Raw genomic sequence first — 288,358 nt, forward strand, 5'->3', positions numbered from 1 at the left:
AAACTCTCTCCAGAAGTTCAGTGAGGATCTCTGAATGATCCAATGTTGACCTAAATGACTAATGATGATAAATACAATCCACCTGTGTGTAATCAAGTCTCCGTATAAATGCACCTGCACTGTGATAGTCTCAGAGGTCCGTTAAAAGCGCAGAGAGCATCATGAAGAACAAGGAACACACCAGGCAGGTCCGAGATACTGTTGTGAAGAAGTTTAAAGCCGGATTTGGATACAAAAAGATTTCCCAAGCTTTAAACATCCCAAGGAGCACTGTGCAAGCGATAATATTGAAATGGAAGCAGTATCACACCACTGCAAATCTACCAAGACCTGGCCGTCCCTCTAAACTTTCAGCTCATACAAGGAGAATACTGATCAGAGATGCAGCCAAGAGGCCCATGATCACTCTGGATGAACTGCAGAGATCTACAGCTGAGGTGGGAGACTCTGTCCATAGGACAACAATTAGTCGTATATTGCACAAATCTGGCCTTTATGGAAGAGTGGCAAGAAGAAAACCATTTCTTAAAGATATCCATAAAAAGTGTTGTTTAAAGTTTGCCACAAGCCACCTGGGAGACACACCAAACATGTGGAAGAAGGTGCTCTGGTCAGATGAAACCAAAATTTAACTTTTTGGCAACATTGCAAAACGTTATGTTTGGCGTAAAAGCAACACAGCTCATCACCCTGAACACACCATACCCACTGTCAAACATGGTGGTGGCAGCATCATGGTTTGGGCCTGCTTTTCTTCAGCAGGGACAGGGAAGATGGTTAAAATTGATGGGAAGATGGATGGAGCCAAATACAGGACCATTCTGGAAGAAAACCTGATGGAGTCTGCAAAAGACCTGAGACTGGGACGGAGATTTGTCTTCCAACAAGACAATGATCCAAAACATAAAGCAAAATCTACAATGGAATGGTTCAAAAATAAACATATCCAGGTGTTAGAATGGCCAAGTCAAAGTCCAGACCTGAATCCAATCGAGAATCTGTGGAAAGAACTGAAAACTGCTGTTCACAAATGCTCTCCATCCAACCTCACTGAGCTCGAGCTGTTTTGCAAGGAGGAATGGGAAAAAATGTCAGTCTCTCGATGTGCAAAACTGATAGAGACATACCCCAAGCGACTTACAGCTGTAATCGCTGCAAAAGGTGGCGCTACAAAGTATTAACTTAAGGGGGCTGAATAATTTTGCACGCCCAATTTTTCAGTTTTTGATTTGTTAAAAAAGTTTGAAATATCCAATAAATGTCGTTCCACTTCATGATTGTGTCCCACTTGTTGTTGATTCTTCACAAAAAAATACAGTTTTATATCTTTGTTTGAAGCCTGAAATGTGGCAAAAGGTCGCAAAGTTCAAGGGGGCTGAATACTTTCGCAAGGCACTGTGTATATATATATATATATATATCTTTCATTGTGATACTTTGGTGGGTTGATATTTATTGTTGTAAAAAGACATTGATCCCAAACAAACAAGGAGTGAAATATGAGGTAGAAGTGGGACCCTTACGTCATCAGTTACAGCATTGAACAACATCATCCTATTGCATCCATTTGTGTAATGGAGGCAACTGACCTTGGTTTGACAAATGGGCTCTCACATGATCACTACATTATCCTTTACGTTGTCACCCGATAATTAGCTAACCAACAATCCAACAATCAACTTTAGTCAATCAGGTTACCATATTTCAATCTCGAATGACAGAAATTACAGTTAACAGAGAATGACAAACTTGTCCACTAGCTAGCAACTATTACTTACATCTCAAGACTGTGCGTTACCGGCCGCCTGGTGTATCGCGAAATCATCCTTTTCTCCGTTTTTATCGCCTCATGCCCCCCCGAGTGTCCTCTCTCACCGTGCTTCCCTCTGATTCATGGCCCCACTTGCTCTTTTGGCAGAGGTTTGTCATTTTCAGCCGCCCGCGGTTCAATAACACCTGTACACCCTAGCAAGATACCTAGCTAGCTAGCTTCGTTGTCTTTGATGTGGAACTTAATTGCAGCGAACTTGCTAACGTTAACAAACATTAGCTAGCAATCTAGCTACTAGATTCGCTAACGTTAGCTAACTGAGAGGGAGAACCAAACCGCGCAGTTGTGCACGAAGTGGCCTATTAATATACAATGCAGTGGAATACTTCTAATAAAACGCGGCCTAAAAGTATTATGGGTTATATTATAGGTTATGTTTCAGGAGCGCCAGTAAAATAATCAATATAGCCATTAACTACAGCATCCCTCACGACAACAATAACAAGGCTGTCATGGATACCTAACTTTCTTATCCCTATACCTCACGGGAAATGTATTTTGATCTCCTCTAAAATGACCTTTTGCAAAAATATAAAAGACTACAACTCCCTGTTCTGTGCGATATTCCTATTGCGCTACAAAATTATGTCCGTCTCTCACCTGGGAACGTTGTCTACGTATAGAATTCAAAACAATTGTAATTCCACATTTTATGTAAATTGTACAACTTTTCTATTGATTCATTATATTTTTTGTGTATCGTAATTTTGAAGCAAAATTTCATCGAAGTATATTATTATTTCTGGGATAAATGCGTGTCGTATTTAATTACAAAAACTGTAGTATTATAACCGAGATCTATTAATGGTAGGAGAAAAAACAGTTCCTCTAACGGCATGAGAATGACAGAACTTGACAACTAATTTTATTTTTATGGGATTCCTTCTTGAAGATTAACGTTAAAACATATACATAATAAACAAGGCAAGGTAAGACCTCTCTCAGAACTGTGACCTAAGTTAACGTTAATTGATCATGCGATTAGCTAATGAAGACACTGACTAGTTAGGATGCTAGCTTCAGTTTATTTACATGACTTCGTTTGCAAATGTCATGTAATGTTCAGTGTAAAAGAGTAGGCCTATCACTGAAGACTTATAGATCAAGATATCATGTGATCAATGGCAGTTACATATAGTTACACAATACGTTTATCGATAAAAGACAAGCTGCCTGTCTGAACAGTTTGGAAGCTGATCTTGTACCCTATAATTCAGTTATGATTCAAATGTCATTATAGAGATGTCGTATGATCTGACCTTCAACAGTATCTGCTGATAACAAAGCAAAGGAACATAAGTTATCTTGTTATTGCTCATATCATAGGTTCATCAAGCCACCCCCACTATGGACCCACTTAGGAGAACAGCCTTGCTAGATGACATGGTCCAGTACTATCTCTTCTTGGTTCAGCCTAACCTCTTAGACACACAGTCTGATGATCTACGTCTGAGACTTTGGCCAAGGTTGCCCCTTGTGCAGTATATCTGGCAACAGTAGCCATTCAACCTCAAGTACCACACTGAGAAAGGCACAGTACTGGTTCTGGCCTGGATACAAATGTTTTTTGAGGATTGAAGGATTTGTTATACAAATCATTTTGATGCTTTGACTGAATGAATGGTGATCATGTCTTGATTGTACCTGCAAGGGGAGTTCCTGCACACACTGGAGGCAGTGCTGTGTTTGGGGACAGTGTGGAGGATGAGTGGTTCATCTTATACCTCCTGCTTCAGATCACACAAGCCTTCCCAGAACAGAGCAAAGCTCTGTATTACTTCCAGTTAGTTTCAACTTCCCAGTGATATTTACTTTAACTTGCAGGTTAGAGTACAATGATGGGGAGGTCCTTCTGATTGAAGCAGCAGACTATCTTCCCAAGTGGTTGAACCCAGAGAGCAGTGGAAACCGAGCAAGTTGTCTACGTGTGATGTAGCCCATTTAGCCCCTATTTACGATAGTATTTTCTGTCCAGGGAGTTGTGTTAAGAGCCCTGACACTTGCACTTAAAGTTAACACACATGCGGTACTATTTTCACATCAAATTTTATTTTATTTGTCACATGTGCCAAATACAACAGATGTAGTCCTTACAGTGAAATGCTTACTTACAAGCCCTTAACCAACGATGCAGTTTTAAGAAAATACCTTTAAAAAAAGTAAGAGATAAGAAAAAACAAATAATTAAAGAGCAGCAGTAAATAACAATAGCTGGGCTATATACAGGCGGCACCGGTACAGAGTCAATGTGCGGGGGCACCAGTGTTGAGGTAATTGAGATATTTATGTACATGCAGGTAGGTTGGCTATGCATAGATGATAACAGAGAGTACTAGCAGGAGTCTTATGGCTTGGGGGTAGAAGCTGTTTAGAAGCCTCTTGGACCTAGACTTGGCTCTCCAGTACTGCTTACCGTGCAGTAGCAGAGAGAACAGTCTATGACTAGGGTGGCTGGAGTCTTTGATTTTTAGGGCCTTCCTCTGACACCGCCTGGTATAGAGGTCCTGGATGGCAGGAGGCTTGGCCCCAGTGATGTACTGGGCCGTACGCACTACCCTCTGTAGTGCCTTGCGTTCGGAGGCCAAACAGTTGCCATATCAGGCAGTGATGCAACCCATCAGGATGCTCTTGATGGTACAGCTGTAAATTATTTTGAAGATCTGAGCCATGCCAAATCTCCTGAGGGGGAATAGGTTTTGTCGTGCCCTCTTCACGACTGTCTTGGTGTGCTTGGACCATGTTAGTTTGTTGTTAATATTTTGGAAACAAAATTAAAATGTGTACACCTTTTATAGGGTTAGTGTTCCCACATGGCCATATTTCCATGTTACAGCAGTTGTTTACGTAAAACAGATGGAAGACAGTCGACTACCTGTGCTAATTAGCTATCTGCGTCTCTGAACACCTGTGCGTAAATGGAAGACGGACGCCATAAACATGTTTTCACTGAAAAATACTGTCGGTTGCAACTGTGTTTAAAACAGTGTACGACAGTGTATATTTTACATTTGTGAATACATTTTTATGTGATGTGATAGATGGCTTTATGTTTCTAGAACCGTACTGCAATTGACAATCGATTCACATTTACATGGAATGTTTGGGCTGCCAGAGCCAATTCTCCTCTAAACAGAACATGTAAGGTCCTTGAACTGTAAGGAGTAACATCAGGCTCCATTATTAGGCTATGTGTGATAACTACAAATTGTTTATCACTGTCTGTACATCTCTTCACATAGCTGACTATCCCTTTGTTTGTTGTCTCTGTAGGCCTATATCAGTCTGTCCATCTGTGTCTCTCCCCCTGGTTCTGGTCTGCTAGGTGTTCCTCCACAGGGGTGAGCTGTACATCCTGCCCTGACCTCCCGCTCTAGTGGAGTTGGCCTGCCAATGAACGCAGTGCCCAGCGTGAACCAGGCTCTGGTCTTGCTCTCGTCCCACACACAGGCGTGTCTGGCCAGCCCCAAGATCCGCACTGCTCTGGGGAAAAGACTGGAGGAGTGAGTGACGCAGCAGAAACAACACTATGAAGTGTTGAAGTGATTGTAAGGTTTCTGTTTGAGGGTAGATTTGAGTCTTATGATTAGGGCCAGGCCTTTGGCTGTTTTCTTTCTAGCCCGCATTTCGATCATCTGACCTCAAGAGGCCGATATAGCGCCTTCTCACACCACATGTGAATTAATTGTCACGTGTGCATACCGTGACAATCTAATGTAATTATCCAATTAGTCCAAAATAAATTCCCAACCATGTGGATTGACTTCAAGTCAATTGTTTGCTGAAAATGGTCATCAGCAGCCTACACTTTAGACTAATGCATCAAATTATTACACTATCAACATAAATATTTAACTTATTGTTTGTTATCGACATTATATAGGAATAATCCGCATTTTATCTATGAAAATGGAGCCTATTGCCGAACAAAGTAGCCATTTTCATTCGCTATAGAAATACATGTAAATGTTGAGGATATGCAAGCGCCAATATCCCAAAATGTGCGATTTCATTAACACAAGTAAAGAACGGAGTTGCAGTCTGGTCAACAAAAATAGAAAGCCTCTCTATAATAATGGACGAATCCACTGACTCCATAAGACCAATATTTTTCATGTAGGAGAGCTGGGTGAAGATGTTTAAAGTTGTTCTGACTGCGACAGTGTATTTACAGGAAGTGAACTATTCAAGTGTTGGCATATCATTCCAAGTAGGCTACCTGCGCTTTTACGTGCGCTTTGTGGAGGCGGGGAAGCGTATCTCTCCAAATACTGCGGTCTTAATTAACAGAGTTGGAGAAGTTGTTGGGTTGTTATTTTTATAGTGAATGAAAATAGGCTAGCCATTTTTATGTTTTGAAAATAATTTCCCCCTCTAAAATTTCGGATATAAAAAAGTCCTTGCTATCCTGAATTCTTGGGATGTCCCAACTCAGACGTTACAATGTAAAAATATTAAGGGTAGGGGTTAAGTTTAGGGTAGAGACATCTTAAGGACCCAGATAGCCATTTTTACATCTGTTACTGCTATCGTTCCCATATGTTAATGGCCCAATGCAGCCTTCAAATCATTTGCTGGTAATAATTAAGTACCTTACTGTTTCAATCAAAATGGTAAAAAAGAAACAGGTAACTTCTTAGCAAGAGCAGTTTCTCCTGCAAAAAATAATTGAGTGGGGAGGGGAAAACTGAAAATGTGCTGTTATTGGCAGAGAGGTTTGGAACTCTTTCTTATTGGTCTATTAACTAATTAACTGCCAAAACTCCATCCCACCAAAACATGCTGAAATGTAAGGCTGTCTGTTCAAGCAGCTTTTACACTAAAAGGTCATTATCATAATTGTCATGGTATTGTTCCAATCTCATAGTGTGAAAAAAATAAAATAATATGATGTATGTACACACATACACACACAGTTGTGTACATATATATTATATATATACACACACACATGGTTGAAGTTGGAAGTTTACATACACCTTAGACAAAAACATTTAAACTCAGTTTTTCACAATTCCTGACATTTAATCCTAGTAAAAATTCCCTGTCTTAGGTCAGTTAGGATCACCACTTTATTTTAAGAATGTGAAATGTCAGAAAAATAGTAGAGAATGGTTTATTTATTTCAGCTTTTATTTCTTTCATCACATTCCCAGTGGGTCAGAAGTTTACATACACTCAATTAGTATCTGGTAGCATTGCCTTTAAATTGTTTAACTTGAATCAAACGTTTCGGGTAGCCTTCACAAGCTTCCTACAAGAAGTTGGGTGAATGTTGGTCCATTCCTCCTGACAGAGCTCGTGTAACTGAGTCAGGTTTGTACATTTTCTATAAGATTGAGGTCGGGGCTTTGATTTTGCAGGAACAGCTCAAATAAGCAAAGAGAAACAACAGTCCATCATTACTTTAAGACATGAAGGTCAGTCAATCTGGAAAATGTCAAGAACTTTGAAAGTATCTTCAAGTGCTGTTGCAAAAACCATCAAGCGCTTTGATGAAACTGGCTCTCATGAGGACCGCCACAGGAAATAAATACCCAGAGTTACCTCTGCTGCAGAGGATAAATTCATTAGAGTTAACTGCACCTCAGATTGCAGCCCAAATAAATGCTTTACAGAGTTCAAGTAACAGACGCATTTCAACATCAACTGTTCAGAGGAGAGTGCATGAATCAGGCCTTCATGGTCGAATTGCTGCAAAGAAACCACTACTAAATGACACCAATAAGAAGAAGAGACTTGCTTGGTCCAAGAAACATGAGCAATGGACATTAGACCAGTGGAAATCTGTCCTTTGGTCTCGAGTCCAAATTGGAGATTTTTGGTTCCAGCCGCTATGACACGGTGTGGGTGAACTGATGATTTCCGCATGTATGGTTCCCACGGTGTGGGTGAACTGATGATCTCCGCATGTATGGTTCAAACCGTGAAGCATGGAGGAGGTGTGATGGTGTGGGGGTGCTTTGCTGGTGACACTGTCTGTGATTTGTTTTGAATTCAAGGCACCCTTAACCAGCTTGACTACCACAGCGTTCTGCACTGACATGCCATCCCATCTGGTTTGCACTTAGTGCTTATCATTTGTTTTCAACAGCTCTATGAACCAACACACCTCCAGGCTGTGTAAGGGCTATTTGACCAAGAAGGAGAGTGAGGGAGTGCTGCAGCAGATGACCTGGCCTCCACAATCACCCGACCCCAATCCAATTGAGATGATTTGGGAGGAGTTGGACCGCAGAGTGAAGGAAAAGCAGCCAACAAGTGCTCAGTATTTTTTTTCTCCATTTAACTAGGCAAGTCAGTTAAGATCAAATTCTTATTCACAGTGACGGCCTAAACCTGGCCTAACCCGTAGGCTGCTGGGCCAATTGTGCGCTGCCCTATGGGACTACTAATCGCGGCCGGATGTGATGCGGCCTGGATTCCAACCAGGTACTGCAGTGACGCCTCTTGCACTGCGGCGCAGTGTCTTAGACCACTGCGCCACTCGGGAGCCCTATGTGGGAACTCCTTCAAGACTGTTGGAAAAGCATTCCTCATGAAGCTTTTTGAGAGAATGCCAAGAGTGTGCAAAGCTGTCAAGGTAAAGGGTGGCTACTTTGAAGAATATAAATATATATTTGATTTGTTTAACATTTTTTTTGGTTAATACGTGATTCCATATTTGTTATTTCATAGTTTTTAATGTCTTCACTATTATTCCACAATGTAGAAAATTGTAAAAAAATAAAGAACTCTTGAATGAGTAGGTCGGAAGGTCTTAGGAAGTACATGGATGAGATGGACCATGAGCTTATGGGCACCAGCATGGGACAGAGCTTCAACCAGCAGGTAAGATATGTGATCGATATTTACCACTTCTTGTTGCAGTGTGCAAATTCTGTAAAGAGTTCTTTGGAAAGAGGAAGGATTAGGGATACCTAAGTTGCATTAATTGCATATACATATGTCAAATAACGATTGTATTCTATGATTCCAGCAGGGCACCAATAAAGCAGGCCCAGCAGGCAATGGCTGCCCTCGTTCCCCCAGCGGGGAGGGTCTGCTGGGTGAGGATGAGGAGATCCAGCCCCTGGACATAGACCTTAACATGGTCACTAACCTCCTGGAGCCTCTGAGCTCCCGGGCTGGCCGGGCCGGCCTCTAACCTGCTACAGAGTCTGGGCATCCACCTGCCACCCAATACTTGACCGTTCATGCTGAACACCTGCCCCTCAACTCTGACCATTCATTGAGAACTCTGACCGCTCATTATGCCCTAGCAAAGAAAATCACCCAACACCTAGTTCTTACTGTCTGCGCAGCCTAGATACACTGCCCTTTAAACATTTTGCTCACAGAGTACACCATGGACCACACCAGAATCAATAATGTACATCAGGACAGTGGTTTGACAACTGGATCATGTTTGCCATTCTGAATGCAGGATCTAAAAGGTAACTGTAACCCTACAATGTTGTGATCCTAACGTAGAGGCACTTTCACCCCTTTTGGATGTTTGGATCTGATTGTCCTAAATATAACATGTAGTTTAAAATGTTTTTTTTGTTTTACAGCACTTAAATCATTACTTAGTCAAATAATAATGTCGTACAGCACATTGATATATCAGCTGACGTAAGAAGGGCTATATAAATCAATTTGATTTGATAATTTTTTGGGGACAAAATGTGCAGTCATTTTCTAAATATATGATGTTAAATGAGGTTTCAAGGCAGTGAAAATATTATTTTCTTCGCTTACCCTGTGCCGTATTATTACATCTCATTGTGATTCAATATTAACCAAAGCCCAGCCAATTTTAGTAATACATTTGAGATAAACATGTGGACTTGCTTTCTGTTAACTTTTTATTGTTTCATGTGGGGATTTGAGAAACCTTGAGGAAGACATAGTGTCTCTATGCAGAGTTTCCCAAACCTTATCTTCGGGACCCCAAGGGGTGCACATTTTGGTGTAGGCCCTATTTTGGTTCAGCTTTGTAGTTTCTAGGGCAAAAACCAAAACGTGGACCAAGTTTGGGAAACACTGCTGTGTTGTTTTCTAGCACTTGGAGTAGAGATCACTTTCTGAGTCTAAATGCAAGCTGAGATCTACTGCTCAGATTTTAACTATGCAATTGAAAACAGTTCTGTATCAATGAGGTTTGTGCAATAGGCTATAGGCCCAGTACATTATCACTGCCAATTGACTATGCTTGAATTGCCCTGTCAGTGTTGTTCTACTCAAACTATTTTAAAATTATATTAAAAAAAAATATATAGGAATATGATCACACTGGTAGTATATAATTTGTTGTATTACTTGTGAGGCTGACAAGCATAATATACAGTGCATTCGGGAAAGTATTCAGACCCCTTCACTTTTTCCACATTTTGTTACGTCACAGCCTTATTCTAAAATTGATTAAATTACAATTGTTTCCTCGTCAATCTACTCACAATACCCTGCAATGACAAATCAAAAACAGGCTTTCAGACATGTTTGCAAATTTATAAAAAACAGAAATATCTTATTTACATAAGTATTCAGACCCTTCCAGAAGGACAACCATCTCTGCAGCACTCCACCAATCAGACCTTTATGGTAGAGTGGCCAGATGGAAGCCACTCCTCAGTAAAAGGCATGTGATAGCCAGCTTGGAGTTTGCAAAAAGGCACCTGAAGGACTCTCGGATAATGAGAAACAAGGTTCTTTGGTCTGATGAAACCAAGATTGAACTCTTTGGCCTGAATACCAAGTGTCATGTCGGGAGGAAATGTGGCACCATCCCTACGGTGAAGTATGGTGGTGGCAGCATCATGCTGTGACAATTTTTTTCAGCGGGTGGGACTGGGAGACTAATTAGGATCTAAAAAAAAAGATGAATGGAGAAAAGTACAGAGATCCTGCTCCAATCAAAATATATTTGAGACTTTAGATTTTTCAAAGTAGCCACCCTTTTCCTTGATGACAGCTTTGCACACACTTGGCATTCTCTCAACCAGCTTCTCTCACCAGCTTCAGACCTGCGATGCATTTCAATTAACAGTGCCATGTTAATTTGTGGAATTTCTTTCATTTTTAATGAGGTTTGAGCCAATCAGTTGTGTTGTGTCAAGGTATGGGTGGTATACAGAAGACAGCCCTATTTGGTAAAAGACTAAGTCCATATAATAGCAAGAACAGCTCAAATAAGCAAAGAGAAACAACAGTCCATCATTAAGACATGAAGGTCAGTCAATGCGGAAAATTTCAAAAACTTTGAACGTTTGTTCAAGTGCAGTCGCAAAAAACATCAAGCGCTATGATGAAACTGGCTCTCATGAGGACCGCCACAGAAAAGGAAGACCCAGTTACCTCTGATGCAGAGGATAAGTTCATTAGAGTTAACTGCAACTTAGATTGCAGCTCAAATAAATGCTTCACAGAATTCAAGCAACAGACACATCTCAACATCAACTGTTCAGAGGGGACTGCGTGAATCAGACCTTCATGGTCTGTACCACTACTAAAGGACAGCAATAAGAACAAGAGACTTGCTTGGGCCAAGAAACATGAGCAATGGACATTAGACCGGTGGAAGTCTGTCCTTTGGTCTGATGAGTCCAAATTTGAGATTTTTGGTTCCAACTGCCTTGTCTTTGTGAGATGCAAAGTAGGTGAACGGATGATCTCTGCATGTCTGGTTCCCACCGTGAAGCATGGAGGAGGTGTGAAGGTGTGGGGGTGCTTTGCTGGTCACACTGTGATTTATTTAGAATTCAAGGCTCACTTAACCAGCATGGCTACCACAGCATTCTGTAGCGATACGCCATCCCATCTAGTTTGCACTTAGTGGGACTATCATTTGCTTTTCAACAGGACAATGACCCCAAAACACACCTCCAGGCTGTGTAAGCACTGTTTGACCAAGGAGATTGATGGAGTGCTGCTTCAGATGACCTGGCCTCCACAATCACCCAACATCAACCCAATTGAGATGGTTTGGGATGAGTTGGACCGCAGACTGAAGAAAAAACAGCCAACAAGTGCTCAGCATATGTGGGAACTCCTTCAAGACTGTTGGAAAAGCATTCCTCATGAAGCTGGTTGAGAGAATGCCAAGAGTGTGCAAAGCTGTCATCATGGCAAACGGTGGCTACTTTGAAGAATATAAAATATAACATATATTTTGATTTGTTTAACACCTTTTTGGTTAATACCTAATTCCATATGTGTTATTTCATAGTTCATTGTTCAAACTTTTGACTGGTATTTTATATATTTTTTTACTGGACTGATGGTCTGCATCTGATGTTCAGTCTGAGGGGAGCTAAGGAGCAGCAGTGAGGCTGCCTCTCACTGTCCCTCCTCTCTCCCTCTCAACTGAGAAAGGGGACACAGTCTTCCAGCTGATGGCCAAACTCAAGTCGCACTGCATTATTTCTGCCTCATACACACATTCATGTTGTTACTCTTATGATCAGGGAAAGTGAAATATTCCTAGATTTAAAGAAAGACAAGCTGCTAATAATAACAACGCAAGCTTATCGGAACACTTTGCTATACTCATTCATTGCTGCTGCAGTGCTGGTTGTAGTGTGAGTGGAAGTAAGGAAAACACGCATTTCATTAAAACAGCAGCTCTTTGTGCAGACATGTGCAGACATGGTGATCTGACCAGTTGGTGACCACCGACATGGAGTGTATTGCTTATTTCCATTAATCTTCTCACTGACCATGTTTCCATCCACAGTTTTTATGAGAGTAAAGTCATACCAAATGGAAAAAAAATCATGACAGTTGTGACAGAAACAGGAAGCCGACAGATCATTTGTTCGTTTGATATGTTGGGATCTTTTTGTGTCTGTAAAATGTATAATGTGAGAAATTACATCCTCACCGAGCGAAAGGATGGAGCTGGCGCTTTCCAGGAGCGGGACACTAATCCCAACGCGTATAAGAAATCCCGCTAAGCCCTCAGACGAACCATCACACTTTAAACAGATCAACATTTACAAAGCCGCGGGACCAGATGGATTACCAGGAAAAAGCATGCGTGGACCAACTGGCAAGTGTCTTCACTGACATTTTCAACCTCTGAGTCTGTAATACCTACATGTTTCAAACACACCACCATAGTCCCTATGCCCAAGAAAGTGAAGGTAACCTGCCTAAATGATTACCGCCCCGTAGCACTCACGTCGGTAGCCATGAACTGCTTTGAAAGGCTGGTCATGGCTCACATCAACACCATCCTGCCGGAAACACGAAACCCACTCCAATTTGCATTCAACAGATCCACAGCTGACACGATCTTAATCGCACTCCACACTGCCCTTTCCCACCTGGACAAAAGGAACACCTTTGTAAGAATGCTGTTCATTGACTACAGCTCAGTATTCAACACCATCGTACCCTCAAAGCTCATCACTGAGTTAAGGACCATGGGACTAAACACCTCCCTCTGCAACTGGATCCTGGACTTCCTAACTGGCCACCCCCAGGTGGTAAGGGTAAGCAACAACACATTGTCCACGCTGATCCTCAACACTGGGGCCCTTCAGGGGTGCATGCTTAGTCCCCTCCTGTACTCCCTGTTCACCCACGATTACAACACCATCATTAAGTTTTCTGACGACACAACCGTGGTAGGCCTGATCACCGACAATGATGAGACCGCTTATAGGGAGGAGGTCAGAGACCTGGCAGTGTGGTACCAGGACAACAACCTCGCCCTCAATGTGAGCAAGACTAAGGAGCTGATCGTGGACTATAGGTAAAAGGAGGGCCGAACAGGCCCCCATTAACATTGAAGGGGCTGAAGTGGAGCGGGTCAAGAGTTTCAAGTTCCTTGGTGTCCACATCACCAACAAACTATCATGGTTCAAACACACCAAGACAGTTGTGAAGAGGACACAAAAACATATTTCCCTCCTCAGGAGAGTGAAAGATTTGTCATGGGTTCCCAGATCCTTAAAGTTATACATCTGCACCATTGAGAGCATCCTGCTGACCAATTAATCAAATGGCCACCTGTCTATTTACACTGCTGCTACTCGCTGTTCATTATGTATGCATAGTAGAGGTCGACCGATTAATCGGAATGGCTGATTAACCAGGGCCGATTTCAAGTTTTCATAACAATCGGTAATCAGCATTTTTGGACACCAATTATGGCCGATTACATTGCACTCCATGAGGGGACTGCGTTGTTGGCTGACTACCTGTTATGCGAGTGCAGCAAGGAGCCAAGGTAAGGTGCTAGCTGGCATTAAACCTATCTTATAAAAACAATCAATATTAACATAATAACTAGTTAACTACACGTTTTTTTTTTTTTTTTACCTTTATTTAACTAGGCAAGTCAGTTAAGAACAAATTCTTATTTTATGGTTGATGATATTACTAGTTTATCTAGTTTGTCCTGCGTTGCATATAATCGATGCGGTGCCATTTAATTTATCATTGAATCACAGCCTACTTCGCCAAGGGGGTGATTTAACAAGCGCATTCGCTAAAAAATTACAGTCATTGCACGAATGTATACCTAACCATAAACATCAATGTATTTCTTAAAATTAATACACAAGTATATATTTAGTTAATATTTTGTATATTTAGTTAATATTGCCTGCTAACATGAACTTCTTTTAACTAGGGAAATTGTGTCACTTCTCTTGCGTTCTGTGCAAGCAGAGTCAGGGTATATGCAGCAGTTTGGGCCGCCTGGCTCGTTGCAAACTGTGTGAAGACCATTTCTTCCTAACAAAGACCGTAATTAATGTGCCAGAATTGTACATAATTATCACATTGAAGGTTGTCTAATGTAACAGCAATATTTAGACTTAGGGATGCCACCCGTTAGATAAAATACCGAACAGTTCCGTATTTCACTGAAAGAATAAACGTTTTGTTTTCGAAATGATAGTTTCCGGATTTGACCATATTAATGACCTAAGGCTCGTATTTCTGTGTGTTATTATGTTATAATTAAGTCTACGATTTGATAGAGCAGTCTGACTGAGCGGTGGTAGGCAGCAGCAGGTGTGTAAGCATTCATTCAAACAGCACTTTCCTGCGTTTGCCAGCAGCTCTTCGCTGTGCTTCAAGCATTGTGCTGTTTATGACTTCAAGCCTATCAACTCCCGAGATTAGGCTGGCAATACTAAAGTACCTATTAGAACCTCGAATAGTCAAAGGTATATGAAATACAAATGGTATAGAGAGAAATAGTCCTATAATAACTACAACCTAAAACTTCTTACCTGGGAATATTGAAGACTCATGTTAAAAGGAACCACCAGCTTTCATATGTTCTGAGCAAGGAACTTAAAACGTTAGCTTTTTTACATGTTACAAATTGCACTTTTACTGTCTTCTCCAACACTTTGTTTTTGCATTATTTAAACCAAATTGAACATGATCGGTCGACCTCTAATGCATAGTCACTTTACAAATTACCTCGACTAACCTGTACTCTTTCACATACAGTATCCCCTGTATGTAGCCTTGTTATTGTTATGTAATTTTCTTGAGTTACTTTTTGATTTGTAAGATTGTTTTAACTTTAGTTTATTTAGTCAATATTTTCTTAACTCTCTCTTGAACTGCATTGTTGGTTAAGGGCTTGTAAGCATTTCTTGGTAAAGTATACACCTGTTGTATTCGGCGCATGTGACAAATACAATTTTATTTTATTTGAAATGGCAGGGGAAAGACCAAATATTGATATAAAAACCATCAGGTCAAAATAAACTTGGAGCCACACTTTGAAATGGCATGTGGTCCTTTCACTAAGACTCCACAGTAGGAAACAGATTAAATAACTTTAATGAACATCACAAGGAGGTGAAAGTGCATGCTGATCTTGATGCGCCTTTCCAATAAATATCAAGGATCTGATTCTAGTAACAACATGATGATCGATGTTTGACTGCCGTTTGACAAATACAAATAAAATAATTACATTATGTCGAGCCTACCCGAACAGCATTCCTGCACAATCTGTGAGCTGTACACGCACCAAGACCAGAGTAGGCACATTTGCTATTTAACACAACAGTTTTTGTGACAAAACTATAGTTCAAAATGCGATGGAAAGACATATAACTTAAACAAAAGTCAGTTTGAAATAAAAATATAACTGTTTGGCCATAATGACCATCGTTATGTTTGGAGGAAAAAGGGGGTCAAAGAATACCATCCCAACCGTGAAGCACGGAGGTGGCAGCATCATGTTGTGGCAGTGCTTTGCTGAAGGAGGGACTGGTGCACTTCACAAAATAGATGGCATCATGAGGCAGGAAAATTATGTGGATATATTGAAGCAACATCTCAAGACATCAGTCAGGAAGTTAAAGCTTGGTCACAAATGGGTCTTCCAAATGGACAATGACCCCAAGCATACTTCCAAAGTTGTGGCAAAATGGCCTAAGGACAACAAAGTCAAGGTATTGAAGTGGCCATCACAAAGCCCTGACCTCAATCCTATAGAAAAATTTGTGGGCAGAACTGAAAAAGCATGTACGATCAAGGAGGCCTACAAATCTGACTCAGCTACACCAGCTCTGTCAGGAGGAATGGGCCAAAATTCACCCAACTTATTGTGGGAAACTTGTGTAAGGCTTCCTGAAAGGTAAAGCTATGTATCTTGCTCATGGCACAGATCTAGGATCAGATTATCCTTGACAAATCCTCCCTTTTATCATTAGGAGGAATGCAAAACTGACTTCAGACTGACTAGTCTCTACGATCAACTTCATCCTCTATGTTGGATCTCTACAACAGGCTGTACAAAGGTCTTGTTAATCCACGTGCCGTGTGAAGTAGTGCTGCAGCCAGCGGTGAGAAGGCCAGAGCGGCCATGTCGACCAAGAGATTCTGTAGCGCTCCCAGCAGCAGTATGGCCAGCAGGTACCCCATGAATAGCAGACTATGCCAGCTACCCTCGCTCAGTGCCCGGGGGCCCTCTGGGTGCAGCAGGCACAGGAACCCCAGCACCAGGCTCTGGTTCACCATCAGGGTGAAGTACAGGTCAAAGGGTGAGATGTGGGAGCTGATGTGGCGCCGGTGCTCGTTCTCAGCCACCTTGGCCAGCCAGGTCAGAGAGAGGCTGTGGAGAAGGAGGGCCAGTGGGGCGTAGAGCCACTCCAGAACCTCCACTGACGGGACACCCTGAAACACTGCAAGGAGAAGGGGTGAGTTAGTGTACTGACACAACAGATGATTGACACACCATCACATTTGAGGCTATGAGTCTGTTATCAACTGGTAAATGCTGGTTAGAGAGCCGACTTTCCCCTCAAGCTAAACACTGTAAACGCATTTACCTGTGATAGTGACAGAGGTGAAAGTGATGACTGTGATAAGGCCCATTAGGTGGACTGACGGGAGTAGTGCCAGTCGCAGGCCGTGGCTCCAGCCCACACAGAGCAGAGGCAGCAGGCCCATGGTGAGTGGGTACATGCCAGAGTGGGCACTGGCCTCTGCCCACACACCCAGCACAGCCTGGGCACTCCCACAGATAGAGGGCACCAGCAGGCGCTCTCCCAGAGACAGAGAGTAGGGCTTCAGTGGTGCCAGGCCCACGGCATGGAGGACCAGCAAGTATAGCAGAGTCACCAGCACCTGGGAGAGACATGCCATAAACACAGGTAAACATTAGCCATTTTAAACATTAGCCATCAATAGCCATTTTAAACATGAACCATCGTGGAGATTGCAAGAGTTAGCCGATTATGTCCTGCAGTATCAAGAAAAAAACAAACTCAGGTGATTTAGGGTATTTCATGCCTTGGGCCTGGGTCTTCCAATCATGCATGTGCAAAACATGTACTGTATCAATTCACCCAGGATCCCACTCACAGATATACTGTAGTTCAACTTCACATGCTCAAGTACAGTGAAATGCTTCACTTGCAAGCTCAACCCAACAGTGCAGTAATCAATATCAAAATAGTATAACTAATAAAAAAATGAAATGTATATATACTTTTTTTAAAACACAATAAATAAGATAAGAAGTTATATACAGGGTCAGTGCCAGTACCGCATTTACAATGTGCAGGGATACTGAAGTATTTGAGGTAGATATGGACATGTAGGCGGGGATTAGGAGAAAGTGACTGGTAGCAGGATAAATAATAAATATGATAATAATAACTAGATTGCAACTAAAGTTGTGAGGCTTGCTAAAGTTCTTTTAAAAGTAGTTTTGTGATAGTGAAAGAAGTTTAAAAAGTTGTACTTTGATTATATAACTTGAATAGTGAAATCATAGTCAGTAGTGATCAGTAGATTTGGTCAGTAGTTGTGTGGTTCAGTAGTTATGTGGTTATGCTCAAAAGTTGTGTGGATATAGTAGTTAGATGTGTTCTCAGCAGTTGTGTGGTTGTGGTCAGTTGTTGTGGTCAGTAGATAAGTGGTCAGTAGTTGTGTGGTCAGAAATTTTACAGTTGTGGTCAGTATTTGTGTGGTTGTGGTCAGAAGTTGTGTGGTTGTGGTCAGTAGTTGTGGTAAGCAGTTGTGTGGTTGTGGTCAGAAGTTGAGTCGTTGTTGTCCGTAGTTGTGTGGTTGTGGTCATTAGATGTGGTAAGAAACTTTTTTTGTGGTCAGAAGTTGGGTGGTTGTGGTCAGAAGATGTGTGGTTGTGGTCAGTAGTTGTGGTCAGTAGATGAGTGATCAGTATTTGTGTTATCAGAAGTTGCGTGGTTGTGGTCAGTAGTCATGTGGTTACTAGATGTGGAAAGCAGTTGTGTGGTTGTGGTCAGTTGTAGTGGTCCGTAGTTGTGTGGTCAGAAGTTGTGTTTGTGGTCAGTACCTGTGTGGTTGTGGTCAGAAATTGTGCAGTTGTGGTCAGTAGTTATGTTTTAATGGTCACTAGATGTGGTCAGCAGTGGTGTGGTTGTGGTCAGAAGTTATGTGGTTGTGGTCAGTAGCTGTGGTCAGCAGTCAAATGGTCAGTATGTCAGTAGGTGTGTTATCATAAGTTGTGTGGTTGTGGTCAGTAGTTGTGTGGTTGTGGTCAGTAGTTGTGTGGTTTTGGTCAGTAGTTGTGGTAGGTAGTTGTGTGGTTGTAGTCAGAAGTTGTGTGGTTGTGGTCACAAGTTGTGTGGTTGTGGTCAGTAGTTGTGTGGTTGTGGCCAGGAGTTGTGTGGTTGTGGTCAGACGTTGGGTGGTTGTGGTCAGTAGTTGTGGTCAGTAGAAGAGAGGTCAGTAGTTGTGTGGTCAGTGTTGTGTGGTTGTGGTAAGTAGTTGTGTGGTTGTGGTCAGTTGTTGTGATCAGTGGTTGTGGTCAGTGGTTGTGTGGTTCTGGTCAGAAGTTGTGTGGTTGTTGTCAGTATGTCTGTAGTTGTGGTCACTAGATGCGGTCACACATTGTGTGGTTGTGGTCAGTAGGTGTGTGGTTGTGGTCAGAAGTTGTGTGATTTTATCAGTAGTTGTGGTCAAAAGTTGAGTGGTAGGATGTTGTGTGGTTGTGGTCAGACATTGGGTGGTTGTGGTCAGTAGTTGTGGTCAGTAGAAGAGAGGTCGGTAGTTGTGTGGCCAGAGTTGTGTGGTTGTGGTAAGTAGTTGTGTGGTTGTGGTCACTAGATGTGGTAAGAAGTTGTGTGGTTGTGGTCAGCAGTTGAGTGGACAGTAGATGAGTGGTCAGTGGTTGTGTGGTTATGGTCACTAGAGGTGTTCAGCAGTTGTGTGATTGTGGTCAGAAGTCGTGTGTTTGTGGTCAGTTGTTGTGTGGTTGTGGTCAGTAGTTGTGTGGTTGTGGTAAGTCATTGTGTGGTTGTGGTCACTAGATATGGTAAGCAATTGTCTTGTTGCGGTCAGAAGTTGTGTCGTTGTGGTTAGTAGTGGTGTGGTTGTGGTAAGTCATTGTGTGGTTGTGGTCACTAGATACGGTAAGCAATTGTGTTATTGTGGTCAGAAATTGTGTGGTTTTGGTCAGTATTGTGTTTTTATGGTCACTAGATGTGGTCAACAGTTGTGTGGTAGTGGTCAGAAGTTGTGGTCAGTAGTGATCAGTAGTTGTGTGGTTGTGGTCAGAAGTTGTGTTGTTGTCGTCAATAGATGTTGTCAATAGTTGTGTGGTTGTGGTCTGTAGTTGTGTGGTCAATATTTGTGTAGTTGTGATCAGTAATTGTGGTCACTCTCTTCACTCTCGTCATCATTTTTGCACTCTGTGTCTGTGAGTATCAATCACAACGGCTCCATTTAGGCTGCTCAATGAGGACACAGAGACCTGTTAGTAGACGTGAGCTGGAAGCTTTTTGTCGTTCTAAACTCTGTCAAACATCTAACTTTTTATTGGTATAAACTATTCCTAATCCGCTCTATCCAAACAGAGGGGTACATCCCACCCTTCTCTTTAGAGACAGGCAAACTAGCCAGTTAAGTTATTTAGAGCACTTAGCATGATCCTGCAAAGGAGGACAAAGCTAGTAAGCATTATAAATCTTCTCTTTATCATTCCAGATCGTCCAGACCGGGAAAGTATTCTTAATCTTAACGCTAGCTGTTTGGTCTGAAACAGATTGACAAATCATGGCAATTTGAAGAGCTGTGGAGACATTCGTTGAAGCGAGTCAAGCATTGCTAGGCAACAGTAGCATTGGCAACACTGCTGCTATTTGGCTAAAGCAAATGTGAGAAACATGCTAACATACAGTACAGTGCATGAAGATGAACGGAGCAAAGTATATAGAGATCCTTGATGAAAACCTGCTCCAGAGCGCTCAGGCATAGAGATGGAGATGGAGGAGACTGAAATGAAAACATATTCTTAAAGTACTTCACTTCCTCTTTCAAAATATTGTTCGATGAATCATGCATGACTCCATCATTTGTAACAAGTTTCAATAAAAAAATTGGTAGCATTTCTATGTTGAAGACTGAAATTATTTTCCCCATATTCCATCCAGTCCATTTATTTTTTATAATATGTTACACTGGATCTTTCTTGAATAAGTTCCTCCATTTCTAATTGTTTTTCCTCTATCTTAACATGTGCCTCTATGGTACAGTTTTTATTGCTATCAAACTGTACTATTAGTTCTTCAATTTCCTTTGTTGATATGTACTCTTTTGACCTAAATTGCTTTTGTTTTATTGATGAGTACTGAATTGCATGGCCTCTAAAGGCACATTTAAAAGTGTCCCATACAATAAGGGGAAGATGTACATTCTCCCTACTTCCACTCACACTACAACCAGCACTGCAGCTGCAATGAATGAGTGTAGCAAAGTGTTCCGATTGAGCTTGCGTTGTTATTATTAGCGGCTTCTGTCTTCTTTATTATCAAGGAATATTTCACTTTCTCTGGTTATAGGAGTAATGCAGGAATAATGCAGTGTGACTTGAGTTTTGCCATCAACTGGAAGACTGTGTCCCCTTTTCTCAGTGGAGGGAGAGAATGTGGAGGGAAGGTGAGTCGGGTGAGAGGCAGCCGCTGCTCTTTGCCTCCCCTCAGACTGACCATCAGATGCAGGGCATCAGCCGAGTAAAAAAAAAAAGCTAATGATTATGCTCACTCAGCTGTGCCTCACAAATTATACAACAAATGACCTATTACCAGTGTGATCATATATTGTACACATTTTTTTTATATGTGTATATATAGATGATTTCAAAATGGTCAGAGAAGAACAACATTGGCAGGGCAATTCAAGCATAGCCAATATGCAGTAATAATGTTTTGGCCCTATAGCTTTCTACACAAACATCATTGCAACAGAACTGTTTTTCATTGGTTAATGTTGCATAGGCTTACGCTGTTGAAGTCATGTTTAAAAATAATTTGAGTGGTAGATCTAGGCTTGACTCACAAATTGATCTCAACTCAGAAAAGGTTGGTGACCACTGCTGTAAGTGTACACATACATGGAGACTCCCTAATATACAAGCACACATGTTCACTCATAACCACATTATATAAACACATAAATCAAATCAAATTGTATTGGTCACATACACATATTTAGCAGATGTTACCCATACTAATATGTGAATGGAAGCACATTTCAGGAATTAGCAATATTATTATTTGTAAAAGTTACCACATTAGCAAAGGCCTAATGATGATAAGAAACATTATGTTCGCTCATGAAAAATCCCAACACCACAACTCAAAACCCGACACAGAATATTCCTATAATAACCCTGAACAAATGGTGGCCTACCTGTACAAAGGTGATTGGTACAGCAAACGGGTAGTGGTACTGGGGAATGAAGATGTCCGCTACAAAGCTGCGGAGCCGATCTGCCAGGGCATATAACACCACGACCACAAGGGTGGCGCTAAAGCAGAGTAATGGCACAAGAGGCTTCCATACATCAGATGAAAGCCTCCTCAGTGTACAAGCACTCCCCCTCCATCTCATCCACCAGGGACTGCTCAGGGAACACAATGGTACAGAGTGTTATGGAGTGTAGTTCATGAGATTATTGATTAACACATACACTAATTGGAATGCACTGCATTTAACTGCCTATCAAACAAGTGTCTACATTTAAGTACTATTTAACTATTGTCTACTATTATACAAAACAGGTGAATACCATTCTGTGAGGAGACAGCCCACGGTAGTGGGATGGGTACCCCTGTGGTTCATTGTCATAGTCCAACTGCCTCTCAGCGAGGGGAAGAGGGGCTGGAGTCAAACTATCAGCCCTTCTACTGCAGCAGGTAATGGAGGTAGAGTCATCGTTCCTCCACTCCCTAAATATTGGGCGATCACCGATCACTTTCATGGCATAAATCACATTGATATCTTTATTTCTTTATTATTTTAACTTACCATTGCGGTTAGGTACTGTAGTTGTAATTGCCAAAACACTTTGACAGAACAATAAATGGAATACACCCTATATATACTCAGACACTAATCTATAAGCCCTGAACTTTAGACTCTGTCACTAACCGGCTACCACCTGGTACTCTACCCTGCACCTTAGAGAATGCTGCCCTACACTCTTAGAAAAAAGGTGCTATCTAGAACCAAAAAGGGTTCTTTGGCTGTCCTCATTGAAGATCCCTTTGAATAACCCCTTTTGGTTCCAGGTAGAACCCTTTAGAACCCGTTCTATCTGGAATCAAAAAGGGATCTCCTATGGGGACAGAACCTTTTTTTTTTAGAGTGTATGTGCTGTACATAGTCATTGAACAGTGGTCACTTTAATAATGTTTACATACTGTTTTACCCACTTCATAAGTATATACTTTATTCTAGTCAAGGCTTGTCCTATTTAAATACTGCTGTACACAGCTTTTCTATTCACATACTGTCTATACTGTCTATACACATAGCTAATTTCCTGCAATGCTATTCATTTTGCATGGGGTTTTGTACTGTGTATTTATATACTGGATTCTTGACATAGCTCACTCTAATATATCTACACTACATATCATTCTTAGTTTATCTTGTGTAAATGCATCCGGTGTATACTGTATATGTATAGATTGCATTTGGATTACTGTTACAGTGCTATTTCCTTCTACATTTCTTAATTTCTTGTTATTTTAATAATTTTCTATTTGTGTGCTTGTTTGACATTTTACTGCATTGTTAGGAGCTAGTAAAATAATAATGTCGCTGCAACCGCTATAACATAGGCTAAACTGTCTACGCAACCAATAAACTTTGATTTGATTTATAAGAAAATGTTCTGCTGTTTCCTAGACATTTCATATCCACCTTTCTATCTGTAATCTGTAATACAGGGTGGGAAGATTGGTTTGATTTTACAAAAGGGCATGCTATTAGTAACATTATCAGATTGGAAATGTCATTATGTAAATAAACCATGCATACATACTTATTTTACATCTTGGTAAACGGAACTTACTGAAGGGACGATGATACTGTACAATGGTAGTGTACATAGCTAGTCTGTTATGTAACCTCACACACGAGAATCATAAACATGTGACATAGGCACCATATAAAACTCAAATAGACCCAAGCATAAGAACAGCAAATCTAACATTGTTACACTTAATATGTGCATGATGAAAACGGTCAAACTGATGGACTTACCATTGAGTCTCTATTCCATCATGGTGTTTTTACAGTAGGTGTTTATTCCACTTATTCAACATTCCACAATCTCCTCCAGCGTCCCTCTTCTTCCTCTCCTCTCCAAGCAATATCCACATATGAAACAGGTTGGTGGGGTATATTAACCACAGAAGCGTGTTCCATATCAACCAAGTGCCCTTCCTCTGTTCTGTGGGGTAGCGGTGGAGTGTGTGATGGCCAATGGCCCGAGCGGAATGCATTTTCCATGAGAACCTACATGAACACTAAGCACTCATTTAGGTATTGACATCTAGATGGACTTTAACCTCACAAAGTGTCTCTGTTGGTGGGCAAAACCCACTAACAAATAAAGTATGTGTCTATATGTTCTTGAATGGGGAAATATTGTTACATTTGCATTGCATCAAACCCCATCTCTATTTTGTTTTCCGAAAAGGATTAAGCAACAGTAGCCCTCTAAAATGAGTGATGAACAGTTGTTCTACACACCATATGTAAATAGATCGCCCAACGGTGGCTGATATAATCCCTAAAAGGAGAGGTGTTTTCAGATAGAACAATCTGACAGATTTTACCCCATGCATGCCAGCTGGTTATATACCCAGGATGCAATTGTAGGTATTGTATACCCTGAAGCTATTTGGAAAATAACTGTGAGCCACATTGTAGATGGTTGTAAACTTTGACACATTGTACAAATAGCATGGCTTGGTCCTGGTTTTATGCTATATGCTTGTAGAGCTTATACTATATGTAGCCTATTGTTAAAAGCACATATACAGTGCCTTGCGAAAGTATTCGGCCCCCTTGAACTTTGCGACCTTTTGCCACATTTCAGGCTTCAAACATAAAGATATAAAACTGTATTTTTTGTGAAGAATCAACAACAAGTGGGACACAATCATGAAGTGGAACGACATTTATTGGATATTTCAAACTTTTTTAACAAATCAAAAACTGAAAAATTGGGCGTGCAAAATTATTCAGCCCCTTTACTTTCAGTGCAGCAAACTCTCTCCAGAAGTTCAGTGAGGATCTCTGAATGATCCAATGTTGACCTAAATGACTAATGATGATAAATACAATCCACCTGTGTGTAATCAAGTCTCTGTATAAATGCACCTGCACTGTGATAGTCTCAGAGGTCCGTTAAAAGCGCAGAGAGCATCATGAAGAACAAGGAACACACCAGGCAGGTCCGAGATACTGTTGTGAAGAAGTTTAAAGCCGGATTTGGATACAAAAAGATTTCCCAAGCTTTAAACATCCCAAGGAGCACTGTGCAAGCGATAATATTGAAATGGAAGCAGTATCACACCACTGCAAATCTACCAAGACCTGGCCGTCCCTCTAAACTTTCAGCTCATACAAGGAGAATACTGATCAGAGATGCAGCCAAGAGGCCCATGATCACTCTGGATGAACTGCAGAGATCTACAGCTGAGGTGGGAGACTCTGTCCATAGGACAACAATCAGTCGTATATTGCACAAATCTGGCCTTTATGGAAGAGTGGCAAGAAGAAAGCCATTTCTTAAAGATATCCATAAAAAGTGTCGTTTAAAGTTTGCCACAAGCCACCTGGGAGACACACCAAACATGTGGAAGAAGGTGCTCTGGTCAGATGAAACCAAATTTGAACATTTTGGCAACAATGCAAAACATTATGTTTGGCGTAAAAGCAACACAGCTCATCACCCTGAACACACCATCCCCACTGTCAAACATGGTGGTGGCAGCATCATGGTTTGGGCCTGCTTTTCTTCAGCAGGGACAGGGAAGATGGTTAAAATTGATGGGAAGATGGATGGAGCCAAATACAGGACCATTCTGGAAGAAAACCTGATGGAGTCTGCAAAAGACCTGAGACTGGGATGGAGATTTGTCTTCCAACAAGACAATGATCCAAAACATAAAGCAAAATCTACAATGGAATGGTTCAAAAATAAACATATCCAGATGTTAGAATGGCCAAGTCAAAGTCCAGACCTGAATCCAATTGAGAATCTGTGGAAAGAACTGAAAACTGCTGTTCACAAATGCTCTCCATCCAACCTCACTGAGCTCGAGCTGTTTTGCAAGGAGGAATGGGAAAAAATGTCAGTCTCTCGATGTGCAAAACTGATAGAGACATACCCCAAGAGACTTACAGCTGTAATCGCAGCAAAAGGTGGCGCTACAAAGTATTAACTTAAGGGGGCTGAATAATTTTGCACACCCAATTTTTCAGTTTTTGATTTGTTAAAAAAGTTTGAAATATCCAATAAATGTCGTTCCACTTCATGATTGTGTCCCACTTGTTGTTGATTCTTCACAAAAAATACAGTTTTATATCTTTATGTTTGAAGCCTGAAATGTGGCAAAAGGTCGCAAAGTTCAAGGGGGCCGAATACTTTCGCAAGGCACTGTACAGTACCTGTGTGTGTCATGACTGCTTTATATACTGTATGGAAGTTCTGTTAGATCTATGTCTGATCTTTGACTTTCCTTTCTTAAATTCCTAAATAAACAATGTATTTGTCTGATCTATGCTCAGCATTTGTAGCCATACATATTTACCTTATCATTCAACTAGGATACTAGAACACAAATGTGACATGCCATACTGCTTAGTATGACTTCATGGAGGTGTGTCTAATCCTACAGTAACCCTGGTGGGAATCTCATCACTGATCATTCACAGCGTGGTACAGACATCTGCTTGTGACATTGTTGACCCCCCCCCTCTCAATTCAAAGGGCCTTATTGGCATGGGAAACATACGTTTACATTGCCAAAGCAAGTGAAATAGATAATAAACAATAGTGAAATAAACAATACAAAATGTAGAGTGAACATTACACTCACAAAAGTTTAAAAGGAATAGCGACATTTTAAATGTCATATCTCTCTCTCCTCTCGCTCTCTCTGTCCTAACTCTCCACAGCACTGACACTCCTGTGCTATTCCAGCAGAGGAGAACAGCAATTATCAAGTATTTCTGAATTATTATTTGTTATTTTTTTTTGCCTGAACAAATTACTGAAAATACATGTGAACACAGAATATGCATGTGAGTGTGTATACTAGCTGGCCTCTGTATCTCCCTACCAAACTTCACAACACCTCAGAAATGTCTAGTAACCTGAGCCATGCAGCCATCTGGGCAAAGCGCTCAAAGTAAACAGACTCACGTGACTTGAGAAGAGAAGGAGGTTCTCTGGTCTCTGTATTCAAACAGCAGAGAGGGCCTAATGCATAGCCAGGGTACTATAGCAACATGCCTGATCAAACTAGCACACAACACAGTGTGGAACCTGGAGAGACGGATTCATCAAGATTGGTTGATACTTTATCAGTAACATCAACAGTTCTACTTATTAAAATAATTAATCAAGCTGAAGTCCTCACCATTGTGTGGTTGTGTTGTATTGTATAATAATATAAGCTTATACCCCTAATATATTTCAGTGTCTATGACTGCCATAGGTATTCATAAAAAAGATCAACAATTGAAATATCTGTTGAACATGTTGGAGGTGTTTAATGGATCTGTCGATTGTAGAATAATATAGAATAATTATTGACTGAATCATTTGATTTGGGAGGGATGGAGTCATACAACAGGGGTCCATGAGGAAAACCTGATTTGGGGTGGTGTTCATGGTCTGACTATATGTTAGACTGAGACCGAAGGCCATTCTCTTCTTTCTATCACTCTCCTCCCTCACCTGTCACAGCCAGCACCCATGTGGCATTCTAGAGCACTTATCACTGCTAAGTCGTCAAGGCAACCCGCTAAAATAAGGCCCTGACAAGGAGGTGTGAGAGTGACTGAGAAAAAAGGCAAGGAAAACAACTATTTTACACCGGAGCCAAGCAAACCAGTTTTGTGGCAATTTGACAGACATTTAACTGTATATATATTTGGTTGGCTGGTCAAGAATTTGCCAGAAATTTAGACTATTCTCACTATGGAAGGATATCTCCCTGATAAGGGAACATAGGGGGCAGCAGCTGCGCCTCCCAAATGTCTGGCACTGGGAAACAACATGGGCATAGTGGTGTCCAGGTGAGTGTAAGGTCTAACTGCTAGCTATAGGCATCTCAGCTTGTGTCAGTAGTCTAATATGGGTTACCGTGCATGCATCCCTGAAGAATATAATTATGTTGGTCAAATATATTGCTGAATAAATAATACATCTAATGTCCTTTGTTAACGCTGGGTAATGCAGCTCTGTCTTTGTGTATTTGTCTCAGAGTGACTAACTGTCGTGTAGAACCATCCAGAAAACGCAGAAGCGCCTTGCAACCAAAAAACAACACCCCCTACAGGAAGGTCAATGGTACTATCAAATCATCCCAATGTCACACACTGACTCCAGTGCAGAGACAGACCCAAGGTAGGTTATCAGCCCATATTAGATCAAGTGGATATAAGATTACGTATAAATGTGGATTTAAAGTTGTGACTGGAGTTATCATGAGGGGATTTATGATCAAAGGACCACAATCTGGGCCTCCCAAGTGGTGCATCGGTCTAGAGCACTGCATTGCAATGCTAGATGCGTTACTACAGACCTGGGTTCATTCCAAAAATGTGCCACGACCGGCCGTGGACGGGAGTCCCATAGGACAGCACACAATTGTCCGGGCGAGGGGAGGGTTTGGCCGATGGGGCTTTACTTGGCTCATCATCATCACGCTCTAGCGACTCCTTGTGGCGGGCCGGGTACCTGCAAGCTGAACCCAGTCGCCAGTTGAACATTGTTTCCAATATGCATTTCGGCTCTGTGTGTATGATTTTCTCTGATGTGTGTGTGTGCGAGCGCAGGTACATGTGTGTGTGCATACTGTTGTCCAGTAGTGTGTGAGCCTGAGGTGCAGGAGGTGTTAATTCCTACCTTCCCAGAGAGGGTAAGTGTGCAGAGAGGCTACATCACCCCCCAGCAGGTATATAACCTGTTGAACGCAGAGGCTGGACATCCCGCTCTACATGATCCGAATTACATCCTCATCCTGGACTGTCGCAGTGCAGAGAGGTGGGAGCACTCACACAACACAACTTCAGAACACAAACATGCACACCCAATGTAGCCACTTGATCACTACACCTCACAGACTTGTTGTAGATACGTGGAAGTAGTGTAGGGGCCTGAGGGCACAGACTTAATGTGTTATCAAATCTGTTAAAATTGTATAACTGCCTTTATTTTGCTGGACCCCAGGAAGAGTCGCTGCTGCCTTGGCAGGAACTAATGGGGATTCATAATACATATAAATACTTACTGTAAAAGCATTGCGTTGATATGTGTGTGTTCATTGGTTGTCAGGTACAAGCAGAGTCATCTGGTTACAGCCAGGGCTAGTGTGACAGTGATCCACCCAGATCTGGGCTGTCTGATCAGCTGTGTGCAGCTCCAGGAGTTCTCTATCATATTGTTGTACGCTGAGGAGGGCCACAGCCCAGGTAATACACTGCACATTCCTTTGCTAAAACATAGGGAGCATCCGACACAATCAACACAGACACTGTACAACCTCAGCAACACAAAAGCACCCTTCTAACCTTCACTGTGTGGTTGTTTTATGTCTGTCTGTGTGTGTATCAGTGGGCAGTTTGGAGGCCAGGGCAGCCTCCCCGTTCCTCCAGCGCTGCTTCTTCCAGCTCAGTGACCTGGGCATGGACCCTGTCATCCTCCTAGGGGGCTTCACCGCCTTCCACACCCTCTACCCCTTCCTCTGCAACTCCCGCATGGCTCTTCTAGAGCCCGACAGGTACGCCCTCACCATCTACCCCTCTGAGATCCTGGAGGGGGAGCTCTACCAGGGCTCAGCTGCTCAGGCCTCTGACTACCACATCCTTGAGAACCTTAACATCACCCATGTGGTCAACGCTACGGCTGAATGCCCTGATGCATTTCCCAGCACCCTCAGCTACCTGAGGCTGCGGCTGAGCGATGACGCCCAGCAGGACTTAGTGGACGCGCTGCCCCAGGCTGCGAGGTTCATCGCTGGAGCCCTGAGCAGCGAGGTTGGGGGTAGGGTGCTGGTGCACTGCAGCATGGGGCGGAGCCGTAGCTCAGCGCTAACGCTAGCCTTCCTAATGCAGCACCAGCGCTGGACACTGCTGCATGCCATCCGCTGGCTGAAGGAGAGGAGAGCATGCACGGCGCCCAACGTGAACTTCCTGCGGCAGCTGTTGACCTACGAGGAGCAGCTGTTCGGACGAAGGCTTACCTCGCTGGACGATATCCGCCTGTGAATTATGTGGTTTGGGCAGTGCAGTTTCTGTGCATAATTCATGGAGAGGGAGGTGGACTGTGGACAGAGCCCACTGTGATTCAAATAATGGCGTTTTTAAAGACTCATTGGGAGAGTTGTATGACCTTGATGGTCTTAATAACTTTAAGCAGTTTGGTTTTCTTTGTCATTGTTGCCCTAGGTCTAGGACTGTGTTTTATTAAGGGTTATTTGAGGGAGGATGTTTTTTCAGAACACTAGGACGCTGATGTTGCAGCATTAGAGTGAATAAGGGGAGAGGAAGTGAATATATTTGCATCAGTGCTGATACCAGCTTATACAGAGGCCATCTGTGTATTCAATGCTTGGTTAGAAACTTGTTCAGCTCTAATATTTTGTCTGGGACCTGGAAGAGCTACAAATAATATAAACATATGTCCCTGTTCTCCTATCACTGAACATAAAACTACTGAACAGTTATGCTTAGAAGAAAGCAGAGTCATTTGGTGGTTACTAGACATTTTGCATTCAACGTGAGGATGCTCTGTGTATGAAACACGCGGACATAAATTCCAGTTGAAAGGGCCTCAAGAGGTCAAAGTTGGGTTGTTATTGCCATATAATTTACACCTGTGTCCAGGTCTTTGAATGGAGTAATGAAAGGCAGAGGAAATGGAGGAAGTAACCTGCATAAATTAGTACAATAGTGTGTTTTAAAAACTGTGAACAGGTCACTGCAAGGATAAAGGAGAATGGGCATTGAGTTGTTTTTTCCCCCAATACAAAAGTGGACACACATACAAGAGTTTGTTCACACTGACTGTACCATGCAGAAAGGTACTTTCTTCCAAAGTAATAGATGGTAGTTTCTGTACACAGTGCTAACAGTGGATTATCCCATTTGATTCATAAGACTGAATGTGACTGAATGTGGCTGTATATCTCCCCCCCACCCTGCACACACATACACACATACACCAAGCTCCTCCCCTGCAGCTCTCTCCAGCCAGCTTCCTTCTAGAAAAACTGGGAAGCAGATCGAGACTCTTCTGGAATGTGGAAGGACCACATGATAAATGACCCCGCCTCCTACTACTGGGGTGAAATTGGGGTCTATAAAGTTCTTAATACCTGTGCCTGTTAAAGAAATAACCATGAAACTTACAGTTAACAAATCCAAATAGAAAAATTCAGTTTGGTGTGACTATTGCAGCCTGACCTTTAGGCTAAGGGCCTATAATGGCTTACATTGCTTAAATTAGTTACATACACATATTACATTTTTAGGGGCAAACTGTCAAAGTAAGAATCAACCAACATAAAAGGACAAAAACAATTTAGTAGGGCTTGGGTCTAGGCTAATTAAATGTAAAAGTGTTCAGATGTGGACATAAACCAAACACCAGTGGTCCTCCACAATACACACTGTAAACAGTAGTGCATTCTGGAATGCCTAATAGACTAATTATTCATCATATTTAGGAGTAACATCATTTTATCACGTGTCTGGAGCAAAACGTCCATGCTAATGGTTATATCCCAATAATGACAGGGAAGTAAGGGAACACTTCAGAATTGGTGTGGAGGCATGCTCAAAAATTCTCCCCTGAAATTCCCCAGTACCAAACTAGGGTTGAGTGCGTGTGTGCGACTCTGCACGTAGCAGTTTCCGTGGATAGAACCTACCACCAGATGGCGAGCCGAGGACCGATGACACGCGGAGGCGAGGATAAGAGCGACTGAAGGTTGGGGCTGTCATAAACGGTACCAAAGCAACGAGCAGGGACACCTTTGGAGAGCTTGCGAGCGGCTGCCGGGAATATATTTTGGCCACCGGAGTGTTTTTGTGCCACCGTTCCAAGACAAGTCTCTCTTATCATTTCGGTAATAATTCATGTTTGTTTGCATGTTGACAATTATCTGTTTGTCTAAACCTAGCCTAGTGTTAAATTTGATTATCATATCGGATGAGACCTGTATTATTAATATATCAATAACTTTCTCTACAAACACGTTGCATGTCCAATATGTGATATCAATTGCTTTTAGTCAGCCTATTGTCTCTATTCTATCAATCACTCGTCTTGTCATTTATTTATTTGTAGCCTACTTTACGCACAAAACCTAGCGCCAGGCATCCTATTCCAAACCCATCCACTGCGTAAAATTCCGATGCAACGTGGGTATGAGTTTATTTACACATGACTGTGCCTGCGAAATCTCTCCGTCTCAATAGACTAGAATGCTTTGAAAACGTTACAGATATTGCTATATTAGGCTATATTTTAAAATGGACATAGTTATGAATATGCCATGGCATTAGCAGGCTATCAAAAGGAAATGTTATACAAACCTTCCTTGGCTAAAATTAATAAACCTGACACTAAACGAAATCGACAACCGTGGCTGTTACATCGTTGTTAGTGATTGTTACATAGCGGCAAGTCATTTATGCACACGCTGTTACATAATTAACGTGTATTTACTGACCTACAAAGGCAAATTGTGTTTATTGACTGGCTAACTGAGTTACTTACTGAATTAACAAGTTGTCTCAATATTCAGTTTCTTGCCGATTGCACGTAGTAGAGCAATCACATCATTCACAAACTCACATCCCGAGAAACGTCCTTGTGGGGGAGGGGCGAAGACGTGGCATTGCTCTCCACCTTCTCTCTGACTGATTCTGGAACTTTCACTCATAACTACAATACCGGTCAAAAGTTTTGGAACACCTACTCATTCAAGTTTTTTAAACCTTTTTTTAAAAACTATTTTCTACATTGTAGAATAATAGTGAAGACATCAAAACTATGAAATAACACGTGGTAACCAAAAAAGTGTATAAACAGATCAAAATACATTTTATATTTGAGATTCTTCAAATAGCCACCCTTTGCCTTGATGACAGCTGTGCACACTCTTTCCATTCTCTCAACCAGCTTCATGAGATAATCACATGGACCTTCTTAAAAGTTAATTTGTGGAATTTCTTTCCTTCTTAATGCGTTTGAGCCAATCAGTTGTGTTGTGACAAGGTAGGGGTGGTATACAGAAGATAGTCCTATTTGGTAAAAGACAAAGTCCATATTATGGCAGGAACAGCTCAAATAAACAAAGAGAAACAACAGTTCATCATTACATTAAGACATGAAGGTCAATCAATACAGAACATTTCAAGAACTTTTCTTCAAGTGCAGTTGCAAAAACCATCAAGCGCTATGATGAAACTGGCTCTCATGAGGACCGCCACAGGAAAGGAAGACCCAGAGTTACCTCTGCTGCAGAGGATAAGTTCATTAGAGTGACCAGCCTCAGAAATTGTAGCCCAAATAAATGCTTCACAGAGTTCAGGGAACAGACACATCTCAACATAAACTGTTCAGAGGAGACTGTGTGAATCAGGCCTTCATGGTCGAATTGCTGCAAAGAAACCACTACTAAAGGACACCAATAAGAAGAAACACGGGCCAAGAAACACGAGCAATGGACATTAGACCGGTGGAAATTTGTCCTCTGGTCTGGAGTCCAAATGGGAAACTTTTGGTTTCAGCCACCATGTCTTTGTGAGATGCGGTGTGGGTGAACGGATGAACTCCGCATGTCTATTTCCCACCGTAAAGCATGGAAGAGGAGGTGTTGTGGTGTGGGGGTACTTTGCTGATGACACTGTCTGTGATTTGTTTAGAATTCAAAGCACACTTAACCAGCATGGCTACCACAGCATTCTGCAGCGATATGCCATCCCATCTGGTTTGGGCTTAGTGGGACTATCATTTGTTTTTCAACAGGACAATGACCCAACACACCTCTAGGCTGTGTAAGTGCTATTTTACCAAGAAGGAGAGTGATGGAGTGCTGCATCAGATGACCTGGCCTCCACAAACCCCCGACCTCAACCCAATTGAGATGGTTTGGGATCAGTCGGACCGCAGAGTGAAGGAATAGCAGCCATCAAGGCAAAGGGTGGCTATTTCAAATATAAAATATTTTTTGATTTGTTTAACACTTTGTTGGCTACTACATAATTCAATATGTGTTATTTCATAGTGTTGATGTCTTCACTATTGTTCTACAATGTAGAAAATTGTAAAAAATAAAGAAAAGCCCTTGAATGAGTAGGTGTTCTAAAACTTTTGACTGGCAGTGTAAGTCTTTATTCTTCTTAGCCTGGTGTCATAGACTAGATTTAACATATTCAACTTAAATCCAGATCACTAAATTGAGTATGTTAAGCTTGGCATGGTTACATAAGACAGAAGGTTACTTAACACAAATACGAAAGTAGGGTGGCTGGTTAGGCATATAATGAGAATGTCATGCAACATGTTCGAATCTCATCACAGACAAGTTTCAAATTTGTGCTAATTAACAACTTTGCAACTACTTAGCATGTTAGCTAAACCTAACCTAACCGTTTAACAGAACTCCTAACCATATCCCCTTAGCCACCTAGATAATGTTAGCATTAGCCACCTTGGTAACGTTAGTCACAACAAATTGGAATTTGTAACATATCTTGTGTTTTTCAAATTCGTAACATATTGTACGAATTGCAATTAGTAACATATTGTACAAATTACAATTAGTAACATATCATGCTAAATGGATGATGGACATCCACAAATTAACACATACAGTACCATACGAAACATAACATATACTAATGTGAGTATCCTGGATTTACATTTACTATGTCACGTCTACCCCTGCATCCAGGTCGTTATTCTCCCAAAAATGACTGTAGTACAGTTTGGGGCGTTTTTTACCTTTCAGGTTTATGTAAGTATTTGGGCTTCAGCAGCCCTCAAATATATGGACTATAGTAATAGAATGAATTGATGTCACACTTCAAGTTTGTTTTTGGTGTCAGGTTGTGTGACCTTTGAGCCTCCCCTTTCACTGACATTTCTCACTCGACCAGGATAATACTAAACTGGGCCAATGATGTCCTGTCAAATGGTGCATTTTGAGCTCTTGTGTGTTGGTGCCCTTGTATGGCACACTTAATCTAGTGGGGTGTTTTTGTGAAAACCATGGCCACTGGTTGAGAGTTACGACTGAGGATAACGATATTACTTTGAAGGTTGTAGCTATCAATTGTCCTATTAACAATCACCCTTATTAGCAAACGTATTTAATTTCAAACTTCACATTTCTCTAGTAGCGCCCGGATTATCTTTCCACCTATAGTGTGGGGTCATTGTATCAGGGGCGCAACTTTGGCTTTAGAAGTGGGGGGGAAATAATAATAATAATTCTTATAAAAAAATATTTTGATCCAGTCGGCGACGTCCGCATGGTCCCACCGTTGCCTCGTTTTGTATCACATCCCCAGTGAAAGTTGCGCCCCTGCATTGTATGGTTTATGTTGTATAAAATTGTAAAGATAAGACCTTTATTAAATGACTTGCAAGGTTAATACTTCTCTTCTATAATATCAGTGCTTTTGTATGTCTAGGATATTGCAGGTTTTACAGAGTATCTGTACAGACGGGTGCTCCACGACTCTCCCTGAAAACCACAGGAATGGAGCCTTCATATCTACATTTCAAGTGTCAAGTCATGCAGTCTGAAATTTCTCCATGGCCTACACTCTTAGCAAAATAGGTGATATCTAGAACCTAAATGGGTTCTTCAGCTGTCCCCATAGAAGAACCCTTTGAAGAACCCTTTTTGGTTCTAGATATCACCTATTTTGTGTGTGTAGGCCATGGAGAAATTTCAGACTGCATGACTTGACACTTGAAATGTAGATATGAAGGCTCCATTCCTGTGCTTTTCAGGGAGAGTCGTGGAGCAGAGAGGGTTCTACATGGAACCCAAAAGAGTTCTACCTGGAACCCTTTTTTGTCTTTGTGGTCATAACGGATCAGTTAGCATCTATCATATCAGGTGATTTTTATTTAACTAGGCAAGTCACTTAAAAACAAATTCTTATTTACAATGATGGCCTACCGGGGAACAGTGGGTTTACTGCCTTGTTCAGGGGCAGAATGACAGATTTTTACCTTGTCAGCTCTGGGATTCAACCCAGCAACCTTTCAGTTACTGGCCCAACACACTAACCACTAGGCTACCAGCCACCCCCTGTGCTTATAAGATATTCCAGTTGAAGGGGAAACAAAGCTCAAACAGTAGTCTGAATTCAACATCATACAATAAGGATGTGTGTGTGTGTGTGTGTGTGTGTGTGTGTGTGTGTGTGCGTGCGTGCGTGCGTGCGTGTGGGTGTTTGAAGTGCCAGAATGGTCACTTTGGTCAGACACAGGAAGGTTTAATTCTAATAGTGTAGGATGTTGACACTTAGTCTGGTCATCCAAAGGTTAGTCATGACTGTGTGTGTTTCATCCAGCCTTTGAAATAACTCCCTTTTAAAGACAATTTAATACAGTCATTAGTTATATTACAACTTTACTTCACAAATGACGAAACTGTAACAATGTGAGGCTAATGATCTAAAACTTTTTAAAAAATGGGATTGACAGACCGGGAAGGTTTTTTCACTCACAAGTGATATTCTGTCTGTGGCACTGGCACAATACCTCTGTCACCTAATACAACCACCAGCTGCTTTGCCAATCCCTTGTCCATCCCTTGTCAATATTGCATTTTCCCACTGACTTGCTCTCTATTTGACATGACTTAGTAACTGGAGGGTAATGACTGACTTCTGTAAGTGTAGCTTGGACATAAGCCTCAAACTGTGAATGAGTGATTGAACCTCATTGAGGTGTGTGTGTTTCCCAGGTAACACATAGTAATGAGAGAGTTGACGTAAAAGGACTTAACTCTACAGTAGCACTGGATAACACTAACCTCAGGCTTGTTTGAAACAAGTAGGCCCTACAGGCATATGACAAGTACTAACAGATTATTGGTCCAAGGAGGTTAAACCTCAGGGAAAGAACGCAGACTCATTTTGTAAAGTGGTTAATCTGTTTTATATACAGGCATACTGATTTCTCCTGGGACTGGTTACTGCTAGTTGAAACCCAGTTACGTATGGGCGTCTGTAGAGCAGCCATTTGAGGTTAGTGGCTCTCTTAGAGGCTTGGTAACAGTAACACTTTACATGCTCTGACATAACACTTTGAGGCCATTATCATAACAGTGACACTGTCACTACTGTCTCTCTGCAATAAGGTTGATATTCTTATGAGTTTTATAGCAGATTGGCAGCATAAGTGAAGTGTTACTGTCATTTGAGCACCAGTGAGAAACATTACTGTAAGTGGTGTAGTACTGTGTAAGACAACTCTGTGTCTCTCTGTGATAAATAGAATTTAACACGTGAACGCGTAAAGCATTTAACGTGTACATACCGTTTTGCTCTTACAGTTCTTGGCTTCTGGCTCTTTCCACTCCCTGTTGACCTTCATATAAATATCACCTGTATGTTTCCTTTGTTTTCAATCAAATCCTCACTCTGTTTAAGAAAATGAGGACTTGCCTAAGCCTGTCCATTGCCTAAACCCTCAGTAGATAGTCTCTGTTGGCTGAGTTGGTGCCAGAGGGGGGAAGGTACGTGCAGTGACCTTTACATTGGCAGCGGGTTAGTATTTTTTATACATACTTCATACTTGGCGCTGCTTTCAATCCTGTCTCTCTTTGACCTCCTTATTCATATCATGGTGAGTTATGCGTAAAGGTAATCCTATATGCCATAATTATAGATATCCAAATAATAGAAATTGTACTTGTGACCTTATTTTTTTAGGTCCTTCCTAGTTCCTCAGCCTTCTTCTTTTTTTCCTTCTTTTTTTCCCCACCTTTATTTAACCAGGTAATCTAGTTGAGAACACCTTTATTTAACCAGGTAATCTAGTTGAGAACACCTTTATTTAACCAGGTAATCTAGTTGAGAACACCTTTATTTAACCAGGTAATCTAGTTGAGAACAAGTTCTCATTTGCAACTGCGACCTGGCCAATATAAAACATAGCAATTCGACACATACAACAACACAGAGTTACACATGGAATAAACAAAACATACAGTCAATAATACAGTAGAACAAAAGAAAACAAAAGGTCTATATACAGTGAGTGCAAATGAGGTAAGATAAAGGAAATAAATAGGCCATGGTGGCGAAGTAATTACAATATAGCAATTAAACACTGGAATGGTAGATCGGCAGAAGATGAATGTGCGGATAGAGATACTGGGGTGCAAAGGAGCAAAATAAATAAATACCAGTATGGGGATGAGGTAGGTAGATAGATGGGCTGTTTACAGATAGGCTAAGTACAGGTGCAGTGATCTGTAAAATGCTCTGACAGCTGGTGCTTAAAGTTAGTGAGGGAGATGTGAGTCTCCAGCTTCAGAGATTTTTGCAGTTCGTTCCAGTCATGCAATTCGTTCCAGTCATGGGCAGCAGAGAACTGGAAGGAAAGACGACCAAAGGAGGAATTGGCTTTGGGGATGAGCAGTGAGATATACCTGCTGGAACGCGTGCTACGAGTGGGTGCTGCTATGGTGACCAGTGAGCTGAGATAAGGTGGGGCTTTACCTAGCAGAGACTTGTAGATACCTCATCAATAGAGTACCACTGTAGCCTGTGGGTTTGGCGACGAGTATGAATCGCGGGCCAACCAACGAGGGCGTACAAGTCGCAATGGTGGGTAGTGTATGGGGCTTTGGTGACAAAACGGATGGCACTGTGATAGACTGTTGAGTATGCACAGTAGATAACACGTGCACAGTAGAATGCAGATGTGTGTCACCAGCTTGTATGTTTTAGATGTCAGTGATCGTCAGTCTTGTGTCAAGTGTCTTCCAAACTATCTTTGAGTTTGCCAGATTGGTATTTCCGCATCAGTACAGCTAGGATTTAGATGTATGCACCTGTTTTGAGTTATGTTTTGACTGCAGGATTTAAACAATATAAGCTCTTACACTAGGATGAATTGGGTGTGTGTCAGCTACAGGACAAAGAGTGCTACTGCTTTCAGCCAGACCAGCTACTGTTAACACAGGGAGGTTATACTGCAGTCTTTGTCCAATGTTGCCATTAGTTCTTACATGCTTAATGAGTAGTAGGTATGCTAGATAAGCTAATGTGTAGAGGGGTGATAAAGTTTCCCGCAATGTGGACTTGTCTCTATTGATGAGGTATTGTCTGTGTGTTTTAAAGACCCCAGGCTATTAGGGATGTGTGTTTGTGGAATAGATGTAATATCTATGTGCGAAGTCCCCTCCTCCCCTTTCTGGCCCATCCGTCCCCCTCCATGTCCATCCCTGAGGGCAATATAGACAGGCATGTTTGTTCAAACAAGGCCCATGCTACTTCCCTGACACACACACACTGGACGACTAGTGGAGGCTCGCTATGGGGGTAGGAAGAGCACAGTACCACTCCCGCAGGGCTAAGTCATGTCTAGATAGGGGCAGCCAGGCAAAAGCCATGACAGTGCCAACTCCAGAGCTCATGTGCCAAACTAGTCACTCTATGGCCACATCCAAGGGGTTATATTCATCTCAGTGTGGTGGGTGAGGCAGAGAGGAAGTCATTCAATGTAATACTGTTTTAGAGGACTACTCTCTTTGAAACACACGCGCATGCATGCACCCACACACCCACCCACACACTCACTCGCTAACACTCCCTTTCTATTTTCTGTTTGCTATTTCCCCATGGCTTATCCTTCCACTCCCTCACACTGACAAAACCACTCTTTGGGGGTTGAGGATTGAGGCCTTGCTGTGTCAGCCTGCAGACAGCCAGGGTTAGGGTTTGTCCTGCCTTCAAGGAACGTCCATTCCCACTTCTATTTTAAGTACAGTGCCTTGCGAAAGTATTCGGCCCCCTTGAACTTTGCGACCTTTTGCCACATTTCAGGCTTCAAACATAAAGATATAAAACTGTATTTTTTTGTGAAGAATCAACAACAAGTGGGACACAATCATGAAGTGGAACGACATTTATTGGATATTTCAAACTTTTTTAACAAATCAAAAACTGAAAAATTGGGCGTGCAAAATTATTCAGCCCCCTTCAGTTAATACTTTGTAGCGTCACCTTTTGCTGCGATTACAGCTGTAAGTCGCTTGGGGTATGTCTCTATCAGTTTTGCACATCGAGAGACTGACATTTTTTCCCAATCCTCCTTGCAAAACAGCTCGAGCTCAGTGAGGTTGGATGGAGAGCATTTGTGAACAGCAGTTTTCAGTTCTTTCCACAGATTCTCGATTGGATTCAGGTCTGGACTTGGCCATTCTAACACCTGGATATGTTTATTTTTGAACCATTCCATTGTAGATTTTGCTTTATGTTTTGGATTATTGTCTTGTTGGAAGACAAATCTCCGTCCCAGTCTCAGGTCTTTTGCAGACTCCATCAGGTTTTCTTCCAGAATGGTCCTGTATTTGGCTCCATCCATCTTCCCATCAATTTTAACCATCTTCCCTGTCCCTGCTGAAGAAAAGCAGGCCCAAACCATGATGCTGCCACCACCATGTTTGACAGTGGGGATGGTGTGTTCAGCTGTGTTGCTTTTACGCCAAACATAACGTTTTGCATTGTTGCCAAAAAGTTCAATTTTGGTTTCATCTGACCAGAGCACCTTCTTCCACATGTTTGGTGTGTCTCCCAGGTGGCTTGTGGCAAACTTTAAACAACACTTTTTATGGATATCTTTAAGAAATGGCTTTCTTCTTGCCACTCTTCCATAAAGGCCAGATTTGTGCAATATACGACTGATTGTTGTCCTATGGACAGAGTCTCCCACCTCAGCTGTAGATCTCTGCAGTTCATCCAGAGTGATCATGGATCTCTTGGCTGCATCTCTGATCAGTCTTCTCCTTGTATGAGCTGAAAGTTTAGAGGGACGGCCAGGTCTTGGTAGATTTGCAGTGGTCTGATACTCCTTCCATTTCAATATTATCGCTTGCACAGTGCTCCTTGGGATGTTTAAAGCTTGGGAAATCTTTTTGTATCCAAATCCGGCTTTAAACTTCTTCACAACAGTATCTCGGACCTGCCTGGTGTGTTCCTTGTTCTTCATGATGCTCTCTGCGCTTTTAACGGACCTCTGAGACTATCACAGTGCAGGTGCATTTATACGGAGACTTGATTACACACAGGTGGATTGTATTTATCATCATTAGTCATTTAGGTCAACATTGGATCATTCAGAGATCCTCACTGAACTTCTGGAGAGAGTTTGCTGCACTGAAAGTAAAGGGGCTGAATAATTTTGCACGCCCAATTTTTCAGTTTTTGATTTGTTAAAAAAGTTTGAAATATCCAATAAATGTCGTTCCACTTCATGATTGTGTCCCACTTGTTGTTGATTCTTCACAAAAAAACAGTTTTATATCTTTATGTTTGAAGCCTGAAATGTGGCAAAAGGTCGCAAAGTTCAAGGGGGCCGAATACTTTCGCAAGGCACTGTATTTGAGAGGCAGCACAGGTATAGCTAATTGTTTGTGTTTTCTGACCTGTGTGTCAGGATAGTCTAAACTGTGGGGGAAAAAGATCAGTGGACTATGATGCTATAAGTTTCAGATGTATCGGAGAAATTCTGTGAAATATAATTCGCAATTATATTCTTCATCAGGAAATTCTCTCCTGTAGATCATTGGACCATTCTGTCAAAAGGGAACGGCGCTGTTGATTATGACTATTTCTAGTACACTAGATGACAGAGTGTTCGAGTGAGCAAACAATATACGTTCATTGTCCTTCTTTCACTCCTCCTCATTCTGGCCTCCTCTCTTTTCCTCTCTCTGCCACCTCATCTTTCTCTCTCCCAGTATGTCCAGGATGGAGCGACAGTGTTGGTGGTATTTACTGGTGTTGAGCTGCCTGTTCCAGACTCTTTCAGCCCACAGTGACTTTTACACATCCATCGGTGAGACTCCTCCCTTCCTTATGAGATACATAGTCATATGGTTGTGAGACAGGTGTTGGGTCTGCCCATACTGGGCATTTTATTTACCCGGAAGTACGGGTTTCTACTAATATCTCATCTACACAGAAGTTGAAAGATATAGTACACAGTGTATTCCTTATCATCATGTGTATGATTGGTTTAACTAAACTTAAAATAAAGTTTGATAATGTGTGTATTTTCCTCCCTTAGGTCACATGACAGATCTGTTGTACACAGAGAAAGACTTAGTCACTTCACTGAAGAATTATATCACGGCAGAGGAGAACAAGCTGAAGCAGGTTAAACAGTGAGTGTCCACACGCACACGAGCAACAGCACACACACACACAGAGTAGCTGAATTGTGTCTCTTCTCCCATCCCTCTCTTAGGTGGGCAGAGAAGCTGGATGTGTTATCAGCCATAGCCATGCAGGACCCCGAGGGCTTCCTGGGAAACCCAGTCAACGCCTTCAAACTGATGAAGAGGCTGAACACAGAATGGGGAGACCTGGAGAGCCTGGTGCTGAAGGACACCAAGGAAGGTTAGATATGATGACACTATGAAGTTCACATTAGAAGAGATGAAAAGGAAGTTGAAAGGTAGCCCCAAAGCAGCAACGACAGATACTAGTTTTTTAACAGAAAATATTTGCTGCAATGTTTGTTTGTCTTTTAGATGCTCACAGTGAGCATCCTCACAAATGAGGATCTCTGTCCTTCTCTCAGGATTCATCTCTAACCTGACCCTCCAGAGGCAACACTTCCCTACCGACGAGGACCAGACAGGTGCAGCCAAGGCACTGCTCAGACTGCAGGACACCTACAGACTGGACACCAACACCATCTCTACAGGAGACCTGCCAGGTAATGTGTTAGGGAGCGCTAGAGAGAGAACCTCAGGCCTTTTATAATTTGTAAGTTTGTAACCACTGACTCATCCACAGGAGTGACGCACAAGAGCCCTATGACGGTGGAGGACTGCTTTGAGCTGGGGAAGATTGCCTACAGCGAGGTGGACTACTACCACACAGAGCTGTGGATGGAGCAGGCCCTGAAGCAGCTGGACGAAGGAGAGGAGTCCACCGTGGACAAGGTCACCGTGCTGGACTACCTCAGCTATGCTATTTACCAGCAGGGGGATCTAGGCAGGGCCCTGGAGCTCACCAAGAGGCTACTCATGCTGGGTGAGTTACCCTAATGCGGCTCAGAATGAATGAGTTAAACTAGTCACACCGGGACTGATTTGAAGGACACACTGACAGAGTTAAAGGAGAGCACACTAAAGGAGCTAAGTTATGGGATGGGTATACTTGGAGGTTAACTGGTAGTGTAACACTGTGAATGTTAATGAGTGCTGAGGGAATATGATGCCCTCCAGGTGAATCATTGAACAACAGCTGCTGACCTGTATGCCCAGCATAAACTGGTATAGAGGATTACTCATGAAATGTCCCAGGTGGCAGTAGGGTCTGAAGTTAGTGATTCAGATAGATCCAGATGAAAATTCTAAATGACTCTTCCTTGTCTGTTTACTGTATGAGCATCAGTATTCCATCTCACTGTCCCCTCTCTCTCCTCACTCCAGACCCGGAACACCAGCGTGCCAACGGCAACCTGAAGTACTTTGAGTTTCAACTGATAAATCAGAGGAAAGCCCAGGCCCAGGAGGCCCAGAAGGCCCGGGAGGAGGGCAAGGAGCGAAGGAAGAGACTGACGAGTGATGCCTCCAAGAAGAAGAAGCGCTTCAGGGAGCCTGTCCCAGAGAGGAAGATGTATGAGATGCTGTGTCGAGGGGAGGGCATCAAGCTGGTGAGGAGGAATTACTCACTCACACACACACACACACACACACACACACACACACACACACACACACACACACACAAAAAATGTATCAACCCCTACAAAAATGTCCATTCATTATAATCAACATAATAATGAATATTTCCTGTTACTGCAGGATTATTTTCCTGCTATAAAAACTGGCTCAAATGAAGATCCTACATCTGTACGTGTCAATCTGTCTGTCTTCTTACCTCCCTCCGCCCGCCCCGTCTCTGCCTTGTAGACCCCCCGCAGACAGAGACGGCTTTTCTGCCGTTACTTTGACAACCACGGTCACCCCAAGTACCTCCTGAGCCCGGTGAAGCAGGAGGATGAGTGGGACCGGCCCTACATAGTCCGCTACCATGACATCATCTCTCACGGCGAGATCGAGAAGGTCAAAGAGCTGGCCAAGCCCAGAGTGAGTTCCACTCTCTGTCAGTGTGTGTGTGTGCTATATTGAGATAATAAGGGTTCAGAAGGGTGTCATGGCCACACAGATGTGTCTGACGGGAGGGTTTCATGGTCCTACAGAAGTGGATTTGCTGTGGATATGCTCTGAGGCTCGTACTAGTAACTGTCTGACCAGCTGCAGCTGTGTCTGCAGAGTCAAGGCCACTAGTAGACAGAATGAATAGGAAATGTTCATGCTAAACATAAACACTCTTCCCACTGGGCACAGACATTTAGTTTTGATTTACATTTGGTTGAGTTGTCAACTAACATGAATTCAAGAAAACATGCCACCATGTCATTAGATTTAGGTTCAAAGACAGCATTTCCTTACATTGATGACTTTTTCAAATCCAATCAGTCAGACACAGGACTTTTGCTATAAATGGTTAGACAGGACATATTCCTAGAGGGAACAGCAAGCTTTTAGTGTGTGTGGTGAGGGGTGTATACCAAAGAGCCATGGAAGTGGAGGTAGGTTGAGCCCTGTTAGCCCACCCAAAGCAGGGTCTGTGGGGTGGAGGTGGTGTCAGGGTACCCTCTAAACCCCCTCTCCCTGCCTTATAGCTCCGCCGGGCCACCATCTCCAACCCCATCACTGGTGTGCTCGAGACTGCCCCCTACAGGATCAGCAAGAGGTAAGGTGTAGCCAGGTGCAGGCAGGGGGGAGGAGGGTGTCGAGGGGAGGGGTGGAGCAGGAGGGAGAGCACCCATAACCCCTCTCCTCATTCACACCCCAGCTCAAAGCCCTCCTCTTACACCTGCCACTGGCCTATGCCTCTGAGTCCAGACCATATTTCTCCCTCCAATGCTGGAAGACTCCTCTGCAGAAGCACAGAATCATACTTTTACTGAACCCTCCTTCACTCTCTCTGAATCATTTTCTTAGTCTAACCATAAATCAGATTCTAGAATAGTCCAGGGGTGTTCTAGAAGTTCAGAGTATAAGCTAATGAATAAGGAGATATGATTGTATGGTCCTGTCTGTGGTGAAAATGTGTTTCTGCTCAGGAGTTCTCTAGGATGTGAACCCAGTGGAGTGGGAGGAGAAAAGGTGTAGGTGCTTTTGGCCAACTAAGGGTGTGTCGGGAGCAGTACTTTTCACAAATCCTCTGTTCCTGTCATCACAAATGTAATCACTAGTTTAGCATTCTCCTAAACTAGAGAATAAACCATTAAGTTATACTACCCTTGGTTAAAGGACTGGCCCTGAAACAACCCCTGGCATACTGCTGGAATAACATTAACCGCTTGTGACCGAATCTGCTTTTCTCTCTCCTCTCTCTGTTTCTTTCACTTCCCGTTTCCCTCTACTTCATCTATCGTTTTGGTGTGTTATCTCTCTCTCTCTCTCTCTCTCTCTCTCTCTCTCTCTCTCGTGTGCCCGGGCAACTAGCCATGGCAGCCACAGTACATGACCCCCCTAACTGGGAAACTCACCACGGCCATGTACAGAGTCTCCAAGAGGTAAGGGGTCAAAGGTCATAATACCCATCCCCTCTGGTCTCCCATCCCATACCGCCCTACATCCCCAGGATGTGCTATCCAGGTTTTGGCAGGTCTTTGGGTCAGTAGGGCCACCTCTTTCTGCAATGAATCTATGCTGCTCTCTTACAATCAGATGAATGAGGTCATACTGGCTTCTCTCCTCCTCTGTGCTACTGTGCAGACAGGGCCAATTACACCTCAAGTTTGTGCACACGAACGAACGCACATCCACACACATTCTCTCTTTCAGTTCATGATTTTGATGAGTAGTGAGTGCCCACTTGTGTAGATCTAATATACCAGACAACCCCAATCTATGGTCAGACTGCTGATTGTAGGGGAACATGCCAATCTTTAGTCATAGTTACTTTAATAACTTTCATCTTCTTAAAAATAGAAATACTCATGCCACACCCATACCACACCCATACCATCCCACATCACTTTGGTTTTTACTGCCCCTGCTTATTACTGTGTATATTGGAGTGTATATTTGTGTGTGTGTTTGCTAGGGTGTGCACGTGTGTCTGCATGCAAGTGTAGATGTGTGTGTGTCTGTCTGCCTGTGTGTCTGGGTCTGTGTCTTCGTGTTGAAGTATGTGCAACTGTGTGTGTGGTGAAGGGTTAACTGAACTGAGCGTGAACCTCATTTAAACTGACAACGAGGTCAAAGTGGGAGAGTAATCACAGCAGGGGAGAGAATTTGAAGGAAGAGAGACTTTTTGACCTAACCACCACTCTATCATGTCCAATTTATATTTTACTGTCTTCACTTCCCTAACAGCAACTTCTAATAAATCACTTTACTCACACACACATAGACTAACACACATCTTAGTTTTCAATTTGGCTAACTTTACAAGGAATTTCAGTATTAAGTAATACACACAGTATATTGCACTGGGAAAGAGGAGTCATCTTATTGGCTGAGAGATTCAACAATGTATCCAATAAAAAGGGATGGTGTGTGTAGAGCAGATGGCTGAACTTGAATGGACCTCAAACGTTAGCCCTCTCGCCGTGAAATCATTACGTCCACAACTGCTACAACTCTCACTTTATGCAGTGTATGGCAAATCTACTAAGCAGAGAATCTACCATTTTATTAATGCTATTTTCTGTGGTTTGACACTTTTTTATTTTCACACTGTGCCTTGTGGTGCATGACCCAGAAAAACGAAATAATCTTGAGGTCCATGAAATGACAGATAGGTTATTGTGACGTCTTTATATGATATGTGAAAGAAGCCATGACTCCCAGTGAGAATGGAATGCTCCCTGTTGGTGGGGGTGGTTTAGACCACTGGGCCAGGGTGGATGGTGAAAGGCTGGTAGTGTTCACTAAAAGCATTCAAAAAATTCTCCCCTCTGGGCCCCTAAAGTAAACTCATCAACCTCCAAAGCCCTTGTGACCTCCAGAACTCTCCCAAGTCACGCGATGACTGCAAACTCAGAGCTTCAACCTATAGAAGGCTTACATTATTGAAAAGTACATAAAAAATTTGCACAACTGTATTTAGTTACTCCTAAACTTCACTCTGGCCAATGTACGCTGAGCTGATTGGAGACTCTGTCGGGACGCTTTCTAAAGTCCTTCCTCTTCCTGTCTTTACGCTCCTCCCACTTCTCATGTATCATCTGCACGTAACACATGAACCTATTGTAGTTTATATATTTCATCTTCAGCAGTAGCTTGCAGCATGCTTTGTCTGTTCTCTCTCCCTCTCCTAGACTGTTCATCTGTAATAACTACTGTACTATAGTGACTCTACCACCCCCCTGTATTTGACCTGTTATCCCTGCACCCCTGTGCCCTTCCCCTGTCCCAGTGCATGGCTGACAGCATATGAACACCCAATGATTGACCAGATAAACCAGCGGATTGAGGACCTCACAGGTCTGGAGATGGACACTGCGGAAGAGTTGCAGGTAAAGTGTGTGTGTTTGTGTGTGTGTTGTTGTTTGAGATGGTTGACAGTTACATTTCCAATATTAATGATCTCACTGTTGCTTTGCAGGTTGCAAACTATGGTGTGGGTGGGCAGTATGAGCCCCACTTTGACTTTGGACGGGTTAGTATTGCCCTGCAGCCTTGATTTAATGACCGCACACATTACTGCTGTATGACGTTTTTGGATTGCATATAGCAGGGATCATCAACTAGATTAAGCAGCCAGACGATTCTTTTCTTGAGCAGATGGACAGGGGGCCGGACCATAATTACTAATCATTTGTGGACTGCAAATTGACCGCAAGAAGCCCAAACAGATATACTGTATGTGATTGTACACAAATGTTAGCAAGGTTTGAAATGATTATGTTTTAGTCAAATGACATATCTCTCTATTATTTATGGGACTACTTTGGAACAGAATTCCAAAATTAAAATAACTTGGAGCTGTTTTGATGGTGTTGTTAGTCTTTTATGTAAACAAGAAAATCGAATGGGCAACCGTGACATTTAGGATGTGGCATTTCTGCTCATAATGATCACGTGATGTCATTATCATTTGTTTTTCTCGCTCTACAGAAAGATGAGCCTGATGCCTTCAAAGAGCTGGGCACTGGAAACCGCATAGCCACCTGGCTTTTCTATGTGAGTGCTCTGTATTCATGGGACTGCTTCCTTCTTTGCCCCCTACCCTAAAATAAATACTATTTTTTTGGTCTCTTGAAGAGTCCAAGGTGATAATAGTTTCTTTTTTTTCTCGATTCTAGATGAGTGACGTGGCAGCAGGAGGTGCTACAGTATTCCCGGATGTGGGTGCTGCAGTATGGCCCAAAAAGGTGACTAAAAGCTTGTGAGCAATGAGCATGTGTATTTGCAGCCTAGAGTGTGTGTATGACTGTAGGTACATAGTTCCCTGTAACCTGTCTCTACTGTGTGTGATGTATTACAGGGGACTGCAGTGTTCTGGTACAACCTGTTTCCCAGTGGGGAGGGAGACTACAGTACAAGGCACGCAGCCTGCCCAGTATTGGTGGGCAACAAGTGGGGTGAGTTTGTGTGTTGAACCTACCTACATTTAGCTCTGTAAATGTCTATGACACTGTTATAACCATAGACATCCTATTAAATTACCAATAATACTAGTTACTAGTTAATTCCTAAATCTGTAGTTATAACTCCCGCTACTGTCATTCCTTTACTTTTCTCAAGTGATCATTGTTGTGGTCTTCACCAAGTTATCTCTGATTTAAACTGAGTGTAGAAAACATTAAGAACACCTTCCTAATATTGAGTTGCCCTCGGAACAGCCTCAAATCGTTGGGGCATGGACTCTACAAGGTGTCGAAAGCGTTCCACTGGGATGCTGACCCATGTTGACCCCAATGTTTCCCACAGTTGTGTCAAGTTGGCTGGATGTACTTTGGATGGTGGACCATTCTTAATACACACTGGAAGCTGTTGAGCGTGAAAAACTCAACAATGTTGCAGTTCTTGGCACCTACTACCATGCCCAGTTCAAAGGCACTTAAATATTTTGTCTTGCCCAGTCACCCTCTGAATGGGACACATACATAATCCATGTCTCAATTGTCTAAAGGCTTCTTGAACCTGTCTCCTCCCCTTCTTCTACACTGATTGAAGTGGATTTAACAAGTGACATCAATAAGGGATCATAGCTTTCACCTAGATTCACCTGTCTATGTCATGGAAAGAGCAGATTTTCCTAATGTTTTGTACACAGTATTCCAGACTAGAGTACTGTAGATTTTTTACCAGACTAGGCTATGGTACAGTAGCTAACTTCTTTCTCTGTCCTCCTTGTCACCCTCAGTATCTAACAAATGGATCCATGAAAGAGGGCAGGAGTTCCGGCGACCCTGTGGCCTGAATGAGACTGCATGATGGGGGAAGGCTTTCCCTTCCACGCCCCTCTTCCTCTACCCCGCTCCTCCTCTATCCCTCTCCTCCTCTACCCCTTGCTTTCTCTTCAACCCCAGGGCCTGAGAGCACTGCTGTGGATGACAGGCCGTGAAAAGGGGGCCATTGGCATCCCTCCTTCTCCTCCTCTTCCTCCCTCCTTCACGTCATCCATTCCTTACCCCAGCTCTGTACCTCTCTGAGCCCAGGATGTTTTGGGGCTTTCAACTCGGACAGTATTAGTGGTGTTCTGACTGACATGGTGCTCTCATGGCTCTTTGATATGTCTCAAGTGAACACGTTGTGTGTTCACCCTTATGTCTTTGTTTGCACTCTTTACGGGCTCTGTACACAGCAAAAATTGTCATTTCAGAGCACAGGTTCTGCGTCTTGCTCTGTTCTAATGTAAATAATATGTCCTCTCTAAGTGCATGTCCATAGTATGCCATGGACTGTTTTCTCAATTCAGGTCAAGTGTTCACTCCATCTCTTACTTCAATACTAATGTCGCTCCAGTTTATACTAACATCTCTCTCTCAAAAACACACACCACACACACTCCAACACTCCCACATACAGCACAGACAATCTTAGGTGACGTTTAACTGTTTATAGCTGAGGTATCATTTGTTTATTGTTTTTTAAGATCTGGTTTGGTATTTAACTGACTTTGGATTTGAATACTCACTCACATTTTTAACAGAACATTTGATTCTTTGGCCATACAGATGAGTTGCACTTCCCCATTTGTGTGATGGAAAAGAGGGAGGGAGAAACATTGGACATGCTGTCTTTAAAATCTTGGAAAATTCAATAAGATTCATGCAACCTTAAAGTGTATCAATGTGGGCCCATCCAAAAAAAGTGGTGGTATTTTTTAGAAGGCAAGACAAATAATTTCTGGTGTTTTCCCCAGTGAAAAGTATTGTGAGGCCTGTTTCTTTATGTAATACTATCTGGGGGCCTCAAGGAGAAACATGATATTTATATCTGACAAGATTCACCCATTGTGTGGTTTGTACGTCCTTTCAAATATGCAGGAATATTTTTGGAAGTGTGAAATTAATGTTTTCTATAGAAATAAAGTCTAAATGTCATTGCTACCCACCTGAGTGATGTTGTTTTTTCCCCCTCTCACCAACTACATTTTTAAAGCCCTCAGCTATGACCCCTACATTTTCAGGTGGGTGTTTTGTAGGCCATCTTCACTAAAATATCCAATAGGAAGTAGTGTAGTCTATGATGGTTTATAAAAGCTACAATGGATGTGAGAGATGCTATGTACTGTTTATGTGTGAGGAAGGAAGAGAAAGTGTGTGTGTGGTCAGCTGTAGATACACGGGCCATATCAGAACACTGGCCTGGCTCCAGATTGATTGGAAGGGAGGAGGCCTCTGTCTGTGTTGGTGAATGAAAGAGTGTGTTTGGTATCATCAGAAATACAATATTGTGTGCATGTGTGCATGGATGGGTGGGTGAGGATGCACCTGTTAAATCACTGCTAGGACCTGATTGCTCACACACCCTTGCCTTATTAGAGTCCAGAATAACATTCCTAAGATCTGCACTATTGGAGGGGACAGTGTCCAGACCTGGGTATTAAATTCCAAGAGCTAACTGCGGCTTCTCTCCCTAATCACTTCAATTATCCCATGGTGTCCTACAGTGCCTCTGTGTGTACACAGATGGGAAAGCACTTTTTATCTCCAAAGTTATTATCACTAGGGCCATTCTCTTTTATTTTTTTACCTGGTATTTCCAGCATTATCCACTAGGTTTGCTGCCTGTAGAAAATACTAAGAAAAGTTATATAATTGACACAAGCTGTCTCCAATCAATGAATCCGACCGGGACTCAAACCCGGGTCTAGCACCCGTCAAGCCAACAAAATGAACTATAGAGTACCACAGTATGAGTCATAAGTACTACTACTGCAACCAGATCAGTTGAAATTATATTGTCAATGCTTTGGATGCTAAGATGAATTGGGCTGCCTTATTCCTAGATTTGTCAAATGCTTTTGATGCAGTTGATCATTCAATCTTGTTGAGTAAGCTGTCTGTGTTAAGCCTTGGCACTGATGCCTGTATGGTTTCAGAATTATCTTAGCGACAGAACCCAGGCTTTTATGATAGACGGCGTTAACCTCTTAAATATTATGTTTAATATGCTGTATTATGTGTTTTATTATAGTGTGTTTTATTTGTAATGTATACAGTGCATTCGGAAAGTATTCAGACCCCTTGACTTAGAGCCTTATTCTAAAATGGGTTTAATTGTTTTTTTCCCCCTCATCAATCTACATACTATACCGCATAATGACAAAGCATGAAAAAGGATTTTAGAAGATTTTTTTATTTTTTTATTTTTTTGAATTTTCCAAAATAAAAAACTGAACAATCTCATTTACAGAAGTATTCAGACCCTTTACTCAGTACTTTGTTGAAGCACCTTTGGCAGCGATTACAGCCTCAAGTCTTCTTGGGTATGACGCTACAAGTGTGGCACACCTGTATTTGGGGAGTTTCTTCCATTATCTGCAGATCTTCTCAAGCTCTGCCAGGTTGGATGGGGAGTGTCGCTGCACAGCTATTTTCACGTCTGTCCAGAGATGCTCAATCAGGTTCAAGTCCGGGGTCTGGCTGGGCCCTCAAGGACATTCAGAGACTTGTCCTGAAGCCACTCCTGCGTTGTCTTGGCTGTGTGCTTAGGGTTGTTGTCCTTTTGGAAGGGGAACCTTCACCCCCAGTCTGAGGCCATGAGCAGAGATGGAAAAAGTACCCAACTGTCATACTTTATTAAAAGTAAAGATACTGTAATAGAAAGTGACTAAAGTTAAAAGGAAAGTCACCCAGTAAAATAATACTTTAGTCAAAGTCTAAAAGTATTTGGTTTTAAATATACTTTAAGTATCAAAAGTAAATGTAATTGTTATATACTTAAGGATCAAAACTAAAAGTATATATTACATTTCACATTGCTTATGTTAAAACCTCTACGGGATCGGTGTCCCCCCTGTTGGACGGTTGAGCTAACGTAGGTTAATGTGATTAGCATGAGGTTATAAGTAACAAACAAAATTCCCAGGACATAGACATATCTGATATGGGCAGAAAGCTTAAATTCTTGTTAAATCTAACTGCACTGTCCAATTTACAGTAGCTATTACAGTGAAAGAATACCATGCTATTGTTTGAGGAGAGTGCACAATTATGAACTTGAAAATAGATAAATAAACCAATAAGGCATATTTGGGCAGTCTTGATGCAACATTTTGAACAGATATGCAATGGTTCATTGGATCAGTCTAATACTTTGCACATACACAAAATTCAAATTGCACCTGGACTGGAAAATTATGGCCTTTCTCTTGCATTTCAAAGATGATGGTACAAAAATGTTTTTTTAAATAAACGTTTTTTCTTTGTATTATCTTTTACCAGATCTAATGTGTTATATTCTCCTACATTAATTTCCCATTTCCACAAACTTCAAAGTGTTTTCTTTCAAATGGAATCAAGAATATGCATATCCTTGCTTCAGGTCCTGAGCTACAGGCAGTTCAATTTGGGTGCGAAATAACAACACAATGTCAAATACAGGTAGCCTGGTCAAATAATTAACATCCAATCACATTAACTGTTACTCTCTCGCGGGAATTCCACTAACGGTCCTTATGTAGCCAAACGTAGCTGCTGCTCATTCCATTTGCTCGAAAATTGATCAATGGTTAAAAAAAGTAAGGCCCGCGTCCATGGAGACATACCAGCTCTACTGGTAGTACTGCTACTACCAGCAGTACTACACCTGCACCTGTCGACGACACAAGTTGTTCTTCCACGAGCACATCCAACGCTAATTCTACATTTGTTGTAAACCCAGCTAGCATGGACTCTGACAGTGTGAATCTGATGCAGCCGAAGAACTACTGCCCCCTTACCCGGGAAAGCACCAAGCTACTGCCCCCTTACCCGGGAAAGCACTGAACAACAGACAGGGAGGTTGGACAATCGTAGAGGCGCAAATATAATGAGAAATACATTGATTTGGGGTTCACTTATATTGGGAGTAGTGCCTTTCCTCAGCCACAGTGTGTTATATGTGCAAAGGGACTATCTAACAACTAGATGAAACCTTCACTCTTCAGCAGGCATTTAGATACAAAACATGCCAATTTGAAAAAGCCACGGGAGGTTTTATTGCGAGAATTAAGATGACTTTCAAGTGGTAAGACATGTAAAAGCAACAGATACCATAAATAAGAAGGGGCTAGAAGCATCTTATATGGTGAGCTACCGAGTGGCTAGGACAGGCAAGCCCAATACTATTGCGGAGGACATAATTCTTCCTGCTGCCGTGGTTATGGCTGGGGCATTGCTGGGGGAAAAGGACAAAAAACTACACAGACAATGCCTTCATCAAACAACACTGTTTCACGACGCATCAGTGACATGGCAGGAGATGTTTTGAAACACTTACTGCTTCGCATACAAGCCAGTGAATTCTATGCGTTACAGCTGGATGAGTCAACAGACGTGGCGAGCCTGGCACAGCTTCTGGTATATATGTCTGTTACGTTTATGGGGGTCAATTAAGGAAGACATCCTCTTCTGCAAACCACTGGAAACCAGGACAACAGGAGAGGATATTTTTTAATTATTGGACAGCTTTGTGACATCAAATGGACTTTGGTGTTCAAGATGTGTTGGTATCTGTATTGAATCGTGCAAAAGCCATGACAGGGAAACATAGTGAAGCGGTAACACGCGTGCAAGCAGTTGCTCCTGATGCCATGTGGGTACATTGCAGCATCCACCGAGAGGCTCTTGCTGCCAAAGGAATGCCTGACATTTTGAAAGACGTTTTGGACACTACAGTGAAAATGGTTAATGGCTTTGTTATAGCAAAGCCCTTGAACTCTTGTGTATTTTCAACACTATGCAATGATATGGGCAGCGACCATGTAACGTTTTACAACATACAGAAGTGTGCTGGTTATCAAGGGTAAAGTATTGACATGTTTTGAGAGACGAGCTTAAAGTTTTATTTACTGACCACAATTTTCACTTGTCTGAACGCTTGCATAATGACGAGCTTCTCACACGACTGGCCTATCTGGGTGATGTTTTTTCTCGCCTGAATGATCTGAATCTAGGATTACAGCGCAGGTAGTTTCCCGAAACGGATGACACAAACAACTGGATTCGTTATCCCTTTCATGCCCTGCCTCCAGTCCACTTACCGATATCTGAACAAGAGAGCCTCATCGAAATTGCAACAAGCGGTTCTGTGAAAATTTTATTTAATCAGAAGGCACTGACAGATTTCTGGATTGGGCCGCGCTCAGAGTATCCTGCCTTGGCAGATCAAGCTGTTAAGACACTGATGCCCTTTGCAAGCACGTACCTATGTGAGAGTGGATTCTCTGCCCTCACTAGCATGAAGACTAAATACAGGCACAGACTGTGTGGAAAATGATTTAAGACTGGGACTCTCTCCAATACAACCCAACATTGCAGAGTTACGTGCATCCTTTCAAGCACACCCTTCTCAATAACCTGCGGTGAGTTACAATTTTCGATGAACAAATAAGGTTTTATATGTAAGATGGCTAAGTAAAGAGCAAAATTATTGATTATTATTATATTATTATTTGTGCCCTGGTCCTATAAGAACTATTTGTCACTTCCCATGAGCCGGGTTGTGACAAAAACTCACACTCATTCTTATGTTTAATAAATGCATCGTATAGTGTGTGGCAGGCTTACAATGATGGCAAAAAACAAAATTTGAGAGTGCGCTGACCCTGGTGCTAGAGGGGGTACACAGCTGGAGGTTGAATGTTTGAAGGGATACGGAACTATAAAAGGTTTGGGAACCACTGCTTTAAGCAAACCAGACCACACAATTACATTTTTTATTTATGGGTATCCAGGGGCACAATCCAACACTTAAACATAATTTACAAACAAAGCATCTGTGTTTAGTGAGTCCGCCAGATCAGAGTCAGTAGGGATGACCAGGGATGTTCTCTTGATAAGTGTGTGAATTTGACCATTTTCCTGTCCTGCTAAGCTTTTGAAATGTTAGTAGTACTTTTGGATGCCAGGGGAAATGTATGTAGTTAAAAGTAAATTATTTTCTTTAGAAAAGTGGGGGAGTAAAAGTAAAAGTAGTAAAAAATATAAATAGTAAAGTAGAATACAGACACCCCAAAAAACTACTTTAGTAATACTTTAAAGTATTTTTACTTAATTACATTACACCACTGGTCCTGAGCGCTGTGGAGCAGGTTTTCATCAAGGATCTCTCTGTACTTTGCTCTGTTAATCTTTCCCTTGATCCTGACTAATCTCCCTGTCCTTGTCATTGAAAAGCATCTTATTAGCATGATGCTGCAACCATCATGCTTCACCGTAGGGGTGGTGCTATATTTCCTCCAGACGTAACACTTGTCAATTAGGCCAAAGAGTTCAATCTTGGTTTCATCAGAACAGAGAGTCTTGGTTCTCATGGTCTGAGAGTCCTTTAGGTGCCATTTGGCAAATTCTATCTGGGCTGTTATGTACCTTTTACTGAGGAGGGGCTTCCGTCTGGACACTCTACCATAAAGGCCTGATTGGTGGAGTGTTGCAGAGATGGTTGTCCTTCTGGAAGGTTCTCCCCTCTCCACAGAGGAACTCTGGAGCTCTGTCAGAGTGACCATTGGGTTCTTGGTCACCTCCCTGACCATGGCCCTTCTCCCCCGATTGCTCAGTTTGGCTGTACGGCCAGCTGCCAGGTGTGTGCCTTTCCAAATCATGTCCAATCAATTGAATTTACCACAGCTGGACTCCAATCAAGTTCTAGAAACATCTCAAGGAGGATCAATGGAAACAGGATGCACCTGACCTCAATTTCGAGTCTCATAGCAAAGGGTCTGAATACTTATGTAAATAAGGTATTTCTGTTTTAGTTTTTTTTATACATTTTCAAACATTTCTAACAACCTGTTTTCGCTTTTCATTATGGGGTATTGTGTGTAGATTGATGAGGACATTTTTTCATTTTTTTAGAATAAGGCTGTAATGTAAGAAAATGTGGAAAAAGGGAAGGGGTCTGAATACTTTCTGAATGCACTATTGTTTTTTATTTATGTATTGGGTTTTATTTGTAAACATATACAGGGCTCTCTTGTAAAAATAGTTTTTATCTCAATCCCTGTTTAAATAAATGTTTATACCAATCCCTGTTTAAATAAAGGTTTATACAGAATAAATAATATCCATTAAACCTAGTGTTCAAACAGGGAAATGGTTCCAATCGTTTTTCCACGATTCATTTTTCCGGTAGGGGATTTTAGAAAAGCTTAAAATAAGGGCTGTGTTTTGTGTAAGTTTATCCAGGCATGATGTTTTGGTAACCATGTAAATCTCTATAGGACAAGGTGACCCAAAAATGAAACACTAATTAGCTGCTAATTTGCCTATCATAAAGAACTACAAATGCCATGATGATATGGACGAAGCTGCCAAATCAAGGCAAAGGTAAGAATCTCTGGATTAACTATCTAATGTTAGATAAATGTAGTAATGAATAAATGGGAAATATGTATTTAAAAGGACAATTTTGTGAACTGTCTTGTGCAAGTTTTAAATTAACACAACACCTTTTAGCAAAGGTCTCAGCTAGAGATGACACGCAGGAGCTTGCAGGGATTTGTAGTTTTGCTTGATGTCTACTTTGATGCTGATTAGCATTCTCGAATCTGAGAGTAAATAGAGCTGAATATATTGATAAAAGTCACCTTGTCCTAGAGAGATTTACATGGTTATCAAAACGTCATGCCTGGGTATGCCTACACGAAACAGCCCTTATTTTAGTCTTTCTAAAATCCCCCCTGGGAAAAATGAATGGTGGAAAAACGATTGGCCACTAGGTTTTATGGGTATTATGACACCTCCACTGTGTGACTCTATGCCAAGAGCCCTGAACCTCTTGAGGAGCCTGAGGTCATTACATTAGCAATTTCCTAAAGCATATCTTATGCTTCCCAGCTGAAACATTTGACGCATATATTTTGATAACATTTAATGATGTTTTTGTTTTTGGTCTTAGTCAAAAAATAATGTGGCAGACAGTTTGTGCACACATTTTTTCTTGAGGCAAGTCCAGTAGTCAAAGTCTAGGCCCCTTCGTTGGTGATTGATCAACAGTATTACTCCTAGTAGTCATTAAGTGTTTGTTGTCATCCAACAATATTTTTTCACTCTTCGAAATACTGCACCAAACATCTTAGCTATATGTAAAATTGCAAGATTAACCTCTGCCAAAACTTTAACATTAATGACAGATTTCTTTAGTCATCTTAAATTAATTCAGACTATTTAGAGAATGTGTTTCTGACTATGTTGTTGCTATGGTGGCTCACGAGGGACAAACAACAGTAATATTGCAGCTTTTTTCTTGTTTTTCAAGCGAAGGTCTTTTGGGAGTATGCATTGCCTAGCCAAGTTCTGCCAGGAGCAAACCAAACCTATCTATGCGGACACTATAAGGGGATAGCGTTTCTTCATTTTTCTATTTTCCAAGCCTCTCACTTGTACACGCCTCTCCGATGACCTCACAGGCCCCATACCACTTCTGACAAGACAGTCAAGCCAACACATGAACCATTACGCCAATAGGTCGGACATTTTGGCATAACGGTTAAGGTGTTGGCTGGACAGTCACAGGGTTCGAGTCCAGGTCCTGCCAACTCCCCGAGTTCGCCACAACATGGTTTCATTGTCTCAACTGCCCCTAATTTACTACAACTTCCGAGTGCTTTGGAGAAGGTCAGCTTGAGCAAAGTGAGGTGTAGAATCACTGATCTACAAATAGGATTCCTTGACAAATTATAGGCTTTGTTCAATTAAGATTCGTAGAGTAACGCCTCCCCTGGCTTATTAGCCGATCCGCCTACCGATCCCCCACAATCATGATGGGGCACACTCTTTTCACGCCACTTCGATACAAAGTGATATTCGTAGCAGGTTAGGGAAGCATTTTCCCTAACCCTTTCCCTAACTTTAACCTCAGTCTCCTAACCTGCTTTATACGTTTCCCTAACCTGCTACATCGAAGTGGCGTGATAAGAGTGTTTCCTCTAAGTGTATAGCGCCCTGCGCGCCTGTCATGTGACCTGTCAGTACTAATTGCTATCAGCATTTGTTCCACTGTGGCAACTGCGGCCAGACCGAACACCGGCAAGCGTGTGAGAGAGGGAGTTAAATAGAAAGATAGGGAGACAGAGGAAGTTACCCAGCCCAGAAAAAATATTAAATTATCAGTCTAAATACATAAGGATATTGGAAGACAAAAACTAATTGAATTTGGGAGAATACAAAGACTCGCAATGATGACCCAAATAGAGACGACAGTGCATTATAATAACGGATTCGGGGATGAGGAGGACTACATGATACAGGAGGATGAGTGGGACAGGGACATGTTGCTGGACCCTGCCTGGGAAAAACAGCAAAGAAAGGTAGGTCAAGAGAAGATAACCTGCAGATAACCAATTTAACAAATTAACTTTACGCAATTCAGTATGACTACTTTACGCACGTGATTGGGAGTTCATATGAGAGCAAATTAACATTTGTTTGCATTTCCATTGTTTTATTAATTTAATATTACGTTGAGCGCAGAGCGCAGGCTCAAAACTCTGTCTCTAGTTCCTGGTATTTGGTTCAGCCGGAGCCGAGGGTCTGTCTTGGCTCCAGTTGACGGGAATATTGACGGACGGATGCGGTGGGTACCAGCTAACAATAGCTCAATGAGCGGCTCTTAACTTGCCATTCCACTGATACGCGAGGAATGAGAACTGTCAACAGATGCTTCTAACACATGATGACGTCCTTGGGATTAGAATGGATGCTATATCTAATTTTAGTGTCGAGACCAAAAGGCATTATAGTAGGTTAATCCAGTGTCCTTAGTGTGGAATTATTTTGTTTATAGAAACCACAGAATACTGTTCCAAGCATCTGAATATTAGGCCCCCAAATCAGTATCCGTCATGAGGGTGCTGCAGCACCCCTGATAAATCATAAAGAAAAACCCTTGAATGAGTAGGTGTGTAGGTGTGTGTATATATATATATATATATATATGGGCTCCCGAGTGGTGCAGTGCACCCCTTCTTCCCGCTGCGATGAACATTTCGAAAGGAAGACATAATAACCTTTTGTTTTACTATTTTCTACATTGTAGAATAATAGTGAAGACATCAAAACTATGAAATAACACGTAGTAACCAAAAAAAAGTGTTAAACAAATCAAAATATATTTGCCACCCTTTGCCTTGATGACAGCTTTGCACACTCTTGGCATTCTCTCAACCAGCTTCACCTGGAATGCTTTTCCAACAGTCTTGAAGGCGTTCCCACATATACTGAGCACTTGTTGGCTGCTTTTCCTTCACTCTGCGGTCCAACTCATCCCAAAACATCTCAATTGGGTTGAGGTCGGGTGACTGTGGAGGCCAGGTCATCTGATGCAGCACTCCACCACTCTCCTTGCTCAAATAGCCCTTACACAGCCTGTGTGTTTTGGGGTCATTATCCTGTTGAAAAACAAATGATAGTCCACTAAGCGGACACCAGATGGGATGGTGTATCGCTGCAGAATGCTGTGGTAGCCATAATGGTTAAGTGTGCTTTGAATTCTAAATAAATGACCGACAGTGTCACCAGCAAACTCCCCGCACACTATCACACCTCCTCCTCCATGCTTCACGATGGGAACCATACATGCAGAGATCATCCGTTCACCTACTCTGCGTCTCACAAAGATAGGGCAGTTGGAACCAAAAATCTCAAATTTGGACTCATCAGACCAAAGAACAGATTTCCACCGGTCGAATGTCCATTGCTCATGTTTCTTGGCCCAAGCAAGTCCATTCTTATTGTTGGTGGCCTTTAGTAGTGGTTTCTTTGCAGCATTTTCGACCATGAAGGCCTGATTCACGCAGTCTCCTCTGAACAGTTGCTGTTGAGACATGTCTTTTACTTTACCTCTGGAAAGCATTTGTTTGGCTGCAATTTCTGAGGCTGGTAACTCTAATGAACTTTTCCTCTGCAGCAGAGGTAACTCTGGGTCTTCTTTTCCTGTGGCGATCCTCATGAGAGCCATTTTCATCATAGTGATGGTTAAGTTTTCTTGAAATTTTCCATATTGACTGACATTCATGTCTTAAATTAATGATGGACTGTAATTTTTCTTTGCGAATTTGAGCTGTTCTTGCAATAATATGGACTTGGTCTTTTACCAATTAGGGCTATCTTCTGTGAACCACCCCTACCTTGTCACCTCACAACTTATTGGCTCAAACTCATTAAGAAGGAAAGACATTCCACAAATGAACTTTTGACAAGACGGATCCCAGGTGACTACCTCATGAAGCTGGTTGAGAGAATTCCAAGAGTGTGCAAAGCTGTCATCAAGGCAAAGGGTGGCTACTTTGAAGAATCTCAAATATACTTTTTTGGTTACTACATGATTCCATATGTGTTATTTCATAGTTTTGATGTAGTCACTATTAACCTAAAATGCAAAAAATAGTAAAAATAATGAAAAACCCTGGATAGAGTTGGTGTGTCCAAACTTTTGACTTGTAACGTATATACATACAAAAATTATAATATTTGTGCACTTGGTCTTTATTACTACTGTATGAGCGGGTTGAAAAATACTTGTCAGCAGAGCATTTCACCATTTCCCCAAACTTTATTGCTATGGAAGAGGTTGAACTGTACCTCAAATATCTTGGTTTAACAAGGCAAAACAAATATTTATTTTTAGGGGCATGCTAAAGAAGACCTACAGTTGAAGTCAGAAGTTTACATAGAGGTTGGAGTCATTTAAAACTCGTTTTTCAACCACTCAACAAATGTCTTGGCAACAAACTGTAGTTTTGGCAAGTCAGTTAGGACATCTACTTTGTGCATGACACAAGTAATTTTTCCAACAATTGTTTACAGACAGATTATTTCACTTATAACTCACTGTATCACAATTCCAGTGGGTCAAACGTTTAAACAGCTAGGGAAATTCAAGAAAATTATGTCATAGCTTTAGAAGCTTCTGATAGGCTAATTGACATAATTTGAGTCAATTGGAGGTGTACCTGTGGATGTATTTCAAGGCCAACCTTAACTCAGTGCCTCAGTGCTTGACATCATGGGAAAATTTTAAAAAATCAGCCAAGACCTCAGAAAAAACATTCTAGACCTCCACAAGTCTGGTTCATCCTTGGGAGCAATTTCCAAATGCCTGAAGGTACCACGTTCATCTGTACAAACAATAGTACGCAAGTATAAACACCATGGGACCATGCAGCCGTCATACCGCTCAGGAAGGAGTCTCCTAGAGATGAACGTACTTTGGTGCGAAAAGTGCAAATAAATCCCAGAACAACAGCAAAGGACCTTGTGAAGATGCTGGAGGAAACAGGTACAAAAGTATCTATATCCACAGTTAAACGAGAGCTATATCGACATAAACTGAAAGGCCGCTCAGCAAGGAAGAAGCCACTGCTCAAAAACCGCCATAAAAAAGCCAGACTACGGTTTGCAACTGCACATGGGGGCAAATATGGAACTTTTTGGCGAAATGTCCTCTGGTCTGATGAAACAAAAATAGAACTGTTTGGCCATAATGACCATCATTATGTTTGGAGGAGAAAGGGGGAGACTTGCAAGCCGAAGAACACCATCCCAACCTTGAAGCACGGGGGTGGCAGCATCATGTTGTGGGGGTGCTTTGTTGCAGGGGGGACTGGTGCACTTCACAAAACAGATGGCATCATGAGGCAGGAAAATTATGTGGATATATTGAAGCAACATCTCAAGAAATCAGTTAAAGCTTGGTCACAAATGGGTCTTCCAAATGGACAATGACCCCAAGCATACTTCCAAAATTGTGGCAAAATGGCTTAAGGACAACAAAGTTAAGGTTGGAGTAGCCATCACAAAGCCCTGACCTCATACCTATAGAGAATTTGTGGGCAGAACTGAAAATCTGTGTGCGAGCAAGGAGGCCTACAAACCTGACTCATTTACATCAGCTCTGTCAGGAGGAATGGGCCAAAATTCCTATTGTGGGAAGGCTGCCCAAAACGTTTCACCCAACTTAAACAATTTAAAGGCAATGCCAAATACTAATTGAGTGTATGTAAAGTTCTGACCCACTGGGAATGTGATGAAAGAATTAAAAGCTTAAATAAATTATTTCAGATTCTTAAAATAAAGTGGTGATCCTAACTGACCTAAGACAGGGAGTTTTTACTCTGATTAAATGTCAGAAATTGTGAAAAACAGAGTTTAAATGTTTTTGGCTAAGGTGTATGTAAACTCCCGACTTCAACTGCATGTGCCTACTGAGGGCCTTCTGCCTGATATAGTTGGATAGCAATTTTGACCACGTGGGATTTGTTTCAGTTCTCAGTATCTTCTCTGGTGTCTTAAGTAGGACTCTATATTAGCTTTTCTAATAATTTCCCTTAACTTTAATCCTATTACCCAGTAAGAGCCACAGGGGAAGACAGGGCTGCCCTTGAATAAGACCTGCTGACACTCTGAACTGTCCTTACCTTTATACAGTATCCTAACATGCCCATTAGGCTACAATGTTGTAGCACATGCTAGGTGTTCCACCTGACACAACCAGGTATGCCACCCACTGATTTGGCCTGGTGTCGTGAAAATAACCTTGCCACATAAGACATTCTTGGAATCAAGAAGAACAATGAAGAAACAGCCTCAGGTGTTTGAACAAGTTTGACATGATCTAGTAAAATCACCTATTTGTCTTTTATATACAAATAAATGTAGGATTCTTTGACACCTTACAAAACATTATTGAACTTAGATTCTTTACCTCCGGAACACACCCCATAAAGCCACAAAGGCTCAGCTACTTCAATGACGGGTGGTCCTCATTGGACATGATTCATAAATATATTTAGCTCTGATCGTCAGGGCTGATGGAGGGGGGAAAAGGGGTGGGGGGGTCAGCAACTCTGGCGGGGTCGGGTCTGGGGGGCCAGCCATGTTCTAACGAGGAGGCAGCCGTTCAATGTCACATACACTTTGGTCTCTTTTGTCATGTGGAATGCGGCCTTTGTTTCAAAGCCTCTAATATTCCTAATTTGGACAGGCATTCCACCGGGCAGCCTCTCCAGATGGGTGACATTAACCCACAGCCTCTGGGGGACCAGGCTATGTGCTATAAGAACTTAAGGGCCAGAGGATCACTCTCCCAGTCATGCTGCGTGAACTGGAATGGCTTGAAAACACAGCATGTCAATAAAGCCTACAAACATTCCCTGTGTTTACACACAGTACCGTCAACACTGTAGATGGAAGCTGGAGGCAGATTTAGAAATCACATTCCTGGTTGCTGTAAGGAGTCTAATTGAGGCTGATCCACTGAGGCCTTTTGAGAAGAGATGTTCAAAGTTTGTGACACATCCAAGAAATGACATATTTGGGTGTTTCAAATTAGTCCCATAGCCCTCCACCCGTTTTAGCCTCTGCTCTTTCGGTATTCACATACCTGGAAGGGCTGGAAAGATTGGGAAAGCAATATGGCAACAGCTCCACTTAGCATTTTTTATTTACCCGACAGTAGTTAACATTTTTGTAAAAGTGTGTCTCTTTTCTTTGCAAAGAGAAACACGTGAGAGAAGAGTGCACTGTTTGCATGTGGCATTTTCATCTCATCTTGATATTCAGTGAAAATGATTTCTCCCATTTTCTTATCACTAGGACCACCAGAGCATGCTAAATTGAACACCTTATATCCTCTGGAAAGTGAGTTGGGGTCTGCTCAGGGCTTTCAACTGTACTGTGTTGATTGCCTTTGCATTCTGTTTGCTGTTGTGAGATAACTTAATATAAACATAGCAGGAGAGAGTGCTCATGTTGAAGTCTTGCATAATGATACAGTACAAAGCATGAACACATAATTAAAATCAAATTCCTGTGTATGTGGGAGCACAAATTATTTTATCCTTTACAATAGGCGCTAGGTGGGTTGGAGGGAAAGTGTTATTTTAAACCAAGGGGTTTGCTGACCCTCAACAAATAGGTTCATCTCAATATGTGGCACTTGCCACAGGGACCAGAGTCATCACAATTTATGACCTCCGGCTAAGTCCTGCTAAGCTGTTCTCTTGTATGTGTACAACCAGGCTATATACCAGAGCTGGGCGATACGGACAAAAATCCATATTGTGATGAAAGAAATTGGGGAGGTAGCTACATTCATAACGTTGGTTGGCAAACACTTTCAAATGGGAAGTGTATATGATCCTTCCAATTGGAAAAGTTAATGTCAAATTCACCGTTCAAGTTTTAAAACGTGGAACATTCTACTTTAGATGAATAAGACCATTGATGGAAAACTCACTCAAGGTTCTCTGATGAGCTCACAGGAAGTCTCTATCATCAATGCTCAACCCCATCCTAATTTGAATTCACTGCGTCAAAGTTATGTGAAAATTAAATTGTCCTATTTGTATTCTACTCACCAAAATATAATTTCCTTTGTAGACCTTCACAGCCTGGTGTAACTCCCACCTGAGGAAAGCAGGAACACAGATTGAGAACATTGAGGACGACTTTAGGAATGGCCTCAAACTCATGCTTCTCTTGGAAGTTATTTCAGGTAATGTTTGTTGAATATATAGATGAATACATAGTTGAATACATTGATTGGTAGTCATTCCACTTAGAGTTAAATGCTGTTTGTTTCTCCCAGGTGAGAGGTTACCCAAGCCTGACAGAGGGAAGATGCGTTTTCACAAGATTGCCAACGTCAACAAAGCCTTAGATTTCATCACCAGCAAAGGAGTGAAACTTGTCTCTATTGGAGCTGAAGGTGAGTTTTATTCAGGCAGTACTTCATGTTCAGGCAGCTCAGTATCTTTTGATTTGATTAATCCACATTCATTATTTTAGTCATTTAGCAGACACTTTTATCCAGAGTAATTTACAGGAGTAATTAGGGTTGAGTGCCTTGCTCAAGGAGACAACGACAGATTTTTCACCTAGTTGGCACATGGATTCGAACCAGCGACCTTTCAGTCACTGGCCCATCACTTTTGATCGCTAGCCTACCTGCCACCCCATTATCTTTTTGCAGTTCCCACTCTAATTATGTGATAAATCTGATGGTAATTGGATGTTTTCCCCTCAGAAATTGTGGATGGCAACATTAAGATGACACTTGGAATGATATGGACCATCATCCTCCGCTTTGCCATCCAGGACATCTCTGTAGAAGGTAAGATACAACAATTCAAACAAAATAGGATACTTAAAAATATGCCTTTATTACCATTGTATAATAGATGATGTCCTACATATGGATACACAGTGTTTTTATACTGCAGCTACCTTCTTAGCCAGGTCTCCCTTGAAAAGAGATGATCTGTATTGACTTCCTGGTTTAATGAAATAGAGATCTCACTGGGGAATAGCGCTGTTGAATAACTACTACTACTATTCTCTCCTCTCAGAAACCTCTGCAAAGGAAGGCCTTCTCTTGTGGTGCCAGAGAAAGACTGCCCCCTACAGGAACGTCAATGTCCAGAACTTCCATGTTAGGTGAGAACACTTTTTAGGCTTTGACTTATATGTATTTTTTCTATTTTATTATATTCTGTACTAATGTGTTAGTACTAAGTGATAAGACAGGCAAAGCTTGCAAACACTGTAGCTCTCTAGGACCAGCACTGGTAAACTTTACTCAGTTATCATACAACTCTGACTTCTGACCTCTGACCTGGTTATCTCTGCTGCCTGCTGGTGAAGCTGGAAGGACGGACTGGCCTTCTGTGCCCTGATTCACAGACACAGGCCTGACCTCATCGACTACGCTAAGCTCAACAAGGTCTCTTGTGTGTCCCAAACACTAACCATGATGGTGTCAAGTGCCTCCCACATACTAACAGAGAAGGGTTCCATATGTCCAGAGTAATAACTCCACAGTCTTTTCCCACAGCGTGGATTAACAGAAAGTTATTGCCTTTTGAGAAGCAGATATTAGAGTGCTTTGTTATGTTTAACTCTCCCAATTTCTCCTTACTGATGTCTGCATTCACTGTCTTAATGACATTCTCACCTGGCCCACCATTGTATAAAGCTGGAAGGACGGTTTAGCCTTCTGTGCCCTGATACACAAACACAGGCCAGATCTAATCAACTATCACAATCTGAAGGTATCGTATGTGTAAATAATAAGTAGACTATGTTGTGTGTAGAATTGCGTGTGCACTGCGTAGTTGTATGCTGTTCTAGGCGTATCCTTTGGTAGACTGGGTCACTGTAGTGCGTTCATTAGAGTTCAAGAGTATATTGGTGTATCAGTGTTCAGGTGTTGTGTATAGACACATTTTGTCAAATAAAATGTGTACGTGTCAAGAGTAGGCCACAGTGTGGAATATACATGTTTCTCCTTACACCTTGTAAGCTGTGGTCTTTTTAATAGTGACTGACATTTACATCTCCATCCTGAACTGACTTAGTCCTGACTGGGAATAGACAGAAATGTGAGTCACATCCCAGGAGAGCCCAGGGTTTACCTCAGCTGTGGCTGGCAGATACCTGTGCCTGGTACTGCTCTTTATAGGGCAATCAATCTATTCACGGTTGTTTGGAAATAGACAGGAAAATGGATAGATCAGTGGAACCCAAATCTTTTGGAAAGCCAGAGGCTTTGGGTTTCAGTAGAGGAGTCCCCCCTCTCTCGTTCATACACACACACACACACCTATATCAGAATCACCTTTATATGCCCCTCTGCCCCAAACCCCCCCCCCCAACACTCTCACGAGTGCATTGAGCCTAGACAGACCCTGTCAGCTGTCATGTCTGGCTCCAGGTGAGCGGGCTCAGTAAGCCCTCAGTATTAGCTTGCTGAAATGTCTCCGTGTGGGGAACAGGCTCATGGGTATCTTGCCCGCCCTGGATCTCTGCAGCTGCCACTGTCCTGTAACAGGCCTTTTCCCCTCGGCCGGCATCAGTGGAACAGACTTAGGACAATAGCAGCAGCATGAGCCCTCTCCTCCCACTAAACACACTGACTCACTCTACCCCATTAGTGAGGAGGCACTTACTGACTGACTGTCTGTCACCTGATGGTTAATTCCATCACTGGATACACAACAGTTTGTAAACTGGTTTCAAATACTGTACACATGCACATGTGTTCTCATATAAAAAGTAAATGAGAAGATGACTTTGTTTATTCGTTTAATTGGAAAGTATGTTTCTATAATATTTATAATTTTCTAGGATGATCCTATGGGGAACCTGAACCTGGCGTTTGAAATAGCAGAGAAGCACCTGGATATTCCCAAGATGCTGGACGCAGAAGGTAATGTCTTCTAAGGAAACAAAGTTTTGAAAATCGGTATTAGCTATAGGCATATCATTCTGCTCATTATGAAAACATAAACCATCTTATCTGGTACTGTAATGGTGGGAGTCAGACTGTGGGTTTTGTTACAGGATTCCCTGGAAGAGATTGCCAGGAAGATTGTCTGTACTTGTATGCACATTGTAATGATGAAGTCCTATGTGCCTGGTCTCCCCACACAGATTTTATAAGCGCAGCCAGGCCAGACGACAGGACTGTTATGACTTATATGTCCAGTTTGTATCACACATTTGCAGTGGTACAGAAGGTGAGGGGACATTGATGCTGTGTAGTCCTAGATACAACGTGACCTGGTCCTTGTTTAGATCTCTTTGCCATAGACCACCCCACCTTCCCTCCAGGATAGCCCTGCGCTAAGATGTTCAGGTTTGGAGTCGATCTGTGGTCCTTTTCCTCTCAGTGCTCTTGTGTTTCCTGTCTCCACTCTCCCTATCTTCCTCCTTTTGTACTTGTTGTCTGTCACCCTCTTCTGTCCCTCCCTCCCTCTGTAGACATCATCAACACCCCCAAGCCTGATGAGAGAGCTATCATGACCTATGTGTCCTGCTTCTATCATGCATTTGCTGGAGCCGAGCAGGTATACAGCTTGCACCATGAACAGTTTGAATTAAGTTTGTGAATGCAATGTGTTGTGGGTACAATACTTCCTAAACCAATTGATGATGATTGCCATATGTCAATCACTCCTCTCTAGCCTACGAGTTGTTTGAGGTCATAATTCTATTAAGTTGGCAAACTGTGAGTTTCACTTTGAAATTAATGTTTTTGAAACGATGCACACAGATTGCGTTAAAAGTATGAATTAAATGGTGTGCGTGTTGTGGGGGGGGGGGGGGGGGGGGGTGTACTGTATGAGGTATGGCATGAGGAATTGCATTAGATATGAGACAAGAACCACCTCACCTCTCTTTCCCACCTCATCTCACCTTAGCTCTCTTTCCCCCCTCCCCTCACTTCTCCTTTCCCCCTGCCCTCACGTGTCTTTCCCCCCTCCCCTCACTTCTCCTACCCCCCTTCCCTCACCTCACCACTCTTTCCCCACCCCTCACTTCTCCTTCCCCACCCCTCACTTCTCCTTCCCCCTCCCCTCACTTCTCCTTCCCCCTCCCCTCACATCACCACTCTTTCCCCCCTCCCCTCACCACTCTTTCCCCCCTCCCCTCACCACTCTTTCCCCCCTCCCCTCACCACTCTTTCCCCCTTCCCTCACCACTCTTTCCCCCTTCCCTCACTTCTCCTTACCCCTCCCCTCACTACTCCTTCCACCCTCCCCTCAATACTCATTCCCCTCTCCCCTCATCACTCTTTCCCCCCTCCCCTTACCTCTCTTTCCCCCCTCCCCTTAAATCTCTTTCCCACCTTCCCTCACTTTTCCTTCCTCCCTCTCCTCACCACTCTTTCCCCCCTCCCCTCACCTCACCTCTCTTTCTCCTCTCCCTTCACGTATCTTTGACCCCTCACCTCTCTTTCCTCCCTCACCTGGGTAGGCTGAAACGGCGGCCAACAGGATCTGTAAAGTGCTGGGTGTGAACCAGGAGAATGAGAAACTGATGGAGGAATACGAGAGGTTGGCCAGCGAGGTAAAGCAACACAGAAGCATACATTTGGACGTATGCTTTCATATAGGTCAACTTTCTTAGGAGAGCTACTTCTACCCCAATCTGAATACTCAAAAAGTCAATTGTCTTACACAAACTTGTAGGAATGGAATTTCCCAGTATTTAAATCAAATTCAATGTCGAATTCCTACTTAACTAAATTGAGAGGAATGACAACAAATGAACCGCAAATGAAGCTCCACCCCATCACCACTCACTGTGTCCCGTAGCTTCTGGAGTGGATCCGCCGGACCACGCCATGGTTGGAGAACAGGACTGCAGAGAAGACCATGGTTGAGATGCAGAGAAAGCTGGAAGATTTCAGAGACTACCGCTGCATGCACAAGCCCCCCAAGGTGCAGGAGAAGTGCCAGCTGGAGATCAGCTTCAACACCCTGCAGACCAAGCTGCGCATCAGCAACCGTCCCGCTTTCATGCCCTCGGAGGGAAAGATGGTGTCTGTAAGTGTAAACACCCAGCATTCAATGAAACATCATATCAAACTGATGAAACAGTCATCAGTCAAATTATAGTAGTTGTAGATAGCTATGGATATAGATCATCCAAAATACCTAGGTAAACACCAAGGCACTTTTGCCAAAACGCTGATAGACTTAAAAGCCTTTTTAATAGCATATCTACTGAGCGTGGTGCTTTGCTGGTTTTGACCTGTGTCTTTGTGTCTCGTGTGGCTGTAGGACATAGCCAGTGCATGGCAGGGGCTGGAGGGGGCAGAGAAAGGCTACGAGGAGTGGCTTCTGACAGAGATCCGAAGACTCGAGAGACTGGACCACCTGGCTGAAAAGTTCCGCCAGAAAGCCAGCACCCATGAGACCTGGGCTAATGGTCTGTCTGGGATATGATTGTCTGTCTGTCTGTGGAGGGTTTACTTATGTTTCTGGTTTGTCTAGAGTTTGAAGTTTGAATGTAATTGATTAGCTCCAAATCCTTAGAGATTTGTCTATGGGAAAATGTCAGTAAATCTTCAGCATTTGTTTTGGCTAATGTCTCAGTCTCTCTCGCTGTCTGTGTGTATGACCCAGGTAAAGAGCTGATTCTATCTCAGAAGGACTATGAGACGGCCACCCTGACGGAGGTGCGGGCGTTGCTACGGAAACACGAGTCGTTTGAGAGTGATCTGGCTGCTCATCAGGACAGGGTGGAGCAGATCGCTGCCATCGCACAGGAGCTCAAGTACGGATCCTTCCTCTGATCTTCAGGCTAGGCATCCCGCTAGCGGGACAACTTCCAGTGAAACTAGAGGGGAATTCACGCAATTCAAATAATTGGAATTCACGCAATTCAAATAAATAATCATAAAAATGTTGGATATTAATCGTTTAGGTACATACAAGTGTCTTATATCGGTTGAAAGCTTAAATTCTTGTTAATCTAACTGCACTGTCTGATTTACAGTAGGATTTACAGCGGAAGCATGCCATGCGATTGTTTGAGGACGGCGCCCCACATCAAAATATTTTTCCACCGGCACAGGTTTCATAAATTCACAAATAGCGATTAAATATTCACTTACTTTTTGAAAATCATCCTCTGATTTGTCATCCAAAGGGTCCCAGGTATAACATGTAGTCATTTTGTTAGATAAAACCCTTCTTTATATCCCAAAAAGTCAGTTTAGTTGGCGCCATCGATTTGAGTAATCCACTCGTTCAACATGCCAAGATAGGAATCCGAAAATCTACCCCTAACCTTTGTTTCAACAAGTATGTATGTATGTTCAATAGGAAACCAATATTAGCATGAGCGTGTTCTCTTCATTGCGCGCTCACACACGAATTTCCAAGACTGTGTTCCTGTAGTTAAACTCATTATTCTTACTCGTTTTGGAAGAAACAAGCCTGAAGCCTTGAACATTGAGTGCTGACACCTAGTGGAAGTCATAGGATTGAATCATTTCCCTATACGTTCCATTGTAAGAGCATGGGCTCTCAAAAAAAAAGAATTCCAGTTGGTTTTTCTTTGGATTTTCTCGTACCATATCTATTGTGTTTTACTCACCTACATTTCTACAAACTTCAAAGTGTCTTCTTTCCAATGGTACCAATTATATGCATATCCTGATTTCAGGGCCTGAGCAACAGGCAGTTTACTGTGGGCACGTCAGTCAGGCGGAAATTGAGAAAAAAGGAACCTCTAACCCTCCTAACCATCATCCCAACCAAGTCCTATTCCTAAAATCATGGCTTTGACAAGGACTGCGACTGGAATTCTTCTTAAATAATACCAATGTCACAATCGTCGTATTGAGGAGACCAAAGCGCAGCGTGGTGTGAATGCATACTTTAATGAATGGACGAAAAAACAAGAAGTACACTGAAAAAAACAAAACAAACTAACCAGACAAACGTGACCGCTATAGAAACTGAGTGCTAACATGCAACATGACATAGACAATAACCCACGAACCACAATACAAAACAGGCTACCTAAATATGGTTCCCAATCAGAGACAACGACAAACACCTGCCACTGATTGAGAACCATATCAGGCCAAAACACATAGAAACAGACTAACTAGACATGCAACATAGAATGCCCACTCATATCACACCCTGACCAAACAAAACATAGAAACAAACAACGCAAATAATGGTCAGAGTGTGACAACCAAACCGTCTGAAGTTGCTCTTCATTGACCTATATGCTGCCTGTGGTGTTGTGCAGTGAGCTGGACTATTATGATGTTGCTGCTGTCAACCAGAGGTGCCAGAGAATCTGTGACCTGTGGGATCAACTTGGTACACTGACCCAGAAGAGGAGAGAGGCTCTGGAGGTGAGTGCAGGGGGTTGAGGTTTGGGACATGACATGTTATATTCCCAGCTAAGGTAAACTGGCTAAGCTGTTGTGCCAAGTGAAAAGTAAGCCAGCACAGTACAGCTTGGTAGTGTGGGAATGAGAACCAGTTCCATGAATCCAGAAGAGAGCTGAATAGGTAAGGCAGTGAATGACGTTACCTTGGGGTGGGGCGGATTGTTCACAGGACAACTTAACCCATAGTAATGCTAAATCTCATGTATATTATATTGAGATAGCTAGGGGTGAGATATGAATACACAGCTGATTGAGGAGGGTGGAGTAATTGGTCCACTTAGTCTACTGATGGCACATATACAGTGCCTTCAGAAAGTATTCACACCCCTTGACTTTTTCCACATGAAGTTGTGTTACAGCCTGAATTTCAATTATATTATATTGAGATTTATGGTCACTGGCCTAAACACGCAATAACCCATAATGTCAAAGTGGAATTGTGTTTTTAGAACTGCTTACAAATAAATAAAACATGACAAGCTGCAATGTCGTCAGTCAATAAGTATTAAACCACTTTGTTGTGGCAATCCTAAATAAGTTCAGGAGTAAATCATTTTCTCATCAAGTCACATAATAAGTTGCATGAACTCACTTTGTGTGCAATAAGTGTTTAACATGATTTTTGAATAACTACCTCATCTCTGTACCCCACACATTCAGTTATCTGTAAGGTCCCTCAGTTGAGCAGTGAATTTCAAACACAGATTCAACCACAAAGACCAGGGAGGTTTTCCAATGCCTCGCAAAGAAGGGAACCTATTGGTAGATGGTTAAAAATGTAAATAGCAGATATTGAAAACCCTTTGAGCATGGTGAAGTTATTAATTACACTTGGGATGGTGTATCAATACTCCCAGTCATTGCAAAGATACAGCCTTCCTTCCTAACTCAGTTGCCATAAGGCCAATGATGACTATAAAACAGTTACAGAGTTTAATGGCTGAGGATGGATCAACAATATTGTCGTTGTCACGATCGTTGAAATGAGCGGACCAAGGCGCAGCGTTCGTAGAGTTCCACATACGATAAACAGCTGTCTCTGATTGGGAACCATACCAGGCCAACATAAACCATTAATCACCTAGATGACCCACCCAAGTCACTATCACGCCCTAACACAATATTAAACTAATTGACAGAGGGAAAAAAAGGAAACCAGTACAGAATAAAAACATTCCAAAACATGCATCCTGTTTACAACAAGGCGCTAAAGTAGTACTGCAAAAATTGTGTTAAAGCAAATTAACTTTTTTTTCTGAATACAAAGTGTTATATGTTTGGGGCAAATCCAGTACAATACATTACTAAGTATCACTCTCCATATTTTCAAGAATAGTGGTGGCAGCATCATGTTATGGGTATGCTTATAATCGTTAAGGACTGGGTAGTATTTCAGGATAAAAAATAAATGGAATAGAGATAAGCACAGGCAAAATCCTAGAGGAAAACCTGGTTCAGTCTGCTTTCCACCAGACACTGTGAGATGAATTCACCTTTCAGCAGGACAATAACCTAAAACGCAAGACCGAATCTACACTGGAGTTGCTTACTAAGAAGTGAATATTCCTGAGTGACCGAGGTACAGTTTTGACTTAAATCTACTTGAAAATATATGGCTAGATGTGAAAATGGTTGACAGAGCTTGAACATTTTTTACAAAATAATGGACAAATTGCAAAAGCCAGGTGTGGAAAGTTCTTAGAGACTTATGTAAATTAGGTATTTCTGTATTGCATTTTCAATAAAACATGTTTTCACTTTGTCATTATGGGGTATTGTGTGTAGATGGGTGAATTAAGGCTGTAACACAACAAAACGTGGAATAAGTCAAGGGGTATGAATCATTTCTGAAGGCACTGTATATAGATAGATATGGTTACCTGTCCAGTATCTGGCTGGCAGGATGCCCACAGTCCCTTTCCTCTGATCCATATTGGGCACTCATGACCTACAAATTTGTCAAGACAAACAGCCAGGCCTGGGATTAGGGTGACTCAAATGGGCTGCTGTCTGCCCCCTCTCCCTGCCCAAAGGAAGGGGTCTAATCCATGCAGACCACCTTGCCAACTCAGCAGTCAATTGGGTCATGTCAATGTGATGCATCCTGGGATTAGCAGTCCAAACAGGCAATGTTGATGAATTGTCAATGAGATTAATGACAAGTGTTTTTTTCTCTCCTGTTTTCCAGAGGACAGAGAAGTTGCTGGAAACCATTGATCAGTTGTTCCTGGAGTTTGCCAAGAGATCAGCACCCTTCAACAACTGGATGGAAGGGGCCATGGAGGATCTGCAGGACATGTTTATTGTACACACTATCGATGAGGTCCAGGTACATCATTTGTATTTATTTAACCAGGCAAGTCAGTTAAGAACAAATTCTTATTTTCAATGATGGCCTAGGAACAGTGGGTTAACAGGCTTGTTCTGTGGCAGAACAACATATTTTGACCTTGTCAGCTCGGGGATTTGATCTTGCAACCTTTCGGTTACTAGTCCAATGATCTAACCACTAGGCTACCTGCCGCCCCATAATGCTTGTATTTTAATCATTCTATGGTTATTACAACTGTTACGTCATTTTGACACAGTGCCCATTACTTGCCATGTTCTTGTAAGTACAAACCAACACGGCAACTTCTCCTCTCCTCCTTCCCTGCAGAGCCTGATCTCTTCCCATGAACAGTTCAAGGCCACCCTCCCAGAGGCAGACGGAGAGAGACAGGCCATCCTGGGGATCCACATGGAGGTGCAGAAGATCTCCCAGAGCTACGGCATCAAGGCCAACCTCATCAACCCCTACAGCACCATCACCACCGAGGAACTCCTCGCCAAGTGGGACAGGGTAGGACCTCGAAATTCACATACATACACTTGAGACACGCATGCATATACAGTCACTTTCTATGTCAGATTGATGTATGTGTTGTCATCATGTTGCTGACCAGGTGAAGAAGCTGGTTCCCCAGAGAGAAGGCTCCCTCCAGGAAGAGCTAGCCCGGCAGCATGCTAGCGAGAGGCTGAGACGGCAGTTTGCTGTCCAGGCTAACCTCATCGGACCATGGATACAGACAAGGATGGAGGTCAGAGAGTCAGCCATCTGTTTAGTGTCTAGGGCAGGGGTCTCTTAACACTGTTCCTGGAGAGCTACTCTCTGGTTGTAACCTACAGGATGGTAGCTCTTCAGGAACAGGGTTGGAGAGCCCTGGTCTAGGGGTATCTGGAACAAAAACCTGAATTGCTCATGTGTGTGGTTCTGACAGGAGATTGGCCACTGCTCCCTGGAGGTGGGTGGTACCCTGGAGGACCAGATGACCCAGCTGAAGCAGTTTGAGCACGTCATCGTCACCTACAAGCCCAACATCGACAAGCTGGAGGGAGACCACCAGCTCATCCAGGAGTCTCTGGTGTTTGACAACAAGCACACCAACTACACTATGGAGGTACTGCAGAGCACCACAGAGAGACGGTCTCTGCATGCAGTCTATTAAGATTAGATGTGGTCATGGGGATAATGATGATGGATGTCTTTGAGATTTCATTGGCAGCTGGTTAATCTGCCTGTCTGTGTCTATACCTGTCTTGGCATCATGGTAACAGCACATCCGTGTGGGCTGGGAGCTCCTCCTCACCACCATCGCCCGCACCATCAACGAGATCGAGACCCAGATCCTGACCCGTGATGCCAAGGGCATCAGCCAGGAACAGATGCACGAGTTCCGCTCTTCCTTCAACCACTTTGATCGGGTACAGTGCTCATTCCGCTTCCTGTACTCCCGGTTCTCTGATTCATATATTAACATTTAACCTGAATGGCATGTTAAGTAGCATAATACCACTGACAAAATAAATCATTCTCACCTGTCTTGCCTTTCTTATTCAGAAGCTGCGTAAGGAAACTGGGATAACTGTATATTGTTGTTGATACTGTACTACGGTCACTGCTCTCTGGGCTTGGTTGTTTAGACAGTTAAAAAATATAATACAACAACTATTGTATGATAGTGTAATGTACAGGTCTATAAAAAAACTAAGTATTTGATATTGGTTCCACATTGTTGTAATGCTATATGTTATAAACACTTGCATGTGTGTGAGAGAGAGACACTTCTGAGTGTGACTAACACCCCCTCTAACACCTGGCCCCAGGAGAACACAGGCAAACTGCGTTGTGAGGAGTTCAAGGCCTGTCTGATCAGCCTGGGTCATGTGGGCAATGACCATCAGGTACTCAACCCTACTGACCTCTAAACTTTCATGATCCCTGACTGACCTCTCGCTGATGACTTGGCCTTCTTCCATCCCTTCTAGAGTAGACCACACCTGCTGCTACCTCTCATATGTTTTTAGTTGTATCGATATTTTGACAGTTGGGCTCTACAGCATGACAATGTTGGTGGCAGCAGCTTTGGCCTGTTATGACAGTTAATTTAGAATTGACTCCTAAAGTATTTATTGTCTCTCACTCCATGTCTTCTAATGTTACTGTCACTGTGTCCATCTGTCTGGTTGTGTCTGTGTCCATTTCTCTGTGTTAGCTTTGGCCTTCTCCCCTTCCCGATCTCCACTGCTCTGCCATCCACCTTCTCTTGGTCTCCCTTCTCCTCCCTGTCCCATCCCTTCTCCTCCCTGTGCGGTGACCCACTCCCAACCTCCACCCTACGACCCTTGACCTCTGACTACAGAAGAAACACGGGGCGATGGACACTGATGACTTTAGGGCCTGTCTGATCTCCATGGGTTATGATTTGGTAGGAGTCTCAATATGCTAATGCAGAATTACAGTATGCAAACAATGCATAACAATACCAAAAGGTATTGATAATATACTGTATGTGTAATGACGCAATGACGAATAAAGATATGTGTTCCTTTCTCTGATCTCTCTCTCCCTGATCTATGTCTCTCTTTGACTGTCAGGGTGAAGTGGAATTTGCCCGCATCATGATGCTGGTAGATCCCAGTGCCACTGGCATGGTGTCTTTCCAATCCTTTATCGATTTTATGACCAGAGAAACCACTGACACAGACACCGCCGACCAGGTCGTGGCATCCTTCAGAATCCTGGCAGCCAATAAGGTGTGTGTGTGAGAGAATATGAATGGGAGTGTGGCAATTGAGTGTACCATGTCAATCACACAGAAGGGGTGAATTCAGTATAACAGTAAACAGCCATATTATTCTGTCAGATTAGGAAAATTTGGTAGAGCGGACTTCTCTAAATGAGCCCGTTTTCTCCCCCCTACCCCTTCTCCTCCCCCCTCCACAGCCCTACATCCTGGTTGAGGAGCTGAGGAGGGAGCTCCCCCCAGACCAGGCAGAGTACTGCATCTTGAGGATGGCCCCCTACAGTGGTCCAGGGGGACCCGCGGGGGCTCTAGACTACACCGCCTTCTCCACTGCCCTCTACGGAGAGAGTGACCTCTAACCCTGCAAGATGACCCCCAAGATTGACCTTTTGATGCCAGCCAACACTTCTGGATGAAATCCCCTTTAACCAAACACACTGTAAAAGCAAGGCAAAGTTAGCTATGTTAGATTCACATTAGGTAGATATTGTACATTTGCCTACTATTGTGTGGCACAGTAGTTTCCCTCATATGAGTTCTGCAGTGAAGTGAAGATAGCAGATAACAAAAACTGTTCTAAGAAAAATGATATGATTGTATAAGCTACAATAGTTTGATATAATAGAACAGTTGACTACAGTAATAGCAGCAGTTGGATATGTAGCTAGAACAGAAAAATACCAGCCTAATAGTAAACATTGTGTCCTCATCTCCTGTTAGTGCCTCAACAGGAACTAACATACAGTATGAGTTCTGATTGGGAATAAGACAGAGTGGTATGTGATGATCCAAACATCAGGATTATGATTATTTAAATGTTGGGATATCCGTTTGCTGATTTGAGAGATTAGATCTGGACTATTTTAGCAAAAGCTTGATTGAAATGACAGTAAAGTATGCCATTTAAGTATCATAATAGGTTCTATGATAGCACACTGATAACTGTGTAAGGTTATCAAGTGTGCCTCTCATACTCCATTCTAAAAAAAGTAATGACCAACATGTTGTTTATGTCAACAAAATGTACTTGTGATATAATCATAGCACATGGTGCCTGCTCTATGCTAACTTTTCTCGCAAGTTACCCAATATAAATGAAGAACAGTTTGGCTAAAGGCTATGAGTGATTAATTGAACAATACATTCCACAGTTCATACACAATATATACATCTCAAACCCAAAGCTAAGAGCCTCTTCACACACTTACTAGACATTTTTCGTAAACATGTTGGCTACACGTTACTCAAATGTAAACCTCTGGAGGTAGTGCACAACACTCTCTCAACAGCTGCCCCCCTTGAAGCAGTGTAAACAGAATTGTCTTGTTAATTGGGCCAACACTCCTACAGTATAAATGGTAATAGTTGAGCAATGTTTTTCAAACAGTTGAAATGTATAGACATTTTCCTAATATTTGAGACTAAATATTGCAGTAACAGTCTGTTACATTCTGAAATTGTTGCAGTAGCTGCCGGCTGCACTGAGCCAGGTAAAACTATGGAAGCCCATCCTCACCACCAAAAACATGTCAAATGATGGCTATGTTTTTTAAATTTAATTTGTAACATTGTGTGGCGATTTCAGAGGTGGCACCACAGGTCCCAGAGTGGTGGGAGAAATTGTTTTCCTAGGGCCCAATGTTTTTCATGATCTGGCAGTAGGCTAACCTAACCAACTCTGTACTATAGTTGTAGCATTTGACGTAGTAATAAATCAGCTGTACAAAAAAAAAGGGTTTTATATGGGCTATGATGGCACCAGATAATGTTTCTGATCAAGTCATGTGTGTTTTTTAAAAGCCCCTGGAAAACTCTTGGCCCTAGGGAGGATGGAAACATTAAAACCCTGTACACAGACAAAGAGAGAACAACTGCGATTGGAGAAAAAAAGACAAATGAACAGATCTGAGCTCGCTGTATGCAGGATTGCATCATTTAGGCCTTTGTATCTGTAATTAAAAAGATACTCATACTGAATGTCATCACTATTGTGTTGATTCATTAATTCCAGTCAATACTTGTTTTATTAAAAAGGCATATAAAATAGGCATCTCAAGACAACTCCAATATAAAGTGTTTTTTCTCAAAGTTGCCATCACGTGTCCTACTTATCAATAGAGTAGTAACAGCCTAAGCATGGCGTAACTTCAATTTGATCAAATAAACCTCACTTAGCAAATAAGCCATACATTTTTTTCGACACTCATTGACATCCATACAAAAACGAATTGGTTGGTGACAAAAACGCCACCTGCTGGAGGGAGACAGATTTTCAGCCGAGTTGGGCCTCTTTGCCTGCTCTCTGAGGTAAAGCAAGGATTTAATGTTCATTGAAAATTAGAATTATCTTTGCCACACGCCATTTTCTTATTTGCGGACAAAAGGAGTTTGGTCACACCAAAATGAATAGCTTTGCCTGTTTGATGATGTTGCTTATTGTCTTAAATAAATCCTATCAAATTCCTACATACTTTGTATCAAACTTCAGTGGGTTTAGCTTGACTCTCATAGCCTGCTGCCTGTGGAGCAGTTGGGATTTCCCAGTTGAAGATGGGGAGGGAGGAGATAATCACTGTACCAAATGTGTGACTGTTTGAGACACTGTAATGTTGACAAGAGTAGTATACTTTGCGCTTTGAAGTGAATCGATTATTCAATAAACCCTTATCACTTATGTTTATTTTACTTTACATATTAAGAGAGTGCAGTTAAATACAACATTGTGTTTCTCTCTTTGGGGGTAGAAATGTGGAAACTATACTTTTTGTAGGCCTAGACTGTAAAAGCAATATTTCCGTTTTTTACAGCCAGTAGGCTACTGGTTTAAGACACTGAAAATTAAATTCACAATTCAAACATATGGATACAGATGTGGGATCTTAATTTGATCACTCAGTTGCAGGATAACTTTCATGTGATGCAGGAAATGTCCAAAATGTAAAAGTTTAAAAAAGCTTCCACTTTGACATTTCAGACTTGATTTCTACCTACAAAAGATGTATCAAGCCCTACAAAAATGTAAATTCATTGTAATCCACACAATAAATCACATTTCCTTTTGCTGCAGGATTGTTTTCCTGCTGTAGCAGACTGGCTCAAATTAAGATCTGTATAATCAAATAAAAATAGTCTGTAAAATCCGATGTGAATATGTCCTACATTTGCTAAGATTGGCAGGTCAAAAGCTGTCAATGGTAGCATTCCTGTAGGTAGGAGCTACTGTATGCTATGCAAATCAATTTAGGCCTAGATTTATGTGGTAGTGGAGTATGGGCCTGAGTGCACACACTTAGTGTGTTGTGAATTCTGTAATGAATGTATTGTAATGTTTTTAAAATAGTTTAACTGCCTTAATTTTTTACAGACCCCAGGAAGAGGAGCTAATGGGGATCCATAATAAATACAAAATACTGTATGAGTGTGATTATGAGCCCAAAGAGGGCCATCATCATGTGTGTAGTGATGCACTATTTCCGCTACATACAAACTATTTAATGTTGCTAAATACAGTTAGACATTAACTCTAAAAATGTCTGACCCACACTGAAAAACATTTTCTTCAGCGTTAATTGATGCTAATGTCGCATACAGCGACAGTTGTTAACATATATCTCAGACATATTCCCTGTAGCTCATTAAAATTGTTGTCAATATCTTCCTGCCTTGGAGAAATTTTTGTTATCAATCCAGTATTCAAGAAAAACCTTTCTTACCTGTATCTTGTCTATGTTTCCCAGGAGAGGGGTATGTTGCTTTTGTGTGCATGCGGCCAGTGGAGTGCAGGTAGTAGTTTATGAATAAGCGTATACATTGTCGTGTCGCGATGGGGTGTTTACTTTGTGAGACACATATTCATTTTTTGAGTACTTTTGTGCCAACATGGCAATGTCCCACTATGTACTTCAGATGAGAAGGCCGGGAACAGACAGATATCTTATGTTGAATCCACTAATGTAAGCTCTGCTAAGTGACTAAAATGTACAAATGTAACCTTATTATTTTTGGAGTGTTGGACAGTTAGATCACATATTTCATCACAAACAACTACACTCAGACTTCTACACATTTAATCAAAAGGAATTAGAAAAGGGGCACTTGGCCATGGCCATTCATACTGTACTTAATACTGAATATCCACTGTTAATATGGATATATTTAATAACAACCCATTTGTACTCTTTCTCTGCTGTTGATTAATTTCCTAGTATTTTTCTCACTTCCCCAATGTCAGATTGTTACAGTACTACTGCTGCTCAACTTACTGTATGGTTTGAAACTTAACGTAATATATTCTAATTATAATACACAAATTATTCTGTGATAATAACCAGCAACATACACAGTTAAAAACATGTTATTTTTTTTGAAAAGGTCAAACTGACACAATTATCCAAAATAAAATATCATCATGGCTGCCTCTGCATGCATGCAATACACCCTCCAGATTTATGCTGCAATCATTTCATCAGAGATTATATATCAGTCCCTCCAGGATTTTGCAGGGATTTTTGTTATATTTGTGGGCAAAAATGCTTGATTCTGCTGCTGCAATTCTGAAATTTTGCATGGCAATATGCAATGATTTTATCCAATTGTCACGAAAATGTGCCGATGAGGGGGATATAGTTTGTTGACGTGTGGCTTGATTGAACCATATATTGCGAGCTTTGTTTTTGTACTGCTGTGATGGGTCAGTTTTGTGCAATAACATTGAGATGATTTGACTGTTTTATGCAAAAATAGTGTGAGTTTGGTAAAATTTGCAAGCCCTCGCATTGAGATCGCAGAATTGCAGAATCCTGGAGGCACTGATATATGATAATTCCGATTGATTCATACTATGACAGATCATCAGTTTATGAACTCTACAGGTTTGGAGAGGCACTTCTCACTATCATGCCTGTTGGTTTGTGGCCTCTCTAGCACTCCCTCTCTGCCTGTTTGTCTGTTCATGATAACAACAAACAAAGTCTTAACACATGGAACACACCTTCATGACCCATAATTACTGTGATGAAGTTCAAGACCTTAAAGCACTCAAATTGTCCAGATAGTTTGCCAGGAGTGATGTGCAGGCAGTGTCCAAGAACCTTACTTACAGTCATTTGAACTTCTTTGAATAAAACTCTTGTGCCCTCTTTCTTTCTGTTCTTGACTGGTGGCACATTAATTAGACAGTGATTGTGCAATTAATTATGTAGCTAGCAAGTATTCTTGGCCTCAAAACATTCACTATCAGTTTTTCACACAGTCAGAACTACCCAGCGTTAGCGTGGGTAATGTGCAATCACTGGAGAACAAACTGGATGAGCTCCTGTTTGAGGCTATCCTATCAATGGGACCTGAAACACTGTAATATCTTATGTTTCTTGTGGCTGAAGGAGGACATGAATATACCAGTCAAAAGTTTGGACACACCTACTAATTCAAGGGTTTTTCTTTGTTTTTACTATTTTCTACATTGTAGAATAATAGTGAATACATCAAAACTATGAAATAACATATATGGAATTATGTAGTAACCAAAAAAGTGTTAAACAAATCTAAATATATTTTATGTTTGAGATTCTTCAAAGTAGCCACCCTTTGCCTTTATGACAGCTTTGCAAACTCTTGGCATTCTCTCAACCAGCTCCATGATGTAGTTACCTGGAATGCATTTCAATTAACAGGTGTGCCTTGTTAAAAGATTTTCTTTCCTTCTTAATGCATTTGAGCCAATCAGTTGTGACGATGTCTCGCTGGTTTTGCTATGCATTGTCAAGACCGAATGGTAAGATGAAGGGAGGAGGGGTGTGTCTCTTTGTTAACAAAAGCTGGTGTGTGATCTCTAATGTTAATAAGGAAGTTTTAAGTTTTTGCTTACCTGATTTAGAATACCTCATAATAAGCTGCAGACTATACTATTTACCATGAGAATGTTCATCTATATTTTTCATAGCTGTCTGTTTAACACTACAAACGGATGCTGGCACTAAGACCACACTCAAAGAGCTGTATAGGACCATAAGCAAACAAGAAAATGCACATTCAGAGGTGGCATTTTTCATGGCCGGTGATTTTAATGCAGGGAAACTGAAGTCCATTTTACTACATTTTACTACATTTTTACAAGCATGTCACCTGGTGAACTAGACAAAACCTCCAGGGGACAATGACACAACATCCCCAAAATGTTCCAGGGGAACATGACACAATGTCTTTAGGCAACCATTTTGTGATGTGCCAGGGACGTCGTAACGACTCATTATTGCTTGCAGGGTAATACCCGTAGCACATGTTCATAGCTATGAAATTATTTGAAAGGCTGGTCATGGTTCACATCAACACCATCATCCCAGACACCCTGGACCCCCTCCAATCCGCCCCAACAGATCCACAGATGATGCAATCGCTATTGCACTCCACATTGCCATCGACCCACCTGGACAAAAGGAATACCTATGTAAGAATGCTGTTGAGCTCTCCCCGTAGATTTTGCGGTGACATAGTGTCCCCATGAGTGACAGAACACTGAGCCAATCACTGAGCAACTAGACAACATTACCAACCCCTACACTCTGTTTTTTCTGCTGGCTGCCCCACCACTACAGAAAGCACTGAGCTAGGCTGAAACACCTGTATGTTGAAGCGGCTTAATAACTCAAGAAAGCAAAATAGAGAACATATTTGTATGCGGCTTTATTAACTCAAACGTTTTTTTGCAACTTAATTATTATTATTTTTTTTTACATAGTTTGCAAACTGATATGTGACATGTATTAATTCCAAAATAAAATGCAAAACAGGCACACGCAAAAAACGGTGGGGCTCAAAACAGGTGAGGTCACCCTGAATGAAGAGCTGCCAATTATAACACTAAATCATTTTTCAAATATTTAAAGTGGGAACTTTTGCTGTGGCAAGTCTTATTCATTAGGCCTACTCTGCGCTATTCAATAAATCGTCTTGCCTCATGTGTTATAGGGCTACCTGTCCTATCACCTCCCTTGGCTGCCTGTGAGATATTGCGCCTTGACAATGAGAGACGTGGGTGGCCAAGCTATTGAGCAACAATACATTTAGCATACTGCGCTTTTAATGCACGGACTTGCGCAGGTTGGTTGATGCATGTGCGTGGTCGTGGACAGTGGTAGACTGTAGCCTATTTTTACCTGCCAAGCGCGCGCTGTGTCAAAACTGATAAGGCGCCACCCAATGAGCGTTGGTCAATCTCACTGATTATTTTTCAACTAGGCCTTCTACAGACAGTGAACTGCTTTACATATTCGGACATGGCTGAATCAGGAGAAAGCGAAGATGAAATCCAATTTCTACGTACGGTAAGTAGGCTAATGCTACGGAGTATTTAACTCTGGTGGTGGCATTTGCGGCAAAGTTGGAAGAAGGTTGGGTTTTACAGGGCATCGATACGGTAGCCAGAAAAAGAAACATTTACAGGTGTATTATAATAATCACTGGGACGTTTGGCCACAATTGTCAGTTACATGCTTTTTTAGTTGTTAACTTTTTCCCACGGCCACTCACGTGTTTGAAAGTTACTTAAACAAATAAGAAAAGCCAAATCTTTGTTTTCATGATAGAGTTTAGAGTAGAAACTGTTACTTTTTTGTCTATTTGAAAGTTACTAGGATGTATTGAATGGCTATTACTTGTCTTTAAAACGAACTGTGTGTTGGCTACCATGACATGTTTCGTTTGCTAAGGAAACGAGTTACAGAATTGTAACTCTCTCTATTGCTCTCCTCTCATTTGAGCGAATAACAACAACCATTTGTCTCTTTTTCTGTCACTCTGACAAATTAATTGTTAACCTTTACTCCAAATTCAAACTCATTAACCTATTTTTGTAGAAATGTATTTGTTTATTTCTTTTTTTCTGTGCAACTACATGGGCTACAGTAAATTGAGCTTAAGCGTTTGTTCTATTTTTAACTGTATTTTCAACCACAGAGAATGATGGAGGCCTATCATTCTGTGTGGCTGTGAGTCCTCTCAGGGCTTGGTATCTCAGCTCTCTGATAAAGACATGTCACTAGTGGAGTGCTGGTTGATGCTGTGTGGGACAGTCACATGCTTCGGTTGACTGGTGAGGGCTATGGTGACAGGTACTGGTGAGGGCATTTTGGTCTCTCAGCCCATACTAAAAGTTTCAGAAACGAAGTATGCAGTTCATTTTCAGTGTTTCCCCTATGATTGTTTTTAGCAGTGGTGGCAAAGTTGAGAGAACATTTTCCAAGAGGCAGAAAGAACATGTGTAGTTTAAAGCTAATTTCCTGCAATTCTACACATTTTGTCATGGCTTACGCTGTGTTCTTTCAGTGCCTTCATAAAATATTCCAACAGAGAATGCCTGAATTTAAAATATATTGAGATTTTTTGTCTCTGGTGTACACAATACCCTATAATGTCAAAGTTGAATTAGTCAACAAGTATTCAACCCCTTTGTTATGGCAAGCCTAAATAAGTTCATCAGTAAAAATGTGCTTAACAAGTCACATAATAAGTTGCATGGATTTACTCCCTGTGCAGTAATAGTGTTTAACATGATTTTTTAATTACTCCCTCATCTCTGTACCCCACATATACAATTATCTGTAACGTCTCCCAGTCGAGGAGTGAACTTCAAACAAAGATTCAACCACAAAGAACCAGGTTTTCCAATGCCTCGCAAAGAAGGGCACCTATTGGTAGATGGGTACATTTTTTTTTTTTAAAAAGCAGACATTGAATATCCCTTTGAGCAGGGTGAAGTTATTAATTACAATTTGGATGGACTATCAATACACACAGTCACCACAAAGAGACAGGCGTCCTTCCTAACATAGTGGCCGGAGAGGAAGGAAACTGCTCAGGGATTTCACCATGAGGCCAATGGTAACTTTAAAATGACTGTGATAGAAGAAAACTGAGGATGGATCAACAACATTGTAGTTACACCACAATATTAACCTAATTGACAGAGTGAAGAGAAGGAAGCCTGTACAGAATAAAAATATTCCAAAATATGCATCCTGTTTGCAACAAGCCACTAAAGCTCTAATGCAAAAAATGTGGGAATGCATGTTTGGGGAAAATCCAATACAATAGATTACTGAGTACCACTCTCCATATTTTCAAGCATAGTGGTATCTGCGTATGCTTGTAATTGTTGGGGAGTTTTTCAGGAGAAAAAATAAATGGAATGGAGCTAAGCAACAGCAAAATCCTAGAGGAAAACCTGGTTCAGTCTGCTTTCCACCAGACACTGGGAAATGAATTCACCTTTCAGCAGGACAGTAACCTGAGTTGCTTACCAAGAAGACAGTGAATGTTCCTGAGTGTCCGAGTTACAGTTTTGACTTAAATCGACTTGAAAATCTGTGGCAAGACAGGAAAATGGTTGTCTAGCAATGATCAACAACCAATTTGACAGAGCTTGAAGAATTTTGAAAATAATAATGGGCAAATGTTGCACAGTCCAGCTCTAAGAGACTTACCCAGAAAAACTCACAGATGTAATCCCTGCCAAAGGTGCTTCAACAAATTATTGACTCAGGGGTGTGAATACTGTATTTCTGGTTTTAGTCATTTAAGTTTACACTGAACACATTTGACCAACAACTATTATATTTTTTTACCATGTTTTTTGGAGAGGGTGGCAATAATTTAGAAGTGGCGGCCCGCTGCTGTTAAATTAATATGGGGGAAAACTGATTTGGCTGTGGCCCTTATCTCTGCTCGTAAATAACTTGTGATGGGCCATGTTAGCCTCTCTGCCCTGACCTGACTGACTCTGCAATGCATGATTGAGGTTAGGATCCAATTCAGACCCTTTGAAAGCTTATGGGATATTGACCATTTTTTATTTATGGCCTGAGTGGAAAGGGCATTCTTGACCCCAGCCAGCTCTGAGCCCTATTCCTTATTCAGTTAGGTCCCTAAGTGGTTCTACTGTGCAGCGGGACTGATAAAGTCCAGAGGTTGTTGATAGTAGAGTGGAATGGAGTGTGAGGCAGGGGTCAGACAACACAGTGACACCTTAATGGTGGCATCATGCCCTGGGAACTGAGAGGTGTTCCAGTCTGGCTGCTAGTCCCTCCTCTCCAGTCTTTCAGCTCTCCTTATATGGCTGTGACCTGATTTAGGGTTAATCACTCACTGTTATACAATGTTGAAGTACTGTCTAAGTTCCTTTTACAGCATGAAATTATTTCTGTCAGTTTCATTGGATGTTTTTCAGGTGAAAACAACTAGCTCACAATATTTATTAACAGCGATGTGGTCTACTATGTGCCCCTGCCTCTGACAGAATGATGAGGTGGTGCTGCAGTGCATCTTCACATCCCAACAGGAGCATATGAAACTGTGTCTGGCTGCAGAGGGCTTTGGTTGCAGACTCTGCTGTCTGGAGTCCACCTCCAACTGCAAGGTAAAGCTTCATCCCACAGCATGGTCTTTGGAATCAGAGAATGCCAGATCAGAGGATTGATAAGAGTCTGATTAATCAGGAGTATGTGCACTGTGTTCCCCAGAATGTTCCTCCAGACCTGTCGGTGTGTTCCTTTGTGCTGGCCCAGTGCCTGTCTGTCAGAGCTCTGCAGGAGATGCTGGCTAACAGGGAGGACCAAGCAGCAGGGGTGAGCTAACAGATTGGGTCTCATTCTAGCCTAACTATAATGGATTTCTGTGAAGTCATGGTTCATGATTGTGTTCTAATAAGAGCTGTAGTTATGTTGTGTTGTGCAGGCTGGTCAGGGAGGTGGTCATCGCACCCTCCTCTACGGTCATGCTGTACTGCTCATACACTCCTACAGCAGGATGGTGAGCTTTCTCAACCAATCACAGTATCTCTCTGGAGAACTAAGACTTTTAATTTTGGTTGTGTAAATCCCACGAGGAAACCTGTGTTTGATTATGCCGTTTATTCCAGTCATAAGGGGTTGTTCAAGGTTTAAATGGACCTTTCTACATTTTCTTCTTCTTCAGTATCTTTGCTGTTTGTCCACATCCCAGTCTTCGACAGATAAGCTAGCGTTTGATGTTGGTCTGCAGGATGATAAAACAGGTATTTCACATCATTTTAAAGATGTGTTCCAGTGCTTGGTGGAACATCAGAAAGTGCTTGTTTTTGATGATGTTTAGATATCAATTCAGTAGGCCTATGAGTAGTATGCCCTTTGTTCTGGCAATCAACCACATTCCTTACAAATTACCTGTGTGTCCAGGTGAGGCATGCTGGTGGACCATTCACCCTGCATCCAAGCAGAGGTCAGAGGGGGAGAAGGTCCGTGTCGGGGACGACCTCATCCTGGTCAGTGTGTCATCTGAGAGATACCTGGTGAGTTACCAGAGAAGTGCATGAAGAGATATAATGAGATGGCAGACAAGGCAGGTACCCTTCAAAGAGGAGAGAAATAGCTAACGTGCTAATGTTTGAATAAACTTCAATAGTGTCTGAAATAGACCCCAGAATAATAGCAGCCACTTTATGGATGGTTTATTTAGAAACGGTTTCCATTATGTGAAATCCTTGTTAATCCTGATCTCTCTTGATTCTCCATAACTGTCATGATCTTGTTAAGGCTCTTGTCTTGGTTGTTTCCCTGCAGCATTTGTCCTATGGGAGTGTGATAGACAATACGAGTGAGAGTGGCAGCCTTATTGTGGACGCAGCCTTCCAGCAGACCCTCTGGAGGGTCGCCCCCATCTGTTCTGGGAGTGGAGTTGCTCAAGGCAGGTTACCTCTTTCTGTCATTACAAAGAACACAACCTAAATGCACATTACAACCCCTGCCATTTTGGGAGTGTACTGTATATGGGATATTATTACGTGTTATTTCTTGATTGTAATCCTTGACTTTCCTTTGTGTGCTAATCGTAGGGTATCTGAAGGGCGGGGACACATTGAGGCTGCTGCATGGACACACAGACGAATGTCTGACTGTCCCGTCTACAGATCAGGGGGAGGAGCTACGCAAGTAAGTCCCAGAATCACACCCATACACACGACCAAGCATTTTGATTATTTAAATGCTCCCAATCATTCACTCAGGCAAGCCTGTGCTCTTTCATCGCTCATTCTCTTGCGCTCTCTCATTTCCTTAGGGTGGTGCACTACGAGGGTGGAGCAGTGTCCAGTCATGCCCGCTCTCTCTGGAGGCTGGAGATCCTTCGTGTTGCGTAAGTCTCTCACATCTTTTTCCCATACCTTTCATAGAGATTTTCCAAATCCACCCCATAAAATGCAGGCATGTGTATCTGTGGTCGTTAAAGATACGCTCACTTGTATTTGGTCAGGTAGAGTGGTAACGGTAAGATGAGGCAAAAATAATCAGAAGATTTGAGTGTGGACAGCATTCTTCCCTCTCCTTACCGCTGCTGCCATAACTCCATGCACTTACTGCATACTGACTGAGCTCTAGCTGACTGAGCATATCAACTATTTCCAACAGCTGGAGTAGTAGCCACACACGCTGGGGTCAGCCATTCAGGCTCCGCCATGTCACCACAGGGAGGTACTTGAGTCTGACCGAGGAGAGAGGCCTTCACCTGGTGGACAGGGAGAGGGCCGACGTGAAGTCCACATCCTTCTGCTTCCGACCCTCCAAGGTCTGAGGTCAAATGCCAAATTCATAGTTTTTTGCCTACCCCAAATACATAGGCCAAATCGGATAACCAGTGGTGTCAATTGTTGATGTTGATCATAATTACAATTCCATATCACTCTTTAGGAGAAGCTAGAATGTGGCCCAAAGAAGGACACTGATGGTATGGGTGCCTCAGAGATCAAGTATGGAGACTCCTTGTGCTACGTCCAGCATGTGGACTCTGGTCTGTGGCTCACCTACCAAGCCATTGATGCCAAGTGTGCCCGCTTGGGAACGGTGCAGCGCAAGGTAATATAATGTATTTTTCCAGTACTCATTTCTGCTGAACTTCATCCCACTGTAGGCTTACTCAGTATTTGAGTCATTGCTTGGACATATGTGTAGCTTTTAGTTGTTGACTTTTTTTTCTGGTTAAATGTGTACTGTATTGTGTTTTATTGTCACATTGTCCTATGACCTTTTCTCCAGGCCATTATGCACAGTGAGGGTCACATGGATGATGGTCTGAGCCTGTCCCGTTCTCAGTGGGAGGAGTCCCATACGGCCAGACTCATCCGCAGCACCGTCGTCCTCTTCACAGGCTTCATCAGGTAGGCCATCATACAGCCCTCTGAAACCTGGCTAACTGGGTTCCCCCGGTGAGGGATTTAGTTGAGGTAACAGTGTGATTGGTTGAGCGTGCAGAGTGTAAATGATGGAGCCATTGTGTAGTTTGTGGCCATTTGGGCTCGTATTAGCAAGGCCTGGACAAAAAAATCTATACATTTGGAAATGTAAAATGTTCTAATTTAATATTTTCCATCTTCTCTCAATCTCCTCTCTTGTTTTTAGGACACTTGATGGTCTCAGTCAGCGAGCGAACATCCCCTCCTTCAACCTGCCACTGGGAACAGTGGCCCTAAGTTTGCAGGATCTGATTGGCTACTTCCAGCCACCTGGGGAGGGGCTAGGACATGAGGCTAGGCAGAACAGTGTGCGAGCTCTGAAGAACAGACAGAATCTATTTCAAGAGGAGGTAATAGTGGATTTCTTTAGCCTTGGGGCCCTTGAATCTATTGCCTCTAGAAGTGCCATGACAAAATATGTTTTCTGCATTTGTATGGTTCAAGGATGTTTTTGTTCGGAAATGTGCTATTTTATCTCTTTATCTCTTTCTCTTTCAGGGGGTCATCGGTTTAGTTCTTGACTGCATTGACCGTTTACACCTATACAGCAGTGCCTCTCATTTTGCTGCAGCTGCTGGGAAGGAGGCAGGAGATGACTGGGAGAACATCCTCAACTCCTTCTATGAACTACTGGGTGAGAATGACCCACTCAGCATCAAATACTCTGTATAAGAACTTCATGCACCCCACATTCGAGTGACTTTAAAAAGTATGCTTGGGAAATCTGTACAGATCTACAAGTAATCCTACAATCACATCCTTTGTTTTCTATTCCCCAGCTGCTCTTATCAGGGGAAATCGCAGGAACTGTGCCCAGTTCTCAGGCTCCCTGGACTGGCTGGTGAGCAGGCTGGAGAGACTGGAGGCCTCCACTGGTCAGTGCATAATTTTGGGGTTCTACTTTTACCCATGACTTCTTAGGACAAGAATGGTCCCTTTCAGAAAAACCACATGATTTCACGTGAAAAGATGTGTTTTTGGAACACTTCACATGTGATCCACGTGAAATACATGTGTTTTTTCCATAAAGGGGTGACACACATTAGATTTTACATGTAGATGCTGCCACTAAGTTGTGTCTGTTGTGTAGGTGTCTTGGAGGTTTTACACTGTGTCCTTGTGGAGAGTCCTGAGACTCTCAACTTTATAAGGGAAGGACACATTAAATCCATCATCTCTCTACTCGATAAGCATGGGCGGAACCATAAGGTACATACACTACAGTACCATTTCTCTGTTAAATAAATGTTTTATTGACATATTAACCTGTGTATGGTTTTATCCCAGGTCCTGGATGTGCTGTGTTCTCTTTGTGTGTGTCATGGTATGGCAGTGCGTTCCAACCAGCATCTGATCTGTGATAATCTGCTACCAGAGCGAGACCTGCTTCTCCAGACTCGCCTCGTCAACCAGGTCACAAGGTACACAACCATTATTCACCCTCTGACTCACACTGACATTTCCATTCGTTAATACATACAGTTGAAGTCAGAAGTTTACATACACCTTAGCCAAATACATTTAAACTCAGTTTTTCACAATTCCTGACATTTAATCCTTGTAAAAATTCCCTGTCATTTAGGATAACCACTTTATTTTAAGAATGTGAAATTATTTATCTCAGCTTTTCATTCTTTCATCACATTCCCAGTGGGTTAGAAGTTTACATACACTCAATTAGTATTTGGTAGCATTGCCTTTAAATTGTTTAACTTGAGTCAAACGTTTTGGGTAGCCTTCCCACAATAAGAATTTTGGCCCATTCCTCCTGACAGAGCTGCTGTAAATGAGTCAGGTTTGTAGGCCTCTTTTCTTGCACACGCTTTTTCAGTTCTGCCCACACATTTTCTATAGGGTTGAGGTCAGGGCTTTGTGATGGCCACTCCAATACCTTGACTTTGTTGTCTTGAAGATATTTTTCCACAACTTTGGAAGTATGCTTCGGGTCATTGTCCATTTGGAAGACCCATTTGTGACTAAGCTTTAACTGATGTCTTGGGATGTTGCTTCAATATATCCACATAATTTTCCTGCCTCATGATGCTGTCTATTTTGTGAAGTGCACCAGCCCCACCTGCAACAAAGCACCCCCACAACATGATGCTGCCACTTCCGTGCTTCACGGTTGGGATGGTGTTCTTCGGCTTGCAAGCATCCCCCTTTTTCCTGCAAACATAACGCTGGTCATTATGGCTAAACAGTTCTATTTTTGTTTCATTAGACCAGGGGACATTTCTCCAAAAATAATGATCTTTGTCCTCCCATGTGCAGTTGCAAACCGTAGTCTGGCTTTTTTATGGTGGTTTTGGAGCAGTGGCTTCTTCCTTGCTGAGCAGACTTTCAGGATATGTCGATATAGGACTCGTTTTACTGTGGATATAGATACTTTTGTACCTGTTTAATCCAGCATCTTCACAAGGTCCTTTGCTGTTGTTCTGGGAATGATTTGCACTTTTCGCACCAAAGTACGTTCATCTCTAGGAGACAGAACGATTCTCCTTCATGAGCGGTATGACGGCTGCGTGGTCCCATGGTGTTTATACTTGCTCACTATTGTTTGTACAGATGAACGTGGTACCTTCAGTTGTTTGGAAATTGTTCCCAAGGATCAACCAGACTTGTGGAGGTCTAAAAAAAAAAAATTGATGTCTTGGCGGTTTCTTTTGATTTTCCCATGATGTCAAGCAATGAGGCACTGAGTTTGAAGGTAAGCCTTGAAATACATCCACAGGTACACCTCCAATTGAATTAAATGATGTCAATTAGCCTATCAGAAGCTTCTAAAGCCATGACATCATTTTTCAATTTTTCAAGCTGTTTAAAGGCACAGTCAACTTAGTGCATGTAAACTTCTGACCCACTGGAATTGTGAGACAGTGAATTATAAGTGAAATAATCTGTAAACAATTGATGAAAAAATTACTTGTGTCATGCACAAAGTAGATGTCCTAACCGACTTGCCAAAAACTATAGTTTCTTAACAAGACATTTGTGGAGTGGTTGCGAAACGAGTTTTAATGACTCCAACCTAAGTGTATGTAAACTTCTGACTTCAACATTATATTCCCAAGTATTGCCATGGTTATTTAAAGAAAAACAGCTTTTATGAAAGTGTCACCTTAACACCTTATTTCGTTACATGTAAATTGTGACTAGTAATTTGACAGGATCTCAGCTGTCAATGATTTATGGAGTTAGTGAAACCAAATCATGACATTCTGTTGATTAACCATTTATAATTCAGAATTGACAAGGGATGTTTTTGTGGTAGTAAACTACCTTATATTTTAAAATATATATTTTTTATTCCTTCTCACCACCCCTCTCTGTTTCTGTCAATTCGCCATTACTTAGGAAACCACCCGGTTAAGATTTTCCCTTTCTTACCCTTGATATTCTCGTTTTCCATTTCAACACTTGACTGCTCTTCATCTTCTGAGCTTTCAAAGGCAGATTCACAAGCAACGTCTCTGTCACTCCCACAGCTCTTCATTTTTTCACCGCTCACCTGCTCCTTCTCTCTGCTCTTAATGCTCCCACAGCACTTGTCAATCTTCCTCTTCTTAAATGTTGTCCTGCTTTGCTTGGTCCCCCTATCTCCTCTCCTTCATTTTCATTACTTTTTCTCCATCCCTGCAAGGCTTAGATGCTCCCTCCATCTCTCTCACCATCACTTATTTCTCTAGAGGTCCCAGCCTCCTCTTCTCTCATCTCCTCCGCCATTTTCTCCATCTCCAACCTCCTCTTTTCTTCTTGTTCCCTTTGATCGAGGGAACTCTACATATCTTTCTGGAGACCATCCCTCTTCCTGCCCAACTCCCTCTTTATCTTCTTCTCCCTTTTTCAGTTTCTCTCTCCATTTCTGCCCCCTGTCTCCCTGATCTCGGCAATAGTCTCAATTTCACTCATTCTCCTGTCTTCTGTCTCCTTTCCTCTACCTTCCTCTCTCGTTCTGTCACACTTTCCTCCCGTCCCACCAACTCCTTTTTCAGCTCGTCCACCATCTACAACCGACAGAGTGCACTCACTCTCGTAGTGCTATTGCTTTAATGTTTTCTAGTCTCTATAAAATTAGAATTACATTGTGATATTGCACTGGGTCATGTTGCCATAGACACTTTTTTTTCTACAGTTACTTTGTCAACAATCTCGTGACAACATTCTGACATAATGTTTGATAACCATGACTATAGTTCTGTGCAGCGTTGTACACGTCATAAAAATATTTAAGGGATAATCAATGATGGTCTATGCGTTCTCTGGAACATGATGAATGACGTGGAGCCGAACCAACCTTCCACGGAGTTGTATTATTTTCCAGAGAACGCATAGAGCCCTGAGTTGATTATCCCTTTTATACCATGGCTATAATTTAACACATTTGCCACTAGAAATGTGTTCATTTGCAGGTAGAAATGTGTAACACGTTTCTAGATAGTGACAGTTGTTGCCTTGGTTACCAAACAAACATACCTGCTAGTTTAGCTAACCATCAATCAAACGGCAATAATGTTTTCAGTTTTACTTTTGCTTTCAAAAGCAGCTTAAACATAGAACATGTATGAGCTATAGCCATTGAATTGTGCCGTACAATATACCGTGCGTTATAGGGAGATAATGCATGCTCCAAAATGCCCTTCAATCCAATCAGAAATTAGTATTCAACAATGCCATGTTATAAAATTATGATATGATATGGTACACATTTTAGAGATGTCGTGAAAGTAATGATGACCATACCAATACCAGTGACCACACTTACATCCTTCACCATCAAATATACAAAGATGAGAATTTGATTGAAATTAGTTATCACATGAAACCATGTGGCTAAGGAAATAGAAAATGCCATCAGGAAGAGAGCAGAACTGCTGTTTTCCCGCGATTAGAAGTATTGTTGTACATTGAGTGCTTGTCAGAATGCATATGTCCCTCCCTATGGCACTTGTAACATGAATGCGCCTCGAGAGGAATATTTCTCTCATAGAACACACAACAAGCTGACTAGGTAAATAGATAAACTATTCTACAATGGGGTTGTCAGATTTGTTTTATTCATTACTCATTTTGTTTGCAGAGGAAAAGTAAATGTGGACTGTTGTAGCTACTTCAAAGCGCCTCGGCAGAAATATAAGTTAATGTTCTATATTTTTTTGCCATGGTGTCAATGATTTTGCAATGGTGCAGCGCCACAGCTAAATGACTGCAGCGGAAACATTGATTTTAGTATTATTTCATACCAGTGTTTGATAGTTAAATACTTTTTCAGTACCAACATGGAGCGTCTCGCTAAATATTTATGAATGAGTACTCTTTGTTGCTCTGTACTGGATATTGCCAGGCTATGGTAATCAGGATACATCTTTATGGTTTCTATCTTTTTTTCTATCTTCATGGTTTCTATCTTTTTCTGTCTTTATGGTTTCTGTTCTCTGTTGAAAGAACTGACGGAATGCCGTTTCAACTGATGTTCTCCTGAATTAGAATTTTCATTCTCTTGTGATGTCATGGTTCTTTCTAACATCATCAACTGTAATGTCATAATCAGTTGATGTTGAGGTAGTGAATAAAACAGCTTTATGGCCAACAGTATCACATTTAAAATGTAAGAAATAACTATTTGTATTTCATCATCAATAAGACCTGGCTCTGTGGTATACTGGAATAAGAAGTACTAGCCTATCACATTTCACTACACATCAACATTAAACCATTCTGTTCAAAAAATCTATCTAGTTTCATCTTGACATTTCTTTTATTTAAGCCCTCCACATCTGATAACTTTTCTTCTTTAAAGTTGATTTTTTATGTTTATTGAATAGGGCGCTAACAGTATCCCCATTACCCCTTTATTCATCCCTCCTGAACAAAAACAAAACAATTCCCTCTAGCAAAACAAACAAACAAAATAAGAAAGAAACAAACCAATTAAATTAATATCTGTTAAACCAGTCACTATAAGACAAACAAGTGCTCCAGTGTCATAAGTCTTTTGTCCAGTTGCTGAAATTAATGATGAACTGTATTCATCACACATCTCCTCTTTACTAAAGCATGAGGCCCAACATCTTCCTGGCCCTGGGTGATGACTCGGCCCAATACAGGAGGTGGTACTATGAGATGACTGTAGACCAGGTGGAGCACTTCCTCACGGCTGAGCCCACTCACCTGCGTGTGGGCTGGGCCAACACTGAGGGTTACAACCCCTATCTCACGGGTGGAGAGGCCTGGGGGGGCAACGGGGTAGGAGATGACCTCAGCTCCTATGGCTTTGACGGGCTGTACCTCTGGTCAGGTGAGGGAACACTACAAGAAGGGAAGATCAGTGAATGTTCGCTGGTGTTATTATGTGCTGGATAGGAGCAGTTTCATTGCGAAAGTCTTCACAATCATGAAGCAAATGCATCTGTCATTTCTGCCATTAACTTTTTGTGATTAGTTTATTTAGTTTTATTACATACTCAGGTTACAGGGGAAAGTATTTCATACAGAATCTACGTCTGCCAACTATGAATGTAAAGTCTGGCACTATATCTGTCCTGTACATCAGGCTGTGTTGGTCGGAGAGTGAGCTCTCCCTATCACCACCTTCTGAGGGAGGACGATGTGGTCAGCTGCTGCATTGACCTCGTTGCCCCCTGCATCTCCTTCCGGGTCAACGGGCAGCCGGTCCAGGGCATGCTGGAGAACTTCAACACTGACGGACTGCTCTTCCCAGTGGTCAGCTTCTCTGCTGGTGTCAAGTGAGAGTATTACCTATATGTGTTGTTGGCATACTTTCCGTTCTTTCACTGCATCTACTTATATTTCTGGAGTGCTTTTCTGAAAACACAATTTCCCATTTCTATATGAATGTCTATATGAATGTGATCTGATTCTGTTTCAATGTCCAGGTAATAAATGGATGGCTCTGTCTGATCAAATCTATCTGTCTGTCTGGACTGTGACCACAGGGTGCGTTTTCTGCTGGGTGGGAGACATGGAGAGTTCCGTTTCCTGCCCCCTCCAGGCTTCGCCCCGTGTTCCGAGGCTCTGCTCCCCAGGGTGAAGCTGAGGTTGGAGCCTTGTCAGGACTTCACCCAGGAGCAATACCTTCTGGGACCCACTGTACTCCTCACCCCAGCAACCTTTACCCCTAGTCCAGTAGACATCAGCCAGGTACCAAATCCAGTAGTACTTTGCACATTTGTCCATGGCCTTTAAAGCATGTCGGTGTATACAGCCTACTTTAGCTAAGTGAAAACAGAGTAGGACCTATCTTCCCTCTTTTATCATATACCCCAACCCCATGTTGTTCCTTAGGTGGTGTTTCCCGTTCAACTGGAGCATATTCGTGAGAGACTAGCAGAGAACACCCATGAGCTTTGGGTCATGGACAAGATTGACCTTGGATGGACCCATGGAGCTGTGAGTGATGCAGCTACTGAATGGGTTATGGCCTTGTATCCAAATCCCTTACATACATTCCTGTTTCTTGGTCTACTGATTGTATGGTTTCCATAGCAAGCTGCTCACAGCTGTTCATGTCAACAGTGTATATGTATTTTGACCGATGTGTATTGTGATGTAGGTGAGAGATGACAGTAAGAAGCAGGACCCCTGTCTGGTGGAGTTCTCCAGGCTCCCAGAACAGGAGCGAAACCACAGCCTTCAGATGTCCCAGGACACACTCCTGTAAGCCTCCTCTGCCATTCACACATTCACATCAAAAGGACCTGTCAAGACACTTATTTTGTCTTTATTCTACTTCTTTGTGAAGGACTCTCGTTGCCCTTGGTTTGCATATTGGTCTGCCAGATGGCCGTGCTGATGAGGGAGTGAGATACCTTAGGCTCTCCAACAAGTATGTAGCTCTACTCTTGAGACTCTTTATGAGTGAGTGTTCCTCCTGTCTTTTGTACTAAATGAATTTTTCCTCTCCTGTCTAGGTATGAGATGCCTAGTGGGTACAGACCAGCCCCGGTAGACCTGAGCCACATCATCCTGAGTCCTGCCCAGGAGGCGGTGGTGGAGCTGCTGGCTGAGAACGATCACAACGTGTGGGCCAGGGACCGGATCAGGCAGGGCTGGACCTACAGCTCACACCAGGTAGGCTTTGATACAAGGGTAGACCTAGCCAAACTACAATAGCGGAATTAATGAAATATCTGCTTTACCAAGAGCCTTGAAATAGAAATCCATAAAAATGTTAGCTGGTCTTTTGATAGTGGTTAACCTGGTTTGTTATTTTGGATGAGAAGACCTTCCTGATATGTCTTGATGAAGGATTTGAAGGAGCAGACTAGTTTGGTCTGTACAGTGAGTGTACAAAACATTAAGAACACCTTCCAAATATTGAGTTGCACCACCTTTTGCCCTTAGTACAGCCTCAATTTGTCTGGGCATGGATTCTACAAGGTGTCGAAAGCATTCCACGGGGATGCTGGCCCATGTTGACTCCAATTCTTCCCACAGTTGTGTCAAGTTGGTTGGATGTCCTTTGGGTGGTGGACCGTTGTTGATACACACAAGAAACTGTTATGTAAAAAACCCAGTAGCGTTGCAGTTCTTGACACACTCAAACCAGTGCGCCTGGCACCTACTACCATACTCCATTCAAAGGCACTTAAATATTTTGTCCTGCCCATTCACCCTCAGAATGGCACACATACACAATCCATGTCTCAATTGTCTCAAGGTTTGAAAATCATTCTTTAACCTGTCTTCTCCCCTTCTTCTACACTGATTGAAGTCAATAAGGGATCATAGCTTTCCTGGATTCACCTGGTCAGTCTAATGTTTTGTACACTCAGTGTATGTGATAGTAATATAGCAGTAATGAGTGCTAATTCTTTCTCTCTGTTTTGTCTAGGATGTGAAGGCCAAGCGGAGCCCCCACCTGGTGCCCTACAGCCTGCTGGATGAGAGGAGCAGACAATCTGGCAGAGACGGTGTGAGGGAGGCTGTGTGCACCCTGCTGGGCTACGGCTACAGTCTGGAGCCCCTGGACCAGGACAGAGGTACGGATGATTTCACGTTCCACTTTAGCAATGATTTTAATCATTATTTTAATCGTATATACCTCTAATAATTATTCAAAGGTTATTTTAATGTGCTGTGTGGTGGAAAATTTGTCATGCTATCCCGTGTTTTACTGCTTAAAGAATTGTCTCGTTATATGCTAGTATTTCTGCGCTGTTACTCCTTTGGATTTCAGCTGTGATGCCAGACCCATGTCACACAGTGGCTGAGAAGTTCAGGGTCTTCAGGGCAGACAAGTTGTATGCTGTGACCAGGGGGAAGTGGTACTTTGAGTTTGAGGCGGTGACGGCAGGAGACATGAGGGTAGGCTGGGCTCGTCCCCACTGCCCACCGAATGGGGAACTCGGATCAGACATGCAGGCTTTTGTGTTTGACGGCTCCAAGGTGAGAAGACTGAAATGACTACTGGTGACATGCTGTAATCAATAATATTGTTTAGGATACATAGATAAGCTCCCACCGTTAGAAGCGAGTCATGGATTGGACATTACACACAGCTAGGCGTGTAGCCATTGGTAAGTTCTCTTGCAATTGCTCACTTCTGTCTCTCACACACAGGCCCAGTGGTGTCACCGGGGAGATGAGCCCCTGGGTCGGCCCTGGCAGAGTGGTGATGTGGTGGGCTGTATGGTTGACATGGGTGAATGCACCATGATGGTCACTCTCAATGGAGAGGTGCTTTTGAACGACCGCGGATCAGAGCTGGCTGCCAAGGACTTTGACATCAACCAGGGTTTGTTAATTTGGTCAATCTCTTCAACCTCATAAACACCAACTTAATGTGTTGACCTGTTGGTTTTCCCTCCTTCCCCTGTTCCTGTCGTTGCTAGGCTTCCTCCCTGTGTGTAGTCTCGGGGTGAACCAGAAGGCCAGGCTGAATCTGGGTCGTGACGTGGCCTCATTGTGTTACTTCACAGAGTGTGGCCTACAGGAAGGCTATAAGCCATTTGCTGTAAACATGGCCAGAGACCCAGCCCTGTGGATGAGCTGGAGACAACCACAGTTCATCCCTGTACAGACAGACCATGATAGCATACAGGTTAGTCACCACACATCCACAAGCCAACCTGACCTGAACCAGGGGGTATACTACAAAGCAGGATCAATGAGTTAGCCGGCTAACTTTGGTAAACAACCAGAAATAACTATTGATTTGATTAGGGCTGACCCCATTTAGTCGACTGGACGATTGTTTGATCGATAGGCTGTTGGTCGACCCAGGTTTTTTTTTTGTTGAGCAGTCTAAAATATATATATTTTTTTATGGCACATGAGACACCTGTCTTATTCACACCTGTCTCAGTGGACTTTAAAACCTCTTATGGATCAGGTCAGCGGGATCGATTTGACAACATCCGGTGAAATGGCAGAGCGCAAAATTAAAAAAAAAACTATTAGAAATATTTAACTTTCATACATTCACAAGTGCAATACATCAAATTAAAGCTTAACTTCTTGTTAATCTAGCCACCGTATCAGATTTCAAAAAGGCCAAACGGCGAAAGCAAACCATGCGATTATCTGAGGACAGCACCGCATCAAACAAATACATGACAATCATATTTCAACACGCCAGGCGCGACACAAAACTCAGAAATAACATATAATTCATGCCTTACCTTTGAAGATCTTCTTCTGTTGGCACTCCAATATGTCCCATAAACATCACAAATGGTCCTTTTGTTCGATTAATTCCTTCGTTATATCCCCAAAATGTCAATTTATTTGGCGCGTTTGATTCAGAAAAACACCGGTTCCAACTCGCCCAGCATGACTACAAAATATCGAATAAGTTACCTGTAAACTTTGTCCAAACATTTCAAACAACTTTCCTAATCCAATTTTAAGTATTTTAAAACGTAAATAATCAATCAAATTTAAGACGGGATAAACTGTGTTCAATAGAGGATAAAAATGAATGTGGAGCGAGCTTCAGGTCACTCGCCCCAAACAAAAGAGTACACTTGGTTGTACACCCAGAAAGGAAAGGGCTACTTCTTCACTACTCAAAGGAAAAACATCAACCAATTTCTAAAAACTCTTGACATCTGTGGGAAGCCATAGGAACTGCAAGCATATTTCTATTAAAATAGGCTTGCCATAGGAAACCAATGGAAAACAGATTGACCTCAGAAAATGTTTTTCCCTGGATGGATTGTGCTCGGGGTTTCGCCTGCCAAATCAGTTCTGTTATACTCACAGACATTATTCAAACAGTTTTAGAAACTTCAGAGTGTTTACTATCCATGCATATCCTCCTGAGTAGCAGGCAGTTTACTCTGGGCACACCTTTCATCCGGATGTGAAAATACCACCCCCTATCCCAGAGAGGTTTTAAACCTTGCGCAAATGGCCTACAGCTGTGTCTGTCTGGAGCTCACTGGAAGAGAAACTCTGAGGGCACAGAATATTTTATGCAATGTTGCAAGTTTGCTAGCAGGAGCTTCAGGCCTGACCAAAGTTAATAGTTGATACAATGTTTCAAGTTCCGTGCAGACAGTCCATGCGTAGCCAATGTGATTCATAGCATAGTTTATTTTTATCAGGTTATTTTCAACCTGCAGGCTGCAATGTTTTTATTTGTTGGCTTTATGTAGGCTATTTTTACATAGATGGGAATAGAAGTTACTTTTAGAATTGTGATTAACCACATGATAATGATGTTGAAATACGAAGACTATTATAAATTAAATGAAACTGTTCCATAAAAATGTTCATATAAAAGTTATAACTGGTACGCAGATCAGTAGAAATGGTAAGATAAATTGGCACTCCAAATGGAAAAGGTTGCCGTCCCCTGGTGTTGCTTATTAGGAGCGTAACAGCAGGAGCGTAACAGCAGATCTGCAAAAGCCAGCAGCAGTGGGAGGAACAGTTTTTTTCCCTTCTGGTTAGGCTATCTTGATCTCTGGCTCCCTCGAGTCATTTGTGTGTCTTAATTATTTAATCACAGTGTGCTTAAAGCATCAGACTTTCTCAGTAGCCTACATATAGTTGATTTTATTAAAACACATAGGGTGTGTCTATATAGGGAAAAATACACGTTTTAAACTATTTGACCAATCGATTGGTCGAAAGAACAGATGATTCTAGGTCAACCAAGATTTTTTGGGGTTGGGGACAGCCCTAGATTTGATACCTACTGACTAAAGTTAAACTTAAATACTGTATGTGTTTGGTTTTTCAGTCAATTAGACCATGTCCATTTCAAGCTTATCTTTCTAAAAATGTTTAAGTTATTTCAGAATATTTATTAGTCATTGATATTGCTTTGTAGTATACCCCTCAGTACTGTATGGGTCAATCGCTCGACTACAAGCATGTACAAGGGAGTTTAATCTTACCATTATATTTAGTAGCATAGGTCTTATTGTAGAAATGTGAGTATAATTCTATAAGTTGTCTTGTTTAACAAGGTGACAAGAATCACTGGGTCCACTGAGAGCCCACCGTGCCTAAAGGTAACACAGAGGTCATTGGGGCCCCAGAGTTGTGGCAGTGACATGGGGTTCTACAGACTCAGTATGCCTATAGAGTGTGCTGAGGCCTTCTCCAGACCAGTAGGGGCTACTCTACCTATCAGCAGCAGTGTCTCCACAGCCAGGAAAGACCTGCAGGAGTTTGAGGTGGACTCTGACTTTGAGATGCTGCTGAAATCAGCTCATGTTTACACTGGCTCCAGGGATGAGCTTAACCACAAGGACTACAGCCATGATAAAACATCCAAACTCAAACAACGGTAGGGAGAAGAGACCAGGCTATGACAAACAATACATATACTGTATAATGGTTTGGGAACAATTTCAGGGGGAATAATGCTCGCATTTCATGGTGTTGATATGCATTTTTAAGTAAAAGTGAATCTGTGTATGTGTGCTCCTAGGTTCATGTTGAAGAAACCCAAACCAGAGTTGAACAAAAGCCACTCATCTGCCCGTCTACTGCAGGAGGTCCATGCTGACAAAGATGACTATGACCATCTGGCCCAGTCCACTACGGTAATACTCTTCAACTATTTTTACCCATTTCAGACAGAATATGTGGTATACTACCTGTACAAAAATATAATGGCGATGTTTATATGATTCCCTTTCAAACAGCCCCTTATGAACCACTTTCTTGCAGGTATACCTCTTTAATAATAATAACTTTATTTGTGTAGCGCTTTTCAATACAGGTAACAAAGTGATTCACATTATAAAACAATACAATAAAATAAAAAATATTAACAAAGAAACAAAAGGAGAAAAAAAAATATGTAATTAAAATCATACATTGAAATCAAGCATCTTCATAAAAGTGTCTTCAGCAGAGAGATAAAAAGAGGCACTGAATCTGCAAGCCTGATCTCCTCTGGCAGACCATTTCAAAGTCTAGGGGCCCTAATGGAAAATGACAGGTCTCCTTTAGTTTTCACACAGGCCTAGAGGTGTCACCAGGTTGGTGAGCCCCTGGGTTGGCCCTGGCATAGTGGTGAAGTGGTGGGCTGTATGGTTGACATTAGGGAATGCATCATGTCATGGTTAACAGTGCCCTGCCAGAGGATCTCAGGCAGTGTCCTGGCTCGTAGGGAGATAACATCTGAGATATAGGATGGAGCTAAACCAAGCCTAGCCTTAAACGTGTTTAATAACATTTTAAAATATATTCTAAAAGTGACTGGTAGTATAGAGCAGCTAAAATAAGTGTGATATGGTTAAATTACCTGGTGCCTGTTAAAAGCCGAGCAGCAGCGTTTTGAACTAATTGTAGACGTTACAGTAATCCTGGCATGAGGAAATCAGTGACTGAGTGACTTTTATACATATCAGTGGGTAACTGGCAAATTGGGAGGGGTGGGGGGTTGTTGTTAAACCATGGAGTCTGTTTGCATTTGAAATTAGGGAGGTGTTAAACAATGAAAGTGTTAATGAATTTACCTGCAGAAAGCAGAGAACCATTCACACAGCCCCGATAGCTGTATTTTGGTAACCGGGTCTGTCAAAATTCAGGAATCATGACTATGTCTTTAGGTGGGTATTATTTTTCCATGTTTTTTCCCCCTACCGCTTTCAGATGTACAAATGGTAAAAAGAAGCAGGCATGGTAAAATAGTTAGATTTTTGTCTGTGTATGAAAAGGGTAAAGATAGCAAAGTCAATTGAGGGCATTTGATAAGGAAAATCAGTAACTCCCTGTAATCTTCCACAGTACTATTACTCAGTGAGGGTGTTACCTGGTCAGGACCCCTCCACTGTCTGGGTGGGCTGGGTCACCTCTGACTTCCACCAGCACCAGCTGATCTTTGACCTGGAAAAGATCCGCACAGTGACCGTCACCCTCGGAAATGACATGGGCAAGGTCCATGAGAGGTCGGTTCAATAAGGGACAAAAGCAACATCATTTTGTGTCTACATTTTCTCTAGACATGTTTTGATCATAATGTTTAAAAAATGTTTAACAGTCACTGTATTATTATTACAATAATGCTTTCAGGCGAAAGTTAGATTTTGACATTCCCACCTAATTTCTGTATGTCAGTGTGAAACGTAGTAACTGCTACATGGTGTGCGCCGGAGAGAGCACAGGCCTGGGGCAGAGCAGGAGGAGTGCAGGCCTGGCCATAGGCTGTCTGATAGACACCACCACTGGTCTGCTAACATTCAGCTCCAACGGCATGGAGCTGGGGACCTTTTTTCAGGTAAAGTCAACTGTTAAAGGCAACTAACAATGTTGCAAAGACAATGTTGCTGTGACAAAGAAAAGAAGGCTCCCAAGCAAATACATATTAGTCATTAGTATTTAATGTGAATTTGTGTTTTTATCAATAGGTTGATTTGTAAAGAGAAGTTCCTACCAGTTGGGATATGATAGAATGTGTCTCTGAGCTATTCTTATTAACTGACCAAACTGCTATCAACCAGGTGGAGCCCAGCACTAGGCTGTTTCCTGCAGTCTTTGCCAAGGCCAACAGCTCCAATGTGTTCCAGTTTGAGCTAGGGCGTGTAAAGGTAACCTAAATGCTTTATTCATTGGTCACACTGATGACTCTCTCAGTTTGTCCAATTTCAAATGTGTTGTTTACAATCCCCAATGCATGTCCATACTGTAAAAAAAAAATCTATATACAGTGCCTTGCGAAAGTATTCGGCCCCCTTGAACTTTGCGACCTTTTGCCACATTTCAGGCTTCAAACATAAAGATATAAAACTGTATTTTTTGTGAAGAATCAACAACAAGTGGGACACAATCATGAAGTGGAAGGACATTTATTGGATATTTCAAACTTTTTTAACAAATCAAAAACTGAAAAATTGGGCGTGCAAAATTATTCAGCCCCCTTAAGTTAATACTTTGTAGCGCCACCTTTTGCTGCGATTACAGCTGTAAGTCGCTTGGGGTATGTCTCTATCAGTTTTGCACATCGAGAGACTGACATTTTTTCCCATTCCTCCTTGCAAAACAGCTCGAGCTCAGTGAGGTTGGATGGAGAGCATTTGTGAACAGCAGTTTTCAGTTCTTTCCACAGATTCTCGATTGGATTCAGGTCTGGACTTTGACTTGGCCATTCTAACACCTGGATATGTTTATTTTTGAACCATTCCATTGTAGATTTTGCTTTATGTTTTGGATCATTGTCTTGTTGGAAGACAAATCTCCGTCCCAGTCTCAGGTCTTTTGCAGACTCCATCAGGTTTTCTTCCAGAATGGTCCTGTATTTGGCTCCATCCATCTTCCCATCGATTTTAACCATCTTCCCTGTCCCTGCTGAAGAAAAGCAGGCCCAAACCATGATGCTGCCACCACCATGTTTGACAGTGGGGATGGTGTGTGTTCAGCTGTGTTGCTTTTACGCCAAACATAACGTTTTGCAATGTTGCCAAAAAGTTCAATTTTGGTTTCATCTGACCAGAGCACCTTCTTCCACATGTTTGGTGTGTCTCCCAGGTGGCTTGTGGCAAACTTTAAACAACACTTTTTATGGATATCTTTAAGAAATGGCTTTCTTCTTGCCACTCTTCCATAAAGGCCAGATTTGTGCAATATACGACTGATTGTTGTCCTATGGACAGAGTCTCCCACCTCAGCTGTAGATCTCTGCAGTTCATCCAGAGTGATCATGGGCCTCTTGGCTGCATCTCTGATCAGTCTTCTCCTTGTATGAGCTGAAAGTTTAGAGGGACGGCCAGGTCTTGGTAGATTTGCAGTGGTCTGATACTCATTTCAATATTATCGCTTGCACAGTGCTCCTTGGGATGTTTAAAGCTTGGGAAATCTTTTTGTATCCAAATCCGGCTTTAAACTTCTTCACAACAGTATCTCGGACCTGCCTGGTGTGTTCCTTGTTCTTCATGATGCTCTCTGCGCTTTTAACGGACCTCTGAGACTATCACAGTGCAGGTGCATTTATACGGAGACTTGATTACACACAGGTGGATTGTATTTATCATCATTAGTCATTTAGGTCAACATTGGATCATTCAGAGATCCTCACTGACCTTCTGGAGAGAGTTTGCTGCACTGAAAGTAAAGGGGCTGAATAATTTTGCACGCCCAATTTTTCAGTTTTTGATTTGTTAAAAAAGTTTGAAATATCCAATAAATGTCGTTCCACTTCATGATTGTGTCCACTTGTTGTTGATTCTTCACAAAAAAATACAGTTTTATATCTTTATGTTTGAAGCCTGAAATGTGGCAAAAGGTCGCAAAGTTCAAGGGGGCCGAATACTTTCGCAAGGCACTGTATATATTACCATAATGGCCCTGCTACCGCATCCACAGGGCTACTTAACATTGTCATGAATGAAAAACCCTGTGTTATTCTCTGTTCAGAACATGCTGCCCCTGTCAGCGGGTCTGTTCAGGAGCCAGAGGAGGAATGCTATGCCCCAGTGTCCCCCCAGGCTGCAGGTGCAGGTGCTGTCGCCCATCCTTTGGACCCGTGTACCAGACCACACCCTGAGGGTGCAGGCTGCCCACCCTGAAGACCGCCTCGGCTGGAGGGTCCAGTGCTTAGAGCCCCTGCAGGTCATGACCCTGCTCATCCCAGAGGAGAACAGGTGAGGTCAAAGGTCATATTTACTAATGCCTCAAAGCTTTCCAGGAGGAACGTATTGAGTCAGGAATGAATTTACTGTCAAAGCAAAGGCACATTGTAACATTGCACTTAAAAAGAAATAAAGTTGCACACTCTACATATGCTCCCAACAATTTAATGGGTAAACCTAAGCTTTTTTTTACATTGCATTTAGGTCATACTATCTATCTCTCCCCTGTAGGTGTGTGGACATCCTGGAACTCTCTGAGTTAGGTGACCTTCTGTCTTTCCATCACCACACCCTGCTCCTCTACTCTGCCCTCTGTGCTCTGGGCAATACTCGTGTGGGCCACGCTCTCTGCAGCCACCTGGACCAATCACAGCTCCTCTATGCCATCCAGAGCCCCCGCCTCCCCGGGCCGCTCCGCTCCGCCTTCTACCACCTCCTGGGCCAGGTGCACCTCAACACCCACGCCACGGCCCGCCTCGCTATGAACCACGAGTACATCATCCCCATGACGGAGCAGACCAGGGCCATCACCCTCTACCCCAGCCCCAGGGCTAGTCGAAGCCCCCAGTGGGTTCCCAGAATGGGCCTCAGCACCTCCCTCAGACCCCGGATGCACTTCACCTCCCCCTGCTTCATCAGAGGAGATGGCATGGGAGTCAATGGTGATACCTGTGGTGATGGCGTGGTTGCGACTGGGGAAGGCATCCATATAGACAGCCCAGAGATCCCACTGGAACTTCTGAAGGACCTGACAGGGAAGATGCTGACTGAGGCTGTGTGGGCTGTGGGGCAGGGTGTGAGGGATCCTGAAGGGGGCAGCATTGAGCTGCTGCTGGTGCCCCTAATTCGACTGTTCCACACCCTGCTGGTGATGGGGTTGTTTGGGGACGAGGACCTAGGGAAAGTGCTGACACTGATCGAGCCTGGAGTCTTCTCCCGACCTGCAGATTGTTCCCAAGAAGAGGAGGAGGAGGAGGAAGAGGAAGAGCAGGAGGATGAAAATGTGCCAGATAGTGATAGGGAAAGTGTGGAGAGTGAGGGGGATAAAATGAGGAAAATTCCAAAGCTTCCAACAAAAGGACTGCTACAGATGAAGCTACCAGAAGCTGTCAAACTTGAGGTACAATTTAGGAAGAAATACCTTGATTTTGGATCTGATGTTTTCCTTTGTGGTACATGATCTGTCTTCTTTGTCAATGGAAAAATTGAATGACTTGACATGAGCTCACACCCCTGACCTGGATGTTCCTGTCCCTCTCTGTTCAGATCTGCCACCTGTTCCAATACCTGTGTGACTGTCAGGTGCGTCACAGGGTGGAGGCGGTGGTGGCCTTCTCAGACACTTTCGTGGGGTACCTGCAGGAGAACCAGCGCTTCCGCTACAATGAGGTGATGCAGGCTCTCCACATGTCTGCTGCCCTCACCGCCCGCAAGACCAAGGAGTTCCGCTCCCCACCACAAGAACAGGTCAGGGGTCAGAGAGGAGACTGCTGAGGGAAATGTACACATCTGGTCTAAGTGGCTAAGATTATTGGAGGAATTAAATAACTTGAATACAAAATAGACACAGAGAGAGACTTTTTGTTCAAATCAAATCACATTTTTTGTCACATGCGCTGAATAACGTTGTCACGATCGTCGTATGGAGTAGACCAAAGCGCAGCGTGGTTAGAATACATTCTTCTTTATTAATGAAGAACGCGAAGAACACTTAGACAAAAACAACAAAACAAATAAGACGACCGTGACCACTATATAAACAATGTGCTAACGTGCAACATAACATAGACAATAACCCACGAAATACCCAAAGAAGATGGCTGCCTAAATATGGTTCCCAATCAGAGACAACGATAAACACCTGCTTCTAATTGAGAACCAATCTAGGCAACCATAGACCAACATAAACACCTAGATGATAACAATACCATAAATCTACAAAAAACCCTAGACAGTACAAACCCTAGAATAAGACAAAAACACATATCACCCATGTCACATCCTGACCTAACCAAAATAATAAAGAAAACAAAGAATTCTAAGGTCAGGGCGTAACAAATGTGAAATGCTTACTTACAAGCCATTAACCAACAATGCAGTTCAAGAAATAGAGTTAAGAAAATATTTACTAAATAAAATAAAAAGTAACACAATAAAATGACATAAGAATAACGAGGCTATATAGAGGGGGTACCGGAACCGAGTCAATGTGTGGAGGTACAGGTTAGTTGAGATAATTTGTACATGTAGGTAGCGGTAAAGTGACTATGCAAAGATAATAAACAGTGAGTAGCAGCAGTGTAAAAACAAGGGTGGGGGGGGCTAATGTAAATAGTTGGGGTGGCCATTTTATTAATTGTTCAGCAGTCTTATAGCTTGGGGGTAGAAGCTGTTAAGGAGCCTTTTGGACAATAGACTTGGCGCTCCTGTACCACTTGCCGTGGAATAGCAGAGAGAACTGTCTGACTTGGGTGACTAGAGTCTTTGACAATTTTTTGGGGCCTTCCTCTCACACGGCTAGTATATAGGTCATGGATGGCAGGAAGCTTGGCCCCTGTGATGTACTGGGCCATACGCACTACCCTCTGTAGTGCGTTACGGTCGGATGCCGAGCAGTTGCCATACCAGGCAGTGATGCAACCGGTCAGGATGCTCTTGATGGTGCAGCTGTAGAACTTTTTGAGGATCTGAGGACCCATGACAAATCTTTTCAGTCATTTGAGAGGGAAAGGGTGTTGTTGTGCCCTCTTCACAACTGTCTTGGTGTGTTTGGACCATGATAGTTTGTTGATGTGGACACCAAGCAACTTGAAACTCTCGACCCCCTCCACTACAGGCCCCTCGATGTTAATGGGGGCCTGTTCGACCCTCCTTTTCCTATAGTCCACGATCAGCTCCTTTGTCTTGCTCACATTGAGGGAGAGGTTGTTTACCTGGCACCAAACTGGCAGGTCTCTGACCTCCTCCCTATAGGCTGTCTTATCGTTGTTGGTGATCAGGCCTACCACTGTTGTGTCGTCAGCCAACTTAATAATGGTTTTGGAGTCGTGCTTGGCCACGCAGTCGTGGGTGAACAGGAGCACGCACCCCTGAGTAGCTCCAGTGTTGAGGATCAGCATGGCAGGTATGTTGGGCCGCCACCAGGTGGTAAGGGTAGGCAACGTCTGGAAGTCCAGGATCCATTTGCAGAGGGAGGTGTTTAGTCCCAGGGTCCTTAGCTTAGTGATAAACTTTGTGGGCACCATGGTGTTGAACACTAAGCTGTAGTCAATGAAGAGCATTCTCACATACAGAAGGTGTTCCTTTTGTCCAGGTGAGAATGGGCAGTGTGGAGTGCAATTAAGATTGCGTTATCTGTTTGATCTGTTTGAGAGGTATGCGAATTGGAGTGGGTCTATGGTTTCTGGCATGATGGTGTTGATGTGAACCATGGCCAACCTTTTCAAAGCACTTCATGGCTACTGACGTAAATGCTATGGGGTGGTAGTCATTTAGGCAGAGGGACTATGGTTGTCTGCTTGAAACATGTAGATATTACAGGTACATGTAGGTATTACAGACTCGGTCAGGGAGAGGTTGAAAATGTCAGTGAAGACACTTGCCAGTCCTGGTAATCCGTCTGGCCCTGCGGCCTTGTTGACCTGTTTAAAGGTCTTGCTCACGCCGGCTATGGAGAGCTTGATCACACAGTCGTCCAGAAGAGCTGGTGCTCTCATGCAGGGGGGCAGTTGTAGTTCATAGTTGTGTCTATGTCCATAAAGTGTAAAATGATATAATAAGATCTTTATCTACTGGAACATTACTGTATCTCCTCTACTCCCATCCACTCAGATCAACATGTTACTGGGCTTCAGAGAGGAGCAGGGGGACTGTCCGTGTCCAGAGGACATCAGAGAGCAGCTGGTGGACTTCCACCAGGACCTCATGACTCACTGTGGTAGGTACCAGATCAATCTAGACTACTGTACTCCTGTCCTCATGACTCACTGTGGTAGGTACCAGATCAGTCTAGACTACTGTACTCCTGTCCTCATGACTCACTGTGGTAGGTACCAGATCAGTCTAGACTACTGTACTCCTGTCCTCATGACTCACTGTGGTAGGTACCCGATCAGTCTAGACTACTGTACTCCTGTCCTCATGACTCACTGTGGTAGGTACCCGATCAGTCTAGACTACTGTACTCCTGTCCTCATGACTCACTGTGGTAGGTACCAGATCAGTCTTGTCTACTGTACTCCTGTCCTCATGACTCACTGTGGTAGGTACCAGATCAGTCTAGACTACTGTACTCCTGTCCTCATGACTCACTGTGGTAGGTCATAGAGAATAACCTGAACAGGTGGGGTGTCATACAACAGTGTAAGCTTGTGTAAGAGAGCATACAGTTCCTAACTTGTCCTACTATGCTTTCTAGAGACAGGGCATGGTATGGTACCTCCTGTTTTTTTTGTTTTTTTATATGTATTTCTCCAAAGCTATATACAATGTTCTGTTGGTTGGCTTACTACAGTGGCAAGAAAAAGCATGTGAACCCTTTTGAATTACCTGGATTTCTGCATAAATTGGTCATACAATTTAATCTGATCTTCATCTAAGTCACAACAATAGACAAATGCAGTGTGAATAAATTATTAACACACACATTCTTGTATTTTTCTTGTCTATATTGAATACATCATTTAAACTTTCACAGTGTAGGTTGGAAAAAGTATGTGAACCCCTAGGCTAATGACTTCTCCAAAAGCTAATTAGAGTCAGGAGTCAGCTAACCTGGAGTCCAATCAATGAGAAAAGATTGGAGATGTTGGTTAGAGCTGCCCTGCCCTATAAAAAACACTCACCATTTTTGTTTGTTATTCACAAGAAGCATTGCCTGTTGTGAACCATGCCTTGAAGAAAAGAGATATCAAAAGACCTAAGATTAAGAATTGTTGACTTGCATAATGATGGAAATGGTTACAAAAGTATCTCTAAAAGCTTGATGTTCATCAGTCCACGGGAAGACAAATTGTCTACAAATGGAGAAAGTTCAGCACTGTTGCTACTTTCCCTAGGAGTGGCCATCCTGCAAAGACGACTGCAAGAGCACAGTGCAGAATGCTAAATGAAGTTAAGAAGAATCCTAGAATGTCAGCTAAAGACTTACAGAAATCTCTGGGACATGCTAACACTTCTGTTGACGAGTATACGATACATAAAGCACTAAACAAGAATGATGATCATGGGAGGACACCACGGAAGAAGCCACTGCTGTCCAAAAAACCCCATTGCTGTACATTTGAAGTTCGCAAAAGAGCACCTGGATGTTCCACAGCGCTACTGGCAAAATATTCTGTGGACAGATGAAACTGCAGTTGAGTTGTTTGGAAGGAACACACAACACTATGTGAGTAGAAAAAAGGCACAGCACACCAACATCAAAACCTCCTCCCCACTGTAAAGTATAGTGGCGGGAGCATCATGGTTTGGGGCTGCTTTGCTGCCTCAGGGCCTGGACAGCTTGCTATCGTTGATGGAGAAATGTATTCCCAAGTTTATCAAGACATTTTGCAGGATAATGTAAGGCTATCTGTCCAGCAATTGAAGCTCAACAGAAGTTGGGTGATGCAACATGACAATGACATTTAAAACACAGAAGTAAATCAACAGTAGGCTTCAACAGAAGAAAATACGCCTTCTGGAGTGGCCCAGTCAGAGTCCTGATCTCAACCTGATTGAGATGCTATGGCATATGACCTCAAAAGAGCGGTTAAAGAATTTTGCTTAACTAATACAGAGGAATGGCCCAAAATTCCTCCTGACCGTTGTGCAGGTTTGAGCCACAACTACAAAAAATGTTTGGTTCTGTCACGATTGTCGTAATGAATGGACCAAGGCGCAGTGTGCGTAGAGTTCCACATCTTTTAATAAATCAAACAAACCGTGACGCTACTGGTGTGCACACAGGCAACTAACTGTAGACAAGATCCCACAAACAATGGGGAAACTGGCTACCTAAATATGATCCCCAATCAGAGACAACAATAAACAATTGTCTCTGATTGGAACGCATACCAGGCCAACATAAACCATTAATCACCTAGATGACCCACCCTAGTCACTATCATGCCCCAACCAACATAGAGAATAAACAGCTCTCTATGGTCAGGGCGTGACAGGTTCACGTTATTGCTGCAAAAAGGAGGGTGAACCAGTTATTAAATCCAAAGGGTCACATACTTTTCCCACCCTGCACTGTGAATGTTTACACAGTGTGTTCAATAAAGACATGAAAATGTATAATTGTTATTTTTATTTTTTTTATTATAATTTTTCTTATGGGTGGATCAGATTAATATTGCGGAAAGATTGTTGCTTCCGTCAATGTAATTATCTGCATAATTTCAATCCCCCATATATATTATTTTGTAAATATATATATGCATATATATATAACACATATGCATACATATATACATACCTATATAGACATATATTTTTTTTAAATATACCTTTATTATTCCCAGCAAACACTACCACCCTTCCCCCAATTGGAGTAAACTAATAAACAATAACACTTCGGCTTCTATCTTCAGTATATACATCTTATACACATTTTACAGACACAATGTGTTTTAAAATAGTTATATTTAGTTTGTTTTTAGTCCTTCCTCTATTTCTGATATCCATCTAGTTGATTTCTATTTGTAACTGTGCTATATCACAGAATTTCTGAACCTATATACATTTTACAGACCCCATATGTTTTACATTGGTTATCTTGTTATTAGTCCCACCCTTCAGCTCCATTCAACCCCTCACATCTATCTCAACACCATCCATTTTGGGATTTTTATTTGCCTGTGCTGTGATGCTTGATAAAAGTACTGAACCTTACTATTCTCACAGCTTCTACAGATTGTAAATGAAAAATAAACATTTTTGCTAAAATAATTATTATATTATTGATTGATTGACTATGACTTTTCAAATCACCCAGTATTGCTATCTGCAGCGTTAGTTCTAGGCAAATGTTGCAATTCTTCAGCCATTCCTGGACCTGTGACCAAAAACGAGCTACATATGGACAATACCAAAATAAATGATCTAATGACTATGCCTCACAGCAAAATCTGCAGAGCTGGGAAGATTTTATCCCCCACATATACACTGCTCAAAAAATAAAGGGAACACTAAAATAACACATCCTAGATCTGAATGAATGAAATATTCTTATTAAATACTTTTTTCTTTACATAGTTGAATGTGCTGACAACAAAATCACACACAAATTATGAATGGAAATCAAATTTATCAACCCATGGAGGTCTGGATTTGGAGTCACACTCAAAATTAAAGTGGAAAACCACACTACAGGCTGATCCAACTTTGATGTAATGTCCTTAAAACAAGTCAAAATGAGGCTCAGTAGTAGTAGTGTGTGTGGCCTCCATGTGCCTGTATGACCTCCCTACAACGCCTGGGCATGCTCCTGATGAGGTTGCGGATGGTCTCCTGAGGGATCTCCTCCCAGACCTGGACTAAAGCATCTGCCAACTCCTGGACAGTCTGTGGTATAACGTGGGGTTGGTGGATGGAGCGTGACATGATGTCCCAGATGTGCTCAATTGGATTCAGGTCTGGGGAACGGGCGGGCCAGTCCATATTATCAATGCCTTCCTCTTGCAGGAACTGCTGACACACTCCAGCCACATGAGGTCTAGCATTGTCTTGCATTAGGAGGAACCCAGGGCCAACCGCACCAGCATATGGTCTCACAAGGGGTCTGAGGATCTCATCTCGGTACCTAATGGCAGTCAGGCTACCTCTGGCGAGCACATGGAGGGCTGTGCGGCCCCCCCAAAGAAATGCCACCCCACACCATGACTAACCCACCGCCAAACCGGTCATGCTGGAGGATGTTGCAGGCAGCAGAACGTTCTCCACGGCGTCTCCAGACTCTGTCACGTCTGTCACATGTGCTCAGTGTGAACCTGCTTTCATCTGTGAAGAGCACAGGGCGCCAGTGGCGAATTTGCCAATCTTGGTGTTCTCTGGCAAATGCCAAACGTCCTGCACGGTGTTGGGCTGTAAGCACAACCCCCACCTGTGGACGTCGGGCCCTCATACCACCCTCATAGAGTCTGTTTCTGACCGTTTGAGCAGACACATGCACATTTGTGGCCTGCTGGAGGTAATTTTGCAGGGCTCTGGCAGTGCTCCTCCTGCTCCTCCTTGCACAAAGGCGGAGGTAGCGGTCCTGCTGCTGGGTTGTTGCCCTCCTACGGCCTCCTCCACGTCTCCTGATGTACTGTCCTGTCTCTTGGTAGCGCCTCCATGCTCTGGACACTACGCTGACAGACACAGCAAACCTTCTTGCCTCAGCTCGCATTGATGTGCCATCCTGGATGAGCTGCACTACCTGAGCCACTTGTGTGGGTTGTAGACTCCGTCTCATGCTACCATTAGAGTGAAAGCACCGCCAGCATTCAAAAGTGACCAAAACATCAGCCAGGAAGCATAGGAACTGAGAAGTGGTCTGTGGTCACCACCTGCAGAACCACTCCTTTATTGGGGGTGTCTTGCTAATTGCCTATAATTTCCACCTGTTGTCTATTCCATTTGCACAACAGCATGTGAAATTTATTGTCAATCAGTGTTGCTTCCTAAGTGGACAGTTTGATTTCACAGAAGTGTGATTGACTTGGAGTTACATTGTGTTGTTTAAGTGTTCCCTTTATTTTTTTGAGCAGTGTATAACATTCTATTGGTTGCAATAATTTAGTAATAGTAATTTAAATGGAAAAATTTGAAGTTTTGAATCCGGCGTTGTTTTGCGTAAGTGGAATAGGTACATTGAAAATCTCTAACCAACTATTTTGCAATTTATATGGCACAGCTGTCAGTTTTTTGGTCCTTAAATTAAATTGGTATATGTTTTTATTTATCACACTTTTTATCACAACGTGTAATTCTTTGTGTGTTATTAGTTTAAGCAGAGTGTGTTTGTCTATTGTTGTGACTTAGATGAAGATCAGATCAAATTTGATGACAAATCTATGCAGAAATCCAGGTAATTCCAAAGGGTTCGCATATTGTTTCTTGTCACTCGATGTGCAGGAATTGAAGTTGACCATGATACAGAGGTTGTGGAGGATTCCAAACGCTCCATCAAAGATCGTCTCTTCAGCTTGGTTGGGAGAGTAATCAGCTTGAAGATGAGATCTGCCGATCCTGAAGAGGAAGACAGAGCACAGAATACCAGTGAGCCAAGCTCCACAACGGGGGTGGATCTTACGACACAACATTAAGGATGATTTTTTATATGGTCAAGCTAGAAGTAGGCTACTAACATTGGTCATTGTCTCTCCCCCATAGTGACTCTTCAGCAGCTCATCTCTGACACGGTGGTGCGCTGGGCCCAGGAGTGTGTGATAGAGAACCCAGCTCTGGTCAGGGCCATGTTCTCTCTGTTGCACCGGCAGTATGAGAGCTTGAGGGGCCAGATGGGCACTCCCCTCCACAAGGCCTACACCATCAGCCAGGTGTCAGTGGAGGACACCATGGCCTTGCTGGCCTCTCTGGTGCAGATTCGCTCTCTGCTCAGCGTTCGCATGGGCAAGGAGGAGGAGAGACTCATGATCCGGGGACTGGGGTACGAATGGAGAACAACTGCTAGTTCTCTGCTAGCTCTACTCTTGCCTCTACATAAATGCCAAGCTAACCCATGTCTTGATTCATAACACAAGCTCTGTTCTGTGGAAATGTTCAAATGTAATTCAATTTACTTCGAAAAATGTGATCGCAACATTGAGCCCAAAAACACATTCATAATATCTGTTCACCAATCTTCAGCCCTGGCGCTGAACCCCTCCATTGTTTATTTCCTGTGCAGAGACATAATGAACAATAAGGTGTTCTACCAGCACCCCAACCTGATGAGGGCTTTGGGGATGCACGAGACAGTCATGGAGGTGATGGTGAACGTCCTGGGGGAGGGAGAGTCCAAGGTGAGACTGATGTGATATGTATCGAAAAATAAGGAACGTGTCCATTGTAAGAAAATGGAATTAGGTGTGAATTGTTCTCTCTGCTTCTTTAGGAGATCACCTTTCCTAAGATGGTGGCCCATTGCTGTCGCTTCCTTTGTTACTTCTGTCGCATCAGTAGGCACAATCAGGGATCCATGTTCGAGCACCTCAGCTACCTGTTGGATAATAGCAGTGTTGGCCTAGGTGAGCTGTGGAAGACTATATGATTACTATCAACAGTAACTTGAAATGTCATTCTCTCTGCATGTTTCCCAGTATCAGCAGCAGCAAATCAGCAACACTGTAAGCCTTATACTTATTATTATTTTTTTTTTAAATTATCCCAGTGAGGATTTAAATATGTTTAGTACTCTCCTTAGCATCTCCGTCCATGCGGGGAGCCACCCCTCTGGACGTGGCAGCTGCCTCTGTCATGGACAACAATGAGCTGGCCCTGGCCCTGAGGGAACCAGACCTGGAAAAAGTGAGAAAGATCTGTCCCTCCTTCTTTATCTCCCTCAATCTTTTTTCTGTCCTTGACTGCATACAGTATGTTATCCTCTTAAGTCTGTTCAGCTCTCTTCTTTATTCTCTCTCTCTCTCTCTCTCTCTCTCTCTCTCTCTCTCTCTCTCTCTCTCTCTCGTCTCCCTCCCTCTCTCTCTCTCTCGTCTCCTGTCTCCTGTCTCCTGTCTCCTGTCTCTGTCCTCTGTGTCTCTCTGCAGGTGGTGCAGTACTTGGCAGGCTGTGGTCTACAGAGTTGTCCCATGCTGGTGTCTAAAGGCTACCCTGACATTGGTTGGAACCCTGTGGAGGGGGAACGCTACCTGGACTTCCTACGCTTTGCTGTCTTCTGCAACGGTAACCTGTTACAACTGACTATACAGATACTCTAACTGTAGATGTAGTTCATGACTGATAACAGCTAGACTACAGAGTAAAATTAGGCTAATAATCAGTTGATTCCTGACAGGGGAGAGTGTGGAGGAGAATGCTTACTCGGTGGTGAGGCTGCTGATTCGCCATCCGGAGTGTTTTGGCCCCGCCCTGCGAGGTGAGGGTGGCGAGGGTCTCCTGGCAGCCATGGAGGAAGCCATCAGGATCTCAGAGGACCTGACTATGGACGGACCCTCCACAACCTACGAGTCCAACAGAACACTGTGAGTTAGAAAGGGAACACTAGAAGAACAAGTCTTTGCCCTAGTAAACCAGTGACTTTTGGTTTTTCCTACTGGTCAGCCAGAAGATAGGCTTCCCCACACACAATTAGAAGACAAATACTATATATGTGTATATATATATACTATATTGTATGTACTGTAATTCTATGACCATCCCCTCTTCAGCTTGATTCAATAAGGCATCCCGTTATGTCAACTGACCTTTAAACATGAGTAAAATCATTATGTTGCACAGCACCTGAGTCATGTAAACGCTTCTCTCTCCCCGCCCACACAGGAACGTGCTGCAGGATGAGGAGGATGACATAATCCACATGGGCCACTCCATCATGACCTTCTACTCCGCCCTCATCGACCTGCTGGGCCGCTGTGCCCCGGAGATGCACGTTAGTCTGTTTCACCTCCTGATGGGACCCTGTCAATAGTCCGATAGACTAGTGCTCTAATGTAGGACTAGAAAAATCTCCCCTGGGGCTACATTGATTGGCCATGCAGTGATTGACACTGCAGAATAATCCAAACCTTATGGGTTAAGAAGCTTTATTTGTGTCTGTCATATGCGTACCTCTGGCAACTGTGTCATTTGTGTCATGTGTCTGTCATATGCTGCACATTACCTGACAGCTAGATCATTTGACGTTGGCTGTTTCTCTAAAGTCTTTGAAGACTGGAAGATTGGAATGAATGGTTTAAGAATTAAAGACCAATAAAGCTGATCACTTTGACTTGATTATGTTTGTCCAGCTGATCCATGCTGGGAAGGGCGAGGCCATCCGTATCCGGGCCATCCTGAGGTCCCTCATCCCCATCCAGGACCTGGAGGGAGTCATCGGCATCCCCTTCCAAATCCCCTCTCTAGCAAAAGGTCAGTCCTCTGTGAGAAGTCACTATAGTCTTATGTGGTTGTAAACCCAATCTTTGCAGCTTGTACAGTACTGTTTACATTTTTTTTTACAGATAAGTTTGTTCTAGTCTCATTCTCACGCTGGTGCTTTGCTGGTGCTCTGTTATATGGTAGCAATTAGCCTGGGGTTAAGTTGGCTCAAGTTTTGAGACGGCTCGCCAAGCATGTATTACAGAACCACCATCATTTAAAATTAGCCAAAATATAATGTGGTGAAATGATTGTCCAAATCTCCTTCTGTGCTTGTCATTTATCCAGATGGCACAGTAGTCGAACCAGACCCATCCACTGTGTTCTGCCCGGACCACAAGGCAGCCATGGTGCTGTTCCTGGACCGTGTGTACGGCATTGAGGACCAGAACTTCCTGCTCCACCTGCTGGAAGTGGGCTTCCTGCCAGACCTGCAGGCTGTGGCCTCCCTGGACACAGTGAGGGAGACATTGACCATACTGACACAGCACCACTGGAATGATCCACTGTTATGGACCTGAGGGACCTACAGGAATGCCCACTGGAGTGATTCACTATAACCCCCATTCGAGTGTTCAGCCACTGCACATTGTGGGACACAGAGTGTGACTATCACATCACAAGGATTATCCTGTAACTCAAATGACGTGCAACATTAATACATTCATGAGATTTGAGTTAGGGTTAGTGTTGGAGATCTAGGCTTTGTAGTGTCTACTAACAAACACGTGGGGCAGTGTTACTTTACCCACTGCATATTTCCTCACTCATTCACTCCCCCTTCCACTCATTCTTACTAGTCTTCAATGTCCTATCCCTCTCCATTTCTGACTCTGTCAGACTTTTATGGATCAAACCCTTTTTTCTCTCTCTGTCTCTTTTGCCTCCCCTAGGCTAAAACTTCCCCTCTCTTTTTGGTCCTGACACTTCTGTAAACAAAATGTCACCTGGCTGCTCCTCTCCCTGCAGACTGATCTGAGTGCCACAGACATGGCCCTGGCACTGAACAGGTACCTGTGTACAGCAGTGCTGCCCCTGCTCACTAAGTGCTCCAGCCTGTTCTCTGGGACAGAGGGCCAGGGGCCGCTGGTGGATGCTCTCCTCCAGGCCGTCTACCGCCTGTCCAGGGCCCTCAGCCTCACCAAGGCCCAGAGAGACGCCATCGAGGACTGCATGCTGGCCATATGCGGGTGGGGACATGGAAGAACTAATGTTATTATAGTCACTCCACACAGCTTACTTCTCTCCTCTATCACTTGCACACCTTCTCTACCATAGAGGCAGAACGGGAGCAGTTATTTAGAATCAGATATAATTCAAAAGGAATTGTCGGTGCATACTCTATCTCTGTGTATGTGTTTCTGCTTGTGTCCTTAGTAAGCTCAGGCCGTCCATGATGCAACCTCTACTCCGACGGCTTGTTTTTGATGTGCCCCTTCTGACAATCCACACTAAAATACCACTCAAGGTTAGTTATATAATAGTAGCCACACACCTACACGGGCCATGTAATGTATGTGTGTGTTTGGACATGTACGACATTTCTGAAGAAATTTACTTTCGCCACTCCCTCCTTCCAGCTGTTGACCAATCACTATGAGCAGAGCTGGAAGTACTACTGTCTGATTGGAGGTTTGGGGCACCTGGGCTCCGCCTCAGAGGAGGAGCTTCACCTCTCCAGGAAGCTGTTCTGGGGAGTGTTCAATGCTCTGTCCAGGAAGGTACAGTTGGACCAACTCTTCAGCATGTCTCAAAACAACCATTTGATATTAACAAAGCTAATGGAATGAGTGTAAGCAATAGCCTGCAATGGGAGCTCCCAAAAGCCTATTTGAAGGATAAGTCATATTGTAATTGGATCACTTCACATCTATAAACATCTATTGGATATGGGAGGGGGCATGGGGTTTGTTTTCAGACCAAGCTTTAATGCTACTGCCCACACTAACCCACCCAGTCTATGATTTATATTACGTATGTCTTTTCCCGTGTAGCCCCAAGGCATGTGTTTGTTCATCTCCCTGTCTCCTCTCCTAAACAGCACTATGACGCTGAGCTCTCCAAGCTGGCTCTGCAGTGTCTGGCAGCTACAGCTGGAGCCCTCCCTCCTGACCACACGGACCCTGGCTGTGTAGCCTGGATTGAGAGACACCCCTCCATGGACGCACAGGGACACTTTGACCCCCAGCCTGTAGACACCTCCAAGTGAGCCTGTGGCTAGAACCTTAGTGATACCATTATTCATCTCCTCTCTTGTGGAAATGCTCTTTAAATATATATATAAAATAATTAAGTGGGTGCTTACATTTGTCCTATTTCACACGTGAATTGGACATTTGCATATATTACTTCCCCTGAGAGTGGGGTCAGAGCCAGGGATCAGCCATTATTGATGGCGACCCTGGCACAATTAGGGTTAAGTGCCTTGCTCAAGAGCACATCGACAGATTTTTCACCTAGTCGGCTCGGGGATTCGAACCAACGACCCTTCGGTTACTGGCCCAATGCTCCTAACTGCTAGGCTACCTGTCGCGCTCCTAACTGCTAGGCTACCTGTCGCCCTCTATATATATTATAAAATATATATGTCCATTTAAAGAGCATTTTATATATTATATTGTTCTGATATGTGTTATAAAGTTATTATTTTTTCCCGTTATTAGTGTGTCAGTACCAGAGAAACTGGAATTTGTGGTGAATAAATATGCAGAACACACCCATGAGAAGTGGTCAATGGACAAGGTAACTGAGCTTTGAGTTTACTATGAGTATATTAGTTTTGAGTTTAAAATATGTACTGTACAAGAACTCTGTGGACACTGTCATTCTATGTAATGTGTGAACTGCTGTGTATGAAGAAGATTATGCTGTGTGTGTATAGGAATATCATACTGTATATGATTAATTATGTATGTTTATCTTTCCTATGTCTCAGTTTGCAAATGGCTGGGTCCATGGGGAGCTCTGTGAAAAGAGCAAAGTACACCCTCTCCTGAAGCCTTACAGAGCTCTGGCTGAGAGGGTAGGTCTAAGCTACAACATACAGAGTACTGTTTGTTTTAGGATTTGATTGATATTTTAAATAAAATATTGATTTGTCTAATATTTTTCTGTCGTGAACATATTGCAGTTCCAAAGTTTTATCATCCTGCTCTGTCACATTGGTTTTCCTCAGGACAAAGAGGTGTATCGCTGGTCTGTAAAGGAGACCGTGCGAAGTATGTTGGCCTTTGGCTGGACCATAGAGAGAACTAAAGAGGGAGATGGCCTTGGCCTACTCACCTGCTCACACCGCATCTCCCAGGCTGGACAGGTAAAGTAATACATTATTATAGGACCTGAATCCATAAGACCTCACACAGTGCTGTTGGCATGATTTTGTTTAAGTCCTGCTCTGATATGAACCTGACTTTTTCCCATCTGTTGCATTTCTTCCTTTCTTGCTTTCTTCTTTGAAACTGAGCAGCTGTACTGTCCATATTGTTGTTGTAGATGTTGTTCCCATGTGTTGTTGCTGTTGCTTTCATTCACACTGAATTTACTGAACTATTGCAATGGATGCATAAAAAGATGTAAATGAATGCATGTCTCTGTCTCTGCGGTATAGCTGTCGTTTGAAGGAGCATCAACCTTCACCCCCAAGCCAATGGACATGAGCAGTGTGACACTCTCATGGGACCAGTGTGTAAGTCAGGACATAGACATACTGTATTCATATACAATTAGGATTATTGTTATTGACTGATTGTTTTATACTTTCCTTCAGTCTGTGACTGAATTGCTGGCTGAGAACTACCATAACACCTGGTCCAGGAAGAAGAAGCAGGAAGTGGATGCTAAAGGTAGCATTTCATCACAAACCATGATGAATTAAGCTCTAACAGGGTTTTTGCCTCTACTGTAGGTGATTTCGTGTACCTCTGGCAACTTGAAACCAGGCCAAAAAGTTACTCAGTGGTTCTGAAGCAAAGTGCTATGCAGAATGATTAATCTACATAATGACATTTCATCTCAAATAAACGCTTATGTGAAAAATATTGGTAAATTCTCTCAAATGCGCTGGCTATCCTTTCTGAATTTCAAATACGTTAATCTATTATACTTTGATCTAATTTGTTACTCCAGGGGGAGGGGGTCATTCTACGCTGGTGCCCTATGATGCCCTCCCTACCAAGGAGAAAGCCAAACTGAGAGAGAAAGCCCAGGATGTCCTGAAGTTCTTCCAGCTGAACGGCTACACAGTGTGGAGGTGAGGAACTGTCTGTCAATGACTATGACAACTGATGCTAATGGCCAGTGGTCATTGTTCTGTAGCCCTTTACACTTGTACCTGTATACAGGTTGCAAATGGCAGATTTGGACACTGTTGGAGCTAGCAAGCATTTCGTTATACCTGCAATAACATCTGCTAAACATGTGTATGTGACCAATAAAATGTGATTTGATTTGATAAGCGCCTAAATTGGAATGCAGTGGTTGTACAGTAAGATGCTATACATGACGTCAAAACTCTGGGTCTGCACTTCACAGTGCTGTATGGGTTTTGACTGACAGCTGTTCTGAACTTGAGCACCGCAAGCATCAAGAAGTTGCCCCTATCCTTCCTGCTAATTGTGCAACTTTTGCAAAAATAATTGCTGTCATTTATTTTCAAAGATGAGAAATTCAGGATTATAATGGATTCCGCTTTGATGTCAAACAAGCAAGCCAAACACCCGTGAAGATGAATGTGCACTTCACATTTCCATATCATAAACCTCATAATGTTTATTGTACAGTTTCAAGATGACATGACTTTATACCCTGGGTTGTTCTGAATATGAATGAGCCTATGCTTGTTGTTTTGTGAAGAAAATCTCCTGCGGACCGCGCATCTGAATGCACCCATGACTCCGTTCTATGCATATGATTTGCTTAGTGAAAGGCTAACACTACAAGGTCGTATTTTATAATTTAGCTATTCACGTTGGCAATAGAAGAAGCTTTCAAATTAGGCCCACCTGACCCAGATTGCAATTTATAATGGACCGTTTTTGGATTGCGTAAACAACAACACTAATTGTGTGAAGGTGGGGATGCAGAGTTGTGTTCCAAAGAAAATAACTACAAGTGTTTTTGCTCTAGTTCCTCAATGGCACAGCTAGGAGTGCCAAGAAAAGCACCATATAGTTGAAGACTCTTCTGAGTCATGAAAGTGCATCGAAATTACGTAGGAACTGTTTACACTTTGGAGAGGTGTGTGGCCACTAGGAAATAACAGTTAGACCTCGCACTCAAACCCTTGTCATTTTTTGGTCTTATGTTGCGCCTACTCCAAAGAATATTCTTATGTTACTGAATGTATCCAGAGTATTTTCAGATTTTGTTGTCAACAAATGCGGCGAAAAGAACAATAATGCACATGAAATCAACAGTGTAACGTTTGGATTCAGTCCTCACCTTTTAGTCTAATAATTTTCCCATAATCTCCAAACTTTTACTTTTTAATTGCTACAATGTTTATGCATATGCTATCCATATTTATTAAATGTAGCCATATCCATATAGTCTAATTCCCACCAGTGTAAGGGGTTAATTACATTGTTGTGCATCCTTAACCTAAAACTTTCATTAAATATCGAACTGTTATGTGCCTTACTCAAATGTATACAGTAAACCTCTATTAGCCTCAGTGTCCAGACAATATGTCTTCCTGACCTCTTGACGACATCACTGTGCTGCATCTCTGCACAGGGACAGAAAGGCAGCAGAGATGGACTCACCAGCCATAGCAAACCGTTTTGCCTACACTTTCCTTCAGCAGCTCCTCTCATACACAGAGGAGGCCCAAGAATACATGCAGGAGCTGGGTAAGGATGGGAGCCATACATCACCAGACATCTTTCCTTTTATAAGTGACGTCAGAAGTTTCACTCATCTCTTACAACACATAGCATGTAATTGGATATGTTGTGTTTTTCCTCAGAGCTTATGCAGGCAAGAGGTCAGATGCCAATAGTAGAGGCTCCCCACCGACAGCAGATTGACTTTTTCAGCAAGGTTTGTAAATGTAAAACCACTTTTATTTTCCAGTCCAACAACTGAGATGGGCATGTACTGTAGGTGGATGTGAAAGAACAGTTTCCACTCTGTTGTCCTGCTTGATTTGTCCCTGGCTATTATTCATTTCTTTACAACCACACACTGATATAGGCTAATTCATTTTGTTGGGAGGTTGCCATGGGCAACTCAGTAAGTTAAAGCTATTGTGGCTCCAGGAATTGATACAGACATTTTCGAAACCCATGTGGGCGTGTCGATTGCCATCAGACCGTTGATTAAGCCTCCCACGCTCCCTGTAAAGAGACAGAAAATAAAAGGGTCTAATTCCCACTGATGGGACCGCTGATTCATGCTGCAGCCAGCCATGTATCTCTGCAGTCTCCACACAGAGATCAATGCTAAGACATAGCAACAAATACAGCACAACAACTGACTTTTCCATAGGAAATAACTCAAAACAGATGCAATGGGTAAAAACAGGGTCAATTTACCAAACTACATTGATAAAGTGATATGAATAGTCCATATTGGTGTGCTGACACAAATAAATAGTGTGCTAGGTCTATTGGGTTAGATTTGCCTAAAAACACATCTCCCACAGGTGGCGTTACCCCTTCTGGAGCAGTACCTGAAGAACCATCACCTCTACTTCCTTTCCACCGCAGCCAGATCACGAGGCAACGGAGGTCATGCCTCCAATAAGGAGAAGGAGATGGTCACCAGGTATCAGTTATTCACATATTACAATAATAAAATGTTAGCAGTATTTAGCTTTTAAGTGTTTTTGTCATAACTGTCTAAGCACTTTAAAAGGGCCATTTAAACCAACTTGGCTTTAAATGTGCCCAGGATCATAGGTGTCCTCTGTCTTCTCTACCTTTTACATTCTCATCATATTTCTATTCCTCTTCTCCATCCCTCTCTCTTGTCCTCCCATCTTCAGCCTGTTCTGCAAATTGGGAGCTCTTGTCAGACAAAGGATCTCTCTGTTTGGTAAGGATGGTGTAAAGTTAACATGAAGCTTATTTACTCAAGATCTGATTACATCTCATGTCCCTGTTCATGTTTTCATATTGCTACTGTTTGCGTTCATCTGCATATACAATAGAAAATGATTTGGGAAGGGTGTAACATGACTCAGGAGATGGGCGACACCTGGAGGGGGTAGAGACTAGCACAAAGCAGGTGAAACAGATCAGGGTGTGACAGAGTGATGGTTTTATGTGGAATCATACTGCCCCACAGAACCCTTCCAGCCCTTCAGTGGTTCTTTGCTGTTCAAAAAATGTTTCTTTCCTCATTTAGTAATAATTATAACGTAGGGCCGGTGGCTTATTCAGATATTTTGGGGCATGTCTTTTTGTGCAACAATGAATGAGTGTCATTTCAGTTTATCTAATTTATTGAGTTATGCTATTGCATGTTATACTGTATATAACTATGGCCAGTGATGGTGTCTTGTGAAAGACTCACGTATGGCCTTGTGTAATTTGAGAACTGTTGACTAAGTCAGTAGTTCTCAATTCTCTCCTCAGGGACTCCCAACTGTTCCAGAGCTAGCACACCTAATTCAACTTGTTAATACACACACCTATAAACACAACCTGTAACTATTTAATATGACTATTACAAAATAATAAAAAACCTTGGATTGTTCAACAAAGAACCTTTGAGATTAAGCAAGGTTCTTTATAGAACCATTCTCCATAAAGGTTATATAAAGAGCCATAAAAATGGGTTCTATATAGCCCTAAAAAGGATTGTAACTAGTGGAATCCTTTTTGGTGCAATTTAGAACCTTTTTAATGGTTCTTTATAGAACCTTATGAAAAGGTTCTTTGTAGCACCATACATGTTTCATTTAGAACCGTGAGTATGGTTCTTTATAGAACCTTCAAAAAAAGGTTCCATATAGCACCAAAAAGGGTTCCGCTATGGTTACAAGACAAATAAGCCTTATTTGGCACTATATAGAACCATTTGTTCTTAGTATGTACAAAGACACATAACCTATCCGTCTCCATACACCTAAGCCCCAGATCCTATTAGCAGTTTATGAGATTGTGATCCCTATGATTTTGATTTCCCCTGTGTGTGTTTCCTCAGGGAGCGAGGCACCTTCCATCGTCAGCTGTCTTCTCATACTGGCCCAGTCTCTGGATGTCAGGTAGATAACACCGTCTCACTGTTACCCAGGTCGGCTAAGCTGTTGTCACTCAGGCACTTGATGTTATCTGATCCTCTTGCTTCCCCATGTCTAACCAGTCACCACCAGTCTTCTAGTTAGCTACCTTTTGCCTGGTTAAGAAAGAAGCTTCTTTACTAAATGAAAATCTACAAAATCTTGTTTAAACCAAGATGGCATTGCAGTCAGACGTCCTTTGTTCTCGTCGTGTCCCGTGTGTGTGTATATATATATATATATATATATATATATATATACATATTTCTTTGCATATCTTTTATATATTTTATTTTCTAAAAACGCAACTTCAAAACACAATCCTGCAACCTGCCTCACCAATATATATACAGTGCCTTGCGAAAGTATTCGGCCCCCTTGAACTTTGTGACCTTTTGCCACATTTCAGGCTTAAAACATAAAGATATAAAACTGTATTTTTTTTGAAGAATCAACAACAAGTGGGACACAATCATGAAGTGGAACGACATTATTGGATATTTCAAACTTTTTTAACAAATCAAAAACTGAAAAATTGGGCGTGCAAAATTATTCAGCCCCTTTACTTTCAGTGCAGCAAACTCTCTCCAGAAGTTCAGTGAGGATCTCTGAATGATCCAATGTTGACCTAAATGACTAATGATGATAAATACAATCCACCTGTGTGTAATCAAGTCTCCGTATAAATGCACCTGCACTGTGATAGTCTCAGAGGTCCGTTAAAAGCGCAGAGAGCATCATGAAGAACAAGGAACACACCAGGCAGGTCCGAGATACTGTTGTGAAGAAGTTTAAAGCCGGATTTGGATACAAAAAAATTTCCCAAGCTTTAAACATCCCAAGGAGCACTGTGCAAGCGATAATATTGAAATGGAAGGAGTATCAGACCACTGCAAATCTACCAAGACCTGGCCGTCCCTCTAAACCTTCAGCTCATACAAGGAGAAGACTGATCAGAGATGCAGCCAAAAGGCCCATGATCACTCTGGATGAACTGCAGATATCTACAGCTGAGGTGGGAGACTCTGTCCATAGGACAACAATCAGTCGTATATTGCACAAATCTGGCCTTTATGGAAGAGTGGCAAGAAGAAAGCCATTTCTTAAAGATATCCATAAAAAGTGTTGTTTAAAGTTTGCCACAAGCCACCTGGGAGACACACCAAACATGTGGAAGAAGGTGCTCTGGTCAGATGAAACCAAAATTGAACTTTTTGGCAACAATGCAAAACGTTATGTTTGGCGTAAAAGCAACACAGCTGAACACACCATCCCCACTGTCAAACATGGTGGTGGCAGCATCATGGTTTGGGCCTGCTTTTCTTCAGCAGGGACAGGGAAGATGGTTAAAATTGATGGGAAGATGGATGGAGCCAAATACAGGACCATTCTGGAAGAAAACCTGATGGAGTCTGCAAAAGACCTGAGACTGGGACGGAGATTTGTCTTCCAACAAGACAATGATCCAAAACATAAAGCAAAATCTACAATGGAATGGTTCAAAAATAAACATATCCAGGTGTTAGAATGGCCAAGTCAAAGTCCAGACCTGAATCCAATCGAGAATCTGTGGAAAGAACTGAAAACTGCTGTTCACAAATGCTCTCCATCCAACCTCACTGAGCTCGAGCTGTTTTGCAAGGAGGAATGGGAAAAAAGTCAGTCTCTCAATGTGCAAAACTGATAGAGACATATCCCAAGCGACTTACAGCTGTAATCGCAGCAAAAGGTGGCGCTACAAAGTATTAACTTAAGGGGACTGAATAATTTTGCACGCCCAATTTTTCCGTTTTTGATTTGTTAAAAAGGTTTGAAATATCCAATAAATGTCGTTCCACTTCATGATTGTGTCCCACTTGTTGTTGATTCTTCACAAAAAAATACAGTTTTATATCTTTATGTTTGAAGCCTGAAATGTGGCAAAAGGTCGCAAAGTTCAATGGGGCCGAATACTTTCGCAAGGCACTGTATATACATTTTTAAATGTATTATTTACCTCAAATCTAAAATCCACAAATAGAAGCTAGCCAGAAGCTAGCCAGTTTACTGGCTAACGTTAGTATTCAGCTAACCACGGTTGGTGGTCATCAGCTATCCTTTAGCTCGAAAAGCTATCGTCAGTTTTGTACAACGCGACTCAGACCAGAACATACCGGACCTATTTTTCTCTCCATATCCCTGGATTTCTACCGCAAGCTCTGGACATTTACACCTGGATCTCGCAGCTAGCTAGCTGCTATCCGAGTGACTATTGGCTTACTTCGATCCCGGAGCAAACATCAATTATTTCGGAGCTAACCAGCTAAAGAGTTCCATCAGCCACTCCTGGGCTACAATCACCTATCCGGACCCGTTTTACTGCCGATGCGGAACTCTACAGGGCCTACACGACAAGACTACCGACGTTATCTGCCCGAGGGAGTTATCCAACTGGCCCCTCCGTCGCGACATTACCTGAACGCCTGCTAATCGTTAGCTGTCTTATCGGCTGCTATCTGAATAGGTCTATCGGACAATTTTCTTGGGTCACTATAACTATATCTATTTTGCCAATTGGATTGATCCCCTCTACCACACGGAACCCCACTAATCTACCGACGGAAACGCACGAGGTGGCTAAAAACAGACCTCCATCTTATGCCAGCTTGCTACCGATGGCCCGGCTAGCTGTCTGAATCGCCGATACCCCAACCAACCTCACTACTCAGTGGACCCTTATGATCAATCGGCTAAGCATGCCTCTCCTTAATGTCAAAACGCCTTGTCCATTGCTGTTCTGGTTAGTGTTTATTGGCTTATTTCACTGCAGAGCCTCTAGCCCTGCTCATTATACCAACCTTTCAGTTCCACCACCCACACATGCGATGACATCACCTGGTTTCAATGATGTTTCTAGAGACAATATCTCTCTCATCATCACTCAATGCTTAGGTTTACCTTCACTGTATTCACATCCTACCATACGTTTGTCTGTACATTATACCTTGAAGCTATTTTATCGCCCCCAGAAACCTCATTTTACTCTATGTTCCGGGTGTTCTAGACGACCAATTCTCATAGCTTTTAGCCATACCCTTATCCTACCCCTCCTCTGTTCCTCTGGTGATGTAGAGGTGAATCCAGGCCCTGCAGTGCCTAGCTCCACTTCTATTCCCCAGGCGCTCTCTTTTGATGACTTTTGTAACCGTAATAGCTTTGGTTTCATGCATGTTAACATTACAATCCTCTCTAAGTTTGTTTTATTCACTGCTTTAGCACACTCTGCCAACCCGGATGTTCTAGCCATGTCTGAATCCTGGCTTAGGAAGACCACCAAAAATTCTGAAATCTCCATCCCTAACTAAAACATTTTCAGACAAGAAAGAACGGCCAAAGGGGGCGGTGTTGCAATCTACTGCAGAGATAGCCTGCAGAGTTCTGTCCTACTATCCAGGTCTGTACCCAAACAATTTAAACTTCTACTTTTAAAAATCCACCTCTCTAAAAACAAGTCTCACCGTTGCCGCCTGCTATAGACCACCCTCTGCCCCCAGCTGTGCTCTGGACACCATATGTGAACTGATTGCCCCCCATCTATATTCAGAGCTCGTGCTGCTAGGCGACCTAAACTGGAACATGCTTAACACCCCAGCCACCCAGCTTGATGCCCTCAATCTCACACAAATTATCAATGAACCTACCAGGTACCACCCCAAAGCCGTAAACACGGGCACCCTCATAGATATCATCCTAACCAACTTGCCCTCTAAATACACCTCTGCTGTTTTCAACCAAGATCTCAGCGATCACTGCCTCATTGCCTGCATCCATAATGGGTCAGCGGTCAAATGACCTCCACTCATCACTGTCAAACGCTCCCTGAAACACTTCAGCGACCAGGCCTTTCTAATCGACCTGGCCGGGGTATCCTGGAAGGATATTGACCTCATCCCGTCAGTAGAGGATGCCTGGTTATTTTAAAAAAAATGCCTTCCTCACCATCTTAAATAAGCATGCCCCATTCAAGAAATGTAGAACCAGGAACAGATATAGCCCTTTTTCAAGCAGAAATTTGCTTCCTGCAACACAAACTCAAAAAAGTTCTGGGACACTGTAAAGTCCATGGAGAATAAGAACATCTCCTCCCAGCTACACACTGCACTGAGGATAGGAAACAATGTCACCACCGATAAATCCACTATAATTGAGAATTTCAATAAGCATTCTCTACGGCTGGCCATGCTTTCCACCTGGCTACCCCTATCCCGGTCAACAGCACTGCACCCCCCCCCACAGCAACTCGCCCAAGCCTTCCCCATTTCTCCTTCTCCCAAATCCAGTCAGTTGATGTTCTGAAAGAGCTGCAAAATCTGGACCCCTACAAATCAGCCGGGCTAGACAATCTGGACCCTCTCTTTCTCAAATTATCTGCCGAAATTGTTGCAACCCCTATTACTAGCCTGTTCAACCTCTCTTTCGTGTCGTCTGAGATTCCCAAAGATTAGAAAGCAGCTGCGGTCATCCCCTTCTTCAAAGGGGGACACTCTTGACCCAAACTGCTACAGACCTATATCTACCCTGCCTTTCTAAGGTCTTCAAAAGCCAAGTCAACAATCCCACCTGCCATTTCGAATCCCACCGCACCTTCTCCGCTATGCAATCTGGTTTCAGAGCTGGTCATGGGTGCACCTCAGCCACACTCAAGGTCCTAAACAATATCTTAACCGCCATCGACAAGAAACAATACTGTGCAGCCGTATTCATTGACCTGGCCAAGGCTTTCGACTCTGTCAATCACCACATCCTCATCGGCAGCCTCGATAGCCTTGGTTTCTCAATGGATTGCCTCGCCTGGTTCACCAAGTACTTCTCTGATAGAGTTCAGTGTGTCAAATTGTAGGGCCTGTTGTCCGGGCCTCTGGCAGTCTCTATGGTGGGTTCAATTCTTGGACCGACTCTCTTCTCTTTGTACATCAATGATGTCGCTCTTGCTGCTGGTGAGTCTCTGATCCACCTCTACGCAGACGAAACCATTCTGTATACTTCTGGCCCTTCTTTGGACACTGTGTTAAATAACCTCCAGACGAGCTTCAATGCCATACAACTCTCCTTCCGTGGCCTCCAATTGCTCTTAAATACAAGTAAAACTAAATGCATGCTCTTCAACCGATCGCTGCCTGAACCTGCCCGCCTGTCCAACATCACTACTCTGGACGGTTCTGACTTGGAATATGTGGACAACTACAAATACCTAGGTGTCTGGTTAGACTGTAAACTCTCCTTCCAGACTCACATCAAACATCTCCAATCCAAAGTTAAATCTAGAATTGGCTTCCTATTTCGCAACAAAGCATCCTTCACTCATGCTGCCAAACATACCCTTGTAAAACTGACCATCCTACCAATCCTGGACTTCGGCGCTGTCATTTACAAAATAGCCTCCAATACCCTACTCAATAAATTGGATGCAGTCTATCACAGTGCTATCCATTTTGTCACCAAAGCCCCATAATACTACCCACCACTGCGACCTGTACACTCTCGTTGGCTGGCCCTCGCTTTATACACGTCGCCAAACCCACTGGCTCCAGATCATCTACAAGACCCTGCTAGGTAAAGTCCCCCATTATCTCAGCTCGCTGGTCACCGTAGCAGCACCCACCTGTAGCACGCACTCCAGCAGGAATATCTCTCTGGTCATCCCCAAAACCAATTATTTCTTTGACCGCCTCTCCTTCCAGTTCTCTGCTGCCAATGACTGGAACGAAACTACAAAAATCTCTGAAACTGGAAACACTTATCTCCCTCACTAGCTTTAAGCACCAGCTGTCAGAGCAGCTCACAGATTACTGTACCTGTACATAGCCCATCTATAATTTATCCCAAACAGCTACCTCTTCCCCTACTGTATTTATTTTGCTCCTTTGCACCCCATTATTTCTATCTCTACTTTGCACATTCTTCCACTGCAAATCTACCATTCCAGTGTTTTACTTGCTACATTGTATTTACTTTGCCACCATGGCCTTTTTTTTTTGCCTTTACCTCCCTTATCTCACCTCATTTGCTCACATTGTATATAGACTTATTGTCACGGGTGTCGTCGGATGAAGGATGAGACCAAGGCGCAGCGTACTTTGAGTTCCACTTAATTTATTAACGAAGTGAAACTTTAGAAAAGACAAAACAATAAAGAATAAATAATAAATAAATAATCACCAAACTACCTGCACACAAATAAATAAATGAACAAATAGTGTTGCCAATAGCTAGAGGACTCTGTAGAGGATATCTCTAACTATTTCTTTATTGAGCAGATATATTTGATGAAGAAAAAGACTATATAAAAATGCTCTTCATTCATGTTTGCAAGTTATACATTTATTTTAATTTTAATTTTACCCCTTTTTCTCCCCAATTTCGTGGTATCCAATTGTTGTAGTAGCTACTATCTTGTCTCATTGCTACAACTCCCGTACGGGCTCGGGAGAGACAAAGGCTGAATGTCATGCGTCCTCCGATACACAACCCAACCAGCCGTACTGCTTCTTAACACAGCGCACCAATGTGTCGGAGGCTACACTGTGCACCTGGCAACCTTGGCTAGCGCACACTGCGCCTGGCCCGCCACAGGAGTCGCTGGTGCGCGATGAGACAAGGAGATCCCTACCGACCAATCCCTCCCTAACCCGGACGACGCTAGGCCAATTGTGCGTCGCCCCACGGACCTCCCGGTCGCGGCCGGTTACGACAGAGCCCAGGGACTCTGATGGCACAGCTGGCGCTGCAGTACAGCGCCCTTAACCACTGCGCCACCCGGGAGGCCCGCAAATTATACTCTTTGACATTATAAACAATATATTGCTAATTTAGACCAGATGTTATATATGAGCCAATAATGGCATTCAATTCATTCAATATTATGGGTAACCTCCTTCAGGACTTTGATGAAGACTGCTCCAGAATCAGCAAGGGTCTCGCTACGGTCCTTCTTCGAGGCTGCAGCGGTGGACCTGGAGATGACCGTGGAGAACCTCTCTATGACCCAGAACTGGACCCAGTCCAGAGGGGTGGCCCAGATCCTGGACTACACCAATACCACCCTGCTGCCGACTCTCACCTCCATTTTTGAACACCTCAGCCACAATCAGTATGGAGAGGACCTCTTGGGTACGTGTGGCTCTGTATCCTGGGAGGTAGAATAATATGTGTGGTGTTATTATGAGAGTTTGTCAGTTTGGGGAGGCCATACATCAGAATAATCATTCATCCTCTCAAAGTTGAGTAAGGTATTTATGGTTACTTGTGGGATAAATGGATTTCTTGTGTATTTTCCAGGTTGACGTTTATTGGAATGAGTCTTGTGCTGGAGGCAGAACTGAGTGATTTCTACTACATAGGCCAGCTGGAAAGTCAAAATTGGCATTATTGTAAAAATGAATGAAAACTAAAATGAGCTTTTTGGTCTTAATTTAAGGTTAGGGTTAGCAGTGTGGTTAGGGTAAGGTTTAAAATCAGACTTTGTGGCTGTGCCAGCTAGTGACCACTCTGCAGAGCTGACTCCAGAACAAGATTCATGACGAAAAATGCTAATCTGCTGGCTGTATGAGTCACTCTCAAAACCCACAGTATCAATAGTGTAAATACAATCATCCAAATCAATCTGTAATCACAACCGCTTGTCTTCCAACTACGTTGTCCACAAGAGCCCATCTTCCATCATACCGTACATTGTCAATGCCCTCCATATGTCTGGTAGTGGGTGAGACGCCAGTGAGCAGCTGGATTTAAGACCTCTTAAATCATTCAGAAATGCCCTCCCCTCTCAGCCAGCTTCCATGCCTCATCTCATTAAATCTGTCATTTACATGGCGAGGTGGCACATTCTCTCTGCCAGGGATCACGACGGCAATTCACTAATTATTTATTACATTAATCAAATCTCACCCGCTGTGAGCCCTCTCTGTCTCTACATATCAACTTCCCTCTAGCATTCACACTGTAGCCACTAGCCAACACTCAGGAAGTTGTCTGGAAATCTTAAGCTTCAGAGGGCGAGTCTCAGCGAGTCTCACCTTCTCCTTTACAGTGGACAGTGTCCAGGTGTCCTGTTATAAGATCCTCAACAGCCTCCACTCACTTGGCATCAGCAAAAGTTTCTACGTGGAGGGGTACTTTTTGTCATTTAGCTTTGTGTGATGTAGCATTCCAGTATTTGACATTTTAATGTATATGTTTGTAAATGCTCCAGATTAATACAGTCGTAAAGTATGCACGACTTTGTACACATCAATATTCCTCTCTCTCAGTGGCTTAATATGGCTGTGTTGTCATGCACATGGTGTATTGTGTGGGAGACAGAGCTGTCAGCAATCTGTGCGTGTGTTTGTAGGCAGAGGCCGTCAGCAGGAGCGTGTCTGGCAGCGCTGTCAGGGGCTTTCCCTGTATGTTTCCTGGAGCCAGCTCTGAATGAGGACAACCCGTACTCCATCTACAACACCATGAGCCCCAGAGAGCGAGAGGGTAACCGTACACACACCTACTACTCTGTTTAGTTACACTCTTAGAGAAAAAGTTGCTATCTAGAACCTAAAAGGGTTATTTGGCTGTCCCCATAGGGGAACCCTTTGAAGAAACCGTTTTGGTTCCAGGTAGAAAAACTCTTTTGGGTTTCTTGTAGAGCCCTTTCCACAAATAACCCTTTTTTTCCTGGAGTGTAGCTGAGGTGTTTGAATCTGTCCCTTCTCATTTGTTTCAGATGTGGGAGTTCCGGACGAGGTGGAGGAGGTGTGTCCTCTCTTGCCATCTCTGCAGCAGCTCCTGGGGGAGGTGGAGGAGCTGGCAGGGGCAGGCTCAGGGGCACTCCAAGCCCAGTACAGCCATGTTACCGAGATCACCCTACCCTTGCTCTGCAGCTATGTGTCCCGTTGGTGGCAGCACGGTCCCGAGGGCCAGCTGGAGAGCCCGGTCTGCACCTCACTCACCTCTCAGCATGCAAGCACACTGATGGGCAACATCCTCCGCATCATCCACAACCACCTGGGAACAGGCCAGGGAGACTGGATGAAGCGCCTGGCAGGTAGCCCTATACTGCTCTCTTTTCCATCTGCATCTTCTGTCCACCCTAAGGATGATATAGTAGTTGTCATCACAGCCCTGCACAGGATCCAGTTGTCTTCAGTCCATATGTTTGCCTCATAGCCTCATTCACTCACTATTACTCATTGTTTATGGCACCATGAAACAGTGTCGTGTCTTTGGCTATGCCGGATTAAGTGATATGACATGCTATTCTATAAAATAATTTCTCCGTAATTAAAATCGACTGATTGAGCTAATCATGTAAATGTAATTAACTAGAGAGTCGGGCACCACAAAATAATATTTATAGAGATGTTATCTTCCGAATAAACTCTTAAAGACCTAGTAATATTTTACATCAATAGCAGTCAATATCAATCGTCATCTTAATTCAGTCTCATCTGAAAGTTGTAAATTCTTGGTAATCTGCACGAACCCTGGCTAACAATTTGAATCAACAATACAAAATTGGGTTTAATTATTTATTAACTAAATACCTAACTAATCACACAGAATTACACATACACATAATTAAATCATAACTTGATTACAAGTTACGTCATAAAAGAAAACGTCCCTAGCGGGCGAAACAGATATGACAGCTTGTTACACAAAAGAAAAGGGCTGAGTTTGAGTGAAAGAGTGGGAAGACTGAGGAACAAAGGGAAGAAGCTGTGCTATCGTAAATATAGTATCTTATGCATTCTAAATTACCGCCCATTTGGAAAAGGAAAATGCAATAAATATTTACTCTGAGCTGCGCTTCGTGGTAGATGGAAGGCCGTGTTGCCCAACCAAGTCTTTTGAATAATGTCTCTGGTTGTCAATTGGATACGTTGTAGTAATGTCGTTGTGTGGTAGACGGGATACTCTGTCTGTTCCTTCCTAACCTGCTGGGAACATCAGAACCTGCGTTTGCAGCTGCTGTTGCTAACTCAACGGCTAGGAGGTATCACTTCTGTAGTGAATAAGAGTTCAAAGTTCATACCATTCGCAACCAAAGCTCACGCTGATGTTGACTTCATTCTGTAGTTATTATCTGAACCATTCTGACATCGGACCGTCGTCCTCACGTCCTCGGAACAGGAGGTTATATTGTTGTCAAGTGCTTATATAGGAAGGGAGAGGAGGGCGTGTTTGAAAAGTTGTATAGCCCATGTCCCTTCACAGGGGCTGGCCACTGATTGAGCAGAGCCCTATCTTATGAAAACCCAAATCTCACATTTTAGAAGCTAAAATCACATTTCATCCCATCACAAATAATTTCATATTCAAACATTTATATTGAACAACAATTCCATGTGAATCCGATAACTCTGATGTGTATACTTTCCACTGTAGAGTTTGTCATCTTATCATTGATGAGAATGTCTCAGATGACAACCGAACTGACATCATATTCATTAAGTACCACTGCATATGTTCCATTAGTCGGATTACCAGAACATAGTTCATTTCCCCCCCACCTTCTGATGTTCCCAGAATCTCTATGTTAACCAAGGGTTTTGCAAATGTAACCTCAGTAGGGTAGAGAGAGGAAAAAGGGGGGGAAGAGGTATTTATGACTCTCATAAACCTTCCCCCTAGGCCAACGTCATGATAAGTGTTAATTTAGACACTTTCAGGCCTAATTTCCCAGTTGTTTCATCTAGACATTCCTTCCACTCATGTCATGATTGTATCAATCAGTTCTCTCATTCTAAAGCACTAATTGTCAGTCTCTCTGAATACAAGCGTCTGCTGAATGACTAAATTAATTAGACTAAATTAATCATCCCTTTCAGTTTTCTCTCAGCCAATCATCTGCCAGGCCCACCCCCAGTTGCTGAGGAGCCACTTCCTGCCTCTGATGGAGAAACTGAAGAAGAGGGCAGAATCGGTGCTTCAGGAGGGGGAGCAGATAAAGGCTGAGGGGAGGGCCGATGCGTCTGAGGCGGAGCTACAGATTCAGGAGAAATTTATTGTGCTGGTGCGAGACCTCTACGCCTTTTACCCTGTCCTCATCCCATTTGTGGACTACAATAGGTAAGGCATCCTGCCCAGGGGATGGGGATATGGGAGGTAAAATGATAATGTTCACGGATCATTATTTAATACATAACAAACCAGTAATATATCAACAGTCAATGTTATATTTTGACAACATGGAAAGTGGTGTTTTCTTATAAAAATGTTTATCTGAGATTCTGACAATATTATACTGAACAAAAATATAAACACAACATGCAACAATTTCAAAGATTTGACTGAGTTACAGTTCATGTAAGGAAATCAGTCAGTTAAAATAAATGAATTATGCCCTAATATATGGATTTCACATGACTGGAATACAGATATGCATCTACTGGTCACAGATACCTTAAAAAACAGGTAGGGGTATAGATCAGAAAACCAGTCAGTGTGTGGTGTGACCACCATTTGCCACATCCTCTTCAATGGCTGTGCAAAGTTACGAGAACTCGAACACGCCATCGTACACTTTGATCCAGAGCATCCCAAACATGCTCAATGGGTGACATGTCTGATGAGTATGTAGGCCATGGAAGAACTTGGATATTTTCAGATTCCAGTAATTGTGTATAGAAATTAACGTTAGATTTTCCGGCAACAGCTCTGGTGGACATTCCTGCATTCAGCATGCCAGTTGCACGCTCCCTCAAAACTTGAGACATATGTGGCATTATGCTGTGTGACAAAGCTTCACATTTTAGAGTGTCATTTTATTGTCCCCGGCACAAGTTGCACTTGTGTAATGATTTATGCTGTTTAATCAGCTTCTTGATATGCTACACTTGTCAGGTGGATGGATTACCTTGGCAAATGAGAAATACTCACTAACAGGGATGTAAACAAATTTGTTTACAAAACTTGAGAGAAATAAGCTTTTTGTGCATACGGAAAATGTCTGGGATCTTTTATTTCAGCTCATGAAACATGGGACCAACACTTTACATGTTGTGTTTTTTATTCAGTGTAGAATGTGTTAATGCATTTTGTTTACAGCTCTCACATATTGTTGTTTCAGAGCAAGTTGGCTACGGGAACCGAACCATGAGGCTGAGAAGATGTTCGGCATGGTGGCAGAGATCTTCATATTCTGGGCCAAGTCTCACGTGTGTGAAATAACAAAGATTTGGATGTTGCCTCGCATCTTAATGATGTTCTCACTTGTAACCCGTCTGATTTGCTATTGCAGAACTTCAAATGGGAGGAACAGAACTATGTGGTCCAGAATGAGATCAACAACATGGCTTTCTTGGTCAATAATAACAATCACAAAATGTCCAAGGTGAGAACCTTACAGATTTGTTTCTTAACTACCACAAACAGCACTGGGTGTCCATTATGTGTGCTTTGTGGTTGCGTAAAACATATGAATAAATAATTTACATTCTAACCATGCAAAGTGAATGATTAAGTCAATTATGTATTTCTATTCATGGTTTTTAATGAGCAGGTGTCAGACCAGGAGAGGAGGAAGATGAAGCGGAAAGGGGATCGCTACTCCACACAGACCTCTCTCATCGTAGCCTCCCTGAAGAGATTGCTTCCTGTGGGACTGAGTGTGTGTTCCCCAGCAGAACGCAGCCTTATCACACTGGCCAAGAGCCGCTTCACTCAGGTATGGAATTTGGTATTTTATTAGGATCCCCAATAGCTGTTGCAAAAGCAGCAGCTACTCTTCCTGGGGTCCACACAAAACATAATACAGAATGACATAATACAGAACATCAATAGACAAGAACAAATCAAAGACAGAACTACATTAAAAAAAATGTAAAAGGCACATGTAGCCTACATATCAATCCTTTGTTTAATGCCAGTGGCAGGTCATTGGTAAAAATAGAAAAGAGAGCTGCCCTGTGCTACACCACACTTTATATGTTTGACATTAGAGAAGCTTCTATTAAAGAAAACCCTTTGTTCTATTAGATAGATAGCACTGAATCCACGATATGGCAGAGGTTGAAAAGCCATAACACATGTGTTTTTTTTTCAAAAACGTATGTGTTATGGCTTTTCAACCTCTGCCCTATTGTGGATTCAGAGATATGTGGAGTACTAAACACACACCTTAATCTTTCACTGTACAGTGAACTACAATTATTTTTTTGTTTCACCTTTATTTATACAGGTAAGTCAGTTAACCTCTAGCGTCGAGCAATCCCGTATCCGGGAGCGTAATCATAGCCTCAAGCTCATTACCATAACGCAACGTTTCCTATTCATGAAAATCGCAAATGAAATGAAATAAATATATTGAAACACAAGCTTAGCCTTTTGTTAACAACACTGTCATCTCAGATTTTCAAAATATGCTTTAATCAAAGCTACACAAGCATTTGTGTAAGAGTATTGATAGCCTAGCATAGCATTAAGCCTAGCATTCAGCAGGAAACATTTTCACAAAAACAAGAAAAGCATTCAAATAAAATCATTTACCTTTGAAGAACTTCGGATGTTTTCAATGACGAGACTCTCAGTTAGATAGCAAATGTTCATTTTTTCCAAAAATATTATTTGTGTAGACGAAATAGCTCCGTTTTGTTCATCACGTTTGACTAAGAAAAAAACAAAAATGCAGTCACTTACAACGCCAAATTTTTTTCCAAATTAGCTCCATAATATCGACAGAAACATGGCAAACGTTGTTTAGAATCAAACCTCAAGGTGTTTTTCACATATCTATTCGATAATCTATCAGTGGTGGCAGCTGGCTTCTCATCAGAAGAAAACGGAAAAATACTGCAGCTGGAGATTACGCAATAATTGCGACGGAGGACACCAAGCGACCACCTGGTAAATGTAGTCTCTTATGGTCAATCTTCCAATGATATGCCTACAAATACGTCACAATGCTGCAGACACCTTGGGGAAAACGTGGAAAATGTAAGCTGACTCCTAGCTCCTCCACAGCCATATAAGGAGTCATTGCCATGAGGCGGTTTCAAAAAATGCGGCACTTCCTGATTGTATTTTTATCTGGGTTTTTTCTGTAACATCAGTTCTGTGGCACTCACAGACAATATCTTTGCAGTTTTGGAAACGTCAGAGTGTTTTTCTTTCCAAAGCTGTCAATTATATGCATAGTCGAGCATCTTTTCGTGACAAAATATCTTGTTTAAAACGGGAACGTTTTTCATCCAAAAATTAAAAGAGCGCCCCCTATATCGAAGAAGTTAAGAACAAATTCCTATTTACAATGATGACCGGTCAGGGACCGAGTGCAGCACGTAAATGACATGTCTATACCTGGTACTGCTCAAAGATGTTTTGTCACTGTATGTCATGTAACTGCAATGTGCAAACCCCATGTTTTGTGTCTCCAATCTGCTATCGTTAATAATGACAGCTCACTGCTTTTCACAGAAGGACACAGAGGACGAGATTCGAGAGAGCATTCATAATGGCCTGCTACGTCTTCAGAGCAAAGTAATTGCAGTCATAGTACATATGATTTAAACCCCATGGTTTTCCTTGTCGTACTCATAGCACACAGAATACACAGGAACCATAGGTCCAAACTATCTATTAACTTGCCCACATCTTATGTAGCTATTACAACAATGCTTATTTTGCCACTTCAATTATCATATCACATAAATTAACTGAATACATCCATGTATAAAACACACATGATCAGCTTCAGTAATCTAACTCCACTAACTAGAACTGCCAATGATGTCTTTTGAGCATCATGTGAATTGACAATTGTAATATCTCTGCCATTTTTCAAGTCATGCCCCCCCTGTCCTTGACTTTTCCTAAATAGTCTATTTAACACACTGATGTTGTCCTGCGGGGGGCAGCGGATGGGGCCTTCCTGGGGCATACATTAACACTTCATTATAATAACATTTATAAAACATTTTTGCAGTGGAGCTGTTAAATGCATATATGGGAAACACTGAATGTGTATGTGCCAAGTCCCAGCGACGCTTGTGCTAACAGTCTGCTCTCTGTGTTGTACCAGCGGGAGGCCCCAGGGGCTCGGTGGCAGGACTTCCCAGGCCCCAGACGGGACACCTCGGACCCTCTGAGGACAGTAGAAAGGGTCCTGGACATTGCTTGCGTGCTTTACCACCTGGACCAGGTGGGCTTAGCGAATGCTGCTCTCTTACCCTATGATATGCTATTAGTAGAGCTTTTAGTAAAGCCTTGAATCACAGAAGTTAGCTACTCTCTGGCTCCCAAAGCTATTTAGACATGGCTATGGTTGTGTAACAAAATACCTTTTGAAAAGTAGCTAAAAACGCAATTTGATTGTTATCTGAATCTGAACATTTGCCTTTGTCTATAGGTAGAACATCCCCAGAGGAAGAAGGCAGTGTGGCACAAGCTGTTATCCAAACAGAGGAAGAGAGCTGTGGTGGCCTGCCTTAGAATGGCTCCTCTCTACAACCTACCCAGGTATCGCAGAAACCTCAGCTAGTGGATGAGTGGTGTCAGGTTTAATAGAAAAGACATGGGCACAGTTTAATTTACCAATAGACCACAGTAAACAGTGGTTCATTTGGTAAGTACAGTGAGAATATGAAATGGCAGAGCAGGATATTGAAGTGTGTTGGTGATTGGGATGCACTGTAAAACCCAGAGATGACCCACTGTGCACAAACTGTTGGAATCAGCATTGTTTCAGCGTAATTTGTCAATGTATTGTGATGTGGAAACTGTGTAAAATGCATTTGATTTGAAAAAAGTAATCAACCCTCAACTGTTGTTTTGATGATGAAATTTCAACCACAAGATTGTCATCCTGGTAACCAAATTTCAATATAGACAAACCCTTTAGAAAATATGTCAGATCTTCAATGTTATATCCACTATCAGAATTTTTTGGGGGGGCTGGACAGTACAACTACTGGATAATTGATTTACAGCTACCTTTTGGTCCCCCGTCCAGGGTTTTAACCAAGCCCAGTTTAGCTATGATGTTTGTCACTGGCTATTACCAATGTGCTATCGCGAGAATGATTGTAAAGAGATCTCCACTTAAGAACTAAATAGATTCATTGTTATCAAAGTCATTCCAAAGAGTAGATTTTGCAGAGACAATCAAATGTGACCAGACTTTATCACTCAAATATCATCAATGATGCTATTTATGCCTACAGTATATATCATCTGCAAAGTAATCAACAGCTATTGTTTCAATTCAACCCATAATTAAACTAAAAATAGACAATATAATAGGCCTAGTGTTTCAAGCTCTGGTTGATTTCAAATGGAATGATATTTTGTGATATTGAATTGTGTTTGGTTGTCAACGCAACCAAATATCAACATTTGAAGAAGATGTACAGTATATTCTGCTTGGATAGTTCCATCTGTGCCACTGACTTAGTCTGGCTTTAAATTCAGTTTGTCTGCAAATTAATAATTGATATGTTGGATTCACATCTCCATCTCAACCAGAAATCTAAGCTAAACAATAGGACTAAATCAAATCAAACATTATTTAAAGTATGTTTAAGGTTTGATTTGATTTAGTCCTATTCTTGATGTGATTCCAGCATATCAATTATTACAAGTAATATTAAATTGTAATAATGAAAAGTGATATTGAATTGTGTTTGGTTGACAATGCAACCAAATATCAACATTAAAAGAGATGTACAGTGGGGAGAACAAGTATTTGATACACTGCCGATTTTGCAGGTTTTCCTACTTACAAAGCATGTAGAGGTCTGTCATTTTTCACATTGGTACACTTCAACTGTGAGAGACGGGATCTAAAACAAAAATCCAGAAAATCACATTGTATGATTTTTAAGTAATTAATTAGCATTTTATTGCATGTTTATTGCAAGTATTTGATCACCTACCAACCAGTAAGAATTCCATCTAGGGAAAGACTTTTGGGTGACAACTAAACCAAAAATCTGACATTGTTTTCCATTGGAATTTTGTTGTGCTTTAAGATGGTTGAAAGCATAGTGATAACACATTATAAATTCAACAACATTTTGTCTGTCTTATTGAGTGGGTGAATATAGGTTGTAATCTCATTGATCAACCAAATATTACCCAATTATCCATGTTGAAATGGCGTGGTGTTCTCAGTGGGAAGTCCATATAATCATACCCCTGTCAGGCAGGTTATATGAACACAGCAATGTTAGCATAGTAAAAGGCTTGTGGGTTTGTACAGTGATATAACTTCTAGATTTACATACAAGATTAGCATATAAGCTAGCAGCCCCAAGACAATTCTCCACCATCTGTCCAATGTAAAAGGAGCCTGAGTTAGATTAAATAAGAAGCCTTGAACTCATGAGTCTAATCACAACTCATTCCTATACGCTATTCCTTCCTGTGTCTCGATTCTCCCTCTCTCCCCTGCTTCACTTACCTCCTCTATAGGCACCGGGCTGTCAACCTCTTTCTACAGGGCTATGACAAGTCCTGGATATATGCTGAGGATCACTCCTTTGAAGAAAAGTTGGTTGACGATTTGGCTGTAAGTGTCAGTGTGAGCATTCTCAACCGGCAACAGTGTGAAAGTTTAATTCAACTCATTACTTCATCTTTGTACGACTCTTTCACACTGTCTTATTATAGCTATCCATTCATTCATGTTATCAGTTTTCTGGTGTTTCATTACTACTTCATTCATTGTTTGATTGGACACATTTGCCATTGAGTTTTACCTAGTGATTATTTGTGAGGGCTCTATTATTTGGGTTGTCACCCTTACGTAAAAAACACGCGATTTTCAACATCTGAAATCATATAGTTTTTCTGTGAGGGCATTGTTACTCTGGGTTCAATTAGAACTTTGTTTCTCTCCATGGAAGTATGATTGGGGGAAATAACATGGCAAAGCTCAATTCCCAGGCACTTCCGGCACTCAGTGGGCTTAACAACTAAATAGAGTGCTAAAAAGGGTGTTAACCCTATCAGTCCCAAGACCGCAGCAAAAATCTGCTATTCATTTATCTGACTTTCATTTATCTGCATGTCCAGCCCTTATATTTAGCCTCACAATAAAGTGTTTTACCATTTTATTTTCAGGACAACCAGAGCACAAAACAATTTGACATTAACAGTTGCATTCATACGTTTAAAGGTCCACCAAAGCAAAAACCTAATAAAAAATGAATTTATATTAATGCTGTAAGTACAGACATGGTTTACTCAGTGGGAAATTAATATCCAACTAGTCAGGGATAACTGTTTGGGGTTTGTGACAGCAACTACAGTGCCTTCAGAAAGTATTCATACCTCTTGACTTATTCCACATTTTGATGTGTTACAGCCGGAATTCAAATTGGATTAAATATAACATTCTCACACACAATACCCCATATTGACAAAATTGTTATTGTCCTGCTGAAAGGTGAATTTGTATCCCAGTGTCTGTTGGAAAGCAGACTGAACCAGGTAGTCTAGGATTTATTCCATTTATTTTTATCCATATAAACTCCCTAGGCCTTACCGATGACAAGCATACCCATAACATGATTCACCATGCTAGAAAACATGAAGAGTGGTACTGTACTCAGTGAGGTGTTGTGTTGGATTTGCCCCAAACACAATGCTTTGTATTCAGGATATAAAGTTAATTTCTTTCCCACAATTCTGTAACCATTTAAAGTCATTGGCCTCATGGTGAAATCCCTAAGTTTCCTTCCTCTCTGGTAACTTAGGAAGTTAGGAAGGACGCCTCTATCTTTGTAGTGACTGGGTGTATTGACACACCATCCAAAGTGTAATTAATAACTTCATGCTCAAAGAGATATTCAATGTCAGTTTTTTTTACCCATCTACCAATAGATTCCCTTCTTTGCAAGGCATTGGAAGAACTCCCTGGTCTTTGTGGTTGAATCTGTGTTTGAAATTCACTGCTCAACTGAGGGGCCTTACAGATAATTGTATGTGTGCCGTACAGAAATGAGGTAGTCATTCAAAAATCATGTTATACACTATTGCTCAGAGTGAGTCCATGCAACTTATTATATGACTTGTTAAGCTCATTTTACTCCTTCACTTATTTAGGCTTGCCATAACAAAGGGGATGAATACTTATTGACTCAAGACATTTCAGCTATTCATTCTTTTATTAATTTATAAACATTTCTAAAAACATAATTTCACTTTGACATTATGGGGTATTGTGTGTAGTCGTCCAAAATCACAATTTAATTCATTTTAAATTCAGGCTGTAATACAATAAAATGTGCAATTAGTCAAGTGGTCTGAATAGTTTCTGAAGGCACTGTATGTGAGCTTATTATAGACACAATGTCCTGGGATTTCCTTTTATCTTCTATGCAGAGGAACCCCTTACCTTCTAACTCTTGTGTAGCTTGTGTCATAGAGCAAAACATGTGCATTTTTTTGAGAGTCTCAGCTTTTCATAGGAAAAGTAGATTTTAATAGTTTGTAGCTCAAACCATTTGGACTCTACAGACGTTTTTGTCAAGGGATCATCCCTTGTCTCACGAACACCGCTCTAGGTTCCCGTCAATCACACACACTAATGATTGTTACCATTGTATACAGAATATGGTACAACCAAGAAGTCTGTATCTCAAGCACACTGTGTACAAAAGAGGATAGAAGTCCTAAATCAAGCCAGCGTTACGGTGGAACTCATTGGCTTAAGGGATGGGTGACTGAATTGATGTATATGACATTGGGTCTGAGGGGGGGTCAGGCATGGGCTGTAGATAGACGGTCAGTGTGACGCACATGTACAGAGTGGGTGTTGAGCCAAAAGGCTCCTTAACAGCTTCTACCTCAAAGCCATGAGACTGCTGAACAATTAATCAAATGGCCACCCGGACTATTTGCATTGACACCCTCCCCTTTGTTTTTACACTGCTGTTTATTATCTACGCATAGCCACTTTACTGCTACCTACATGTACAAATTACCTCGACAAACCTGTACCCCCGCACATTGACTCGGTACCCCCTGAATATAGCCTCATTATTGATATTTTAGTGTTACTTTTTTATTTTATTATTTTTTACTTTAGTTTATTTAGTCAATATTTTCTTAACTCTATTTTCTTAAAAATGCATTGTTGGTTAAGGGCTTGTAAGTAAGCATTTCACAGTAAGGTGATTCGGCGCATGTGACAAATAACATTTTATTTGATTAGTGGTGTGTTTACGTTGCAGAGAGCTGGAAAGCAGGAGCGTTCTGAGAGAGAGGAGGAAGGGGATGGAGAGGACGATGACAAACAGATTGATCCGCTCCTGCAGCTCATCACACTGTTCAGTCGGAGTGCTCTTACCGAGAGGAGGTGTGTGTGTGTGTGTGTGTGTGCACTCCAGTGTTATTCCTGTATTAAGGACAATCAGAGGTAAAACATCAGAATATTGGGCCTCCCAAGTGGGGCAGCAGTCTAAGACACTGCATCGCAGTGAATGAAACATCACTACAGACACAGGTTCAATCCCAGGCTGTGTCACAACTGGCCGTGACTGGGAGTCCCATAGGGCGGCGCACAATTGGCCCAGTGTCGTCCGTGTTAGGGGAGGTTTTTGCTGGGGGGGGCTTTACTTGGCTCATCAAGCTCTAGCGACTCCTTGTTGCGGGCCAGGCACCTGAGGGTGTGTTTCCTCCGACACATTGGTGCGGCTGGCTTCTGGGTTAAGCGAGCGGGTGTTAAGAAGCGCGGTTTTGCGTGTCATGTTTCGGAGGACGCATGACTTGACCTTCGCCTCCCCTGAGCCCGTTGGGGTGTTGCAGCGATGATGAAAGATCTTAATTGGATCGCAATTGGATATCACAAAATTGGGGAGAAAAGGGGAGAAAATAAAAAATAAACATCAGATTATTAAACTTCCTAGTTTTATTGAATTAGAAACATTTGCCTTATCCATTTTTTTATTCGGAGCACTATAGTTTAGTTTTATCGGCTGTGCAATGAGTCATTATCTTTTCCTATCCGCAGTTGCAAAGGAAAGTTAATTGAAATGTTTATTCAAATTCTAAAGCAATTAGCCTTGCCTGCGCTGACATTTCTCTGCCACTTCCCATGTCCACAGTAAGCTTGGCGATGACAGTCTTTACATGTCCTATGCTGCCATAATGGCAAAGGTAAGACAGAGGATACAGTAGCAGTGTGTATTTCTATACTTGGGAATGTTCTTATTCATCACTGTTCATCTGAGATTCTCAACTTCTGCTCAATCCATCTTTCTGGCCAATCAAATCTCTCCAGAGTTGCTGTGGTGAAGAGGATGAGGAGGTGAAAAGCTTTGAAGTAAGTGACTCAATTCCGCCTTTCAATACAATCTCATGATGGAAATACAATCTCATTATGGAAAGATAGACACTTTTAAAAAAAACACTACAGAGGAAGAGAAGGTGAAAAGCTTTGAAGTAAGTGACTCATTTCTCTCCTATGTAGTATGTTTTTCTATATTTCATTAATTTTTATCATTTTAATCATGAGATTGTATTGGTTTATTAATGAGTTGATAATTAGTTAATTGAGTGGTCTGTTGCTTTGTTTGCAAATGGATTATTCAGTCCAATATTGATTGACTGACTGACATCAGATTGATTTGATTATTTTGTTGGATGGATCTATGGATTATCAGGAGAAGGAGATAGAGAAACAGAAGCTGTTGTATCAGCAGGCCAGGCTGCATGACCGTGGAGCTGCTCAGATGGTCCTCCAGACTATCAGTGCTAGTAAAGGTAACCAGAGTACCAACTGTTTTTGAATGTGGCATTTTAGATATCACTAAAGTATTCAAAGTTACCTACAATCCAAAATACAGTAATGTTTAAAGATTGAAAGTCAATTGAAAAATGGCTTGTGATTGTTGCAATTTGTGGCATTGAGTTGATGTAATTATTTATTTCACAAAGGTGACATGGGGTCCATGGTGGCCTCCACTCTGAAGCTTGGTATTTCTATTTTGAATGGAGGAAATACCACTGTTCAGCAGGTACGGTTAGTCTTTGATACCAATTTTAGCTACAGGTGAGGACACTTTGTTCTGAATGCTGGTTCAGGTAAACACCGTTCAGGCTAAGAATGAACTATATTTGTTACTTTTCCACACTTTCTCCAAGCATTTTTTTCACTCTATATAAATGTAGGATCTTAATTTGAGCCAGTTTGCAACAGCAGGAAAATAATCCTGCAGCAATAAGAAATGTGAATTATTATGTGGATTATAATTAATGGCCATTTTTGTAGGGGTTGATACATTTTTCGTAAGGGAAAATCTAGTCTGAAATTTCTAAATGGAAATTACAAACTTCAGAAACCCAAATACACTACAAATTTTACATTTCCACCATTGCAGGACAGTTATCCTGCAACAGGGTGATCAAATTAAGATCCTGCATCTGTACCGCAAGTTACATGGCTGTTACATACAACATCATGATGATATTCTCAACAAGAGGAATATCCTTTTCTCTTTGTCATGCAATATTGTCTCATTCTATATTCAGCTAATTGTTTGATGTTTTGTTTCACAGAAAATGTTGGATTACCTGAAAGAGAAGAGGGATGTGGGTTTCTTCCAGAGTGTGGCAGGACTCATGCAGTCTTGTAGGTGGGTACATATGGGGCCGGCTCCAGGCATAAGTGACCTAAACTGTTGAAGTCGTAAGTTTACACACACTTAGGTTGGAGTCATTAAAACTAGTTTTTCAACCACTCCACAAATTTCTTGTCAACAAACTATAGTTTTGGCAAGTCGGTTAGGACATCTACTTTGTGCATGACACAAATCATTTTTCCAACAATTGTTTACAGACAGATTATTTCACTTATAATTCACTGTATCACAGTTCCAGTGGGTCAGAAGTTTACATGCACTAAGTTGACTGTGCCTTTAAACAGCTTGGAAAATTCCAGAAAATGATGTCATGGCTTTAGAAGCTTCTGATAGGCTAATTGACATCATTTGAGGTGTACCTGTGGATGTATTTCAAGGCCTACCTTCAAACTCAGTGCCTCTTTGCTTGACATAATGGGAAAATCAAAAGAAATCAGCCAAGACCTCAGAAAAAAATGGTTCATGGTTCATCCTTGGGAGCAATTTCCAAACTCCTGAAGGTACCACGTTCATCTGTACAAACAAGAGTACGCAAGTATAAACACCATGGGACCACAAAGCCGTCATACTGTTCAGGAAGGAAACGTGTTCTGTCTCCTAGAGATGAACGTACTTTGGTGCGAAAAGTACAAATCACTCCCAGAACAACAGCAAAGGACCTTGTAAGATGCTGGAGGAAACGGGTACAAAAGTATCTGTATCCACAGTAAAATGAGTCCTATATCGACATAACCTGAAAGGCCGCTCAGCAAGGAAGAAGCCACTGCTCCAAAACGACCATAAAAAAGCCACGCTACGGTTTGCAACTGCACATGGGGACAAAGATCGTACTTTTTGGAGAAATTTCCCCTGGTCTGATGAAACAAAAATAGAACTGTTTGGCCATAATGACCATTGTTATGTTAGAAGGAAAAAGGGGGAGGATTGAAAGCCAAAGAACACCATTCCAACCGGGAAGCACGGGGGTGGCAGCATCATGTTGTGGGGGTGCTTTGCTGCAGGAGGGACTGGTGCACTTCACAATACAGATGGCATCATGATTGGAAAAGGATGTGGATATATTGAAGCAACATCTCAAGACATCAGTCAGGAAGCTTGATCGCAAATGGGTCTTCCAAATGGACAATGACCCCAAGCATACTTCCAAAGTTGTGGCAAAATGGCTTAAGGACAACAAAGTCAAGGTATTGGAGTGGCCATCACAAAGCCCTGACCTCAATCCTATAGAAAATTTGTGTGCAGAACTGAAAAAGTGTGTGCGAGCAAGGAGGCCTATAAACCTGACTCAGTTACACCAGCTCTGTCAGGAGGAATGAGTCAGAATTCACCCAACTTATTGTGGGAAGCTTGTGGAAGGCTACCTGAAACATTTGACCCAAGTTAAACAATTTAAATGCAATGCTACCAAATACTAATTGAGTGTATGTAAACTTCTGACCAACTGGGAATGTGGTGAATGACATAAAAGCTGAAATAAATTATTCTCTCTACTATTATTCTGACATTTCACGTTCTTAAAATCAAGTGGTGATCCTAACTGACCTAAGACAAGGACTTTTTACTAGGATTAAATGTCAGGAATTGTGAAAACCTGAGTTTAAATGTATTTGGCTAAGGTGTATGTAAACTTCCGACTTCAACTGTATATTAAACTACTGGTCAAAAGTTTTAGAACGCCTACTCATTCAAGAGTTTTTGTTGTTTTTACTATTTTCTATATTGTAGAATAATAGTGAAGACATCAAAACTATGAAATAACACATATGGAATCATGTAGTAACCAAAAAAGTGTTTAACAAATAAAAAATATATTGGATATTTTTCAAATAGCCACCCTTTGCCTTGATGAAAGCTTTGCACACTCTTGGCATTCTCTCATCCAGCTTCATGAGGTAGGCACCTGGAATGCATTTCAATTAACAGGCTTGCTTTCTTAAAAGTTCACTTGTGGAATTTCTTTACTTCTTGATGCGTTTGAGCCAATCAGTTGTATTGTGACAAGTCTATATTATGGCAAGAACAGCTCAAATATGCAAAGAGAAACGACAGTCCATCATTACTTTAAGACATGAAGGTCAGTCAATACGGAACATTTCAAGAACTTTGAACGTTTCTTCAAGTTCAGTCACAAAAACCATCAAGCACTATAATGATTTTGGCTCTCATGAGGACCGCCACAGGAATGGAAGACCCAGAGTTACCTCTGCTGCAGAGTATAAGTTCATTAGAGTTACCAGCCTCAGAAATTGCAGCCCAAAGAAATGCTTCACAGAGTTCAAGTAACAGACACATCTCAACATCCTCTGTTGAGAGGAGAGCCTTCATGACGGAATTGCTGCAAAGAAACCACTACTAAAGGACACCAATAAGAGGAAGAGACTTGCTTGGGCCAAGAAACACGAGCAATGCACATTAATCAAATTAAATTTAATTTGTCACATTGATTTGATTAATGTGCAGTGAAATTCTTACTTACAAGCCCTTAACCAACAATGCAGTTTTAAGAAAATACAAAACAAATTGTGAGATAAGAATAACAAATAATTAAAGAGCAGCAGTAAATAACAATAGCGGGGCTATGTACAGGGGGTACCGGTACAGAGTCAATGTCAATGTGCGCTGGCACTGGTGTCGAGGTAATTGAGGTAATATGTACATGTAGGTAGAGTTATTAAAGTGACTGTGCACGGAGGGGGGGGGGGGGGGGGGGCAGGCAATGCAAAAAGTCTGGGTAGCCATTTGATTAGATGTTCAGGAGTCTTATGGCTTGAGGGTAGAAGTTGTTTAGAAGCTTTTTGGACCTAGACTTGGCACGCCGGTACCGCTTGCCGTGCGATAGCAGAGAGAACAGTCTATGACTAGGGTGGCTGGAGTCTTATACAATTTTTAGGGCCTTCCTCTGACACAGCCTGGTATAGAGGTCCTGGATGGCAGGAAGCTTGGCCCAGGTGATGTAGTGGGCGGTACGCACTACCCTCTGTAGTGCCTTGCGGTCGGAGGCTGACATTTGCCATACCAGTTTTCAGTCTCCTGAGGGGGAATAGGTTTTGTCGTGCCCTCTTCATTACTGTCATGGTGCGCTTGGACCATGTTAGTTTGTTGGTGATGTGGACGCCAAGGAACTTGAAGCTCTCAACCTGCTCCACTACAGCCCCATCGTTGAGAATGTTGTCGGTGATCAGGCCTACCGCTGTCATCGGCAAACTTAATGTTGGTGTTGGAGTCGTGCCTGGACATGCAGTCATGAGTGAACAGGGAGTACAGGAGGGGACTGAGCACGCACCCCTGAGGGGCTCCCGTGTTGAGGATCAGCGTGGAGGATGTGTTGTCACCTACCCTTACCACCTGGGGGTGGCCCGTCAGGAAGTCCAGGATCCGGTGGAAATTTGTCCTGTGGTCTGTCGTCCAAATTGGAGATTTTTGGTTCCAACCGCCGTGTCTTTGTGAGACGCGGTGTGGGTGAATGGATGTAAAAAAATAAATAAAGACAAATCCTTAAATGTTCTAAAATTTTTAACCGGTATATATATACTATATATATACTACCAGTCAAAAGTTTTAGAACATTCAAAGTTTTTTCTTTATTTTGTTGCATTACAACGTGTAATTTAAATTTATTTTTATTTGGATTTCATGTAATGTACATACACAAAATAGTCCAAATTGGTGAAGTGAAGTAAAAAAACAACATCTTGTTTCAAAAAATTCAAAAACAAATAAAAAAACGGAAAAGTGATGCTTGCATATCTATTCACCCCCTTTGCTATGAAGCCCCTAAATAAGATCTGGTGCAACCAATTACCTTCGGAAGTCACATAATTAGTTAGATTGCACACAGGTGAACTTTATTTAAGTGTCACATGATCTCAGTATATGTACACCTGTTCTGAAAGGCCCCAGAGTCTGCAACACCACCAAGCAAGGGGCACTATGAAGACCAAGGAGCTCTTCAAACAGTTCAGGGATAAAGTTGTGGAGAAGTACAGATCATGGTTGGGTTATAAAAAATATCTGAAACTTTGAACATCCCACAGGCACCATTAAATCCACTATTAAAACATGGGAAGAATATGGCACCACAACAAACCTGCCAAGAGAGGGCCGCCCACCAAAACTCACAGACTAGGCAAGGAGGGCATTAATCAGAGGGGCAACAAAGAGACCAAAGATAACCCTGAAGGAGTTGCAATGCTCCACAGCGGAGATTGGAGTGTCTGCCCATAGGACCACTTTTAGCCATATACTCCACAGAGCTGGGCTTTACGGAAGAGTGGCCAGAAAAAAGCCATTGCTTAAAGAAAAAAATAAGCAAGCACGTTTGGTGTTCACCAAAAGGCATATGGGAGACTCCCCAAACATATAGAAGAAGGTACTCTGGTCAGATGAGACTAAAATTGAGCTTTTTGGCCATCAAGGAAAGCGCTGTCTGGTTCAAACCCAACACCTCTCATCACACCGAGAATACCATCCCCACAGTGAAGCAGGGTGGTGGCAGCATCTTGCTGTGGGGATGTTTTTCATCGGCAGGGACTGGGAAACTGGTCAGAATTGAAGGAATGATGGATGTCGCTAAATACATGGAAAATCTTGAGGGAAACCTGTTTGTCTTCCAGAGATTTGAGACTGGGACGGAGGTTCACCTTCCAGCAGGACAATGACCATAAGTATACTGCTAATGCAACACTCAAGTGGTTTAAGGGGAAACATTTAAATGTCTTGGAATGGCCTAGTCAATGCCCAGACCTCAATCCAATTGAGAATCTGTGGTATGACTTTTAGATTGCTGTACACCAGCAGAACCCATCCATCTTGAAGGAGCTGGAGCAGTTTTGCCATGAGGAATGGGCAAACGTCCCAGTGGCTAGATGTGCCAAGTTTATAGAGACATACCCCATGAGACTTTCAGCTGTAATTGCTGCAAAAGGTGGCTCTACAAAGTATTTGACTTTGGGGGTGAATAGTTATGCACGCTCAAGTCTTCTGTTTTTTTGTCTTATTTCTTATTTGTTTCACAATAAAAAATATTTTGCATCTTCAAAGTGGTAGGCAGGCATGTTGTGTAAATCAAATGATACAAAAATCCATTTTAATTCCAGGTTGTAAGGCAACAAAATAGGAAGTATTCCAAGGTGGGTGAATACTTTCGCAAGCCACTGGAAATATACAGTACCAGTCAAGTGTTCTACATTGTAGAATAATAGTGAAGATATCAAAACTATGAAATAACACATATGGAATCATGTAGTAACCATAAAATGTGTTAAACACATCAACATATATTTTATAATTGAGTCTTCAAATAGCCACCCTCTGCCTTGATGACAGCTTTGCACACTCTTGGTATTCTCTCATCCAGCTTTACCTGGAATGCATTTCCAACAGTCTTGAAGGAGTTCCCACATATGTTGAGCATTTGTTGGATGCTTTTCCTTCACTCTGCTGTCCAACTCATCCCAAACCATCTCAATTGGATTGAGGTTGGGTGATTGTGGAGGCCAGGTCATCTGATTCAGCTCTCCATCACTCTCCTTCTTGGTCAAATAGCCCTTACACAGCCTGGAGGTGAGTTGGGTCATTGTCCTGTTGAAATACAATTGATAGTCCCACTAAGCGCAAACCAGATGGGATGGTGTATCGCTGCAGAATGCTGTGGTTGCCATGATGGTTGAGTATGCCTTGAATTCTGAATAAATCGCTGACAGTGTCACCAGCAAAGCATCCCTACGCCATCACATCTCCTACACCATGCTTCACGGTGGGAACCACACAGAGGTTTAAACCAAAAATCAAACATTTGGACTCCAGACCAAATGAAAGATTTCCACTGGTCCAATGTCCATTGCTCGTGTTTCTTGGCCCAAGCAAGTCTCTTCTTATTATTGGTGTCCTTTAGTAGTAGTTTCTTTGCAGGTATTCGACCATGAAGTTCTGATTTCACGCAGTCTCCTCTGAACAGTTAATGTTGAGATGGGTCTGTTACTTGAACTCTAAAGCATTTATTTGGGCTGAAATTTCCAAGGCTGGTAACTCTAATGAACTTATCCTCTGCTGATTGGCTCAAACAACTGATTTGCTCAAACGCATTAAGGAAAGAAATTCCACAAATTAGCTTTTAAGAAGCCACACTTGTTACTTGAAATGCATTCCAGGTGACTACCTCATGAAGCTGGTTGAGAGAATGCCAAGAGTGTGCAAAGCTGTCATCAAGGCAAAGGGTGGCTACTTTGAAGAACCTCAAACATAAAATATATTTAGATTCGTTTAACACTTTTTTTGGTTACTACATTATTCCATGTGTTATTTCATAGTTTTGATGTCTTCACTATTATTCTACAATATAGAAAATAGTAAAAATAAAGATTAACCCTTGAATGAGTAGGTGTGTCCAAACATTTGACTGATACTGTATAAATATCGTACGTTTTTCTCTTATGTCAGCCAATGACAGTCACTCAATTAGCCATGTCAGCTAACAATTCTTTTGTTTGATTGGTTGTTAGTCTTGTCAGTTATCTAAATTTGTAGTAATCAAGGACGAAAACTGACCGGGCACACAGTGCACATGCCCAGGGGCCCTGACCTCCAGGTGGCCCCCATTGATTTGGTTAGTCATTCTCATTGAGATATCATATTAACATGGCATAAGTCATAGCGAAATGTGTAGAATTGCAACAAAAAATCCTCTTCCCCTGTGGATTGTTTTTTTAAAATTGCATGAAATGTGTTGTAAAATTGCAAAATGTTCTCTCCGCCCCATGGCAAAATGTGTAGAACTGAAGCAAATGAGCATAAAATGTTGGTTGGCCACTAAAATGTTTTGCCGCAAGGTGTGGGACCCACAAAAGGCTAGGGCTGGCCCTGTGTACATGGTAACATAATCCTCAATATCATCTGTCACAGAGGCTATACTTGGTGAACATGACAGGACTCACATGCAGGGACTGCTCTCATCCTCTTTACGTCTTTTGTTGTCTTTTCTGACTCAGTGTGCTGGATTTGAATGCGTTTGAGAGGCAGAACAAAGCCGAAGGATTAGGGATGGTCATCGAGGAGAGCTCAGGTACATTATGGAAATGAAAAATCCACTGACCGCTAAGATCTGACTGCTGAAGTGAGTTAAGATTGAATGTAAAGAACCTTGGCTCTGATACGTACTCATGACCTGTCATTCTGTACATATCTATTTTCTTTCTCTCTCTCTCGCTCCCTCGCTCTCTCGCTCTCTCTCTCTCAGGGGAGAAGGTTATGCCTGACGAGAAGTTGACCTGTGATCTTTTTCGCTTCCTACAGCTCCTCTGTGAAGGACACAACTCAGGTCCTCACCCTTAACCGTTTTAACCACAGTGCACTTCTCTCTGTGTGTTATGGCAGAGTTGTGTTATTGGGCTGTTAAAAACTGATTACGATTGCAAATTGTCCCATAGATTTTCAGAATTATTTGAGAACACAAACAGGAAACAACACGACTGTGAACATCATTATATCCACTGTGGACTACCTTCTCAGATTGCAGGTTAACAATTTGATCTACGAGACATTATCTGTATGATACATTTTGATTGATTTGGCCTGTAACCTGATTCAATATAATTTACAAGCCTTTTAAATATTTTGGTACTATCATGATTTGAATCTCCTTCCTACTAATATGTCTCCAGGAGTCGATAAGTGATTTCTACTGGTATTACTCTGGGAAGGATGTGATTGACGAACATGGCCAACGTAACTTCTCCAAGGCCATCAATGTGGCCAAACAGGTCTTCAACTCTCTCACAGAGTACATCCAGGTTGGTTGAGCCCAAGGTGCTGATTCATCCCACTGGGCACACACTGTTGAATCAACATTGTTTTCAACGTCATTTCAAGGAAATTACGTTGAACCAATGTGGAATAGACGTTGAATTGACATCTCTGCCCAGTGGGATGGGTGTAATTTTCTCCACTGAGAGGGTGACCCATTTCAAATGGTATTTCATGTATTTAAAGGTTGTGAATGTTGTTATTTGTGTTCTTACAGTATGTGTGTTTGTCTCAGTTCTGGCTATTGACAGTTTACCCAGCTGGGAAGCTAACTGGCTCATTGTATTACTATCCTCTCCAGGGGCCGTGTACTGGTAACCAGCAGAGTCTGGCCCACAGTCGCCTATGGGATGCAGTGGTGGGCTTTCTCCATGTCTTTGCTCACATGCAGATGAAGCTGTCTCAGGTCAGTGTAGTGTAGAACTCAAGAGGTGGAGGACCAGGGTCAAGTAAAGAATGCGTGTAGAGCTTAACAAGCTTTCCCTTTTTCCCAATGGGCCGTTTCTTTGTTTAGGTTTTACACTTAATCAAACTAGTTGTTACATGGTTTGTTTTGTTGTTTTGTCATTTATAGGATTCCAGCCAAATTGAACTTCTGAAAGAATTGATGGATTTGCAAAAGGACATGGTTGTTATGTTGTTGTCCATGTTAGAAGGTAAGATTCAAACTAGTTGAGTTGTTTACATGGTGAATATATTTGTGAATTGCAATAGACAAAGCTAAACTTGTGAACTCATCTCACTTTCTTCTCTAGGTAATGTGGTAAATGGAACAATTGGCAAGCAGATGGTGGACATGTTGGTGGAATCATCTAGCAATGTTGAGATGATCCTAAAGTTTTTCGACATGTTCCTCAAACTCAAAGACCTGACATCCTCTGACGCATTCAAAGAGTATGATCACGACGGCGAAGGTCGCATCTCCAAAAAGGACTTCCAGAAGGCCATGGAGGCCTACAAGCGCTACTCTCAATCCGAGACCCAGTTCCTCCTCTCCTGCACGGAGACGGATGAAAACGAGCTCCTGGATTATGAGGCCTTCGTGGATCGCTTCCACGAGCCAGCCAAAGACATTGGCTTCAACATTGCTGTTCTCCTAACCAACCTGTCTGAGCACATGCCTCACGATTCACGTCTTGGTACCTTTCTGCAGCTTGCAGAGTGTGTTCTGAGCTACTTCCAGCCCTACCTGGGCCGTATTGAGATCCTTGGCAGTGGCAAGCGCATCGAGAGGGTCTACTTTGAGATCAGCGAGTCCAGCCGCACGCAGTGGGAGAAGCCTCAGGTCAAAGAGTCCAAGAGACAATTCATATTTGACGTGGTCAATCAGGGCGACGGGAAAGAGAAGATGGAGATGTTTGTCAACTTCTGCGAAGACACCATCTTTGAGATGCAGCTGGCTGCCCAGATATCAGGGACAGACACTGGGGAGAGGGCCGCAGGCAAAGAGGCTGAAGAAGAGGAAGAAAAAGACAGGGGGAAGAATGACGAGGAGGAGTTGGAAAGATCCAAAATGGGATTTTTCTCCATGTCTACAATTTGGCTCATCGTCTTCGCTCTACCCTATGGCTTGATGATGCTGATGTCTATGCTCTCTGTGAAAGACCTGAAGAAGCATATTAAGAAGACAACTCTGAGAGATTTAGTCATGGTATTTGCTTCTTTCTTCCAGGCCATGATCATGGGTCTGGTCCACTTTGTCTGTTCTGTGGTTCGCTTCTTCTTATATGTACTGTATATTGTTTTTGTAAGTGGAGGACTCATAGAGGGGGCCAAGAAGATAAGGGTGTTCGACCTTTTTGGAGGCATCCTTGACCCCACACTCGATGAGGTTACAGGGGGGTCAGGGGGTTACAGGGAGAGGAGATACAGCACAAGGTCCTCCCGGGACGAGCTGAGGGGGATAGGCCAGTCAACAGTTTCCTCCAGTGACACCAATGTCCTGTCAGACATTTTCGGTCTGCGAGTGAGGAGAGAAGGAGGTCAATACAGACTAATGACTCATGACTTAACAGCCAGTCTGACTGACCTGTTCAACACAGCCACTGGCCAACAATCCCCTGCTGAGCCCAATGGGAAACAACAGGTATTATTGCAGATTTTTGTGACTTGTCCTTCGTGAGCTAGATATGGCATGCTTGGTTTGTTGGTGCCGGAGAACCATGCTGTATTTATTCCATAAAATCTTTCCCTTCAACATTTTGCTCAGTTTAGGTCGAAACCTGTTGACAGTTTGTCCAAACACTATTGTGTGATCGAGGTTAGTAATGTACTCTTGGGTCATGTTTAATGCATATCCTATTAATGGCTTCAGGTTGAAGGTGGCAGAGAAGGAGATAGTAAAGAAGGAGAAGACAAAGAGTCTGAGTTGGAGAAAGCAGAGTGAGTATTTTTCAAATTCACCTTTAAAGACCGGATTACATTCTGACTGTAATCCAGCCTCAGAATAACTTCAGGCAAATTAAAACTAAGAAAATGATTGAATATTTTGTTGTGTTAGCATCATTTGTTTCCATCACAGGATGGAAACAAATAAATATAAAACAGTTTAGGTTTGAGCTGAAGTTTAAAACTGACTTTGCAGAAGGGAAGATTCTGAGAAGAAGGAGGCGAAGGCTAAACGGAGAGTTAGGATATGCTCCAGCAAACCTGAGGAGACAGAGCCTAAGGAATCAGCCTTCTGGGAAATGATAACCACTCACCAGAAGAGACTGTTGGTTAGAAACTCTCTATCACACATATATACACACACACACATACACAGACACAGATACACACACAAACAGACACACACAAGTATTTTCTCCCTCCTCTGAATTTGACCATATCTCATTTCTCAGAATTACTTTGCGAGGAATTTCTACAACATGCGGATGCTGGCTTTGTTTGTTGCTTTCTCTATCAACTTCATTCTCCTTTTCTACAAGGTGAGTTACTGTGTGACTGCCAGTGTAAATATTTAAATTGACATTTTCGGGCTGGTCTGTGAAATTGAATGACAGTCTCACTGTCCTTAACTTTCTCATTGCTACTGTGTCCCAGGTGTCATCATCTTCTGTAAGTGAGGAAGAGGAGAAGGTGGCAGTGCTATACGACAGCTCAGGGGACCTGGATGAAGAAGGCCCCTTGGTCAATGACAACACCTCAGGCAGTATGCAGTTTGTCCTGGAGGAGAGCACTGGTTACATGGAGCCCTCTCTCCGCTTCCTGTCCATCGCTCACACCCTCATCTCTTTCTGCTGTATCATTGGCTACTACTGCTTGAAGGTACAACAGCTCACAGGGAACAGACAGCCAATCAGTCCTCTGTGACAGTGCACACCAATGAGTGTTGCGTCAATCTACATTACATCATATTCTGTCTTTAGTTTATAGTAGCTAGTAATTAGATGAGGACTACACATCTTTGGTTTTCCAGCACCAACTACACTCTTAGAAAAAAAGTTTTCCAAAGGTTTTTTTTGGCTGTCCCCATAAGAGAACACTTTTTGGTTGCAGGTAGACCCCTTTTGGGTTCCGTGTAGAACCTTTTCTACAGAGGATTCGACCTGGAATCCAAAAGGGTTTTCCTATGGGGAACGTTTTGGTTCCAGGTAGAAAAAAAGGGTTCTCCTGTGGGGTCAGCCGAGGTACCCTTTAAGGTTCTAGATAGCATATATTTTCTAAGAGTGTAAGGAGAAAATGTAGTGCATTTTAAATGTGAGCTTTAAAGTAATAGTGTTTTTTCTACTTACTGTATCACTTTGTTGTTTGTGATTGGCTGCTACTGTAGGTCCCGCTGGTTATTTTTAAGCGGGAGAAAGACGTGTCGAGGAAGATGGAGTTTGACGGCCTCTATGTCACTGAGCAGCCACCTGATGAGGACATCAAAGGCCAATGGGACAGGCTTGTCATCACCACACAGTCAGTCCTCTCATAGGGCCTTTATAGCTGCTTAATAAACCCTGTCTATCGGCTAACAAGACATGGTTTAACTACAACACTCTAAAGTCCTACATTCATCTGATCTACAGTTCCGTGTAGTTCAGTGAGGGGCAGGCTGAATTCTGGAATGACATACAGAACCAGTTTGTCAGTGCATCACTGTGCATGCGCAGATCTCTCTCATAGACACTCATAGACCATTACAACTTTTACTGTAGAACTCTTTGATTTATTCTACAAAACAATAAGTTGTGTTTTATGATTCTCGATTATGTTTTTTGTTTCAGATCATTTCCCAGTAATTACTGGGATAAATTTGTGAAAAGGAAGGTAGGTACTGTAGCCCTATTCACCTCACATGATTCTCTGTGTATAGTTGCGTCAGCGTCTACACATATATCACAGCACAGTCTAGTGTAATAAAAAGAGACTGGAGATCTATGAACCATGTAATGGCTTAAGCAATTATGCTCTCTCCATAGCATTGTCGTTAAAGTCAATCACCCTCAACCTTTCTCTTCAGGTGATGGACAAGTATGGGAAGTTTTATGGTTGTGACCGCATCAGTGAGCTGCTGGGGCTGGATAAGGCTGCTCTCGACTTCAGCTCCGAGGGACAAGAGAGGAGAAGGCCCAGGAGAGAGGGAGCCTGGACTGCTCTGTGAGTGGATATGTGTGATCCCTTAAATCCATGTACTGTTTACTGTACTATACTGTTCTGTACTGTACATACCTTCTGTGTGAGGCTAGAGTCTAGGTCTATCAGTCACTAACTTACATCGCTGAACTAAGTCGGCTGTAGCCACACCCTTCACTAGCCAGGAATAGATAGACGTGTTGGTTGTTTAGCATCAAAACCGACGCGTGCATAATTGTGGGGCAATTATGGCTTAGATAGTTGACAACATGTAAACTATATTTCGTCTCCAATGTTTATTGAAAACATACATTTGCACAATGAGCACTTGTCTCTCAGATACATTGTTTCAGTTGTTGGTTAGCTAGCTAGCAAATTTTTTGCCATATTAGCATAGATGTGATATGAGTCAAAATGTCTCCAAACAAGACATGGTATCAATAAGAACATAAAACTATCTGAAACGAGCCACCTATGATTCCCCACATGGCAGCTTCTTGTCGTTGTTGCTAGCTATCTGACCGTTCAGAATCATAACACTACACGGACTTCTGCCTCAACAATGCGCACCCATCATTTTCGTGACATTGCCAGCCAACCCATCTATAGAATCCCCACAAATGTTTGTCTCTAAACTAAATAGAATATGTAATTGTTATTCTAGATACGCTTTAAGGATATTTGGCTATTGTTATCCACCTCATGACTTAAACGACGGACACTTTACAAAGAAAACATGACCTTGTATTCAGCAGCACTTTGAGCATTATCGGCTAAAGCGACAGCACTGATGTCAGGCGTGGGTGTGTCTGTGTGTTATCACTTACTTGAAGAAATGAGAATAAAACAGAATATGTAGTACTTTACATTCTGAAGTGTCTTGACAGAAGGTGGCAGTAATGTGCAGTTTGAATATGGTTGTATTGCAATAATCCAATGTGTTTTGTAAATGGTAATGACAAATTATAAAACAGGACGTGTGAGTCCTTTTGGTTACATATCTGAGTAATATGTGATTATTCAAACTCAAGGAGTTCTATGTAAGGAGTTAAGTACAATATACAGGTAACTGCCTAAATAAAAGAAACACCAACATAAACGAGCCGCCAGAACAGCTTCAATGCACCTTGGCATAGATTCTACAAGTGTCTGGAACTCTATTGGAGGCATGCGACACCATTATTTCACGAGAAATTCCATAATTTGGTGTTTTGTTGATGGTGATGAAGAACACCGTCTCACGCGACACTCCAGAATCTCCCAAAAGTATTAAATTGGGTTGCGATCTGGTGACTGAGACATACATACACACACCCTTTAAACCCCCTATGCTCCTTTGAGACCCCTCAGATCTCTTCTAGCCATGGTAGCCAAAATAATGGGCAACTGGGTATTTTTATACATGGCCCTAAGCATGATGGGATGTTAATTGCTTCCTAGGTTCTGGCCTTTCTAGGTAGTTTTTCCTAGCCACCGTGCTTCTACACCTGCATTGCTTGCTGTTTGGGGTTTTAGGCTGGGTTTCTGTACAGCACTTTGATATATCAGCTGATGTAAGAAGGGCTATATAAATATTTGAATTGCTTAATTAACTCAGGAACAACACGTGTGGAAGCACCTGCTTTTAATATACTTTGTATCCCTCATTTACTCAAGTGTTCCTTTTATTATGGCAGTTACCCGCATGAAGAAAGCTAGTATGAGGGTTTGTGCTCAGGCTGGAATGAAAGGCGGCCGGTGCGTGGGAGAGAAAATATGTGTAGATATAATAAAGTACTCACTCTCAAAACCATGAAAAGGAATAAGGAGGCCGATATGCTTCGTTCCTTTTGAATTTTATATAGCACCTTGCACTCTCACTTTTTGTAGTATTTTGAGCATGAATTAAATCAGTGATATTATTTTTGCATTTCGGCCTCCTTGGGTTATTCCTTTTCATGGTTTTGAGAGTAAGTACTTTTTGAACTCTACAGTTACCTGTATGACTCTCTTATTTGTATTGAGGGTGTCCCCTTAAATTAAGAGACCAGACAGGGATGTATCCATGCCTAAGAAGACTGACTAGATATGTCTGTTTCAGATTAAACTCCATTGATGTCAAGTATCAGGTGTGGAAACTAGGAGTAGTGTTCACTGACAACGTAAGTAAAGCAGACGTTTACTTTATCGTCCTACTGTGTTGTATATATGATGATGACTCATCCTTACATATGTGTTTTAGTCATTGTTTTCCATAGATAATAATGTAGACCATATGATGATAGCTGCTATAGTGTCTGTGATGTACCCAAGCTGTCTTCCTGTCTTATCTCGTGTGTGTACACAGTCCTTCCTGTACCTGGCATGGTATATGACCATGTCTGTCCTGGGCCACTATAATAACTTCTTCTTCGCTGCTCACCTGTTGGATATTGCCATGGGCTTTAAGACCCTTAGAACCATCCTGACCTCTGTTACCCACAATGGCAAACAGGTACAGTATAGGCAACTATAAAACCCTGTTGCCGTGTGGGGTGGGGGGGGGGTTAGAGAATATTACATTTTCATAATACTGTATATGTTTGTCAGTTGGTCCTGACTTTGGGGCTGCTGGCAGTGGTGGTGTATCTCTACACCGTGGTGGCCTTCAACTTCTTCCGCAAGTTCTACAACAAGAGTGAAGATGGAGTAGCTCTGGACATGAAATGTGACGACATGCTCACTGTGAGTTCAGCACATGTAGTAGCACATGCATGCAGACACTGACACATAGTCTAAACTAGCCACGGAGTCTGAGAAGCCAAAGAGAAGGATTTCTGACAGTGATGCCCATAGTTGAGGTGAACATAGCCTTTGCCTTAATGCCCCTCTATATCCACCCTAGATTGATGGACACTTGGATTAAGATAACCCTCTCCAGCCTGAGCTGGGCTCTTTGTCTCACTGGGAATGAATTCTCCACTTTAATATGGTCTTGTCTGTTTTATTCCAATATGGATTTCACTGTCACTCACTCAGGACAGACAGACTTGTTATGCTTTAGAAATGCATTGCATTACAGTACAATACACCAGACTTGAAGGTTCACCAGTAATGTAAGTATGGCACGTATAAACACTGCTCAAAAAAATAAAGGGAACACTAAAATAACACTTCCTAGATCTGAATGAATGAAATATTCTTATTAAATACTTTTTTCTTTACATAGTTGAATGTGCTGACAACAAAATCACACAAAAATGATCAATGGAAATCAAATTTATCAACCCATGGAGGTCTGGATTTGGAGTCACAAAAAATTAAAGTGGAAAACCACACTACAGGCTGATCCAACTTTGATGTAATGTCCTTAAAACAAGTCAAAATGAGGCTCAGTAGTGTGTGTGGCCTCCACGTGCCTGTATGACCTCCCTACAACGCCTGGGCATGCTCCTGATGAGGTGGCGGATGGTCTCCCGAGGGATCTCCCAGACCTGGACTAAAGCATCCGCCAACTCCTGGACAGTCTGTGGTGCAACGTGGCGTTGGTGGATGGAGCAAGACATGATGTCCCAGATGTGCTCAATTGGATTCAGGTCTGGGGAACGGGCGGGCCAGTCCATATTATCAATGCCTTCCTCTTGCAGGAACTGCTGACACACTCCAGCCACATGAGGTCTTGCATTGTCTTGCATTATGAGGAACCCAGGGCCAACCGCACCAGCATATGGTCTCACAAGGAGTCTGAGGATCTCATCTCGGTACCTAATGGCAGTCAGGCTACCTCTGGTGAGCACATGGAGGGCTTTGCGGCCCCCCAAAGAAATGCCACCCTACACCATGACGGACCCACCGCCAAACCGGTCATGCTGGAGGATGTTGCAGGCAGCAGAACGTTCTCCACGGCGTCTCCAGACTCAGTCACGTCTGTCACGTGCTCAGTGTGAACCTGCTTTCATCTGTGAAGAGCACAGGGCGCCAGTGGCGAATTTGCCAATCTTGGTGTTCTCTGGCAAATGCCAAACGTCCTGCACGGTGTTGGGCTGTAAGCACAACCCCCACCTGTGGACGTCGGGCCCTCATACCACCCTCATGGAGTCTGTTTCTGACCGTTTGAGCAGACACATGCACATTTGTGGCTTACTGGAGGTCATTTTGCAGGGCTCTGGCAGTGCTCCTCCTGCTCCTCCTTGCACAAAGGCGGAGGTAGCAGTCCTGCTGCTGGGTTGTTGCCCTCCTAACCTACGGCCTCCTCCACGTCTCCTGATGTACTGGCCTGTCTCCTGGTAGCGCCTCCATGCTCTGGACACTACACTGACAGACACAGCAAACCTTCTTGCCACAGCTCGCATTGATGTGTCATCCTGGATGAGCTGCACTACCTGAGCCACTTGTGTGGGTTGTAGACTCCATCTCATGCTACCACTAGAGTGAAAGCACCGCCAGCATTCAAAAGTGACCAAAACATCAGCCAGGAAGCATAGGAACTGAGAAGTGGCCTGGTCACCACCTGCAGAACCGTTCCTTTATTGGGGGTGTCTTGCTAAATGCCTATAATTTCCACCTGTTGTCTATTCCATTCCAGTGTTGCTTCCTAAGTGGACAGTTTGATTTCACAGAAGTGTGATTGACTTGGAGTTACATTGTGTTGTTTAAGTGTTCCCTTTATTTTTTGGAGCAGTGTATGTACATGCATGCAATATCTCATCAACGACATGTTTAGTTAAAGAATTAGACTGCTCAACTCGTTCACAATAAGAGCTGTGAATGCCCCATGGACTACCCCAGCAATGTTATGTAGCAAAGTCAATTGGCTACTCCTCCTTGTTCTCCAGTGCTATATGTTCCACATGTATGTGGGTGTGAGAGCGGGGGGTGGCATCGGTGATGAGATTGAGGACCCGGCCGGGGACGAGTTTGAGGTGGTCAGGATCATCTTTGATATCACCTTCTTCTTCTTCGTCATCGTCATCCTCCTGGCCATCATTCAGGGTGAGAAAGAATGTAGACGCTACACACACACACATTCTTCTCTGTTATTCACCAGTGGGTCAGATAGATTTGTCAGTCTTTAAGAATAGAGCAATGCTAATGTATCTGTTTATCCCTCCAGTGTCTTAAAGTTCTCCTGTAACCTGTCAGTTAATCATGCACAAATACTTGTGACACCAACACTCAAGTCTGTGTTTCCTGTAGGTTTGATAATTGATGCCTTTGGGGAGCTCCGTGACCAGCAGGAGCAGGTGAAAGAGGACATGGAGGTGAGATAAGTTACGTGCTTTCTTTAAAACATTCACACACACCTATGTAATTATTTGAAGAACCTACCGCACCTGTAATTCTCTCTTTCAAACATTTCCTAAAACATTATCTGTAAAAGTGACTTATCAAAGGAAGTTAACCTTACCCTACCCTACCCTAGTGCACTTTTGGGTGCGGTAACAATATTGGTTTTGCCATATGTTATCTTGAGGTCAACTCTAATCAGTGTGTAAATTGATGAGACTGTGGCTCATGTTTTAAGCGGATTCAGAGAGTGTGGTCAGAGCATGTTATTCAATCAGTAGTCTTAATGAGGATACACTTATCTCTAATGAGATGGAGATAATTAGACCATGTTTTGAAAAAAAGTTGTAAATTGCATATGCAGATAACCTGGGCTGTGGTTTATCAGAAAATACATATTTGCACCCCTATACATCTTGAAATTGAAGGAGATGGGAACCTTTTAGAGACAACACTCAGATGCATGGGCACACACCACTTTAAGGAATAATGTGTTCTGAAAGTCGGAGAGTGTATTTGCTGCATAATAACTTGATCTTGTGAAATGCAAATGTGTTAATTTCATAATTTGATTACTAGGACTGTCAAATGAAGAAAATAAATGTAGTCAAGTCCCGTGTGGCTCAGACGGTACAGCATGGCACTTGCAACACCGGAGTTGTGGGTTCGATTCCCATGGGGGACCAGTACAAACCCAAAAAATATGAAACTGTATCCACTCACTACTACGTTGCTCTGGATAAGTGTGTCTCGTAAAATGTTAATTGTCAGATGTGCTGTGATTAATCGCGTTGTTGAGAAGCACACTTTAACCTCAATGTCAATTTGTTTTTACAATCGCATTGTAGATTTTAGGTAGAAACAGTGCCTTCAGAAAGTATTCAGACCCCTTGACTTTTTCCACATTTTGGTACGTTAGAGCCTTGTACTAAAATTGATTAAATCATTTTTTCCCCTCATCAATCTACAAACAATACCCCATAATGATAAAGCAAAAACAGTTTTTTATACATTTTTGTATTCAGACCCTTTACTCAGTATTTTATTGAAGCACCTTTGGCAGCAATTACAGCATCGAGTCTTCTTGGGTATGATGCTACAAGCTTGGCACATCTATATTTGGGGAGTATCTCCGATTCTTCTCTGCAGATCCTCTAAAGCTTTGTCAAGTTGGATGTACAGTGTCGCTGCACAGCTATTTTCAGATCTCTCCAGAGATGTTTGAACGGGTTCAAGTCCGGGCTGTGGCTGGGCCACTCAAGGACATTGAGACTTGTTCTGAAGCCACTCTTGCGTTGTCTTGGCTGTGTGCTTAGGGTTGTTGTCCTGTTGGAAGGTGAACCTTACCCCCCAGTCTGAGGTCCTGAACACTCTGGAGCAGGTTTTCATCAAGGATCTCTCTATACTTTGCTCCTTTCATCTCCCTCGATCCTGACTAGTCTCCCAGTCCTTGCCGCTGAAAAACATCCCCACAGCATGATGGTGCCACCACCATGCTTCATTGTAGGGATGGTGCCAGTTTTCCTCCAGACACAACTCATGGCATTCAGGCCAAAGAGTTCAATCTTGGTTTCATTAGAACAGAGAGTCTTTAGGTGACTTTTGGCAAACTTAAAACAGGCTGTCATGTGCCTTTTACTGAGGAGTGGCTTCCGTCTGGCCACTCTACCATAAAGGCCTGATTGGTGGAGTGCTGCAGTGATGGTTGTTCTTCTCGAGGGTTCTCCCATCTCCACAGAGGATTTCTAGAGCTCTGTCAGAGTGATACCTCCCTGACCAAGGCCCTTCTCACACGATTGCTCAGTTTGGCCGGTAGTTTACAGTCTAGCCAGACACCTAGGTACTTATAGATGTCCACATATTCTAGGTCGGAACCATCCAGGGTGGTGATGCTAGTCGGGCGTGCGGGTGCAGGCAGCGAACGGTTGAAAAGCATGCATTTGGTTTTACTAGCGTTTAAGAGCAGTTGGAGGCCACGGAAGGAGTGTTGTATGGCATTGAAGCTCGTTTGGAGGTTAGATAGCACAGTGTCCAAGGACGGGCCGGATGTATACAGAATGCTGTCGTCTGCAGCAAGAATTGCCCACAGCAAGAGCAACATCATTGATATATACAGAGAAAAGAGTCAGCCCGAGAATTGAACTCTGTGGCACCCCCATAGAGACTGCCAGAGGACCGGACAGCATGCTCGGTAAACCATCCATCTACAAGTCCATGCTAGGTAAAGCTCCGCCTTATCTCAGTTCACTGGTCACGATGGCAACACCCACCCGTAGCACGCGCTCCAGCAGGTGTATCTCACTGATCATCCCTAAAGCCAACACCTAATTTGGCCGCCTTTCGTTCCAGTTCTCTGCTGCCTGTGACTGGAACGAATTGCAAAAATTGCTGAAGTTGGAGACTTTTATCTCCCTCACCAACTTCAAACATCTGCTATCTGAGCAGCTAACTGATCGCTGCAGCTGTACATAGTCTATCGGTAAATAGCCCACCCAATTTACCTACCTCATCCCCATACTGTTTATATTTATTTACTTTTCTGCTCTTTTGCACACCAATATCTCTACCTGTACATGACCATCTGATCATTTATCACTCCAGTGTTAATCTGCAAAATTGTAATTATTCGCCTACCTCCTCATGCCTTTTGCACACAATGTATATAGACTCTCTTTTTTTCTACTGTGTTATTGACTTGTTAATTGTTTACTCCATGTGTAACTCTGTGTTGTCTGTTCACACTGCTATGCTTTATCTTGGCCAGGTCGCAGTTGCAAATGAGAACTTGTTCTCAACTAGCCTACCTGGTTAAATAAAGGTGGGAAAAAAATATATATATATATTTTCATACATTCTTTTCACATTTCCACAAATTTCAAAGTGTTTCCTTTGAAATGGTACCAAGAAAATGCATATCCTTGCTTCAGGGCCTGAGCTACAGGCAGTTAGATTTGGGTATGTCATTTTAGACAACATTTTAAAAATGGGGCGGATTCTTCTGGAAGGTTCTCCCGTCTCCACAGTGGAACTCGGCGGGCCAACGCCCTTCTCCCCTGATTGCTCAGTTTGGCCGGGTGGCCAGCTCTAGGAAGAGTCTTGGTGGTTCTAAACTTCTTCAACTTAAGAATGATGGAGGCCACTCTGTTCTTGGGGACCTTCAATGCTGCAGACATTTTTTGTACCCATCCCCAGATTGGTGCATCGACACAATCCTGTCTCGGAGCTCTACGGACAATTCCTTTGACTTCATGGCTTGGTTTTTGCTCTGACATGCACTTTCAACTGTGGAACCTTATATAGACAGGGGTGTGCCTTTCCAAATCATGTCCAATCAATTGAATTTACCACAGGTGGACTCCAATCCAGTTGTATAAACATCTCAAGGATGATCAATGGAAACAGGATGCGCCTGAGCTCAATTTTGAGTCTCATAGCAAAGGGTCTGAATACTTATGCATATAAGGTATTTCTGTTATGTATTTTTAATACATTTGCAAACATTTCTAAAAACCTGTTTTTGCTTTGTCGTTATTGGGTGTTGTATGTCGATTTAATTCAGATTTTTTTTGTATTTACTCCATTTTAGAATAAGGCTGCAATGTAACAAAATGTGGAAAAATACTCTGAATATTTTCCAAAGGCACTGCAGATTATGTATTTTGGATGTTTTCAGTGTATTTTCAATTATTTCAAAAAATTGTGCACTAAAATTACAAAAACGTTAACTCGAGTTAACTGATTAACAGCCCTAATGATTACCCAGTCTACAATGAATGACCTTTTACAATATTACAAATTACTTCTAGTATACAGTACGCATGAAAACAACTAAAGCAGAGTTAGAATTAGGGGAATGCATTCACTATCTTTAACACAATAAGTACTTGTCTTGTTGCTTGTCTCTTTATGTTATTCACATGGAACAATATGCATGTGCTATAAATGTGTTATGTAAATGTGAGATACCTCTCTCTTTATTCCCTGTAGACCAAGTGTTTCATCTGTGGAATCGGGAATGACTACTTGGACAATGTGCCCCATGGATTCGAAACACACACTCTGCAGGAACACAACCTGGCCAACTATCTGTGAGTTGATACCTGCGGTCTAGTTTCACTGATACAGTGCCTTGCGAAAGTATTCGCCCCCTTGAACTTTGCGACCTTTTGCCACATTTCAGGCTTCAAACATAAAGATATAAAACTGTATTGTTTTGTGAAGAATCAACAACAAGTGGGACACAATCTTGAAGTGGAACGACATTTATTGGATATTTCAAACTTTTTTAACAAATCAAAAACTGAAAAATTGGGCGTGCAAAATTATTCAGCCCCTTTACTTTCAGTGCAGCAAACTCTCTCCAGAAGTTCAGTGAGGATCTCTGAATGATCCAATGTTGACCTAAATGACTAATGATGATAAATACAATCCACCTGTGTGTAATCAAGTCTCCGTATAAATGCACCTGCACTGTGATAGTCTCAGAGGTCCGTTAAAAGCGCAGAGAGCATCATGAAGAACAGGGAACACACCAGGCAGGTCCGAGATACTGTTGTGAAGAAGTTTAAAGCCGGATTTGGATACAAAAAGATTTCCCAAGCTTTAAACATCCCAAGGAGCACTGTGCAAGCGATAATATTGAAATGGAATGAGTATCAGACCACTGCAAATCTACCAAGACCTGGCCGTCCCTCTAAACTTTCAGCTCATACAAGGAGAAGACTGATCAGAGATGCAGCCAAGAGGCCCATGATCACTCTGGATGAACTGCAGAGATCTACAGCTGAGGTGGGAGACTCTGTCCATAGGACAACAATTCGTATATTGCACAAATCTGGCCTTTATGGAAGAGTGGCATAAAAGAAAGCCATTTCTTAAAGATATCCATAAAAAGTGTTGTTTAACGTTTGCCACAAGCCACCTGGGAGACACACCAAACATGTGGAAGAAGGTGCTCTGGTCAGATGAAACCAAAATGGAACTTTTTGGCAACAATGCAAAACGTTATGTTTGGCGTAAAAGCAACACAGCTCATCACCCTTAAAACACCATCCCCACTGTCAAACATGGTGGTGGCAGCATCATGGTTTGGGCCTGCTTTTCTTCAGCAGGGACAGGGAAGATGGTTAAAATTGATGGGAAGATGGATGGAGCCAAATACAGGACCATTCTGGAAGAAAACCTGATGGGGTCTGCAAAAGACCTGAGACTGGGACGGAGATTTGTCTTCCAACAAGACAATGATCCAAAACATAAAGCAAAATCTACAATGGAATGGTTCAAAAATAAACATATCCAGGTGTTAGAATGGCCAAGTCAAAGTCCAGACCTGAATCCAATCGAGAATCTGTGGAAAGAACTGAAAACTGCTGTTCACAAATGCTCTCCATCCAACCTCACTGAGCTCGAGCTGTTTTGCAAGGAGGAATGGGAAAAAATGTCAGTCTCTCGATGTGCAAAACTGATAGAGACATACCCCAAGCGACTTACAGCTGTAATCGCAGCAAAAGGTGGCGCTACAAAGTATTAACTTAAGGGGGCTGAATAATTTTGCACGCCCAATTTTTCAGTTTTTGATCTGTTAAAAAAGTTTAAAATATCCAATAAATGTCGTTCCACTTCATGATTGTGTCCCACTTGTTGTTGATTCTTCACAAAAAAATACAGTTTTATATCTTTATGTTTGAAGCCTGAAATGTGGCAAAAGGTCGCAAAGTTCAAGGGGGCCGAATACTTTCGCAAGGCACTGTATGTAACACTTTACTTAAATAAACCTGCCATCTGTAGCGTCATGTGCCTGACGTCTAGGCTTTGGACTAACATGCTCGCAACACTGCCATCCCACAATCACAGGAATGACATGCCTGTCATACGATGATTGCTGACATATCATACTTCTGCCTTACACGACTTGTTAAGCAGAACATTTTCTTATAGTATTAAAAAAAAAAAACTTTTGTGTGAAATTAGGTAATTGCTTGTCATGTACTTCCATCAGATATTTTTACAGGTGTAATGTAGTTTTGTAGGCAGTAATATGACCATGATTAGGTATAGCCGTTTAAAAGATCTGATCTGTGATTAGTCAATGATTGAAGGAATCATTATCATGTCCACATTTGATTGCATCTCAATTCATGTCCAACAGGAAATGTACAGTGGGGCAAAAAAGTATTTAGTCAGCCACCAATTGTGCAAGTTCTCCCACTGAAAAAGATGAGAGGCCTGTAATTTTCATCATAGGTACACTTCAACTATGACAGACAAAATGAGAACAAAAAATCCAGAAAATCACATTGTAGGATTTTTTATGAATTTATTTGCAAATTATAGTGGAAAATAAGTATTTGGTCAATAACAAAAGTTTATCTCAATACTTTTCTGTAAGTCTTCACAAGGTTTTCACACACTGTTGCTGGTATTTTGGCCCATTCCTCCATGCAGATCTCCTCTAGAGCAGTGATGTTTTGGGGCTGTTGCTGGGCAACACGGACTTTCAACTCCCTCCAAAGATTTTCTATGGGGTTGAGATCTGGAGACTGGCTAGGCCACTCCAGGACCTTAAAATGCTTCTTACGAAGCCACTCCTTCGTTGCCCGGGCGGTGTGTTTGGGATCATTGTCATGCTGAAAGACCCAGCCATGTTTCATCTTCAATGCCCTTGCTGATGGAAGGAGGTTTTCACTCAAAATCTCACGATACATGGCCCCATTCATTCTTTCCTTTACATGGATCAGACATCCTGGTCCCTTTGCAGATGTTTCCACCCCCATGCTTCACAGTAGGTATGGTGTTCTTTGGATGCAACTCAGCATTCTTTGTCCTCCAAACACGACGAGTTGAGTTTTTACCAAAAAGTTATATTTTGGTTTCATCTGACCATATGACATTCTCCCAATCTTCTTCTGGATCATCCAAATGCTCTCTAGCAAACTTCAGACGGGCCTGGACATGTACTGGCTTAAGCAGGAGGACACGTCTGCTGCAGGATTTGAGTCCCTGGCGGCGTAGTGTGTTACTGATGGTAGGCTTTGTTACTTTGGGCCCAGCTCTCTGCAGGTCATTCACTAGGTCCCCCCGTGTGGTTCTGGGATTTTTGCTTGTGATCATTTAGACCCCACGGGGTGAGATCTTGCGTGGAGCCCCAGATCGAGGGAGATTTTCAGTGGTCTTGTATGGCTGACTAAATACTTTTTTGCCCCACTGTATATACATGTCAATATGTACTATTACATTAAATGTGGTGCTCAATGCTTAAATGGCCACTCTTAGCTCTCTTCAACAGTTTATTACTAATGTCAATATTAATGACCCATTTCATTATTTAGGGTGTTTTATTTTAGCACTATTGGTTGATATGCATCTCTAATCATGTAAGCTGAGACTTATTATTTTATTATGAGTTGGAAATCACTGACATCGTTATAATTGGCGAGTCAATTATACCGGCCTCCCCATTCAAAATTAGACAATACGTCCACAGTAGTTTACTAAGGCCAGCTAACATTGCATGTGGTTATGTAACAGTCATCTCTGTGCTTAGCAGTATTGCTTCCTTGCTCACAATATCCTTGCCAGTACTTGTGCTCACGCTAGTAATGCGCGGGTTGACTCGTAAAGTTAACGTCAATTCACAGGGGCAAAAAGGACAATGTCGGAGTTTCATTCAATAGGAGAAAAGCTGTGAAATGGAAAGTTGTAAATAAAGAGAAGGGAGGGCCAGAAAAGTTATGTTTGGGAAAGATTTTGAAGTGGTAAAAGAGGATGATAGCGGGTATGTTGTATGATGATTGTGAGGCGCTATACAAATTCAACAGTCACAAGACAAAGATTTCAAATAGGCTTATGGCACGTCAAGGGAACTGTAGCCTAATCTTCAAATGGGTTAAATGGAAACTGAAATCTGGACACTGCCTTAGAGCTCTCGACGTGACAATATTCCCGCCACAATGGCAGTCACGAGTCATGATGGCAGTCAAATTCCCTGTTATTGTTGGTCACGGTAATCACATCTAAAACTGTGCAAATTAATGGCGCTGATGGGTAGCCTACCCAACTTGCTAACGGCCCTCACTAATGGCCTGGCAGTCCCTCTAATCACTCTAAACACTTCATGATTGCTAGGGATTTTTTTAATTTAATCCATTTTAGAATAAAGCTATAACGTAACAACGTGGAAAGAAAAATAGTGTAGGGTGCTTTATAAGCATCATAAAAACTGTTAATATTTCAACTCCATAAAATATGCATCCAAGCCAAACTGAAACCTTATCAGAAACATGTTAGGTTTTCCTAGCTTTTTACTTCGTTACATTCGGTCAAACTGATGTCATTTGGAATTTTGTAAAGAAAAGTTATTGCATTTTCTCCACGGTCCCTAAATGTCTTTGCTCCTCAAAAAAAGCAGAGATGACAAAGAACTTTACCGTTGTCAACTAGATTTAAGCATTCATTCTATCATTTCTGACATTATTCTGGTGAGCAACAGTTTATTTAGTGTTCTAGGACAACATATAATGACAGAAAGGAAGCTGCATGTATCTAATTATAGACAAATACCCTACCAATGTATAAACATGAACTAAATCAGACAAGAAATCCTGCACCCCCTGTCAATTTTCCCCCTGCTGTCTCTGACTGAAGCCTACAAGGCATTTTTGTATATTAGTGGGTTAGGGTTGGTTGCGGGCCTCGGACTTTCACTTTATCACAAAGTCGGGCGGATGGGTTATTAGCGGTTGCAGGTGAACAAACAGCTGACCCGTGCACCACTAGCTCTAGCCTTCTGCCTCGCCATCACGTGACTGTGCTGCTTTAAAACGTACTAACTAGTTGCCAACTAAAAAGGATTACATTCATTGGCGCCATTTCAAGCTGTGGGGTGAGTTTATCCGGTACGATCTGACTCCGTTACACTTACTGTTAATGTGTACTGTAACTTTCAACATGTGTTTTGCTACGTATAGCGTACATTTTCAATAGAGTAGAATGAGATTCCATTTCTTTGTTGTGAAAGCCTCAACCCTGTTTCCAAATCGACCATGTTCTACTGCCTGTAACAGTCACATGTTGGTAGGAGTTTCTCAATGTGTCTCTCAACCTGTTCTCTCCTGACAGATTCTTTGTGATGTACCTCATTAACAAAGATGAAACAGAACACACGGGCCAGGTAATACTGCTGATATCCACCTATTCTGTGCATAAAGTTACATGAAAGATCATGATGTAGCCTAATATATGAATTCCTGTTGCCCTTGACACTGTTGACTTGTCCTTGACAGGAATCCTACGTATGGAAAATGTACCAGGAGCGATGCTGGGAATTCTTTCCTGTCGGTGACTGTTTCCGTAAACAATATGAAGACCAGCTCTGCTGAAGGGATTGAGGGATATCTGATGTGTCATGATAACATCATCATATAGGATGACACGGTGCCTTCAGAAAGTATTCACACCCCTGGACTTTTTCCACATTTTGTTGTCACAGCCCAAATGTTATATTGATTACATTTAGATTTTGTGTCACTGGCCTATACACACTACCCCACACACTAATGTAGAAGTCTAATTATGTTTTTCAACATTTTTACACATTAATTACAAATGAAAAGCTGAAATGTCTTGAGTCAATAAGTATTCAACCCCTTTCTTAAGGCAAGCCTAAATAAGTTCAGGAGTGAAAATGTGCTTAACAAGTCACATAATAAGTTCCATGGACTCAGTCTGTGTGCAACAATAGTGTTTAAAATGATTTTTGAATGACTACCTCAGCTCTGTACCAAACACATACAATTATCTGTAAGGCCCCTCATTCGAGCAGTGAATTTCAAGCACAGATTCAACCGCAAAGAAGGGCACCTATTGGTAGATGGATAAACATTTCATATCCTTTTGAGCAGGGTGAAGTCATTACCGTTTGGATTGTGTATCAATACACCCAGTCACAAAAAATATACAGGCATCCTTCCTAACTAAGTTGCCGGAGAGGAAGGAAACCGCTCAGAGATTTCACCATGAGGCCAATGGTAACTTTAAAACAGTTACAGAATTGTGGCAAAAAAATGTACTTTATGTCCAGAAAACAAAAGTGTTATGTTTGGGGCAAGTCCAACATAACACATCACTGAGTACCACTCTTTATATTTTCCAGCATGTTGGTGGCTGCATCATGTTATGGGTATGCTCGTCATCGGCAAGGACTATGGAGTTTTTTATGATACAAAGAAACGGAATAGAGCTAAGCAAAGGAAGGTTTTTGTCCTGTTATTGACCTAGTTACAGTTTTGACTTAAATCTACTTGAAAATCTATGGCAAGACCTGAAAATGGTTGTCTAGCAATGATCAACAACCAATTTGACAGCTTGAGGAATTTAAAAATAGTAAATGGCAAATGTTGCACAATCCAGGTGTGGAAAGGTCTTAGAGACTTACCCAGAACGACTCACAGCCGTAATCGATGCCAAAGGTGACTCAGGAGTGTGAATTCTTATGTAAATTAGATATTTCAAAACATTTGCTAACATTTCTATAAAAAAAAAACATGTTTTCACTTTGTCTTTATGGATTATTGAGTGTACATGTGTGAGAAACATATATTTAATCCATTTTGAATTCAGGCTGTAACAACAAAATGTGGAATAAGTCAAGGGGTATGAATACTTTCTGAAGGCACTTTGGAATGAGTCACAAACTCACCTTAAATATGGTATGCACTGAAGTCAACTACTGAATATTATCAACTGGGTGGTTCGAGCTCTGAATGCTGATTGGCTGACAGCCGTGGTATATTTTATTTTTATTTAACCTTCATTTAACTAGGCAAGTCAGTTAAGAACAACTTCTTATTTTCAATGACGGCCTACCAAAAGGCAAAAGGCCTCCTGTGAGGACAGTGGGCTGGGATTAAAAATAAAACAAATATTGGACAAAACACGCATCACGACAAGAGAGACAACACTACATAAAGAGAGACCTATGACAACAACAGCTTGGCAGCAATACATGACACCACACCATGGAAGCAACACAACATGACAACAACATGGTACTGTAGCAACACAACATGGTAGCAGCACAAAACATGGTACAAACATTATTGGGCACAAACAACAGCAAAGGGCAAGAAAGGTAGAGACAACAATACATCACGTGAAGCAGCCGCAACTGTCAGTAAGAGTGTCCACGATTGAGTCTTTAAATTAAGAGATGGAGATAAAACTGTCCAGTTTGAGTGTTTGTTGCAGCTCGTTCCAGTCACTAGCTGCAGCAAACTGAAAAGAGTAGCAACCCAGGGATGTGTGTGCTTTGGGGACCTTTAACAGAATGTGACTGGCAGAACGAGTGTTGTACGTGGAGGGTGAGGACTGTAGTAGATATCTCAGATAGTGGGGAGTCAGGCCTAAGAGGGTTTTACAGTGCCTTGCGAAAGTATTCGGCCCCCTTGAACTTTGCAACATTTTGCCACATTTCAGGCTTCAAACATAAAGATATAAAACTGTATTTTTTTGTGAAGAATCAACAACAAGTGGGACACAATCATGAAGTAGAACGACATTTATTGGATATTTCAAACTTTTTTAACAAATCAAAAACTGAAAAATTGGGCGTGCAAAATTATTCAGCCCCCTTAAGTTAATACTTTGTAGCGCCACCTTTTGCTGCGATTACAGCTGTAAGTCGCTTGGGGTATGTCTCTATCAGTTTTGCACATCGAGAGACTGACATTTTTTCCCATTCCTCCTTGCAAAACAGCTCGAGCTCAGTGAGGTTGGATGGAGAGCATTTGTGAACAGCAGTTTTCAGTTCTTTCCACAGATTCTCGATTGGATTCAGGTCTGGACTTTGACTTGGCCATTCTAACACCTGGATATTTTTATTTTTGAACCATTCTATTGTAGATTTTGCTTTATGTTTTGGATCATTGTCTTGTTGGAAGACAAATCTCCGTCCCAGTCTCAGGTCTTTTGCAGACTCCATCAGGTTTTCTTCCAGAATGGTCCTGTATTTGGCTCCATCCATCTTCCCATCAATTTTAACCATCTTCCCTGTCCTTGCTGAAGAAAAGCAGGCCCAAACCATGATGCTGCCACCACCATGTTTGACAGTGGGGATGGTGTGTTCAGGGTGATGAGCTGTGTTGCTTTTACGCCAAACATAACGTGTTGCATTGTTGCCAAAAAGTTCAATTTTGGTTTCATCTGACCAGAGCACCTTCTTCCACATGTTTGGTGTGTCTCCCAGGTGGCTTGTGGCAAACGTTAAACAACACTTTTTATGGATATCTTTAAGAAATGGCTTTCTTCTTGCCACTCTTCCATAAAGGCCAGATTTGTGCAATATACGACTGATTGTTGTCCTATGGACAGAGTCTCCCACCTCGGCTGTAGATCTCTGCAGTTCATCCAGAGTGATCATGGGCCTCTTGGCTGCATCTCTGATCAGTCTTCTCCTTGTATGAGCTGAAAGTTTAGAGGGACGGCCAGGTCTTGGTAGATTTGCAGTGGTCTGATACTCCTTCCATTTCAATATTATCGCTTGCACAGTGCTCCTTGGGATGTTTAAAGCTTGGGAAATCTTTTTGTATCCAAATCCGGCTTTAAACTTCTTCACAACAGTATCTCGGACCTGCCTGGTGTGTTCCTTGTTCTTCATGATGCTCTCTGCGCTTTTAACGGACCTCTGAGACTATCACAGTGCAGGTGCATTTATACGGAGACTTGATTACACACAGGTGGATTGTATTTATCATCATTAGTCATTTAGGTCAACATTGGATCATTCAGAGATCCTCACTGAACTTCTGGAGAGAGTTTGCTGCACTGAAAGTAAAGGGGCTGAATAATTTTGCACGCCCAATTTTTCAGTTTTTGATTTGTTAAAAAAGTTTGAAATATCCAATAAATGTCGTTCCACTTCATGATTGTGTCCCACTTGTTGTTGATTCTTCACAAAAAAATAGTTTTATATCTTTATGTTTGAAGCCTGAAATGTGGCAAAAGGTCGCAAAGTTCAAGGGGGCCGAATACTTTCGCAAGGCACTGTATAAATAACCATCAACCAGTGGGTCTTGCGACGGGTATACATAGATGACCAGTTCACAGATGAGTATAGAGTGCAGTGATGTGTCCTATAGGAAACATTGGTGGAAAATCTGATGGCCGGATGGCAAAGAACATCTAGCTGCTCGAGAGCACCCTTACCTGCTGATCTATAAATTACGTCTCCGTAATCTAGCATCAGGGTTAGTTTAGCAGCTGGGGTGAATCAAATCAAATCAAAAAAGAGGAGCAATTACGATAGAGAAAACCAAGTCTAGATTTAACCTTACACGGAACCCAAACTGGATGCGCGTGTGCGGCATCATGCATAAATATATTTTGTCCCCCCACACCGAATGCGATCACGACACGCAGGGAAAAAAATATCAAAACAAACTCTGAACCAATTACATTAATTTGGGGACAGGTCGAAAAGCATTAAACATTCATGGCAATTTAGCTAGCTAGCTTGCACTTGCTAGCTAATTTGTCCTATTTAGCTAGCTTGCTGTTGCTAGCTAATTTGTTCTGGGATATAAACATTGAGTTGTTATTTTACCTGAAATGCACAAGGTCCTCTACTCCGACAATTAATCCACACACAAAACGGTGAACTGAATCGTTTCTAGTCATCTCTCCTAGGCTTTTTCTTCTCTTGACTTTATATTTTTTATTTGGCAACTTTCATAAATTAGGTGCATTACCGCCACTGACCTTGTTCGTCTTTCAGTCACTCACGTGGGTATAACCAATCAGGTGATGGCACATGGGTACCTGCTTCTATAAACCAATGAGGAGATGGGAGAGGCAGGACTTGCAGCGCGATCTGTGTCACAAATAGAACTGACTTCTCTTTTAGCCCTTGGCAACGCAGAAGCTCGTTGGCACGCGCGAGCAGTGTGGGTGCAATAATTGAATGATATAGATTTCGAAATGTATTTTGCAATGCGAGCGGTGTAGTCATCCTGTTAGCCTGCAGCTTTGATATGTGCTGATATATCAGACAGTATACCACAGGTATGACCAAACATTTATTTGTACCTTTCTAATTATGTTGGTAACCAGTTTATAATAGCAATAAGGCACCTCGGGGGTTTATGGCCAATATACCAAGGCTAAGGGCTATGTCCAGGCACTCCGCGATGCGTTGTGCGTAAGAACAGCCCATAGCTGTGGTTTATTGGCCATATACCACACCCCCTCGTGCCTTATAGCTTAATGATCTATTTATTTTTTGTAACACTGCATCTGTTAACACAGTTTACCACTCATTTTGTAGATGTTCTATCTTCCTATGTATAATCCAGAGTGACGAATGTGGACTGTCAAATGTAGAAGGATGATATCCACGTTTATCCTTGGTCTGAAAGCATAATGTATGTGTTTTGTGTGGAGAGAATTAGTCACTTAAATTCACCAGCGCTGGTTGTTCTGGGATGACTGCCTTACAAAAAAAAACATGGTTTTCGGGCACGTGTGAACACATGTGAACAAATCATGGGAAAATGTTCACGTGATGAAAAAATATATATTTTTATTTTCTCATGAGTCAGACAAATGTTTTTTTTGAGTTCACATGTTATTTTTCGTCACTCCCAGCTACATCTGGTTTACCATCCAGGGACCAACCACGACCAACCCTGCTTAGCCTCAGTGGCAAACCATCAGGAGATGCAGGGTGCTATGTTGCTGGAATGAATGTGCCAAAACCTACAATTGGAAAAAAGGCAGGAAAGGCATAGGCCAGGGTAACATCCAAAGATAGGGAAAATTGCAGGAAAGAAGGACGTGTTTATTTTAAAATTGTGTTTAAAATCGTGTTACCATAAAAACAATGACTGAAAAAAAAATCATCCATTTAAAATGTATTTCTTCTCGCATTTCGAAATTATTTCCTTGCAATGATTTCATAAGTTTGGCTTGATATTAACAGCACAAAAGTAACTCAGTCACTAGAGGATTGCACCATATAATAACACTATTACTCTATTAAATGTGTTTAAAGCAGCAATCCTTAATTGAAACATTAACAAAGTTGACTCCCTGCCAGTTGTGGTAAAAAGCCGATGGCAGGGCTGGAGAAATGCAACCCCTCTGAAATCTATAGACTACACTATGGATTACATTTAACATTGTAGTTATTTAGCAGGTGCTCTTATCCAGAGCGATTTACAGTTAGTGCAGTCATCTTAAGACAGCTAGGTGGGACAAACACATTACACAGTCATAGTAAGTACACTTTTCCTCAATAAAGTAGCTATCAGCAAAGTCTGGTTGAGATGAGAAGGGGTATTATTTATGACACTCTTTGAAGAGGTAGGGTTTCAGGTGATTTCAGAAGAGGGATAGGGACTGCTGTCCTGAATAAGTTGCAGGGGTTTGATGGCACAAGCTGACTGTTCATGATATCAAAACTATCATTTTAACCATGTTTTGAGGCTATGCAGTAGTTGTTAACAAACATTGCAGGAAAACAAGGTTATATTTTGGGTTCTGATGGGTAACAACAGCTGAACTAAACTTATACGTTATATTCTTTAAGAATCAATGGGTATATATATAATTTATTTATATGTCCAAAAATGGATGTAGCAACTAAAGATTGACCCTTTAACAGGCAGATACCGTCATACAGTAGAACTATGTCGCCCTTTGAACGTGATCCATTAACCTGCCCCCCAAAAACTGTTCTGCGAATGTCCCGCAAAATCGTTCCCTTGTTCTGCATTTGGGCATTTTAGATGTGATCACCCTAATTCCACCCTGTGGAACATTGATAGTGCAACATGTTAACACTATCTTTTCTCATGCGAGGAGAATATAACGTTACTTAAACTCCGTTTTTTTTACATGTGAAACGGCAATTTCGATTTTCCCTTTCACATTTGGAATTGCAAGTTCACGGGAAAAACAATCACATGTTTAAAAAAAAATGTAATTGCATTTTCATATGTGAAAAACGTTCATGTGAAAATCTCACTTTCACCAGTGGAATTGTAAGTTCACATGTGAAAAACAATCACGTGAATGTTTTTCACATGTGAAAGTGAATATACGATTTTCACATGAAACCACAAATTTGTGGGTGACAACATGTTATCCGCCTTACATGTGAAAAGGTGGCGTTAACATGTGAACTCTAAATTAAATACATGTGAAAATATAGTTTCACGTGTAAAATGTAAAACAGCTATTTCACATATAAAACTGCAAATTTACATGTAATAAATGTCACATTAATTCAAGTGCATTAACTGTACATCAGTAGTTTTGCTTCCATTCATATTTTTATAAGCATTTTGGGTTCTACTACTTGAGTATTCCCAAGGAGAAGTAGCAAACAAAAGTTGTGTGAATATAAGGAGCATGTCAAATCTTCAGTCAGTCTCCAATCTGTCCATTCAGAGCCATGTCTCTCTGGTATGCCTCTCTTACACAGAGATAAACACTTTAGCTCTCACATCTGTTCCTCTCACCCTTCTATTATCAGGCTGACTCTCCAGTCTGAACAACGTTCGGAGCGGTGCAGGGCCAAACCCTCACCATGACTGTGAAATGAATCGCCCATGCTTAACAGCATGATGGACCACTGCTTCAGAGGGCCCTAGCGAGTTCTTAGAGGCTCTAAGCGCAACAAAGTGATTACAGGACCGCGGCGAGGACAGTTAACCATTAAATGCTGTGTGTAGGAGATTGGCAGGAGTGAGACGGGGCCCTGCGTGCCACCTGCATATATCGTCCTCATTATGCTGAGGTCAAGGAGAAAGCAGGGTATTACTGTGGCTGTGTTTTGATTTGTCTCATAAAACCTAGCAGGGAATTAGTGTTGCTTTGTTTTACTCCAGTTGATTGAACAAAGACAGGTTGAATACGTTCCCTGTTCATCATTGTGATCTCAATGAACTCGTTCAAGGGTCTTTTCATAAAATCATAAATGGGCCTGGATTATGTTCATTGTAACAACAACAATAAAAACTCCATTGCTGGGTCCTTTGCACATAACGTGGCAATTGTTCCATTGGAAATGTGCTACTTGGGGAAAATGAATGTCTCTAACATATTGAACATAAAGGAGGCCACCCAGATTTACCTACAGTAAAACAGACTATCCCAGGGCATGGATGGTTGAGATTATCTATGGTTGTCACATCCTTCCTCGTCCAGAGCAAGGACATGAAACCCCTGTCATCGAAACCCTCTCCCCTTTGGAAAGGTATCCCATTCCAATGTGAATGAAGAACAGATGCCCAACTTGCCTTGTGGTTCCCTCGATGAACAGAAGCTAGCTGTTGAACCAGCTGAGCAGCCTTCTAAACGACTGTTACAGGAACACAGTGTGCTGAACCTTAGACACTCGTCCTTAAACCAACCCAAATAAAACATGTTTTGTTTAGTGGCTACCGGCCACCGAGCCTTGATCAAAGGCACCTAGGACAAGATGGATGATAGCAAAGCAGACCGCAATGCTATTTCCACGTAGCAGAGCAGACGGCGCCGTTTCCCAACGTCCTTAAACAGTAGTTGAGTCATGTTGAGGACAGCTGGTCCTGGCTCTGCAGTCTGCAGCACGTCTGTGCCTGGCTGCTGCGGTAGAGTATGGACTAGAGGGCCACATGTGATCAGCCTCATTACTGGGGCTAATGGAGAAGTGTGGACAGCAGCACAGCCCGGGCTATCTGATAGCAACGCCGACCACAGTCCAGTTAGTAAAGAGCTGCAGCTATCTGTAGCAGCTGCCGACTACACAAGAGTGGCTTATGTACAGACATACTGTATTTATTGTATTAGGCAGGCACATTATACCCCATACAAAGAAGAACACACATGCAAATACTGGAGAATATAAATAGTTTGCATAAGGTCTCATATCTCCTGGGTGAAATCCCCACTGGGTTTTCTGTCAATGACATAAACCAATAATATAGAATATAGGGTGGCAGGTAGCCTAGCGGTTAAAGGTCGCTGGCTTGAATCCCTGAGCCGACTAAGTGAAAGGTGCTTAACCCTAATTCTTCCTTTAAGTTGCTTTGGATAATAAAACTGAAAGCCCGAAACACCACATTTAACCATAGTAAGGTTACTGGGAATATACAAACAGTGTAGTTATTCCCTCCGTTAGGCAATAAAACAGGCAAATGTCAGTACAGAGACAAAGTGGAGTTGTAATTCAATGGCTCAGACACGAGACGTATGTGGCAGGGACTACAGACAAACACAGATTACAAAGGCAAAGGCACCCATGTTGTCTTCTTCCCGGACCATCTAAACACCTTCTTCGCCCGCTTTGAGGATAATACAGTGCCACGGACGGCGGGCCCGCTCCCAAGGACTGGGGTCTCTTGTTCTCAGTGGCAGACGTAAGACATTTAAGCGTGTTAACCCTCGCAGGGCTGCCGGCCCAGACAGCATCCCTAGCCGCATCCTCGGAGCATGCGCAGACCAGCTGGTTGGAGTGTTTATGGTCATATTCAATCTCTCCCTATCCCAGTCTGCTGTCCCCACTTGCTTCAAGATGTCCACCATTGTTCCTGTACCCAAGAAAGCAAAGGTAACTGAACCCCTGTAGCAGTCACTTCTGTCATCATGAAGTGCTTTGAGAGGCTAGTTAAGGATCATATCACCTCTACCTTACCTTATCTGACACCCTAGACCACATATGTCAGAGTCAAGGCCCGCGGGCCACATCCGGCCCGCAAGAAGGTTTTTTACGGCCCCTGGGATGATCTTGATTTATTATTAGAACCGGCCCGCAGCAAGCCGGCAGCCCGCAGATCTTTTACACGCACCAATACTACATTTCCCACAATGCAAAGGTGACGCACCGAGCAGTAGGCTGCTTCATTTCAATATTTATTGGCACAGCAGTCGTCAGCATCACAGTAAAATTAACTTTCAGATACCCATCAAAAATGGCAAAACGGAAGGTGGATACTGAGAACCGGGGGTTTCAAACAAGGTGGGAGTCGGAGTATATGTTCACGAAGGTAGCTGGAAAACCTGTGTGTCTTCTGTGTGGAGAAAGTGTGGCGGTACTGAAAGAGTATAATCTGAGACGACATTATGAAACGAAACACGCGGACAAAAACAAGAATATGGACATGGAACAAAGGCTACAAAAGGCAGAGGAATTAAAACGAGGCCTCAAATCTCGACAGGCTCTGTTCAAAAAAGCCAAATCACAAGGCCAGGCTGCTGTCAAGGCCAGTTTTATTTTGGCAGAAGAGATCGCTAAATCAGCCCGGCCATTTACGGAGGGGGATTTCATCAAAAACTGCATGATTAAAGTTTGTGACGAAGTTTGCCCAGAAAAAAGGCAACTCTTTTTAAATGTGAGTCTGAGCAGAAACACCATTGCCGAGAGAGTAGACCAGTTGTCCATCAATCTAAAAGAGCAGCTTGTGAAAAAGGGAAAAGATTTTATTGCATATTCCTTGGCTGTGGATGAGAGCACCGACATTTCTGACATTGCCCAGTTGTCAATTTTCATCCGCGGAGTGGACTCCAACCTAAGCGTGACAGAGGAGTTTTTGGCTTTACGTCCTATGCATGGCACAACTACGGGGCATGATTTGTATGAAGAGGTGTCAAGATGTGTAAATGAGATGGAGCTGCCTTGGGAAAAACTCGTGGGTTTGACAACCGACGGAGCACCTGCGATGTGTGGACACAGGAGCGGACTGGTGGCGAAGATACGGGAAAAGATGCAAGAGGAAAACGCGACAGGTGAGCTGACAGCTTATCATTGTATCATACACCAGGAAGCGTTGTGCGGTAAAGCCTTGAAAATGGAGCATGTAATGAGCATCATCACGCGCACAGTTAACTTTATCAGAGCCAAAGGTTTGAATCACCGCCAGTTCAAGGCATTTCTGACGGAGTTAGAAACGGAGCATGGTGATTTGCCTTATCACACAGAGGTGCGATGGCTAAGCCAGGGAAAGGTGCTTCAAAGATGTTTCGAGCTTCGTGAGGAGATTTGTCTGTTCTTGGACAGCAAAGGGAAAGACACAACACAACTCCGAGACGAAATGTTTCTGTGTGAAATGGCTTTTCTGTGTGACATTACGAGTCATCTGAATGCAATAAACTTGCAGCTGCAGGGTCGGGATCGTGTCATCTCTGATATGTACAGTACAGTGAAGGCATTTAAAACCAAACTGACTCTGTGGGAGACGCAGATGCGGAAAGAAAATTTGAGCCACTTTCCCAGCTGCCAGACCATGAAAGAGAAGCTCTCTACCAGTGCGTTCCCGAGCACACAGTTGGCTGATAAAATAGGTATGCTTGCCGCTGACTTTCGACGCCGATTTGCTGACTTTGAAGCACAAAAAAGCAGGTTGGAACTGCTCGGTAACCCATTTGCTGTTGACGTGGAAAGCTCACCACCAAACCTCCAAATGGAGTTGATTGACCTCCAATGCAATGATGCACTGAGGGCAAAATATGCGGCAGTGGGTGCTGCGGAGTTCGCCCGTTTCCTCCCCGGCACAATGCCCCAGCTGCGCATCCAGGCTGCTCAAACGTTGTCTATGTTTGGCAGCACATACCTGTGTGAACAACTGTTTTCTTTGATGAACCTGAACAAAACATCACACAGAAGTCGACTTACTGCTGAACACCTCCACTCAATTCTGAGGATTTCTTCAGCTCAGAGCCTTACCCCGAACATTGATGAACTTGTGGAAAAGATGGGACACCACCAAGTATCACCCTCAACCTCAAACAAGTGAACATTACTGTGCAATCACATATTTAGAGTTTTTACTCAGTTCAAGTTTAAAAGTTAAAATTTAATATTTGTTTTCACTGCATGTTACTTCTCCTTAAACAAAGTGTTGTTTTTGATTAATAGATTTTTGCACTTTATTTTTTTGTATTTCAATCCAATTATATTTTAAAAATATTTCAGTTGAGTGGATGATAGAAAATTGCTATTATTGTTTTTTCTTTGAAGTAAATTTAGCCCACTTTTGCTAAAATAGAAAATATAGTCTACTGATGGTGCCTTGAATACCGGTTTCTTTCATTTAATGTTCATGTTATGGGGATATTTATATAAAGGAAATTTGTCTTTTGTGTCTGTTGAAAATTAAAGATTACTGACAGAGCCATAAGAAAATATTGCTTTATTTATCTGATCATATTGTAATATATTTGTTAGGTTTTCAGTAGGTTCAATTAGGTTCACTAGACTATATGCGTCATTTAAAAATTTTTCAATGAACATTCGAACAGTCCGGCCCTCGTCTTGTAGCTGATTTTTTTATTTGGCCCTCCGTCCATTTGACTTTGACACCCCTGCCCTAGACCCACCTCAATTTGCATACCGCCCCAATAGATAAACAAACGATGCAATCGCACTGCACACTACCCTATCCCATCTGGACAAGATGAATACCTGTAAGAATGCTGTTCATTGACTATACAGTAGCTCAGCCGTCAACACCATAGTACCCTCCAAGCTCATCATAAAGCTTGGGGCCCTGGGTATGAACCTCACTCTGTGCAACTGGGTCCTGGATCCTGACAGGCCATCCCCAGGTGGTGAAGGTGGGAAACAAAATCTCCACTTCGCTGATCCTCAGCACAGGGACCCCACAAGGGTGTTTGCTCAGCTCCGTCCTGTACTCCCTGTTGGCCCATGACTGCGTGACCAGATGGCACAACAGTTGTAGGCCTGATTACCAACAATGACGAGACAGCCTCTACAGGGAGGAGGTGAGGGCCACGGTGGAGTGGTGCCAGGAAAATAACCTAACGTCAACAAAACTAAGGAGCTGATCGTGGACTTCAGGAAACAGCAGAGCGAGCACGCCCCTATCCACATCTACGGGACCGTTGTGGAGAAGATGAAAAGCTTCAAGTTCCTCTGCGTACACATCACTGACAATCTGAAATGGTCCACCCACACAGACAGTGTGGTGAAGAAGGTGCAACAGTGCCTCTTCAACCTCAGGATGCTGAAGAAATGTGGCTTGGCCTCTAAGACCCTAACAAACTTTTACATATGCACATTTGAGAGCATCCTGTCAGGCTGTATCACCACCTGGTACGGCAACTGCACCGCCCGCAACCGCAAGGCTCTCCAGAGGGTGGTGCGGTCTGCCCAACGCATCACCGGGGGCACAATGCCTGCCCTCCATGACACCTACAGCACCCAATGTCACAGGAAGGCCAAAAATATAATCAAGGACATCAACCACGTGAGCCACGGCCTGTTCACCCCGCTACAATCCAGAAGGCGAAATCAGTACAGGTGCATCAAAGCTGGGACTGAGAGACTGAAAAACAGCTTCTATCTCAAGGCCATCAGACTGTTAAATAGCCATCACTAGCCGGCTACCACCCGGTTACTCAAATGCGCACCTTAGAGGCTGCCACTGGACCTGTCACTTTAATAATGTTTACATACTGCTTTACTCATTACATATGTATATACTGTATTATATTCTCCTGTATTTTAGTCAATGCCACGCCGACATTGCTCGTCCTAATATTTACATATTCTTAATTCTATTATTTTACTTTTAGATTTGTGTGTATTGTTGTGAATTGTTACGTACTGCACTGTTGGAGCTAGAAACACAAGCATTTCGCTACACCCGCAATAACATCTGCTAAATATGTGTTTGTGACCAATACAATTTGATTTGATAAGAGTGTCTGCTAAGTGATTCAACTTTAAAAATGTAAAAAATGTGACATAAAGGAAATTGTAATTATTAGAACCAGTTGTCAGGCTTCAATGTGATTTCAATGTGAATGGATCCATCAACTCTGCCCAAAGGTCCAAATTATACAAAAGCATTCAGATAATGTGCGTGTGGCTGGGAGTCAGGAATATGATTTTCTTTTAAAAAGTCATGAACAGAACATCTGTGTATGCATCAAGGCAAGGTAGATACTGTTGGATCACTCAAGAAATCATCCTAATACTTCCTTCTTCAGAAACATCAGAAACACCAGCAGAATATATGAAAATATAATACCGGCCATAAATCAATAAAAGATGACAAAAGGAAAGAAATGGGTGTAAACAGTTTGCTCATAGCTCAGATGCTACCATTGCCATTCTAAGGAAGTTCAGTTGACTAATTGGGTCAGATTATTGCTGTCTGTCTTTCCATATTTATGACTCAACAAAAATATATATAAAAAACTCCTATCCCTTCAGACTAACTTGGTCTCAAATATATCTAACTTGAGTTGACTACATGTTTATGTACAGTTTGTGTATTTATTTTAACCTTTATTTAACCAGGCAAGTCAGTTAAGAACAAATTCTTATTTTCAATGACTGCCTACGAACAGTGGGTTAACTGCCTGTTCAGGGGCAGAATGACAGATTTGTCAGCTCGGGGTTTGAACTTGCAACCTTCCGGCTACTAGTCCAACGCTCTAACCACTAGGCTACCCTGCCGCCCCTGGTTGATATACAGTGGATGTACAAATTTACAGTATCAGTATGAGTATATCTAGATGGACAGAGTTCAATGCAGTTTAGTGCAGTTATTTAGTGTACAGTTAAGAGATGCCTTGATGCGGTGTGCAGGATAGAGTGCATAGTCCTTTAGTCTCTATGGGCCAGTTGGTGAGGCCCACAGCATAGTCCTTTAGTCTCTATGGGCCAGTTGGTGAGGCCCACAGCATAGTCCTTTAGTCTCTATGGGCCAGATGGCCAGTTGGTGAGGCCCACAGCCCGGGGGAAGAAACTGTTCAGGTGGTGGGTGGTTTTGGTCATGGGTGACATGAACCGCCTGCCAGAGTGACCGAGGTGGGAGGGGTGGCGATGATCTTTCCTGCACAGCCCTGGAGTTGTGCAGGACCCCCCCCCCCCCCCCCCCCCCATAGAAAACAACCTGTTTTAAAGCTAATTTCCTGCAATTCTACATATTATCACATAGCTTAGGCCAGGGATATCATCAACTAGATTCAGCCGGGGTCCGTTTTCTTCTTGAGCGCTTGGTCAGGGGGCCAGAACAAATCATTTGTAGACTGCAAATTGACCGCAAGAAGCCCAAAGAGATATAATATTTGCTAACTGGGGGATATTGTATGGCATTGTTTTTTGGTTAGAAAATGCCCATGTTAATGGTTGGTGGCAGTGACTAACCATATGATGGATTGCAGTCTCTCCTTGTCCATAAGAAACCAACATGTAAATATGTAATTCATTTGGGTGCCCTATCCCTCTAAAATAGAACTGTAGAAAATCCTGCCTAGAAGTAGCTCTCCAAGAGGGTTGGTTGCCAAGCCCTGATCTACAGTACCTGTCAAAATTTGGACACACCTACTCATTCCAGGGTTTTTCTTTATTTTTACTATTTTCTACATTGTATAATAATAGTGAAGACATCAAAACTATGTAATAACACATTTGGAATGATGTAGTAACTAAACAAATCAAAATATATTTTATATTTGAGATTCTTCAAAGTAGCCACCCTTCGCCTTGATGACAGCTTTGCACACTCTTGGCATTCTCTCAATCAGCTTCATGAGGTAGTCACTTGGACTGCATTTCAATTAACAGGCGTGCCTTGTTAAAAGTTCATTTGTGGAACTTCTTTCCTTCTTAATGCATTTGAGGCAATCAGTAGTGTTGTGACAACGTAGAGGTGGTACACAGAAGATAGCCCTATTTGGGAAAAGACCAAGACCATATTATGGCAAGAACAGCTCAAATATGCAAAGAGAATTGACAGTCCATCATTACTTTAAGAGATGAAGATCAGTCAATCTGGAAAATTTGTTCAGTCGCAAAAACCATCAAGCGCTATGATGAAACTGGCTCTCATGAGGACCGCCACAAGAAAGGAAGACCCAGAGTTACCTCTGCTGCAGAGGATAAGTTCATTAGAGTTAACTGCACCTCAGATTGCAGCCCAAATAAATGCTTCACAGAGTTCAAGTAACAGACACATCTCAACATCAACTGTTCAGTGGAGACTGCATGAATCCGGCCTTCGAATTGCTGTAAAGAAACTACTACTAAAGGACACCAATAATAAGAATAGACTTGCTTGGGCCAAGAAACACGAGCAATGGACATTAGACTGGTAGAAATCTGTCCTTTGGTCTGATGAGTCCAAATTGGATATTTTTGGTTCCAACTGCTGTGTCATTGTGAGACGCAGAGTACCGTAATTTCCGGACTATAAGCCGCTACTTTATTCCCACGCTTTGAACCTCGCGGTTTATACAATGACGCGGCTAATTTATGGATTTTTCCCACTTTCACAAGATTCATGCCGCCAAAAAACTGAGCACCGTCACATAATGTGACGTAAATCGAGCGCGCTCAAACTTCCCATCATTCTGATTACGGTAGTAATTTTGTCACCCTCATCATGGCAAAGACACAGAGAAATGCATATGATGAAGCTTTCAAGTTGAAGGCGATCGATCTGGCTGTTGGAAAAGGAAATAGAGCTGCTGCATGGGAGCTTGGCCTTAATGAGTCGATGATAAGACGTTGGAAACAGCAGCGTGAGGAACTGACTCAGTGCAAAAAGAAAACAAAAGCTTTCAGAGGGAAGAAAAGCAGATGGCCCAAAGTATTTGCAGCCACTCGACATCAGTGTAAATCGTGCATTTAAGGTGGCGCTCCTTGTTCAGTGGGAGGCTAGGATGACAAGTGGGGAGAAATCCTTCACTAAAACGGGCCGCATGCGAAGAGCAACTTATGGTCAAGTCTGCCAGTGGGTCCTGACAGCGAGGAGCATTGTCAAAAATTCCACTATCATCAACGGGTTTCGAAAGGCTGGACTGCTGCGTGTTGAAGGGGCAGCATGAGCTCAGCGGGGTATTTGCCTCCGGATGAAAGTGACGAGAGCGACAATGAAAACGATCCAACATCGGATGAAGCAATTCTGAGGCTATTCAACTCCGACACCGAAGGAGATGACTTCAGTGGTTTATATTCAGGTGTGCTTAATAGTCCAGCAATTACGGTAGGTGAACGGATGAGCTCCCCATGTGTGGTTCCCACCGTAAAGCATGGAGGAGGAGGTGTGATGGTTTGGGTGTGCTTTGGTGACACTGTCTGTGATGTATAACCAGAATGGCTACCACAGCATTCTGCAGCAATACGCCATCCAATCTGGTTTGCGCTTAGTGGGACTATCGTTTGTTTTTTAACAGGACAATGACCCAATACACCTCCAGGCTGTGTACGGGCTATTTGACTAAGTAGGAGAGCGATGGAGTGCTGCATCAGATGACCTGGCATCAACAATCACCTGACCTCAACCCAATTGAGATGGTTTGGGATGAGTTGAACCGCAGAGTGAAGGAAAAGCAGCCAAGTGCTCAGCATATGTCGGAACTCCTTCAAGACTGTTGGAAAAGCATTCCTCATGAAGCTGGTTGAGAGAATGCAGAGTGTGCAAAGCTATCATCAAGGCAAAGGGTGGCTACTTTGAAGAATCTCAAATATAAATTATATTTGTATTTGTTTAACACATTTTTGCTTACTATATGTGTTATTTCATAGTGTTGATGCCTTCACTATATTTCTACAATTTAGATCATAGTAAAAAATATAGAGAAATCCTTGAATGAGTAGGTGTCCAAACTTTTGTCTGGTACTGTATTTCATTATATAATTTCACTTACTCCTTTCTTCTCTGTAAATGCCGTCATGGCTGTATTTTTACTGTAGGACTACTAACACGGAACCAAAACCTGCTGCGTTCATGCGCTATCGTGCATACATTTATTTTGTCCCCCAACACCAAACACGATCACGACACGCAGGTTAAAATACCAAAACAAACTCTGAACCAATGACATTAATTTGGGGACAGGTCAAAAAGCATTAAACATATATGGCATCAACCCTAAATCCGTAAACATGGGCACCCTAATAGACATTATCCTGACCAACTTGCCCTCCAAATACACCTCTGCTGTCTTCAATCAGGATCTCAGCGATCACTGCCTCATTGCCTGTATCCGCTACGGGTCCGCGGTCAAACGACCACCCCTCATCACTCTCAAACGCTCCCTAAAACACTTCTGCGAGCAGGCCTTTCTAATCGACCTGGCCCGGGTATCCTGGAAGGATATTGACCTCATCCCGTCAGTTGAGGATGCCTGGTCATTCTTTAAAAGTAACTTCCTCACCATCTTAGACAAGCATGCTCCGTTCAAAAAATGCAGAACTAAGAACAGATATAGCCCTTGGTTCACTCCAGACCTGACTGCCCTCGACCAGCACAAAAACATCCTGTGGCGAACTGCAATAGCATTGAATAGTCCCTGCGATATGCAACTGTTCAGGGAAGTCAGGAACCAATACACGCAGTCAGCTCCGCCTTATCTCAGTTCACTGGTCACGATGGCAACACCCACCCGTAGCACGCGCTCCAGCAGGTGTATCGCACTAATCATCCCTAAAGCCAAAACCTCATTTGGCCGCCTTTCCTTCGAGTTCTCTGCTGCCTGCGACTGGAACGAATTGCAAAAATCTCTGAAGTTGGAGACTTTTATCTCCCTCAACAACTTTAAACATCTGCTATCTGAGCAGCTAACCGATCGCTGCATCTACATAGTCCATCGGTATATAGCCCACCCAATTTACCTACCTCATCCCCATACTGTTTTTATTTTATTTACTTTTCTGCTCTTTTGCACACCAGTATCTCTACCTGCACATGTTCATCGGATCAGTTATCACTCCAGTGTTAATCTACTAAATTGTAATTATTCACTCCTCTGGCCTATTTATTGCCTACCTCCTCATGCCTTTTGCACACAATGTATATAGATTCTTATTTTTCTACTATGTTATTGACTTGTTTATTGTTTACTCCATGTGTAACTCTGTGTTGTTGTCTGTTCACACTGCTATGCTTTATCTTGGCCAGGTCGCAGTTGCATTAAATAAAGGTGAAATAAAAATAAATAAACATTTTTTTTTAGCTAGTTAGCTTGCACTTGCTAGCTAATTTGTCCAATTTAGCTAGCTTGCTGTTGCTAGCTAATTTGTCCTGGGATATAAACATTGAGTTGTTATTTTACCTGAAATGCACAAGGTCCTCTACTCCGACAATTAATCCACACATAAAACAGCTAACCGAATCGTTTCTAGTCATCTCTCCTCCTTCCAGGCTTTTTCATCTTTGAACTTATATGGTGATCCATCTAAACTTTCATAGTATTACCACAACAACCGGCAAAACAGTTTGTCTTTCAATCACCCACTTGGGTATAACCAATGAGGAGATGGCACATGGGTACCTGCTTCTATAAACCAATCGCGGATCTTACAAAGTATGGGAATATGTTCACTGTGTGCATAATCATCTTATAAAACCAATGGTCAAAACCGTATTCCATCAAAAGTTATAGTTGTTTCTCCCTGTAGAATTGCCAAAATTATGGAACAAAAAAACGGAGGCGCAAGATAAAAAAAAAAAAAGTGGTAGCTAACTGAGAAAAATGCTTCTCAAAAACAACACAATTTGTAGCAAAAGCTTCGTGACAAACATGGGGTTCGTTGTAAGTCATCAAACTATAGTCTATAGGCTATGTTGTTGTTAAATTGTGTGTAAATACAATAATTGGAAAGCAATCGGAAAGCAATATTTATAATCAATTAGAACGAATAGGCCTATAACAAGCAGCTGTAATTCACCTCAAGTATTTTCCTCATTTTATTTGTAGCCTACCTGCAACGCTGATATTCGCGTTGTAACCTACTATTCACCTCTACCCAAATGCGCAGGACATATAGGCTAACAACATTGACGTAAAATAGCTATCCATTTTGATACGTGACATAGGCCTATAGTATTTTCATATTTTGATGTACGCTTTCATATTCAATGTTAAATACCTGTCCCTTTTCGATGATTTCCCACAAAAACCAGCGTACAGTAGTTTTACGAAATCTCGACGGAGCTTCAAGCATAGCCTACACGATACTTTACAATTCAAAGCTCTTGTCATCCTAATTGTACTTTTCAAATCTCCAATAGTTGATGCGAGGAGGCGGCACTGCTGTCAATAACGAACAGTGATTTGTTGTTAGGTTACAAAATCCGATTTTGGATATAAGCCTAATGTTAATGATTTGTTCGAGAAATACCGCACTGGACGGCTCAGAAACGAAAAAGTCGTATTTTGCCGGGGAATGTGTTTTATACTAGAAGGAAGTTAAATTTCCTCACTGAATTGGGGTTTCCCTCACTATGAACCTGTGCCTAGGTGTACACCCAATACACATAAATACATTGTGGAACGGATACGCAAACATGGTTGTTTGAACCAGTTAAGACAACGATGTGCACGTTCCAATGCGACAGTCTGTACGCAATGAATGGGACAGTAGGAAACCGTTTTTCTGTAGGCTATTAGAATGACATTTGGAGTGTTGTTCATTACCCCTGCCACTGTCGTGTCTTCCCACGTTGTGACAATGCCATTGTAAAAATAGCTCTACTGTATAAAATATATGATAGGCTGACAACATTAAGTTAAAGCAATCATAACCAATAATTGTTGGATGAGCTGCCGCTAGTTTTTAGGCTAATCTACATTATAGCCTACAATGTGTAATATTTTCTCCCATTTAAATGTATACCCTATTAAAGACATGAACGGCTGCATGATTTCAATAGTAACAGTAATTGGCACCGAGAGTGGAGGCTATCGATGTATGCTACATTGCTAATTCAATGTTTTAGGGAATATCTTACTGTTTACATAATTTAGTAATTTAATGATAGAATACACTAGGTCTGCTTCCACAAATTGTATGTGTAAAGGATATGTAGACCACAGGTGGTATGATACATTATCCCCGGCCTGTTATGATCAAATAAGTGTCTATTTTCGCCTATTATTAATTATTGAACGTGAAATGGCTGATTTGCCCACTCCCCTTGACAAGTGCCCTCAAACACTTCCATTTACTGTTCATGTATATATACAGTGGCAGGAAAAAGTATGTGAACCCTTTGGAATAGTGATGGGCATTCCGGCTCTTTTGGTTCCCAAACGGCTCTTTAAAAATATATATGTTTTGTACTTTTTCAAGTCAAACAGTTTGCGATAGTTTGACTATGATTTGTGTTAAAATAATTCAAATTAAATGATTACATGAAATCATACTCTACCTTAACCATAATGTATTTAAAATGCATTGGTTTGTTATTTTTTTATTTTACCTTTATTTAACTAGGCAAGTCAGTTAAGAACACATTCTTATTTTCAATGACGGCCTAGGAACAGTGGGTTAACTGCCTGTTCAGGGGCAGAACGACAGATTTATACCTTGTCAGCTCGGGGATTTGAATTTGCAACCTTTCGGTTATGAAAAATAATGGTATTAAACATTTGCATTTAAAGTATAACTTTTGAATGTATATAAATGTAACCGATGTGAAATGGCTAGCTAGTTAGCGGGGTGCTCGCTAATAGCGTTTAAATCGGTGACATCACTCGCTCTAAGACCTTGAAGTAGTTGTTCCCCTTGCTCTGCAAGGGCCGCGGCTTTTGTGGAACGATGGGTAACGATGCTTCATGGGTGTCAGGTGTAGATGTGTGCGGAGGGTGCCTGGGTCGAGGAGAGGGACGGGATCTAAACTGTTACGTAAACAAAGTGCATATAAATCTAACCATTCAAAACGAATACAATCTGAACAGCATAATATAATATTGCACCATATAAAAAATAAAAAAAATACAATTTGCAAAACTGCCGCATCCCACAAATTGAAAGGATGCTATTACACATGTGCATTTAAAGAATACCTTTTTTTAATGTATACAAACAAAGTGCATATAAATTATGGCATCCATTATGGCATCTGCTGAGGGATTCCATCATGCTGCATCCCTAGTTGCTCTCTTGTCAAACAGCATCCAAACAGCAGACGTTTGTGGCACTACTGCTGGTGCTTCTGCTCCATCTGATCCCTCTTCTTCCACTTGCCCTGGTTCCTGAGCCAGCTGACTGCTGGGGCTGTCCAACCCTGCTGCTGAGGTTATTCTTTGAAGTGCCTCATCAATTGCTCTGGCATCACTGAAGGCTAACTTCTTAAACCTGGGGTCAAGTGCAGGGGCTTCTGATAGCACGTGATTATATTTCATTCTGTGGAACTTTCTGTCCATTGATGAACATAGGGTGTCCATCAACTCTGTCCACATGTCCTGTGATTCACTGCAGACCCTTACACAGAGTATCATTTTTGAGGCTGTCACATTGAATTCCACCTGGTAGTGCAGTCTTGTTTAGGCCTCAGATCAGGCATCTCCATCTGGCGTTGTGTAGACTTTAGTTTTTCAGCACCTACTGTGCTCCTGTGGATGTATTCCAACGCTGCTTTCACTTTGGCCACAGTGGGCTTCATCACCTTCAGAGCATCTCTTACAATCAGGTTGATTGTGTGGGCAAGACATGGATGATGGGTCCATTGTAACATTTTTATGGCTTTGGTTATGTTAGCTGCATTGTCACTTTTCCATCTACTTGCCATTCTCTGGCCACTCTCAACAGTTCCTCTGCCAAGTTCTCTGAGGTGTGTCTGTCGCTGAACTCAAAGCAGTCCAGAAGACAGCTAGACATAGAAAAATCTTCAATTGAAGTGACATGTAACCGACATGTAAGAAGTGAGGCAAACTGCAGTAGCTTTTTGGACTCTTTCCCGCACTGAAGCCTGTATGCTCTCGTACAGTTGTGGAATAAGTGATTTTGAAAGGGTTTTCCTGCTTGGAATTGTGTACATTGGATTTAGACCAATAATTCCTAAAACCTCAGTGGCAATAATTTTAGCCAATGCAATATAATTTTGGCCTTGTTTTGCTACAGACATAAACTTTGGCATAAACTGGTCCATAGAAGACTGCATTGCTGTGGGTCGCAGAGTAGGCCTACTTGACTGAGTGGATACATCTCCACGTGTGAATAGCATTTTAAGTGTGTGACTGTGTGTGTGCTAAGTGTGTGACTGTGAGTGAGTTGGCTCGGCCCTCCCTCACGCATATTTGGTTCATTGGTTGACACCGCGTGTCTGATTGACAGGAACAACAGTTGAGGCTGTTAGTCTGAGCAGACAGTCAGAACAAATGAGATTGAGCATTTAGGCCTATATTATTTTATTAATTTTTTCGTTCTTTGAATTAGTTAAATCTATTCATTTAAATATTTTGATTATTTATATCTACATTTTTTATATTTTTATAAATAGCTGGCTCCCAACGTTTACCTACAAGAGCCGGCTCTAAGAGCCGACTCGTTCGCGAACGACCCATCACTACTTTGGAATTACCTTGATTTCAGCATAAATTGGTCATAAAATTTGATCTGATCTTCATCTAAGTCACAACAATAGACAAACATAGTGTGCTTTAAATAATAACACAGACATTATTGTATTTTTCTTGTCTATATTGAATACATCATGTAAACATTCACAGTGTAGGTTGGAAAAAGTATGTGAACCCCTAAGCTACTGACTTCTCCAAAAGCTAATTGGAGTCAGGAGTCAGCTAACTTGGAGTCCAATCAATGAGACGCGATTGGAGATGTTGGTTAGAGTTGCCCTGCGCTATAAAAAACACTCAAAATGCTATTCACAAGCAACATTGCCTGATGTGAACCATGCCTCAGAACACCTAAGATTAAGAATTGTTGACTTGCATAATGCTGGAAAGGGTTACAAAAGTAACTCTAAAAGCTTGATGTTCATCAGTCCACAGTAAGACAAATTGTCTATAAATGGAGAAAGTTCAGCACTGTTGCTACACTCCCTAGGAGTGGCCATCCTGCAAAGATGACTGCAAGAGCACAGCACAGAATGCTCAGTGAGGTTAAGAAGAATCCTAGAGTGTCAGCTAAAGACTTACAGAAATCTCTGGGACATGCTAACATGTCTGTTGACAAGTCTATGATACGTAAAACACTAAACAAGAATGGTGTTTATGGGAGGACACCACGGAAGAAGCCACTGCTGTCCAGAAAAAACATTGCTGCACATCTGAAGTTCGCAAAAGAGCACCTGGATGTTCCACAGCGCTACTGGCAAAGTATTCTGTGGACAGACGAAACTGCAGTTGAGTTGGTTGGAAGGAACACACAACACTGTGGAGAAAAAAAGGCACAGCACACCAACATCAAAACCTCATCCCCACTGTAAAGGATGGTGGAGGGAGTATCATGGTTTGGGGCTGCTTAGGGCCTTGACAGCTTGCCATCATCAATGGAAAAATGAATTCCCAAGTTTATCAAGACATTTTGCAGGTGAATGTAAGGCTGTCTGTGAATTGAAGCTCAACAGAATTTTGGTGATGCGGGCCTCCCGAGTGGCGCAGTTGTCTAAGGCACTGCATCGCAGTGCTAGCTGTGCCACTAGAGATTCTGGGTTCGAGCCCAGGCTCTGTCGCAGCCGCCCGCGACCTGGAGGCTCATGGGGCGCAGCACAATTGGCCCAGCGTTGTCCGGGTTAGGAAGGGTTTGGCCGGTAGGGATATCCTTGTCTCATCGCACACTAGCGACTCCTGTGGCAGGCCAGGCGCAGTGCACGCTGACACAGTCGCCAGGTGTACAGTGTTCCCTCCGACACATTGGTGCGGCTGGCTTCCGGGTTGGATGGGCATTGTGTCAAGAAGCAGTGTGCCTTGGTTGGATGCATGGCTCTCGACCTTTGCCTCTCCCATACAGAGGCAAAGGTGCAGCGATGAGAAAAGACTGTAACTACTACCAATTGGATACCACGAAATTGGGGAGAAAAAGGGGGTGAAAAAAAAAAATTAAAAGAAGAAGTTGGGTGATGCGGCAGGACAACGACCCAAAACACAGAAGTAAATCAACAAAAAATGGATTCAACAGAAGAAAATACGCCTTCTGGAGTAGCCCAGTCAGAGTCCTGACCTCAACCCAATAGAGATGCTGTGGCATGACCTCAAGAGAGTGGTTCACACCAGACATCTCAATAATATTGCTGAACTGAAACAGTTTTGTAAAAAGGAATAGTCCAAAATTCCTCCTGACCGTTGTGCAGGTCTGATCCGCAACTTCCTGAAAACTTTGAGGTTATTGCTGCCAAAGGATGGTCAACAAAGTTAGTAAATCCAAGGGCTCACATACTTTTTGCACCCTGCACTTTAATTGTTTTCACTGTGTGCCCAATACAGTGGAGCGGCAGGTAGCCTAGTGGTTAGAGTGTTGGAATAGTAACCAGAAGGTTTGCCACATTGAATCCCCGAGCTGACAAGGTCAAAATCTGTTGCTCTGCCACTGAACAAGGCAGTTAACCCACTGTTCCTAGGCCGTCATTGAAAATAAGAATTTGTTCTTAACTGACATTCCTAGTTAAATAAAGGTAAAATAAAAAATAAAGACATGAAAACATATAATTGTTTGTGTGTTATTAGTTTAAGCAGACTGTGTGTCTATTGTTGTGACTTAGATGAAGATAAGATCACATTTTATGACCAATTTATGCAGAAATCCAGGTTATTCCAAAGGGTTCACATACTTTTTCTTGCCATTGTAGGTGCAAAGTTTGTGTTGGTCAGAGAAGATGCACCTTGGGGTGACACCAAATTACCAAAACCTTCTTTGTACATATTTTTTACTGTTTAGCGGAAGAAAATTGGAGCAAAATGTCATCTAGCTTCATCATTTTCTAAGGTGTGATCTGTACTGTTAACTGCGCTTTATGGATGAGTCGTCAAGCCTGCATGTGTAGTTATGGTGACCTGCATGCGTAGTTATGGTGACGTGTAGTTATATATTCCTAAATAGTTATATATTCCTAACTACAGTGCATTCGGAAAGTATTCAGACCCCTTGACTTTTTACACATGTTGTTACATTACAGCCTTATTCTAAAATAGATTACATTTAAAACATCTTTATCAATCTACACACAATACCTTATAATGACAAAGCGAAAAAATGTTTTTAGAAATGTTTGAAAATTTATTTAAAAACTAAACAGAAATCAGACACATTGCTATGAGAATCTAATTTGAGTTCAGGTGCATCCTGTTTCAATTGCTCATCCTTGAGATGTTTCAACAACTTGATTGGAATCCACCTGTGGTACATTTAATTGATTGGACATGATTTGGAAAGGCACACACCTGTCTATATAAGGTCCCACAGTTGACAGTGCATGTCAGAGCAAAAGCCATGAGGTTGAAAGAATTGTCGTAGAGCTCCAAGAAAGGATTGTGTCAAGGCACAGATCTGGGGAAGGGTACCAAAACATTTCTGCAGCAATGGAGTTCCCCAAGAACACAGTGGCCTCCATCATTCTTAAGTGGAAGAAGTTTAGAACCACCAAGACTCTTCCTAGAGCTGGCCACCCAGCTGAACTGAGCAATCAGGGGAGAAGGGCCTTGGCCAAGAACCCGCCGAGATTCTCTGTGAAAATTGTAGAACCTTCCAGAAGGACAATCATCTCTGCAGCACTCCATCAATCAGGCCTTTATGGCAGAGTGACCAGATGGAAGCAACTCCTCAGTAAAAGGCACATGACAGCCCGCTTGGTGTTTGCCAAAATGCACAAAAAGGACTCTCAGACCATGAGAAACAAGATTATCTAATGAATGAAACCAATATTGAACTCTTTGGCCTGAATGCCAAGTGTCACATCTGGAGGAAACCTAGCACCATCCCTACGATGAAGCATGGTGGTGGCAGCACCCTACTGTGGGGATGTTTTTCAGCGACAGGGACTGGGACACTAGCCAGGATAGAAGGAAAGATGAACGGAGCAAAGTACAGAGAGATTCTTGATGAAAACCTGCTCAGGACCTCAGACTGCGATGAAAGTGCACCTTCCAACAGGACAACGACTATAAGCACATAGCCAAGACAATGCAGGAGTGGCTTCGGGACAAGTCTCTGAATGTCCTTGATTGGCCTAGCCAGAGCCCGGACTTGAACCCGATCAGACATCTCTGAAGAGAACTGAAAATAGCTGTGCAGCGACGCTCCCCATCCAACCTGACAGAGCTTGAGAGGATCTGCAGAGAAGAATGGGAGAAACTCCCCAAATACAGGTGTGCCAAGCTTGTAGCATCATATATCCAAGAAGACTTGAGGCTGCAATCACTGCCAAAGGAGCTTCAACAAAGTGCTGAATAAAGGGTCTGAAATCATATGTAATTGTGATATTTCAGTTTTTTGCAAGCATTTCTAAAAACCTGTTTTTGCTTTGTCATTACGGGGTATTGTGTGTAGATTGATGAGGGAAAGAACAATATAATCAATTTTAGAATAAGGCTGTAATGTAACAAATTGTGGAAACAGTCAAGGGGTCTGAATACTTTCCGAATGCACTGTATCTCACTATGTAAACTTCTTCCACTTCCATTAATAGTAATACTTTTAGTCAGTTGAGCAAACACAAAATTTATTCTGAAACTTCCTTTTCTAGTTAATTTCTACCCTTCGTGTCAGCATGTGTTTGCAGTCGTTGAAGGACATGTCATTTAAGTGTGTTGACTCAAAGGTCAAGAGGTGGCTGTTTGTTGAGCCGTGTCTCATCCACATATCCTTAGACAGAAATGTCAACGAGTGTTTTCTTACTTTCTCAAACTTTCTCTAGTCTGTCAGAATCACTTGAGGTGTGCTTACTGGACTGAAGTGGAGATGTAAGATATAGAGATTCATCCCCTGATGCTCCTGGAGAGGCAGAGGCAGGCTCAATATCATGCATCCACAATGAGGCAAGTTCTCACTGTAGTCAGCCAGGTGTTTCTCTATACACATGGGAGCTCATCACAGAAGTAGAGGAAGAAATATACAGTACTGTCAGCTAAAATGTGAGCTAGAAGTCCAGATAAAAAAAATCTTAGTTGAAATATACCTGTACTTATCTTCCTTGGTTTGATTCTCATAAGGCATTACGTTGTGCTCCATTGGTTGGAAATGTCTAGCAAACTTTATCACAATGATTCAAGCACTCTTGCTGGTTTGTTAACACATTTTTTAAAATCTTACTTTTCAATTATGGTTTTAGGATACATCAACTACATATGTCAGAATAAAATAACCTTATAATGCATAATTTTCATTTAGGGATGCTTTATGGCAGCAATCCAATACAAAGGAATTCAAGAATGTGGCTAAAGAAAAATGGTAAGTTTTTACCATCAAACTAATGTTCAGACATTTTCAGAAAGGTCAGAAACCTTTCACTACACTACTCGAGGCTTCAAAGAGCCAATCTGGTTTTATTCTAGTACCGGACCCAGCTGGAAACCATCTTTAATAACTACAACTGCAGGAAATCAAACATGTCATTTCTTATCAGAAGTTCAAAGACTACAGCATTAATACTTCAATTGCACAAGGAGATGAAAAGATGGAATTCATAGGTACAGTATCAAACATTTCGGAGTAGTGAACATTTCGGTGTAGTTACATATTAAGAAGAGACATGCAGGTTTTATGAGGCAGTTTAAATATATACAGTAGCACCAAAATATAAAAGTTGGTGCAGGTTACAATTTGTGCAGAAAGCAAAGTTCAACTTATAATGCACCCTGTCTGCACCTTGACTTCCAATGCACCTTGAAATTATAGGTAATATTGTCTCGCTAAGTTCTTTGTTGCTGTCTCTGGGGAAATTTGGGAACATTTTGCATAGGGAATAGAATGGTTTCATATCAGTGTTGCCAGTGTTTGACACAGTTCACTCTGACATACAGTACCAGTCAAAAGTTTGGACACACCTACTCATTCCAGTGTTTTTCTTTATTTTGACTATTTTCTACATTGTAGAATAGTGAAGACATCAAAACTATGAAATAACACATATGGAATAATGTAGTAACCAAAAAAGTGTTAATAGGCGTGCCTTGTTAAAAGTTAATTTGTGGAATTTCTTTCTTTCATAATGCGTTGAGCCAATCAGTTGTGATGCGACAAGGTAGGGGTGGTATACAGAAGATAGCCCTATTTGGTAAAAGACCAAGTCCATATTATTGCAAGAACAGTTCAAAAAAGCTAAGAGAAATGGCATCATTACATTAAGACATGAAGGTCAGTCAATCTGGAAAATTTGAAGAACTTTTAAAGTTTCTTCAAGTGCAGTCACAAAAACCAATAAGCGCTATGATGAAACTGGCTCTCATGAGGACTGCCACAGGAAAGGAAGACCCAGAGTTACCTCTGCTGCAGAGGATAAGTTCATTAGACTTAACTGCACCTCAGATTACAGCCCAAATAAATACTTCACGGAGGTCATCAACTGTTGATGAGACAGCATTCTGCAGCGATACACCATCCCATCTGGTTTGCACTTAGTGGGACTATCATTTGTTTTTCAACAGGATAATGACCCAAAACACCTCCAGGCTGTGTAAGGCCTATTTGACCTAGAATGAGAGTGATGGAGTGCTGCATCAGATGACCTGGCCTCCACAATCACCTGACCTCAACCAAATTGAGATGTTTGGGATGAGTTGGACCCCAGAATAAAGGAAAAGCAGCCAACATGTGCTCAGCATATGTGGGCACTCCTTCAAGACTGTTGGAAAAGCATTCCAGGTAAAGCTGGTTGAGAGAATGCCAAGAGTGTGCAAAGCTTTTTGGTTTACTACATGATTCCATATGTGTTATTCCATAGTTTTGATAGTTTTCACTACAATGTAGAATAATAGTATAAATAAAGAAAAACCCTTGAATGAGTAGGTGTGTCCAAACCTTTGACTGGTACTGTACAAAATCATAACTTTCTGATATCAGCTCTAATTTTCACTGCAGCAGAGCTCGAGTTTCTTGTAATGCTTCTCAGTAAACATGTATTACCATATGTGAGCAAGGGAGTCAGAGGGCTCCCCACATTAGCATTTAGATTGGAGACCTCCATGCCAAGAGAAAGCCAATTATCAAGGAGGGTTTAGTAGGGAGGAAACAAAGCTAAAATGGCAAAGACCACAGAGGCGAGTTATCACCTCAACCTAGATTATCTCTATGAACCTCCCCTTCTGATAGAAACCCTATGTCCAACCCCCGCTCTATTCAGGTTGGTGACCACTGTCCCCCCGTAGAACACCTTTGCAGGAGAGATGCAGAGGGTGGCAGTTGCTGGCATTAATAATTAAAATGTAAATGAGCTCACTCAAAGGTGGACTGAAACAGTTTGGAAAATAATCTACTTTCCAGCTGCATCTGTGTTTTACATTGTCCCTGTTTTTCATGGAACTCTGTATTTCTGGTTTATCTTTGGGACTGATTGCGAGACCAATGAATTATATATGATAACTTAATCAATCTTTTGAAATGTAATATATTGGTTTACACTGAAGGAATAAATGTGAATATTGTACATCTCAATCGTATTGTGCATGGAGCTAGACCTGACAGTGTTGTTTATGGATTTTCTTGTGATCCATTCACAAATGTCAGGGCATCCGACAGATGTTACTGCTCAGTTTTTCTGTCTGACAAACATTCAGGGGTGCGTAGAGGGGAAAAGCTGAGAGATTGAATATGTGTCGAGAGAATATAGGGTGGAAAAGATTGTTGGATTCAGTCAAAAAGGTGCAAAGTGCAGTAAATATGAATCACTTTATTTGTCAGTTGCGTTAATTTATAAAATAACTACTTTTGCCAAACAACTCACAAAATTGACCGGATGGCCTTTATTTCAAAATATAACTTTTCCCAAGAATAACTGTAGTTCCACATGTTCAAAACATGATCACTTGTGGTAGAATATAGCCTAGGCTACTAAGCACAAACTGGTAACATACTACAAGGTAAATGTTACGTTATATTATGTTACTAGTTTGTGCTTAGGTTATATGCTACCACAAGTGCTCCCGTTTTGAACACATAGAATGCTATTCTGTTCTTTTGAAATACATTTTCTTAGGTTTCTAATGTTTCTAAAGACCTGACGCATGAAATAATAATGGATTTCTTTGTGATAGATTTAACACTTACTTACTTGAATTGTGGTGTTTTTGCTGTTTTTTATTTTTTACATATAGTCTACAGTTACATAAAGTAATACAATGCTATTCAGTTACATAAAGTAATACATTTATTATTTGAAATATTACCTAATGTTACCTAAAACCTTCTTAAACACAACCAAAGTATTAAATGTATTAGACTGTTAGAAGGTTGATGTCAAAATGACAGGTCATTGGCTCAGAACGGCATGGCACGAAGCCCGGCTTTTGTAGTGTTACATTTTGAAGTGACAAAGGCTTTTTATGTTCACCTGCAATATAAAGCACTCTCGTGCACCAAACATCCAGGCAGCCAATGTACTGTGTGCCTGAGTGGCTCTGGCATTTGCAGACTAGCAGATCCTCAATCACTGTCCAAATATATTGAGATCGGGAAAGGTCGCAACACAGCAAGAATGCAGTAACTTGGCCAGACTAATGGCCTGAATGATGAGCAAGACATCTCTACTTCTTTCTTTCTCCCTCTCCCCACTATCTCGCTCTCTCTCACACTCTCTCTCTCTGTGTCTTTCTGCCTCTCCCTCTGTCTCTCATAAGTTTGAATTTTAATCTAAATACAGTCCTCGAGTCCGTGTGAAGGTTTTAGCTCAAACCTACAAACCTAAAATGATAGATCTTTCTGATTGTCCACTCAGTTTGAAAAGCACCTTAATCCTAACACAATTTAACAAAATTAATTTACCAACATAAATTAATTCTGTACACATTTCTCTGAGAAACTGACTGCAGTAAAAATCCCTTCGATGGGCAGTAGATTGCAAAACGATACAGGTATTAAAGTATTAAGGTCCAATCGATAGAGCTATAACAAATATCAGTGGGATAAGCCGAGATCATCAGCCAACCATCAAAGCTTCCTGAGAGTGAGAGAGACAGAATGAGTGACAGGAGAGACCTGGATGTAATGTAATAATATGTCTGCTGCTGCTAGCCTACAGTTAAGATGTTAGGTCTCTGCTCTCTCCAATTTTGTCACATTTTCCAGTTGATGCATTGTGTGTACAGTTGATTTAGATGTATATAGAGTAGCACAGGGAGGCAGAGGTCCTGAGAACTGGTCGAGCCTGATCTGGACTACGTTGTTTCCCCAGGCCTGTGAGCATGTGATTAACCTACATCGGCACCGGTCACCCTAGCCTGCCTGTGCTTGGATCTGCTTGGCTTGGGGGCCAGGAGGGAGAATGCCTGGGTGAGGATGGAGGTGTGATTTTGAATGGTGACAGCCGATATACTGCATGCTTGTAACTGGCTGTTAGTTATTACCTGATTTAACCCAGTGATTGTAAGGAAAGCGGCCGTTCATCACCTTATCTTGTTCCCTCAGGTGAGCCATTGAGATAGTGCACACTCTTAGAAAAAAGGGTTCCAACAGGGTTCTTCAGATGTTCCCATAGGAGAAACATGTTTGGTTCCAGGTAGAACCCTTTTAGGTTCCATATAGAACCCTCTGTAGAAAAGGTCCTATATGGAACCCAAAAGGGTTCTCCTATGAGGACAGCAGAAGAACCCTTTACGTTTATTCTTTTCTATGAGTGTAGGCTGGTCTTTTTGGTGCATTTCATGTTTCAAAATCCAGTGAAACTGAGAACAAACTTCGCTGCTTGATTCTGAACAGTTGTACAAAGAGCTCCAGACTCAAACCAACAAACCTAAACCCAGCAGGAGACTCTATACTTCAGCAACTGTATTTTTTGATAAATCCTTTATACTGAAATATGAAATACCAAGCTCTATTGACATAAAAAACTGCACATCTTTCAATTCTGCTACCTTTTATCCTGTAGCCATTGGCTCTAAATACCTGATATGCTTGAGAACAGAAAATCAAAGGGTAAACAAGCTTCAATATGTTCCCTCATAAAAGACGGAAATTATGACTGGAATTTGTTTTGCCACTGTCAATGCCATGAAGGCCTCTCAGACCCAAGGGAAGTTCATGCTGGAGGTTATCCTGAATAATCTGATCGGCCATGGGCCGGCCGGTCGCTAGCCACAGATACTAATCCTCTACATTCTCCTCAGGTGTCAGAGTTCAGTCAACCTGACAGTATCAGTCAACATGACAGAGTTCAGTCAAAAGGACGTTGTGACATTTGGGATTACTCCTTGGCACTCAGTCTTTGATCTAAAATGTCATTGCCATCCACAGCCTGGCCCTCTATCCGCAGCCTGGCCCTCTACTAGCCACAGCCTGGCCCTCTATCCACAGCCTGGCCCTCTATCCACAGCCTGGCCCTCTAGCTACAGCCTGGCCCTCTAGCTACAGCCTGGACCTCTAGCTACAGCCTGGACCTCTAGCTACAGCCTGGACCTCTAGCTACAGCCTGGACCTCTAGCTACAGCCTGACCCTCTAGCTACAGCCTGGCCCTCTATCCACAACCTGGCCCTCTATCCACAGCCTGGCCCTCTAGCTACAGCCTGGCCCTCTAGCTACAGCCTGGCCCTCTAGCCACAGCCTGGCCCTCTAGCCACAGCCTGGCCCTCTATCCACAGCCTGGCCCTCTACTAGCTACAGCCTGGCCCTCTATCCACAGCCTGGCCCTCTATCCACAGCTTGGCACTCTACTAGCCACAGCCTGGCCATCTATCCACAGCCTGGCCCTCTATCCACAGCTTGGCCCTCTATCCACAGCCTGGCCCTCTATCCACAGCCTGGCCCTCTAGCTACAGCCTGGACCTCTAGCTACAGCCTGGCCCTCTAGCTACAGCCTGGACCTCTAGCTACAGCCTGGCCCTCTATCCACAGCCTGGCCCTCTATCCACAGCCTGGCCCTCTATCCACAGCCTGGCCCTCTAGCTACAGCCTGGCCCTCTAGCTACAGCCTGGCCCTCTAGCCACAGCCTGGCCCTCTAGCCACAGCCTGGCCCTCTATCCACAGCCTGGCCCTCTACTAGCTACAGCCTGGCCCTCTATCCACAGCCTGGCCCTCTATCCACAGCTTGGCACTCTACTAGCCACAGCCTGGCCATCTATCCACAGCCTGGCCCTCTATCCACAGCTTGGCCCTCTATCCACAGCCTGGCCCTCTATCCACAGCCTGGCCCTCTATCCACAGCCTGGCCCTCTATCCACAGCCTGGCCCTCTAGCCACAGCTTGGCCCTCTACTAGCCACAGCCTGGCCTTCTATCCACAGCCTGGCCCTCTATCCACAGCCTGGCCTTCTATCCATTCCCTGACTATCAGCCTCTCCTTTCATCTCTAGCACTTGGCTCCTGGTTTTTGAATCAGTCCTTTATTGTATTACATTTCAAGCTGACTGTAAAAAGTACCTACAGTTGAAGTCGGACGTTTATATACACTTAGGTTGGAGTCATTAAAACTAGTTTTTCAACCACTCCACAAATTTCAAATTTTAACAAACTATACATTTGGCAAGTCGGTTAGGACATCTACTTTGTGCATGACACAAGTAATTTTTCCAACAATTGTTTACAGGCAGATGATTTCACTTATAATTCACTGTTTCACAATTCCAGTGCGTCAGACGTTTACATACACTAAGTTGACTGTGCCTTTAAACAGCTTGGAAAATTTCAGAAAATGGCTAAAGCCATGGCTTTAGAAGCTTCTGATAGGCTAACTTGACATAATTTGAGTCAATTGGAGGTGTACCTGTGGATGTATTTCAAGGCCTACCTTCAAACTCAGTGCCTCTTTGCTTGACATCATGAGAAAATCAAAAGAAATCAGCCAAGACCTCAGAAAAGAATTGTAGACCACAAGTCTGGTTCATCCTTGGGAGCAATTTCCAAACGCCTGAAGGTACCACGTTCATCTGTACAAACAATAATACACAAGTATAAACACCATGGGACCACACAGCCTTCATACCACTCAGGAAGGAGCGGTATGGAGCATTCTCTCCACTATTATTCTGACATTTCACATTCTTAAAATAAAGTGGTGATCCTAACTGACCTAAGACAGGGAACTTTTACTGCGATTAAATGTCAGGAATTGTGAAAAACTGAGTTTAAATGTGGCTAAGGTGTATGTAAACTTCCGACTTCAACTGTATATTGACAAATTCAATTCTTTGAAGGGTACACATCCCATATATTTTGTAACCACCCTCTGGTAGCTACTTGCTTACCTTCAAAAGAAATACTCTAGTTCCTCACATTGAGCACAAAGTCACTGTCACACTTGACTTACATTTTTGGCACAGAGCAACAACTCTTCTTTGCAGAAAGCCTGCAAATCAAATTTACCACCTGATTACATTGACTACGTCTGGCTCATGATTTCCTTTTTGATTATATTTAGTTCATCATTCTACCGGCCGTCTACCAGAGCAATTATGCCTCCATGTTTATTATCCTGGTGTGTTTTCACTGTGATTATCTTGTAATCACTGTTACATCGACAACTATGGGGTCAATACAGAGGAAATTAGACACACCTTAATTTGACCTTTCAGAGAAAATGTATGTGTTTATTTTTTGTTAACTCTAGACACTCCTCCATCCCTCCTTACTTCCTTATCGTTCTTATCCTCACCTCACACAACCTCTCAGGCCATGGACTGATTACTGCAGTCTGTCAGCTTACTACTGGTTGAAATTCCAGCAATTCTATACCACTGCTGTATCCTTGAGAATGAAGAAAGCCCACTGTCTGTTTTGTTAGGCATCCCGCTGTAAAGCTGGGTAATGTCATCAATGTACACCATGTATGGTCTGCAGCATGTCTTTTCCAATAATCTTTAGTTTTTCGAAGAAAACAAGCAGGATACATACCACTGAGGTGAGAGAGCAGATAAACATCAAAGTCTATCCCCTCTCAGCTCATCTCATATAATCCTCCTGTGGCCAAGGATATAATTTTAGTCTATTAGTCTATAGGTTAGAGGTCGCCTGTTTTAAGCCAGGGTTTGGTCCCTACCTCCCACACATCACTGATATAATCTTTAGAATCTTTTGCAGTTGGAAGGAGCAACTGTGATCATCCCTAACATTTTTTATTCATCTTAACGACCTTCTTCTTCAATGACCATGGTCCAATATCCATAACGCCAAACGTCTTTCACTTAACAGCAAAGGAAATGACTGCTTGTGAGTTAATGGATGTATTCCTGAAACAGTATTTGTACAAGATATTTGATTAAACGGTTAAATACGTAAAATTACAGTGTGATAAAGATGTCTCGCTCTACATGTTTGAAATAATTTGCAGAGATTGACTACACTGTAGAAATTGCTGCTAATTACAAGACTGCGATACTCATAATTCTGTGTTTACCAAATGTAATTTATCAATTACAGCAGAAACGATCCAGCAAGCAGTTTTAATCACTTACCATGAGAACAACCTTTAAGTATGATAAGCATGTGTTTAGTCAGATTCCCCCGCAAAAACGCTGCTGAGCATTACTGTTCCTTTCCCTTTCATCCAACAGTGAGGAGTCTGAAGAGTCCTCTAGCAACAACTGGATGCAGGTAGGACCAGATAAGGGGAGCAATTGTAACATTCCTTTAGATAAGAATGTGTTTAGTCAGATTAATGTTCGCAAGAAATGAAAACCTGCTGAACATGACTGTACATTCCCTCCAACAGTGAGGAGTCAGAAGAGTCCTCTAGCCACAGTTGGCCTCAGGCAGGGCCAGACAAGGGGAGAGACAGCAAATATCTGATGGTAGGGTGCTGGGACACTGCTCCTGCTGAATTCCCTTGGCTCTAGAGATTAGGGGGTGTTTGGAGGAGCCCACATTTGGTATTCTGGTCACATCTCTGCCACCAGCTAGAAGAGTCTTACCCACCCGCGGATGCTCAAGGGCCAGTATTGCCTGTCACCCCGGTGCAGATCTGTGAGATTCTAGATGAAGGACTAAAGAATGTGTATCTACCCGTCAAATATCCACTTCATTTCAGTAATGCAGCTGCTGGAGTACTCTAGTACTGTATAAAAGGTTGAATAGATGGATAAAGCGGTGGATGGATGGAGTGTTATTAGTAGTGAATGATGTAGCAGTGGTGACTACAGTAGTAGTGTTAGTACTGACTGTAGTACAGTAGTAGTATTAGTATTGACTGCAGTACAGTATTAGCATTAGTATTGACTGCAGTACAGTAGTAGTATTAGTACTGACTGCAGTACAGTCGTAGTATTATGATTGGCTGCAGTACAGTAGTAGTATTAGTACTGGCTGCAGTACAGTAGTAGCAGTAGTAGTAGTATTAACTACATTACAGTAGTAGTATTGGTACTGTCTGAAGTACATTAGTAGTATTGGCACTAACTGGAGTACAGTAGTAGTATTCGTACTGACTGCAGTACATTATTATTATTGGTACTGACTGCAGTACAGTAGTATTATTAGTATTTACTGCAGTACAGTAGTCGTATTAGTACTGACTGCAGTACAGTCGTAGTATTATGATTGGCTGCAGTACAGTAGTAGTATTAGTACTGGCTGCAGTACAATAGTAGTATTAGCTGCATTACAGTAGTAGTATTAGTACTGACTGCAGTACAGTAGTAGCAGTAGTAGTAGTATTAACTACATTAAAGTAGTAGTATTGGTACTGTCTGAAGTACATTAGTAGTATTGGCACTGACTGCAGTACAGTAGTATTATCAGTATTTACTGCAGTACAGTAGTAGGCTAGTAGTATTTGAAGGACAATGGAAGTATGCTTAAAAAACAATCTTGTTAAAAACAATAAAAATACACGTTGTTAGGTCCATCATCATTCATCGTTGTGTGTTTTCAGCAGTTGTCCTCGTTCTAGAGCCAGGTGCCCTCGTCCAGCTGCAAGAGTATTCTAAAACTTTATTCCAGTTTGGATAGATGGATGGAGGTATTACATGATAAAAGGAATGAACAAATATATGTTTTATGATGGAATAAAATCTTTTAATGTTTTTACAAACACACATTTATAAATTGTGAGGTGAAGATAATTGTTCACCTAACAGGATTGTCTTTCTTGTGTGGTTTCACTAGTTGTCATCGTTCTGGAGCCAGGTGCCCTCGTCCAGCACATTTTCGTGCTCTCCAGTAATGAACCACCTGGCCTTGTAGCGTTGGTCTCCTCTGTCTTCCCCAAGGTCCCACACCTCCATAAACAGCATCTCTTCAGGCTCTTCCAAGCAGTCAGAAGTCAGGCCAAGTTTCTGGAGATCGATAATCAACAGAGTGGGGTTGGAGTCTAGGTACTGGGCCAGGCCGGAGCTGAGGTGATTGGTTTGTGAATTCGGCTGAGGCTGGTATTGCCTATTGAGGCCGGTCAGGTTATTCATAACCCCCAGACAATGGCACACAAAGAATACATTTCATCCCCTTGCTTTCTTCATTGCCAAAAATAAAATAAGAATTATTGCTTCCAAAATGTAGAATTGGAACTAACAAACACGTTTGCATGGTAAAAATGTCAACATTCCAAGTCGGGTATCCTTTGTGACATCGATATGATGAGAATGAGAATTAGATGATCATATCAACGTTCTAATGTAATAATTCTCATAATCTCTCAGTTTCGATTTATTGGTTTATTCGGATCCCCATCCGCTTTTGCAGAGGCAGCAGCTACTTTTCCTGAGGTCCACAAAAACACAAAACATGACAAGTAACAAGACACTGATACACAAAACAGTGACACAAATGTAAAATACAACGATATACAAACAAAACAACAAAATAGTACAAACATTAAACAAAAATAATGTGTGTGTCTGATATTGTTCCCCTAAAGCTGATACCCCACATCTGATGTGGTGACATAATTGAATAGACATCATGTTATTGCTCTTGTATAACTTTAGAGGAGAGTATACTCTTTACTCTCCCCTCTCTCTCTCACACACTATTTATTATAAGTCGTGGGGTGAAGATATTCTGGATTTATACCAGTGGCGATCAGTGCCGTTTCAGATGAGACAGGACGATTTGTTTTTCATGAGCATGGACCTATTTCTATTACAGCATATCAGATGACTGTCATTCATATTCCATTCACCCAGTTAAATGTAACAGCAATAGGTTTAGGGTATTAAATGATACTCACATTTTCCCTATACCCATTATGAGGTTGCTATAACCTAGCCTACTGTATGAATGAAAGTTTACAATGTAGGTGCATGCAGGTTGAGAGACAAATTTGATATGACAGACATTGACATTCAATACTGCCTTGCACACACTTGCCTGCATCTAGCTGATAGTGGATGTAATCATTAGTAATCAAGGTTTTCTCTTGGACCAATTCAGGTATGTTTATCCCCGTTTTTGTTCCATTTGCTTCTGTTTAAGAAACGTTTTTGAACAGAATCGACGGAATGAATACACCCCTGATCACGCACAGTTCACAGTTTCATAACAGCCACATTGTATTCCTTCTCGCATCTATGTTATGCGCTCTCCTCCACTCACCTCGTTCCTTCACTTGTGGACTTCAATGCACAACACCTCAGCTGTATGTGCCCAGGCGAAAAAAAACTTTCCAAGCCAAACCGCTACACACAGCCTACATTGTTGTCCCCATATTAGCTAAAGTAACGTCATAGTCAGCATAGCTAATGGAACTAACGCATTAGTAAAACCGCTACAATCATGCAGTAGCGTTAGTGTACAGTCAGTAAGCAGTAACACCAGCGGGCCCCGGTGGCAATACATTTGTAAAACCAAAAGCTAACCTTGACTTGGAAGAGTTCCAGTGTTGTGTTGGATAGTCCTAGCCAGCTAGCTAACATAGCATCCCACTCTTTGAGCAGGCTATTAGGATAAACTAGCTAGCTGCATTTTCTAGCTAAGTAAGTGAAACAAAAGATGAAATCTCTCTATTTCACTCTTGCTTCTCCTTCATTTAGGAATAAATTAATTTGTTCAACTATTTTCTTTCTGTCTCTGAGTCGACCACTCACAACATGCCCTGCAGTGCTAGCTAGCTGTAGTTTATGCTTTCAGTAATAGATTCATACTCTGATCCTTTGATTGGGTGGACAACATGTCAGTTCATGCTGCAAGAGCTCTGATAGGTTGGAGGATCTGATCCTTCAACTAAATTGACCTTTGTCCCTTGGCTCCAGCAGTCTACCAGTCTAACAACTCCAGTATCAAATTGGGATTAAGTGTTCCAGGCTCTCTATCAGTTTACCTGAATTCTGTTGGAAGACATTAAAGGAGTGAAGTAGAGGTTTATTTTATGTCTTACAGAGGACATCGTATTGACATGCTGTCTGTTACTTAACTGAGGGAATACCAAAATGAATGCAGAGATTTTGCTGGTTTAATTGTCCCAGTAAATTGGACTTAATTTCTGAGGCACAACTGCATTATTGTGATTGGCACAGTAGAAGATGAGAATTCAAACCCTCTGCTTCTCTAATTGGGTCCCCAACAAAACCAATTTCGATAGTGTGGTGCACATCTCACAGATGAAGCCGGCTTATAGGTCTAACACGCCTGTCTGTTTTCTTAATGTTGTATATTTCATGTTAACAAAATACAACACCCTCTGAGTATACCCCAGCTTAGCTGTTTGATTTTGATATCAACACTTGCCAGGAACTTTATAATTGTTTTTTTTATTTTTTATTTTGCTCAACCCTTCCCACTCAAAGCATGTTGAGAAAAGGTTCATTTAAACCAAAATACATCATTAGGATCTCACACTGCAACCCCATAGATGTAAACAACACCACTGAACAGTTTCAGAACAAAGCTCAGAATTCAAAACTAATTATTTTTTATTTAACTAGGCAAGTCAGTTAAGAACAAATTCTTATTTGCAATGACGGCCTACCCCAGCCAAACCCTAACAACGCTGGGCCAATTGTGCGCCGCCCTATGGGACTCCCAATCATGGCCGGTTGTGATACAGCCTGGAATCAAACCAGGGTCTGTAGTGACGCCTCTAGCACTGAGATGCAGTGCCTTAGACCGCTGCGCCACTCGAGAGCCCTTAACCAATAAGTTAAACTCTGTGACTGATCTGTGATTTTCTAAACCTTATTAGGGTGACTCATAAACAAGAACTCTGAGTGTACAAAACACTAGGAGCACCTGCTCTTTCCATGACAGACTTACCAGATGAATAAAGGTGAAAGTTATGGTCCACCACCCAAAGGACATCCACCCAAAGGACGCATTGGAGTTAACATGGGCTTGCATCCTGTGGAAAGCTTTCGACACCTTGTAGTCCGTGCACCGATGAATTGAGGCTGTTCTGAGGGCAAAAGGGGGTGCAACTCAATATTAGGAAAGTGTTTATCTCCCAGCTTAAAGGAGATTTTTTGTTGTTGGTTGTCAAATCTGAAGTGATACTTAACACAACTAAGAAAGTGATTGAAGGACAGAGGAAGCAGGAGACACCCTAAGACCATTATCTAAAACCTTATCTGTGTGGGTTCCCAACAAATCTGTATATATGGCTGACCATTTTCTATCAATACTCTGGGATGTCAATGCAAGTTCCTCCTAGCGTGGCTTGAGTGGCTAATTGTGTCCTTGTCCAATCAGCAAGCTGACCTGACCTTCCGTACACTCTCCTCTCAGTATGTGGCTAATGAAAAATGTGTGAATTTGTGAACATATCTGACAGAAAGGAATGTCCCTCATGATCCAATGTGGTGTGTGGTGTGTGTGTGTGTTCATGCATGCTTCCTGTTGGCAGTCTCTGTCCCAGATGGAATTTTCACCTGAGATGGCTGCCAGTCTTAGCCCTGTAGTGTTGGCACCACCTTAGCAGAACACTATGTGCCAGACCTAATGAAGACACACAGATGTGCTGGTAAACAAATCATCCCCTGGCACAATGGCACTGCCACACACATCTACCACCATTCAGAAAGACAACCAAGGGACTTAAAAAATTACACAACTTTGCTCAGCGAGAGGGGGGGGGGGGGTCATGAGCAGATGAGCTTCTGCATTTTTCTGCTAGAGTTAGATAAACTTGGATTTTTCAGCAAGGACATATACAGGATACAACCCAACACAACATAACCTTCACTCCAAATCAAAACTCAAAACCTACAACCTGATTTTGGACAGAATTACAGAATTACCTGGAAGGTTTACAACTACCAAAGATTATTATTCCCAAGCTATACAGCAAATGCTCTGTCAAACAAACAGAGGGGGTGTTACCCATGGGTGGAAACTCAGGATACTAGACAACAAGGACTCTGAGTCAACTAATATACATCTCTATAAGTCTGGAACAGTATTGGTACAGGGCAACTGCAAACACTTTCACCTGGACTTTCACCTAATCAAAGAAATAGCTCAGCAGGAGAAGCTCTCCCTTGAGAAAAATACCCGCACCCTGAACGGGTCAGATCAGACCTCTTCATTACATAAACCCACAGACGAGCAACTCCAAGAGGAAAGTCAACCTCCGAACACAGAGTACTACTCCCTCATTGAAATGGAAGATAAATTCACCCAGCTGGAGGTAAGGCAGTTGGAGCTGGAACAGCAGGTGATTACACTCCAGTCAGCATAGACTTAGACAACAGTCCAGCACAACAACACCCCCTTTACTAGACCTGGAGAGCTGGAGGTGGAGAGAGACATATCTGTACTCTGGACTGTAGTGAGACAACATATACAGGAGAAAGAGCAGGTGCAGGAGAAGAACAGAGCACTAGAGGAGAGGATCAGACTGCTGGAGGAGAGGGTGAGGGGGATGGTGTGTGACAGAGAACAACCCATTAGAAAGGTGGCCACCCCAGCAGAGAAGCCAGCAGAACAGCCCACCTCAGCTCCCGACAAAAGTCGCGACACCACAGCAGAACAGTCCACCCAGACCCTGACCATAGTGTCAACAACTCAGCGGGACAGACAAATGAAGAAGCCCAAGCCCAGGGGATCCCACCCCCTCTGAGCACCCCCCTTATCAGCCACCAAGATAGTCCTCCTGACAACCCCCTCCTCTTGGACTCAAGAGGGAAATATATACAATAAAAAATAAAAAATTCCCAAACATAGAGTGTCTAAACTCTGGTGTCCAAACACCCAGTGCGCCCTCGACCTTCTGTCTGAGGACAACTAGGGTCACCCAGCCATATAATAATACACACAGGCACAAACGACCTGAGAGCACAGCAGGAAAGGGTGGCCACAGCACTCAAGGGAGTGATTGAAGAAGCTTCTTCTACTTTCACCCTTCTACTCTCCACCCTGCTACCATGAAAATACTTCCACCCTTCTGCCATACAGCAGGTAAACCCAAGTATTTCCCATGACTGTGCCTCAAAGCCAAATGTTTTGAGGCACAGTCCACCCTGGACTTGAACAGCCTTTACGACCAGGTCCACCTATACAAGGCAGCCCCAACACTTCACACAGAAGCAACACATCAATAGACACCCCGCCCAGACCAGCGAGATGCTGGTCTGTGCGAGATGCTGGTCCCACCTCCCCCCCGAGGACCCACGCTGAGAGAACCTACATCCAGACCACAACACCACCAGCCACATCCACCCACCCCAAACAATCAACACCCCCCCCCCCCCAAGTCAACCCCATTTAGGCCCCCTCAGATCAGACCTATGCCCCTCCTGCCCACCCCAAATCAAATTGCCCCCCACTCCCGCAAAGAGGGCCTCAACATGGAAGTCACACATACGTCGAGGCCGTGAGTGGGCAAACAAACCCAACCCCCACTCTTACACTAGCCCAAGCCAATGGAATGTACAAGATGCCCAGCAGGCTCTGCTCACAATTTTTTTCTCCTAAGTGGTGGATCAGCTTAATATTGCGGAAAGATTGTTGCTTCCATCAATGTAATTATCTGCATGATTTCCAATCCCCCATATCTTTTTTTGGTAAATATATATACAGTATATCCATATATATACATATACACATATATACATACACATACCTATATAGATATACATACTTTTTTTTGAATACACCTTTATTATTCCCAGCAAACCCTACCACCCTTCCCCCAATTGGAGTAAACTAATAAACAATAACACTTAGGCTTCTACCGTCAGTATATACATCTTATACACATTTTACAGACACAATGTGTTTTAAAATAGTTATATTTAGTTTGTTTTTAGTCCTTACTCTATTTCTGAAGTCCATCCAGTATGATTTCTATTTGTAACTGCGCTATTTCACAACATTTCTGAACTTATATACATTTTACAGACCCCATATGTTTTCCATTGGTTATCTTGTTATTAGTCCCACCCTTCAGCTCCATTCAACCCCTCCATTTTGGATTTCTATTTGCCATATATTTTTCAACTGTGCTGTGATGCTTCACAAAAGTACTGAACCTTTCTATTCTCATAGCTTTGGCAGATTGTAAATAAAAAATAAAAAATGTTGCTTAAATAATTATTATATTATTGATTGATTGACTGTGGCTTTTCATATCACCCAGTATTGCTATCTGCAGCGTTAGTTCTAGGCAAAAAACTAGCTACATATGGACAATACCAAAATAAATGATTTAATGACTCTGCCTCCTCACAGCAAAATCTGCAGAGCTGGGAAGATTGTATCCCCCATATATATAACATTCTATTGGTTGCAAGAATTTTGTATAGTATTTAAATTGAAAAATTAGAAGTTTTGAATCCGGTGTTGTTTTGCGTATCAATTCATAAACCATGTGCCATGGAATGGGTACATCGAAAATCTCTTCCCAACTATTTTGCAATTTATATGGCACAGCTGTCAGTTTTTGGTCCTTAAATGAAATTGGTATATGTTTTTATTTATCACACTTTCTTTAACCATGTACGTACTTTAATACAGGGCCGACATACAAGTTCCTTACTTTTTTCCCCTTCTACTTGCTTCTTCCATCTTTGAAGTAATGCTGCAATTAGTTGGTTGTAATTTTGGGTAAAGCAGACATTTCCATATGTCTGTGTTAGCTGCATGTGTGACATAATTCCACAAGTCCTATTTATGATATCATAAAATTATACATTTTTAAAAAATGTATTCGAAAAATATGTTTTTTTAATCAATTAGTATATTTTAGTTTAACCACAATATTTGTTGTATTATTTGTTCTGTCTTTTCAGGTGGATTAAACTGAAAGTGCAAGCAACTTTTTAAGGCTTGTTTAAAAAATAACAATATTTTGGAGATTATCTCCTTTTCAAACAACCAAAAGTGAGCAGTTGTAATCTGAATAAAGGGAATAAGGCCGTTCTTGAACAAAATATGAGACATTGCTATCAATTTACTAGAGAACCAGTTTGGATTTAAATATAACTTTTGTATGATTAATATTTAATCATTTCTGCCCTCCAAATTCATATTCCTTATATAAATAGGCCCTTTTAATTTTGTCTGGCTTTCCATTCCAAATAAAATGTAATATTTTTGTTCATATAATTTAAAAAGCAGGTCACTAGGTGTAGGCAAAACCATAAGCAAACAGGTAAACTGTGATATGACTAAAGAGTTAATCAGGGTGATTTGTCCACAAATATACAGGTATTTTCCTTTCCATGGTAGAAAGATCTTATCTATTTTTGCTAACTTTCTATAAAAATGTATTGGAGTGAGATAATTTCTTTCTTTTGGGAATTGTATACCGAGTATGTTCACATCTCCGTCAGACCATTTAATTGGTAAACTACACGGTAATGTAAAATTAGCATTTGTTTAGTGATCCAATACATAATATCATCATTTGGTTTTAATCCAGAGAGGATAGCAAAAGTATCTAGATCCTCTATGGGGCAGTGGAGAGATTCTGATTGTGGTTTTAAAATAAAACATGAATCATCAGCGTACAATGACACCTTCGTTTTTAAGCTATGGATTTCTTATCCCTTAATATTATTGTTTGATCTAATTTTAACAGCTAACATTTCGATGGCAATAATAAATAAATATGCCGATAGTGGACAACCTTGTTTTACTCCTCTAGATAGTTTTAAACTTTCTGAGACATTATTTACTATTTTACACCTAGGGTTACTATACATAACTTTAACCCATTTTATAAGAGATTCCCCAAAATGTAAATATTCTAGGCATTTATATATAAACTCCAGTCGTACTTTATCAAAAGCCTTTTCAAAATCAGCTATGAAAACCAGGCCTGGTGTCCCCGATATTTCATAGCGTTCTATTGTTTCCAGTACTTGTCTTATATTATCTCCAATGTATCGTCCATGTAAAAAACCTGTCTGATTAGGATGAATAATATCTGACAATACTTTTTAAATTCTATGAGCCAAGCATTTTGCTAGAATTTTTGCATCACAACACTGGAGTGTAAGAGGTCTCCAATCTGATAATTTACCATTTATATAGGAGTGGTTAAAACATGCTAATAATGGTCCTCTGAGTATATCAAAAAAAGTTTTGTATACTTCCACTAGTATGCCATCCAGCCCTGGAGTTTTCCCAGCCTTAAAGGTCTTAATTGCATCAAGAAGTTCCTCCTCTGTAATTTGGCCTTCACATGAGTCTTTCTGTATAGATGTTAATTTGACATAATTATTAGGAGGAAAATCCATACAATTAGTTTCAGTTAGTGGAGATAGAGGAGCCTGAAACAAAAACATATTCTTTAAGTACTTTACTTCCTCTTTCAAAATATAATTTGGTGAATCATGCATGACTCCATCATTTGTAACAAGTTTCAATACATTTTTTTTGGTAGCATTTCTATATTGAAGATTGAAAAATAATTTGGTGCATTTTCCCCCATATTCCATCCAGTTCGCTTATTTTTATAATATATTACACGGGATCTTTCTTGAACAAGTTCCTCCATTTCTTTTTGTTTTTCCTTTAACTTATTCAGTGCCTCTATGGTACCGTTTGTATTGCTATCTAACTGTACTGTTAGTCCTTCAATTTCCTTTGTTAATAAGGACTCTTTTGATATAAATTACTTTTGTTTTATAGATGAGTACTGAATTGCATGGCCTCTAAAGGCACATTTAAAAGTGTCCTGTACAATAAGGGGATCTTCTGTACCTATGTTATGTCTGAAAAAGTCAATTATAAATTATTCTGTCCTAGTTCTAAACAATTTACCATCTAGTAGGCTTTGATTAAATGTCCACGCCCATGTGGAAATTCTGTAAGAGTAATATGTATGCCAATTATGTGATGATCCGATTCTGTCCCCTATCAACACTTTTTAAACTTTTGGTGCCAGAGAGAATGGCACAAGAAAGTAGTCAAGACGACTAGCTTGATTAAGCCTCCGCCATATATATCTCACTAGGTCAGGGTATTTAAGTCTCCATATATCCACTAATTCCAATATATCCATGACATTCATGATTTCCTTAAGTGCCTGAAGGTTAGTTTGTAGTGTGATTTCCTTTCCGGTCCATAGAGGTATTTAAGACCATATTAAAATCTCCCACCATAATAAAAGAGTCTAGTGTTGCTTGTAGAGTTGATACATTCTTATATATATTTTCAAAGAAGCTTGGATCAACATTATTTGGACCGTATAGGTTAATAAGCCATATCTGTTTATTGTCCAATAACATATTTAAAAATAATCCATCTACCTTGATGATCTGTTTGGACAATTTGCACATTTGGATCAAAATTACTGTTAATTAAAACAATCACCCTTTTGAATTTCTTTGCCCATGGGAGAAATATATTTAGCCTCCCCAGTCCTTTTTCCACATAACTTCATCTAAAATTGTTGAATGAGTTTCCTGTAAACAATATATATTATATTCCTTCTCTTTTAGCCAGGTAAAAACTGATAATATTTTCTTATTATCTGCTAAGCCATTACAATTGTAACTGGCTATACTTATTTCACCACTTACCATAATAAGACACAACTTTTAATTATATTCATCAAAATATATGTTTGTACACGTACCATTAAAGAGTAACATGATGATTAACTGTCTATATACCTGTACCATGATATTTGCATTGCTACTAAGTAAACCTCCAATTGGTTTCCACTATTCTACTCACTAGAAGCCCTCCTCATCCCGAGTTGGGTTGTCATCCCAATGCCTGGCAGACCACCCCCGACCCTCCGTATCCCATAGCCCTGAAAAGACTGGGATATTTGTAGTAATGTAGGCAATTTATTTAAGGATTTTACCTCTCACCAGTATTGCCATTATTACATTATTGCAAGCAATTATTATATTAGCAAACAATTATGGTGAATCATCCTATATTGTCCCTAACAACTTTTACTCCTTCGCAACATTTGTGGGATACACACGTACACACTCAACCCTTTCCTCCACACAACCATAGGCTCACATTCTCAACAGTTGCACCATCCCAGAGCCCAACTCAAGAAAGGTCTTGATTTACGAATGCATATACAGTTGCAGCTGTATGAGAAGGCCTGCAAGACTGTGCAAAAAATAATAATGGGCAGAAATTTAGAGATTTTATTAACCATTGTCACGTCCTAGATGATGGAGGTCAGATGTACACCTTTTCCCTGAAACACCCACAACACGGTCCCCCGTACTGACCATATTCCCAAGCATCTCCATGCAGCAGTCAGACTTTTGATTTTGTGCCACCAGGGCCACCAGGCTCTGCTCACACAGCCAAACCACCAACAAACAACCAACAACAATGGAGACTTTATGGAATACAAAGCCTTCACTATTTCACCCTGAAATATCCCAGGCCTGAGGTCATCTGCTTTTGGCCTACTGAGCAGAGACCTGGACTTCATCAAATAAATCGGAAATACAGACATTGTCATCCTACAAGAAACATGGTATAGAGGAGATGGACCCACTGGTTGCCCTCTAAGTTACAGAGAGCTGGTAGTCCCATCCACCAAACTACCAGGTGTGAAACAGGGAAGGGACTCAGGGGGTATGCTAATTTGGTATAGAACAGATCTAACTCACTCTATTAAATTAAACAAAACAGGAACATTTGGCTAGAAATTCAACCTATATCCCCCCACTAGAATCCCCATACTTTAATGAAGACAGCTTCCCCATCCTGGAGGGGGAAATCAATCATTTCCAGGCCCAGGGACATGTACTAGTCTGTGGCGACCTAAATGCCAGAACCGGACAAGAACCTGACACCCTCAGCACACAGGGGGACAAACACCTGCCTGGAGGTGACAGCTTTTCCTACCCCATATGCCCCCCTAGGCACAACTATGACAACATAACCAACAAAAACGGGTCTCAACTCCTGCAGCTCTGTCGTACGTTGAGCATGTACATAGTCAATGGTAGGCTTCGAGGGGACTCCTATGGTAGGTACACCTATAGCTCATCTCTTGGCTGTAGTACTGTAGACTACTTAATCAGTGACCTCAACCCAGAGTCTCTCAGAGCGTTCACAGTCAGCCCACTGACACCCCTATCAGATCACAGCAAAATCACAGTCTACTTGAACAGAGTAATACACAAATTATGAGGCATCAAAGCCAAAGGAATTAATATTAATACTAGTAATATTAAGAAATACTATAGAGGGAAGGAATGTAGTGTGGAAACCTACCAAAAGAACAACAACAACCAATTCACTCCCTTCAAGACAAATTCCTTGACAAAACTTTCCACTGTAATAGTGAAGGTGTAAACTTGGCAGTAGAAAATCTAAACAGTATATTTGACCTCCCAGCTTCCTTCCTCAAATCTAAAAAATGTAAAACAGAAACCCGAAGAAAAAGAACAACAATGACAAATGGTTTGATGAAGAATGCAAAAACGCAAGAAAGAAATTGAGAAACCTGTCCAACCAAAAACATAGAGACCCAGAAAACCTGAGTCTACGCCTTCCCTATGGTGAATCACTAAAACAATACCTAAATACACTACTGAAAAAGAAGGAACAGCACTTCTGAAATCAGCTCAATGTAATTGAAGAATCCATAGACTCTTAAAACCCCTTCTGGGAAAATTGGAAACCACTAAACAAACAACAACACGAATAATTAAATCCTAACCGCCAACGATAAAAGGGAGCCGTCTTCATCGACCTGGCCAAGGCTTTCAACTCTGTCAATCACCGTATTCTTATCGGCAGACTCAACAGTCTTGGTTTCTCTAATGACTGCCTCGCCTGGTTAACTATCTATTTCTCAGATAGAGTTCAGTGTGTCAAATCAGAGGGCCTGTTGTCCGGACCTCTGGCAGTCTCTATGGGGGTGTCACAGGGTTCAATTCTCGGGCCAACTCTTTGATCCACCCCTACGCAGACGACACCATTCTGTATACATCTGACCCATCTTTGGACACTATTAACAAACCTCAAAATGAGCTTCAATGCCATAAAACACTCCTTCAGTGGCCTCCAACTACTCTTAAATGCAAGTAAAACTAAATGCATGCTATTCAACCGATCGCTGCCCGTTCCTGCCAACCCGACTAGCATCACTACTCTGGACGGTTATGACTTGTGGACAACTACAAATACCAGGTTGTCTGGCTAGACTGTAAGCTCTCCTTCCAGACTCACATTAAGCATCTCCAATCCAGAGTTAAATCTAGAATCGGCTTCCTATTTCGCAACAAAGCCTTCACTCATGCTGCCAAATATACCCTTGTAAAACTGACAATCCTACCGATCCTTGACTTCGGTGGTGTCATTTACAAAATAGCCTCCAACACTCTACTCAAACTGGATGCAGTCTATCACAGTGCCATCCGTCTTGTCACCAAAGCCCCATATACTACCCACCACTGCGACCTGTATGCTCTCGTTGGCTCGTCCTTGCTACATATTTGTCGTCAAACCCACTGGCTCCAGGTCATCTATAAGTCTTTGCTAGGTAAAGATCCGCCTTATCTCAGCTCACTGGTCACCATAGCAACACCCACCCGTAGCACGCGCTCCAGCAGGTATGTTTCACTGGTCATCCCCAAAGCCAACACCTACTTTGGCCGCCTTTCCTTCCAGTTCTCTGCTGCCAATGACTGGAACGAATTGCAAAAATCACTGAAGTTGGAGACATAAAGGTGAAATAAATCAAATTAAAATAAATAAATTAAAATCTATCCAAAATGGATAAAAAACTTCTCCAATCTTTTTGGCTCTATAACAAAGAACAAACAGCAAACACATATACATGATCAAATACAAATCTTAGAATCAACTATTAAAGACACACTGGACTATCCAATTACCTTGCATGAACTACATGACAAAATAAAAATCCTCCAACCCAAAAAGGCCTGTTGATGGTATGCTCAATGAAATTATAAAATATACAGATAACAAATTCCAATTGGCTATACTTAAACTCTTTAACAACATCCTTAGCTCTGGCATCTTTCCCAATATTTGGAATCAAGGACTGATCACCCCAATCCAAAAAAGTGGAGACAAATTTGACCCCAATAAATACCGTAGGATATGTGTCAACAGCAACCTTGGGAAAATCCTCGGCATTATCATTAACAGCAGACTTGTACATTTTCTCAGTGAAAAAAATGTACTGAGCAAATGTCAAATTGGCTTTTTACCAAATGATCATACGACAGACCACGCATTCGCCCTGCACACCCTAGTTGACAAACAAACAAACCAAAACAAAGGCAAAGTCTTTGACTCAATTTGGCATGAGGGTCTGCTATACAAATTGATGGAAAGTGGTGTTGGGACATTATAAAATCCATGTACACAAACAACAAGTGTGAGGTTCAAATTGGCAAAAAACACATACATTTCTTCTCCCTGTCTCTTCTGAGACAGGGATACAGCTTAAGCCCCACCCTCTTCACCATATATATCAACGAGTTGGCGAGGGCACTAGAACAGTCTGCAGCACCCAGCCTCACCCTACTAGAATCTGAAGTCAAATGTCTACTGTTTGCTGATGATCTGGTACTTCTGTCACCAACCAAGAGCCTACAGCAGCACCTAGATCTTCTGCACAGATTATGCCAGACCTGGGCCCTGACAGTAAATCTCAGTAAGACCAAAACAAGGGTGTTCCAAAAAAGGTCCAGTTGCCAGGACCAAAAATACAAATTCCATCTAGACACCGTTGCCCTAGAGGGCACAAAAAAACAATACATACCTTGACCTAAACACCAGCACCACAGGTAACTTCTACAAAGCTGTGAACAATCTGAGAGACAAGGCAAGAAGGGCCTTCAATGCCATCAAAATAAACAAAATATTTGACATACCAATTAGGATCTGGCTAAAAATACTTGAATCAGTTATAGAACCCATTGCCCTTTATGGTTGTGAGGTCTGGGGTCCGCTCACTAACCAAGAATTCACAAAATGGGACAAACACCAAATTGAGACTGCATGCAGAATTTTGCAAAAATATCCTCTGTGTACAACATAAAACACCAAATAATCCATGCAGAGCAGAATTAGGCCGATACGCGCAAATGACAAAATCCAGAAAAGAGCTACTAAATTCTACAACCACCTAAAGGGAAGCGATAAGTCGACTTCTGTGTGATGTTTTGTTCAGGTTCATCACAGTTGTTCTTGTGCTGCCAAACATAGACAACGTTTGAGCAGCCTGGATGCGCAGCTGGGGCATTGTGCCGGGGAGCCATCACACCCACTGCCGCATATTTTGCCCTCAGTGCATCATTGCATTGGAGGTCACCTCCATTTGGAGGTTTGGTGGTGAGCTTTCCACGTCAACAGCAAATGGGTTACCGAGCAGTTCCAACCTGCTTTTTTGTGCTTCAAAGTCAGAAAATCGGCGTCGAAAGTCAGCAGCAAGCATACCTATTTTATCAGCCAACTGTGTGCTCGAGAACGCACTGGTAGAGAGCTTCTCTTTCATGGTCTGGCAGCTGGGAAAGTGGCTCAAATTTTCTTTCCGCATCTGCGTCTCCCACAGAGTCAGTTTGGTTTTAAATGCCTTCACTGTACTGTACATATCAGAGATGACACGATCCCGACCCTGCAGCTGCAAGTTTATTGCATTCAGATGACTCGTAATGTCACACAGAAAAGCCATTTCACACAGAAACATTTCGTCTCGGAGTTGTGTTGTGTCTTTCCCTTTGCTGTCCAAGAACAGACAAATCTCCTCACGAAGCTCGAAACATCTTTGAAGCACCTTTCCCTGGCTTAGCCATCGCACCTCTGTGTGATAAGGCAAATCACCATGCTCCGTTTCTAACTCCGTCAGAAATGCCTTGAACTGGCGGTGATTCAAACCTTTGGCTCTGATAAAGTTAACTGTGCGCGTGATGATGCTCATTACATGCTCCATTTTCAAGGCTTTACCGCACAACGCTTCCTGGTGTATGATACAATGATAAGCTGTCAGCTCACCTGTCGCGTTTTCCTCTTGCATCTTTTCCCGTATCTTCGCCACCAGTCCGCTCCTGTGTCCACACATCGCAGGTGCTCCGTCGGTTGTCAAACCCACGAGTTTTTCCCAAGGCAGCTCCATCTCATTTACACATCTTGACACCTCTTCATACAAATCATGCCCCGTAGTTGTGCCATGCATAGGACGTAAAGCCAAAAACTCCTCTGTCACGCTTAGGTTGGAGTCCACTCCGCGGATGAAAATTGACAACTGGGCAATGTCAGAAATGTCGGTGCTCTCATCCACAGCCAAGGAATATGCAATAAAATCTTTTCCCTTTTTCACAAGCAACTGGTCTACTCTCTCGGCAATGGTGTTTCTGCTCAGACTCACATTTAAAAAGAGTTGCCTTTTTTCTGGGCAAACTTCGTCACAAACTTTAATCATGCAGTTTTTGATGAAATCCCCCTCCGTAAATGGCCGGGCTGATTTAGCGATCTCTTCTGCCAAAATAAAACTGGCCTTGACAGCAGCCTGGCCTTGTGATTTGGCTTTTTTGAACAGAGCCTGTCGAGATTTGAGGCCTCGTTTTAATTCCTCTGCCTTTTGTAGCCTTTGTTCCATGTCCATATTCTTGTTTTTGTCCGCGTGTTTCGTTTCATAATGTCGTCTCAGATTATACTCTTTCAGTACCGCCACACTTTCTCCACACAGAAGACACACAGGTTTTCCAGCTACCTTCGTGAACCTGGAAAGTTAATTTTACTGTGATGCTGACGACTGCTGTGCCAATAAATATTGAAATGAAGCAGCCTACTGCTCGGTGCGTCACCTTTGCATTGTGGGAAATGTAGTATTGGTGCGTGTAAAAGATCTGCGGGCTGCCGGCTTGCTGCGGGCCGGTTCTAATAATAAATCAAGATCATCCCAGGGGCCGTAAAAAACCTTCTTGCGGGCCGGATGTGGCCCGCGGGCCTTGACTCTGACATATGTGACCTAAAGGGAAGCGATTTCCAAACCTTTCATTTAAAAAAGCCATCACCTACAGAGATTAACCTGGAGAAGAGTCCCCTGTCTGTTCACAAACACAAACACACCCCACAGAGCCCCAGGACAGCAGCACAATTAGACCCAACCAAATCATGAGAAAACAAAAAGATAATTACTAGACACATTGGAAATAATTTACAAAAAGAGCAAACTAGAATGCTATTTGGCCCTAAACAATGAGTACACAGTGGCAGAATACCTGACCACTGTGACTGACCCAAACTTAAATAAAGCTTTGACTATGTACAGACTCAGTGAGCATAGCCTTGCTATTGAGAAAGGCCGCCGTAGGCAGAACTGGCTCTCAAGAGAAGACAGGCTATGTGCACACTGCCCACAAATGAGGTGGAAACTAAGCTGCACTTCCTAACTTCCGGCCAAATGTATGACCATATTAGAGACACCTATTTCCCTCAGATTACACAGACCCACAAAGAATTTGAAAACAAACCCGGTTTTGAGAAACTCCCATAACTACTGGGTGAAATACCACAGTGTGCCATCACAGCAGCAATATTTGTGACCTGTTGCCACAAAAAAAGGCAAAAACACCATTGTAAATACAACCCATATTTATGTTTATTTATTTTCCCTTTTGTACTTTAACCAGTTGCACATCGTTACAACACTGTATATATACATAATATGACATTTGAAATGTCTTTATTCTTTTGGAAATTCTGTGAGTGTAATGTTTACTGTTCATTTTTATTGTTTATTTCACTATTGTATATTATCTACTTCACTTGTTTTGGCAATGTTAACATACAGTATGTTTCCCATGCCAATAAAGCGCCTTGAATTGAATTGAAAGAGAGAGAGAGAGAGACATAGGGTGGTGTTTAAGACTCACTACTCTGAAAATTGATTTTTCCCTACAGCTATCTGTACAAACAGGTAACATATTGGTTTTTCTTCAATCGTTTGGTCAGAGCTCTATTCCACCTGAGGTTTTCCCAAAAACACTGTGGGCTAAAACACAGCATACTAATAACAAACTTGTTTTGAGGAAAGCCCAGCTACTCCCAACATGCGGGAAAATGTTTTGCTGCTGTGTTTTAGGCTGCCACATTGTAACCAATCATCAGATTTGGAATCCCATTTACTTTCTTAATTAAGCTTAGCGAAAGCTTTTTTATTTTCAAATGAGCTTGCCTTCTTTTACTTAATGTATTGTTCAGGCTAACAATTCAATTATTCTTCATTGTGCTTCACAAAGAGCATGACCTCAATAAAAATGTTTCCTCTTCCAAGGTATTAAAACATGTAGGGATTTGACACAGTGGTATTCCCTCTTATGGAGTCCTACTGCATATCTGGGAAGTGAATGCTTTATGGAGAGGGATAAAACCAGGTGGTGAAGCCGCAATGTTTATCCACCTTACCTCAGGTATTGTTCTCATCCAATGTCAAGCCAATGGCAGCTGTATGGCTGTGCTGCGCTTGGTAGTTATCCACTTGAGAAAAGCAAATATTTAAGGTGGAGAAATTAGTTTCACAACGTGTCCCATCTTTTTACAGTGTAGCACTCTGACTTACTGTACCAACGTCATTCACGCCCGTCTCATTGACTTTGGCCCTGTGGAGTGGAGTGAGTAACAGAATGTTCCCTAAGGAGGTTATCATTGTCCCAGAGAGGCTAAATGGTCAAAGGCAGAGAGCCTCTCTCTGGTTCCTACTCCGGTATTAGCCAGCTGTCATCTACTGCAATCACACCATAATCAAGGACTTCTGTTATGCTGCTGTTACGTACATTACTTTTATCTCACAGATTGATGCCCTTGGATATGATCAGGACTCAGGCCATGTTATATGAAAGTAGGCCTACTATAGAAGCATTCATGCAGTGGCGTCATGTATACAGAGAAACATGAATTTCAACCTTACCATGAACTCTATAGAGTTAAATTAGATATTTTTATTTTTTATTCACTCCCATTTAAAATGGAACATCAAAGTTGATAGTTGTTTTACTCCAGTTAAGTCCTTTAGGACTATACTTCCATATGTATTTACTGTATACTATTTTTGTTTTTCATCTGTTTGTTGTAATGGTAATCTCATTCATAATATTGTATTTTGTACAACTCCTGAGGCTCAACAGAAACGGCAGACATTAAACATGCAGGATCCCACTTAGAGGTAATGCTATCTTATGTGTTATTGCCAAAGGCCTTCTCTGTGTCCATTAAATATGTTTTATCCAGCAATAAGCTCTGTGCTTGGCTGAAATGATTGTGTGATTTTACCTGCATGGACTAGTGATATAAGTTTAAATACCAGCTCCAGATGTGTATCATATCCTCTAGAAGTATAATGGAGGGTTAGACTGGCTACTGGCAGTTAGCTACTGTGTATCCCCTTCCCCGTTATCATTTCTCTCCCTACAATACACACATACATGCAAGATTGCATCCATTAATGTACGTTTACACACACACTTGCATACACACGCACACACACATACACACTTACCAAACATCCCCTTACTTGCCGCTCTTGATTACCCCTCCAATCCCTCAGATCTTTTTGGCCCATATGAAAAGATACTATATTATACTATGATGTAAATACTATAGTATTCATTGTAGTGTTTTTGCTGACTTTACTATAGTATACTGTAGTATTTACAGATAACTACAGTATATATACTGTACAGTTGAAGTCAGAAGTTTACATACACCTTATCCAAATACATTTAAACTCAGTTTTTCACAATTCCTGACATTTAATCCTAGTAAAAATTCCCTGTTTTATGCCAGTTAGGATCACCACTTTATTTTAAGAATGTGAAATATCAGAATAATAGTAGAGAGAATGATTTATTTCAGCTTATATATTCATCACATTCCCAGTGGGTCAGAAGTTTACATTCACTCAATTAGTATTTGGTAGCATTGCCTTTAAATTGTTTAACTTGGGTCAAATGTTTCGGGTAGCCTTCCCCAAGCTTCCCACAATAAGTTAGGTGAATTTTGGCCCATTCCTCCTGACAGAGCTGGTGTAACAGAGTCAGGTTTGTACGCCTCCTTGCTCGCACACGGTTTTTCAGTTCTGACCACACATTTTCTATAGGATTGTGGTCAGGGCTTTGTCATGGCCACTCCAATACCTTGACTTTGTTGTCCTTAAGCCATTTTGCCACAACTTTGGAAGTATGCTTGGGGTCATTGTCCATTTGAAAGACCCATTTGCGACCAAGCTTTACTTCCTGACTGATGTCTTTAGATGTTGCTTCAATATATCAACATAATTTCCCTGCCTCATGAAGCCATCTATTTTGTGAAGTGCACCAATCCCTCCTGCAGCAAATCACCCCCACAACATGATGATGCCACCCCCGTGCTTCACGGTTGGGATGGTATTCTTCGGCTTGCAAGCATTCCCCTTTTTCCTCCAAACATAATGATGGTTATTATGGCCAAACAGTTCTATTTTTGTTTCTTCAGACCAGAGGACATTTCTCCAAAAAGTACGATCTTTGTCCCCATGTGCAGTTGCAAACCGTAGTCCGGCTTTTTTATGGCGGTTTAGGAGAAGTGGCATCTTCCTTGCTGAGCGGCCTTTCAGGTTATGTCGATATAGGACTCGTTTTACTGTGAATACAGATACTTTTGAACCTGTTTCCTCCAGCATCTTCACAAGTTCCGTTGCTGTTGTTCTGAGATTGATTTGCACTTTTCACACCAAAGTACGTTCATCTCTAGGAGACAGAACGCGTCTCCTTCCTGAGCGGTATGACGGCTGCGTGGTCCCATGGTGTTTATACTTGCGTACTATTGTTTGTACAGATGAACATGGTACATTCAGGAGTTTGGAAATTGCTCCCGAGGGTGAACCAGACTTGTGGAGGTCTACAATTTATTTTCTGAGGTATTGGCTGATTTCTTTTGATTTTCCCATCATGTCAAGTAAAGAGGCACTGAGTTTGAAGGTAGGCTTTGAAATACATCCACAGGTACACCTCCAATTGACTCAAATTATGTCAATTAGCCTATCAGAAGCTTCTAAAGCCATGACCATTTTCTGGAATTGTCCAAGATGTTTAAAGGCACAGTCAACTTAGTGTATGTAAACTTCTGACCCACTGGAATTATAAGTGAAATCATCTGTCTGTAAACAATTGTTTGAAAAATTACTTGTGTCATGCACACAGTAGATGTCCTAACCGACTTGCCAAAGCTAAAGTTTGTTAACAAGATATTTGTTGTGTTTTATTGACTCCAACCTAAGTGTATGTAAACGTCCGACTTCAACTGTATACTATAGTAATTAATATGGTGTTTTTGCAGATTGTAGTATACTGTAGTATTTACTGTAGTGTTTTGGCAGACTGTAGTATACAGTAGTGTTTTTGTGGACATTACTGTAGTATCTACTGTAGTGTTTATTTATATTTGATATAGAAACCTACTGGAGAAATACTAAAAAAGCAAATGTTCCATAACCTGTAGGTAGGGTATGACTGGGGTCTGAATGGATTGTTCAGAGCTTCTGCTTTTTTTTATAACCTGTAAGTAAAACAATATACTTTATGGTGTATACTTGGCATGTAGGTTTCTCACCTATGGGTGCCACAAATTGCAATGTGGGGGAGGGGAACGGGCAGGGTATATGCAAATAAGATACTGTGGTATTTACTACAGTTTTTAAAAAGTGTGGTGTTCTTGCGGACTGTAGTGTTTTTGCGGACATTATTATTGTATTTACTACAGTGTTTTTTGTTTACTATAGTTTCTACAGTATACTGCAACATTCTGTAGTAAGTACTACACATGATTGAGGGATAGTACAGTGTGTAGTATAGTATTCTACAATAGTTTACTATAGAATTTTATAGTACGTATTCTACAGTAAACTGTAGTATTTTTTATGTGGGGGTATCAACAACATCTGCCCACTCCTCATCTTCCTGTCTGGATGTCCAATTCAGAATTAATCAAGAATCCAATAATCTGTTCTGGAGACAGAACGGATGAGAATCCATGTCTTTGGCCTTTGAAGGTAACCATCTTTCAGATACAGCGAAGAAAAATAAATAAGAAATTGTCCTTATTAGGCATACACTTCTATCTAATCTATCTCTGTTTCTCTGTCTCACACACACTTTACCCCTTCTGAACACTTGTCTTTTGATGTGCGCCCAATGAAGAGCCTCTGACTTTCTCCCTTGTTTAATAGCTAATCAGCTGAAGCTGTGTGCATAATCAGGAAGGGGAATAGTCTATGTGAGGGATTCTGGGGTTGGAGAAGGTAGGAGCGAGCCAATGAACATCTGGTGAACAGGTGTTACGGTAAGACACACTGAGTCACATAAGGCAGCGCATTTCAAAAGACGTGTTCAGAAGGGGTAAGGTGTGTGTGAGACAGAGAAACAGAGATAGATCTTCCAGTCCGGGTTGGCGCTCCCCTCACGTTTGTTCTGTGGGGGAGATCTTCGTGGGCTATACTCTACCTTGTCTCGGGGTAGTAAGTTGGTGGTTGAAGAAATCCCTCTAGTGGTGTGGGGGCTGTGCTTTGGCAAAGTGGGTGGGGTTATATCCTGCCTGGTTGGCCCTGTCCGGGGGTATAGTCGGAAGGGGCCACAGTGTCTCCCGACCACTCCTGTCTCAGCCTCCAGTAATTATGCTGCAATAGTTTTTGTGTCAGAGGGCTAGGGTCTGTCTGTTATATCTGGAGTATTTATCCTGTCTTATCTGGTGTCCTGTGTGAATTTAAGTATGCTCCCTCTAATTCTCTCTCTCTCTTTCTCTCTTTCTCTTTCTCTTCTCTCGGAGGACCTGAGCCCTAGGACCATGCCTCAGGACTAGCTGGCCTGATGACTCCTTGCTGTCCCCAGTCCACCTGGTAGTGCTGCTGCTCCAGTTTCAACTGTTCTGCCTGCGGCTACGGAACCCTGACCTGTTCACCAGACATGCTACCTTGTCCAGGACCTGCTGTTTTTTGACTCTCTCTCTACTCTCTCTCTACTTTACTGTGGCTTCACATAGGGAACACGTATTAGTCTTCAGAACAATGATACCAAGAGGATCTGTCCAGACGCTCAACCAGATGGTTGTGAGAAAGTTATTATTGTTTTCTAAATTCAATTTAATCTCAAGTCTTCTTCAGCATCTTCAGAAAGTGCACAAACTTGAAATTCAGTTGAGGTCAGTTAACTGATAAGCAGTTGCTTCTTATCATACATTTGTCCCATTTTCTTGAAATCAGTTCGAACCACCTCCCTCATATAATTTATTGTCAAGGTTAGATGCTTGAATGTTTACATCTTTGGAGAAAAGTGTTAGTGTTTGGTCTATGTTTCAGTACATGTCATCGCAATTTGAATTTTGATGCATGTGATATTCAACCTTGATTCAACAGACACGTGAATTGATTTTTTCTCTGAATTGTCTATTTAAAAAAAAATGTATTTCACCTTTATTTAACCAGGTAGGCAAGTTGAGAACAAGTTCTCATTTACAATTGCGACCTGGCCAAGATAAAGAAAAGCAGTTCGACACATACAACGACACAGAGTTACACAGTAAAACAAACATACAGTCAATAATGCAGTAAAAACAAGTCTATATACGATGTGAGCAAATGAGGTGAGATAAGGGAGGTAAAGGCAAAAAAAGGCCATGGTGGCAAAGTAAATACAATATAGCAAGTAAAACACTGGAATGGTAGATTTGCAGTGGAAGAATGTGCAAAGCAGAAATAAAAATAATAGGGTGCAAAGGAGCAAAATAAATACAGTAGGGAAAGAGGTAATTGTTTGGGCTAAATTATAGGTGTGCTATGTACAGGTGCAATAATATGTGAGCTGCTCTGACAGTTGGTGCTTAAAGCTAGTGAGGGAGATAAGTGTTTCCAGTTTCAGAGATCTTTGTAGTTCGTTCCAGTCATTGGCAGCAGAGAACTGGAAGGAGAGGCGGCCAAAGAAAGAATTGGTTTTGGGGGTGACCAAAAAGATATACCTGCTGGAGCGCGTGCTACAGGTGGGTGATGCTATGGTGACCAGCGAGCTGAGATAAGGGGGGACTTTACCTAGCAGGGTCTTGTAGATGACGTGGAGCCAGTGGGTGGGTTTGGCGACGAGTATGAAGCGAGGGCCAGCCAACGAGAGCGTACAGGTCGCAATGGTGGGTAGTATATGGGGCTTTGGAGACAAAACGGATTGCACTGTGATAGACTGCATCCAATTTGTTGAATAGGGTATTGGAGGCTATTTTGTAAATGACATCGCCAAAGTCGAGGATTGGTAGGATGGTCAGTTTTACAAGGGTATGTTTGGCAGCATGAGTGAAGGATGCTTTGTTGCGAAATAGGAAGCCAATTCTAGATTTAACTTTAGATTGGAGATGTTTGATGTGGGTCTGGAAGGAGAGTTTACAGTCTAACCAGACACCTAGGTATTTGTAATTGTCCACGTATTCTAAGTCAGAGCCGTCCAGAGTAGTGATGTTGGACAGGCGGGCAGGTGCAGGCAGCGATCGGTTGAAGAGCATGCATTTAGTTTTACTTGTATTTAAGAGCAATTGGAGGCCACGGAAGGAGAGTTGTATGGCATTGAAGCTTGCCTGGAGGGTTGTTAACACAGTACCAAAGAAGGGCCAGAAGTATACAGAATGGTGTCGTCTGCGTAGAGGTGGATCAGAGACTCACCAGCAGCAAGAGCAACATCATTGATGTATACAGAGAAGAGAGTCGGTCCAAGAATTGAACCCTGTGGCACCCCCATAGAGACTGCCAGACGTCCGGACAGCAGACCCTCAGATTTGACACACTGAACTCTATCAGAGAAGTAGTTGGTGAACCAGGCGAGGCAATCATTTGAGAAACCAAGGCTGTCGAGTCTGCCGATGAGGATGTGGTGATTGACAGAGTCGAAAGCCTTGGCCAGATCAATGAATACGGCTGCACAGTAATGTTTCTTATCGATGGCGGTTAAGATATCGTTTAGGACCTTGAGTGTGGCTGAGGTGCACCCATGACCAGCTCTGAAACCAGATTGCATAGCAGAGAAGGTATTGTGAGATTCGAAATGGTCGGTAATCTGTTTGTTGACTTGGCTTTCGAAGACCTTAGAAAGGCAGGGTAGGATAGATATAGGTCTGTAGCAGTTTGGGTCAAGAGTGTCCCCCTTTGAAGAGGGGGATGACCGCAGCTGCTTTCCAATCTTTGGGAATCTCAGACGACACGAAAGAGAGGTTGAACAGGCTAGTAATAGGGTTGGAAACAATTTCGGCAGATAATTTTAGAAAGAAAGGGTCCAGATTGTCTAGCCCGGCTGATTTGTAGTGGTCCAGATTTTGCAGCTCTTTCAGAACATCAGCTGACTGGATTTGGGAGATGGAGAACTGGGAAGGCTTGGGCGAGTTGCTGTGGGGGGTGCAGTGCTGTTGACCGGGGTAGGAGTAGCCAGGTGGAAAGCATGGCCAGCCGTAGATAAATGCTTCTTGAAATTCTCAATTATAGTGGATTTATAAGTGGGGACAGTGTTTCCTATCTTCAGTGCAGTGGGCAGCTGGGAGGAGGTGTTCTTATTCTCCATGGACTTTGCAGTGTCCCAGAACGTTTTTGAGTTAGTGTTGCAGGAAGCAAATTTCTGCTTGAAAAAGCTAGCCTTGGCTTTTCTAACTGCCTGTGTATAATGGTTTCTAGCTTCCCTGAACAGCTGCATATCACGGGGGCTGTTCGATGCTAATGCAGAACGCCATAGGATGTTTTTGTGTTTGTTAAGGGCAGTCAGGTCTGGGGAGAACCAAGGACTATATCTGTTCCTGGTTCTACATTTCTTGAATGGGGCATGCTTATTTAAGATGGTTAGGAAGGCATTTAAAAAAAATAATAATAATAACCAGGCATCCTCTACTGACGAGATGAGATCAATATCCTTCCAGGATACCCCGGCCAGGTCGATTAGAAAGGCCTGCTCGCTGAAGTGTTTCAGGGAGCGTTTGACAGTGATGAGTGGAGGTCGTTTGACCGCTGACCCATTACGGATGCAGGCAATGAGGCAGTGATCGCTGAGATCTTGGTTGAAGACAGCAGAGGTGTATTTAGAGGGCAAGTTGGTTAGGATGATATCTATGAGGGTGGCCATGTTTAAGGCTTTGGGGAGGTCCCTGGTAGGTTCATTGATATTTTGTGTGAGATTGAGGGCATCAAGCTTAGATTGTAGGATGGCTGGGGTGTTAAGCATGTTCCAGTTTAGGTCGCCTAGCAGCATGAGCTCTGAAGATAAATGGGGGGCAATCAGTTCACATATGGTGTCCAGAGCACAACTGGGGGCAGAGGGTGGTCTATAGCAGGCGGAAACGGTGAGAGACTTGTTTTTAGAGAGGTGGATTTTTAAAAGTAGAAGTTCAAATTGTTTGGGTACAGACCTGGATAGTAGGACAGAACTCTATCTTTGCAGTAGATTGCAACACCGCCCCTTTTCACAGTTCTATCTTGTCTGAAAATGTTGTAGTTTGGGATGAAAATTTCAGCATTTTTGGTGTTCTTCCTAAGCCAGGATTCAGACATGGCTAGAACATCCGGGTTGGCAGAGTGTGCTAAAGCAGTGAATAAAACAAACTTAGGGAGGAGGCTTCTAATGTTAACAGACTATTACGGTTACAGAAGTCATCAAAAGAGAGCGCCTGGGGAATAGGAGTGGAGCTAGGCCCTGCAGGGCCTGGATTCACCTCTACATTGCCAGAGGAACAGAGGAGGAGTAGGATAAGGGTACGGCTAAAAGCAATAAGAATTGGTCGTCTAGAACGTCTGGAACAGAGATTAAAAGGAGGTTTCTGGGGGCGATAAAATAGCTTCAAGGTATGATGTACAGACAAACGTATGGTAGGATGTGAATACAGTGGAGGTAAACCTAGGTATTGAGTGATGATGAGAGAGATATTGTCTCTAGAAACATAATTGAAACCAGGAGATGTCATCGCATGTGTGGGTGGTGGAACTAATAGGTTGGATAAGGTATAGTGAGCAGGACTAGAGGCTCTACAGTGAAATAAGCCAATAAACACTAACCAGAACAGCAATGGACAAGGCATATTGACATTAAGGAGAGGCATGCTTAGTCGAGTGATCAAAAGGGTCCAGTGAGTAGTGAGGTTGTTTGGGGTCACGGCGATTCAGACAGCTAGCCGGGCCATCGGTAGCAAGCTAGCATAGGATGGAGGTCTGTTTTTAGCCACCTTGTGCGTTTCCGTTGGTAGGATTAGTGGGGTTCCGTGTGGTAAAGGGCATCAATCCAATTTGTAAAAAAAAACAATAGATGTAGTTATAGAGGCCCAAGAAGAAAAAAAAAGAAAAAAAAATGTTGATAGGTCTATTCAGATAGCAGCCGATAAGACAGCTAACGATTAGCGGACCGCAGATGGGCGTTCAGGTAACGTCGCGACGGAGGAGCCAGCCAGATAACTCCCTCGGGTAGATAACATCGGTAGTCCAGTTGTGAAGGCCCGGTGGGGCTCCGCGTTGGCAGTAAAACGGGTCCGGATAGGTGATTGTAGCCCAGGAGTGACTGATGGAACTCTTCAGCTGGCTAGCTCCGGAATAATTGATGTTTCCTCCGGAATCGACGTAAGCCGATAGTCACACGCATAGCAGCTGCGAGATCCAGGTATAAATGTCCAGAGTTAGCGGTTGAAATCCGGGGACATGGAGAGAAAAATAGGTCCGGTATGTTCCGGTCTGAGCCGCGCCGTACAAAACTGGCGATAGATTTTCGAGCTAAAGGATAGTTAATGACCACAAACCGTGGTTAGCTGAATACTAACGATTAGCCAGTAAAGAAGCTAACTAGCTTCTGATTAGCTTCTGGTTAGCTTCAGGCTAGCTTCTGGATTAGCTTCTGGCTAGCTTCTATGGAGGATTACAGATTTGAGGTAAATAATACTTTCTTTTTTTAAATATAAATTGGTGAGGCGGGTTGCAGGAGAGTGTTTTGAAGATGAGTTTATGGAGAAAAAAAAAATATATATAAAAATGTATGCGAGGAAAGTTGTAAATATATATATATATATATATATATATATATATATATATATATACGACAAGACGAGGATGAGAGAGAAAGATAGAGAAAGAGAGCGAGAGAGAATAATTTAATTCAGTAGTATTATCTTTAGATATGTTCTATACGACTGATGGTGCTAATTAATTAGCTATTTGTATTAGTGTAATTAAAATGCTATCTGATTTGTACATTGAGTCAGCGCAGAAACGTTAAGCCATAGGGGGCACAGGGGCACGTGCACCTTCAGATTTGTCCTGTTTAAAAAATTACCCTCCCCAACATTTTTTTTTGGGGGGGGGGGGGGGGGGGGGTAATACCACTAGCCACCTAACAATTTTCTGAAGTTGTCTTTAGCTAGCGCAGATAGGTTCCCAATCTCCCTACCCAATTTCAGGCTATCAATCAAGTTATAGTAGGTTGCTGGTAAGGTTTGTAGACTTTAGAAAAGCAAGCAATTACTACATTTACTGAATAAGACTCATATTCATTTTCATCCTTTACCCAGATTTGAGTGGAAATGCAGAGAAGCATATTTAGTTTCCTTAAAAAAATAACCATCAGTCAGGAGGATTACAGACATCTCAAGAGGAATGCTGAGATATTCAGAAAAATATTAATATTATTTACATAGAATTAAGCATAATGATTATGGCTCTAGATACTCCCAGTCGATATTCACGTCATAAGAAGGAATTATCCTCGATCACGTCCACAAATTGGGGAAAACATACATTCTTTCCCATTGACCTCCATTGTAAAAGAGCCAACTTCATCGTCCATTTCAGAAATTACAACACATGCCGAAAAGGTGCTGTGTTGTTCAATGTACATGTTACCAGGTCAAAATTCCTGACCTACGGTTTGCAATGCTCCCACGTAGGAACATAGAGACTGCGAAAGAGCCCTGTTGCTTCAGGCTATTCGGCGAATGGAAAATGGAAAATGTAAGGGACACGGTGTCCAAGTATGCTACACGTAACTATGTGTGTGGAAATTATTTAATCACAGGTGATACATTTAACTTGTTTAGTACAGTCAGTTTGTAACCCCGTTCACTACTTGTAGCTGGATAGTCCATTTGTTTGTGTTGTTGGTCTTGGCTAGCTTAATGTTCTGGTCGGTAACTAGCTAGCACTCACGTGGCTGCTATCACCATCATGAACAGGGGCATGAGGGAAGCCCTACAATATAATGTTTCCTAAGTAGTGAGAACGCTTCGGAGCAGGCAATATTGAAAAGTCATCTTTAGACATGTTGTACTTTTTAAAATAGTTATTTAATGACTAAAATAAGCAGACAACAAGAAAATTGCATTTGAAAAAGGTCACGTTTTTGCTATGAGGCAATGGGGTAACCTACTGAAGGTAAACACAGGTTGTTAACCCCACAGATGGGTAAGGCCTTCAACGTTCTATATAATATTGACTGGGACTATTGCCGGCGTTTGAAAAATTCACAATTCTCCAACTAGTCCCTCTCCAGACCAACCCCCAGTCACACTCACGTACTTTGTGCCCCCTCAGATATTTGGGGTTTATGACGTCCCTGTGGTAAGTGGTTGGTGTTATGACGGTGACCATTACAGCTGGTTTTAGATGATAAGAGGCAACAGTGTGGAACTGGGCTACAACAGCCTGTTCTGAGAGCTTCATGTTGAGCTCAACATGGCATGGTGGGACACAGAATTGAGTACCGCTACTGTTTGTATTATTTTAAAGATGCATTTAGCACTACCAAGCTACAGTTGGAATGTATTAAATCTTATATAAATATGTTTTGCTTTGGGCTGTGCTATAGTGTAGGGTGACACTCTGTCCAAGGTTGAGGTTGCTTCCTCCAATTGTCCTCATGTTGTTCTTTATTTGTCCACTAAGTTGCATTGATGGATTAGGTTTAGGGATTTCATATGACATTCTATGGTCTCACCTTAATTTTCAAAGTGAAAATATGCTTTCAAATGTGCTTTCAAACCATACACAAATGTTTTGCGGCAGCCATTTGAAGGAAGGTAAAGTAATCTGGCCCTCAAACCATCACGGTCACCTAATAATCCCCAGTTTACAATTGGCTCATTCATCCCCCTCCTCTCCCCTGTAACTATTCCCCAGGTCGTTGCTGCAAATGAGAAAGTGTTCTCAGTCAATTTACCTGGTAAAATGACGGATAAATAAAAATGTATCCACTTTCTATTACGATTAAAGGGGAGAGAACGTGACAAAAATAAGTATGATTCAGGTGAACCCACTCGCTCTCTATAGTCCTTAAAATATTCAGAATGTTGAATGGCCATAGGTTTCATAGACTTTCTTGACACTGTGAGCTAAGCGATCGCTGCAGCTGTACATAGTCTATCGGTAAATAGCCCACCCAATTTACCTACCTCATCCCCATACTGTTTATATTTATTTACTTTTCTGCTCTTTTGCACACCAGTATCTCTACCTGTACATGACCATCTGATCATTTATCACTCCAGTGTTAATCTGCAAAAATTGTAATTATTCGCCTACCTCCTCACTCTTTTTATCTTTTTTTTCTACTGTGTTATTGACTTGTTAATTGTTTACTCCATGTGTAACATGTGTTGTCTGTTCACACTGCTATGCTTTATCTTGGCCAGGTCGCAGTTGTAAATGAGAACTTGTTCTCAACTAGCCTACCTGGTTAAATAAAGGTGAAAAAAAAAAAATGGTGATTGTATCCATGTCTGACATTGTAAGGGTCACAGGCTATATATAGGCTTCCTGAACAAGCTAAGTAGCACTGTGGATTGTAATTCCCACTACACCTTTCCAACAAATGAAAATCGTTGAGTCAATTCTTAGTGATTTACCAATTTGGCTTCATGTTGATTCCATTATGTTTTATTGTGAGGTTTTGCTCCTTCCATTTTTAAAATCAGTGCATGGTTTACAGCTTGCTGAATGAAAATGTAGGAAATTGATTAGATGTTTACAGATCAATAAGATGTGAATTGTGAATCAAGAAAATGTGCTGAATACCATTTATGACGGATGGGACCCCTGAAAAGGAGAACAATGCTCTGTGATTATGCGCATGCAGACTAAAGTGTCTGCTAGGACGTGACAAGCAGAATGAGTGGACTGAAAATCAAGTCAATTCATACGATTTTTCCATCAAGCACCGAACAAAGATCAAACGCTATATAGCCTCAACACATGGTTAAAGCTATCATTTTATATTGTGAACGATCAGTCCATGCATAGCTCTGTTTTTTTATTTGAGAGTGTTTCCATTTCTCCAGCTCGGTTCCTCAGATTTCTACCAAAACAGTGGCGGGGAGTTCGCTTTGTTATTGTTTCAACAGATAATTCCCACTTTAAAGTTTTTGTGAGCACAATGTATAATGCACCCATTGAGAAAGTGTGCCTGACAGTCAGTCAGTATTCAGACATGAATTATACCGACTTGTGATCAGTGTTTGAATGGGACTCCCATCCCATAGTAGCGCTCTAATAGTACCCTGGACTGTATGTCTGGGTGTGTTCCCAGCTCTGCTTCATGTCACACATTATTATTAACCCCCAGGCAGGCCTTTGATAGCTACTGTCCTATAGAAGGCCCTTACAATCAGAGCCCCCATAGAAAACAGAGAGGTCCTGCAGAAAGGGAACTCTCTGAAGCTCACGAAAGCTGCTTGTATGCTAACGGGGATGACATGGAAAAGGATCAGAGAGAGAGAGAGAGAGAGAGAGAGAGATCACGAAAGCTGCTTGTATGCTAACGGGGATGACATGGAAAAGGATCAGAGAGAGAGAGAGAGAGAGAGAGAGAGAGAGAGAGAGAGAGAGAGATGAGAAGTAGAGGGGGAAAACAGTAGTGAGTGAAAGAGAAAGTATGGTAAGTAGAGATGAAGAGGAGGAGAAGTGTCGGAGAGAGACTGAGTCAGTAGGGCACTGTAGCTATGATGGAAAGCGAGAGAGCACTGTCGCTATGATGGAAAGCGAGAGGGCACTGTCGCTATAATGGAAAGCGAGAGGGCACTGTCGCTATGATGGAAAGCGAGAGAGCACTGTCGCTATGATGGAAAGCAAGAGAGCACTGTCGCTATGATGGCAAGCGAGAGAGCACAGTCGCTATGATGGAAAGCGAGAGAGCACTGTCGCTATGATGGAAAGCGAGAGGGCACTGTCGCTATAATGGAAAGCAGGAGGGCACTGTCGCTATGATGGAAAGCGAGAGGTCACTGTCGCTATGATGGAAAGCGAGAGAGCACTGTCGCTATGATGGAAAGCGAGAGGGCACTGTCGCTATGATGGAAAACGGGAGAGCTCAGACAGAAAGGAGAGGAAAGGATATGTATGGAGAGAGGTTGGAGAGAGAAACAAAGACAGACACAGAGATGAATCAGAGCAGCTTTGGTTTAGTATTCTGGTCCAACAGTGAAATTCAATAACTCATATCTCATATTTACAAATTATGCCAAGGACATACAGCAGCTATCCCTTGCCTATGAAGGAATAATTATTTTTCTAAAAATACATGCCTACCAAATTGGATGCCCTCCACAAAATGAATGCACTGCTCAGCGAGCATTCTGAAAGGGACTTTCATTGTCACAATAAGGTGATGTTATTAATATTTTGTATACCCTGTATACTTTAGAAAGTTAGATACATGCTTTTTCTTTTTAATCTACAGTAACATACAGAGTTTGAGTCAGAAGTTTACATAGACTTAGGTTGGAGTCATTAAAACTATTTTTTTCAACCACTCCACACATTTCTTGTTAACAAACTATAGTTTTGGCAAGTCGGTTAGGACATCTACTTTGTGCATGAAAAAAGTAATTTTTCCAACAATTGTTTACAGACAGACTATTTCACTTATAATTCATTGTATCACAATTCCAGTGGGTCAGAAGTTTACATACACTAAGTTGACTGTACCTTTAAACAGCTTGGACAATTCCAGAAAATGATGTCATGGCTTTAGAAGCTTATGATAGGCTAATTGACATAAATTGAGTTAATTGGAGGTGTACCTGTGGATGTATTTCAAGGCCTACCTTCAAACTCAGTGCCTCTTCACTTGACATCATGGGAAAATCAAAAGAAATCAGCCAAGACCTCAGAAAAAAAAATGTGTAGACCTCCACAAGTCTGGTTCATCCTTGGGAGCAATTTACAAATACCTGAAGGTACCACGTTCATCTGTACGAACAATAATACACACGTATAAACACCATGGGACCATGCAGCTGTCCTACCGCTCAGGAAGGAGACACATTCTGTCTCCTAGAGATGAACATACTTTGGTGTGAAAAGTGCAAATCAATCCCAGAACAACAGCAAAGGACCTTGTGAAGATGCTGAAGGAAACAGGTACAAAAGTATTATTTATCCACAGTAAAGCGAGTCCTATATTGACATAACCTGAAAGGCCACTCAGCAAGGAAGAAGCCACTCCTCCAAAACCGCCAGTTTGCAACTGCACATGAGGACAAGGATCGTACTTTTTGGAGAAATGTCCTCTGGTCTGATGAAACAAAAATAGAACTGTTTGGCCATAATGACCATCATTAGGTTTGGAGGAAAAAGGGGAATGCTTGCAAGCCGAAGAACACCATCCCAACCGTGAAGCACAGGGGTGGCATCATCATGTTGTGGGGTTGATTTGCTGCAGGAGGGCCTGGTGCACTTCACAAAATAGATTGCATCATGAGGAAGGGAAATTATGTTGCTATATTGAAGCAACATCTCAAGACATCAGTCAGGAAGTTAAAGCTTGGTCGCAAATGGGTCTTTCAAATGGACAATGACCCCAAGCATACTTCCAAAGTTGTGGCAAAATCGTTTGAGGACAACAAAGTCAAGGTACTGGAGTGGCCATCACAAAGCCCTGCCCTCATCCTATAGAAAATGTGTGGGCAGAACTGAAAAAGCGTGTGCAAGCAAGGAGGTATACAAACCTTACTCAGTTACACCAGTTCTGTTAAGAGCAATGGGCCAAAATTCACCCAACTTATTGTGGGAAGCTTGGGGAAGGCTACCCAAAACGTTTGACCCAAGTTAAGCAATTTAAAGGCAATGCTACCAAATACTAATTGAGTGTATGTAAACATCTGACTCACTGGGAATGTGATGAAAGAAATAAAAGCTAAAATAAATCATTCTCTCTACTATTATTCTGACATTTCACATTCTTAAAATAAAGTGGTGATCCTAACTGACCTAAGACAGGGAATTTTTACTAGGATTAAATGTCGGGAATTGTGAAAAACTGAGTTTAAATGTATTTGGCTAAGGTGTATGTAAACTTCCGACTTCAACTATACAGAAGGATGCAACTGGCATACATATTCTCTCTCAGCCACAGACGGAAATATTTAGCGGCACACAACTTTTATGATTGTATACCATAGTAAAATAGGATGACATATGATAGTGATTTTACCTCATAAATATAATATATGCTAATGATGTGATTGTATGCACTGATTGACAATGAACATATACTGCTTTGCTTCACTATACTCTGATGATTCTATGAAGAGTGTGTTCTTGTGCCTAGATGTGAGTAGTGCTGAGCATATTCTCGCCACAACCAAAGTTCAAACATGGCTAACATGCTGACTACACCGCTTGCATCGTGTGCTGGAGCATTGCAACATAAATTTACACATACATGTTATTCAATCATTGCAACCACAGTGCTTGCGTGCGCCAACGAGCGTCTGCATTGCCAGGCGTTAAAATAGATGTCAGTTCTTTTTGTGATGCTGAACGCAGTGCAAGTCCTGCCTCTCCCATCCCCTCATTGGTTTATAGAAGCAGTACCCACGTGCCATCTCCTCATTGGTTGTCCCCACGTGGGTGATTAAAATACATGAACTGAGGTCGGTCAATCGTGGTAATACACCTATGAAAGTTAGATGCCAATTGCCATATAAAATCCAAAGAAGACAAAGCCTGGAAGGAGGAGAGATGACTAGAAACGATTCGGTTGGCCGTTTTATGTGTGGATTAATTGTCGGAGTAGAGGACCTTGTGCATTTCAGGTAAAATAACAACTCAACGTTTATATCCCAGGACAAATTAGCTAACAACAGCAAGCTAGCTAAATTGGACACATTAGCTAGCAACTGCAAGCTAGCTAGCTAAATTGCCATACATATTTAATGCTTTTCGATCTGTCCCCAAATTAATATAATTGGTTCAGAGTTTGTTTTGATATTTCAACCTGCGTGTCGTGATTGCGTTTGGTGTGGGGGGACAAAATCTATTTGCGCACGATGTCACATGCCCTCGTCCGGTTTGGGTATGGTGTTAGAGGAAATTATGTTTACCATTACAGTGGTAAAGCCGTATTACCCTCTATTTTACAGATGAATGAGTATTATGAAAGCCACCAGGATGACACTATAAAAGAGTATTGAAGGAGGGTAAGCTCCTGATCTTTGTTGTGAGGTTACAGACAGTGGGTCATATTTGTGTCCATACAAAAACACAATACTCCACAACCCCGAAAGAAAGCCTGGACTCCGTTGCACAATGACAAGAGTGTGTGGAAGGCCACTGGTCCAACACTTTTGTCCCTGACCAAATGACCTGCCATAGCAATGGTGGGCATGGGTGTAAAATTGGAAAAGTGTGAAATTGAAGGATGATGGGCTCACAACCTAATTTTCAGTTCTAGAGTGGGAAGGGGGGATGGTCAATTATCTTTCTTAAGGCAAGGGGAACCTCAATTTAAAGACTAAGTACTTTCCACCATGTAATCTGATAGAGAATAACTAATGATTATTATGACAAACCTATTATTTATTACAAATGCAGCTGCAGCAATCAATATCTTGTTTGCTTCTTTTTTTGGGGTGTAGTTTTTTATAATTTTTAAAAATATTTTTCCTTGTTCTATTGTACTTTCTTTCTTTGTTTTTGTGGTTGTTTCTTTCTGGTATCGCTTTCTTAAATCTCTACAAGCATACCCACAGGATTTACCTAAAATCTAGGGACTATCTGAGCACATGGTGAAGTGCTCACTCCAAAGGGCTCAGACACACCAATAGCGTTTTCTGGCCACTTAGCACTTCTGAAAGTAATTTGTGAACCGAGTGCTCACCGATTATCACCAATGTCCGTTTCACCATCATGTTGCTGATTAATGTTGCAGTGTACCATTGTCATATTCTCTGAAATTACAGAAAATGTGATAATTATAATATTTGGAAATGGTTTAGTTGTGTCATTTACTGTTACACACCATACGTCTACAGCGGCTGGTCCCTAAAACACAGCGCGCTGAACTATTGGCAGATGAACGCTAACGTTAGACCGTATTTGTTGCAATGTGTGCGAGCCTTTAAATATACATCGCTCAATGACCTGAAGAGTCAGCCCACATACAGCACTGCACTGTCTCAACATGTCACACCAGCGCACGCGCACGCACACGCATGATGATGACGATGATGATGATACGGTGTTTATCAGAAATTGTATTTAGATTATATAATTTAACCATGGCTATACCTTCATTTTGTCTGATTGTCAAAGGAAGTTCTGAATTTAAATATGGCGGTGGGGCTGGGCAGCAGTCTACGCTGGATAAATAAGTAGGGCGAGAGAGCCCATTTCCCAAGTCTCTGACAGTATTTATAATTGGTTTACACATTCCACTGCGGATTAACATTCACTTCTTGTTTGTGTTTTAATCAATCAATTAAAACATTTGGTTTGGCTTCCTGTCTTGCACATGCTAGTGTCAAACCACACTTAATCATATCTACTGTAAATAGATCGTTTTATTTCAACGGATTCATGTACTAAACACTAAATTATTGGAAACAAGGTTGTGAGTGCCTTGGACACTGCAGCTTTGTTATTATGTTCACCAAAAAAAATACATTTGAAAATATGAATAGGATGGTAATTACAGGATAGTAATTCAACGCACAATACGTGTCATTCCTCGCATAATTTAATCACTGTATCAAATGTTTCATCCACTAGAAATCCTTACATTCCACACAGAGCTGCTGGAATGATCAATGAATTCTCGATAAAACAACGGTTGTGCCACCTGCTGGCACGTCATTGTCCTCCTGGCCAATCACACTAATGTACCCGGAGAGACACTTCCCGTGCGCTCCTGGAGATTCCACAGCCTTCCGTAATTAGTGCCCGGTCCTTGGCGGGTACGCTGACCCGCGAACAGACTAGTTAAGCAAGGCGCGAGCGGCAAGGCTGGGCACACTGTCGGAGGGCTTCAACGACTTTGTTTGGACTGACCTATGAAACTGTGGCGAACTGTGGACTGCGTCCTTATGCCAAATATATCGTCCTCGGCTTTATCCGTCAATTAATACCGTTGTTTGTAAGAGGTAAGTACACATGTGTGAGTAATATTACAACGTGTGTTTTGTAAAAATATTTTATTTTATTAGGTTATATACTTTTTTTCTTGGTCACGGTTTCTTGAATTTCTTTCTAGTAACGTTATATGCATAACGTTAGTTGTACGCAGTTTCACCATTATGTTGCTGATTAATGTTGCAGTGTACGATTGTCATATTCTCTGAAATTACAGAAAATGTGATAATTATAATATTTGGAAATTGTTTAGTTGTGTCATTTACTGTTACACACCTTTTTATAGTGTCTACATTCTAATATCGCTCTTTTCTAAGTTCGAGGAAGCAAGTGCTAGCGCATATAGCTATAGCTTTTATTTTAATGTGCTGACGTTACACCCCAGCATCCTCTACTGCAAACTGGCCCCTGAAAATAAATGAAAAAATGTTGCTGCCTCGCTTCATCATTTAATTTCCTTGTATTCGTGCATGATAGTTATGTGCATTGTTAGAGAAATGGAATTGAATTGTGCCCTTACATGGCATGTGGCAGCTTTCATGTATTGTGGTTACTGTTTATTTACCTTGTCCAAAAATGGAAAGGCAAAGGAATGTTCCTTTTTTACTTGAGGGTACTTTGACGTAGTGTCAGATAATGTCAAGCTTTATAGCATTGGCAACAAACTATGTAATCTACAGCCACCCCAGTGGTATAACTATCTTATTCAAGCTTTATATAGGTTGTTTAAAGATATTTTTACATTATTCCAAGCCAGATGTTTCACTAATATGTTTAGAGGCTTAAATCAAATCTGCTTGCCATTATTTGGGAATTGTTGCATGATATACAAACTGTCAGCTATACCTGGAATGTGTTTGAGAAAATATGTATTTACATGCAGAGACTGAGCCATTTGACTGAATATTAGAGGTACAGGTTTTGTGGTTTGGTATTTGTTACAGTTGCTATACTGTAGGTAAAGTGGCTTTGGCCTATAGATGGAAGGTGCCACGGGAATGTTGCGACAGCCTGAGATGATCATTGTTGACTAGCTACAGATTCTACCCCAGATAATGTGATATAACCAAAGATTTTTGGTGTCCATTACTGGCCGTTACAGGAAAGCCCAACATTTTTTGTTCTCGATTTGGCCAAAGTGGTATCTTAGAAATGTCCATGTCCAGTTGCAGGTGGTTCGTTTGAATTTAGTTACCCACCTATCTCCATCAATAAGATAAGATTTGAAATAGGCAAGATGGTGGCGTATACATTGTTGGATTACTTCATGGAGCATTTTCAAAAATTCAAATTACCACCTGCAACTGGACACAGACATTTATTTATAAGGTAGTTCTTTCGGGGTGGCAGGTAGCCTAGTGGTTAGAGTGTTGGGCCAGTAACCAAAAGATTGCTGGATTGAATCCCGAGCTGACAAGGTAAAAAATCTGTTGTTCTGCCACTGAACAAGGCAGTTAACCCACTGTTCCCCTGTAGGCCGTCATTGTAAATGAGAATTTGTTCTAAACTGACCTGCCTAGTTAAATAAAGGTTAAATAAATAAGAAAGTATCACAAAATATCTATAGCGGCGGTTTGTATGGGGCTTTCCTGTAACGTCCAGTAATAGACACCAACAATCTTTGGTTATACACTCTAAAAAGAAAAGGTTCCTGGAGTATCCTTTAGGGGTTCTTCAAATTGAAACTGTTAGGGAACCCCTATAGTTCTTCAAAGAACCTTTTGTAATGGATCCTCAAAGAACCTTTTGGGGTTAATTATGGACATACCGTGTCCATAATGTAAAGGCCTATGGGATATTAATTGAAGAGCTAAGGGAGGAGGATGGTAAATGTGATCTACATAACATACCAATACCAATTCACATACCTTTGTATGCCTCCTTGTCTGTATACCTGCATAGAGACACAAAGGTGAGCAGTTCAATCATCTGCACCCAATACAGCTAGCCTTCAACATATTCTTATAGCCTACATATTCTTACCTCTATGTGAATTGATTGAATTGTGTCCATTCTATGTTTTAGAAAGTTTTGCATAAATATGAAAAGATAGATGCTGTCATCATAAAACATTATCAATTTAGATCATACAAGGGACTAACAAACCTTACCTTAAATTGAGGAGATCTTTACATTTTTCAGTTAAGTGCCTTCACCTGCTGTCCTTTCAAATTCAAATCGAAATATTTCAGTTGGGCAGTTAGGTTCCTGCAAGAACCCCCACCAACTAAGGAATTTCCTCGATAAACCCCACCTCCTATGGGGTTCTTGGAAGAACCTTTTGGGTGCCATTTTCAGTGCCAAGAACCCTAAGGTTTTTCAAAGAACTTTGAGGATTTTAGAAGAACCCTTGTTGAACCCTTCATTTTTAGTGTTTCACATTATCTGGTGTACAATGTGTAGCTAATTTCTGACATGTTTTCATGGTGTGGTACTGAAGGATACACTGTACAACGGGTGGGTTTAATCCTGGATGCTGATTGGTTAAAACCATGTTCCAGCCAGTGTTTATTCCAGAAGATAGCACCGGCTAAGGCAATGAGGTTGAAATTCTTACTTACTGTTCCATCTCATTGCGTAATCCACGGTCTCATCATCCCAACCAGGCAATTTATAAACTTGATCTCCACTGTAAGAAAGCATATAGACATTCTCTTCTTTCTTTTGGTTTTCAACAGCAGAGATTTGTATAAACCTTGCTATCTGTCTCTCCAACATTTGCAACATTGTTTCAATATTGAAATCTCCAGCTAGCCCATAGTAATAAACATGTCGGGAGTCGGGATGAGACAGACAGGCAACTTCTTTCAGCCAGTTGAAATCATGAATCAGCTTCATTTTTATGTATATAGACAAGGAAATGTCAATAGAAATACAGGTCAAACAAAACAAAATGTAGATAGTTTGCTGTTAGCTAGTTGTGGCTATTCAGCAGCCTGATGGTCTGGGGGTAGAAGCTATTGGCCAGTCTGAAAGCTTTTGCTATGATGCTTCTATGCTGCCTTTGTCTGAATGATGGAAGTGGGGAGAACAGGGCGTGGCTCGGGTGGCTGAGGTCCTTGATCTTCTTGGCCGTCCTGCGACACCTGGTGTTTAGGCAGGCAGTGTGCACCCAATGGTGCGTCCGGCTGAGTGTACCACCCTCTGTAGAGCCTTGCGGTCAGCAACCAGGTTGTGATACAGTCCGACAGTATGCTCTCGATGGTGCTTCTGTAGAACACTATGAGGGCCCTCGGGGACAAGCAGGATAATGCCCTCTAAGCCCGTGTTTGGAGGATATATTGGCATGTTTTGGTCATTATCACTTAAATAATACACCCTTTGATGGCCTTAGTGGGGCTGGTTAGCCAATTGTTGCTCAGACAAAACTGCATTGCTGTTCTTGCTGTAAAGGTGAACCTTTCAATGCATTATAGTGAACATATTTCAGTCCTTGACCTACTTCATTGTAACCATACAGGTTCATTGTACTGTATATTGGCACAATTGTTGCATTTATTAGTGTTTTCCTGAGGAAATATGAGGGAGTGTGAAGGTCTCAAACTACTTTCCTTCACAATTGCATTTTTGTTACAACTCCTAAACCACACAGGCGTATCTTGAGGAAAGGTATCATTCATGTTCCAATTATTTTATGGTACATTGCAGTAGGAAGCTCTGTCTACTTTTAGAGCAGCAGTTATGGGCTTACTGCAGTCAGATGGCCAGACGCGTCATCTATTTCACTCATTGAGCTTAATTAGTCTTCATCTTTATGTTAAATCCACTGTAATCCACTTTCCCAGGACTTCAGAACAGACCAGGACAGAGTGGCTATATTTAGACAGGCCACCACTCATTCCATGCCACTGCTTTTGTTTGTGACATCTCTTTTCAGATAGAAAATCTAAGGGCAATCTTGCTTTGTTGGAAAACTCCTCAGCTATTGGGGATATTGCTTTTGAGCACTTTGATACAATTTCCAGGTAAGGGCAAAAGCATTCTGGGAAATTTAGATGGAATGGTTCAATGGGAAGAGAACTCTGCAAAGAGGCGGTTAGGTTGAAATACCTGTGAAGTATTGGAGAACGTGTTGAAAGTCTCTGCTAATCATTCCTTTATTGTAAACACATGTATCAAGTATGAAGGTAAGACCCAGATGCAGACAACGTCAAATTAACCTCTTTGGGGCCACCTGGCCAACATCCGGTGAAATTGCAGAGCGCGAAATTCAAAATACAAAATACGTAATATTAAACATTCATGAAAATACAAGTGTTATACATCAGTTAAAAACTCAACTTCGTGTTCATCCAGCCTCTTTGTCAGATTTCAAAAAGGCTTTACGGCGAAAGCATACCATGCGATTATCTGAGGACAGCACCCCACATACAAAAGCATTAAAAACATTTTCCAAACAAGCAGAGGCGACACGAAAGTCAGAAATAGTGAAAAAATAAATCATTTACCTTTGAAGATTTTCCTATGTTTGCAATCCAAAGGGTTCCAGCTACATCACAAATGGTAGTTTTGTTCGATAAAGTCCTTCTTTATATCCCCAAAAAGTCAGTTTAGTTGGCGCGCTTGACTTAGTAATCCACCGGTTTCCCTCATTCAAAATGCATACAAATGAATCCCGAAAGTTACCAATAAACTTTGTCCAAACAAGTCAAACAACGTTTCTAATCAATCCTCTGGTAGACTAATATGTAAATAAAATATGAAATTTAAGACGGAGAATAGTATGTTCATTACTGGAGATAAATAACGAAGTGCGCACCCTCACCGACGCGCGCCACAATACTACAGCCAAAATGGGAGACACCTAGAAAAACTACAAATTCTAGCTCATTTTTAAAAAACAAGCCTGAAACTCCATCTAAAGTCTGTTGACATGTACTGGAAGTCGTAGGAGCTGCAATCTGGGAGGTATTCCTTTGATATTCCCATAGACAGCCATTATAATGAGTGGTGACCTAAAAAAAAAATCCCGGATTGATTCTCCTCGGATTTTTGCCTGCTATATCAGTTCTGTTATACTCACAGACATTCTTTTAACAGTTTTGGAAACTTGTGTTTTCTATCCAATACTACCAACTATATGCATATCCTAGCTTCTGGGCCTGAGTAACAGGCAGTTTACTTTGGGCACCTCAGTCATCCAAACTTCTGAATACTGCCCCCTACCCCGAAGAAGTTAACAATGGTTTAATAATCCAACAGGGGCAGGCAATAGACAGGTTAAGTCAGGCAGAGGTCAGTAAACCAGAGGTGGGGCAACGGTACCGGACGGCAGGCAGGCTCAGTGTCAGGGTAGACAGAATGGCCAGGCAGGTGGGCTCAGAGTCAGGACATGCAAGGGTCAAAACCAGGAGGGTGAGAAAAAGAGAGACTGGGACAAGCAGGAGCTCAGACACAAAAACACTAGTCGACATGACAAACAAGATGAACTGGCAACAGACAAACAGAGAACACAGGTATAAATACACGGGATAATGGGGAAGATGGGCGACACCTGGAGGGGGGAGACAATCACAATGACAGGTGAAACAGATCAGGGTGTGACAGTACCCCCCCCCCCTCCTCAAGGGGCGCCACCTGGTGTCCTACCTGGGCACATACCTGGTTGACCGGGGTGCTGGCGGTGGAAGTCGGCGATGAGGGCTGGGTCCAGGATGTCTCAAGCAGGGATCCAGCAACTCTCCTCCGGGCCATAACCTTCCCCAGTCAACCAGGTACTGGAGCCCCCTGCCCCGACTCCACCCGGAGGTGCAGGTTTCGGGTGGAGAGCCATACACTCTGCGTGGAGCAGGGGTCCGGTGGCAATCCACTTGTCGCCTATACCTGGAAGTGGTCTTCAGAGTGGCCCGGGCTCTCTTCCAGGTACGGCGATAGTGGTGGATGAACATCTGGGCAGAGGGATTGCTGACTTCCTCCTCTTGCTCGGGGGAGAGTGGAAGCTGATATTCCAAGGAACACTCGAATGGCGAGAGACCCGTGACAGAGCAAGGAAGGGTGTTGCTGACGCCAGGCGGGTGGGTTGGCGGAGACTAGGCAGTAAAGAGTCATCTCTAAGTCCTGGTTAGCTCGCTCCGACTGGCCATTGGACTGGGGGTGGAATCCGGAGGACATGCTGGCCGACAACCCATTGAGCAAGCAGAACGCCTACCAAAACCGGGACGAGAACCGGAAGACCTCCTTGGCCGAGGGTAGTTTGGGGAGAGGAATGAAGTGGCGGCTTTGGAAAACAGGTCGACCACAGTCAGGATGGCAGTGTTGCCCTCAGATGGGTGGAGACCTGTGACGATATCCAGGGATATATGGGACCAGGGACGTTGAGGGACAGGCAGTGGTTGGAGAAGACCAGCCGGAGTTTGCCGAGGAGTCTTGTTCTGTGCGCAGACAATGCAGGCGGCGACAAATGCGAGAACATCCCGAACCATAGTGGGACACCAAAACTTTTGTCGCACGAAGGCCAGGGTCCGACGAGAGTCCGGTTGACAGGCAAGCCTGGAGGAATGGACCCACTCCAGGATCACGGAGCGGACAGCATCAGGCACAAACATCCGGTTATCGGTTATCGGAGCAGTGGTGAAGCGGTGTTTAAGGTCAGCGGCAGAGGACCACGTGAATGGAACCTTGGTATAGTAGAGGTGAGTGCAGACAGGGGAAGGCAAGGGTCCTGTAACTCCGGATAAAGCGCGATATAAGTTGGCTAACCACAGGAAGCATTGCAGCTGCTACCTGGATGTAGGCTGAGGCCAATCCACCACCGCTCTCACCTTCTCGGGATCCATCTGGACACTTCCAGCAGAGATGATGTAGCCCAGAAAGGGAATGGTAGAACGATGGAACTGGCACTTTTCCGGCTGGAGAACCTGTCGGACGTGGAGCACTTGTTCTTGGTGGGAGCGGGAGAAGACGAGGATGTCAATGTAGATGAAGACGAACCGGTTCAGCATGTCACATAAAACATAATTCACCAGAGCTTGGAACATGGCAGGGGCGTCGGTGAGGCCAAAAGGTGTTGATCAGATATTCGTAGTGGCCGCTTGCCATGTTGAAGGCAGTCTTCCACTTGTCCCCCTCTAGTATCCGCACCAGGTGGTAGGCGTTTCGTAGATCCAGCTTGGAGAAAACAGTGGCCCCCTGGAGCGGCTCGAAGACCGAGGAAATGTGTGGTAGAAGATAACAGTTCTTCACAGTAATGTGATTGAGTGAGCAGGAATTGATGAGCAGGAATTGAATGGTCTCACTGTGATTCCCTGACACACGCGGGTTGATGGGAGTGGTGATATGGGTGACCCGACCTATAGAGCGCCCAACCAGCACTCTAAAATCCATGGGAATGGAGAGGGGCTGAGTAGGGATGTTCAGCTCGGAAGCCAGTGTGGCGTCCAAAAAGCTCTCATCGCCCCCAGAGTCAATGAGGACCCAGAGAGATGTTGACTGGTTTCCCCACAACAGAATGACATGAATTGGGGTGCGAGTAAGGGAAGCAGAAAAGTTCTCCATATGGCCCACCAGAGTTCTCACTCCTACCGGTGAGCCTGGTCTTTTACCGGGCAAGAGGACACAAAATGACCAAAAGTCCCGCAATACAGACAGCTCCTTGTGTTGATCCTGCGTTGCCGTTCCGCTGACGAAAGCCCAGGAAACCTTGGGTGCTCTCAGCAACGGGACCATCGGGGACTTCCGGGATGACTCGGGGGCGAGATGGAATCCCTGGACGCAAAATCCAATTTCCTCTCCATCCGTCGTTCCCACAATCGGCCATCGATGCAGATGGTCAGAGTGATGAGGGAGTCGAGATCCGTGGGTAACTCCCGAGCAGCAAGCTCGTCCTTAACCTCCTCCGAGACTCTGTGCAGACTCACGCACATGGCCGGCTGTTGCTCCCATATGGCGGTAGCCCAGGTGAGAGTCCTCCCAGACATCAGCGCGATGAGGTAGGCCATCTTGGAGCGATCCGAGGGGAAGGAGGATGGCTGAAGCTCGAAAATTAGGACACACTAAGCTAAAAACGCCTAACAGGTGCTCGGCTCTCCATTAAAGCGTTCCGGGGGAGGTAAATGGGGTTCCCGGGAAGGTGGAGTGGCCGGTGGAGCGGCGCTGCTAACCGCAGAGTTACTGAGTGGCAGTGGGGGTACCACTGTGGCAGGCTGCCCCCCAGACAGCAGCATGTCCAATGCCCGGTCATGGCGCTCAGCCCATGTTTGGACCCCCTCCATAAGACATCGAAGCAATTCCTTGTGCCAACCAATGGATGCTCCTTGGGAGGAGATGACATTGCGCAGCTGGCCCAGGTCTGCTGGGTCAGTCATGGCCAGTTCGTACTATCAGGTATGAAGGTAAGACCCAGATGCAGACAACGTCGAATTAACAATGGTTTAATAATCCAAGAGGGGCAGGCAATAGACAGATCAAGGCAGGCAGGGGATCAGTAAACCAGAGGTGGGGCAATGGTACCGGACGACAGGCAGGCTCAGGGTAGGTAGAGGTCAATAATCCAGAGGTGGGGCAAAGGTACAGGTCAACATGCAGGCTCAGAGGAAGGCAGAGGTTTCAGGCAGACGGGCTCAGAGTCAGGACAGACAAGGGTCAAAACCAGGAGGACGAGAAAAAGAGAGACTGGGAAAAGCAGGAGCTGAGACACAAAAATGCTGGTTGACTTGACAAACAAGACGAACTGGCAACAGACCAACAGAGAACACAGGTATAAATACACAGGGGATAATGGGGAAGATGGGCGACACCTGGAGGGGGATGGATACAATCACAATGACAGGTGAAACAGATCAGGGTGTGACAACATGGTTGGTGGTTCATCAACGTAGTAGCAAAATGCTCAAGGATCCACCCATGCAATCGATATGAAAGATCCGGAAGATAGCATAGTATGGTGGCAGGTAGCCTAGCAGTTATAGTGTTGGGCCTTTAACCGAATGGTCGCTAGTTTGAATCCCAGAGCTGACATGGTGAAACAGCTTTTGATGTTCCCTGAACAAGACACTTAACCCAAATTGTGCCATGGTTGCCGTTGATAATGGCTGACCCTGGCTGTGACCCCACTCTCGGGGAGTTGGAATATGCAAAAAATAAATGTAAAATATAATCACCCACCTAAATATTATTCCATGAAAGTCTATAAAAATATCCCTGTTGGCATAGTGGATGGAATCAGTATTAACTGACTGACTAGCAAATATCCCTGTTTTTTTTAAACTGGTCTATGGTATATTGCCTGTTGTAAAACAATAATCTGGTGTACAGTATACCCTTTTCTTTACAGAGTCTCAGTAGTGTACTTAGACCCCGAGGGCATGATTGTAGCGAGGCCTTGTGAGGTGACTGGCTGCTGTCTGTGCTGTCTCTGCTCATGCTCTCACAAGGCCTGCTTAGCTTCACAGAAACTGGGAAAATAGACATTGCATCCAGTAGCATGTCGTTCCCCTCCCATATCCCAAACACATTTCAAAACACACAGCCTAGCTACGTCTGCAGCCGATGTATGGGCTGCATTTAAAAAGAGCAATGATTACAATGGAATTTAATGCACAGTTTTACTGCATCATTAACAACTTCAGACGATGAAGGCCTCCTATAGTCAGGGGCATTCAGTGTAGGCTATAGTTGATTGGACTATTGATTAGTTAATTAAATTGTTTTAGTAGTTGCAAAGTGCTCATAATTCATTGACCTTTACCTCCAGGATGTGACTTGGTGTGAAGTGCACCCCGGGCTTATAGTTAAGTGCTTTTATGAGAGCTGTTAAAGGAGCTTATTTTTTGTATTGGCATATTGTACTGTATCTACAGTTGGCTACTTAGAGATCCCCGACCAAAGTCAGATAATGAAAAGTGTTCAATGGGCAGATTTTTGGTAAAATGGGAAAATGCATTATGGTAAGAGAGTGGACATCATCAATCAGGACATTTTACAGCCAATGTTTTCCTTCAGTTGAAATCCCCACATTTCTTTTTGAACAGCACATCCAAAACAGCACATTGGATGTGCTGTTTTAACTGTGATGGAGACACTCCACTGTGCTAGTATTCATATTTCTATATTTATCAAATGTAAGTGTTGAGGACTGGTCCCTTCAGGCAGCTCTTCTGTGCTGATGCCTTTCTCTTTCTCTGATAGTGCGAGTCGAGGGAATGTTGATTCATGGTTAATATACTGTATGGAGCCCTTTTTTGTGCCTGCTCTGTCTCTTCTATGTACATAAATCAATAATGCCTAGCTGTCCATCATTTTGTGAGGAAGAGAGCAAGAGAGGTGTAGAAGGAAAGAGATAGAAAGGGAGAGAGGGAAAGAGGGAGTGAGTGAGGGACAGAGAGAGGGAGTAAAAATAAGTGAGAGAGGGGCAGGGATAGACAGACAGACCTGCTGTACCCTGGCCTTATATGACAGCCTGTTAATCCAAGGCAGCCTCCACTCCAGTCAAGGCGAGTCTAGGGCCAGGCAGCTCCACTCCAGGCAAGGCGAGTCCAGGGCCAGGCAGCTGTGTGTGGAGGGATAGGGTACAGAGAGAGGGTGGAAATTAAAGGGATAGAGTTAGTGGAACAGACAGAGAAGGAGCGTGAGGTGGTGAGAGCAGCAGAGGGACAAAGCAAAAACACTGACAAACTCTCAATTACAGTGATTTGCTACTGTGTTTTCGTCAAACAAGCAGCTGACTGTATTAGATGGTTTGTTTATTATTCCGAGCTAATGTACTGGCTCACAATACTGATATGATAAAATATTACTTTCCAAATGAAACTTCAATAGGTTGTTTCTTTTACTTCTTTGTGGCATACTAGTCAGTCATATTGTTTTGACTTTTTTTACTCCAAACAATTGTTGCATACAATTATTTTCTCTGGGTATATTTCCAAGTAGGAATAGCAAAGTTTATTTTCTGAACGTCTCTTCAATATTTCCTTTGTGAGATGTACTGTAGCGTAAGCAACTAATTTGATCAAAATGTACGGAAGATAAAACGGTGAAAAACCATGTTGTGTGTCAATCCATGGGTTTCCCATTTGGGTTGTCTTTTCTCCTTAATTAAATAAACACCCAGTGTTAATCAGGCTGCCCACACACCCTCGTGTCTCACACAATAGAACCATCTAGAACACACATCTACTGCTTTGTGAGTCATCAGCTTAGAGGGAGTCAAGCTACAAAGGAAACCAGTGACAAATGGAATTCTAAGATAATGAGCTTTAAATTTATTGAATTGTTCCCCACAATGAAATCGGGGAAGGGACTGTGGGTCTGTCTCCGTCCGTTCGTTCGTACGTTAGTCACACGCGATATCTCAGACAACACTGGCCCAATTTTCACAAAACTTGGGTGAATGATGTGTCTTTCCATAGACATCCGGCATTTTACACTGATTACACTGATTGGTCAAATGGTGGCGCTATAACAAGAGATGAAAATCAAACTTTGAAAGGTCATGCTCCTAACCCCATTTGACCTAAAGTCATGGCATTTGGTACATAGGTCCCTCTTCTCACAAGGAACAAATTTGCCTCAGGGACCCAGAAGGTCCGCCATGATGGATTTACCGCCATTTTGAATTTTGTGAAAACACTTCTGGCACTGAATGACTATGTGGCATTTATGGACAAAGGTCTCAGTGAAATATTTTCCAGACTAGTACCTAAAACAACATGGCCGCTATTGACCAATAAATATTCACATGGGTGTGGTCTGGCACATAAATAAATATAAATTAGTCAAGGATATTGGTATTGCAACACAATTTGGTACACATGTTGCAAACACTGTCAAGACTCAGCATATGCAAGAACATTCATATTGACCAAACAGTGGCACTATAACGGGCACATGTTTATCTTTTGATCTGTTTGACTGAGTGTGAAACTTGGCACACATGCTGAGAGATGTGAGTCTAGCTAACCCACGCGATATCTCAGAGATAACTGGCACAAATTTGACGAAACTTGGGTGAATGATGCATCTGGCAATAGAAATCCGTCATTTACAAAATTAAATTGATTGGCCCAAAGCAGGCGCTGTATTATTCGTAGGGGACAACATGTTTACTGTTGTCTTGTATGTTATTTCGAGTAACGTTTAAAAAAATGAAAATTAACTGTAGCTTATAATTCAGAGTTTTCAGTTTATTAGATGTTGAATTATTCCACAAGACTACATTAAATGTAAAATCATTAGGTTTTTGTCAAACGAATCCAGGAGAATCTGTAGCAGTTTCTTTCAATTAAGCTGTGGCATATTCAATTTGAAACATGGCTCCTGCTTGTTTTCCTCGTTGCCTAGCTGTGTTTGTTTCTCTTCGCCTCTCTGGTTCTTTGATGACACAACTCATCAACCACGTCTTCAGCATGTCAAACATCATTTCAGACTGCTAGAATGCATACCTAAATTACATTTTCTTCACAAGTTTTTGCATTCAATTTAAAAAAAATTGTCTAGTGAGGTGAAGTGTTTTGTTGATAGACACTGATTCATTTATGCACCTTCTGCACCAGACATTTCCTAATATCTGTCTTGTCATGTCTTTTTGTGGAGGAAGAAAGTAAATGTCCAGAGAAGGAAAGATGCACAGTATTGGATTAGTCCACAGAGCATTTGATCATTACTAGGGTTGCAAAGGGAGGGTATATTACTGGAAACTTTCTAAGGTTACCAGTAAACTACCAGAATTTGGGTATCTTTCTGGGATTTTAAGCAATTTATCTCAAGACATCTAGTGCCACTTTTGCGTATTTCAGATTATCACAGGTGTATGTAATTATCTCTGGCCTTCTCTCTGGCCTTGTCACATAAAATAGACAAAAAATGGAATGAAAAGGCTGTAAAACATTATCCTAAATATAAACCATCAACTAAGTGAATACCATTGGTGTTTAATATGCGGTTTTAACCATGAAATATATTTAATTTAAATTTTATACACTTTTATTTATTTTACTATAGCAGTGTATATTTGTTGTTAAACTGGTGGCAGTTGTGAACAAATCAGTAGTTGGATGAGTTGCAGAGGTAACTGAAAATAATGCTTGTTAATTAGATGCTTTTTTCATTAATTAGGCTGTTTTCTCTTGAACCGTATTGTCTGTCTATTAGAAACTCATTGATAATATGAATACAGATATAGAAACATGAATACTATGTATGAATATTTTTTTTTTACAAGTTATTTAAGTATAAATAAGCAAAGTTACGATATTTGGCCGTATATTTTCTGTTAATTACCAAAATTACTGAAGATTCCAGTAACTTTGGTAAATTACCAGTAGCTTTGCAACCCTAATCATTACTTTTCCTCTCAAAGGCTGCACAGTTTGTCTTGTCAAAGCCTCCATCGTACCTAACAGTAAGAGATAAGAGATATAGACAGTCTGTAATATGCTCTCACTCCTTATGTCATGACGTCAGTGATATTCAGTTCGGAAAGTTGTAGTTCTAGAAAGATGCGCGAGTTTTCAACTTGGAATTTTGATTTGGATGACTGTTCAAAACGATTTTCCCAGTCAGAGCGAGTTGTTTTATTTTTTGAATTCCCATTTGTTTTGAACACTGCAGTTTGTATTGTTCTCCCGTACTGTTCTCTCTGGGAGCACAAACCAACACCTGTTTAGAAACGTCACTGTGGCTATGTGTGATTGATACATGCATGTCTATCAGTGCTACCAGGAGAGAGAGCCCTCTGGCCAACTCCTGGGAAGTACATTAAACAGGGAGAACTATACCAACTAGCCTGGGGACTTGGGAGATACGTTCACTTTTCACAAAGAAACAGCCGTAATGGGAGCATTGCACATGAACATATGGAACTAGTTTCCTTCTCGTCATTGTAGCTAGCTATAAAGAAACCATGGGGGTTAAATGTTCTATTGTTAGATAGACAACCTACTATGTAAAGACGGAATGTATGTATCCAGGATATATGATGACACATTGTACAGCAGACGGCCACCTATGATTTCTATGACATTTTACAGCTACAAATCAATAGAACAGGATTAGGAGAATGCAGATTTATTATCCACTTGTATTGGGAGACAAACAGTGGAGCTCAGTCTCTGTGTACATTCCCACGGTTGCCCCTGGTTATTCCAATACAAGCCGGTCGATGAGTGGCCAATGATAAATCAATTGGCTTTCCCTGAATTACTGCAAGATTAGATGTTCTTTTTACAACCCCCATCAGATGTTACAAATGCAAAATTATCCTGATTTGGGAGAATCTATTGGTATCAGTCTGTCTTGTGCATAGGGTTGCAAAGCAGTTATTTTGATAATTAAGAGAAAATCTAAGGCAATCTATCATCATTTTGGTAACTCATACTTGAATAACTTAATACAAAAAAAAAAAAAAAAAATATATATATATATATATATATATATATATATATATATATATATATATATAGTATTCATTTTTAAATCTGTGTCCATATTTTCCATGGGTTTCTAGTAGATCGATCATATGGTTCAAGAGAAAATAGCCTAATTAATGAAAAAAGTATCTGCAACTTGTCCAACTATTGACTGTTTTACAACTGCCACCATGTTGATGCCAAAACATTGACAACAAATACATAGACACGGTCAAATAAATAAAACTGTATAAAAATAAATATAAAATATATTTCATGCTGAAACCCTCATATTAAACACCAATGGTTTATATTTAGGATAATGTTTTACAACTTTGTCATTCTATTTTTTATTAGAAAATCATTATTTAATTATTTCTTATATTTTACATGTGATAAGGTCAGAGAGAGGGCCAGAGATAATTACAGACACCTGTGATAATCTGAAAAACCCAAAAGGGCCACGAGATGTCCTGAGATAGATTACATAAAAACCTTGAAAGATACAAAAATTCTGGTATTTACTGGTACATTTTGAAAGTTCCCAGTAATACACCCTTCCTTTGCAACCCTCTTTGTGCACAATCACATTTCCTTTTCATTATTCTTTCACCTCTTGACTGCCAGATCATAAAAACATTTAACACACCCAGGGAATTGTCAGCGCTCCACAAGTGATAATAATCTGGAGCTCATGGTCATTCCTGGAATGTCGACATTTGGCGTGACATGAAAGTGCACTGATGGAAGTGTGAAGATATTGATTTTGACGTAAACTTTCCATATGGCTAATCTGTTTTAGTTCACAGTATTATCTCTGTCATAGAAAATGTCCTCAAGGCAAAAAGCGTAACATCTTATTCCATAAACAGTGTAATTTAGTGAAACAAATTGTTATTTTCCTTTTAGTGTAACTATATCAAATTGTGAATTTGGGAAATATTGCGATCCTACGATGCTGAAGGAAATTCTGAGCAAAACTTTTGAGCAATAATTAGGATCTGAAGTTGCTGAAGTGGAATCTTTGGATTGGACACAGTCCCTGAACAAGAAGGAATTAAATGGTTTGGCAAGGCTCCAGCCAATGTATTTATGGCAGACATTCACTGGCAGACAGAAGTAAATTGTTTATTGCTTTGATGCTCTCTTGTTTTTAAAAGTAATCATAATCTGAGCTCACTGCATTTCTTTATACAACATTGACACACACTGAATGGAGTAAATGCAAATTACTATCATTCAGCCAAAACAGAGCATACACATAAATACCACATTTAATTTGAAGCAACTTTCACCACCCTACATAAAAGCTGACAGTATTAGAATCTACAAAAATATCATTGCTTAATTTCTTGTGTCATAAAGGTAACATAGAAACACAGTTTTGAATATGAACTGTAGCTGACCTACAGTAGTTTGCCATGTAGATCAAGTTAATTGTAAAGAGCTTGTTTACAGCAAGCTTATACTTCAGAGTTTTGTCAAAAGAACCCAGAAGAATCCGTTGCGGTTTCCCTCGCTAAGTCATTGCTTAGCTTTGTTTGTTTCTCTTCACATCCCGGTTCTTTGATGACACACCTCATCAACCACATCTTCAGCATGTCAAACATAATTTCAGGCACTGCTAGAATGCATACCTAAATTACATTTCCTTCAGAAGTTTTCAACTTCAGACGTTGTTTTAGGGTGAAGTGTTTTGTTGATCGACACTAATTCATTTATGCACCTTCTGCACCACACATTCTCATTTCTTGTTCATGTTTTTTTGTGGATGAAGAAAATAAATGTCCCCGGAAGGAAAGATGCACAATATTGGAATTGTCCGTACGACGGCTGCACAGTTTGTCTTGCCAGAGCTTCCACAGTCTATACCATTCAGAGATAAGAGTTATAGACACTGTGATGGTTACTCCTGGTGTCCCTATGTCACCAACCTACATAACAGCTGGCAGTATTAGAATCTACAAAAATATAATTGCTTAATTTCTTATGTCCAATGTTGTTTATAGGATTCGTTTGTCTTCCAAGAACTAGCTCTTGATAATTTGGCCCAGATCTGCATTGCCCTATCATCTAAAAACTGCTCCTCACAGGCTCCATCTTTAGTGCTTCAATGTCTGCCTTCCAGGATGCAATCATCTGGCCTATGTAAGTACTTACAGTACATCAGTCAATCCCTTAACTGCTGCAAAGTGTCAGGGGAGTCGGACGTCTTTGTGACCCTGTTGCTGCTCCTCTGACATGTATTATTTACTTCTAAAGATATCATGATATTATGTGATGTAATTAATAAATAACGAAAGCCTATTTAGAGCTTGAGGGAGCAGCTACGAGTCTGAGTCATTTCCCTGTCTTCTCCGTAAAGACTCATTGAGCCCAGGCAGGTCTGTTTCTAATAACCGAGAACTCCAGCCTTACATCATAATCAGGAGATATCTGTCTTTATTTAAATAGTTCCTAATCAAGTGTTGGGGCCACCTTTTTTGGGGTGTGTTTCATGGCTTTAGTATTGTTAATGTGAAAAATAAAAGGCTCAGATGCATGTGGTTAGGGTTCAGTCAGGTGTTTAATTGTCTGCTCGCCTCGGATGGAAAATCCTTAACTATTAAACGGTACACTTAATCAGTGCCAAGAAGACCGAACCTACAGTTGGCTTTCAAGAGCCAGCCATTAACCAAATTCCTCGATTAACCCTCGCCTTCACACATATTGTGTTTGGTCATCTAGCTGATGAAGCCAATCCATTTCCCTGTGTCAAAAAAACATGTAATGAAAAGAGAAATCTTTCACAATGCCCAACACTTGGCAGTGTGTTTCTGGTAGCATTCTGAGTAGTGCATAACCAAAATACTGTCCTCTGAAAAAGCAGTCACTTCAAAATGTTGTTTGTGTCTTGGTACACTGGCCAGGGAGCCGGAATGGGCCTTCTTTTTTGTTTTTTTGTTTCCTTTGATTAATATAGTGGCAAGAAAAATTATGTGAACCTTTTGGAATTACCTAGATTTCTGCATAAATTGGTCACAACAATAGACAAACGTAGTGTGCTTAAACTAATAACACACACATTATTGTATTTTTCTTGTCTATATTGAATACATACATTAAACATTCACAGTGTAGGTTGGGAAAAGTATGTGAACCCCAGGCTAATGACTTCTCCAAAAGCTAATTGGAGTCAGGAGTCAGCTAACCTGGAGTCCAATCAATGAGACGAAATTTGAGATGTTGGTTAGAGCTGCCTTGCCCTATAAAAAACACTCACAAAATGTTAGTTTGCTATTCACAAGAATCATTGCCTGATGTGAACCATGCCTCTGTAACACTTCTCGTTGGTGGAAGGAGAGGAGGACCAAAATGCTGCGTGGTAAGGGTTCATTATGTTTTTAATAGAACAAAATAATAACGAAGAGAAAACAAAACATTTCTGCCAGGTGAACAGAGACTAAACAGAAATTAACCACCCACAAAACACAATGGAAAACAGGCTACCTAAATAGGGTTCTCAATCAGGGAGAACGATTGACAGCTGCCTCTGATTGAGAACCATACCAGGCCAAACACAGAAATAGAAAATCATAGACAAACCAACATAGACAACCCACCCAACTCACGCCCTGACCATACTAAAACAAAAGACAAAACAAAGGAACTAAGGTCAGAACCTGACAGCCTCGAACAAAAGAGATCTCAGAAGTCCTAAGATTAAGAATTGTTGACTTGCATAAAGCTGGAAAGGGTTACAAAAGTATCTCTAAAAACCTTGATGTTCATCAGTTCACGGTAAAACAAATGGTTCAATAAATGGAGAAAGTTTAGCACTGTTGCTACTCTGCCTAGGAGTGGCCGTCGTGCAAAGATGACTGCAAGAGCACAGTGCAGAATGCTCTATGAGGTTAAGAAGAATCCTAGAGTGTCAGCTAAAGACTTATAGAAATCTCTGGAACATGCTAACATCTCTGTTGGCAAGTCTACAATACGTTAAACACTAAGCAAGAATGGTGTTCATGGGATGACACCACGGAAGAAGCCACTGCTGTCCAAAAAAAAACATTGCTGCACGTCTGAAGTTTGCAAAAGTGCACCTGGATGTTCTACAGTGCTACTGGCAAAATATTCTGTGGACAGATTAAACTACAGTTAAGTTGTTTGAAAGGAACACAAAACACTATCTGAGGAGAAAAAAAGTTACAGCACACCAACATCAAAACCTCATCCCAACTGTAAAGTATGGTGGAGGGAGCATCATGGTTTAGAGCTACTTTGCTGCCTCAGGGCCCGTTTAGCTTGCTATCATCGACAGAAAAAATGAAGTCCCAAGTTTATCAAGACATTTTGTGTAAGAATGTTAGGCAATCTGTCCGCGAATTGAAGCTCAACAGAAGTTGGGTGATGCAACAGGATAACGACCCAAAACACAGAAGTAAATCAACAACAGAATGGCTTCAACAGAAGAAAATACACCTTCTGGAGTGGCCCAGTCAGAGTCCTGACCTCAACCCGATTGAGATGCTGTGGCAGGACCTCGAGATGAGTTCACACCAGACATCCCAAGAATATTGCTGATCTGAAACAGTTTTGAAAAGAGGAATGGTCCAAAATTCCTCCTGACTATTGTGCAGGTCTGATCCGTAACTACAGCAAACATTTGGTTGAGGTTATTGCTACTAAAGGAGGGTCAACCAGTTATTTAATCCAAAGGTTCATATACTTTTCCCACCCTGCATTGTGAATGTTTACACGGTGTGTTCATTAAAGACATGAAAACGTATAATTGTTTGTGTGTTATTAGTTTAAGCAAACTGTGTTTTTATGTTGTTGTGACCTAGATGAAGATCAGATTAAATTTTATGACCAATTTATGCAGAAATCCAGGTATTTCCAAAGGGTTCACATACTTTTTTCTTGCCACTGTAGAACAAATATAAACATGGATTGTATTGATTGCTTTTCTGAAAATAGCCAACTCGTTCATGTCTGTTATTGGACCCTGTCATCGTGTTTAAGTGGTGGTTAAGTCTTTGTGCTCACACTCAATGAGTCCATCAGTCAGTGGGTGTGACATGCAAAACGTAAACATGACACAGGCCGTGTCTGAACAGCGGGCTCGGTTGATTGCTGCACCAAACACATCCATCATGAAGACATATGCAAATGATCCTAGCGTACTGGGTCTGACATCGGTACTCTTCCTTTAGCCTGTTCATAAGTCTTGTCAGAACACAAGCTGAATAAAACAAGCAAGCATACACTTCTTTAGCCAGTTTTCTTCATGAGCATTAAAGGTTATAAATTGTCCCCAAACATGATAATAAGCTTAATCATGAAAGGTTGATTTTCAGTTTACAACCATCATCATCATCATCATCATTATGGCTCTTAAAAAGCCAGAGAACTGTAGCGTAACCTTTCACAGTCCTATCAACTCAAGTGCTAAAGAGCCCTGGTCTGGGTCAATGTAACTTCAATGCAACAAAATGGAAAGTTCATTTAGAGTCGGTCCTGTGACGGCTTAGCAAGCAACAGAGATCATATTCATGAGCAATGACCAAACTTAGATTTTTAAGCTGTTGGTAAACTTTAAGTTCCCATTTTTTCTGGAAAGCAAAGTTTGTTCAATACATTTTGGTGGAATCATACAGTCAACAAATTCAATATTTATTTTATTTTATGCACCCTATGGTTATACAAGTCAACGCTTCTTTACACTTTTCCTGCATGCATAGCTGGGGGCTTTTCTAATTTCCGGACTGATGTTATGTCTGGCATGGATGGGACAAAATTAATTTTCCTCCATCACAGGCTCTCTGTTTGCTTACATTGGGCACAATGAACCATTAATTCACTGCTGTCGCCTGCAGACCGCAGTCATTTTGAGAAGAATTAGCTCTTGGAGAGACAGGGCAGATACAGAAAAACTAAGAGTCAAGGCATATAAGAGTTTCCATATACCCTGTGCCACAAGACACTGGTCATTTTAGTTAAGATGGGCATTTGTCTTGTGTTGGAGACATACAGTGGGGCAAAAAAGTATTTAGTCAGCCACCAATTGTGCAAGTTCTCCAACTTCAAAATATGAGAGTGGCCTGTAATTTTCATCATAGGTACACTTCAACTATGACAGACAAAAAATCCAGAAAATCACATTGTAGTATTTTTAATGAATTTATTTGCAAATTATGTTGGAAAATAAGTATTTGGTCACCTACAAACAAGCAAGATTTCTGTCTCTCACAGACCTTTAACATCTTCTTTAAGAGGCTCCTCTGTCCTCCACTCGTTACCTGTATTAATGGCACCTGTTTGAACTTGTTATCAGTATAAAAGACACCTATCCACAACCTCAAACAGTCACACTCCAAACTCCACTATGGCCAAGACCAAAGAGCTGTCAAAGGACATCGGAAACAAAATTGTAGAACTGCACCAGGCTGGGAAGACTGAATCTGCAATAGGTAAGCAGCTTGGTTTGAAGAAATCAACTGTGGGAGCAATTATTGGGAAATGGAAGACATACACGACCACTGATAATCTCCCTTGATCTGGGGCTCCACGCAAGATCTCACCCCGTGGGGTCAAAATGATCACAAGAACGGTGAGCAAAAATCCCAGAACCACACGGGGGGACCTAGTGAATGACCTGCAGAGAGCTGGGACCAAAGTAACAAAGCCTACCATCAGTAACACACTACGCCGCCAGGGACTCAAATCCTGCAGTGCCAGACGTGTCCCCCTGCTTAAGCCAGTACATGTCCATCTGAAGTTTGCTAGAGAGCATTTGGATGATCCAGAAGAAGATTGGGAGAATGTCATATTGTCAGATGAAACCAAAATAGAACTTTTTGGTAAAAACTCAACTCGTCATGTTTGGAGGACAAAGAATGCTGAGTTGCATCCAAAGAACACCATACCTACTGTGACGCATGGGGGTAGAAACATCATGCTTTGGGGCTGTTTTTCTGCAAAGGGACCAGGTCGACTGATCCGTGTAAAGGAAAGAATGAATGGGGCCATGTATCTTGAGATTTTGAGTGAAAACCTCCTTCCATCAGCAAGGGCATTAAAGATGAAACGTGACTGGGTCTTTCAGCATGACAATGATCCCAAACACACCGCCCGGGCAACGAAGGAGTGGCTTCGGAAGAAGCATTTCAAGGTCCTGGACTGGCCTAGCCAGTCTCCAGATCTCAACCCCATAGAAAATCTTTGGAGGGAGTTGAAAGTCCGTGTTGCCCAGCAACAGCCCAAAAACATCACTGCTCTAGAGGAGATCTGCATGGAGGAATGGGCCAAAATACCAGCAACAGTGTGTGAAAACCGTGTGAAGACTTACAGAAAACGTTTGACCTCTGTCATTGCCAACAAAGGGTATATAACAAAGTATTGAGATAAACTTTTGTTATTGACCAAATACTTATTTTCCACCATAATTTGCTAATTAAATTCATTAAAAATCCTACAATGTGATTCTGTGTTTTTTTTTCTAATTTTGTCTGTCATAGTTGTAGTGTACCTATGATGAAAATTACAGGCCTCTCTCATCTTTTTAAGTGGGAGAACTTGCACAATTGGTGGCTGACTAAATACTTTTTTTGCCCCACTGCATATTCATTTATGCCTGTTTATTCACAGTGTAGTATACTTAGACACAACAAGGATGTTGGTTGGTATTTTTGCCAGTGATTGTAAGGGGGGCATTATTTGCAGACCCTAACCAGTAGGCCAAGCCCGAAGGCGTCATACACTTTAGTAGTGATTGCCATATTTGGTGTCTTTCTCACTATGTTATACTTTGTTGGTTATACAAGTGGATGAAAGTGAGGGTGCCCATTCCAACCAGCTTGAAAGAGCTTGCCCCTGACCAGAACAACACAATATTAGAGTTAGTCTTAAAACCCTCTCTCCCTGTAGGGCCCAGTCTGTCTCTGTTCCCTCTGTGAATTCTCTTTATTAAGTCCTCATCACTGCTGACTCTCCCATCTCCAGTGGACAGGGTTCAGCTGTTCTTTCCCTCTCAGTCGACCCAGTGAAAACAGCCTGCTTAATTAGTATTAGAAGGGCCTCAACTATCTGTCACATCTGAGAGTCAATGCTGTTGGTTTAAGGTGTTGGTTTAAGGATCTGTGAGTATCTATATACTTGCGTGTCAATGAATGTGACATTGTGACAAGTTATTGAAAAAAATAAGACTTCTAAAGGGTTTTAGTTAGGAGTGTTGTAAAGGAATCATTCTTATCTTTCTCAGTCAGATAAGTTTGAAATGTTTAAATAGTTGCCGTTCTTGACTGAAGGCGGTACCACTTGCTGCTAATCCCTTGTACAGTACAGTATATCCTTCTGTACTTTTTTACTTAGTAAGCGTTTACGTAGCCACTGTTGCCACAGGTCTTCAATAATGTTTTTTAGGATCTAACAGTCTTTGACATATTCTTTGATGAAGACTTTGTAAAGACAACCAACAAAACTTTCAATATTTCTGTTGTCTTTTCATCTTCTCTCAGTTTATAAAATTTGTGTTGTTTGATGTTAAAGGTCTGGGAGCATAAGAAAGATATTGCATTGGAACATCAACTTTTTGTTCTCGTCAACACTGCATGGCTAAATAAAATACAAATACACTTTTAAAAGCAAAATAAAAAGCCCTAATATGCTGTTCCCATGATATCAGAATATTGACTTTGAATCCTACATGGCAATAATGATATGTGCGAAAGTCTCAGCAGAGATGATTTGAAAACACAAACACTTCCCACTAGTGAATGTGCCTTACTATGGAAAACGTATATGGGATGGAGTTAACTAATAAGTCCTTCGGATGCCGTGAGAAAATATTGCTTGAGGATGGTTTGGTAGTGAAGTGTTTGTTTTAGTGACACACTATTTAAAGGGCCCCAAATGTCATCCTTAGACTGTCCTCCATGCTGTTTGATTCCTCTCTCAACCTCTGACCTTTTTTCCCCAGTTTTCCATTCCACAAGAAAACCTTCACAGCGTCTTACACAGCCTTTAAAGATCTGCAGTAGAAATAGTATGTATCTGAGTCTTTTGATTGACTCTGCTAAAATACTTAAAGGGCAACTGCACTGCCTGATTTGGCCTCATTTTAGATTTGGTTCATTAAGAAAAGCCAGCGGCCATTACTGAATTCAAACATGAGTTGGTTTTGGGGTGTGGTTTGATGTGGGTGTCTCTTGTGTGTGTTCACAGGTGGGAAGAGTTAGTCAAATTATTTAGCCAATTAGCTTCAGCCGGCTGGTGTGCGACTGTAGCAAAATTTGTTTGACTTTGGATAGCCTATCTCTGGGGATAGTTAAAGGCCGTCAATAAATTACACAATGTAAATGGAACAATATTTTAATGTTGCACATCTCATTAAATTCTTTCAATATTTGCATATGAATTTCAATTTTTTTGGGGGGGAGGTTTCTGGTTTTTAAGTAATTGAAATTGGAGCTATTGACCTTTTAAAATATTGTCTCATGTACATTGTGTAATTTACTGATGGTCCCTAACTAGCCCCGTAGGGATATGGAATGTCAAACTAAATTGACCATGGGCATTATGATCGGGTTGTGTGCAGCTGCGCCCCGAATTGATGGTTACTTTGGTGCTGCCAGCTGTGGGCATGTGGGCAGGTTTGAAATGAACCCAAACCACAGAAAACAGTTAGGATATCCTTCATTCCGTGACATACCATTTTTTCCTATCATCTCACAAACATCCGTTTTGGACGAGACTGACTTTATGATCAAAGTTATCCTATTTACACTTGGTGGTCCAATTTTTACACTAGAATAAATGTTTCTTGTGGATATACAGTGCATTCAGAAAAGTATTCTGACTCCCTTTTCCACATTTTGTTGTTACAGCCTTATTTTAAAAAAAAAAATCATTAATCTACACACAATACCCCATAATAACAAAGCGAAATCGGGTTTATAGAAATATATATATATATAAACTAGGTATTTACGTAAGTATTCAGACCACTTGCTATGAGACTCGAAATTGAGCTCAGGTGCAGCCTGTTTCTATTTATCATCCTTGAGATGTTCCCATCCACTTGATTGGAGTCCACCTGTGGTAAATTCAATTGATTGGACATGATGTGGAAAGGCACACACCTGTCAATATGAGATCCCACTGTAGAAGGGTACCAACATTTTTTTTGCAGCATTGAAGGTCCCCAAGAACACAGTGGCCTCCATCATTCTTAGACTCTTCCTAGAGCTGGCTGTCCGTCCAAACTGAGCAATCGGGGGAGAAGGGCCTTGGTCAGGGAAGTGACCAAGAACCCAATGGTCACTCTGACAGAGCTCCAAAGTTCCTCTGTGGAGATGGGAGAGACTTGCAGAAGGACAACAATCTCTGCAGCACTCCACCGATCAGACTTTTATGGTAGAGTGGCCAGACGGAAGCCACTCCTCAGTAAAAGGCACATGACAGGCCGCTTGGAGTTTGCCAAAAGGCACATAAAGACTCTCAGACCATGAGAAACAAGATTCTCTGGTCTGATGAAATCAAGATTGAATTCTTTGGCCTGAATGTCAAGCGTCACGTCTGGAGGAAACCTGGCACCATCCCTATGGTGAAGCATGGTGGTGGCAGCATCATGCTGTGGGGATGTTTTTCAGCGGCAGGAACTGGGAGACTAGTCAGAATCGAAGGAAAGATGAATGGAGCAAAGTTCAGAGAGATCCTTGAAGAAAATCTGCTCTAGATTGCTCAGGACCCAGACTGGGGCGAATGTTCACCTTCCAACAAGACAATGACCCTAAGCTAACAGCCAAGAGAACACAGGAGTGGCTTTGGGACAAGTCTCTGAATGTCCTTGAGTGGCCGAGCTAGAGCCGGGACTTGAACCTGATCGAACATCTCTGGAGAGAACTGAAAATAGCTCTGCACCAACACTCCCCATCCAACCCGAGAGAGCTTGAAAGGATCTGCAAGGAAGACTGTGAGAAACTCCCCAAATTCTGGTGTGCCAAGCTCATGGTGTCATACCCAAGAAGACTCAAGGCTGTAATTGCTGCCAAATGTGCTTCAACAAAGTACTGAGTAAAGGGTCTGAATACTGATATTTCAGTTTATATTTTTTATACATTATTTGCATATTTTCCCCAAAATACGGTTTTTGCTTTCTCATTATGAGGTATTATGTATAGACTGATGAGGGGGGGAAAACAATTTAATACATTTTAGAATAAGGCTGTAACGTAACAAAATGTTAAAAAAGTAAAGGGGTCTGAATACTTTCCGAATGCACTGTACATAGACTATTTTCAATACAAGAAGTTGCATTTTAGGGGTAGTTGGTCTTTAAACACTTGCTCTGTTGGCATTGGCACAGCAACAATTGCTTAATTATCTTTGAGAATTTAGAACAGGTTCTGTCTCTGTTGGTTCATGGATGTGGGACATGAATATGACATTTTTAAGAGTTCTATTCAACCCTTGAAATAACTGAAATTGGAGTAGAAATGACCCATGCTCTGATATTCAATATTATTCCTTTTATTTGCTGCATGGTGCTGAGATGAAAGGAGTGATGTAAAAAAAAAGCAATATCCCCCTCACCCCTGCTCTCCCCTGCACCCCACCCTATATCACCTCTGCTGTAGCTTCCCCTCAGACAGTCACATATGGATGAGAGAGCATGGATCTCTGCACGCACACACACACACACACACACACACACACACACACACACACACAGTGATTCAGCTAGGAACTCTGTTGGAATGTTGGGTGCTGTGAAGCAGTGATGATGAACGCCTTGATGACAGTTAGCTCAATGGAGCATGCCGTCAGGATTATTAATTAAGTGTCAAAGGAGCTCGACTGAGCTGTGTTCAATTACCCACCACAGATATCATATTATAAGCTACATCAGTTATCACGTATTACTTTTCATTTTATCCATCCCTTTGTAGGAAGTGTTGGTATAAGTGTGAGGTAGTTTGAAAGTTAACTCCAAATACCAGAGCAAAATCAATGGTCTGTCTGGTCTATTTTACTTGAATAATTTTATGCACCCTAGCCAGTGCTTGGATTTCATTGGAGCAAAGAAAGGGTGGTTGTTCAGTCAAAATCTCAAAAGCGTAAATAGTTATTGCTTTTATCTCTTTTTATTGCCACCTTGATCATTCACCTGTATTTCTCTGAGCTCCCGGCTCTCACAACAGGATATAGTCTGTTTCTTTTTAAACTTACCCTCACAAATGGCTTGTGTAAGATTTAAAAAATGGCTAAAACGCAACAGTACCACAAAGCGTCTCGGTCCTGTGCCGTGTCTATATGCCCCCCTCCTTTCATGGTATGATCTAATAATGACCAGTAGGTCAATGTAGCACGGCAAGGTTAATGAGATACTGTAGACTACATTAGTTATTCATGGATACAGTAACACTAAACTTGACACCCAGTGTCATATCACTTTATGACACAGTACTATGTCATAATATAAAAGCCAACACTAAAAGCTGACATAACTTGTCACAACCTATCATAATATGGTCATAACACTGTCATGACTCACATATTTACACTTGTTGTGGCATATATTGCATTATTTTATGGCTGGTTATGACACCTACAGTGGGGCAAAAAAGTATTTAGTCAGCCACCAATTGTGCAAGTTCTCCCACTTAAAAAGATGAGAGAGGCCTGTAATTTTCATCATAGGTACACTTCAACTATGACAGACAAAATGAGAAAAAAAATCCAGAAAATCACATTGTAGTATTTTTTATGAATTTATTTGCAAATGATGGTGGAAAATAAGTATCTGGTCAATAACAAAAGTTTATCTCAATACTTTGTTATATACCCTTTGTTGGCAATGACAGAGTTCAAACGTTTTCTGTAAGTCTTCACATGGTTTTCACACACTGTTGCTGGTATTTTGGCCCATTCCTCCATGCAGATCTCCTCTAGAGCAGTGATGTTTTGGGGCTGTTGCTGGGCAACACAGACTTTCAACTCCCTCCAAAGATTTTCTATGGGGTTGAGATCTGGAGACTGGCTAGGCCAGTCCATGACCTTGAAATGCTTCTTACAAAGCCACTCCTTCGTTGCCCGGGCGGTGTGTTTGGGATCATTGTCATGCTGAAAGACCCAGCCACGTTTCATCTTCAATGCCCTTGCTGATGGAAGGAGGTTTTCACTCAAAATCTCAAGATACATGGCCCCATTCATTCTTTCCTATACACGGATCAGTTGTCCTGGTCCCTTTGCAGAAAAACAGCCCCAAAGCATGATGTTTCCACTCACATGCTTCACAGTAGGTATGGTGTTCTTTGGATGCAACTCAGCATTCTTTGTCCTCCAAACACAACGAGTTGAGTTTTTACCAAAAAGTTATATTTTGGTTTCATCTGACCATATGACATTCTCCCAATCTTCTTCTGGATCATCCAAATGCTCTCTAGTAAACTTCAGACGGGCCTGGACATGTACTGGCTTAAGCAGGGGGACACGTCTGGCACTGCAGGATTTGAGTCCCTGGCGGCGTAGTGTGTTACTGATGGTAGGCTTTGTTACTTTGGTCCCAGCTCTCTGCAGGTCATTCACTAGGTCCCCCCGTGTGGTTCTGGGATTTTTCCTCACCGTTCTTGTGATCATTTTGACCCCACGGGGTGAGATCTTGCGTGGAGCCCCAGATCGAGGGAGATTATCAGTGGTCTTGTATGTCTTCCATTTCCTAATAATTGCTCCCACAGTTGATTTCTTCAAACCAAGCTACTTACCTATTGCAGATTCAGTCTTCCCAGCCTGGTGCAGGTCTACAATTTTGTTTCTGGTGTCCTTTGACAGCTCTTTGGTCTTGGCCATAGTGGAGTTTGGAGTGTGACTGTTTGAGGTTGTGGACAGTTGTCTTTTATACTGATAACAAGTTCAAACAGGTGCCATTAATACAGGTAACGAGTGGAGGACAGAGGAGCCTCTTAAAGAAGAAGTTACAGGTCTGTGAGAGACAGAAATCTTGCTTGTTTGTAGGTGACCAAATACTTATTTTCCACCATAATTTGCAAATAAATTCATTAAAAATCCTACAATGTTATTTTCTGGATTTTTTTCTCTCTAATTTTGTCTGTCATAGTTGAAGTGTACCTATGATGCAAATTACAGGCCTCTCTCATATTTTTAAGTAGGAGAACTTGCACAATTGGTGGCTGACTAAATACTTTTTTGCCCCACTGTACATAAGAGTGCACAAACATTGTCTGATCTGTTTATTAGGCCTACAAAAATGGGAGACACAAATATAATATGATGTCCATCTAACCTGGAGAAGGAAATTACTGTTGAAATACAAAAAAAGTGGCACCGACCCAATGATAAAGACAGTGAATATGCACAATATGGCCGATGTTCTCCACTAGTGCTAATAATACTTTTTGCTGAAGTTGAGAATTTTGATAACTAAAAGACAGACTGGAGTCTTTTCATTGTCTACTCCTTACAGCAATAGCCATTTGTTTTCCAAACTGTTTTTCAGCAATTGTATTTTTAAATATTGCGATACGCCTGGCTCGGTCTCTTAATTTTTTTATTTTTTATTTAACCTTTATTTAACTAGGCAAATCAGTTAAGAACAAATTCTTATTTACGATGACAGCCTACCAAAAGGCAAAATGCCTCCTAAGGGGATGGGGGCTGGGATTTAAAAAATAAAATAAAAAATAGGACAAAACACTCTGCTTATCACAAGCAGTCGCAACTTAACCATAATCTATTTGGTATTTGCCACGTTTTCTGCCCAAATTGTGGGCCCTTCCGACTGTGGCCAAATCATGCTTTCTGGTGTAGTAGCCTATTTGTAATATTTGTTTTATATTTCTGTATAGACAGGATATCCCTGTTTCGAATTTAACAAATCATAATAAATTGTTTTACATAGGCCCGCCCCAGCCTTTCGGCTTCTTCCAGCCAGCCAGCCCTTCAAGGTTAAGAAACACAGCTAGCTAGCTAGCTAACACAGCTAGCTAGCTAGCTAGCACAACACTTGGGACATCGTTTGCCACTAACATCATAAATATGGAGCATAAATCACACATTTTCAAAATGTCCTCTGTTTTAGTAGACACTCTTATCCACAGTGACTTACAGGAGCAATTAGGGTGAAGTGCCTTGCTCAAGGGCACATTGAATGATTTTTCACCTAGACAGCTTGGGGATTCTAACCTGCAACCTTCCGGTTACTGTCCCAATGCTCTTAACTGCTAGGCTACCTGACACCCATGTAGTCTAGCTACTACTGCTGTACTGCCCATGTTTATTCTGGAAAGTTTCCTCTGCCCCCTAGTACGAAGTTCCCTAAACATCATCATAGGCTGGCCTAAAAAGATCAGCAAGTATGACCAACAAAACCAAAAAAGATATGAATCCTCTTTCATCAAGTCAACCTACAATTTCTATCTAATGTAATATTTACTAATGTAAAGATAAAGAAAAGAGAGGGCATGTACAAAATAAAAAAAATTCAGCATGATATAAGGCATGAAGCAAACGTAGAGGTGTAGACCCAGTGAAGATCTAAAGTGAAGTTGTCTTTTATCTCTCGCTGTAGCCTGGTGCAGGGGAACAATTCCTGTTCAGCCTCAGAGAAGCATGATTCTGGTTCTTATTCTGGATAGCTCAACTCCTGTAAATAGTGAAAGGACATTTAGATGTCTATGGGACCGTTTTCCAATCATAACATTGTAAAACACTCACAGTGGACTATGAGTTTTCCCAACTTGAGACTCTAGGGAGGATGAATGACCTGTCGAACTAGGGTGTCCCTTAATTAAAATGTTATTCACACAGTATGTCATCGCTAAGTTGATATGTTCATTTCAGTTAATGATTTGGAATGAAAAGGTCTACTGTAGGTAGCCTTGCCAGCCAGTGCATATGTGACACGCCTGGTATGTCAGTGGTTGACGGCTTGCTTGGGTCTCTGAGCTGTTCTGTTGTCTATTGTCATCCACATAACCCTCTTGCAGGTACTATCTTCTTCATCCTCTCTGCATCCTACAGCAGGAGAAGTGGAGAGAAGAGAGAGAGTGGGAAAAGAGGTACCTGTCGTGCTAGGGATCATGATGTATGCGCTGAAAGGCGAGTGTGCAGGCATCGACCACAGACACCCACACGGGCTTAAGTTAAACCACCTCTGCCACTACTTCTTGCAGTATATAAGTTTCCATTTACCATTCCATAGACATTAACTTCCTAAACCAGACTATACATGTATAGTCTTGAGTCTCTCTCTCTCGCTCTCTCGCACTCTCTATCTCTCAATTCAATTTAAAGGCTTTATTGGCATGGGAAACATATGTTTACATTGCCAACTCAAGTGAAATAGATGATAAACAAAAGTGAAGTAAACAATAAAAAATGAACAGTAAACATTACACTTACAAAAGTTCCAAAATAATAAAGACATTTCAAATGTCATATTATGTCAATATACAGCGTTGTAATGATGTGCAAATAGTTAAAGTATAAAAGGGAAAATAAATAAACATAAATATATAGTGGCTTGCGAAAGTATTCACCCCCCTTGGCATTTTTCCTATTTTGTGGGGGTTTGTATCATTTGATTTACACAACATGCCTACCACTTTGAAGATGATAAATATTTTCTTTTGTGAAACAAACAAGAAATAAGACAAAAAAACAGAACTTGAGCGTGCATAAAAATCCCCTGGGTCGTGGTGTAATCATAACAACATTCAGGAACTCAAGTCATTTTGTTCAACTGACCTAGAATTCCTTACGATCAAATGCCGACCGCATTACCTACCAAGAGAATTCTCTTTGATTATAATCACAGCTGTGTATATCTCCCCCCAAGTAGACACCTTGACGGCCCAGAAAGAACTTCACTGGACTCTATGTAAATCTGGAAACCATACTGTATATCCTGAGGCTGCATTTATTGTAGCTGGGGATTTTAGCAAAGCTAATCTGAAAACAAGGCTCCCTAAATTTTATCAGCATATCGAATGCGCGACTCGAGCTGGCAGCATTCTGGATTATTGCTACTCTAACTTCTGCGACGCATACAAAGCCCTCCGCCACCCTCCTTTCAGAAAATCTTTTGCTCCTAGCTTATAGACAGACACTAAAACAGGAAACGCCCGTGCTTAGGTCTTTTCAACGCTGGTCTGACCAATCAGATTCCATGCTTCAAGATTGCTTCGAATCACGTGGACTGGGATATGATCCGGATAGCCTCAGACAACAACATTGCTAACTCGTGAGTGAGTTTATTAGCAACTGCATTGGTGATGTTGTGACTAATAAAACCTTCCCCAACCAGAAACCGTAGATTGATGGCAGCATTTGCGCAAAACTGAAAGTGCGAACCACTGCTTTTAATCATGGCAAGGCTACCGGAAACATGACCGAATACAAACAGTGTAGCTATTCCCGCCGCAAGGCAATCAAACAAGCTAAGCGTCAGTAGAGGGACAAAGTAGAGTTGCAATTCAACGGCTCAGACACGAGACGTATGTGGCAGGGTCTACAGTCAATCACGGATTACAAAGAGGAAGCCAGCCCTGTCCGGACACCGACGTCTTGCTCCCAGACAAATTAAACAACTTCTTTGCTCACTTTGAGGACAATACAGTGCCACTGCCACGGCCACAATCAAAACCTGTGGGCTCTCCTTCACCATGGCCAACGTGAGTAAAACATTTAAACGTGTTAACCCTCGCAAGCCTGCCGGCCCAGACGGCATCCCTAGCCGTGTCCTCAGAGCATGCGCAGACAGGCTGGCTGGTGTGTTTACGGTCAAATTCAATCAATCCCAACCCCAGTCTGCTGTGCCCACATGCTTCAAGAGGGCCACAATTGTTCCTGATCCCAAGAAACTAAGGTAACTGAGCTAAACGACTATCGCCCCGTAGCACTCACTTCTGTCATCATGAAGTGCTTTGAGAGACTAGTCAAGGATCATATCACCTCCACCCTACAGAGACCCACTCCAATTTGCTTACCGCCCCAATAGGTCCACAGACGACGCAATCACACTGCACACTGCCCTAAACCATCTGGACAAGAGGAATACCTATGTAAGAATGTTGTTCATCGACTACAGCTCAGCATTTAACACCATACTACCCTCCAAACTCGTCATCAAGCTCGAGACCCTGGGTCTCGACCCCGCCCTGTGCAACTGTGTCCTGAACTTTCTGACGGGCCGCCCCCAGGTGGTGAGGGTAGGAAATCACATCTCCAACCCGCTGATCCTCAACAATGGGTCCCCACAAGGGTGCATTCTCAGCCCTCTCCTGTACTCCCTGTTCACCCATGACTGCGTGGCCATACACGCCTCCAACTCAATCATCAAGTTTGCAGACAGCACTACAGTGGTAGGCTTGGTTAACAACAACGATGAAACGGCCTACAGGGAGGAGGTGAGGGCCCTCGGAGTGTGGTGTCAGGAAAATAACCTCACACTCAACGTCAACAAAACAAAGGAGATGATTGTGGACTTCAGGAAACAGCAGAGGGAGCACTCCCCAGCCACATCGATGGGACAGTAGTGGAGAAGATGGAAAGTTTTAAGTTCCTCGGCGTACACATCACGGACAAACTGAAATGGTCCACCCACACAGACAGCGTGGTGAAGAAGGCGCAACAGTGCCTCTTCAACCTCAGGAGGCTGAAGAAATTTGGCTTGTCACCGAAAACACTCACAAACTTTTACAGATGCACAATCGAGAGCATCCTGTCGGGCTGTATCACCACAACCGTAAGGCTCTCCAGAGGGTAGTGCGGTCCAGGGGGCAAACTACCTGCCCTCCAGGACATCTACATCACCCGATGTCACAGGAATGCCAAAAAGATAATCAAGGACGACAACCACCCGAGCCACTGCCTTTTCAACCCACTATCAACCAGAACGCGAGGTCACTACAAGGTGCATCAAAGCTGGGACCGAGAGACTGAAAAACAGCTTCTTTCTCAAAGCCATCAGACTGTTAAACAGCCATCACTAACATCGAGTGGCTGCTGACAACAAACTGACTCAAATCTCTAGCCACTTTAATAATAAAAAATTGGATGTAATAAATGTATCACTCGTCACTAAACAATGTCACTATATATAATGTTTACATACCCGACATTACTCATCTCATATGTATATAGTGTACTTTATAGCATCTACTGCATCTTGCCATTGCCGCACGGCCATCGCTCATCCATATATTTATATGTACATATTCTTATTCATTCCTTTACATTTGTGTGTATAAGATAGTTGTGAAATTGTTAGATTACTTGTTAGATATTACTGCACGGTCAGGACTAAAAGCACAAGCATTTCGCTACACTCGCATTAACATCTGCTAACTATGTGTATGTGACCAATAAAATTTGATTTGATTTGAAGGTTTTCATTTTGAGCCCTGACCCATACAGAAAGATGCTGTTGTTTGAGTGCTGTGATAAAAAGTAGGCTATAGATTCTTAATTCCCATCCTCATTCAGAATAAATGTATAATTGGTGACATTATAAAGAGATAAAAGCACATTTGATTACTATGCACTTCTTGCTCATTGCGTTTGTACAAATAGACAACTTTCAATCAATCATTCATTGGTGTGTCATCACTATGATTTTGGAGCTGTATAGGACTGAGGCCATCACTTATCTCCCAGTCATCGCCAACCAGCTCTCCGGACTTTCGAAGACAAGGTCATATGCACCCTCCCATATAGCATTCTTGTCTTCCTCCACAACCACTGCTCTAAAACCTGTGGCTGTTGCCTTGTGGATTTGGTAACTTCGTCCAGCACAGCCTTTAGCGGTGACACGACAGTCAGAATTGGAGTCTCTTTTCCTAGCTTCTTGAAGACTAGAACTAGCTTGTTGGAAAATGAGGCTTTTCCCAAAGCCTGTTGGCAAGACTGCCATTACATCCTCCCCTCGCACAAATGATCAAAATGGTGAAAAACAAAAAATGGTTGGTCGTTACTATGTGGCAGTGTCGTCTGTCTATCTCCTTTTCAGAAAGCTCCATCAGAGTTTTTCTAACTTTAGCTACCGGCTTGTTTACTTATCTCTGGTGGGGGGCGTAGGAAATTGACGTGGAAGCGTGAGGGACATTGCGCATGCAAATAGCGTGCATAAGAAGACCAATCAAAACATTTGGTCAAATTCTGAGTGAATATCTAATTTTACACACCCTCCTGTCCAGACCAGTGAGTCACAGCTCTTCCTCACTGTGTAGTCACTAGTCACGTGGGTTGTGCCAGCCAGGCTAATTCTTTACAAACGTTCTGCCTATGGACCTTCCTCAATAGAATTCGTATAGTGGTTGAAATTAGGCCTGTCAAACAAATAAAATAATTAATCAAGTTAATGGCATGAGTTCATTGTGATTAATCACAATTTTTGAATTTGCTCACATTTGGCCCTAAATATGAAAAAAATCTCAAAAGCAGTGCATTGAGTTATAGGCATACTATGTTATGATTGTAAGGGAAAGAAACACAAAATAATCTGTATCAGAATGTTTTTAATGGAATTTTCACCATAAACAACACAACAGTCATCACTATAAGGGATAGTTTAGGGCATTTATTATTGTAAAGGAATAATTCCTAGTTGTCTTGTTATGGGATGCTAAGTCTATCCTCCAATGGTCAGCACTGTCATACTAAGGATCTTGGCTAGGCAGCAACCACATTCAAGTTCTTCATTTTACAGCCCAGTCCCACAGTTCTATATTAAAAGTGTAATGAGAAAAGGTTCCGGTTGGTTTTTGAATTGAAAAATCATATCCCCTGCAATCTGTCTCACTCGGTCTCTTTCTCCATTTTCTGAATTAAAGTAGAGTATTTTGGGACTGCAGGACCCAATATCAAGATTTATACTTAGCTTTCATTCCCTGCCAAGGAGATAATTTGTAATCTATTGACCTGAGCTGAGTGAGGCCAGCCAGTTAAACATTAGGAGCGTGTGTAACTTCAGCATTATGCTTATGAGTTATTTCCCATTCTTCCCTTGCCTGGCTACCCATCCACATCTCTCCGGCCAACTGATGTTTCTTCTCCACCATGATGCTGGATTTGCCTCATTCCACTACAGTTTCTAGAATGCGAACACATTCTAAATGTTCCGATTGGTCCCTGAAACCGATGGGTTGGGCCAAAGCCGGCCTACACGATGACGTTATCAACTTTGATACTCTGATTGTTTGTATTTGTTAAAGATGATCCAATCGCTAATTAATTTGTTTTTGTGCAAACAATGCCCCTCATTTTGAAGTCACAAGTCTTTCAGTTTCAGACCAAATGTATGTAGCGATCGAAAGAGCAGCGGAATGAAGTTCAGAGTGAGTCGTTAGTCATCCTCTTCCTTCAGATGATGTGAAGGTTGAAGTCGTGAAGTCTGATGTGATGGTTGCATTTTTATCTCAGTGGCTGGTGACTATTGCTGACTGTCATATCCACCTCCTGGCAGTTTATACCACTATGATACTTGACTTTTATACACGGTCAATTATTCCTTCAGTGTCAGTTTCATACAGGGCAAGGTCAGTAAACACACCTACGAACATGCTTTAAGCCCACTCCACGGTTACTGCCTTAGCCAGAAGGGAGGATTTCACCTTTGGAACACCCAGTAGAATTCAAGTGTAAATGAATCCTCTGTAAAGATTTGGAAATGCAGTTAACATTTGACATCCAATCCATGAAGAACAACCCACTGGGCACACACTGGTTGAATCAATGTTGTTTCCTCATCATTTAAATAACATTTTGTTGAACCAAAGTGGAAGAGACATTGAATTGATGTCTGTGCCCAGTGGGAAGTTGAAAGTGTAGGAGCTCTCCATCGTGCCGTCTAACCAAGCACTTTCAAATCCTTCAGTGCATCAACCAAGCAGTGCTCCTAACTGCATTTTGTATTGTAAATGTTTATATACAGTGTTAGGCTTTGAGAACATGTATTATATCCCTGTCCATCTGTGGAACCTGCACTGCCATCCTTCCTTCAAATAGCCTCCAAGTAATCCCTAAGGATAGGTTAATTTTCTTTTAACATTCAACATTTGGCCCTAAATTGACTGTGACAGTGGAGACAGTGGGTTTGTTTGACCTTCCTCAAGATAAAGAGCTTTAGAAAACAGAATAAAGATGTATGCCTCACTTTGGCTAACA

At 42.0% G+C, this 288,358-nt stretch overlaps 6 protein-coding genes across 14 annotated transcripts in view; 5 read left to right on the forward strand and 1 right to left on the reverse strand.

The window, feature by feature from the left end:
• LOC139412101 (protein FAM149B1-like) overlaps nt 1-2,326 on the reverse strand; it is an 8,894-nt gene extending 6,568 nt beyond the window's left edge. For all 3 annotated transcript variants that reach the window (XM_071158915.1, XM_071158905.1, XM_071158897.1), the window contains exon 1: nt 1,779-2,326. In XM_071158915.1, coding sequence (XP_071015016.1) covers nt 1,779-1,825 — 47 coding nt within the window. In that variant the 5' untranslated portion in view covers nt 1,826-2,326. The remainder of the gene's footprint in view (nt 1-1,778) is intronic.
• A 341-nt stretch (nt 2,327-2,667) lies between these two features.
• LOC139412119 (protein ecdysoneless homolog) lies at nt 2,668-11,082 on the forward strand. 3 transcript variants are annotated; one of them, XM_071158935.1, is made up of 4 exons: nt 2,668-2,760; nt 3,158-5,331; nt 8,578-8,659; nt 8,808-11,082. In XM_071158935.1, exons 2-4 carry the CDS (start codon nt 5,222-5,224, stop codon nt 8,973-8,975), a joined length of 360 nt encoding a protein of 119 aa, XP_071015036.1. In that variant the 5' UTR covers nt 2,668-2,760; nt 3,158-5,221; the 3' UTR covers nt 8,976-11,082. The 3 variants fall into 3 exon arrangements, with proteins under 3 accessions (XP_071015036.1, XP_071015028.1, XP_071015043.1); XM_071158927.1 differs by lacking the exon at nt 2,668-2,760 and having other exon boundaries at nt 2,881-5,331; XM_071158942.1 differs by lacking the exon at nt 2,668-2,760 and having other exon boundaries at nt 2,881-5,331; nt 8,811-11,082.
• A 16,778-nt stretch (nt 11,083-27,860) lies between these two features.
• LOC139412137 (serine/threonine/tyrosine-interacting-like protein 1) lies at nt 27,861-30,073 on the forward strand. Its single transcript, XM_071158951.1, has 5 exons — nt 27,861-27,880; nt 28,069-28,211; nt 28,643-28,850; nt 29,142-29,278; nt 29,421-30,073. The coding sequence occupies exons 1-5, from the start codon at nt 27,861-27,863 to the stop codon at nt 30,071-30,073; spliced, it is 1,161 nt and encodes a 386-aa protein (XP_071015052.1).
• Nucleotides 30,074-31,765: 1,692 nt separating this feature from the next.
• LOC139412147 (prolyl 4-hydroxylase subunit alpha-1-like) lies at nt 31,766-50,663 on the forward strand. Its single transcript, XM_071158962.1, has 15 exons — nt 31,766-31,935; nt 41,809-41,906; nt 42,138-42,234; nt 42,318-42,469; nt 42,654-42,791; nt 42,872-43,111; nt 43,513-43,736; nt 43,996-44,172; nt 44,772-44,842; nt 47,522-47,621; nt 47,711-47,764; nt 48,223-48,288; nt 48,411-48,479; nt 48,593-48,689; nt 49,475-50,663. Exons 2-15 carry the CDS (start codon nt 41,810-41,812, stop codon nt 49,543-49,545), a joined length of 1,653 nt encoding a protein of 550 aa, XP_071015063.1. The 5' UTR covers nt 31,766-31,935; nt 41,809; the 3' UTR covers nt 49,546-50,663.
• A 7,784-nt stretch (nt 50,664-58,447) lies between these two features.
• On the forward strand, nt 58,448-78,640 carry LOC139412155 (alpha-actinin-2). Of its 5 annotated transcripts, none has more exons than XM_071158989.1 (21): nt 58,448-59,068; nt 65,139-65,253; nt 65,347-65,466; nt 65,785-65,871; nt 66,107-66,194; nt 66,402-66,480; nt 67,884-67,965; nt 68,520-68,605; nt 69,516-69,608; nt 69,857-70,087; nt 70,325-70,472; nt 70,670-70,820; nt 72,312-72,420; nt 74,648-74,788; nt 75,119-75,301; nt 75,405-75,539; nt 75,720-75,899; nt 76,057-76,203; nt 77,142-77,207; nt 77,377-77,535; nt 77,726-78,640. In XM_071158989.1, the coding sequence occupies exons 1-21, from the start codon at nt 58,937-58,939 to the stop codon at nt 77,882-77,884; spliced, it is 2,691 nt and encodes an 896-aa protein (XP_071015090.1). In that variant the 5' UTR covers nt 58,448-58,936; the 3' UTR covers nt 77,885-78,640. The 5 variants fall into 5 exon arrangements, with proteins under 5 accessions (XP_071015090.1, XP_071015075.1, XP_071015098.1 ...); XM_071158974.1 differs by lacking the exon at nt 77,142-77,207 and adding an exon at nt 76,606-76,683 and having other exon boundaries at nt 58,729-59,068; XM_071158997.1 differs by lacking the exon at nt 77,142-77,207 and adding an exon at nt 76,606-76,683 and having other exon boundaries at nt 58,729-59,068; nt 75,143-75,301.
• Nucleotides 78,641-84,799: 6,159 nt separating this feature from the next.
• Nucleotides 84,800-182,906, forward strand: LOC139412191 (ryanodine receptor 2-like). Its single transcript, XM_071159010.1, is given in 102 exon segments — nt 84,800-84,847; nt 87,817-87,936; nt 88,040-88,144; nt 88,236-88,328; nt 88,494-88,572; nt 88,733-88,845; nt 89,117-89,240; nt 89,389-89,485; nt 89,613-89,687; nt 89,960-90,116; nt 90,239-90,403; nt 90,584-90,705; nt 90,947-91,130; nt 91,279-91,414; nt 91,560-91,655; nt 91,871-91,989; nt 92,068-92,201; nt 96,834-97,075; nt 97,331-97,523; nt 97,734-97,938; nt 98,083-98,187; nt 98,351-98,454; nt 98,540-98,623; nt 98,709-98,868; nt 99,632-99,779; nt 99,977-100,185; nt 100,360-100,534; nt 100,632-100,840; nt 103,218-103,540; nt 103,685-103,799; nt 104,992-105,152; nt 105,322-105,481; nt 105,705-105,791; nt 107,614-107,840; nt 108,060-108,948; nt 109,095-109,295; nt 111,660-111,765; nt 116,931-117,074; nt 117,189-117,465; nt 117,706-117,820; nt 117,913-118,045; nt 118,222-118,325; nt 118,565-118,700; nt 118,813-119,030; nt 119,311-119,406; nt 119,765-119,885; nt 120,183-120,352; nt 120,864-121,084; nt 121,272-121,362; nt 121,475-121,615; nt 121,936-122,099; nt 122,558-122,636; nt 122,830-122,916; nt 123,070-123,207; nt 123,502-123,579; nt 123,661-123,736; nt 124,020-124,143; nt 125,628-125,743; nt 125,860-125,933; nt 126,538-126,659; nt 126,880-126,929; nt 128,043-128,103; nt 135,038-135,267; nt 136,187-136,268; nt 136,490-136,620; nt 136,856-137,176; nt 138,963-139,203; nt 140,204-140,291; nt 140,375-140,467; nt 140,633-140,800; nt 142,549-142,620; nt 143,159-143,272; nt 143,480-143,589; nt 145,543-145,639; nt 148,308-148,432; nt 149,181-149,232; nt 149,357-149,398; nt 149,739-149,838; nt 150,013-150,092; nt 150,634-150,710; nt 157,703-157,776; nt 157,951-158,031; nt 158,141-158,229; nt 158,375-158,503; nt 158,818-158,922; nt 159,091-159,172; nt 159,272-160,602; nt 160,831-160,898; nt 161,101-161,233; nt 161,357-161,455; nt 161,559-161,783; nt 162,289-162,419; nt 162,728-162,770; nt 162,964-163,100; nt 165,157-165,217; nt 165,403-165,549; nt 165,645-165,779; nt 167,870-168,026; nt 168,231-168,295; nt 172,308-172,408; nt 177,438-177,489; nt 177,602-182,906. Coding segments are annotated over 102 exon segments (14,970 nt in total). The 3' UTR covers nt 177,698-182,906.
• The last annotated feature ends 105,452 nt before the right edge of the window (nt 182,907-288,358 follow it).

The sequence above is a fragment of the Oncorhynchus clarkii genome, chromosome 1 (genome assembly GCF_045791955.1).
Source record: "Oncorhynchus clarkii lewisi isolate Uvic-CL-2024 chromosome 1, UVic_Ocla_1.0, whole genome shotgun sequence".
NCBI classification, from domain to species: Eukaryota; Metazoa; Chordata; class Actinopteri; order Salmoniformes; family Salmonidae; genus Oncorhynchus; species Oncorhynchus clarkii.

Bases quoted from the DNA above. Each gene is read 5' to 3' on its own strand.
- LOC139412119 (XM_071158935.1), top strand. From the start codon at position 5,222: ATGAACGCAGTGCCCAGCGTGAACCAGGCTCTGGTCTTGCTCTCGTCC. The intron at 5,332-8,577 runs GTGAGTGACGCA...TTGAATGAGTAG, and splicing joins CTGGGGAAAAGACTGGAGGA to GTCGGAAGGTCTTAGGAAGT. The intron at 8,660-8,807 runs GTAAGATATGTG...CTATGATTCCAG, and splicing joins GACAGAGCTTCAACCAGCAG to CAGGGCACCAATAAAGCAGG.
- LOC139412137 (XM_071158951.1), top strand. From the start codon at position 27,861: ATGGGCATAGTGGTGTCCAG. The intron at 27,881-28,068 runs GTGAGTGTAAGG...TATTTGTCTCAG, and splicing joins ATGGGCATAGTGGTGTCCAG to AGTGACTAACTGTCGTGTAG. The intron at 29,279-29,420 runs GTAATACACTGC...TGTGTGTATCAG, and splicing joins TGAGGAGGGCCACAGCCCAG to TGGGCAGTTTGGAGGCCAGG.
- LOC139412147 (XM_071158962.1), top strand. From the start codon at position 41,810: ATGTCCAGGATGGAGCGACAGTGTTGGTGGTATTTACTGGTGTTGAGC. The intron at 42,792-42,871 runs GTAATGTGTTAG...ACTCATCCACAG, and splicing joins CTCTACAGGAGACCTGCCAG to GAGTGACGCACAAGAGCCCT. The intron at 48,480-48,592 runs GTGACTAAAAGC...GATGTATTACAG, and splicing joins CTGCAGTATGGCCCAAAAAG to GGGACTGCAGTGTTCTGGTA.
- LOC139412155 (XM_071158974.1), top strand. From the start codon at position 58,937: ATGATGACCCAAATAGAGACGACAGTGCATTATAATAACGGATTCGGG. The intron at 65,467-65,784 runs GTGAGTTTTATT...TTTTCCCCTCAG, and splicing joins TGTCTCTATTGGAGCTGAAG to AAATTGTGGATGGCAACATT. The intron at 75,540-75,719 runs GTCAGAGAGTCA...TGGTTCTGACAG, and splicing joins GGATACAGACAAGGATGGAG to GAGATTGGCCACTGCTCCCT.